The sequence below is a fragment of the Pristiophorus japonicus genome, chromosome 17 (assembly GCF_044704955.1).
Source record: "Pristiophorus japonicus isolate sPriJap1 chromosome 17, sPriJap1.hap1, whole genome shotgun sequence".
In the NCBI taxonomy this organism is placed as follows: domain Eukaryota; kingdom Metazoa; phylum Chordata; class Chondrichthyes; family Pristiophoridae; genus Pristiophorus; species Pristiophorus japonicus.
Genome location: NC_091993.1, coordinates 102,808,231 through 103,096,588, shown reverse-complemented (window position 1 = coordinate 103,096,588; position 288,358 = coordinate 102,808,231). Strand labels below are relative to the sequence as shown.

Sequence of the window (288,358 nt, the reverse complement as noted above, 5' to 3'; positions counted from 1 at the left end):
GTCCTGTTTTCTATTTGTAGCCTTATTTGTACTTCATTTCTATCTATTTACCAATACTGAACATCAACCAGGTTACTCATTTCTAAATCCTGTGGGATAATATACTTCTTAGAACATCTTTCTCACACAGTTTTGTATGACGGCACCCTCACCACATTTAAAAAGTACTTGAATTTACACTTGGAGTGTCATAACCTACAAGGCTACAGACCAAGAGCCAGAAAGTGGGATTAGGCTGGTTAGCTCTTTTTCATACAGACCTTTGTCAAGGTTGTTGATTATGTCCAGTGAAAGCCCTGGCGTGAACTCAGTTTGAAATTTCTTCTGTTTCTGTTACTTGAACTTGCATACATCTTGATAAAACTAACTTCCCACTGTTCCTTCAAAAAATGATTTTACCACCACTCCTCCAATATAACGATGAATACCCATTACTCCTGCATGAAAATTCCTATCCAGACTATTACTGCTGTTTATTTATGCAGTTGAACTCTGCTGGACACTTCATAATTACCGATTTAATTATTGTACTAATTTGGGAAATTAATAGCTGGGTGTGCAGTCTTTACTCTGAAATAGCATGGTGCAAAAGATGATCTCTGCCTCCAGCCCATTCCTTCCATGAGTGGGGAAGGTGCAAGCCAGTCACAGGAGGAAGGACTGGGAGTGTAGCAACAATGATATTTTAACCAACCCGCTGAGTCGGAAACTGTACACAGAATAAATTATAACTTTTATTTGGAGCTGGCAGCCATAAAGATGTTGAATTTGAAAGAGAATTTGACATTTTAGTGCAAAAGGGCAAGGAATACACTTCAGGACAATTCTGCTACTCTTAATTACCATCTGTATAATGTCCAGCTAATGTAATGTCTCCTTTGAGGCTTTACAGTTTCTATCATCCATACAACCATAGATGTTTACAGCACACAAGAAGGCCATTAAGCTTATCATGTCTGCTGGTTTCTCAAGTTTCTCATAACCCATCCTGGCGAATCTACATGATACGGTCTCTGTGGCTCTAATATCCTTTCTACATTAACTGGCCTAGCCAAAGTTTTGTGCAAATTTAGCATTACTTTTAATTTATAATACCCCAAATATTATTCTTGTTTCTGTGGATGTATCTATTTTGACTCACACATTCAAGGAATTGTGTTCTTGAACCCTAGAGTAATGACCACCCTCAGACAATTGCATTCTACATAAACATTCCTCATAATAGGTCTCACATTAAATGACATGTAACTACCAGGGGGAATAAAATGGTAAAGTTTTAATTCAGTGCAAGTTGGGAGTTGAGGTTATTTTTTTTTAAGTCACCCATTGAATAACTCGAGAGGGAGTTGAAATAAAAGGCCCTCAAATTCCTCTGGGATTCTGCTAATCTACCACCATAACGCCAGTGGTGGTGGGGGGCTGAGACTGACAGATCCCCAGGAAAACTGAGGAGATCTGCTTGAGCCAGGACTCTGGTGTTTTCTGGGAATTTCCCTGTTCCATTGTAAGTGGCAGAACCTCCATTCACTCTGCATAAGACAAACGAGAGGAGCCAGGTGCAGAGATTCCTTGCATTGGCAGTTCCCACTCCATAGGCACATTGAGGATCCACATTGGTGAAGACTGACACTCCGATTGAGGTGAGGAAGACTGGTCTCTATGAGCCTCAGGCCTCACTAGTGGGGCCAAAGCCAGGGAAGCAGCATGGACCCCCTGAAGAACCCTGAAGATAGTTCATGGTTAAAAAAAACAGGACTAAGCCCCTTGCTCACAGGGCACAAGGGAAATGTGGCCAAGGGGGTTTTGCAAGCCTTCCCCGGTGGTGGGTGGTGGCTGGAATTTCTGGTTGCAGCGGGTATGTAGGCCCCAGCAATATACCTGTAGTGGCACTTGCACCCACCTGCCACATGCTAATGAGGTGCCCGCCCACTGACACCTCAAACTCTGGTTCCACTAACACCACTCAATGCATTGATCCATTTGGCCTCAAGGGAGTAAAACACCAACTTAAAAAAATTGGCTGTCTCCTTATTTTTGAAAATCTCTGACTAGTCACAACTTTATTATCTTTAATCCTTTCTTATCTGGCCACATATCAAACACTGCTGTGATAGAACTGGGATTTACTGTCTGGCGTCATTTTTCCAGTGTGGAAGTAATGTATTGCTTTTCCCTCAAAGCTAGCTATATTATGGGAGCTCTGCCTTCATTTTACACACATTCTTTTCTTCACTTGTCTCCAGTTCCTTGTTTCCCATGTTAACTATTTTGTGTGAGGCAGTCTTCATTTACCTGGAGTATGATATAGGCTTCATTGGGTAAGGGAGGAGGAGAGGGTGAATCAGCCAGGGTTACTGCTATCCAGTGATGCCGTCTGAAAAATGTGTGTGAAATTTGGATGTGGATAGGATTGGGTTTAGCTGTGATGCTTGGCAGGCCCATAAATGTATGTGTTGAGAATGAAAGTTTTTTTTGCAGCAAGTTGGGAGGGAGGGGGGAGGTTATATCTGTTCATTTGAAAAATGCTAATAAGTGTAGGGTGCAAAATTCTATTGTGTTTGTGATGCTGGATTGCGCCGACCACTGACCTCAACAGACTTTCTGGGAACAGTAGGAGGTTCCCTGACTCGTATCCCGATAGTAGGTGCCTGTGTTATTGGAATGCCTGCCATTGTCTTGATACTGGAAAGTGTGGCAGAGGTAGCCTGGCCTGGAGGAGGGGGATGTTGGGCCACCCCCAAGAAGAAAAAAATAACTGCTCCCATGGTTCCCTTTGTAAACAAACAAAAAATAATCTTTAGGGTTCCTTGCTCAGATTGAGGCCTGGATCCTGCAGGTGGGCCCTGGTTTGTAAGGTATGCTTGGTAAAATCAGGCATGCCTTCATCAACTATACCTGGGTCCCATTGAAGGCCGAGGGAACTGGAAATCCCAATGTAGCGAGTCCCCGCCCTTGGCCCCAACTATTTTCGTAGAAACAAGTCAAATGCCCCCTTTTCGCCCTTGGCCCCATTCCCTTCGATGCCGATGACCATGCTTGGGAATGGAGGAAGGCTCTGGCTCCAACAAACCATCATGGAATCCCCAATCAAAAGCAAAATACTGCAGATCCTGGAAATATGAAATTAAAACAGAAAATGCTGGAAATATTCAGGAGGTAAGGCAGCCTCTGTGAAGAGAGAAACAAAGTTAACATTTCCAGGTCACGATCTTTGACCTTTCATCAGAACTGGCAATAGCTAGAGATGTACCATGTTTAAAGCAAGTACAGAGTCGGGGAAAAGGGGGTGAGGGGATGAAAGAACAAAAGGGAAGGTCTGTGATAGTGCGGAAGGCAGGAGTGATTATGTGATGGATGTGTTTAGTCACAATGCCAAAAGCTCTGATTGGTCCCCTTGGAGCACAAGACACATCCAGCAGTTTCTGTGGAATGTGTAATTAAATCCTCCCTCCCAAAGAAGAGGCGCGAGCCCAGGGGCAGCATGGGCCAGCCCACACTGCGATATGTGTGCACACTAGGTCCCTGCAGCAGAGCTGGTCTCCAGTCATCTTGCTTAATCCTTGCCACTGGACCAAGACCTAGCTCTGTCAAGCCCGTGTGGTGGCTGGTGTGCAACGGCCACCACACGTTTAAAAAATCCACACACAGGCATCTTCCGCCCTTCAATGTGCAGTTCGTGACCTGGCATATCAGGTCCTTTTTGGTGTGGAAGCAAGTCATCCTCAATACGAGGGACCGCCTAAGAGAAGACCTAAGTAACCAGTTACTTTACAAAGTAATTCGAGCCATTCTGACTGCCTACTCCAGACAGAACAGTGCTCACTTGGAACAGGACTCATCTTCGCAGGTTAAGACCTTCTCCCACTTGGAATACAAGTTCCTGCCCCCACCACCCAAGTTCTTCACCGTGTTTCTGACATTCTCCCCAAGTGCCTGACCTTCCCTCCCATCCGGCCCAAGATCCTGACTTTACTCTACTCCCGCCCCCTCACCTCCCCAATTTCCTGACCTCTTCCTGCCGAAGTTCCTCCCCTCCCCCCCACCCCCCACCCAATTCATAACTCTCTCCCCTCCCCCCACCCTATAGATGGGGTACTGTGTGTGGGACATGGATTGTTAACTGGTTTATTAGATATGAAGTGAATAGTGACAGTGTCATGACTTCCGGACTTCACCCAGTCCAATAATGTCACTTGCCACACACACACCAAGCTTTCTGAGATATCAACCAGGTCTAAGGGAAGGAGAGGGAGAACATGGTGCAGGTGTAAAGGGGGTGGAGGTGGAAGAACATGATCCTCTTACCATCTGGATCACATTCATGCTCTCAACCACCCCCTCCCCTTTAGACCTGGATCATGTTCTTCCCTCATCCCCACTGCTCATTACCCTCCCTGCATTCTTAACCTCCTCACTCTCCCTCCTCCAATTCCCTCTCTGCCTCTGATTCCCTCCCCCTCCCTCTCTTTCCCCTTTCTCCCTCCTTCTCCAATTCCCTCTCTCTCCCTCCCTATCTCTCTCTGTCTCTCCGTCTCTTTCTTCCCCCCTCTCTCCCCCCACCCTCTGATACTCTCTCTCCCCCTCCCTCCCTCCCTCCCTTTCCAATACCCTCTCTCCCCCTCTCTCTCTCCCCTCCATCTCTCTCTCCCCCCTCCCATTCTTCCCTTCTCTCTCCCCCTCCTCTTTCTCTCTCTGATTCCCTCTCTCCCCTTTTGATCCTCTCTTCTCCCCCCCTGTGGGAGATCCAGAACTCCCATAGAGCTTAAGGAAAGCGTGGCTCACGCTGCATTGCAGCTGCAACTGTGGGGTACTGCGCATGCACGGCCATGGCAACAGTGCGCCTGTGCAGAAGGGGCGGGGCCAATCACACGCATGTGCAGATAATGATTTTGTTAAATGACAGAAGGGGTGATGGTGCAAGGTAAAAGGGGATGGTAACGGGACAATAAAGAAACAAAAGATGGGTCGAGAGCAGCTTTAAATATCATTATTAAAACCTGCTGTAGAAAAAATGGAAGCATTGATTATGATCCAAAATTGTTGAACTCGATGTCGAGTTCGGAAGACTGTAACGTGCCTAATCGATAGATGAGGTCTGTTCCTCGTGCTTCCAACGAGCTTCATTGGAACAGTGTAGGAGGCCGAGGACAGAGAGGTGGGAGTGGGATGGATAATTAAAATGACAAGTGACTGGAAGCTCAGGGTCACAATTGCAGACTGAACTAAATAGAATCTGCACTGCAAGGCTGTGACCAGGTGTATCTGGGTCCCGGCCTAGTTTCTTGCCATTCTGCCAAACTCACACTTATGTTGTGGCAGGTGTATGCCAGAATGACTGCAAATCTTCAGGGATTTTTGTCTTTGACTCCAAATTGAAGTGGCAAGAGTTTGGCAAGGATTGTGAAAGACTGCAGGAGAACTTAGATACACTAGCAGGATAGTTAGATAGGTAGCAGATGCAATTAGTTGCAGAAAAATCTGAAGTACCTAAAATACATTTTAGAAGTTAGAATAGGGAGTGGAAATACAGCAAAAATGGTAAATTTTAGTGGAATAGAAGGACCTTAGTGTGCAGATAAACAGGTTATTAAAGTTGGCAACACAAGTCGATAAGGTAATAAAAAAGTCAAATAGAATGTTTGGTTTTATACCTAGAGGCAAAAAAAACAAAAGCTAAGGGATAATGTTGAACTTGTACAAGATCTTAAGTAAGTTGCAATTGGAGTACTGTGAACAGTTTTGGATAGCCACTTTAGACAGCTATAAGAGCAACCAAAAAAGTGCAGCATAGAATCACTAGGAGATAAGGAATTATAGTTATCAACAGAGCCTTGAGAACATTAAAGGGTGATCTGATCGAAGTCTTCAAGATTATGAAGGGTTATGATTGGGTGAAAGATTGTTTCCACTGGTCAGTGAGAAGGCACAAATATAAGATAATCACAGAATGAATTAAAAGGGTGATTAGAAAAAATATCTTTACACAAATGTTGGTTAGAATGTGGAATTCTCTGTTACAAGAACATAAGAATTAGGAGCAGGAGTTAGCCATTTGGTCCCTCGAGCCTGCTCCGCCATTCAATAAGATCATGGCTGATCTTCTACCTCAGCTTCACTTTCCTGCACTATCCCCATAATCCCTTGATTCCCTTAATATCCAAAAATCTATCAATCACTGTCTTGAATATACTCAACAGGCTGAGCTTCCACAGCCCTCGGGTAGAGAATTCCAAAAATGTATCACACCTCAGTCCTAAATGGCCGACCCCTTATTCTGAGAATGTGACCTGGTTCTAGACTCCCCAGCCAGGGGAATCATCCACCCTGCATCTACCCTGTCAAGCCCTGTAAGAATTTTGTATGTTTCAATGAGATCACCTCTCATTCTTCTAAAGTCTCGAGAATATAGGCCTAGTCTACTCAATCTCTCCTCGTTGGACAATCACCCCATCCCAGGAATCAGTCTGGTGAACCTTCGTTGCACTCCCTCGATGGCAAGTATATCCTTCCTTAGGTAAGGAGACCAAAACTGTGCACTATACTCCAGGTGTAGTCTCACCAGGGCTCTATATAATTGCAGGTCCTGTGGGAAGGAGGACGGTGGACAGTAGGAGTATGTTTGTATTTGTATATGTGTACTAGGCTAATGCAGTGGTGCCTGGTCTCCAGCCGTCTTGGATCCCCTTGCCACTGGTCCAAGACCATGCTCTGTCAAGCTTGTGTTGTAGCTGGTGTGCAACGGCCACCTCACATTAAAAGAGTTCACGCATAGGCATCTTCCACCGCTTAAAATGAAGTCCGGGACCTGGAACGTCAGGACCCTCATGGACAATCCCAACAGCAACAGACCGGAACGTCGTACTGCCATCGTTGCCTGGGAACTCAGACACGTTGATGTAGACATCGCCGCCCTAAGCTAGACCCAGTGGGAAGGGGAAGGCAACCTGAGGGAACAAGGTGGTCCTTACACCTTCTTCTGGAGAGGTAAACTAGAAGAAGAATGCTGCCTCCATGGGGTAGGCTTCGCCATAAAAAATGAGCTAGTTGGCCGTCTCAGAGACTCCCCTTGTGGGATAAATGAACGCTTCATGACTCTTCAGCTCACCCTAGCCCAGAACCAGTGCGCTATGGCCATCAATGCACACGCCCCAACACTGGAAGCTACAGGCGAGATGAAAGAGGAATTCTACGCCAGCCTTGAAGAATCCCTGTCCCGAGTACCAACGGGCAACAAGCTGATCTTTCTTGGCGACTTTAATACCAGAGTTGGCAAGGACACTGACCTCTGGGGAAATGTGATCGGCCGAAGGGGGTAGGGAAAACCATCTCCTACGATAACCTCCTGCTGACGAAATGCTTAGAACAAGGCCTTGACATAACTAACACCTTGTTCCGTCAGAGAGACAAGTACAAGCCTTCATGGCAACACCCTCGATCCAAGCACTGGCATCTGCTAGACTACGTCATCGTCCAAGAAAGGGACCGCAAAGGCGTGCACATCACCCGTGCCATGACAGGAGCTGACGACTGCTGTATGGACCACCAAATAATTGGCTTGGTGATGTACATCAATGTTGCCCAAAAACAGCGGCGGCAACAGAAACAATGCCACAGAAAAATCAACGCTGGAGCACTCAAAGATCCCACTAAGAAAGTACTATTCAGCCAACGCCTCATGACCAACCTGGTGACTCGACGTGATCCAGAGACGCAGGGTGCTCACGGCACCTGGTCTGTCCACAAGGCCTCCATAATTACGACCTGTGAGGGGATGCTCGGTCACTCAACTAGGAAACACCAAGATTGGTTCGATGAGAATGACCAGGAGATCCAGGAATTAATAAGCTGCAAGCGTAAGGCATTCCTGAATTGCAAACAGCAAGACAACTCGAGTGCAAGAAAGCAGCTCTACAGACATCTGAAGGCCGAGGTCCAACAAAAAACTCGTGACCTAAAAAACAGATAGTGGGTGGAGAAAGCGCAGAAGATCCAGCAGCTAGCCGACAACCACGACGTGCATGGTAAAGATCACCTACTGCCCAAGCACCCGAGGTCCTACCCCACTGCGGTCGAAGAACGGAGAAGTTCGCATCAAGGACAGAGAGGCAGTCAATACTCGCTGGAAGGAGCACTTTGAAGATCTCCTTAACCGAGACTCTGTCTTTGACATGAGTGTATTCGACTTCATCCCGCAGCATGCTATGCATCACCATCTCAGTACAGCCCTAAACTTGCATGAGGTTACAAAGGCCATTCAACAACTGAAGAACAACAAGGCCTCAGGAGCAAATGGGATACCCGCTGAAGCACTAAAACATGGTGGAGAAGTAATATTGGTGCGAATACATGAGGTAATTTCCCTTATTTGGAAGGGGGAGAGCATGCCAGGGATCTCAGAGACGCCGTAATCATGACCATCTTCAAGAAAGGGGATAAGTCCAATTGCGGTAACCATAGAGGAGTTTCGCTGCTGTCTACCACAGGGAAAGCTATCACAAGAATCCTCCTCAACCGTCTTCTCCCTGTGGCTGAAGAACTCCTCCCAGAGTCGCAATATGGATTCGCCCACTAAGGAGCACAATGGATGTTATGCCTGTAATGTACTTATGAATGACTCCACGAGGCAATGTGTTATACTCAAACAGTAGTGACCTTGGTCCTTTATTTGTAACTCCAGAGAGAGGCACAAGCATGGTGAGCAGCCTTTTATACTGGACCCTGCACACCTATGCAGGTGACCCTCAGGTCTCCCACCGCGGTGCCCTCTGGTGGACAGCCCCTGCTACAGGGACAGGAAACCCCAGTCTCCACCAGTTGCACCCTCTAGTGGTGCCAGCACAGTATATACACAGTGTAAACCTTATTGCTGGTACATCAGGTAACAAGTCTCCATCTTATGCAACTATACAGTGACTACATAGCGAGTATATCTATAGTCTGCATATATAACAATGGACATGATCGTCACTGCGTGACAAATTCAAGAGAAATGCAGGGAACAACACCAACCTCTGTACATGGTTTCTTTGACTTGACAAAGGCCTTTGACATGGTCAACCATGAGGGATTATGGAGCGTACTCTTCAAATTCGGCTATCCTCAAAAGTTTGTCACCATCTTCCATTTGTGTCATGATGACATGCAAGCTGTGATCCTGACCAACGGATCCACCACTGACTCAATTCATGTATGGACCGAGGTCAAGCAAGGCTGTGTCATTGCACCAACGCTCTTCTTGATCTTCCTTGCTGCAATGCTACATCTCACCATCAGTTAGCTTCCCGCTGGAGTGGAGATAATCTATAGAACAAACGGGAAACTGTTCAACCTTTGTCGTCTTCAGACCAGATCCAAAGTCGTCCCATCCTCTTTCATCGAATTACAGTACGCAGATGGCACTTGTGTCTGCGCTCACTCGGAGGACGAAGTCCAAACCATCGTCAACATGTCATCCTCGACTCTGAAGGACTGCCTATGATGATGATGATAAGAGCATGGGCCTTACACTAAACATCCGTAAAACAAAGCTGCTCTATCAACCTGTCCCCGCCACACAGCACTGCCCCCTAATTATCAAAATCAATGATGAGTCCTTGGACAACATGGACCATTTTCCAAACCTCGAGAGCCTACTGTCAACAAAGGCAGACATCGATGACGAGGTCCAACACCACCTTCAGTGTGCCAGCACAGCCTTTGGTCTCAATGCAAGGAGCATTTGTAATAAGGTGGATGAATTAACTGCGCAGATAGCTGTTAATGAATATGATGTAATTGGGATTACTGAGACATGGCTCCAGGGTGACCAAGGCTGGGAACTCAACATCCAGGGTATTCAATATTCAGGAAGGATAGACAGAAAGGAAAAGGAGGTGGGGTAGCGTTGCTGGTTAAAAAGGAGATTAACGCAACAGTAAGGAACGACATTAGCTTGGATGATGTGGAATCTGTATGGGTAGAGCTGCGGAACACTAAAGGACAGAAAACGCTAGTGGGAGTTGTGTACAGACCACCAAACAGTAGTAGTGAGGTTGGGGATGGTATCAAACAGGAAATTAGGGATGTGTGCAATAAAGGTACAGCAGTTATCATGGGTGACTTTAATCTACATATAGATTGGGCTAACCAAACTGGCAGCAATACGGTGGAGGAGGATTTCCTAGAGTGTATAAGGGATGGTATTCTGGACCAATATGTCAAGGAACCTCTCTATGATGCTGCGCGTCGCAATGTGCGACATGTTGTATTCCCGGTCAGCTTCCGGCTATGCGTAGTGGTGTCATGAGCAAGGTGGTGAGGCCGTATCCTTTGTCTCCCAGCAGCCAGCTCTGCCCTTCTGCCTGCTGCTGAAACATGGGAGATATAATGCTCTCATATAGGAAGAACACATAATGGTTGCTCACAGGGTATCTTGCATCGACTGACATGATGCAATGCATGTCATCATACACAAGCTGTAGAAGCCTTTTCTGTTCCTGTACATCTCGGAATCCTCCAAACGTGCTAGCAGGCAATGTGGGTACAATCAATGCAGCCCTGTACCTTTGGGAAGCCAGCAATCCTGGAGAAGCCCACAGCCCTGTCATGCATTGCCTGGGTGGTCATGGGAACTTTATGTAGTGATTCCTCTGGGCATATAGTGCAGCTGTCATCTGCCAAATGCAGACATGTGTTGCATGTTGAGAAACGGCGCACACATCCCTGGTTGTAGCTTGAAATGATCCGGAGGCATAGAATAAAAGTGCATCTGTAACCTTCATTTCAACTGACAAAGCAGTCCACCTGATGCTTCTAGGTTGCAGGTCTGCTTTCACCAACTCACAGATCTCAGTTAAAACTTCTTTGCGGAAACGCAGCCTTCTGACACTCAGGTGCAGGTATGAACGCTTGTTTCGATATACCCGAGGTAGGTAATGCTTCCTGCCCAGCACCTTATGGGCTCTGAGCTTCCTCATGCAATGATGTCAAATCATTTGTCTCCTCCATAGCACCATGATGCAGAAGGCTCGCACAAGGTATGGCATTGTCAGTATTGCCCCCATGGTTAAACGTTACCTTTGCAAGAAGCTCAAAATGGCAGGAAGGCAGGCAGGATAGGTTCTTTGTTGTCTCTCCCCAAAGTCTGTATGGACCACACCCAAGTCTCAGCAGACTTGTGACTTCTCCCCTCACCCCTCCCCACCCCCCTGGGCTCATTGCAGTCTTGTGACTTCTCCTTCCCCGGGCTCATTTTCTGCCTAGTGCAATCTTCCAATCGCCGCCCACCCTGGGTTTGTTTTGCAGCCGAGCCCCGAGCCCCTGTGTCCGTGCGTGGGGCTGATTCTGCCGGCTGACACTGCGACGCTCCAGCCCTGTTTGAAGACGTTCGGTGGTGGCGTGTGAGTAAAAAAACATTGAAAACTTCAGAATTCCATCAAACTTCCACGTACTCCATTGAAAGGTAAACATTTTTTTTTTAATTCTGGATATTTAAAGTGTTCTTGACTCCCTCCAAAGACTTCGATCTAAAACAATGGCTTCTTTCAGCGCCGATTTCTCAATGTGCGCTGCTTTCTGTTAACTCACCAGAAAGTTTTTCGGGGGTCGCCAGATATGTCGACCTAACAGAAATTTTTTTTGGACAAACTGTGAAAAATCATCAAAATTGGAGCAGACATGAGGGAACGTCAAAAAAACCTAATGCAAAAAAATTGTAACTAACTCAGTTACGCCAGTGCAGATTCCTGGGAGAAACTTTGATTTAAATACCTACGCCAAAAAAAACAGCGCAAATGACCAGGGAAAGATGATCTCAAGGCCTTTGTTATTGACTGAGCTATCGTATACAGCGGCAAACATGATAGCCAATTTGCACACAATCACATCCCACAAACAGCAAAGGTCGATGACCTTTCATCAGATGAGTTCTGACGAAGGGTCATCGACCTGAAACGTTAACTCTGTTTCTCTCTCCGTAGATGCTGCCTGACCTGCTGAGTATTTCCAGGATTTCTTGTTTTTATTTCAGATTTCCAGGGTCCGCAATATTTTGCTTTTGTATAAAAATTGTTAGGTGTGTTCATCTTCAAAGCTAAGGGGTGGTTTTCCAATTTTGTGCTCCCAAAGGGGACCTAGACTGTTAGGAGTACATATCGGGAAACTGTGTGCACATTGCAGATAACCATTGATTTAAACGTAATCAGGTATTGAATTTCACACACATTATGATGTGTGGTAATAGTATAAAAACAATTATTGCTTGAAGCATGGACTGTCATACCATAATATAATATTGTTAATCCATTTAAATTAAATGGGTTTGTGCCTCTGCTAAAATAACAAGGGAATTTCCGAAGAGTTCACTAAATATTTGTTCACCATTATAAGGCCAAGGCATTTTATTAAGCTTGTTTGTTCACTTAGAGAATGAAAGGGAGCATAGAAAAATATTTAGGAACTGAGGTGAAATATAAAATACATATAAAATAACATGAAGATACAGTTAAAAGTAATAGCTATTCACCTGCTGTAGATACCATTATTGGGTTAGTCAGAAATATCTACCAACAGGTAGGAAAGCTTAAAATTTGCTGGCAAGCAAAATATTCCCTTCGCACACAATAAACTTTGCTGCGTTTGCAAGGTTTCCTTGCATTCTACCCATATCACCACTGGAGGGCAGTATTCATCTATATAATATGGCATTTTCAGATATTTCGATTTAAAACTTACCAATATTGTAATTACTTGAAATTAATCCAGCACCGAGATATTTGGCAGTTGGCACTAGAAGTGGAGGCAGAATAAAAATATCCCATTTTCTTTTACAGATTTTATTTTTTCTTGTTTGATTATCTTCGATCCTTTACCAGACACTATTCTGCTTTTATAAATGCACAATTTATCTTTCCCAATAGCCTAGAAGATAAAGGCATCACCTGGCATAGCACAATGCTGTCCAGACCAAAGGACCCAGATTCAATTCTCAGTCTGTGCCTAGTCTGATCTCTGAGGGCATCAGTTAGGCACTAAATTGACCAAACACCTCACGGTTGGGGGGTTGGTGGTCATAGTTGCTAGTCAGTGACTCCTGCTAGAAAAATGTATGTGCGGGTGTTTTCTGAGACAGGACTGGGCTCAGCTGTGATACCTTTCTTAGTTGAATAGACTTCTGACACTCGGGTGTAGATTACCAATCAGGCCTCTGACTGGGCCCTTGTTTCACCTTTATCTCCAAGAACATAGTGGGCCTGCAGTTGAGAGGTAGCTGGATGGCAGTGCTCAAAAGCTTCCAATAATTTTAATGTATATTTCAGCCTTTGGAAACGCTAATGAATAATAAAAAGTATCTGGCAAAACATAGTGGACAGTATAAGAAATACAGAGGCAGGAAGTCAGCGGGGCAAAATTGACCTTTTATATAGCCCCATTAGTGCCTCCGGGAGAGGGCGGCACTACTGCATCCTGAGAAATTGCCTCATTTCTTCTTTCACCATTGACACATCACTTCTGTCATCTCTACCTCACCTGCCATCTATTCCATCACCATGCCCTTGAAACTCTCTCACCGTGCTCATCAGAGTCCCACCACGATCATCCCCAACACCAGCAGCACCAACAACATCACCAACCTTCTCCGCAATCAACCGATGCTGCACAGGATACAGGACATCAAAACCCAACCACATTGCCGGCCGGGGGGGGGGGGGGCCAGGGATGGCCTCACCATAGCCAGATTTACTTCACTTAAAGGTGTACACCCTGGCTGCCACATGGTGCGCCAGGTTGGCACTATCCTTCACCAACACCATAAAGTATCCCTACAATGCCCAAGCCATTCCTTTCACACTCATCACCATTGTGGGGGGGGGGGGGGGGTACCATTATGTCTCACTATTTACTGCAACTCACTAAGCCACTTGCAAAGATGTTCACAGATCTGCCCAAGAACACAAAGTGTGGAAAACAAAGGTTTCAATGTTTGATATTGCATTAACAGAAACTTTACATGAACAGTGCATAAAAAATCCAAGTGCCTACCCTTGTGTGTTTTTAGTCGGAATGATTGCACTAGGATGAGGGTGAGTGTGAGGGGTAGCTAGTGAGATGGGAAAGTGATAATGTAGATAGAGAGAGGGACGGGTGGAGATGCAAAGTAAGTTGGTGTGAGTAAGGATGTGCAGGAGTAGAGTAGGGAAGGCAGAGTGATCGGGTGTGATGAGAGGCACAGCTGGATGAAAGTGGGTGTGGCTTTGTTCTCACATTTCATGATCTACTGAGATCATTGAAAGGTTTGTGGCACTGCACCCAGGCCCTCCTGACCACATCCCTGCTTGTGCCCTCCTCTGCAATGTGCAACCAGGCTGTATTGATCTCCTGGGGAGGTCTCTTCCGCACATGGGAAGGCAAGAGGACCTCGTTATGTGCTGTGACTCCCTCCATATGCATATGGAGGGAATCATGGGAGAGCCTGGGTGCAGTGCTTGTCAGTGTTTGCAGCACCTCAATGCTGTAGAACACTGACAGCACAAATGCCAAAAGAAAGTTGGCCACGGTCCATTTAAGGAAACTGGCTGATGGTGCGTCATCAAATGACATCATCAGACCCTCTTCCTCTAATTGACCAGGAAACGCACTGAGCGGGCTTATCAAGCCCAATCAGGGGAAGTTGATTTCAGAGGCTAGGATGGAGCCAGCAACGGGTGTGGGACCCACAATTGACGTCGACTGCTATGGACTTGCCGAGTTTCATAAAATCCAGCGCAATGTTTCAGATCAATGAACCTTTTGTCAGAACTGGAAGATGTTAGAGATTAAAGTACAAACCCAAGGGAAAAGAGGTAGTGGATGGGGGTGAGAACAATGGGGAAGGGCCGAGATAGTATTCTACTTGTGATATAAATGCAAATTGTTGTTGTTATTGTTGGATGACTAATCTGGATAGTCAATCCTGATTCAGAAGATTGGCATTAGCAGTCCAGACCAAGCTGCAGTCATGCCTTTCTTGAGCTGGACTTTGGTTGGTGCAAAAAAGCTGTGTGGTTAACTTGGCCTCTTGATTGTCCCTCCCTTCTGATAGGTAATAAGTACCTTGCTTTGGTGCTTTCCACCCTCCCCAACTCCCCCAAAAATGGATGATTTAAGAGAGTGCTGGAAATCTCAGCGGGCCAGGCAGCATCTGTGGAGAGAAAAACAGAGTCAATGTTTCAGATTGTCGGCCCGAAACGTTAACTCTGTTTTTCTCTCCACAGACCCTGCCCTGACTGTAAGGGGAAAATGGAAAGGCTTCTCCTCCCACGAGCGGGCCCCCGATATAGAAGGTCGACGCTCGCCCCAACCCGCATAACAGCCCCCGGAGTTAGCAGACAGAGATGAATGGCATGGTATAACGATCTTTTATTACGAACGTCCGGGAACACCTCTTATCACAGCCGCCTGTGAGTGGAGACGGTCCCCAAACAGCACAATCAGACAACTTTTATACATTTCAAAAACCCCTCCGTTCCCTGGTAAGACCTCCCTAGATCTCTAATTGGACTATCTTATCAGTGCTACTTCTCTAATTGGACTACCTTATTAGTGCTACTTTGGATTGACAGGCCAAGACCCTCGTGACCACCTTAGGCTGTGACTAGAATGACTTCATTCGGTCGGAATTTGTTGATTCTCCTTGGTGCCCGTGAGTCCGCCTCGAGCCTCTTCGCAAGGTCTTATCAATGTCTGTTTAGGTTCTCGCATCGTATCCTGTCGGAATATTATTGAATTGATAACTTCTGGAGCCTTGGTACAAGGCCGAAGAGAGGCCTTTTACCTCCTTATAGGTCGATGCAGGAACCAGCACTTTAACTCTTGTCCCGCTGGTACCCCTAATTTCTCTTACACTGACCCACTGAGATTTCCAGCATTTTCTGTTTTTATTTCAGATTCCAGCATCCGCAGTATTTTGTTTTGATGTAAGAGACTCATTTTCTGGGGAACAGAAGTCATGAACGTATATTATGTCACACTATGGTGTACACCAACTGATGGCATCACAGACTGCTCCTTGAAATCGAATTTATTTTTACAACACAGCCTTCTCAGATGTGCTCCTCCCCCAATATCCCGGTGGATAACTATAAGGCTTGTTCTAGTATCATAGAAACATAGAAACTTAGAAAATAGGTGCAGGAGTAGGCCATTCGGCCCTTCTAGCCTGCACCGCCATTCAATGAGTTCATGGCTGAACATTCAACTTCAGTACCCCATTCCTGCTTTCTCGCCATACCCCTTGATCCCCCTAGTAGTAAGGACCTCATCTAACTCCTTTTTGAATATATTTAGTGAATTGGCCTCAACAACTTTCTGTGGTAGAGAATTCCACAGGTTCACCACTCTCTGGGTGAAGAAGTTCCTCCGCATCTCGGTCCTAAATGGCTTACCCCTTATCCTTAGACTGTGACCTCTGGTTCTGGACTTCCCCAACATTGGGAACATTCTTCCTGCATCTAACCTGTCTAACCCCGTCAGAATTTTAAATGTTTCTATGAGGTCCCCTCTCATTCTTCTGAAATCCAGTGAATACAAGCCCAGTTGATCCAGTCTTTCTTGATAGGTCAGTCCCGCCATCCCGGGAATCAGTCTGGTGAACCTTCGCTGCACTCCCTCAATAGCAAGAATGTCCTTCCTCAGGTTAGGAGACCAAAACTGTACACAATACTCCAGGTGTGGCCTCACCAATGCCCTGTACAACTGTAGCAACACCTCCCTGCCCCTGTACTCAAATCCCCTTGCTATGAAGGCCAACATGCCATTTGCTTTCTTAACCGCCTGCTGCACCTGCATGCCAACCTTCAATGACTGATGTACCATGACACCCAGGTCTCTTTGCACCTCCCCTTTTCCTAATCTGTCACCATTCAGATAATAGTCTGTCTCTCTGTTTTTACCACCAAAGTGGATAACCTCACATTTATCCACATTATACTTCATCTGCCATGCATTTGCCCACTCACCTAACCTATCCAAGTCGCTCTGCAGCCTCACAGCATCCTCCTCGCAGCTCACACTGCCACCCAACTTAGTGTCATCCGCAAATTTGGAGATACTACATTTAATCCCCTCATCTAAATCATTAATGTACAGTGTAAACAGCTGGGGCCCCAGCACAGAACCTTGCGGTACCCCACTAGTCACTGCCTGCCATTCTGAAAAGTACCCATTTACTCCTACTCTTTGCTTCCTGTCTGACAACCAGTTCTCAATCCATGTCAGTACACTACCCCCAATCCCATGTGCTCTAACTTTGCACATCAATCTCTTGTGTGGGACCTTGTCGAACGCCTTCTGAAAGTCCAAATATACCACATCAACTGGTTCTCCCTTATCCACTCTACTGGAAACATCCTCAAAAAATTCCAGAAGATTTGTCAAGCATGATTTCCCTTTCACAAATCCATGCTGACTTGGACCTATCATGTCACCTCTTTCCAAATGCGCTGCTATGACATCCTTAATAATTGATTCCATCATTTTACCCACTACCGATGTCAGGCTGACCGGTCTATAATTCCCTGTTTTCTCTCTCCCTCCTTTTTTAAAAAGTGGGGTTACATTGGCTACCCTCCACTCCATAGGAACTGATCCAGAGTCAATGGAATGTTGGAAAATGACTGTCAACGCATCCACTATTTCCAAGGCCACCTCCTTAAGTACTCTGGGATGCAGTCCATCAGGCCCTGGGGATTTATCGGCCTTCAATCCCATCAATTTCCCCAACACAATTTCCCTGCTAATAAGGATTTCCCTCAGTTCCTCCTCCTTACTAGACCCCCGACCCCTTTTATAACCGGAAGGTTGTTCGTGTCCTCCTTCGTGAATACCGAACCAAAGTACTTGTTCAATTGGTCCGCCATTTCTTTGTTCCCCGTTATGACTTCCCCTGATTCTGACTGCAGGGGACCTACGTTAGTCTTTACTAACCTTTTTCTCTTTACATATCTATAGAAACTTTTGCAATCCGTCTTAATGTTCCCTGCAAGCTTCTTCTCATACTCCATTTTCCCTGCCCTAATCTAACCCTTTGTCCTCCTCTGCTGAGTTCTAAATTTCTCCCAGTCCCCAGGTTCGCTGCTATTTCTGGCCAATTTGTATGCCATTTCCTTGGCTTTAATACTATCCCTGATTTCCCTTGATAGCCACGGTTGAGCCACCTTCCCTTTTTTATTTTTATGACACAGACCAAAAGTTCCAAAGTTCCTGTCAAGTTTTTGCTGAGTTCATTGATCTGAGCCAAGGCAGCAGTTTGGGAGCTTGGATCTGGCCTTCCGCAACCCTAGAGATAGGAGAGGAAACCAGTCAGCAATCCCATTGCTGATCATTATTTAGTGATTCCTGCTGCACTGTGTAGGTGCTAGATAAAAATAGTCTCAAATGCGATGCCCTTCACAGTCCAATAACCTGCCAACACTCACTGTCTAGTCTCTCAATGAAGAAAGGCCACTTGGGAAGACTACCTTTTCTGAGTAAAACCATGCATAACAAGATTCTGCATCTTCGGAAAAGAGAGGAGAAAATGGGAATAAAATTTCACTGAAGAATATTATGCCTGGAGCAAAATAAATTTCAGCAGATTAGCTGTCTTGTACACTTGAAGTAAAAGGTGATACGTGGGGAGATACATCAAGGCAAGAGGTGTTTAGAAAGAGTGCAGAAGCTTGGTGGCTGTAGGCTCTACTACTGATGGGGTCGTAGAGGGGGACAATATGCAGTATGCCAGTCTGAAGAACAGAGGTTGTGAGCTGGAACTTAGGACTAGAGGAGATTGCAGAGGTAGGATGGGGTAAAGTCATGAAGGGATCTGTAAGTGAGGACAAAAAATTTCAAGTTGTGGAACTAGAGGACGGTTGATAGAATAGTGTGACTTAATAAAGGATAATGTGCAGACAAAGGCTTTTTGAACAAGTTAGAATTTATATACAGTAGAGCTTGGGAGACCGGTGAGGAGATGTTGAGTCAGGAGGTGATGAAAGCCTGGATGAGGGTTTCAGTGTCAATGGGAATAAGGTATGGTTGGAGGTGGGTGATGTTACAGAGATCGGTTGCTGGCCCATCTTGTGGGGACCTCCGTGATCGGGAGGGTGTGGGGCGCCATTGTAGCAGGGACTCCTGCTCCATCCTCCAAGTTACACACCATCCTGACTTGGAACTATATTGCCGTTCCTTCATCGTCATTGAGTCGAAATCCTGGAACTCCCTCTTTAACAGCACTGTGGGAGTACCTTCACCACACAGACTACAGCGGTTCAAGGCGGCGGCTCACCATCACCTTCTCAAGTGTAATTAGGGATGGCAATAAATGCTGGCCATCCCAGCGACGCTCACATCCCATGAACAAATAAAAAAACCTGGAGTGACAAGGAAATTAAGTTGGTCAGTCAGCAGGATATAGGTTGTAAACTCACAGCTGCTGAATGTGACATTATTTAAGACAATATTACAAATAATTGTTAATCAATGTAGAACATGACATATAAAGGAAAGTACAATTGGATTGATAGTGAAAGATGAAGAATTCACTATATATCGCAACAAGATCTGTACAAAGACTGATTGGTTATTTACATCCTCCCCAGGTATGCACTTATTGCTGTGTTGTCTGCTCGAATCATTTGATGTCAAATGCAACATTAGAAAATAAAAATTTATTCAATCTGTTGTACGTTTGCAACTTGTGAAGCAGGTTTTCAGTTGCATTTCGGAGAAAAACTGGTTGCAACTAAACCAATTTTGAGTTGACTTCAATAATCCTCCAAGTAAATCGCCTTATTGATTTTCATATTAGTTACAACGGAAAATCAAAAATGCAGTGGAGACTATTTTGCAAGTTTTGGCTGTAGTCTAAAAGGTAAAATTTAAACAGGTTATTTGGAATGTCAGATACTGTGAGGCAAACAAAGGAAAAATCAATAATAAAGTATCATGCAAGACAGATTTATAGAATGAAATAATCAGTTATGTGATTATATGATTTTATATTTTTATTATCCCTGCCTTTGATATATTAAAAACAATACATTGCAAAACTCTCTCTGGCAATGCACATCTATCCTGGCAGCTTAGTATTGCAAGTTTCTGTACTCATTAGTACAAAACCAGCTTTAGTGGGCTTGTGTAAATCTCCTGCCCTAAGAAAATCAATGAATACAACTTAGATACTGCAATCAATATTGTGCTGATAATTGGATTCAGTTAAGAAAAATGCATTGTACCTCAATTTTCACGTCGAATGCACCAATTCTTTTCATGTTTGAGTCAAGAGCATGAAAGGTATTTCTAATCAGTTGTGTCTGATAAATGGGCACAAAATAGGAAGGGGAATTGCTCAGCCCATTTAGCAGCCCACTTAACTTTCTGGTCCAAGTTTCAAGTGGTGCTGAAATACTTGCCAATTTCCCATTGGCAGCATTTAAATGTGATTCTAACCTTCACACATTTTTGTTTGCAGCACTGCGTCATAAAGCCACCTCTATAAAAGGCACATCCAAGGTTGCTTCGGGGCATTTAGAAGGCTTGTAACCAGATTTAATGGGTTATTTTGAAACTATTTTTCAATCTTTTTTGCAGTTTTTGTTGTGGTCGCCTGACACCACTTCGTTACTCAGGAAACTTTGACCTTTGTTTAATTTAAAATGTTCACACAATTGCCACACTGGGCTCTCCACGCTCCCCCACCCCCTTCCCACCACACCCACACTACCTCTTTTCCCCTGGGTTTGTACTTTAATTTCTAACATCTTCCAGTTCATCAGTCTGAAATGTTGGGCTAGATTTTATGAAACTCAGTGGACCCATGGCAGGTGATGTCGGTTGTGGGTCTCAACTCCACTGCTGGCTCTGCTGCACTGAATGGTAAGACACAATGGTACCTCCCGCAATGGTGATGAGTGTTAAAGGGATGCTTTATGGTGTTGGTGTGGAATGGTGCCAACCTGGCACACCATGTGGCAGCCAGGGTGTACAGCGTCAAGTGAATCTGGCCATGATGAAGCATCCCGGGCAACAATGTGCTCGGGTTTTGATGCCCTGTATCCCGGGCAGCATCGGTTGATTGCAGAGGTTGGTGGTGTTGTTGTTGGTGCTGCTGGCGTGCCTAGTGCTGCTGGGGATGATCGTGGTGGGATTCTGAGGATCAAGGTGAGAGAAGTTCAAGAGCACCCATGCTGATGGAATAAACGGCAGGTGACGTAGAGATGACAGAAGTAGTCTGTCAATGGTGAGAGAGGCAATGAGCTCAGACTGGATGCCAACTTGTATAAACACTTGCAGCATCCTGAATCTGGACTTGAAATGCAGTTTAGAGAAGCTAGTGGTTAAGGGAATATTTCTCAATCAGCTGGGAGCTTGGACTTGACATTTGAAGCTGTCAACTCATCAGCTGATTCAATGGCCAGTGACCTCCCGCTTCAGCTTCACAGACGAGGTCTAATCACAGCAGGAAACCAGTGGACCACCTAACAAATCCAAAAAGTTGGGAAAAAAACATTGATAAATGGATGTAAACAAGCCACTAATGATTTTGATTGCCTCCCCTGCCGCTGTCTGTCGATTCTGCTCAGCACTGACAGAGCTGACATTTGGTAACAGCACGTGGCGGTGGGTTCACAACGGGGTCCTAACCCGCTGGGGAACATAAACACTTTCCCAACCGACCCGCCACCGATCACGCCCACTGAGCCCCTGCAAAATCCAGCCCATTGTCTCTGTTTCTCTCTCCACAGATGCTGCCTGACACCCTGAGTGTTTCACAAACATAAGAGCATGTTATGGTTTTTGGTTCAGAGTTCCAGCATCCCCGCAGTGTTTTGCTTTTGTTGAATTTATACAGCGTAGTAAAATATCCCAAGTCGCTTTGCAGGAGTGTAACCAGAGAAAATATTCCACAGTGCTGCTTTTCAGTTTCTTTACAATTAGTGACAGCCCTTTAACAGCAGCAATCTTTGACGTTGACAAGTGAAACTAACCGAATAGGACAATTCTGCCAATATCCATTTACATACAATCACTGAGAACAAATGCTGATTCGCAGTATCGGAGAGTGTTGAATAAGAATTTTAATTTAACAGAGATGCAGCTATGGCACTTCCTTTCTTTAGCACAGTCCCATAGCAGACAAACTTACAAATGGCATTTACCTCTGATTTCCAATCCACCTCACACTTATGGCATCAAAGTCCCATCTCTCGAAGACTATAAGGGGCATGAAGTGAGTTTGAACATTATCAATCGACTTGCTTAAGGCTGCAACACAAGACTACCCATTGGCAGTACGGTTGGAGAGGCACTGGGGGTACTTTTCAACTTCATCGCTCGGATGGTAAACGGACGGAGCGGATTGCCCACTCCTTTCAATGATATTGAAAATTAAGTGGGTTCTATAATGGGTGGGCAATCTGTTCCACCAGTTTACCACCCGAGCGGTGAAGATGAAAATTGCCCCCATTCAGAGGCCAAGACTACCCGCTGTGGGAAATAAAAGTGTCTCACCTATTTGTAATGGAGTGCTTTTAGAACATAAGAACATAAGAAATAGGAGCAGGAGTAGGCCATTTGGCCCCTTGAGCCTGCTCCGCCATTTAATACAATCATGGCTGATCTGATCATGCACTCAGCTCCACTTCCCTGCCCGCTCCCCATAACCCCCCTTTCCCTTATTGGTTAATAAACTGTCTGTCTCTGTCTTAAATTTATTCAATGACGTAGCTTCCACAGCTCTCTAAGGCAGCAAATTTCACAGATCTACAACCCTCTGAGAGAAGAAATTCCTCCTCATCTCAGTTTTAAATGGGCGGCTCCTTATTCTAAGATTATGCCCCCTAGTTCTAGTCTCCCCATCAGTGGAAACATCCTCTCTGCATCCACCTTGTCAAGCCCCCTCATAATCTTATACTAGATCACCTCTCATTCTTCTGAATTCCAATCACCAGAGGCCCAACCGACTCACCCTTTCCTCATAAGTCAATCCCCTCATCTCCGGAATCAACCTAGTGAACCTTCTCTGAACTGCCTCTAAAGCAAGTATATAATTTCTTAAATATGGAAACCAAAACTGCACGCAGTAATCTAGGTGTGGCCTCACCAATACCCTGTATGACTGCAGCAAGACTTCCCTGCTTTTATACTCCATCCTCTTTGCAATAAAGGCCAAGATTCCATTGGCCTTCTTGATCACTTGCTGTACCTGCATGCTAACATTTTGTGTTTCATGCACCAGGATCCCCAGGTCCCGCTGTCCTGCTGCACTTTGCAATCTTTCTCCATTCAAATAATAACTTGCTCTTCGATTTTTATTCTGCCAAAGTGCATGACCTCACACTTTCCAAAATTATACTCCATCTGCCAAATTTTTGCTCACTCACTTAGCCTGTGTGTTTCCTTTTGCAGGTTTTTTGTGTCCTCCTCATACATTGCTTTTCCTCCCATCTTTGTATCATTTGCAAAATTGGCTACATTACACTCAGTCCCTTCACCCAAGTCGTTAATATAGATTGTAATTAGTTGGGGTCCCAGCACTGATCCCTGCGGCACCCCACTAGTTACTGATTGCCAACCTGAGAATTAACCATTTATCTCGACTCTCTGTTTTCTGTTGGTTAGCCAATCCTCTATCCATGCTAATATATTACCCCCAACCTCATGAACTTTTATTTTGTGCAGTAACCTTTTATGTGGCACCTTGTCAAATGCCTTCTGCAGTAGCAGGATATTTGGGAAAGCAAAATTCGGTCAGGCAGAGTCAGCATGGATTTATGAAGGGGAAGTCATGTTTGACAAATTTGCTGGAGTTCTTCGAGGATGTAACGAACAGGGTGGATAAAGGGGAACCAGGGGATGTGGTGTATTTGGACTTCCAGAAAGCATTTGACAAGGTGCCACATAAAAAGTTACTGCACAAGATAAAAGTTCACAGGGTTGGGGGTAATATATTAGCATGGATAGAGGATTGGCTAATTAACAGAAAACAGAGAGTCGGGATAAATGGTTCATTCTCTGGTTGGCAACCAGTAACTAGTGGGGTGCCGCAGGGATCAGGGCTGGGACCCCAACTATTTACAATCTATATTAACGACTTGGAAGAAGGGACTGAGTGTAATGTAGCCAAGTTTACTGACGATACAAAGATGGGAGGAAAAACAATGTGTGAGGAGGACATAAAAAATCTGCAAAAGGACATTGACAGGCTAACTGAGTGGGCAAAAATTTGGCAGATGGAGTATAATGTTGGAAAGTGCGAGGTCATGCATTTTGGCAGAAAAAAAATAAAAGAGCAAGTTATTATTTAAATGGAGAAAGATTGCAAAGTGCTGCAGTACAGTGGGACCTGGGGGTACTTGTGCATGAAATGAAAAAGGATAGTATGCAGGTACAGCAAGTGATCAGGAAGGCCAATGGTATCTTGGCCTTTATTGCAAAGGGGATGGAGTATAAAAGCAGGGAAGGCTTGCTACAGCTATATGAGGGATTGGTGAGGCCACACCTGCAATACTGCGTGCAGTTTTGGTTTCCATATTTACGAAAGGATATATTAGCTTTCAGAGAAGGTTCACTCGATTGATTCCGGAGATGAGGGGGTTGACTTATGAGGAAAGGTTGAGTAGGTTGGGCCTCTACTCATTGGAATTCAGAAGAATGAGAGGTGATCTTATTGAAACGTATAAGATTATGAGGGGGCTTGACAAGGTGGATGCAGAGAGGATGTTTCCACTGATGGGGGAGGCTAGAACTCGAGGACATGATCTTAGAATAAGGAGCTGCCCATTTAAAACAGAGATGAGGAGAAATTTCTTCTCTCAGAGGGTTGTAAATCTGTAGAATTTGTTGCCTCAGAGAGCTGTTGAAGCTGGGACATTGAATAATTTTAAGACAGAAATAGACAGTTTCTTAAACGATAAGGGGATAAGAGGTTATTGGGAGTGGGCGGGTAAGTGGAGCTGAGTCCATGATCAGATCAACCATGATCTTATTGAATGGCGTAGCAGGCCCGAGGGGCCGTATGGCCTACTCCTATTCCTATTTCTTATTTTCTTATGTTCTTATGTTCTGGAAATCAATATACACCATATCCACTGGTTCCCCTTTATCCACCCTGTACGTTACATCCTTAAAGAATTCCAGAAAATTTGTCAAACATGACTTCCTCTTCATAAATCCATACTAACTCTGCCTGACTGAATTATGGTTTTCCAAATATCCTGCTACTGCTTCTTTAATAATGAACTCCAACATTTTCCCAACCACAGATGTTAGGCTAACTGGTCTATAGTTTTCTGCTTTTCGTCTGCCTCCTTTTTTAAATAGGGGCGTTACATTTGCAGTTTTTCAGTCTTCTGGGACCTCCCCAGAATCCAGGGAATTTTGATAGATTACAACCAATGCATCCACTATCCTGCCGCTACTTCTCTTAAGACCCTAGATGCAAGCCATTAGGTCCAGGGGATTTATCTGCCTTTAGTCCCATTATCTTACTGAGTACCACCTCCTTAGTGATTGTGATTGTGTTAAGTTCCTCCACCCCATAGCCCCTTGACTATCCACTGTTGGGATATTTTTAGTGTCCTCTTCCGTAAAGACTGATACAAAATATTTGTTCAGAGTTTCTGCCATCTCCATGTTCCCCATTACTAATTCCCCGGTCTCGTCCTCTAATGGACCAACATTTACTTTACTCTTTTCCTTTTTGTATACCTGTAGAAACTCTTGCTATCTGTTTTTATATTTCATGCTAGTTTATTTTCATAGTCTATGTTCCCTTTCTTCATAATTCTTTTAGTCATCCTTTGCTGGCTTTTAAAAGCTTCCCAATCTTCTGTCCTCCCATTAGTTTTGGCCACTTTGTATGCTCTTTAATTGGATACCATCCTTTGTTTCTTTAGTTAGCCACGGATGACTATCTTTTCTTTTACACCCTTTCCTCCTTACTGGAATATATTTTTCTTGAGAATTATGAAATATCTCCTTAAATATATGCCATGTTCATCAACTGTCCTACACTTTAATCTATTTTCCCAGTCCACTTTAGCCAACTCTCTCCTCATACCTTTGTAATCTCCTTTATTTAAGCTTAGTACGCTGGTTTGAGATCCAACTTTCTTGCCCTCCATCTGAATTTGAAATTCAATCATGCTATGATCACTCATTCCGAGGGGATCCTTTACTAGGAGATTGTTTATTAATCCTGTCTCATTGCAAAGGACCAGATTTAAGATAGCCTGCCCCCTGGTTAGTTCCGTTACATACTGTTCAAGGAACCTGTCCCTTATGCATTCTATGAACTCTTCCTCAAGGCTATCCTGACCAATTTGACTTGTCCAATCAATATGGAGGTTAAAATCACCCATGATTACCGCTGTTGCTTTTTTACAAGCCCCCACTATTTCCTGATTTATACTCTGACCAACAGAGTTGCTACTTTTAGGAGGCCTATAGACTATGCCCACCAGTGAATTTTTCCCCTTATTATTCCTTATCTCCACCCAAACTGTTTCAACATCCTGATCATTTGAGCCAATGTCGTTTCTCACTATTGCAGTGATTCCATCCTTTATCAACAGAGCTACCCAACCTCCTTTTCCTTTCTGTCTGTCCTTCTGAATTGTCAAATACCCCTGAATGTTTAATTCCCAGTCTTGGTCACCCTGCAACCACGTCTCTGTATGGCTACCAAATCATACCCATTTATAACTATTTGTGCCGACAGCTCATCTAATTTGTTACGAATGCTACGTGCATTCAGATAAAGAACTTTTACAGGTATTTTCTTACCATTTTCTCCTGCTATGGCCCCAGTTTCTGATACACTCTTATGTTTATAGATTCTGTCCCTTCCTGTCACGCTCTGGTTTTCGTTTCCTCCAATGCTACCCTGCTCTATTGCCTTGTTCTTTGAGCTTTTAGGTTTCTGCGGTTAAAACAGTCCGGAAGCTTTACTCTGCATCTAAGCTATCCTGAATAGATACAGAAAGTAGAGCAATATTTACTCAAAGCCAATCTAATAAAGTAACATGAAATCTGCAATAAAAATTGCTGCACCCCATATTAAATGGAGGGGCCAAGTGGCCTACTCAGACTCGAGGGGTCTGGTGGCCGACTCCTGCTCCTATTTCTTATGTTCTTATGTAAATGTTTCATAAAATCTAGAGGATAGAGCTTGAATTTCTGTTATTAGTGCTGCTTGCTTTTCTTTCACGTAGAAGGTTATCATTCGAATAGTTATTGACATTCCTGTTTCTAAATCATTTCTAGCCTATTATGACCTTTCAGTCAAATATCTAATAATTCCAGTGCTAAAATGTGCAAACCTTTGGTGCAAAACAAAAGAAATTTATGCCTGACAGGAGGAGCTGTGGGCGGACAGCTGAAATGCAGTGCGTTCAAAGAAAATAATATAAAAGAGAATATTGTCTGAGGAAATAAAGTTTACATGCTTTAAGATGCTCAGGGCCTTAGAGAGCCCCTGACCTACTTATTGCTTTTTCACTTGTGCTCTTTAAAACCAACCGCTGATTCTGTTCTGGGTACATTTGTATTGCCTTTTTACTTTAGAGGCACTCATATGTTTTGCTATTAACCTTTCCACTAACATAAGAGGAGTCATTCAGGTTTATCTTCCAATCTTGCACCTTTGTGCGATCAGTAAAATGTTGCACTTGAATTGAAACAGATACAGATTGAATCTATGATGGTGGCTAGATAAATTGAAACCAATTCAGTCATGGAATTCTAATGAGATAAAATGAGAATAAAACAAAAATACAAATGCTGAAACACTGAAATAAAACTAGAAACTGGCAGAGGTACAAACAGCAGGCCAAGCAGTATCTAAACGGGAAATAAAACTTCACGGCCGAGAAATTCGTCCGCATGGCACCCGTTTATTTGGATGCTAAACAGTCTTCTAAGCCTCCAATTTAGTGGGCAGGAATCGCTGCCTATTACGAGCCAGCCGTAACCCGCCATATTGGTACAGCAAAAAAATAAATCCGTGTCTAGGGCCCATGTCTGAAGCAGGCTTTAGGCCCTTGTCGTATCCAAATAGGAGGCCTAACGCCTCCCGACCCCACATTGAAACCCATCATCATAGGCAGTCCCTCGAAATCGAGGAAGACTTGCTTCCACTCTAAAAGTTAGTTCTCAGGTGACTGTACAGTCAAATACAGGAATTACAGTCTCTGTCACAGATGGGACAGAGAGTCGTTGAAGGAAAGGGTGGGTGGGGAGTCTGGTTTGCTGCACGCTCCTTCCGCTGCCTGCGCTAGTTTTCTGCATGCTTTCGGCGACGAGACTCGAGGAGCTTAGCGCCCTTTCGGATGCACTTCCTCTACTTAGGGCGGTCTTTGGCCAGGGATTCCCAGGTCTCGGTGGGGATGAAGCACTTTATCAAGGAGGCTTTGAGGGTGTCCTTGAAATGTTTCCTCTGCCCACCTGGGGATCGCTTGCCGTGTATAGGAGTTCCAAGTAGAGCGCTTGCTTTGGGAGTCTTGTGTCAGCTTCCGGACAATGTGGCCGGTTCAACGGAGCTGGTCGAGTATGGTCAGTGCTTTGATGCTGGGGATGTTGGCCTGGTTGAGAACACTGATGTTGGTGCATCTATCCTCCCAGGGATTTGCACGATCTTGTGCAGACATCGTTGGTGGTATTTCTCCAGCGATTTGAGGTGTCTACTGTATATGGTCCACATCTCTGAGCCATACAGGAGGGCGGGTATCACTACAGCCCTGTAGACCATAAGCTTGGTGCCAGATTTGAGGGCCTGATCTTCTAACACTCTCTTCCTCAGGCGACCGACGGCTGTGCTGGTGCACTGGAGGCAGTGTTGGACCTCGTCATCGATGTCTGCCCTTGCTGATAGTAGGCTCCTGAGGTATGGAAAGTGGTCCACGTTGTCCAAGGCCGCGCCGTGGATTTGGACTTTGAAACCACATGGGCTGCTGCTGTCCTCCGCTCCCCTGATCCTTGCCTCTACCCTCCTGATCCTGACCTCCACCCTCCCCAATCGCTGCCAACCGCTACCCACACTTCCCGATCCCAATCACAGTAACTGGTCCCGTGACCCTCCTCATTGTTCGCGTAGCGCTGGACTGAGTGCCGCACCGCCCTGGCATTGCCCCAAAGGAAGCGGCGCTCCATTTCCTATGAGGTGCAGTAGGCCCAATTCCACGTCGGGGTCGGTACTTTTGAGCTGGACAATAAAAGTCCTGACCCCGGAATGTTACGGCCCCCCCCATCGGCGCGGGGAAATTTTGCCCCCAGAATTTTTAAATTACTTATTTATTCAATTGTTAGAATTCATCTACAATAACAGAATAAATGTACTGGATAGTAAATAACCATGTAACAATTGTGTAATTTTCTCATCCTGTGTTTGTTTATCCTATTGTGTATATCCGCAATATTTGTCGTACCCAGCAGATTGTACCCTGTCGACAGTGGAAAATCTTTACGAGAAGTCTAGATCAGGTTAGATCTCCTGTTCTAAAGGGAAGTAATCCATACCTTACCACTAGGGCTGCTACTTATTGCAGCAAGTGATTTGTTCTCACGCAGATATTGAAAACGGATTAGAATATATTATATTTCTGAGTAAACAGTTTGCGATGTTGCTCTTCATCCAAGGTCAGAATTGCAATATTCAGTACAGCTTTCAATTCTATAATGCCCGGCTGTCCTTTTTCCTTCAGCTAACTGAGTTTGATAACAATCAGGAAAGCAAGTGAAAGCTCAGTTATCGAAAAGATTGACAGAAGCACAACCTATACAGAATTACAGTTGCAGGTCCAGGATTAGACTTTCCGTCAGATAACTGCCCCAATGCATTATGGACTCTCAAACCATATTGACCAGAGGACTAATTTTGCGAATTCACATTCCCAGTGCACAGCTTTGTCTACCAGGAGTACATATCAGGGTGTCAATGGCACGTGGCTAAATTCTTGATATGTGCAGCTGATTGGAGAACCTCCACGTTAGGAATACAAATTTGTCAAACTACCCCTCAGAAGTACTTCAGTTCCTCAGTCTGTGCTCTAATTGATCAGTCGAGCTTCTATAATCGACCTCTGTCCATGTGTGGGCTCTGGCTGAGGCAGTATAAGGCATGGTGATGATGCCTTCATTGGTCGAATAGGCAGCCAACACAACATATTGGCAAACGACTGTAAACACATAGAAAAGTTTAAACAGACACTGATTTACGAATCAATTTTAAAAATTGTTTCAAAATCAGGTCACCGCCGATGGGCAGTATTAAGTTTGTTTTGTCCTTTATGATGGTACTGTACTCATTGATTACAATGTCGTGGCTATTAATCGATGTTGTTTATTGAAGGAATCTTAAATTTGTAGCCTAGTACCTCAACACTACCAATTACTATTAGAACTCTAACACCAATATTTCAGCTTAATAATGTCCAAGCACGTTAATATTTGTACATTGCTATTCTTTATCTTTGTTTCATCTCAGATCTATACACATTTAGTTATTTCAAATGGGTTTCTTCTTCTCCATTTCACTATTGACATTTCTTTTCTTTTCTTGGACCTGTCAAGTGAAAGGAGAATATTAATGACTAGAGTCATTCTGGCAATAGGAGAAGGAACAGCTTGTTACTTAAAGAGAATTTCTCTTTTTCTAATTGCTCTCAGTCAATGTACACAATATTCTAAAATAATCAGGTGTCAAATGGGGTGTGTGACTGACATAGTGTGTTACAAAACACACTAATCTCAACATCGACTAGATGGGGATGAGCTCACAATGTTTTAGTCCCTGTGGTATCTGCCCACTGGACAAACCTGCCCTAAATTCAGTGCTGGTTGATACCAACCTGTCAACCTTACTCTGAGAGGTCATAGGGGTTGAAATATGTTGACAGTATGATGAAATGGGGTAAGGAAGTAAAGAGAATAACATATATGTTTAACAATAACATAGCAGGTAATTGCTCTGTATGAGACCAATGGCAGTTTACAGCTTTGGAATGATGCTCAGCAAGTTATTACCTGTATTGCAATCTGCTCTAAAGACGCAAACTATCTCAACAAAGCAGTGATAGATTTGTACCAAATCTAGTCGATACTGGTGATTCACTAGAATGCTTGTATTCCTAAATAAATAAGTGCCCGAAATTGATCGACCTACCGCCCACTACTGCCCATGTACTGCCCAAAAATGCGATTTTGGTCAAAAAACACCGACATACAACCGTGAATATTGTCTACAGTTTTGATCTCCTAATCTGAGGAAAGACATTCTTGCTATTGAGGGAGTGCAGCAAAGGTTCACCAGACTGATTCCCAGGATGACAGGACTGACATAGGAAGAAAGACTGGATCGACTAGGCTAATATTCTATGGAATTTAAAAGAAAGAGAGGGGATCTCATAGAAACATATAAAATTCTGATGGGATTGGACAGGTTAAATGCAGGAAGAATATTCCCGATTTTGGGGAAGTCCAGAACCAGGGGTCACAGTCTAAGGATAAGGGGTAAGCCATTGAGGAGAAACTTTTTCACTCAGAGAGTTGTGAGCATGTGGAATTCTCTACCACAGAAAGTTGTTGAGGCCAGTTCGTTAGATATATTCAAAAGGAAGTTAGATGTGGCCCTTACGGGTAAAGGGATCAAGGGGTATGGAGAGAAAGCAGGAATGGGGTACTGAAGTGCATGATCAGCCATGATCATATTGAATGGTGGTGCAGGTTCGAAGGGCCGAATAGCCTACTCCTGCACCTATTTTCTATGTTTCTATGTTGCTATACCACTGACATACCGCTCGGCGGAATATTCATCATTGACATACCGCCGAGCAGTATGCACACCGTCCGCCATGCAGGACCGCCCTCATACCGTCCCAAAAGTCCGATTTTCATCACATACCGCCGACATACCACCGGAGCTGCATACCGTCCTGGAAAAGCTGGTTTTACGCAATGTTAAGTGGGCGGGAATGGGCGGTGTGCACGGAACCGGCATTTTGGAAATCGGGAACTGTCAGTTAAAGCCGCACCTTCGTATTTCTGAGGTGAATAATGACTTTACAGAGCGATTTAGAGTGGAAAAGGTATTTTTATTGGTACTGAGTAACTTATTAAGATAGAAGGCATTGTAGTTATATTTTTCATTGAAAAATATTGTGGAGATTTAAAAAGAATGGGGCCTGTACTATCTCAGCCTGTATTACTGACTACCTGTCTAATGGAGGATCCAGATGTGAGAAGGTTTTTAATGAACGCTTTGCTTGAATGTGGAGAGCTGCGTTTTGGGACCCTGATGACTGTTATCCCAAAAGTTTGACACTGTACAGGAGTGTTTAAATTCAATTCAAATGTTTATGTAAAAATAGCAAAAATATACAACAATTTTAAAACTTTGTAACACTTATAACTATAAAACAACTGTAACAACTTTAACAACTTTAATAACAACTTTAACAAAACTTTTACAACTTTAATAAACTTTTCCAAATCAAACTTCAATTATTCAATGAATAAGTACAACAAAAGACTCTTTTATGTCCTCGACCACGACCCCACCCATGACCGTGTGCTACACCACTCTTGGGACTATTCCCCCCTTTCTTACTCCCGCCCTTCCCTTTCCCATTGCCCTTGAACCCAGACCTTCCCGTGGTGGTACCAAGCCAGTGTGCAGCAGTGCACCCTGAGTGCTGTTGCTGTTGTTGAGGGTCAGACATTGCAGGTGCAATATACGCGGCCTCAGGAGAAGCTCGTGATGTGGAAGGCACGGCTTCAGGTCTGGAAGATGATGTCAGCTCCACACCCTCATGTGCTATCGACCTGACTACGATGGATTCGGCGGTCCGCTCCATCGTCGTGATCATACGTGACGCATCCTCCGACTGCCGCTCTGATAGAGCTACGATGTTTGCGGCTATCATAGTCATGGCCTTGAGCAGTACTTGACCAATGGCGACGCTGGCCTGTGACAGACGCACCATGTCCTGGTACACATCTACAGCAACCGACCTTTTCTGCACCAACCTTCGTCGCTGCGGCAAAGGTGCTGCAACACTGGGGGAATTGGTCCCGCAGAATCAGAGGAGTCATGGGGGAATCCCCTGAATACAGACTCCGTGGTGGAGGATGTTCCAGCTGGCCCACATGGAGCTGGTGCATCCTTTTCCATCTCCACCCCTACCTCTGTCATGTATCCTACATGGCTACTGTTGGTACTATCACAAGGTGTGCCACCAGAGGGCACAGCAGTGGGAGACTTGTAGGTTACCTGTACAGGTGTGCCTGGCCTAGTATAAAAGGCAGGCCACCAGGTGTGATCCTCACTCTGGAGTTATCAATAAAGGACTAAGTACAACACATTGCCTCGTGGAGTCATTATCAGAGCATCCAAGGACATAACAATTGGCGATGAGATTACGGACTTTCACGCGAAAATGGCTACCCTTGGTACATTGCAGCAGTTTGCCGATGGTGATGATTGGGACGCCTTTGTAGAGAGGCTCGACCATTTCTTCACAGCAAATGACCTGGCAGGAGACAACCCGGCCACACTGGCTGGCAAGCACAGAGCTATCCTACTAACCAGTTGTGGGCCCACTGTCTATGGCCTCGTCAGGTACTTGCTGGCACCAGCGAAGACAATGACCAAGACGTACGAGGAGCTCGTAACACTGATCCATGAACAACTCAAGCCCAAGGAGAGCATCCTCATAGCCAGACACCAGTTCTACACCCACCGACGGTCCGAAGGCCAGGAAATCGCGAAATACGCTGCAGACCTCAGGAGGCTGGCGGCACCGTGTGATTTCGGTGACCACCTCACCCGAAGCACTGTGGTTCATTTTTGTCATTGGAATCGGCCATGAGGGCCTTCTTCATAAGCTACTGTCGGCGGATACCACAGTCACACTGCAGAAAGCCACCTCTGCGAGCCAGGCATTCATGACCTCGACTTGCGGCTCCAGGCAGATGACTCATCCTCAGGACTCAAACCCAGCAAGAACTGTGCACAGAGTGGCTTCTTTTAGAGTCTGGATTGTAGAACCCGAACCTTCTCAGGGAAGAGAGAACAGGCCCCAAGTCCCTTAACTCAGAGTCTGCCGAGGGAGGCTAACTGAGTAGTCCCATGTTGGCATTGTGGAGGGAATCACATGGCTCACCAGTGGCGTTTTAAAGACTATGTATGCAAAGGCTGCAGCACAAAGGGCCACCTCCAGCCAATGTGTAAGAGAAATATGACTCACTGTGTCGATGAAGAGTCTGCAGATGGCCATGAATCCAGCGTGGATTATGAAATGATAGGCAGAGAGACAGCTCAGTCCCACGACGAGGTATATAGCATGTTTACCTGCACCACCGAATATTCTCCATTGAGATTGGAAGTCGAGATAAATGGCGTTCCAGTCTTCTTGGAAATGGACACGGGGGCGAGCCAGTCAGTAATGAATCAAGAAGCCTTTGAGAGGCTATGGGACAATCAAGCTAAACGACCCAAGTTGGTCCCTGTTCAGGCAAAGCTGCACACCGACACCAATGAACTTATCCCAGTCGTTGGCAGTGCGGATGTAAAGGTACTCCATAATGGTGCACAAGTTACCTCTGTGGGTTGTTGCAGGTGATGGACCAACGCTATTCGGAAGAAGGTGGATGGAGAAGATCCATTGGAAGTGGGAAGACTTCGCCCCTCCAGCGATTGACGTCCTCTGCGCTCAGAGGCAAAACAAGCGCTCACCTGAGGTTGGATCATGCACCAGAGAGCAGACTAGCACAGCATTCGAGGCACAGACTGCGTGGAGATGATCCAGCTGGGACAACCCGAGCGCACCTTCCAGGCTCCAGTGGCAGGACTCCGGAGGAAGAAAATCGGATCCAAAGGCGACTCCCCAGCTTCGGTTGCAGAACCCGGGGAGAAGAGGATCACCACAGTCGACATCGTGGATGGAGGAAAGATGGCGCCCGAACCACGAGGTGATGCACTGAAGAAAAAGATGGTGGCGGCCAGACCACGAGGTGCAGGGCTGATGGAGCAACACATGGCACCAAACGGAGACGAGGATTGGGGTAAAGAAAGCAAGGCTCTCTTAAAGTAGGCCTGCAACCCACCACACTTAAAGGGACAGTTCCACACACTCAAGCAATGTAATAGCAACTGTGAGTTAGAGGTCAAATGTGTAACTGATGATCAGAGTTGTGTACATGCAATAAACAAGGAAAAGTCACGCGACTGCGATCATGTAAAATGTGTAATTGATGATCAGAGTCGTGTACATGCAATAAGCAAGGAAAAGTTGCGCAATCATGATCGGAGCTACAGGTTATTCACAATAAGTAATGAAACGTTGTGCGATGTAGGATTTCAACTGCAAACACCCACCGGGAGCACACAGGTCCAGCGAGCTACCCAACACTGTAGCCTGCGTCCCTCGGACCAGAGTTATGCATCATGGAGTGTGGCCACAAGCAGCCAATATACATGAGCTGCAGAGCAAGCGATCTCAGGAGGGCAACGACACCGGTATCGATACCCTGCCCCTGATCGGCTCCGCCTCTCAGGTACCCAATGGCACCATCCGCCATGAGCCTGAAAGAGCAAACTGTGCTAAGGCACAGCCCCCAGATACCATCGCCACCAAGGCCATACCTGGAAATGAAGGATCACCTGCAACAGCTCTCCAAAAGGGGATCGGGTCCAGCCAGGATCCCAAACCAATCAACGCCCAGGCTAGTGAGTCAGTAGCACCCTGTGCACTGCTTGATGACAGCTCCGCAGGGAGCAGCAACGACCCAGGGCACAAAGAAAGGACAGGGAGGTCACAGGCAACTGTGAACCTGCCCGACGCTAGGAGCAGGTTATTGCTTATAGAAACATAGAAAATAGGTGCAGGAGTAGGCCATTCGGCCCTTCGAGTCTGCATCGCCATTCAATGAGTTCATGGCTGAACATGCAACTTCAGTATCCCATTCCTGCTTTCTCGCCATACCCCTTGATCCCCCTAGTAGTAAGAACTACATCTGACTCCTTTTTGAATATATTTAGTGAATTGGCCTCAACAACTTTCTGTGGTAGAGAATTCCACAGGTTCACCACTCTCTGGGTGAAGAAGTTTCTCCTCATCTCGATCCTAAATGGCTTACCCCTTATCCTTAGACTGTGACCCCTGGTTCTGGACTTCCCCAACATTGGGAACATTCTTCCTGCATCTAACCTGTCTAAACCCATCAGGATTTTAAACGTTTCTATGAGATCCCCTCTCATTCTTCTGAACTCCAGTGAATACAAGCCCAGTTGATCCAGTCTTTCTTGATATGTCAGTCCCGCCATCCCGGGAATCAGTCTGGTGAACCTTTGCTGCACTCTCTCAATAGCAAGAATGTCCTTCCTCAAGTTAGGAGACCAAAACTGTACACGATACTCCAGGTGTGGTCTCACCAAGGCCCTATACAACTGTAGTAACACCTCCCTGCCCCTGTACTCAAATCCCCTCGCTATGAAGGCCAACATGCCATTTGCTTTCTTAACCGCCTGTACCTGCATGCCAACCTTCAATGACTGATGTACCATGACACCCAGGTCTTGTTGAACCTCCCCTTTTCCTAATCTGTCACCATTCAGATAATAGTCTGTCTCTCTGTTTTGACCACCAAAGTTGATAATCTCACATTTATCCACATTATACTTCATCTGCCATGCATTTGCCCACCCACCTAACCTATCCAAGTCATTCTGCAGCCTCATAGCATCCTCCTCGCAGCTCACATTGCCACCCAACTTAGTGTCATCCGCAAATTTGAAAATACTACATTTAAACCCCTCATCTAAATCATTAATGTACAATGTAAACAGCTGGGGCCCCAGCACAGAACCTTGCGGTACCCCACTAGTCACTGCCTGCCATTCTGAAAAGTGCCCATTTACTCCTACTCTTTGCTTCCTGTCTGACAACCAGTTCTCAATCCACATCAGCACACTACCCCCAATCCCATGTGCTTTAACTTTGCACATTAATCTCTTGTGTGGGACCTTGTCAAAAGCCTTCTGAAAGTCCAAATATACCACATCAACTGGTTCTCCCTTGTCCACTCTACTGGAAACATCCTCAAAAAATTCCAGAAGATTTGTCAAGCATGATTTCCCTTTCACAAATCCATGCTGACTTGGACCCATCATGTCATCTCTTTCCAAATGCGCTGCTATGACATCCTTAATAATTGATTCCATCATTTTACCCACTACCGATGTCAGGCTGACTGGTTTATAATTTCCTGTTTTCTCTCTCCCTCCTTTTTTAAAAAGTGGGGTTACATTGGCTACCCTCCACTCCATCGGAACTGATCCAGAGTCGATGGAATGTTGGAAAATGACTGTCAATGCATCCGCTATTTCCAAGGCCACCTCCTTAAGTACTCTGGGATGCAGTCCATCAGGCCCTGGGGATTTATCGGACTTCAATTCCATCAATTTCCCCAATACAATTTCCCGACTAATAAGGATTTCCCTCAGTTCCTCCTCCTTACGAGACCCTTTGACCCCTTTTATATCCGGAAGGTTGTTTGTGTCCTTCTTAGTGAATACTGAACCAAAGTACTTGTTCAATTGGTCTGCCATTTCTTTGTTCCCCATTATGACTTCCCCTGATTCTGACTGCAGGGGACCTACGTTTGTCTTTACTAACTTTTATCTCTTTACATATCTATAGAAGCTTTTGCAGTCCGTCTTAATGTTCCCTGCAAGCTTCCTCTCGTATTCTATTTTCCCTGCCCTAATCAAACCCTTTGTCCTCCTCTGCTGAGTTCTAAATTTCTCCAGTCCCTGGGTTCGCTGCTATTTCTGGCCAATTTGTATGCCACTTCCTTGGCTTTAATACTATCCCTGATTTCCCTTGATAGCCACGGTTGAGCCACCTTCCCTTTTTAATTTTTACACCAGACAGGGATGTACATTTGTTGTAGTTCATCCATGCGGTCTCTAAATGTCTGCCATTGCCCATCCACAGTCAACCCCTTAAGTATCATTCGCCAATCTATCCTAGCCAATTCACGCCTCATACCTTCAAAGTTACCCTTCTTTAAGTTCTGGACCATGGTCTCTGAATTAACTGTTTCATTCTCCATCCTAATGTAGAATTCCACCATATTATGGTCATGCTTCCCCAAGGGGCCTCACACAACAAGATTGATAATTAATCCCCTCTCATTACACAACACCCAGTCTAAGATGGGTCAAACCCCCTAGTTGGTTCCTCGACATATTGGTCTAGAAAACCATCCCTTATGCACTCCAGGAAATCCTCCTCCACTGTATTGCTTCCAGTTTGGTTAGCCCAATCTATATGCATATTAAAGTCACCCATGATAACTGCTGCACCTTTATTGCACGCACCCCTAATTTCCTGTTTGATGCCCTCCCCAACATCACTACTACTGTTTGGAGGTCTGTACACAACTCCCACTAACGTTTTTTGTCCTTTGGTGTTCTGCAGCTCTACCCATATAGATTCCACATCTCTATGGGTAGAGCTGCAGAACACCACATGAACCATATAATCTGAATGTACAATAGTTTCAAATATATATATATGTTAGCTCTTGAAAATACAGCAAAGAGTTTGAGAAAACCCCAGGAATTGATTTTCTTTAGAAAGTCAACTAAACTAAGTAAAACTGCTGATGCACACTGAACAATTAAATTGAACTCCCTTAACTGCATATATTACCATTTGATTCCAGCTTGTCAAATAATGCCTTCCTTAAAACTGCATTATTTATCAGGCTAGAAAAGATATATTCACTGACTGCCTAAACAATTTTTTAGCACCTTGTTTTAATCCTCATCTTAATAATTGTGATAATGGTGTACTATTATGATCTGAGTTCAGATATGGCTTGCCAAGTCATAGGGTTGAGGGTCTTTACATCACTTAATACAGTTTGTTCTTGTGTTAGTATCATTTTCAGAATGAGGTTATGTTTACAGTTTTATAAATAACAACACCAACCAATTCGTCAAATTTCCCCATATCCTTTATGAGCCACTATCTTACTTTGTCAAGAAACCAACGCAGTTCCTTCATTTCGTATTAACTCTTCTCTAGTCTATACTGGGCTAGCTTCACTCTGTTAGGACAGTGGCGTCCCTACATTCGGCACCCCCAGGCTAGGAAGGGAAACAAATCAGTCATGGTCCCTGTTCTTTAGCTTTTTACATCATCGATTACAGCATTTTGTAATACTGTTAGCTGAGAAAAGTTGACGATTACTGGCAACATCCTCGTAAATCTCCTCTGTACCCTCTCTAGTGCAATCACATCTTTCCTGTAATGTGGCGATCAGAACTGCACGCAATACTCTAGCTGTGGCCTAATTAGCATTTATAAAGTTCAAGCATAACCTCCTCATATAGAAAAAAACATAATTTTTCAGGTCTTTCTTCATATTTGTATTTTCTCATACTGTGAAAAATCTCAGTGAATCTATATTACACCCTCTCTAATGCCTTAGTACCCTTTCTATACAGTGGAACCCAATACTGCAAACAGTACTCTAACTGAGGCCTTAAGGTTTAGTGTAAGCTCATCATTACCTCTTGGCTTTTATATTCTATACCTGATTTTCCATTAGTTCTTTTTTTACAGCCTTAATAACCTGAGGTGCTGACTTTGATGTGATGTGAGCCTCTACTTCCAAATCCCTTTGCTCTTCCACAACACTAAGCCTACTTTAATACTCAAAGTATAATTACTGCTGTAATTTTGTTTAACCAAAATCCATCACCTCATTCTGAATTCCATGTGCCATTTTATAGCCTATTTTCCCATCTTATAACTAGCCCTTTGCAACTTCCTTAGGTCTTCTAATTAACTGTACCTCCTAATTTGGTATCGCCCACTCCTTCTGGACCCATAGCCAAATCATTGATAGACAGTGAACAGAAATGGCATCAGAACTGAAGCCTGTGGGATACCATTACCCACTTCCAATCACTTTGAAAAGCTACCCTTAATTCTTATTCTCTATTTTTTCCCTTCTAACCAATTTTTATCCTGGTTTGCTATCCTCCTCCTAAATCTATACTCCTTAATCTTCTCTAATAACCTCCCATGTGGCACATTGTCAAAGGATGGCTTAAAGAGGTGGCATCCAGCATTGTTTACGTGTGTGTTTAGATTGATTTTTTTTTACATCTAAAGTATCTTGCCTGATTAAGTATGACAAATCTCACTGCCTTGTAGCTGTATGATGTTAACAGAATGCCAGTGGCAGCAGTCATTTTTAGATTATCACTAGAGGTAGCCCCAGTACTGGTGGCAATGCTGCAATTGAAAGGAGGTGCCTCCAGTGACATGGAGAGACCCTGCTCCAGGAATGGTTTCTCCCTGTGCCAATGGTGACAAGGGGTTGTCAGCGGCAAACAAACACAGCCTCCGTGACTCACCAGTTTGTTCTAGCTGAAGGCAGGCTCCTGCTCAGCTTTTATATTGCTGCCCTATAGGAACTTTCCTCTGACCTTAGTGTTGTGCTATTTTAGTCCCAATCACAGGAGGCCGCTATCCTTGAACCGGCTCCTGTCATTTACTCTCCTAAATCTGGCCCCTTTATCCTGGTGGCGGGCTCTTCGACCCACAGTCCAACAGAACAGACCAGACTGGTATTTTTCCTCTTTCTAGCTTGAGGTCCTGAGGCCAATTGTAGTGGCTCAGTGTTGATTTACTGTGACCAGCTAGCAGCATAGACTAGAAACTGAAGCTGGCAACTTTCCGACTTGCATGGCTTGGTACCAATGCAGGCAGCACATTTACTGACTAGGCCATCGGGGAGTTGTAGATCCCTATTTCAAATAAGTGTCAGTGAAAGGTGATATGATTTCACCATTACCCCAAAGCAGAGTATCAGGTTATTGTCACAGTAGCAGCAGTCCTGGCTACTGCTAGTGAGAATATCATCCTTATATCTGGAATCATCTATGTCTGGTTTCTATGTAAATATTCAATCAAACAATACATCAAAGTGATATTTCCATTAAAAACATCTTTCAAAGGTTGTTATCCAACATAAGCATGGAAGGAGAAATTATGTTCGCACCTGTTTGACACCATTCTATAATTTTCTCAATACATTTGAACATCTGTTTGGTACAAATTACATTGAATTATTCATGTTGGCAAGCTGTCCATACTAAAATAAAGAGGCAGTATTTTCCATAAAATGAAATGGACAACAGAACCATCATTTTCAAAGCGTAGTTGGCACCCAGAGATGCTTTTGGATTTTCTAATATACTAATCATTACTCAGCGATTGCTTTGTTTGGAAGGACTGAGTAATGATTAGAAAGGTTCATTCGAGTTCCCAAATGGCGCAGGTCAGAAGACACAGCACAAATTCAGCAATTTTGCTCAAAGGGCCTGTCAGAAAATGCTGGAGATATAAAGCCGGCCCACACGAGTATCTAAAAAAAGTACATTTTGGTCACAGAACTTATATCAGCTCTGACAAAAGATCTGACCCCTCTTTTCTCTTTTCCAATTCTGATCAAACTTGTGCACTTTTTTAGTACTTTTTTACTCTTTAGAGTTACAGCATTTAACTCTCTTATGGATGATGGAAAAATGCATACTAGTCTATGCCCCGATTTATTCTGAGAAGGGTCTCATGTTTGACCAGCTTTTGATGGTCAAATGTGGGTGAGAGATATTACCCAATCCTGTAGCTCTTGTTGCACAGATTGATATTCAGAATTCAGAAGAAAATTCTTTACCCAAACAGTGGTGAGAATGTGGAACTCGTTACGACAGGGAGTGGTTGAAGCGAATAGTATAGATGCATTGAAAGGGAGGCTAGACAAGCATATGAGGGAGAAGGGAATAGAGGCGTATGCAGATAGATTTAGATGAGGAAAGACGGGAGGAGGCTCGAGTGGAGCATAAATGCCAGCATGGACTCGTTGGGGAGAATGTCCTGTTTCTGTGTTGTATATCCTATGTAATCCTATGATAGCACCCTCAGTGATAGATAACTCATAATAAACCAGACAAAACTGCCAATAGTCTGCTTTCAACTTGTGCAAGTGATTTGTGCAGAAATGCTATATGGTTACTTGTAGTACAAGGTCTTTTTATGTAGCCAGAGTGATGGTTTGGGTATAGAATGTCGAGCTCCAAAGTTAATTAAAACCCCAGTTCTCTCCAAAAAGTGAAACGTAACAGTTTATCTGCTCATAGAAACATAGAAACATAGAACAAAGGTGCAGGAGTAGGCCATTCGGCCCTTCGAGCCTACACCACCATTCAATAAGATCATGGCTGATCATTCACCTCAGTACCCCTTTCCTGCTTTCTCTCCATACCCCTTGATCCCTTTAGCCGTAGGGGCCATATCTAACTCCCTCTTGAATATATCGAACGAACTTTCTGTGGTAGAGAATTCCACAGGTTAACAACTCTCTAAGTGAAGAAGTTTCTCCTCATAGAAACATAGAAAATAGGTGCAGGAGTAGGCCATTCGGCCCTTCTAGCCTGCACCGCCATTCAATGAGTTCATGGCTGAACATGCAATTTCAGTACCCCATTCCTGCTTTCTCGCCATACCCCTTGATCCCCCTAGTAGTAAGGACTTCATCTAACTCCTTTTTGAATATATTTAGTGAATTGGCCTCAACAACTTTCTGTGGTAGAGAATTCCACAGGTTCATCACTCTCTGGGTGAAGAAGTTTCTCCTCATCTCGGTCCTAAATGGCTTACCCCTTATCCTTAGACTGTGACCCCTGGTTCTGGACTTTCCCAACATTGGGAACATTCTTCCTGCATCTAACCTGTCTAAACCCATCAGAATTTTAAACGTTTCTATGAGGTCCCCTCTCATTCTTCTGAACTCCAGTGAATACAAGCCCAGTTGATCCAGTCTTTCTTGATAGGTCAGTCCCGCCATCCCGGGAATCAGTCTGGTGAACCTTCGCTGCACTCCCTCAATAGCAAGAATGTCCTTCCTCAGGTTAGGAGACCAAAACTGTACACAATACTCCAGGTGTGGCCTCACCAAGGCCCTATACAACTGTAGTAACACCTCTCTGCCCCTGTACTCAAATCCCCTCGCTATGAAGGCCAACATGCCATTTGCTTTCTTAACCGCCTGCTGTACCTGCATGCCAACCTTCAATGACTGATGTACCATGACACCCAGGTCTCGTTGCATCTCCCCTTTTCCTAATCTGTCACCATTCAGATAATAGTCTGTCTCTCTGTTTTTACCACCAAAGTGGATAACCTCACATTTATCCACATTATACTTCATCTGCCATGCATTTGCCCACTCACCTAACCTATCCAAGTCGCTCTGCAGCCTCATAGCATCCTCCTCGCAGCTCACACTGCCACCTAACTTAGTGTCATCTGCAAATTTGGAGATACTACATTTAATCCCCTCATCTAAATCATTAATGTACAGTGTAAACAGCTGGGGCCCCAGCACAGAACCTTGCGGTACCCCACTAGTCACTGCCTGCCATTCTGAAAAGTGCCCATTTACTCCTACTCTTTGCTTCCTGTCTGACAACCAGTTCTCAATCCATGTCAGCACACTACCCCCAATCCCATGTGCTTTAACTTTGCACATTAATCTTTTGTGTGGGACCTTGTCGAAAGCCTTCTGAAAGTCCAAGTATACCACATCAACTGGTTCTCCCTTGTCCACTCTACTGGAAACATCCTCAAAAAATTCCAGAAGATTTGTCAAGCATGATTTCCCTTTCACAAATCCATGCTGACTTGGACCTATCATGTCACCTCTTTCCAAATGCGCTGCTATGACATCCTTAATAATTGATTCCATCATTTTACCCACTACCGATGTCAGGCTGACCGGTCTATAATTCCCTGTTTTCTCTCTCCCTCCTTTTTTAAAAAGTGGGGTTACATTGGCTACCCTCCACTCGATAGGAACTGATCCAGAGTCAATGGAATGTTGGAAAATGACTGTCAATGCATCCGCTATTTCCAAGGCCACCTCCTTAAGTACTCTGGGATGCAGTCCATCAGGCCCTGGGGATTTATCGGCCTTCAATCCATCAATTTCCCCAACACAATTTCCCGACTAATAAGGATTTCCCTCAGTTCTTCCTCCTTACTAGACCTTCTGACCCCTTTTATATCCGGAAGGTTGTTTGTATCCTCCTTAATGAATACCGAACCAAAGTACTTGTTCAATAGGTCCGCCATTTCTTTGTTCCCCGTTATGACTTCCCCTGATTCTGACTGCAGGGGAACTATGTTTGTCTTTACTAACCTTTTTCTCTTTACATATCTATAGAAGCTTTTGCAATCCGTCTTAATGTTCCCAGCAAGCTTCTTCTCGTACTCCATTTTCCTTGCCCTAATCAAACCTTTTGTCCTCCTCTGCTGAGTTCTAAATTTCTCCCAGTCCCCGGGTTCGCTGCTATTTCTGGCCAATTTGTATGCCACTTCCTTGGCTTTAATACTATCCCTGATTTCCCTTGATAGCCACGGTTGAGCCACCTTCCCTTTTTTATTTTTACGCCAGACAGGAATGTACAATTGTTGTAGTTCATCCATGCGGTCTCTAAATGTCTGCCATTGCCCATCCACAGTCAACCCCTTAAGTGTCATTTGCCAATTTATCCTAGCCAATTCACGCCTCATACCTTCAAAGTTACCCTTCTTTAAGTTCTGGACCATGGTCTCTGAATTAACTGTTTCATTCTCCATCCTAATGCAGAATTCCACCATATTATGGTCACGCTTCCCCAAGGGGCCTCGCACAACGAGATTGCTAATTAATCCTCTCTCATTACACAACACCCAGTCTAAGATGGCCTCCCCCCGAGTTGGTTCCTCGACATATTGGTCTAGAAAACCATCCCTTATGCACTCCAGCAAATCCTCCTCCACCGTATTGCTTCCAGTTTGGTTAGTCCAATCTATGTGCATATTAAAGTCACCCATTATAACTGCTGCACCTTTATTGCATGCACCCATAATTTCCTGTTTGATGCCCTCCCCAACATTACTACTACTGTTTGGAGGTCTGTACACAACTCCCACTAACGTTTTTTGCCCTTTGGTGTTCTGCAGCTCTACCCATCTAGATTCCACATCATCCAAGCTAATGTCCTTCCTAACTATTGCATTAATCTCCTCTTTAACCAGCAATGCTACCCCACCTCCTTTTCCTTTTATTCTATCCTTCCTGAATGTTGAGTTCCCAGCCCTGATCATCCTGGAGCCACGTCTCTGTAATCCCAATCACATCTTATTTGTTAACATCTATTTGCACAGTTAATTCATCCACCTTATTATGGATACTCCTTGCATTAAGACACAAAGCCTTCAGGTTTGTTTTTTTAACACCCTTTGTCCTTATAGAATTTTGCTGTACAGTGGCCCTTTTTGTTCTTTGCCTTGGGTTTCTCTGCCCTCCACTTTTCCTCATCTCCTTTCTGTCTTTTGCTTTTGTCTCCTTTTTGTTTCCCTCTGTCTCCCTGCATTGGTTCCCATCCCCCTGCCATATTAGTTTAACTCCTCCCCAACAGCACAAGCAAACACTCCCCCTAGGACATTGGTTCCGGTGCTGCCCAGGTGCAGACCGTCCGGTTTGTACTGGTCCCACCTCCCCCAGAATCGGTTCCAATGCCCCAGGAATTTGAATCTCTCCCTGCTGCACCACTGTTCAAGCCATGTATTCATCTGCGCTATCCTGCGATTCCTACTCTGACTAGCACGTGGCACTGGTAGCAATCCCGAGATTACTACTTTTGAGATCCTACTTTTTAATCTTGGTCCTAAATGGTTTACCCCTTATCCTTAGACTTGATCCCTGGTTCTGGACTTTCCGAGTATCGGGAACATTCTTCCTGCCACTAACCGGTCCAGTCCCGTCAGAATTTTATATGTTTCTATGAGATCCCCTCTCATTCTTCTAAACTCCAGTGAATACAAGCCCAGTCGATCCAGGCTCTCCTCATATGTCAGTCCTGCATCCCGGGAATCAGTCTGGTGAACCTTCACTAGCAAGAATGTCCTTCCTCAGATTAGGAGACCAAAACTGAACACAATATTCCAGGTGAGGCCTCATCAAGGTCCTGTACAACTGCAATAAGACCTCCCTGCTCCTATACTCAAATCCCCAGCTATGAAGGCCAACATGCCATTTGCCTTCTTCACTGTCTGCTGTATCTGCATGCCAACTTTCAATGACTGATGTACCATGACACCCAGGTCTCATTGCACCTCCCCTTTTCCTAATCTGTCACCATTCAGATAATATTCTGCCTTCCTGTTTTTGCCACCAAAGTGGATAACCTCACATTTATCCACATTATATTGCATCTGCCATGCATTTGCCCACTTATCTAACCTGTCCAAGTCACCCTGCAGCCTCTTAGCATCCTCCTCACAGCTCACACCGCCATCCAGCTTTTTGTCATCTGCAAACTGGGAAATATTACACTCAATTCCTTCATCTAAACCATTGATGTATATTGTAAATAGCTGGAGTCCCAGCACTGAAACCTGCGGCACCCCACTAGTCACTGCCTGCCATTCTGAAAAGGACCCGTTTATCCCGACTCTCTGCTTCCTGTTTGCCAACCAGTTCTCTAGCCACGTCAATACATTACCGCCAATACCATGTGCTTTAATTTTGCACACTAAGCTCTGTTGTGGGACCTTGTCAAAAGCCTTTTGAAAGTCCAAATACACCACATCCACTGGTTCTCCCTTGTCCACTCTACTAGTTACATACTCAAAAAATTCTAGAAGATTTGTCAAGCATGATTTCCCTTTCATAAATCCTTGTTGACTTGGACCGATCCTGTCACTGCTTTCCAAATGCGCTGCTATTTCATCTTTAATAATTGATTCCAACATTTTCTCCATTATCGATGTCAGACTAACCAGTCTATAATTACCTGTTTTCTCTCACACTCCTTTTTTAAACAGTGGTGTTACATTAGCTACCCTCCAGCCCATAGGAACTGATCCAGAGTCGATAACTGTTGGAAAATGATCACCAATGCATCCACTATTTCTATGGCCACTTACTTAAGTACTCTGGGATGCAGACTATCAGGCCCTGGAGATTTATCAGCCTTCAATCCCATCAATTGCCCTAACACTATTTCCTGACTAATAAGGATTTCTTTCAGTTCCTCCTTCTCACTAGACCCTCGGTCCCCTCGTATTTCAGGAAGGTTATTTGTGTCTTCCTTCGTGAAGACAGAACCAAAAATATTTGTTCAATTGGTCTGCCATTTTTTTGTTCCCCATTATAAATTCACCTGATTCTGACTGCAAGGGACCAACGTTTGTCTTCACTAATCTTTTTCTCTTCACATATCTATAGAAGCTTTTGCAGTCAGTTTTTATGTTCCCAGCAAACTTTCTCTCATACTCTATTTTCCCCCTCCTAATTAAACTCTTTGTCTTCCTCTGCTGAATTCTAAATTTCTCCCAGTCCTCAGGTTTGCTGCTTTTTCTGGCCAATTTATATGCCTCTACCTTGGATTTAACACTATTCCTAGTTTCCCTTATTAACCATGGCTGAGCCATCTTCCCCATTTTATTTTTACTCCACACAGGGATGTACAATTGTTGAAGTTCATCCATGTGATCTTTAAATATCTGCCATTGCCTATCCACCGTCAACTCTTTAAGTATCATTCACCAGTCTATTCTAGCCAATTCACGTCTCATACCATCGAAGTTACCTTTCCTTAAGTTCAGGACCCTAGTCTCTGAATTAACTGTGTCACTCTCCATCTTAATAAAGAATTCTAGCATATTATGGTCACTCTTCTCCAAGGGGCCTCGTAGAACAAGATTGCTAATTAGTCCTTTCTCATTACACATCACCCAGTCTAGGATGGCCAGCCCTCCAGTTGGTTCCTCGACATATTGGTCTAGAAAGCTGTCATGTATGTAACCATCATGCAACGGTAATCTTCATGTAACTGTAACCTTCAAGCAACTCCTGTACATTGTACTTATACCCTAGAAATGCACACCCTGATCACAGGGGGTGAACTTGTGGGAGACACTCCTCACCTGGGTTTCCAGGTATAAAAGGGGAGGTCCCACCCAGGGTCACCACTCCTTGGTCTTGGGAATAATGGTTAAGGTCACGTAATGACTGTGTCTGCAGTACATGCCTCGTGTAAGTTTGTAGTAAGGTGCAGGGATACCACATTTGGCGACGAGAAACGGGAATCACCGAACCACGAGGATGGCCACCGGTAGCACAGGGGAATGTTACTGTGTGGGTGAGGACTGGGACGACTTCGTTGAAAGACTCCAGCAGAGCTTTGTCACGAAGGACTGGCTGGGAGCGACAGCGGCTGACAAGTGGAGGGCGCATCTATTGACCAGCTGCAGACCACAGATGTATGCGCTGATGAAAGACCTGCTCGCACCCCAAAAGCCAGTGGACAAGTCCTTTGAAAAGCTCAGCCAGCTTATCAGTGAGCATCTCAAGCCGGCGAGTAGCGTACACATGGCCCGGTACCGGTGTCGGGAGGGACAATACATCTCGGACTTCGTTGCGGACCTGCGGTGCTTGGCCAATCTCTAAGTTCACAGACACCTGCAGGGGGGAGACGTTAAGGGACTTTTTCATTGAGGGCATTAATCATGCCGGGATTTTCAGGAAACTCATAGAGGCCAAGGACTTGACTTTAGAAGGGGTGGCATTGATAGCTCAGACCTTCATGGCAGGGGAAGAGGAGACCAAGCTAATTTACGTGCGCAACTCTGGTCCCAACGTGGCGATGGACCGGGGGTTAACATTGTGAACGGATCTAGGGACCACGCAGGCAGGCAAGAGCATTTCGAAACTGCCCAGGCAGCAACAGACTCTAGGGTGGGCCCGCAACAGGGACAATGGAAAGGGGATCGGCAATTCACGCCACCATGAGGAACAATGCGTCCTGCGATGGGACCATTAACACCCACCATCAGAGTGCTCAGAAACAACCAAATGGGCAATCAGAGAGGAATGCCTGGTAACAGTCCCTTTGTTAACAACAATTTCAGCTCATGCTGGAGGTGTGGGGGTAGACATACTGCGAAAAGCTGCCAGTTCCAGCAATATACCTGCAGGATTTGTAACGTCAGTGGACACTTGGCCAGGATATGCAAAAAGGCTGTCGCAAGGCTAATCTGCAAGACAGAGGAACCAGACGAGGGGTCTGCAATGCAGGATGATGCCTGGGGAAAAGCCATGGATGCTGAAGTTCAGCGGGTTCACGTGGCTGACGTCCACAGCTCATACACTAAAACGCCACCCATGATGATGAAAGTCTTATTGAATGGCATCCCGGTGCGCATGGAGCTGGATACAGGAGCTAACCAGTCACTTATGAGCGTCCAACAATTTGAGAGACTATGGCCACACAGAGCTAGCAGGCCCAAACTGGGATGCATTGACATGCAGCTACGGACATACACCAAAGAGATCATCCCAGTGCTAGGCAGTGCAAACTTGGTGGTAACATATAATGGATCACAGAACCGGCTGCCACTCTGGATCGTCCCGGGAAATGGCCCCGCGCTCTTGGGGAGGAGTTGGCTAGCTGAGATGAATTGGAAATGGGGGGATGTGCACGCCATTTCATCTGTGGAGTGAAGTTCATGCTCACAGGTCCTACAAAAATTCGGGTCACTGTTTCAACCCGGTGTCGGAACGTTCAAGGGCACTAAAGTAGTGATACGCATCACTGCGGACGCCAGACCAGTGCACCGCAAAGCCAGAGCGGTGTCGTATGTGATGCGTCAGAAAATTGAAAGTGAATTGGACAGGCTGCTCAGAGAGGGCATAATTTCGGCCGTTGAATTCAGCGACTGGGCAAGTCCCATAGTTCTTGTCCTTAAAGCAGATGGCTCGGTCAGGATTTGTGGCGTCTATAAAGCCACCATCAACCGAGTGTCACTGCAAGACCAATACCCGCTCCCGAGAGTGGAGGACCTTTTTGCCACGCCCGCAGGTGGCAAGCTGTTCACGAAGCTGGACCTCACTTCGGCCTACATGACTCAGGAACTGGCTGAAGAATCCAAGCTTCTGACCACCATCACGACGCACAAGGAACTATTTATCTACAACAGGTGTCCATTTGACATTCGTTCGGCAGCAGCTTTCTTTAAGCGGAACATGGAAAGCTTGCTGAAATCCATTCCTGGAACAATCGTATTCCAAGACGACATCCTTATAACGAGTCGAGACACCGAGGAACACCTCCACAACCTGGAGGAGGTGCTACGCCGACTGGACCGGGTAGACTTGTGGCTGAAAAAGGCCAAGTGTGTGTTTTTGGTCCCAGAGGTCGAGTTTTTGGGCAGGAGGGTTGCCGCAGATGGGATCCGGCCCACTGAATCAAAAACGGAGGCGATCTGCGGGGCGCCCAGGCCTGGCAACACATCAGAGTTGCGATCATTCCTGGGACTTTTGAACTATTTCGGGAACTTTCTGCTGAACTTAAGAACATTGTTGGAGCCGTTACACATGCTCCTGCATAAAGGTTGTGAATGGCTTTGGGGGGGGACTGTCAAGAACGGGCTTTCAATAAGGCGAGGAACCTGCTGTGTTCTAACAAACTGTTGACTTTGTATGACCCCTGTAAAAAAACTGGTTTTAACGTGCGATGCATCGTCCTACGGGATTGGGTGTGTGTTGCAGCAGGGTAATGACGACGGCCGACTCCAAACGGTGGCTTATGTCTCCAGGTCACTCTCCCAGGCAGAGCGTGGATATGGCATGGTCGAAAAGGAAGCACTCGCTTGTGTTTACGATGTGAAAAAGATGCACCAGTACCTTTTCGGTAGACGGTTCGAGCTAGAGATGGACCACAAGCCGTTAACATCCCTGTTGTCCGACAGCAAGGCTGTCAATGCCAATGCGTCAGCTCGCATACAGCAATGGGCTCTCACGCTGGCTGCGTATGACTACACCATACAGCACCGGCCAGGCACCGAAAATTGCGCTGACGCGCTCAACAGGCTCCGACTGGTCACCAACGAGGGGGCAGCGGAGCAAAGCGCTGAGATGGATATAGCCGTTGAAGCTTTTGACACTGCAGGCTCCACCATCACAGCCCGCCAGATCAAACTCTGGACCAACAGAGACCCCCTCCTATCCATGATAAAGAAATGTCTCCTGACTGGGGATTGGGCGCTCACACACAGGATGTGGCCCAAGGAGGTCAGACCGTTTCAGAGACGGATGGATGAGCTCTCCATCCAAGCCGACTGCCTGCTATGGGGCAGCCAGGTAGTCATGCTCCAGAAAGGCAGGGAAGTGTTCATCAGGGAACTCCACAGCGAGCACCCTGGCATCGTGTTAATGAAGGCCATTGCCCGGTCACATGTATGGTGGCCGGGGATTGACTCAGACCTGGAACACTGGGTTCACAGGTGCACGACGTGTGCCCAGCTGGGCAATGCCCCCAGGGAGGCCCCACTCAACCCGTGGCCCTGGCCCACCAGACCATGGTCACATATTCACGTAGACTTTGCGGGCCTGTTCATGGGGAAAATGTTCCTGATCGTTGTCGATGCATACTCAAAACGAATCGAGTGCATCATATTAAACTCGTGCACGACATCCATCACCGTAGAGAGTCTGCGTATGGTTTTCGCGACCCACGGCTTGCCAGACATCCTGGTCAGCGACAATGGCCCGTGTTTCACCAGCCATGAATTCCAGGAGTTTATGTCAGGCAATGGTTTCAAATACATCCGGACAGCGCCGTTCAAGCCGGCTTCCAATGGCCAGGCGGAACGTGCGGTCCAAGTCATAAAACAGGGCATGCTACGCATCCAAGGACCCTCCCTTCAGTACCGCCTATCACGCCTCCTACTGGCCTACAGGTCCCGCCTGCACTCGCTCACGGGAGTCCCACCAGAGGAACTCCTCATGAAATGCACACTTAAAACGTGGCTGTCCCTCATGCACTCAGCCCTGGCAGATGTTGTTGAGGGCAAGCGCCAGTCCCAAACCGAGTTCCATGATCGAAATTCAAGGGGGAGGTATATAGAAATGGATGACTCGGTATTTGTTCTTAACCATGCTTTGGGACCCAAGTGGCTTGAGGGCACAGTAATTGGCAAAGAAGGGAATAGGGTCATAGTGGTCAGAGTAAACAATGGGCAGATATGTCGCAAACACTTGGACCAAGTAAAGAAAAGGTTCAGCTTAGACATGGAGGAACCTGAAGAAGAGCATGAGATGACACCCACACCACTGCCAGCAACAAGGACAATCCACAGCATGCACAGTCCCTGCGGCCAGCCCGGACAGGCCGGAATCACCTCAGGTGACAGAGACGCATGCCGAGGCTCAGCCACCAGAGCCACAACTGCAGCGCTCCACGAGGGAGCGTCGACCACCTGAAAGACTTAACCTTTGACACAAAAAGACGTAAGGGGGGAGGTGATGTCATGTATGTAACCATCATGCAACAGTATTCTTCATGTAACTGTAACCTTCATGCAACTCCTGTACACTGTACTTATACCCTAGTAATGCACACCCTGACCACAGGGGATGAACTTGTGGGAGACACTCCTCACCTGGGTTTCCAGGCTTAAAAGGGGAGGTCCCACCCAGGGTCACCACTCCTTGGTCCTGGGAATAAAGGTTAAGGTCACATAGTGACTGTGTCTGCAGTACATGCCTCGTGTGAGTTTGTAGTACGGTGCAGGGACACCACAAAAACCATGCCTAATACACTTCGGGAAATCCTCTTCCACCGTTTTGCTATCAGTTTTGTTAGCCCAATCTATATGTAGATTAAAGTCGCTTACATTCGAGATGTTTGGAATTCCTGCGATAACTTGTTGAATGCAATATAAAAATAGCTCTGTTGCTGAAGGTTTACCTTTTGCATTGCTGCAGACCAAACATCTGGTGTAAATATTGTAATAGTTGCTGATATCCAGCATTGAGGTCTAGCTTTGAGAAAATTGATGATTTGTTTACTTCTGCTATAGTTCCAATCAGATTGAAGTATTATGTTCACAATTGATTGCTTTGTTTGCTGCCTCTGTATTGACACACAAAAAAAATTATTGTTAGAATTATTGGGCTTGAGGGATCACTAGAAATGACACTTGGGGTGTCGTCTTCAATTATACCTCTAACTCTTTTAACTTTACCTCAACTTTCTTCTGTAGAGGAAATGGTATTGTGCGACAATGGCGAACCACAAAAATAACTGACCTGTCACTATGCAGTTTGACCTGCCCTACAGCTTGCTCAAACTGTTGAATACTTGAGAGAATCCTCCATTGTTGGTATATTGATGCTACACACTGTCAAAAGGAGACTAATGAGTTGAAGTGCTTGAATGGGGCTTTTTTTTGACAGTGTCAACTGTGGCTCAGTTGCTAGCACTCTCACCATGGAGTCAGAAGGTTGTTGGTTCATAATCCCACTTCAGAGACATGAGCATAAAATCTAGGCTGATACTCCAGTGTTGCACTTTCAGATAAGATGTAAAATTCTGCCTATTCTCCCAGGTGGATGTAAAAGATCCCATGGCACTGTTTCAAAGAAGAGCAGTGGAGTAATCACCGGTGTCCTGGCCAATATTAATCCCTCAATCAACATCACTAAAACAGATTATCTGGTCATTATCACATTGCTGTTTGTGGGAGTTTGCTGTGCGCAAATTGGTTGATGCGTTTCCCACATTACAACATGACTACACTTCAAAAAGTATTTAATTGGCTGCAAAGCACTTTGGGACGTCCGGTGGTCATGAAAAATGCTATATGAATGCAAGTCTTTTTTATTTCCTTCATAATAAGCACATCAGCTAAGATGGGTTTCTTGTCAGACTTAATATGAGCAAACAATTTATGAAGCAGTTGAATAGATTTTTTTTACCAAATGCAAATAACCTGATCTGTGTACGGTGGAGCTTCACTTGAGAATCAGAACCAGCAACATTGGACTAGTAATTGGATTCAACTTCCCATGGACACCCTGGGACCAAAATTCAGGGTCCCGGGAGGGAACATTACCACAGGTTTTCGGCGGCCAATCAGGGAGTTTTTCAGCGGCGAGCACTTCTGCCGAAATTGGCCGACTGAAGCCGCGGTAAGAGGTTTGCGGATGTGGACGTCATCAGGGTGCGCACCGCTGCTATGCGACAACGCCACCCATATTGAGGTATAAAAAGAGAGCATTTTTTTGAACAGTGTCCCCGCCAGCTTTTTGAGTCGGTACACTTTGCCGTGATACTTGATACCGCTGTCGGAGGACAACGGAGGATTCCTGTGATCGGGGGTATTTTTCCTGCAAACTTTTGCTCTTGGTCTTTTGTCTTTGTATAACCTGTTGAGTACTGTTTATAATTTGTTGGAGAGTTTACAGGACTTCGAGCTCTGACTCATTAGTGGAGGCCTACAGGCCTCAATCTGTGCTCCAGAGGCCTTCTTGTCGGGGTGCAGCCTTCAAGCACAATGGGATCAGAGTTGGCAGGGTGCAGGGTGGCACGCAGGAGAAGGTGGCACTGTCAGCACCATACAGAGAGGCAGCGGGCAAGGGAGGCAGCAGCCATGCCTGCCTAACATCCAGAAGGGCCTGCAGATGTACGCAGACCTGCACATAGAGAGGTTGTCCAGGAGGGAGATGGCATCAGGAGGAGGATCAGGTACGCTGACTCCCCCACCAAATACAGGGCCAGGAGCCTTGCCAGTAACAGCCTGCAGAGACGCGCGACCATGAGGAGTGCCAGGGAGATGGCCATCATCCAGCTGCCATGGGAGGTGGCCAACACAGAGCTGGGGGAAGGAGTTCCTACCCTCAACGGATCTACAGGCCTCAGTTCTCCAACCTCGAGCTCAGTGATGAGCAATACCTGCGAAGGCTGAGATTCGGAAAGGAAGTACTGAGGGAGCTCTGCGATGTGTTGCGCCAAGATCTGGAGCCTCACGACAAGGCTCACGACCACCCTGATCGTTGAGGCCAAGGTCAACATAGCTCTGAACTTCTATGCTACGGGTCTGCGACTTCAGACATTGCCAACATTTCTCAGTTCTCTGCACATTGCTCCATCCAGTAGGTTACCGATGCACTGTACAGGAGAAGAATGGACTACATCTCATTCCCGATGATGAGGGACAAGCAGGTGGAGCGGCAGGCTGGATTTGCCCGCATTGCAGGGTTCCCGAGGGTGCAGGGTGCGATCGACTGCACACACGTTTGGCTGAGGGCGCCACAACACCATCCCGAGATCTTTGTCAACCGCAAGGGGTTCCACTCCCTCCATGTGCAGCTCGTGTGTGACCACCAGCGTCGGATCCTGGCAATTGATTCGAGGTACCAAGCAGCAGCCATGATTCGTTCATTCTGCGCCAGACCAGTGTGTCCGCTCTCTTCACCGGCCCAAATCAGGATTGTGGTTGGCTGCTTGGCGACAAGGGATATCTCCTGTCCGCCTGGCTGCTCACTCGACTGCGGAACCCCAGGACAGCGTCAGAGCATGTGTACAACGACGCTCATTCTGGCACCAGGTACATCATCAAGCACTGCATTAGGATCCTCAAGCAGAGGTTACGTTGCCCGGACCAGTCTGGTTGCGCCTTGCAGTACTCTCCTCAATGGGTCTCCATATTCATGGTGGTCTGCTGCATGCTGCACAAGCTGGCCCTCATGAGGGGACAGCCGCTGGAGTTCGAGTCTGATGATGAGGAGGCGCAGGAGGAGGAGGAGGATCCCCGTTGCCCCCCCCAGGCCAGGAGGCGTCGTCGCCATCGCAACCCTGCAAGGGAGGCGCAGCTATGTCTAATAGCTGCTCGATTCACATAATCCCATTCACACATGACCCTTCTGCTTCCACTTTCCATGGCCATCCCAATGAGTGCCTGCACACAGAATTGCCCACTCTCAAATGAAACACGTGGCCAGATATATGTGCCAAAAATAAAGATTTATCAAATGTTGCAAGTCTGTGCAAAAACACAACAGAAACAAAAAGGCTACCATAAACTAACACAGATAATCATTTTTTACCCCTGTGCATCTCCTTATAACACCTGGTATGCGTGCCTATCCTAACATTATGCCTAAGTGTCTCCGCTGTGGCTGCATCATGGGTCTGGGAAGGCTGCTATAGTTGTTGTGCTTGTTGTCCTTGTCGGATGCCCTTGAACACCTTTGGGCCTGGAAGGGCCGGGTGCAGACTGGGCAGCACCCTCCTGGGAGGGATCTGCCTGGTTTGGCTCGGGTGAGGAGGCACTGGTGGAGTGGCAGGCCTGGAGCCAGGAATGTTGTGATCCTGGGAGAGCTCATCATCAGGATCCTGGTCCGAGGAGCCTGAGTCACTCACCAGGGGCAGCACATTACCACCACCACCAAGCTGAGGGAGGTCAGGTCGGTGTTATGGCGTGACACCAGAAGGACCCCCATGGCCCGCGGTGGACCCAGCCGCAAACACAACACTGAGGTGTCGGGTAGCGTTGAGCTGAGACTGTATGAGAACAGCCAGAGTCTCAAAGCCAGCAGACATGGCAGCAGTTTGACGCTCCATGGCAGCAGTAAGACGCTCCGTGGCTTGTTGCCCAGAGTGCATAAGAGCATTCTGAGCTTCCAGGGCCATGGCCATCCTCCAATCCAGCACCAATATGCTCGTTCCCTCGTGCCTGTGCTGAAATGGCAGCTTCCACATCACCTGCAGATTGCAGCATCACAGCTGGATCCGCACAGTCATTCAGGGAGTCCACCATCATCTGCACACCGGCAATGATGGGTTCTATGGTGTGCGCAGAGCTGTCGATAATGCGGGAGGTGGACTTCTCCAGGCTCCTCACCACTTCCGACAGCCTCTCTGGCACCCTTGTCAGTGCCCCCAACATCTGGGAATGCATGGCCTCCACCCTTCTTTCGTATACTGCTTCTTCGATGGCATCATTGGAGTCCTCGTCGGTAGAACTCTGGTGCGGACTCGTCCCGCCCCGGAGAGATGGCACATGCCTAGCCCCGTCACCATGGTGCAGCCTGCTAGGCCCCGGTGCAACACCCAGTGCAGCCCCCTGTACCACCTCATCTTAATCACACCGCGCACTCCCAGTACCTGAGTTGGCGCATGTGGGTGGAAGCAGTGATGCGTTGGTGCCATCAGTGTTCTCCTCTTCCTCCTCAGTGTCATCCCCAAACGGGTGTGATGCAGACCTCCAGCTGGTGTGCGACGTCTCTCATCACTGGTGACTGTGCTGGGTGTGCTGCCACTCGGTCTGTCATCTACAAGCATAAATGGGAGAAGGACTGCCGTGAGGGGCAGGTGGGGAATGAAAGCATGGAGGATGCAACTAGCAGACTTCCATGAAGGAAAGGAACAGTAGGCGCTGGAGCATTCAATGAGAGAGTGCATTAAAAGAGGGCCTTCACTTACCCACATCGGCGTCAGCACTACCCTGGCCCATAGGGAACGCACCATGTCTGCTGACCAGCGCCTCAGCCCTCTCCTCCAGTGGTGTGAGGACCTGCTTGTCTGCCTCCTTTGCTCAGCTCTATTGTGAGCCAGTTTGACCTGCAAAAGAAAGAATGGTTGGTGAGTACCACTGTGATGACACATCGGAAATGAGTGCACCAGTGTTTGTCCCCGACATGCAGCTGTAAGTGTGAGATGAAAGGGAGCCTCCATTGCAAGAATATATGTATAGAGGTGTGAACAATGAAATGCTGCTTGAGTGACTAAACAGTGAATATGGGAAATAAGAGAATGTTGAAGGAGAGGCTCGCAGATGCAAGGTCAGCAGTCGGTGGAAGAGGTACTCACTTTCACAAGACGGATTATGTCGTGGAATCGTTTCCTGCTCTGTATGGGAGTCCTCTGATGAATGGAAGTGCCCGAGACCTCCTCTGCTAGTTCCCTCCATGCATTAGTCATGACTTGGCGACTTGGTCTCCCACATCGGAACACAGCTGTCTCCTCCTGCCCTCTATACCTTGCCTAAGGGTCTCCAGCTCTGCATCTGTGAAGCGACTTGCCCTTCTTGCTCCTCTAACACAGCCATCCTCAAAGTAAACTCCTTCCCTCCTCGGGGCCTAGCTGCAAACCCTGACCTTTATGAAGGCCAGGGAGCAGCTGGATCATTAGATACACATTACCAGCGTGCTGAATTTCTCCGTGGGGATCCTGCTTCAATTAACGCACCCACACCGCTGCAAAATCCACTTTGGGGGTGCTTGCTAGCGGAGGAACCCATTTTTAGCCCCAAAGAGTCGGGAAGTGCTCCAGCTTTCGTGTGCTACTGAATTCCGGCCCCCCTAAATCAACAATGACTAGGATTGGTATGTCTTACACAAGAACATAAGAAATAGGAGCAGGAATAGGCCATTCGGCCCCTATTCCACCATTAATAAGATCATGGCTGATCTTCTACCTCAACACTTTCCTGCACTATCCTCATATCCCTTGATTCCCTAAATATCCAATAATCTATCGACCTCTGCCATTCAATATACTCAATGTCTGAGCCTCCACAGCCCTCTGGAATAGAGATTCGCTATCCGCTGAGTGAAGAAATTTCTCTTCATCTCAGTCCTAAATGGCTGACCTCTTATTCTGAGACTGTGACCCCTGGTTCTAGACTCCCCAGCCAGGGGAAACATCTTCCCTGCATCTACCCTGCCAAGCCCAGTAACAATTTTGTATGTTCCAATGAGATCACTTCTCATTCTTCTGAACTCGAAAGGGGCAGGCTGCTGTGCACTGTGCAGGCCCAAGGAAGTGCCAGGCTGCATGATGGCGGCCCGGTCGAGGCGACAGCCACCATTGGCGGCTTGGGGCGCACACGGCCTTCCCTTTAAAGGGCGCCCTGGCGGATGTCAAGGTCCCGCGAAGCTGGCGCTGACATCAGCCCGTGCCCGTGGGGTAATTTCCCTCACGTGGCGCAAAGGAGTTGGCGCGCACGGTGATCGCCTGTTGTGCGCCGGCCCAGGACGCAAATTGCAGGGCGTGTTGCTACCGGAAAATTGCCCCCAAAATCTCAGGGGCAATTTCGCCTAAGGCACCAGCGCCGCCCACCCATGCCGCTAACGGGCGCAAAAAAGGGGAAATCTCGGTCACCAAAACTGTACACAATACTCCAAGTCCAGTTTCACCAAGATCCTATATAATTGCAGTACAATGTCTTTACTCTTGTACTCAAATCCTTTTGTAATAAAGGTCAACATACCATTTACTTTGCTAATTGCTTGCTGTACCTGCATGTTAACTTTCAGCGATTTGTGTACAAGGACACCCTCTGAACACCAACATTTCCCAGTCTCTCACCATTTAAAAAATACTCTGCTTCTCTATTTTTCCTACCAAAGCGGATGACTTCACATTTCTCCACATTATATTCAAATAATGGCCGGAATCTTCCCTCCACCTACAAGCACTTGACATTTTTAATAAAAAGGGCCATTTAATTTCCCAGCCCACAAATAAGTGTCTTTCCCTTCTCCCCAATCAGCCACCCCCTCCATGGCCGTGCTTGGCAGCAGGTCAGGATCCTGCTCTGACAACGTCTCTATGTGAGTTTCTGACCTGTCAGGACTGCGTGTGGATCACAAACCCGACAGCAAGCGGCGGGCCATTTAATTAAGGTCATTGCGAGGTAGTTGAATGCTACTTAAGAGGCTTAAAAGCAGGCACTTACAATTTTCCCACCTTTTTGTCGGGTTTGCTGTTCCTCAGGGAACACGCCAGGTAAGTCAGGACTCTCTATTGCTTTGGCAAGTTGACAGCTGCAGAAGTGGCATAAAAACTCTCATTTCACATCTCAGAAGCTGAAGCCTTCAGGATTTGGAAGGAAGTTTTCAGCTGTATTTAGGTTGTAACTGTTTGGAGTGAACTCTCTATTCACTGTCACCTCCTTAGAGCAATCTATCTCACGATTGGCAGATTGCTTCAGTTATTTCAACCTCACCTGCCATCTAGTCCAGCAGCATTGGTGCCCTGGAAAAAAATTCAACTTGGTCCTCATAATCACACCATGATCAGCCCCAACACCAACATCACCAGGCACACCAGCATCACCAACAACAACATCGGCCTTCTCCACAATCAACTGATGCGGCACAGGACACAAGGCATCAGCACCTGACCACATTGCTGCCCGGGAGGCCAGGGATGGCCCACCATGGCTACATTTACTTCACTTGGCTGCCATGTGATGTGCCAGGTTGGCACCACCACACACCAGCACCATAAAGCATCCCTGCAATGCCCAAGCCATTCCTTTCACACTCATCACCACTGTGCAGGGTCCCCTTATATCTGACCGTTCACTACAACTCACTAACCACTTCCAAAGAGTGCACACAAATCTGTCCAAGAATACAAAGTGTTCAAGATAAAGGTTTCTATGTTTGACAACACATTAACTAAAACTATATGAACATTAGCTAAAACCCAAGTGCCTACCCTTGTGTGTTGTTAGTTGGCATGATTGGACAAGGATGAGGGTGAGTGTGAGGGGTGGCTACTGAGATGGGGAAGCGATAATGTAGATAGAGAGAGAGGGATGGGTGGAGGTGCAAGGTAAGTTGGTGTGATTAAGAATGTGCAGAGTAGGGTAGGAAAGGCAGAATCATGTGGATGTGATGAGTGGCACAGGAGGAAGAGGTTGAGTGTGGCTTAGCAGTAACGTTTTGTGATCGACTGAGGTCATTGAAAGGTTTGCATCACTGCAGCCAGCTCCCCCTGAAGACATCGCTGCTCATGTCCTCCTGTGCAATGTGCATCCAGGCTGCATTGGTGTCCTGGGGAGGTCTCTTCTGCCCATTGGAAGAGAAGAGGACCTCCCTATGTGCTGTGACTCCCTCCATAAGCATCTGGAGGGAGTCATGGGAGAGCCTGGGTGCAACCGTGCACCTTTGTGCAGTGCTTGTCAGTGTTTGCAGCACCTCAATGCTGCAGAACACTGACAGAGGAACTGTCAAAATCAATGTGGACACGGTCCCTTTAAGGAAACCGGCTGATGACGTGTCATCAGACCAGCTTCATTTTAATTGCCGGGAACCCCGCAGGGCAGGCTTAACAAGCCCCATCAAAGGAAGATTACTGCAGAGTGCAGACTGCAGCTGGGAGCGTGTTCCCCACACACCACTGATACCGCCCGCAACCAACTCGCACCCGTTGGCGAAATCACAGCCATAATATGGAGAAATGTGATGTTCTGAAAGTTCTGATGTAACAAATAATTGTGTTATCATCTGCAGAGATGCACAACGCAGGTTCTGTTTCAGGAACTAGCTGCACATTGTGCCTTTTTGACTGCCTATATTTTTGTGGATATTTACCTGGACCACTAATTTTCATCAGATGTTTAAGCGGAGGTCTATGGATGAATGAGTAACAGCACCGGGAGAAGTGAGTTTATTTCCCTCATGCATGATGTTCTTTGCCCTTTACGCGTCAATCACCAACATAGGGATAATTTCTACTACCAGCTGATTTACCCTTTCTCCAGGGATTGGCAGTGCAACATTTTAGATGAACTGCCTTGTATAATCTGTACTTTGATCTCACCACTTAGTGAAATTATATTTTGTTGCTTGCCAATGTAAGCATGTGCAAAAAGGATCTACAGATTAATTCTTATATTATTCAGCCGATTGAATTCTGACGGATTCTTATCTTGTATTTTGCTCGAGTGAAATGTTCAGCGAGAGCTTACCCAGCCCCATTATGGTCTGTACTATTCCCAGTATTAGACAATTTGTTGAATATATCTTGCAAATATTCTCTTTCATGGTGCAAAAGCAAAACTCGTTTTTGCATAATATTGGGGATAGTAAAACCTGTTATGGCATATTCAAACATTTTCAACATTTCTGTCACCTTCAAGGGACTGATGTGTATGTTGCTGTGCAGATTGAATGGGAGCAAATAAGGCAAATGTTTGTACTTTTGGGATCACCAGCCACCAGCCACACGTGTGTGCAGCCCAAGTATAAAAGGCCAGCCATTTTTTATATTAGTCACTTTGGGCCTTAATAAAGCAGAGCCAAAGTTATACCTCTTGGAGTTAAACAGTACTCAGTCTAACAGTTATTACATACACAACATTTGGCAATGAGGCAACAAGAACCTTTGCATGCAAAAATGAGCACAACTGGATTGTTGGAGCGATTTGTGGAAGGAGAAGATTGGGCAGACTTTGTGAGCCATTTGAGCCAGTTTTTCATGGCCAACAAAATGGAGGAGGTCGGCGACACAGATTGGCACCGGGCGGTGTTCCTCACGGTTTGCGGTCCAAAAATGTAAGATCTGATAAATAATCTACTCCTGCCTGTGAGTCCAACAGAGAAGACATACGAAGAATTGTGTACACTGGTACAGGACCACCTTAAGCCAGGCGAAGGCATCATCATCTCGAAATACAGATTTTACACGCACGTTCGCTCAAAGGGCCAGAATGCGGCGGAATTCGATGCCGACCTGAGAAGTCTAGCGGGACCATGTAAGTTTGGGGCTGTGTTGGCAGACATACTGCAGGACTTCTTTGTAATTGGCATCAACCACGAGGTGATCCTGTGTAAACTACTGACGGTGGAGAAGTTGGACATGAACAGGGCCATCACGATCACTCAGTCATGCATGATGACGGGTAGAAGTCTAAAGCTGCTACCAGTAAAAAATCGAAACTCAGCAAGTACTGCAAATATGATTGATTCAGTGTTTGGCAGAGCGGCACATGGCAGGCCTACGCGACTGTGTATGTGAAATCTGTGGCTGCCCAAAGTCCGCCAGCGGGAATGTATCTGATTTCTCCATGTTGGCATTGTGGGGGAAATCACGGGCACCAGCAGTGTCACTTTAAGCAATATAGTTGCAAAGGCTATCTGAGAGTGGGGCATTTCCAGCTCAAGTGTCCACAGATGAGCAAGCGTGCTACGACACACCACGTAGAGGATGATGCTCAGACTAGCGCGGATCTGGATATGCAATCCGAGATACCAGAGGAGGAAATGTATGGACTGTACTCATTCCTAACTAAGAGCAAATCAATAATGCTCAACGTGAAATTTAATGGGGTGCCGGTATCGATGGAACTGGACACGGGGGCGAGTCAATCGATAATGAGCTAGTGGGCATTCGACAAGCTGTGGGATACTAAGACTGTGAGGCCCAGGCTGAGTCCAGTCAATGCCAAGTTGCGCACGTACACCAAAGAACTCATAACGGTGATTGGCAGCGCCACAATTAAAATATCGTATGACGGTGCGGTTCACGAGTTACCGCTAAGGATTGTCCCAGGCAATTGCCCAACTCTGTTCGTCAGGAACTGGCTTGAAAAAAATCAGATGCGATTGGAACGACATCAAGGCATTGCCGTCGGAGAAAGATACATGTGCCCAAGTACAGAGCAAGTTCCCCTTGCTGTTCGAACCAGGCATCGGCAACTTCACGGGAGCCAAGGTGCAGATCCACGTGGACTCGGATGCAAGACCCATCCATTATAAAGCTCGGGCATTTCAGTGTATGATGAGGGAGAAGGTCGAAATCGAACTGACAGACTCCAGTGTGAAGGGATCATATCACTGGTTGAATTTAATGAATGGGCCAGCCCCATTGCTTCTGTGCTCAAAAGTGATGGTACAGTCAGAATCTCTGGAGACTACAAGGCTACGATCAACAGGATTTCGAAACAGGATCAGTAACCTTTACCGAAGGCTGATGACTTGTTTGCAATGCTAGCCGGAGGGAAGTTGTTCACAAAACTTGGCCTACTCCTGCACCTATTTTCTATGTTTCTCTGTTTCTATGTGACGGAGCAGTGTTCATTCCAGGGTCTACTCAACTACTTCGGTAACTTCCTACCTAAATTGAGCACGTTATTCGAACCACTGCACATGCTGCTAAGAAAAGGCGACAACTGGGTGTGGGGTGCGCCTCAAGACAGAGTTTGTGAGAAAGCCACTAATCTGCTTTGCTCTAACAACCTGCTGGTACATTATGACCCATGTAAATGTTTAGTATTGGCCTGTGATGCTTTGTCATATGGAATTGGTTGCGTACTCCAACAAGCTAATGAGATATGTAAACTTCAGTTGCGTATGCTTCAATAAGTTTGTCTAAAGCGGAAAGAGCTTACAGCATGGTAGAGAAAGAAGCACGAGCCTGTGTATATGGGGTTAAAAAGATGCATCAGTACCTGTTTAGTCTTCGGTTTGAACTGGAGATAGATCACAAGCCGCTCATTTCACTGTTCTCTGAAAACAAAGATATCAATACCAATGCTTCATCCCGCATCCAGAGGTGGGCGTTAACATTATCCGCTTATGATTATGTCATTCGCCATAGACCTGGCACCGAGAATTGTGCCGGTGCTTTGAGCCGTCTGCCGTTGCCTACACCGGAGGTGGAAACACCACAACCGGCGGACCTATTGTTAGTTTATGGATGCCTTTGAGAGCGAAGGAACCCCTGTCACGGCTCAACAAGTTAAGACCTGGACCAGCCAGGACCCGATTTTATTGGTGGTGAAGAGTTGCATCCTCAAAGGTGATTGGTCTGCCATACCCAAGCAAATGTGCGAGCAGACCAAATCTTACATTCGTCGCAAAGACAAACTGTCTATTCAGTCAGATTGTAAACTGTGGGGCAATCGTGTTGTTATGCCCAAGAAAGAGAGAGATTTGTACTTGAGCCACATAGCACACATCTTGGCATTGTAATGATGAAAGCCATCGCCAGGTCTCATGTATGGTGGCTGGGAATTGATTCTGAGCTGGAATCATGTGTGCATCAGTGCAACACTTGCATGCAGCTCAGCAAAGCACCAACGGAATCGCCGCTGAGTCTGTGGTCGTGGGCGTCCACATAGACTTTGCAGGTCCCTTCCTGGGGAAGATGTTTTTGGTTGTGGTGGCTGTATATTTGAAGTGGATAGAGTGTATAATCATGTCGTCCAGCACATCCACAGCTACCATTGAGAATCTCAGTGTCATGTTCGTGACACATGGTCTGCCTGACATCGTTGTTAGTGACAATGGATCGTGCTTCACCAGTCAGGAGTTTCAAGAGTTCATGAAACTCAATGATATCAAACATGTAAGGTCAGCACCGTTCAAACCTGCATCCAATGGGCAAGCAGAGTGTGCTGTCCAAATCATAAAGCAGAGTATGAAGCGAGTAACCCAAGGGTCACTGCAGACTCGCCTGTCATGTATACTGCTTAGTTACAGGACAAGACCACACACGCTTACCGTGGTCTCACCTTCTGAACTAATGATGAAGAGAGGTCTTAAGAGCAAGCTATCTCTTGTACACCCTTACTTGAATAATCATGTTGAATATAGAAGACAAAGTCAGCAAGGTATCATGATTGCGCAGCTGTGTCACGCGATATTTCTGTAAATGATCCTGTATATGTTTTGAGTTATGGTTAAGGTCCCAAGTGGATCGCTGGTATTGTATGGCCAAGGAAGGCAACAGAGTATTTATTGTCAAGCTCAAAAATGGGCAAACATGCAGGAAACCCCACTTTAAAAAAAAGAGAAAACGGGGAATTATAGACCGGTTAGCCTGACATCGGTAGAGGGGAAAATGTTGAAATCAATGATTAAAATGTAATAGCAGCGCATTTGGAAAGCAGTGACAGGATCGGTCCAAGTCAGCATGGATTTATGAAAGGGAAATCACGCTTGACAAATGTTCTAGAATTTTTTGAGGATGTTACTAATAGAGTGGACAAGGGAGAACCAGTGGATGTGGTGTATTTGGACATTCAAAAGACTTTTGACAAGGTCCCACACAAGAGATAAGTGTGCAAAATTAAAGCACATGGTATTGGTGATAATGTATTGACGTGGATAGAGAACTGGTTGGCAGCCACAAAGTAAAGAGTAGGAATAAACGGGTCCTTTTCAGAATGACAGGCAGTGACTAGTGGGGTACCGCTGGGTTCAGTGCTGGGACTCCAGCTATTTAGACGAAGGAATTGAATGTAATATCTCCAAGTTTGCAGATGACAAAAAGCTGGGTGGCAGTGTGAACTGTAAGGAGGATGCTAAGAGGCTGCAGGGTGACTTGGACAGGTTAGATAAGTGGGCAAATGCAGTATAATGTAGATAAATGTGAGGTTATCCACTTTGGTGGCAAAAACAGGAAGACAGAATATTATCTGAATGGTGACAGATTAGGAAAAGGGGAAGTGCAACGAGACTTGGGTGTCATGGTACACCAGTCATTGAAAATTGGCATGTAGGCATAGCAGGCGATGAAGAAGGCAAATGGCATGTTGGCCTTCATAGCGAGAGGATTTGAGTATAGGAGCAGGGAAGTCTTACTACAGTTATACAGGGCTTTGGCGAGGCAACACCTTGAATATTGTGTTCAGTTTTGGTCTCCTAATCTGAGGAAAGACATTCTTGCAATTGAGGGAGTGCAGCGAAGGTTCACCAGACTGATTCCTGGGATGGCAGGACTGACATATGAAGAAAGATTGGATCGACTAGACTTATATTTACTGAAATTTAGAAGAATGAGAGGGGATCTCATAGAAACATACAAAATTCTGATGGGATTGGACACGTTAGATGCAGGAAGAATGTTCCTGATTTTGGGGAAGTCCAGAACCAGGGGTGATAGTCTAAGGATAAGGGGTAAGCCATTTAGGACGGAGATGAGGAGAAACGTCTTCACACAGAGAGTTGTGAACCTGTGGAATTCTCTACCACAGAAAGTTGTTGAGGCCATTTCATTAGATATATTCAAAAGGGAGTTAGATATGGCCCTTACGGCTAAAGGGATCAAGGGGTATGGAGAGAAAGCAGGAATGGTGTACTGAAGTTGCATGATCAGCCATGATCATATTGAATGGTGGTGCAGGCTCAAAGGGCCTTATGGTCTACTCCTGCACCTATTTTCTATGTTTCTATGAAACATATGGATCAGAAAAAGCTGCGGCACACACACAAACCGGAACAGTTGGAGTCAGTGGTCATCAGTGAATTAGGACTTTCAATCACTGATAATATTCTGTCTTCCTGTTTTTGCCACCAAAGTGGATAACCTCACATTTATCTACATTATACTGCATTTGCCCACTTATCTAACCTGTCCAAGTCACCCTGCAGCCTCTTAGCATCCTCCTTACAGTTCACACTGCCACCCAGCTTTTTGTCATCTGCAAACTTGGAGATATTACATTCAATTCCTTCGTCTAAATAGCTGGAGTCCCAGCACTGAACCCAGCGGTACCCCACTAGTCACTGCCTGTCATTCTGAAAAGGACCCGTTTATTCCTACTCTTTACTTTGTGGCTGCCAACCAGTTCTCTATCCACGTCAATACATTATCACCAATACCATGTGCTTTAATTTTGCACACTTATCTCTTGTGTGGGACCTTGTCAAAAGTCTTTTGAATGTCCAAATACACCACATCCACGTTCAATAAAAATGGACCTTCAATCCCTGACATGGCCATTGCCACTCCCACCACGTCAACCACCCAGCCACCAGTCACAACAGATTCTGAACACTCACCCACTGGAATTGAACTGAGATGGTCAACCTGTGAGCGTAAAACACCAGACCATCTCAAGTTGTAAAAGATTGTGTTAATATCTCAGAGGGGGGTATTGTCATGTATGTAATTTTGGGATCACTAGCCACTAGATGGCGTCACTGTTGGAGGCTATTGGACTGCACGCATGTGTGTGCAGCCCAAGTATAAAAGGCCAGCCATTTTGTATATTAGTCACTTTGGGCCTTAATAAAGCAGAGCCAAGGTTATACCTCTTGGAGTTAAGCAGTACTCAGTATAACAATTATTGCATACAAAACAAAGCTGATGCCATATTACTAGCAGAACTATATAGTTACTATTGTGTTCCTAACACAGATGAGGCTGCACACAGGGAGGTTAAAGTAACAAGTGACCTCAGCCTTTAATAAGACACTCCAGAGTGAGGAACAGGCCTCAGGGGCTGACTTATATACAGTGCTCCCAAGGGATGCTGGGATCCCTTGGGACTTCAGGGGATGAGCTGCCTGGTGGCGGAACATGGGAGTGCATGCTTTACAGATACACAACATCACTCCCCCCCCCCCCCCCCCACCCCCCAAAGTCAAAGTGAAAACTGTTTACAAGGTGAGGCAGTCGGGAGCCTTTCTTTCCCTGGTGGACCGCCTCGGTACAAATGTCTGTTCTGGTGTGTTGGCTGTGCCCTCGCTGGGCTGGTGTGTTGTTGGCCCTGCAGAGCTGCTAGGTGAGCCTGGCCTTGCTGGGCTGTTGGGCATGATGGGTTCGATTTCCTGGTCTGGCGTGGTGTTGTTGATCCTTTGGGTGTGTGTTGTGGGCTCGAGAAAGGTGGTGTCTGCTGTGGGTTGTTCAGGGCAGTCTGTGAACTGCAGCCTCATTTGGTATAGGTGCTTTCTGCAAATTTGTCCATTGTCTAGTTTGACTACAAGCACCCTACTCCCTTCTTTAGCTATCACCATGCCCGCGATCCACTTGGGACCATGTCCGTAGTTTAGCACATACACAGGATCATTCAGATCAATTTCCCGTGACACAGTGGTGCGACCATCGTTTACATTTTGTTGCTGCCGCCTGCTCTCTACTTGATCATGCAGGTTGGGGTGAACCAGCGAAAGTCTGGTTTTAAGTGTTCTTTTCATGTGTAGCTCAGCCGGGGGCACCCCTGTGAGCGAGTGGGCTCTCGTGCGGTAGTTGAGCAGTACTTAGGACAGGCGGGTTTGGAGTGAGCCATCTGTGACTCATTTAAGGCTCAGTTTGATGGTTTGTACTGCCCGCTCTGCCTGCCCATTGGTGACTGGTTTAAACGGGGCCAAGGTGACATGTTTGATCCCATTGCAGGTCATGAATTCTTTAAATTCGGCACTGGTGAAACATGGCCCGTTGTCACTGACCAGTATGTCAGGCAGGTCGTGGGTGGCAAATATGGCCCTCAGGCTTTCAATGTTGGCGGTGACGGTGCTTCCCGACATTATTTCACATTCAATCCATTTTGAAAAAACATCCACCATCACCAGGAACATTTTACCGAGAAACGGGCCCGCATAGTCGACATGGATCCTCGACCATGGTCTGGAGGGCCAGGACCACAAACTTAGTGGTGCCTCTGTGGGCACGTTGCTCAACTGAGCACACACACTGCACAGGACTCGAAGTCAGAGTCGATACCGAGCCACCACACGTGGGATCTGGCTATCGCTTTCATCATTACTATACCCGGGTGTGTGCTGTGGAGATCCGAGATGAACGTCTCCCTGCCCTTTTTTGGTAGCACTATGCGGTTACCCCACAACAGGCAGTCTGCCTGAATGGACAACTCGTCCTTTTGCCGCTGGAATGGCTTGATTGGCTCTTGCATTTCAACAGGGATGCTGGCCCAGCTCCCATGCAGTACACAGTTTTTTACTAGGGACAGCAGAGGATCTTGGCTGGTCCAAGTCCTAATCTGGCGGGCCATGACAGGTGATTTATCATTTTCAAACACTTCCATGACCATCAACAAGTCTGCGGGCTGCGCCATTTCCACCCCCGTGGTGGGCAATGGTAGCTGACTGAGAGCATCGCACAATTCTCTGTGCCTGGCTTGTGGCGGATGGTATAATTATAAGCTGATAGCGCGAGTGCCCACCTTTGTATGCGGGCTGAGGCATTAGTATTTATCCCCTTGTTTTCAGCGAACAGGGATGTGAGGGGCTTGTGATCGGTTTCCAGCTCAAATTTGAGGCAAAACAGGTGCTGATGCATTTTCTTTACCCCGAACACACACGCTAATGCCTCTTGTTCAACCATGCTGTAGGCCCTCTCGGCCTTAGACAAGCTCCTGGAAGCATAGGCGACAGTTTTACAACTTCCCCGCAACATTAGCTTGTTGTAATACACACCCGACTCCGTACGACGACGCGTCACATGCTAGCACAAGTCTTTTACATGGGTTATACAATACAAGCAGCTTGTTGGAGCATAAAATGTTTTTGGCTTTCTCAAAAGCAATTACTTGTTTTTTTCCCCATACCCAGTTCTCACCTTTGCGCAATAACACATGTAGGGGCTCTAAAAGGGTGCTTAACCCCGGTAGAAAGTTACCAAAATAGTTCAGGAGTCCCAGGAATGACTGCAGCTCCGTGAAGTTCTGTGGCCTGGGCATGTGGCCTGATAACCTCTGTCTTGGCGTCTTTGGGCCAAATGCCATCCGCCGCGATCTTTCTCCCCAAAAACTCCACTTCTGTTGCCATGAAGACGCATTTCGACCTCTTCAGCCGCAGCTCTATGCGATCCAGTCGCTGGAGGACCTCCTCCAGGTTTTGTAGGTGCTCGGCGGTGTCCCGACCCATAGCCAATATGTTGTCCTGAAAGACCACCGTGTGTGGTACCGACTTGAGTAGGCTCTCCATGTTTCTCTGGAAGATCGCTGTAGCCACCAAATTCCAAACGGGCATCTATTGTAGATGAACAGCCCCTTGTGCGTGTTCATGCAGGTGAGGCCCTTTGAAGACTCCTCCAGCTCTTGCGTCATGTAGGCCGAAGTCAGGTCGAGCTTGGTGAACGTCTTGCCTCCTGTCAACGCCACAAATAGGTCATCTGGCTTAGGTAGCGGGTATTGGTCCTGTAGCGAGAAAACGATTAAAAGTTACTTTATAATCGCCGCAAATCCTGACCGTGCCATCACTTTTGAGTACTGGAACAACCGGGCTGGCCCACTCACTGAATTCCTCTGGGGAGATGATGCCCTCGCATTGCAGCCTGTCCAGCTCAATTTCCACTCTCTCCCTCATCATGTGAGGTACCGCTCGCGCTTGTGGTGAATGGGTCGTGCCTCTGGGACCAAGTGGATCCGCATCTTCGCCCTGGAAAAGTTTCCAATGCCTGGCTCCAAAATGGAAGGAAATTTGTTCAGAACCTGGGTACATGAGGCCTCATCGACATGTGATAGCGCTCGGATGTCATCCCAGTTCCAGCAGATTTTGCCCAGCCAGCTCCTTCCAAGCAGTGTGGGGCCATCACCCAGGACAATCCAGAGTGGCAGTTCATGCACCGTGCCCTCATAGGTGACCTTGACCATGGCGCTGCCCAGGACAGTGGTAAGCTCTTTGCTGTACATTCTCAGTTTCGTGTGGATGGGGCTCAGGGCTGGTCTGAATGCCTTGTTGCACCACAGTCTCTCAAACATCTTTTTACTCATGATGGATTGGCTAGCGCCAGTGTCCAGTTCCATGGCTACGGGTAAGCTATTCAATTTTACGTTTAGCATTACAGGTGGACATTTCGTCGAAAATGTGTGCACGCCATGTACTTCAGCATCTGCCTCCTCTCTCTGAGGCTCGAAATTGCTTTGATCCACCATGGACCGATCTTCCTCTGCCACGTGGTGGTTAGCAGGTTTTGCAAAGCTTGCAGCTCGTTTGCAAGTTCGTTGGAGGTGCTTCATTGTTGCACAGCTCTTGTAAACATACCCTTTGAAGTGGCATGAACAGGCTGAATGGAAGCCTCCACAATGCCAACAAGGCGTGAATTGCCTTGCATTCATCCTTTGTTGGGGACTCTGAGTCATCTGGGTCACCTGAGGCCTGCTGGCAGTTGCAGACTCGTGGGTTCTGCCCTGTACATTTCTGCTCACATACACAGTTCCAGCTAATTTATGAACATTGCTAGCACTTGTGTGCTGAGAGATTTGTTTGGTATTATCACTGGTGGACATAAACGCCTGTGCTATCGCAATGGCCTTACTGAGGGTGGATGTCTCTTCAGTCAAAAGTTTTCGTAGGATTGTCTCGTGGCCAATGCCCAGTACAAAAAAGTCTCTGAGCATTTGCTCCAGGTAGCCATCAAACTCACATTGTCCTGCAAGTCTCCTTAGCTCTGCGACGTAGCTCGCCACTTCCTGACCTTCAGATCGCTGGCATGTGTAGAACTGATACCTTGCCATCAGCACGCTCTCCCTTGGGTAAAGATGCTCCTGAATCAGTGTACACAGCTCCTCATACGACTTATCTGTGGGTTTCACCGGAGCCAAAAGATTCTTCATGAGGATGTCCGCAGACTGTGAGGAGGACCGTTCTCCTTTTTGCAGCGCTTCCTTCTCCGTTCAGCTCGTTGGCGACAAAGTACTGGTCTAGCCGTTCGACATAGGCTTCCCAGTCCTCACCCTCCAAGAACTTCTCCGGGATGCCCACAGTTTGCTGCAGCTTTGTGTTGGATTCATATTCTCGTCACCAGTTATTGTGTTCCGAACACAGATGGGGCTGCACACAGGGAAGTTAAAGTAACAAGTGACCTCAGTGTTTAATAAGACACTCCAGAGTGAGGAACAGGCCTTAGGGGCCGGCTTATATACAGTGCTCCCAAGGGATGGTGGGATCCCTTGGGACTTCAGGGGATGAGCTCCCTGGTGGCAGAACATGGGAGTGCATCCTTTACAGATACACAACTGTTACTCAGATCGATATAGATACATAGGATACACCAGATCTATGGTTATTGATGCATTCCAGATGTACACGGGCCAAAAGCTAAGCAGACAATGAATAATCTACAGGACTTAATTTGTTATATTTGCACCTCCTGAGCTCATCTTTACTTCCTCCCAAATTATCTGTGAACCTTTAAATAATATTCTAGAACCATCTTTGTGGCCAGTATGTCATGTTTGTCTTCATAAACACCGTTTATTTGCAGGAATAATCTTTAGGGATAATAATCCAACTTTACCTTTCCAACCAGGAGCCTCGCCCATTGGAGCCACATATCAGAAATTCAGTTATGTGCAGCACAAGATTTCTCAACCCGTTTCACTCTCTGAATATTCAGCACCAGATTATTCAGGTCAATGCTATCTTCTCGGGCAGCTGTCACGATGCCTTCATTTTAAGGCAGTCCATGGTCCTACCAATATTTGAACCAGAAAGGCAAACCTCAAGAAAGTTCCTGGGCATTTAAAACTATCGTCTGGAGACACATGATGCCTCTGTATTATCCTGATATACCAGATGAACATAGGTGTGATGAGGTGCATGCATCCACCAGAGTAATCATTGACTACACTACTGCCACATCGAAACAGTATCTGTGGTGCTTGGATAGATCTGAGAGCCATTTCATTATAGCCTGGATAAACTTTCAAAGGTAATGGTAATGCTTTGCAGGCTGTACAACTTGGCCTTGCTAAGAGGCATCATCATGGGGGACCCAGAAAGAGATGACACCATGTAGCAGCAAAGGGACCAGCATGAACAGCAGGAGGAGTCTAAAGAGGCCGCACATAAGACCATCCAGCTGTGAAAGTCATTTGACAAGACCTCTGATAGGAAACCATGCCCCAACATTAAACATCGCTCACTGCATTAACATCGAGGAGGAGGCTCGAGAGGTCGAGGAGGAGGCTCTGGAGGTGAGAGGAGAGGCCTATAAAGGCCCAGCAGTCAGTCGGGGAGTGAGGTGCGTCGAGGAGGAGGCTCAGGAGGTCAGAGGAGAGGCCTATAAAGGCCCAGCAGTCAGTCGGGGAGTGAGGTGCGTCGAGGAGGAGGCTCAGGAGGTCAGAGGAGAGGCCTATAAAGGCCTGCCGGTGCAACTGCAGCAGGGTGAGAAGGCAAAAAAGTAGAAAGAAATCAAAAGGTGACGTCACAGCCAAGGGGGTAAGTGATTGGCTGGTGATTGGTAAGTAGTTTTTCTTTTTCTTTTCTATATCAGTAAGTAACATTTAGCATTGTTGTTGCCAATTTAAGTTTATCTAAGGGTTAACTCATGGCAGGACATCTCGGACACGTGTTACGTTCCTCCTGTACGATGTGGGAAGTCAGGGACGCTTCCGGTGTCCCTGACGACTACGTGTGTGGGAAGTGTATCCACCTGCAGCTCCTGATGGACCACATTGTGCCACTGGAGCTGCGGGTGAATTCACTCTGGAGCATCCACGATGCTGAGAATGACGTGAATAGTACGTTTAGTGAGTTGGTCATAATGCAGGTAAAGGGTATAGAGTCAGATAGGGAATGGATGACCAACAGGAAGAGCAGTGCAAGGAAGGTAGTGCAGAAGTCCCCTGTGGTCATCCCCCTGCAAAACAGATACACCGCTTTGGGTACTGTTGAGGGGGATGACTCATCAGGGGAGGGCAGCAGCAGCCAAGTCCATGGCACCGTGGGTGGCTCTGCTGCACAGGAGGGCAGGAAAAAAGAGTGGGAGAGCAATAGTGATCGGGGATTCAATTGTAAGGGGACTAGATAGATGTTTCTGCAGCCGCTACCGAGATTACAGGATGGTATGTTGCCTCCCTGGTGCAAGGGTCAAGGATGTCTCAGAGCGGGTGCAGAGCATTCTGAAAAGGGAGGGTGAACAGCCAGTTGTCGTGGTGCATATAGGTACCAACAATATAAGTAAAAAACGGGATGAGGTCCTACAAGATGATTTTAGGGAGCTAGGAGCTAAATTAAAAAGTAGGACCTCAAAAGTAGTAATTTCAGGATTGCTACCAGTGCCACGTGCTAGTCAGAGTAGAAATCGCAGGATAGCTCAGATGAATACGTGGCTTGAGGAGTGGTGCACAAGGGAGGGATAGAAATTCCTGGGATATTAGAACCGGTTCTGGGGGACCAGTACAAACGGATGGTCTGCACCTGGGCAGGACCGGAACCAATGTCCTAGGGGGAGTGTTTGCTAGTGCTGTTGGGGAGAAGTTAAACTAATATGGCAGAGGGATGGGAACCTATGCAGGGAGACGGGGGAAGTAGAATGGGAGCAGAAGCAAAAGGTAGAAAGAAGATAAGTAAAAGTGGAGGGCAGAGAAACTTAAGGCATAAATCAAAAAGGGGCAAAGTGTGTTCGAAAGACAAGCTTGAAGACTCTGTGCCTTAATTAGAGGAGTATTTGGAATAAGGTGGATGAATTAACTGCGCAGATAGCAGTTAACAGGTATGATGTAATTGGCATCACGGAGACATGGCTGGGAACTCAACATCCAGGAGTATTCAACATTTCGGAAGGATAGACAGAAAGGAAAAGGAGGCGGGGTGGCATTGCTGGTTAAAGAGGAAATTAATGCAATAGTAAGAAAGGATTTTAGCTTGGATGATGTGGAATCGGTATGGGTGGAGCTACAGAATACCAAGGGGCAGAAAACGCTAGTAGGAGTTATGTACAGACCACCAAACAGTAGCAGTAAGGTTGGGGACAGCATCAAACAAGAAATTAGGGATGCATGCAATAAAGGTACAACAGTTATCGTGGGTGACTTTAATCTACATATTGATTGGGCTAACCAAACTGGTAGCAATGTGGTGGAGGAGGATTTCCTGGAGTGTATTAGGGATGGTTTTCTAGACCAATATGTCGAGGAACCAACTAGAGAGCTGGCCATCCTAGACTGGGTGATGTGTAATGAGAAAGGACGAATTAGCAATCTTGTTGTGCGAGATCCCTTGGGGAAGAGTGACCATAACGTGGTAGAATTTTTTATTTGGATGGAGAGTGACACAGTTAATTCAGAAACTAGGGTCTTGATCTTAAGGAAAGGTAACTTCAATGGTTTGAGGCGTGAATTGGCTAGAATCGACTGGCAAATGATACTTAAAGGGTTGACGGTGGATAGGCAATGGCAAACATTTAAAGATCACATGGATGAACTTCAGTAATTGTACATCCCTGTGTGGAGTAAAAATAAAATGGGGAAGGTGGCTCAACCATGGCTAACAAGGGAAATTAAGGATCGTGTCAAATCCAAGGAAGAGGCATATAAATTGGCCAGAAAAAGCAACAAACCTGAGGACTGGGAGAAATTTAGAATTCAGCAGAGGAGGACAAAGGGCTTAATTAAGAGGGGGGGAAATAGAGTACGAGAAGAAGCTTGCCGGGAACATAAAAACTGACTGCAAAAGCTTCTATAGATATGTGAAGAGAAAAAGATTAGTGAAGACAAATGTAGGTCCCTTGCAGACAGGTTCAGGTGAATTTATAATGGGGAACAAAGAAATGGCAGACCAATTGAACCATCGGTTCTGTCTTCACGAAGGAAGACACAAATAACCTTGCGAAGGTACTAGGGGACAGTGGGTCTAGTGAGAAGGAGGAACTGAAGGATATCCTTATTAGGCGGGAAATTGTGTTAGGAAAATTGATGGGATTGAAGGCCGATAGTCTGCATCCCAGAGTACTTAAGGAAGTGGCCCTAGAAATAGTGGATGCATTCGTGATCATTTTCCAACAGTCTATCGAGTCTGGATCAGTTCCTATGGACTGGAGGGCAGTTAATGTAACACCACTTTTTAAAAAGGGAGGGAGAGAGAAAGCGGGTAATTATAGCCTGACATCAGTAGTGGTGAAAATGTTGGAATCAATTATTAAGGATGAAATAGTAGTGCATTTGGAAAGCAGTGACAGGATCGGTCCAAGTCAGCATGGATTTTTGAAAGGGAAATCATACTTGACAAATCTTCTGGAATTTTTTGAGGATGTAACTAGTAGAGTGGACAAAGGAGAACCAGTGGATGTGGAGTATTTGAACTTTCAAAAGGCTTTTGACAAGGTCCCACACAAGAGATTGGTGTGCAAAATCAAAGCAACAATTCTCTGAGTGAAGAGGTTTCTCCTCATCTCAGTCCTAAATGGCCTACCCCTTTTCCTAAGACTGTGTCCCCTGGTTCTGGATTTCCCCAACATCGGGAACATTCTTCCCACATCTAACCTCTCCTGTCCCATCAGAATCTTATATGTTTCTATGAGATCCCCTCTCATCTTTCTAAACTCCAATGTATAAAGGCCCAGTTGATCCAGTCTCTACCTACAGAGAAGGTATTGGGGGTAATATACTGACGTGGATAGAGAACTGGTTGGCAGACAGGAAGCAGAGAGTCAGGATAAATAGGTCCTTTTCAGAATGGCAGGCAGTGACTAGTGGAGTGCCGCAGGGCTCAGTGCTGGAACCCCAGCTCTTTACAATATACATCAATGATTTGGATGAAGGAATTGAGTGTAATAGCTCCAAGTTTGCAGATGACACTAAACTGGGTGGCGGTGTGAGCTGTGAGGGGGATGCTAGGAGGCTGCAGGGTGACTTGGACAGGTTAGGTGAGTGGGCAAATGCATGGCAGATGCAGTATAACGTGGATAAGTGTGAGGATAAGTGGGGGCAAAAACACGAAGGCAGAATATTATCTGAATGGCGACAGATTAGGAAAGGGGGAGGTGCAACGAGACCTGGGTGTCATGGTTCATCAGTCATTGAAAGTTGGCATACAGGTACAGCAGGCGGTGAAGAAGGCAACTGGTATGTTGGCCTTCATCGCTAGGGGTTTTGAGTATCGGAGCAGGGAGGTCTTACTGCAGTTAGTAAGGCCTCACCTGGAATATTGTGTTCAGTTTTGGTCTCCTAATCTGAGGAAGGACATTCTTGATATTGAGGGAGTGCAGCGAAAGTTCACCAAACTGATTCCCGGGATAGCAGGACTGACATATGAGGAGAGACTGGATCAACTGGGCCTTTATACATTGGAGTTTAGAAGGATGAGAGGGGATCTCATAGAAACATATAAGATTCTGATGGGACGGGAGGTGTTAGATGCGGGAAGAATGTTCCCGATGTTGGGGAAGTCCAGAACCAGGGGACACAGTCTTAGGAAAAGGGGTAGGCCATTTGGGACTGAGATGAGGAGAAACTTCTTCACTCAGAGAATTGTTAAACTGTGGAATTCCCTGCCGCAGAGCGTTGTTGATGCCAGTTCATTGGATATATTCAAGAGGGAGTTAGATATGGCCCTCACGGCTAAGGGGATCAAGGGGTATGGAGAGAAAGCAGGAAAGGGGTACTGAGGGAATGATCAGCCATGATCTTATTGAATGGTGGTGCAGGCTCGAAGGGCCAAATGGCCTACTCCTGCACCTATTTTCGATGTTTTTATGTTTCTATCCCTGTTTATATTTTCCGCATGCACACCCTTTGATCAGATGTTATCTACAGAGTCTTAACTCTCCCACTGAACTCCTAAAATATAAAAGTAAAAGAAAAGATAAGAGAAATTAGGCAAATGGGTGAAAGTGTGAAAAAGACAGAAGACTCATTAACTTACTAAAGTGATGTTACTTTGAATCCATTTTGTAGTCTGCCATTCTTAAATTCTGCAGAAAAGAATCAGCTTTTCAATCTAGACTGAACTGATTAAATACAGTTCTTAGGCATGACTACACAGATTATAGCAAGTAAGAAAGAAAAATAATAACAAATACTGGAAACGTGAAATAGAAACAGAAACTGCAACAAATACATAGCAATTCAGTCAGCATGTAGAAAGATAAAAAAACGAGTTAATGATTTTGGTGTGTACCTTTTTCAGGTGAAGTTCTGATGAAGGGTATACACCGAAATGTTAACATATCCTTTCTCTTTATAGATACAGACTGACCTGATACATATTTCCAGCATTGTCTGCTTTTATTTTAAAGCAGCTAACAGTTACTTAATGCTAAATATGTCCAATAAAAAAGTTATAATGCCCAATTACAGAGCTCACTAGAAGCCCTGAGCAATTAGATCCTATTGTACCTGTCTTCCTGACTGCAGAAGGCTCCACTGATTTCCCTTTAACAAGGATTTAACAGTCTTTACCAAACTTTTTCTTGAAGTGGGATCTTGTTTTTATAAACAAGCAAGATTATAGGTTAAAATCACCAATCACACACTCCCAGGAGAGAGCTACGCTCAAACAGAATATAGGTCGGAGAATCAGCACTATGGTTTTATAGCTTGGTTTCTGACCTTTGAGCACAGCAACCTGCTGGGAACTCAGAATTGGTGAATTTACTCCGGAGTAGAGGGACAATGGTAGAAAAATCCATTAAGCTGAACACACTTAAGAAAATACATAAAGAAATATTCTCTTAGTCATCACGAATGCTGTGCATATGCTTTTGTTTAATTGTATAGATTAAGTTTCATTATTTTGTAATCACTTTTTGTAAAGACAGCATAAAAATACACTTTATATTCTTGTGAAAAACCACTTCAATTATAACAGCCCCCTATCCTACTGGCTTAGGTATTAATATCTAGTACCAGTCTATTAAAGTATCTCAGCTCAGATTAAATCTCTCAGCATAGTCACGCTCATCCCCAACTGGTTAAATTGATGTAAAAACAGAAAATAATAAAAATCTCAACAGTTCAGGCAGCATCTGTGGAGAGAAAAACACAATTAAAGTTTCAGGTCGATGACCCTTCATCAGAACTGGCAAATGTTCAAAAAGAACAATTTCTCAAGGAGCACTGAAAGGGAGAGCGGAAGAAAGAACAAAAAGGAAGGTCGGTGATAGGGTGGAAGACAGGAGAGATTAGAGAGACAAAAAAGAATGATGGGCTGAATTGAAATGGTAATGGCAGAAGTTATAAAAAGGTGAGTCTTGATAGAGTGTGAATGCCAGAATAATGACCAGCTGCCATTAGAGACAAAGAGTAAAAAACATAAGATCGGGTGGTGGGGGGGTGGGGGAGCCAAAATTGGCAGAGGTTATCTGAAATTATTGAACTCGATGTTGAGTCCAGAAGGCTGTAAAGTGCCCACATGAAAGATGAGGTGCTGTTCCTCGAGCTTATATTGAGCTTTGTTGGAACAGTGTAGGAGACCGAGGACGGAGATGTTGGAATGAGAGTGGAGCGGGGAATTAAAATGACAAAGTGGAATCCTCGGCCAAGGAAAAAGGAAGACATGTCAGAAGCACTAGTGTGAAAGGTGGCATCTTCAGAGCAGATGCAACGGAGGCAGAGAAACTGGGAGAATGGAATGGCGTCCTTACAGGATGCGAGGTGGGAGGAAGTGTAGTCCAGGTAGCTGTGAGAGTCAGTGGGCTTAAAGTGGATACTGGTCAATAGCCTAGCCCCAGAAATGGAGACAGGGAAGTCGAGGAAGGGAAAAGAAGAGTTGGAGATGGCCCATGTGAAGGTGAGGGAAGGGTGGAAATTAGATCCTCAACCGAGGATTCCCCTCCGCCAGGCTAACATTCTATTTCCCGCACCTCTACTCTCACCCCTTCCCCTCCCTCTCAGAACCATGACAGAATTCCCCTTGTCCTCACATTTCACCTCACTAGCCTCCACATTCAACGGATCATCCCCCGCCATTTCCGCCACCTCGAGCTTGATCCCACCACCGACCACATCTTTCCCTCCCCTCCCCTCTCAGCATTCCGAAGGGACCGCTCCCTCCGCGACGCCCTGGTCCATTCCACAGTCACCCCCAGCACCCCCTCTCCTTCCCACGGCACCTTCTCGTGCAAGCGCAGGAGATGCAACACCTGCCCTTTTACCTCCTCCCTTCCCATGATCCAGGGCCCCAAATGCTTCTTCCAGGTGAAACAGCGATTTACTTGTACTACTTTCAATTTAGTATACTGTATTCACTGCTCATGATGTGGTCTCCTCTAAATTGGGGAGACCAAATGCAGATTGGGTGACTGTTTTACGGAGCACCTCTGTTCAGTCCGTAAGCGTGACCCCGAGCTTCCGGTCGCCTTTCACTTTAATTCCCCAGTCCACTCACAATCTGACATCTCTGTCCTCGAATGCCTACACCAATGAAGCTCAACGCAAGATCAAGGAACAGCACCTCATCCTTTGATTAGGCACTTTACAGCCTTCTGGACTTAACATCGAGTTCAACAATTTCAGATAACCTCTGCCCATTTTTGGCTCCCTTGCACCACCCCCCCCCCCCCCCCACCCCCCGCCGATCTTATGTTTGTTTTCTCTTTGTCTCTAATGGCAGCTGGTCATTATTCCGCCATTCACACCTTATCTGGACTCACCTTTTTATAACTCCTGCCATTACCATTTCAATTCGGCCCATCATCCCTTTTGTCTCTCTAATCTCTCCTGCCTTCCACCCTATCACCAACCTTCCCTTTTGTTCTTTCTTCCCCTTCCCCTTTCAGTGCTTCTTAAGAATCTGTTCTTTTCAAACATTCGCCAGTTCTGACAAAGGATCATCGATCTGAATCGTTAACTCCGTTTCTCTCTCCACAGAAGCTGCCTGACCTGCTGAGATTTCCAGCATTTTCTGTTTTTATTTGAGGTTCCAGCATTTGCACTATTTTGCTTTTGTATTAGACAAATTAATGTCTGTCTAAAGAATTTGAATATTGAAGCCTGCTTAAATGCAAATTGTATTTGCTAACCAAAGTATATGTTAAAGTGGCAGAGCGCTTAACTAATTAGCCATTAACTCGAACGTTCTTTATGTTTTGTGAGTCTTTCTGCTTAATTATGCATGCTCTGCTCACTTGTTCTTGAAATATTTAGAATTATAATTTTTGAACAGGAGGTAGAGAAAGATCATCTCTTAATAATGAACTGAGAATTGTCCAATATGAACAGAATGACCGATTTGCATTACGTTGGCGAATTGTGAATAACAAAAGCTCTAGCATTAAATTGGCCCTTTTAAAAAAAAAAGAAACTCTATTAAGTAAACAGCAACAGTGACAACATGAAACAAAAATAAAGAGCTGCATTAGTCACGTGGAACAGATCATCTGCCTTGAACAGACAGAGCCTATTGTCAAGAAAATAAAGAAAAGAGAAAAAACACATTAAACATCTCAGCTGTTAAGTTAATAGAGCTTCAGTGATTAGAGTATAGAGTAAAGAGACCGTTTTGTGGATCTTTGAATTCAACACAGTCTACATTTAAAACAGGATGGTAATGTAGCAGCTTCAATACCCACTGTATAGACAATAGCCCAGAAGCACCTTTCAGGCTGATCAACATCTCATATGGGTATATCTACATTGATCACCTCCGATTGCTTTGTATTATAAGATATGAGGTGCTTTGTCTGCATGGGATAATGCATTAATGATGTAAAAATGTATATATTTAGGTGAGTGACTGGCCCAATAGAACTCACACCATCAACATCCTGGGAGTCACCATTGACCCGAAACTTAACTGGACCAGCTATATAAATACTATGGCAACAAGAGCAGGTGAGAGGCTGGGTATTCTGCGGCGAGTGTCTCCTGACTCCCCAAAGCCTTTCCACCATCGACAAGGCACAAGTCAGGAGTGTGATGGAATACTCTCCACTTGCCTGGATGAGTGCAGCTCCAACAATACTCAAGAAGCTCGACACCATCCAGGACAAAGCAACCTGTTTGATTGGCACCCATCCACCACCTTAAACATTCACTACCTCCACCACCCTATTCCGCGGCTGCAGTGTTTACCATGTAAAGATGCACTGCAGCAACTTGCCAAGGCTTCTTCGGCAGCACCTCCCAAACCAACAAACTCTACCACCTAGAAGGACAAGGGCAGCAGGTGCATAGGAACTCTGTCACCTGCAAGTTCCCCTCCAAGTCACACACCATTCTGATTTGGAAATATATCGCTGTTCCTACATTGTCGCTGGGTCAAAATTCTGGAACTCCCTCCCTAACAGCACTATAGGAGTTCCTTCACCACAAGGACTACAGTGGTTCACAAAGACAGCTCACCACCACCTTCTCAAGGGCAATTAGGGATGGGCAATAAATGCTGGCCTTACCAGCGATGCCCCCATCCCTTGAACGAATAAAAATAAAATAGAAGCTGTCGATATTTGTGCACTTAGATGGGATGTGTTTTAAACCAGAAAATAATGGCAAAACATTGGGATTCTGAAAATGATGTATTTTAACAGGTCTGTGCATTCAGCTGTTTGGCATTTGAGTGTTCTTCACTGTGCCCACATATTACAGTGAATGATCAATACTCCTCTATCTATTACTTTATTATTTTAAACTTGGGCGCACCTACTGTTTTTAAAGTGTTCTGGCAATTAATGCAGCGGCCTACCTGTCGAAATTCAGCTCTTCATGGTTATTTTTCCAGCGGGACGGAAATGGCCCATCATGGGGGTGGAAGTGGAGTCGGAGCAGAGTGGCTGTCACTAGGGGGGGGGGCGGAAGTGAGGACGGGAAGGGGTGTCAGCCGCTGTCAGTCATCAGCGCCGTGCTGATGCCGTCGTTGTGCTGGCGTGCCACAAGGTCTCTCCCCTTCAGTTAAAGGGGAGAGCCGCTGCGAACTCTGCGTTCATTTTTGTTAAGTCCACTGGGCCACCAGGGTATCAGCCGGGCCAGCAGTCTGGCATCCAAGAGGGGGTGCCGAACCCGCGGCCATAATTGTCGGCCCAGCCTGGCAGCCGGCCGACAAAAAAAAAACATGTCGTCGATGGCAGCGCCACCTCCCCTTTAAGAGCGGCCGAGCCTCCATTTCACAGAGAGTGCACTGACAGCGGGGGCACCACTCCAGTGAGGCAATTTCAGGTCAGGGGCAATTTCGCGGGGTCAATTTTGCGAGCGGGTACCCGCCAGACGGTAAGGGGTCGGTGCGTGCACGCTGCGGTGGGAAATCAGGCGGAACGGTGCCAGACACCGCTCCGCTCCTGAGGAAGGGTAATGAAGGGTAATTTACAAAATGGCGGCCCCTCCACAGACAGTCAGTGTCCATTCCGTGCTGCCCCGGTGGCCGCTGCTTTCAGACGGTCAGAGGCCTTATTGGAAGGGGCAATTTTGGCCCCATGAATTCTGTAATAATTATACCTCCACATGGTTTTAGCAACAGTGCACAGCAACAGTAATCACAACCTAAAAATATTAAGCAAATCTATTACTTAGCTAAGTATACTGGACTTTATTTTGTAATTTTCCTCTCACCTCTTCTGAAGGCACTCATTCGTTCTGGGGTAACTGACCATGTGTGACAGGCCCAAATAACTATTCCTCACAGGCCAGCTGAGTGTTAGTTAGCCAATTGCTTGCTTTTGGGGGAGGATTTTGGGCTTTCTACATTCTACTTTCTCAATTATGTTGTTGTATTGAAGCTGAAGCAATCTGGCAAGATTAGATTTTGTGTTAAAACATGTCTGTCTAGCCAATCAATCAAACTTGAGAGGCACAGCGCGCTTACAATGAATAATACGATTGCAAATCTAAATGGCATAAAAGTCTTCTCCAAGCCGGACTGTTCAAAATGGAGCTGCATTGAGAGTTTAGGTGCATGACTACATTCACAACCCATGTTGGACTCCAGAGATAAAAATACCTACATTTTGGCATTTAATCTGCTTCTATGAGATAATATAGACATCTGTCAGTTGTCTTGCCTTTGATTTTCTATTATAACATCTTTTTGTTTGCAACCTCTCCCAATCCCCAAATGAAATGGGAACCCAGTTTTGTAGGGATACCGTGGGGCAAGATCCGATTTCCTACGACTCTTTAGTCCAGCATGTTATCTGTCAATTTACTGCAGCAACAGGCTCCATAACACAGATTGGATTTGTGCTGTACTGTTTGAGAGAATCAGTTACATAGAAACATAGAAAATAGGTGCAGGAGTAGGCCATTCGGCCCTTCGAGCCTGCACCGCCATTCAATGAGTTCATGGCTGAACATGCAACTTCAGTACCCCATTCCTGCTTTCTCGCCATACCCCTTGATCCCCCTAGTAGTAAGGACTTCATCTAACTCCTTTTTGAATATATTTAGTGAATTGGCCTCAACAACTTTCTGTGGTAGAGAATTCCACAGGTTCACCATTCTCTGGGTGAAGAAGTTTCTCCTCATCTCGGTCCTAAATGGCTTACCCCTTATCCTTAGACTGTGACCCCTGGTTCTGGACTTCCCCATCATTGGGAACATTCTTCCTGCAGCTAACCTGTCTAAACCCGTCAGAATTTTAAACGTTTCTATGAGATCCCCTCTCATTCTTCTGAACTCCAGTGAATACAAGCCCAGTTGATCCAGTCTTTCTTGATATGTCAGTCCTGCCATCCCGGGAATCAGTCTGGTGAACCTTCACTGCACTCCCTCAATAGCAAGGATGTCCTTCCTCAAGTTAGGAGACCAAAACTGTACACAATACTCCAGGTGTGGCCTCACCAAGGCCCTGTACAACTGTAGTAACACCTCTCTGCCCCTGTACTCAAATCCCCTCGCTATGAAGGCCAACTGAAGGAATTTGCTTTCTTAACCGCCTGCTGTACCTGGTATGTACTGTCCACATAAAGTCGGACAAGCCATTCCAGCCAATTACCATCCCATCATTCTACTCTCAATCATCAGCAAAGTGATGGAAGGTGTCGTTAACAGTGCTATCAAGCGGCACTTACTCACCAGAACCTGCTCACCGATGCCCAGTTTTGGTTCAGCCAGGACCGCTCGGCTCCAGACCTCATTGTAGCCTTGGTCCAAACATGGACAAAAGAGCTGAATTACAGAGGTGCGGTGAGAATGACTGCCCTGAACATCAAGGCAGCATTTGACCGAGTGTAGCATCAAGGAGTCCGAGTAAAACTGAAGTCAATGGGAATCAGGGGGAAAACTTTGCACTGGCTGGAGTCATACCCAACACAAAGGAAGATGGTCGTGGTGGTTGGAGGTCAATCATTACAGCCCCAGGTCTTCGCTATGTGAGTACTATTATTGAACCTGAAATCAGTCTCCCCACAGCCGCGTACGAAGTGTGCACACGCCCGTGGGGTCCCCGCAAGTTCCGGGTTTAGGTATGCGAAGCGCGTGCGCCTAAACCCGGCACTTGCGATCTGTCAAAAATTCTGTTGACAGATCGCCCGCATGCAAAACTAAAGGGCCTCCCCAGGCGGAGAGTTGGGCTATTAAATAATTTAAACATTTAAAATCCTTTTAAATAAGGAAAGTTTATTTTTAGAAACTTTAAATTATATAATTTTATTTTTCAAAAAATTTAATTTTTGTTTTAAATAATTAATTAAATTACACCTTTATTAATTTCAAACATGTGATTTTTTTTTTTTAGTTATTTTCAGTGTTTCTGTGATTTTGGGGGTATTCCCATTCATAGCTATGGTGGTTCCGTACATATGGAACTCACATACGTATGAATGGGGATCCCTCTATTCTGATAGGTTGGGCCAGCCCACGTGATCCCAGTGATGCGTACGAAACCCATATAATCCTGGGACACGTATACATTTACGAAGGCCTTCGCGTAGAGGCCCAGGACCAGAAGTCCCCGAACCTCCGGGACCACCGGGTAGATTTGCAGAAAATGTTCAGGTTGGAGGCAGCCGCCCGCGGGAAGCCTTCGAGCACAATTTCTGGGCCAATAGCTTATAATACAAATTGAGGGAAATGTACCTTAAACTGCCATTTTGATAAATCTGATAGTACCTGTTCGCACATCTCATTTGTCACTGACCTGCCTCCTGCTTAAATAGAACTGTTCTTTGCTGGTGAATGTGTTTTTGGCGTGTTCTTTTGTAATATCAAAGTTCGATAGACATTATTCAGCTTCAGATTGGCCTAAAACCTAGATTCTTATTATCTTCTTACATTCCAGCATTTGTGGCACATCCATGACAGATCCATTAAGGAAAATCAGTCAGTTTAGTGGAAGAGAAATTCCTAACCAGATAGTGTGGTTTGTCTGATAGGCATGTTTGTCAATGAAGAATCAGTATAGAAGAAGCTGCACTGTAAAAGTATACTTGTTTATTTTTTTTAATTTAAATTAGTCCATATTAAAGATTGCTACCAGATTCCAGAAGACATGTTTACCTCTTGTAATGTACTGAAATTATTTCGTAGGTTATTTAAAAAAGCAATGCGCAAATATCATTTTAAAAGTATACATTTGCAAGAAACCAGGGGGGCGAAATTGCCCCTTTTTATAGCCCCGTTAGCGCCTCCGGGGGTGCTAACAGGGCACAAGGCAGTTTATGCCTGGGGGAGAGGGGCGCTATCGCCTCCCAGGAAATTGCCCCGAGGTTTGGGAGGCACTGTGCTGGCAGTGCCGCGCCCCACCATTAGCGCCACAGGCCGCCGCGGAAGCAGCGATGACATCATCGTCGTACGCGGCGACCCCACACTGCCCCACGCCGACCCTTTAATGCCCCGCGGCGAAATTACACCACAGGCCACGAGGCTGGCGCGGGCGGATGTCAATGCCAGCTTTGCGGGTCACGAAGCTGGTGGACATCTGCTCCCGGGGGCTCTGTTTAAAGGAGAGGCCTGCAGCGCCCCGTGCCGCCATCTTTGTTGGTCGGCCGACTCTGGGGTCGGCTCGATCATGGCGGCCATAGCGTGGAGCGGGCCGCCATCTCAGGTGCCGGGCTGCTGGTCTGGTCTCACGAATCCCTGGTGGCCCAGTGGCGGCCACCAAAGGGCCACGCCGAATGTGCAGCAGCCCCCTCCTTTAATGGAAGGGGAGGGAAGTTGTAGCGCATTAGCGCTACGTTGAATATCCGCATAGCAATGGAATCAGTGCCGTGCTAACGCCCCGGCACTATTCCCAAAGAAAGTGGAGCGCCAGAGACAGTGCTCCACTTCCTTTGAGGGATGCAAGGCCCAATTTCACGTAAGGGGAGGGAAATCCAGGCCGGGTGATAAAAGTCCTGGCCCCGGAAGGTCACCGCCTCCCGTCGGAGTGAGGGGCAATTTCACCCCCCAGGTGTCATCAACATTGTCTTATATGTAAATTTTAGAACCTTGCCAAGGATGACAAATCCTGTGTCCACTGTTATATTAAAGGCTTCACAGAACCAGATTAGCAATAATTTGATTTAAAAAAGTAACACATCTATAGGATTGTATTCCACTTTTAAAAGTTAAATTCATAGGACGAAACATTCCTTTCATTTTCGACGGTACAGCTGTTTTCTCGGCAGTACAGCTGTTTTTTCGCCCGGCAAAAGTTTCCCCTTTTATTTTTCAATGTTATCGTCCAAATCTGAAAACGCCCGCCGGGACCAAACCGCCGATGTGCATCGCCGAGAAAATTGCCAGGGCGTAAGTTTTGTCTCAAAGGAAGCCCTTCCAGATCGCCGAGGGAACTGCCCTGTGAAAGCTGCTTAACAGGGCAGTAGGTGAGTACTCGGCAAAGAAAGCTAAGTTAAAGGTTCTTTCTTTCTTTTTTTTAAATTTTAAAATGCCGATTATGTGTAAAAGTTTCTTGGGAGTTTTTAGAAACTTTTTTTTTGGTGAAATTTTATTTTTAGTTTCCCCCCCCCTCCCTCGGCCCAACCGCAGACTCGGCCTAAATTTTTTAAAAATCGCCCGTTTTACTTAGTTTCCCCTTAACCGCCAAGAAAATCGCCGAGAATAATGGTGCAAGACCCATTTTCTCGCTGGGTGATTAGTTTGAATTAGTTTTAACTTTAAAGTGGAAATTTTCGCCAGCGTTAATTACCAAATGTTCGCGGTTTTTCTGGACGGGCAATCGAGCGTTGAGGGACTCTCGGGAAAGTCTAGCCCATAGACATGAAAAATGGCCATAGACATGAAAAACTACAAAATATTTTACAGTTGTTAAAAAAACTATTTGCTTTTGGATTCTTTTCCTTTTTGTTGCCTTATTCTTCCGTCTTTCAAGGCCATACAAATATTGCCAGTGGGAATGTCCCAACTTTGGCTGTTAAGCCTATTCGAGCAGTAAATATGCTAAATATTTATTGAGAGCAAGTTATTGCTTATTTGGGAATTTAGGGCTAGAAATTCAGTTTTCAGCGAAAACGGTATTTTTTTGCCAAAATTACCGTTTTCGTTTTGCGACCGTCAGTAGGCTGGATATTCAGCTTTTAATTTGTGCAGCGGTAATAATCGGTGTTGCACGAGGGTTCGCAGTGCAAACCGCAAATTTCAGCAACTTTAATCCGGGGCCGATAGCGCTGCGAGAGCGGCCTTGGGAGGGGAGGGGGGGGGGGGGGGGAAGAAACAACCAAAAAAAAAATTGGAAAAAACAAAAAAACAAACTTCACAAAACCCTGACCGACTAAATCGCTGAAAAAGAATGAAAAAATAAAGGGCCCGAAACTGATGCACTCGCTGCCCACTGCCGCCGACATTCCTCCTCGGGTTGGCCCCCAGTGACAGTTTCGATCTGGTCTGGAACAGGCGGGAGGGGAGAGCCGCTGGGAACCGCCCGCTAACGTCAGTGGATGGCCGAATGGCGTAAGTGGACTGCCGCCCGCCGAGGTGCCAGATTGGTGTGGGCGGGAGTCGGCGGCAGAACAGGGGATGGATCGCTGCGAGGGGGCTGGTCTGTTCCCGACGGTAGGCATGAAGCGCTGAAAAAAAAGGTAAGTAAACATTTTAAAATTTTTTTCTTTACAGGGATTTACCTGTATGGGGTCCCCTGAAGATGTTCCAATGTGTTTGATGTTTTTTCTTTCCAGGTCTTCGACCCTCCATGGGCCCAACTCCATCCTCGGCGGCACTTGGGCAGCAAGCGCCTTTGCTGCCGAGATTGGGAGCTTCTGCCCGCCGCCCTTTGAAGGACCTTTTTGATGAAAACCCCGCCCAAAGTACCATCAGGTACCTCGGTGGCCATCGGCGGTCCTTTGGGCGGCACTTGGGTGGGCAGCGGCATTCACCAAATTGGGGCCCAAAACCTTTTTTTTGCAGGTCTTCATACTTACCGCTGCTGGCAGGACTGCAACGCAGGTTTTTCCCTGTCGGTATTCTGGACGCAGAATACGGGTGCGGAGAGAGCCACATTTCGGGTGAAAATGCTATTTCGAGTGTTGCATGGCGGCACTCCTTTCCTCGCTGGAAAGTGCCGCTTCAAAAAGGTGCCCAAAGTTCCCGCCAATCGATTTTTCGCCACGGAGGGTGAAATACCGGCAGAAAACCAGTCGCAAAGTCAGCAAATTTCTCGCCCATATAGTCTAATTCCCAATCTTATTTCCCTGAAAGTTCCCCCTCAACTATGTGGCTTACTTCCCCTGAACATGAAGTGGACAGATTGTCCAGTGCCCTATTTATATGTTCACTAGGAAGCACACTTTAATGTCCAAGAAGAAACATTCTTTCTCATTTCCTCTTCATCTGACCATATCAGTTGTGGCTCAGTGGGTAACACTCTTGCTACGAAGTCAGAAGATTGTGGGTTCAAATCTCACCCCAGGGACTTGAGTGCCTAAATCTAGGCTGACACTCAGTGCAGTACTGCACTGTCAAAGGTGTTGTCTTTTGGATGAGATGTTAAACTGAAGCCCTGTCTGCTCTCTCAGGTGGATGTAAAAGATCCCACGGCACTATTTCAAAAAAGAGCAGGGGAGTTATCCCTGGTGTCTTGGCCAATGTTTAACTGTCAATCAACAAATCTGGTCATTATCACAGTGCTGTCTGTGGGAGCTTGCTGTGTGCAAGTTGGCTGCTGCGTTTCCCACATTACCCCAGTGACTACACTCCAAAAGTACTTCATTGACTGAAAAGTGCTTTGAGATGTCCGGTGGTCATGAAAAGCTCTATATAAATGTAAGTCTTCCTTTTCTGTGGTCTACACTCAATGCTTCCCTGTGCAGCTTGGCTGTAATTAGGAACTGACAGAGCAATGGCTCAAACCGCTATATTTCAATTCAAGAGCAGCTTGGGCCTTTGTGCTTCCTTTATGTGGCATTGTGCAACGCCATTTAAACATCTCATTTTGAAATTCTCACTTTCTTTTTATAACAGATTTGACTAGTTAGTGCACATTATCAGCTGTTGACCAATTAGGTAATATGTAACATACCTGCACTTACTGCAGAAAAAAGAAAACCACTTACTAAAGTTGAAATAATTACATAAAATCTATATTTCTATATGTTATTGCACACATTTGGGGATAATGGATTAAATCATTTGACATTGTATTTATCATGTGCAAAAATGCATAACATACATATATCATCAGTATTAATTCAATACCAATTAGAAAATAACTCATACATTTCATAACATCTATTATTTTTAAAGCTGGAAACTTATGTACACATATTTTATGCACAATGCAAAAATAAAATGTGCAATTCTGTCCTATAATATTTAGCTAACACTATTATATCTATTCCTACTTGTGAATTGTGGATTACACTGCTTTATGGCACTGGCTATATATAGTATAAGATATTTTCATTGCATGCACATATGAACATCTATTATGTAATACCATACACTACAGGATCATAAGATATTTTGGGGGATTCCTCTGTGGGTCATTCTGACAGCAACTACTTATTCAGTTTTACAAGATTGTTGCCTGGACTGGAGAATTTTCGCTATGAGGAAAGAATGGACATCTGTTTTCTTTGGAACAGAGGAGGCTGAGGGGAGACCTGATTCAGGCATATAAAATTATGAGGGGCCTGGATAGAGTGGATAGAAAGGACCTGTTTGCCTTGGCAGAGGGGTCATCAACCAGGGGACATAGATTTAATGTAATTGGGGGGAGGTTTAGAGGAGATATGAGGGGAAATTTCTTCACCCAGAGGGTCGTGGAGGTCTGGAATTCACTGCCTGAAAGGGTGGTAGAGGCAGAAACCCTCATGACATTTAAAAAATACTTGGATGTGCGCTTAAAGTGCCGTAACTTACAGGGCTATGGACCAAGAGCTGGAAAGTGGGATTAGGCTGGATAGCTCTTGGTCGGCCGGCACGGACACGATGGGTCAGATTGGCCTCCTTCCATACTGTAAATTTCTATGATTCTATGGGCTAGTCTTTCGGCATTATTTCCGCCCGATTACCACCAATATTACCGCCCGTTTTTAGGTTTTTATCCCAATACCGCACATTTTTCGTTTCCAGAGGAAACTTGCACCCACTTAATGCCCATATACCGCCGGCGGTAATTTCAGCAGCCTATTACTGCAGGTGGTAACCTGAACTGCCCGCCCATCATTTGCAGTCAATTTTCCATGCACTTTGATGTGCACCACCCAAATACCGCCCGGCGCTAATTTCGGCATTTCACCGAAATACCGCCCAAATTACTGCCGGCATTTTCTGCCTCCATGAAAAAGGTGTACTTAACTGACCCTAATCCAGTGGTATGGACGCCATTTTGTATGCAGATGTATTTGAAGAAAAGGCTGCTTTTACTTGTAGGTAGCATTTATATCATTTTTAAGGGTGTTTCAAATTAATACTTATAATTTGAGGGTATAGTAGAGTATCTGCTTTAATTTTATGATGGTTGAAGGAAAATCGAATAAGTTTTGACAGTTTAGAGGACTTTTAAAGAAATGGGTCCCGCAATTTCTCAGCTAGTACTGCTAATTAATTACATGCTGCAGAATATAGCTGGAAGAAGGTTTATTGAAGAGCATTATGTGCCCAATCAAAAAGGTGGCAGACTGCTGAGGAGGAGGAGACCTTACATCCAACGCATTTACAGGGATAAGCAATCATGCCTGGACTTATCCAATAAAGCGTGCATTAGAAGGCTGCGCTTCCGAAAGGAGATTATCAATGAGATATGCCAGCTAATTAAGGGAGACCTGCAGTCTACCAGCACCATCAGGACCGCACTGCCCATTGAAGTTGAGGTGGCTGCGGCACTTTCATTCTATGCATCGGGCTCCTTTCAGGCATCAGCTGGCGACATTTGCTACATCTCTCAGCACATCACACATCGCTGCATTCGGCAAGTGATAGAAGCACTTTACACACAAAGGTTTGACTTTATAAACTTCCCAATGACCAGGGAGACACAGAGTGAGAGGGCTTTGGTTTTCTCGAGAATAACAAATTTCCCTAAGGTCCAGGGTGCAATAGACTGTATGCACATTGCCCTGCGAGTACCTATAGAGGATGCAGAGGTGTTTCAGAACCGAAAGGGATTCCACTCCTGAATGTGCAGCTCCTTGTCGACCACAAGCAAGCACTAAACGCCAATTTTCCAGGGACCATTCATGATGTTCATACCTTGCGTGAGAGCACTGTCAGCCACAAGGTCAATGCTGGATGCTTGGTGACAAAGGATAGGGCCTTGCCACCTGGCTCTTGACCCCCCTCCGTAAGCCCCAGACAGGTGACGAGCATCGCTACAATAACAGCCACATAGCCACATGCAATATCGTCGAAAAGACAATTGGAGTGCAGATGTCTGGACCACTCTGGTGGCAACCTACAATACCACCCGGCGCAGGTCACGGAGTTCATTGTGGTGTGTTGCATGTTACACAACTTGGCAATCAGAAGGGGATAGAAAATGCCGCAGGGGACTTAAGGACCATCTCAAGATATAATGGGCGAGGCAGAGGGAGAAGCGGAAGAGGAATGGGAGGAAGAGGAGATCGATGAGGATGAGGAGGAGTCTGGCGATGAGCCCATGATACCCTGTGGTAGTTATGTAGCAGCAACATTGTTACGTCAGCAGCTCATAAATGAATGCTTTGCTTGAATGGTTAAGAGTTCAGTTTAAACCTTAAAATGTCCATTGTTTGTAACCCTTGTATTGATTGCTGACTCCTCATTTAGTAAAAAAGTGAGTGAGACACGGCACAAGAATTGTTAAGTTCAATAAAATGTTATAAATTTTGAAGAAGCTTTTTTGGAAAGTAAATTAATAAATAATAAATAATTCTTTTAAAAATAAATTTTGATTAAATTTTAAATTTTTTTTTACAACATTGAAAAAAGTAAACATTACATTTTAAGTATTAAACCCACAATACCCCAAACGGTAAACAATTTTTCATAACAAAAAACCCACAACGCCTGCTGCACCCCACCCATCAGTCCCCCAAAAACAGTAAACAAAACAGCAAACATTAGTTCACTAGAAAACACCCACAACGCCCCCCCATAAACAGTAAACAAAATAGTGATCAATTTTTTTTTGTATTTTCCGAATAAACAACCCCTCCGCTGTCTCCCAACCTGCCAACAAATCTACCTGCGACCACCACCTTTTCCCCCTCTCCACCTCACCCCCAAATGTTTTGGGGATTCACCCCTACCCCTGCCCCTGTCCGAGTTGCGATCAGTGTGTTGTGCAGCAGGGCTACCCGAGCGCTGCTGCTGCAGGGGAGTGACAGTGGCAGTGCCATGTGTAGGGAATCGGGAGAAGGTGTAGGGCCTGACGACCCATCTTCGGAGTCAGAAATATCGCCATGCTCCTGACTCCCATGTGCTGTTGCCAATGGTGGCGCGACACCTTGGGGTTCAGTGTCGTCCGCCGATTCCAGCAGCTGTGCAAGGCATCCACGGAATCAGCGATTCGCCGCATCACCGCAATTGGCACCGCCCTGTCCTCCGATTGGCGCGCTGATTGCGCTGCGATGTTTCCGGCGAGTGCACCAATTGCCTGAAGGAGCTCTTGACCAATGTCGACACTTGCCCTAGAAAGCGCAACCATGTCCAGTTCGGCATCTGCCTGTCTTGCAGCACACCTCCCCTGCCAAATCAGCCTCCACAATAAGATAATTGACCAGGTACAGTACCCACCCCCAATGCCTTTCAACACTATCCCATTAATGCACCGTTAGCATGCAAGTGATGCATGATGAACACATCTTATTATATTGTTTTCCTGTAATTAATAATATCGTTGTTAGTAATAATATGTAACTACAAGTTTAGCGAGATTAACAAATTCACAGTATGGCAGTTTTACATTTTAAGTAGTGAATCAGTGCATGCTCAAAGTTATTAAAATTATTAAAGTTATTACTTACTCTCGCGGCCAAAACAATGTCATTCCAGTGCTTGTGGCACTGGACTGGCTCCCGATGGACCTGGGCAACCGAGGATACCGCTCGGCAATCTCTGCCCATATTCTTTGGTAGATGGGGGGGTGGGTGGGGGGCTGAGCTTGCCATGACCACCCCGAGTCAATTGGTCCCAACGTACCTCCACTTCGTGGACCAAGGTAGCTTGGGTGTCCACCGTGAACCTCTTCGCCCTTTTCCTCCTCCTACCTTTGTCTCGGCCTCGACCTCAACCTTTAATTGTTTTTCTATTTTTTGATGGTTGGTTGTTTATATTTATATTTATATTTTTTTGGAGCTAAGTAAATCTTCAAAATATGTAAGTTCTCACTCTCTCTCTTTCTATTCTAAATAGGCTGCTCCACGATTTCTCCTCTCCCTCTCTCTCTTTACCCCTCCCTTCCTCAACTGCGCATGCATGGGCTGACCCCTGACCCCCCCGAAACACCAGAAAGAAAAAAAAAACTCGCATGCGCAAAAGAAAAAGAAAACGCGCGTGCACAGTATGACCGTTGCAGCTGAAACCGGCCTTACACGAGAGATGATACAGCCCGCTGCCACACACTACGTTACCGCTGGCAAGAAAAAAGGCAAAACTAGTGACTTTTGATCTCGGCGGTAATCAGGTGATAACTCGATAACTTCATATCGCCCGATTACCACCGAGACATGGGCGGTAGCGGCAGCAATTGGAAAGTCCAGCCCTTTGATTCTATGATTCTATTTGTTATGACAACAATTTCTATATCTGCACCTGGAAATGTGAACGGCCTGAAATTATGGCTTAGGATATGTGCATAGAAATTCTTAACATTTGCATTTGAATTTCCTTTCTCCGTTATGTTGGTTTTTAAATTTTTTATATATTTTTAAATAATGGGCTAAGAAGTCTGCTAAAGTGGTGGAGAGAAAAGTTTAAGATAAAAGTGTGAAGTTTTGTATCCTACAGCATAATTTCAGTGCTAAGATCAATAAAAAACTATGATAAAAGGGTGGAGTTTGTGCAAACCTGGAAATCATGGGTGTGTTGCCCATAATTATCCATCAATTATTGATGGAGATTCCAGGGCAGCACACCTGAGTTTTTCCAATTTGTGTGGTCAATTTGTGGGAGTGTGAATTCAGATTATACATTCTAATGCAGAATATAACTCATTCATTATATACTAATGCCTACCAAAAAATAACATTCCAAACAATGTTAAAACCAGTTACTCTGCCATTCTGAGCATATTTTCTACGTGCTTTCACTTTTCATTCAGCTCACTAGTACCATTGTTATTTTCTCTTCTACATCCCTTAGTGATTGTTCTAGTTCAGATTGCCAACAGTTAAATCATACTAGCAAGTCCTTCCCCTGGGGAAGCTGACAGAAAATCATTTTCATCCTGTATTGTTCAACCAGTCGTAGACACAAAACAGATCCTGAAGTCCTGCGTGTGATTTCATCGGCCAAATGTCAAATCTTAAAATTGTTTGGAAGTATCATGGGGGGATTATACATAAACTTTACTTTACACCTCTTTGGTACAAATACAAGTTAAAAAAATTGGCCTTTCACTCTGCCTTTGTTTTTCCAATGAGAGAATGCATTTAGTTATGTCTTATTTCTTACCCTAAAACATTAGCCTATCTTTGAAATTCCATAGTACTGATTATTTATCCTGGTCATTGAAGCCATTACTAATATTTTGGGGTGAGCAATGGGATAGCTCATTCTTTTTTATGTAGAACAATGGCTTTCACATCAATCACCTTCTGAATCCTGCTGATTTTGAATTAAAGTTGCATCGGTCACTTTGGATTTAAACTACAAATGGCATTATTTTTAAAGGCTTTAATAGTTGACAAAATTGATTAAGATTTTCAAGTACTGGACTGCCTTTTGATCAGTTCTTGACTTTCTAAAAAAAATAAAATTGTATTATGATTGATCAGGGAAATAAGCATTGTGCCAAGCCTTGTATTATAATTGAATCACAAATTTTGTGCACTTGTTGACAACACAATCTTTCATTCCAGTGACCGGTAATAACACTTTAATAGATATGCTTTTGGATTTTTTGCTGCTTTGAGAAAAATAACCTGAAAGGTAGATTTTCCTGAATAAGAAAGTTATTTTTTGTCAAACCCCTGCCGCTCTCATTCCACTCCAAATTACCCTTCCACCCACAGATTCCTTTCTTTCTTACCATTTATTCCCTACTGGTGTCATATAATTAAAATGAAATTAATTGATTAAAATACTAACATATCCACAGATTTATTTTTAAATACGAACTTATCATAGAATCAGAATCATACATCACAGAAGGAGGCACTTCGGTCCATCGTGTCTGTGCCTGTGCCAGCTCCTGCTCTTTCTCCAGAATCCTGCAAATCAGCTAGCTGGTACGGCTGATGTAGCAGTGACAGAAGGATTAGGAAATGGTGGGTAATGTTAAGTGCAGAGAGTTGCCATTGTAGTTTGAATGAAGCAGCCCCACTGAAATCAGCAATGGCATATTTGAATGTTCAGCCCTATTACAGCTCTGGATCCAAGCTTAAGAGCAGTAATTAGTTGAGAGGTGAGCTCAGTTTGTATTGGAAAAAGCAATTACATTTTCCATGAAATAAATGGGATTTCAAAGCTGATTCAGTTCAATTCATTTTAGCCATGAGCTGTTATCATGAATAGTATAAAGACTTTGAGAAAGGTAAGCACTGTTGTGTGAGTCTACATTCTCTACAGTTGGTATTAGTTTGATAAAGATCAGAGACACCCCTGATTGCAATGTAGCCCAGCAGCTCTGAGAGATGATAGAACTGAATATGTGTGATTAGCAAGAAATATTTTACTATAAGCAGCATATTCCAGTTAACTTTGCTGGAGTACAATGGTTTTATACGACCTTAATACTTACATGCTGGTAAGAAAACAGTCTATAATTATAAATTCTTTGTTTAGTGCCAAGCTCTCTAAGCTCAACAGCCATGAGATACACTTCTTCTCACTTGACCCCATTACCACTAAACTGCTGACCAGCCAACTTCTCTTGCTGGCCCCCATGCTAACTGATATTGTAGACGGTTTTTACTCCTCAGATATTCCCCCCATTCCCCTTTCAAAACTGCTGTCATTAACCACCGCCACCAAAACCCACCATTAACCATTCTGTTCTAGCAAATTTCCGCCCCAACTTCAATTTCTCTTTCTTCTCCAAAGTCCTCAAACATGTTGTTGCCTCACAAATCTGTGCCCATCTTTCCTGCAACTGTTTGAATCTTTCCAATCTGGCTTCTGCTCTTGCCATAACATTGAAACGGCCCTAACCATAGTCGCAAATGACATCCTCTAACTGTGACCATGGTGCATTATAATTTTTCATCCTCTCTGCAGCCTTTCACATGATCAACCAAATCACCTCCTCCAACTCCTCTCCTCCGTTGACCAGCTGATTGGGATAGTCCTCACTTGGTTCCACTCTTACTTATCCGATTGTAGCCAGAGCATCTCCAGCAATGGCTCCTTTTCCCACCCCTGCACGGTTACCTCTGGAATACCTCAAGGATTTATCCTGGGTCCCCTCTTCTTCATCTGTAGGCTAACCTTTGCCAACACCATGGCAGACTTGGGGTCAGCTTCCACCACTTCTCTTAATCCCTCTGTTTTTCAGACTGCTTCTCCGACATCTAGTCTTTGACAAGGCACATTTCTTACAGCTAAACACTGGTAAGATTGAAGATATCATCTTTGGCCCCCTCTACAAACTTTGTAGTGTTACCACCAATTCCATTCCCCTCCATGGGCCGCTCAGGGTGAAACAGACCATTCGCAACGTTAGTGTCCTATTGACCCCGACTTGAGCTTCTGATCTTACATCCTCTGCATCGCAAAGCCCACCTAGCCCAGCCAATCTGCTGCCGATTCTCATTTATTTCAATGCTCTGCTGGCTGACCTCCCATCCTCCACTTTCTGTAAACTCCTGCTCACCTAAATATTTGCTGCCTGTATCATATCTTGCACCAAATCCTGCTCACCCAGCACCCCTGACCTTGCGACTACTTTGATTCAACACTAATTAAATACTTCAAATATAAAATTCTTGTAGTCTTATTTGAATCCTTTCATGGTATCATCCTCCTTATCTCTATAACCTCTTACTGCCCTACAGTCCCCTCTGTTCCTCTGACTCCGGTCTTCTGTGCATCTTCCTCTTCCTTCGCCAAACCATTTGCTGGTCGTGCCTTCAGTCATATCTCATTCCTCCTTTGAGAACCCTTTTAAAACCCGAGTATTTGACCGAACTTTTGGTTACACCCCCACCAGTACCAGCCTTTCACATTCTTTGGCTCAGATTATGATTTTGATGACAACTCTGTGAAGAAAGTTTTCCAACATTAAAGATGCTATAAAAATGCAAATTGTTGTTACACAAAATTAGCTCCAGATTTGTCTGACTTTGTATATAATTCTCCTTTTGTTTGATGAAATTTCCACATTTAGAATGAGGGACAGATTCTTGAACTAAAAGGTGGAAACAAACATGGCTCCTACAGTCCCACATAGTGAATTTATGCAATAACTTGTATTTATATAGCGCCTTTAATGTAGTGAAACATCCCAAGATGCTTCACACGAGTGTTCTAAGAAAATATTTGACACCGAGCCACATAACAAGAAATTAGGGCAAATGACCAAAAGCTTGATCAAAGAGATATGTTTTAAGGAGCGTCTTAAAGGAGGAAAGAGAGGTAGAGAGGCGGAGAGGTTTAGGGAGGGAGTTCCAGAGCTTGGAACCTAGGCAGCTGAAGGCACGGCCACCATTGGTTGAGCAATTATAATCAGAGATGTTCAAGATGGCAGAATTTGAGGAGCGCAGATATCTCGGGGGGTTGTGGGACTGGAGGAGATTACAGAGATAGGGAGGGGTGAGGCCATGGAGGGATTTGAAAACAAGGATGAGAATTTTGAAATGGAGGCGTTGCTTAACCGGGAACCAATGTAGGTCAGCGAGCACAGGGGTGATGGATGAGTGGGATTTGGTGCGAGTTAGGACACAGGCGGCCGAGTTTTAGATGACCTCAAGTTTACATAGGGTAGAATGTGGGAGGCCAGCCAGGAGTGTATTGGAATAGTCAAATCTGGAGGTAACAAAGGCAATAATGAGGGTTTCAGCAGCAGATGAGCTGAGATATGGGCGGAGACGGGCGATGTTACGGAGGTAGAAATAGCTGGTCTTAGTTATGCTGCGGATGTGTGGCTGGAAGTTAACTTCAGGGTCAAATATGACACCAAGGTTGCGAACAGTGTGGTTCAGCCTCAGACAGATGCAAGGGAGATGGATGGATTCAGTGGCTATGGAACGCAGTTTTGTGACGGGGAACGAAAAAAATGGCTTCGGTTTTCCCAATATTTAATTGGAGAATATTTCTGCCCATTCAGCACAGCTTATCGAGATTGTCCTGGAAAGCAAGATTTAAGAATAAAAGAGAACATTTTCTTTAAAAACTAATTTTATCATGCAAGAATTGTGCTTGCACAAGTAACTACTTTCCCTGCTATTTCAGTTAATACAGAAGCAATATAGCAGGCAAGTTGCATTAAAGTCACTGCACAGTACTGAGCAGCAGTATCCATGATTGTGAACATGTGACTCATCAATGTAATCTCCGCTGCCCAGTGACCATTCAGCCAATGCATTTACCTTCATCTGAAACCAAAAGCTGAGGTGGCTTTTGGACAATTTGCAGTTTGTGAATTTGACAGGGCTAGATTTTCGGTTCTGCTCATTTCGGGGCAGTAATAGCGGCGGAACAGTAAAGTTCGCACCCGGGAACGGTTTGTGCCTCAGCCAGCAAAATTCATCAGCGGGGTCCTGAGTGTGGGGCAGAGCACTAAGCGAGGCATTGCACACCTCGCTTAGGGCGCTAGGCCGGCTGAGCAAGTGAAAATCCCAAGCTAAACAGCGCTCTAAGAGAGGTTTGGGGAGGGTGGGGGAAACCTGAAAAAATCCCACCAAAAACATTCCCAATAAATCACTCATGCCACCACAACATAAATCGCAAAAAAATCAATGACACTACTGTTTGACAGTACTTACCTCACTGCAGCCGCTACAGCTCGGACCGCCCGCTTTCACAGGTGGTCCCAGCAGGGGGCGCTCTACAGAGCACTAAGGGTCGGGCGGCAGCAAAAAATCAAACCGATGTCGCAACCAGGCGCGTTGCACAGCGGCTCGCTTCTTCCGGGCGGTAATGCTCCGTGCCCCGTCAAAACCGGCACCAAATGTCCCAGTGCTTACCACTGCCATTGCTGTCCCTCTGGGACGCTAACAGGGGTGGCAGAAGACCAAAAATCCAGCCCTATGGATTCATACTTAAATTTGCATAAATCTGGGGTTTTTTTGCACATTGAATGAGGCATGAGCTTTCCTGCTCATCTCTTAATCATCTCTCAGTGATGCACCGCCATGGCTATAATATGTTTTTATCTGTGCAGATGCAGTCAGCAATGCTGCATCACCAGACACCCTGTGGCTGAACATATCAGATCTACAGAACACTTCATTCATATTTCCTCTATTATTAAACAGTTTCAGATTGGCAACTGTTTAGATGACAGTGATCTGAACTGGCCCTGTGGTGAAATAAACTGCAGAGGTCAACTTATTAATTCTGAGCACAGAATTCAGCAAGTTGAGAATGATAATTAGAAGTCAGACACATTGAGCTATGAGCACTGATTGGCCATGTAAACAGGGTACCAAATGCACCCATATTTAAGACGCGTAATTATTATCAGTGTTCAGGGCAGAAATTCTGGAAGGGAAGGGGCAGGGGATCATTTTATATGTAACACATTCTGATAGATGCTGTTCTAACTGGTAAACAATGTCTCACAGATGACCAGGTTATGCTTACAATGTACTTTAAATGGAGTTCTCTTGGACCCCACTGTCAGGCACAACGTGACCAGCTCCAGTCTCAGACTCAGGCAGATGCCGACTCAATGCGAGACTGGTGTCAGCCAGAAATACTGACATGTCTGCTGCAAGACCAGCTGGAGCGACACCACACAATCTTTTGGCAGAAGCTTGTCCTTTTGGAATACAGAGAGCCTCTTTCAGCAGGGCAAACGCTTGCCAGCAAGATTAGCTGGCACTGGAATGCCTGGTTATACAGTAGATCGAGCAACATTTCAATCTGAGTGTGTGTTTGGGGTTGGTCAGGTCGGATCCTGACTGAGAGCTATAATTACTGTAAAGGGAAAAATATTGGATGCAGGTCATAGGTTTTTTTACCCCACACTCCTGCCATTTTTTTTGATTGAAGAATGTGGGGGAAGGGAAGCAGATGAATTTTTTTGTGGGTGGCCTCATACATAGATTTATATGTTAACCTCCATCTGACCCAAGATATGTACCATGTTGTCCATATTTGGATGGAATGTATTGGCCATCTAAGTAATTTTGTGATTTACAAGAGTTCAGTGACTGTAACAGCTCCGTTTTCCTTGGTACTCACGATCCTTCTTCATGCTGCATTTGGATCTTTTCCATCAGGGCTGTAATGGTCAGTTACTGACACAGGAAATTAGATTTTTAAAATTAAAAAAGATCCACGCGTATGTATAACTACATTAATCATCCCAAGTACTGTGCAATAAGGCTGTATAGCAACTGATATCTATATATTATTGAAAGACTTCCATTTGCACAGACTTCTATCGTTGGTGGTACCTGTACTTTTGTGTCACCATTTTTCAATTGTAACTGCTATATAAAGATTTACACTGGAAAATTCCAATGTAAACATTTACCCATTACACTCTAGTTGCAGGCCTCCAACGAATTACACCCCATAGTGTCAATTATGGCTCAGTGGGTCGCACACGCGCCTCTGCGTCAGAAGGTTGTGGGTTCAAGTCCCACTCCAGGAACTTGAGCCCATAAATATAGACTGATACTCCAGTGCCTGTGCTGCGGGAGTACTGCACTGTCGAGGCCCCGTCTGCCCTCTCGGGTGGACGTAAAAGATTCCATGACACTATTTCGAAGACGAGCAGGGGAGTTTTGGCCAATACTTATCCCTCAATCAACATAACAAAAACAGACTACCTGGTCATTATCACATTGCTGTTTGTGGGAGTTGGCTGTGCGCAGGTTGCCTGCTACGTTTCCTACAATACAACAGTGACTACACCCCAAAAAGTACTTAATTGGCTGTAAAGTGCTTTGAGGTGTCCGGTGGTCGTGAAAGGTGCTATATAAATGCAAGCCTTTATTTATGCCTCTTAGCTGCCCCGATCTTTGTCCTCCTATGCCTATGTTCCCATTTCTTCACCCACTCCCAAGGCTTTGACCGAGATATCAAAATATATATATCCTTATGTCTATATATATATATATATATCCATATAGTTACATATATATATATCCATATAGCTACATATATATCTATATCCATACACGTCAATATCCTTCTCTCTCTCTTTCTCTTACATATTCATCCCACATATATATATTTATCTATATATATCTTAGTCCATTAAGGGTCATTATAGGCAGTCCCTCGAAATTGAGGAAGACTTGCTTCCACTCTTAAAGTGAGTTCTCAGGTGATTGTACAGTTCAATACGGGAATTACAGTCTCTGTCACAGGTGGGACAGACAGTCATTGAAGAAAAGGGTGGGTGAGGGCCGCACACTCCTTCCGCTGCCTGCGCTTGTTTTCTGCATGCTCTCGGCGACGAGACTCGAGGTGCTCAGCACCCTCCCAGATGCTCTTCCTCAACTTAGGGCGTTCTTTGGCCAAGGACTTCCAGGTGTTGGTGGGGATGTTGCACTTTATGAAGGAGGCTTTGAGGGTGTCCTTGAAACGTTTCCTCTGCCCACCTGGGGTAGAGGATACCACCATTAAGGGAACAAAATCACAGAATATCTTTTGCTCCCACTGTTTATTTTCACCCATGCTGTTCCATTCAAGCTTCATATCTCCCTCTTACTCCCCACTTCATTATTTTTTGGTCATCAAGAAGGTAAAAACACAGCACAGGATACAAGAACACATCAGATATCACCGATAACCCAAAAAAATGACAAACTACAGATGAAATCAAATCATCACAAATAATTTATTGGCAAGGATTATATTGAGGTTAAGCAACGATACAACCCACCAGAAAAACAAACATAATTTGAGAGAAAAATAATTCAACAGTTCACTGTGACCAACACATCACTCTCGATATAAATCAGATGTGCAAACACAGTCACAGAAAAATTGAATTAAAGAAAAACACGCTCATGCTCAACAAGCTCCCCGCTGGAGTGGAACTAAACTATAGAACCAGTGGGAACCTGTTCAACCTTCGTTGCCTCCAGGTTAAATCCAGGACTGTCGCATTCTTTGTCATTGAACTACAGTACGCGGACGACTCTTGAGTCTGCGCACATTCAGAGGCTGAACTCCAAGCCATCGTCAACATCTTCACTGAGGTGTACGAAAGCATGGGCCTTACACAAAACATTCGTAAGACTAAGATCCTCCACCAACCTGACCCCGCCACACAGCACTGCCCCCAGTCATCAAAATCCACGGCGCGGCCCTGGACAATGTAGACCACTTTCCATACCTCGGGAGCCTACTTTCAGCAAGGGCAGACATCGACAACGAGGTCCAACACCACCTTCATGTGCCCGCACAGTCTTTGGTCGCCTGAGGAAGAGAGTGTTCAAAGACCAGGCCCTCAAATCTGGCAGCAAGCTTATGGTTTACAAGGCTGTAGTGATACCTGCTCTCCTGTATGGCTCAGAGAAGTGAACCATATACAGTAAACACCACAAATCGCTGGAGAAATATCACCAACGATGTCTTCACAAGATCCTGCAAATACCCTAGGAGGATAGATGCATCAACTTCAGTGTTCTCGGTCAGGCCAACAACCCCAGCATCGAAACATTGACCACACTCGACCAGCTCTGTTGGGCGGGCCACATTGTCTGCATGCCTGACACCAGACTCCCAAAGCAAGCGCTCTACTCAGAACTCCTACACGGCAAGTGATCACCAGGTGAACAGAGGAAACATTTCAAGGACACCCTCAAAGCCTCCTTGATAAAGTGCAACATTCTCACCGACACCTGGGAATCCCTGGGCAAAGACCGCCCTAAGTGGAGGAAGAGCAACCGAGAGGGTGCTGAGCACCTTGAGTCTCGTCACCGAGAGCATGCAGAAAACAAGCGCAGACAGCAGAAGGAGCATGCGGCAAACCAGACTCCCTACCCACCCTTTCCTTCAATTACTGTCTGTCCCACTTGTAATTCCCGTATTGGACTGTACAGTCACCTGAGAACTCACTTTTAGAGTGGAAGCAAGTCTTCCTCAATTTTGAGGGACTGCCTATGATATGATGACTCTCAACATAAATCAGATGTGCATACTGTCATGTATTTAACCACAATGCAACACCACTGTATTACTGTATACACTCAACCTTGATGCACACCTTGACCACAAGGGGTGAACTTGTGGGAGACACTCCTTACCTGATCACACAGGTATAAAAAGGGAGGTTCCACACAGGATCATCATCTTTGGAGTCCTGTAAATAAAGAGGGCAGGTCACCGAGTGATCTTGTCCCTGGAATGTGCCTCGTGTAGTTTCATGCTGCAGAGTTAGGACTTTACATTGGCGACGAGAAACGGGAATTCACGGCCCACGGGAATGGCCACCGGCAGCACAGAGGAACGGTACTGTGTTGGGGAAGACTGGGACGATTTTGTCGAGAGGCTTTAGCAAAGGTTTGTTACGAAAGAATGGCTGGGGGATGCAGCGGCCGACAAGCGAAGGGCTCATCTTTTGACCAGCTGCTGACCAAAGACTTACGCGCTCATGAAGGACTTACTAGCACCCGAAAAGCCGGCGGACAAAACCTTTGAAGAACTTACCAAAGTGATCGGGGAGCACCTCAAACCAGCGAGCAGCATACATATGACCCGACACAGATTCTAGACCCACCGACGTGAAGGACAGAGCATACTGGACTTCGTAGCGGACTGACGCCGTTTGGCCAGCCTCTAAGTTCACAGACGTCTGCAGCAGGGAGATGCTAAGGGACTGCTTTATAGGGGCACCAGTCATGCGGGAATTTTCCGCAAATTAATTGAGACCAAGGATTTGATCTTGGAAGCGGCAGCGTTGATGGCTCAAACTTTCATGGCGGGGGAGGAAGAGCCGAAAATAATATACGCGAGCAATTCTGCCTCTAACGCGGCGATGGATCAGGGAGTGAACATCATCAATGCGACTCAGAGCCCCGCAGGCAGGCAGGGGCAGTCTGACATTCCCCAGGCAGCAATAGACCCTAGAGCAGGACTTCAACAGAGACAATGGCAGGCTGAACGGACATTCGCGCCATCACAGTGGACAATGCGGCCCGGGATGGGCCATTGACACCCACTAATAGGGTATTTAAGAGCAGTCAAAGGGACAGTCAGCGCGGAATGCCTGGTCATAGTTCCTTTGTTCCCAACAATGGAAACTTTAACTCATGCTGGAGGTGTGGGGAAAAACACTAAGCTAGATCTTGCAGATTTCAACAGTTCGTCTGCAGGAACTGCAATCTCAGTGGCCATTTAGCTGGAATGTGCAGGAAGTCTGCAACCAGATTAATATATGAGGTTGATGGACCAGAAGAGGGTTCTGTGAGGCAGGATGACTTTTGGGGCAAATGATGGACGCCGAGGTTCAGCGGGTCCATGTGGCGAATATTCACAGTTCATACACCAGAACGCCATCAATGATGATGAGAGTTTTATTAAACGGCATCCCAGTATGCATGGAGCTGGACACTGGGGCCAGCCAGTCACTCATGGGAGTTCAGCAATTTGAGAAGCTATGGCCACTTAAAGCCAGTAGACCCAAATTAGCACATATCGAGACTCAATTATGGACGTTCACTAAAGAAATCATTCCGGTGCTAGGCAGTGCAATGTTGGCTGTCATACACAATGGGGTAGTGAATCGGCTGCCGCTCTGGATTGTCCCGGGCAATGCTCCCGCACTGTAGGGGAGGAGCTGGTTAGCCAAGATGAACTGGAAATGGGGGGATGTTCACGCAATGTCATCTGTGGAGCGAAGTTCATGCTCACAAGTCCTACAACAATTCGATTCACTATTCCAACCTGGCGTTGGGACTTTCAAAGGCACTAAGGTAGTGATACACATCACCCCGGACACCAGGCCAGTGCACCACAAAGCCAGAGCGGTGCCGCATGTGATGTGGGAAAAGATCGAGAGCGAATTGGACTGGCTGTTGAGAGAGGGCATCATCTCGCCTGTTGAATTCAGCGACTGGGCGAGCCCCATTGTTCCCGTCCTAAAAGCAGATGGCTCTGTCAGGATCTGTGGCAACTACAAGGCCACCATCAATCGGGTGTCCCTACAAGATCAATACCCGCTCCCGAGAGCGGAGGACCTCTTCGCCACGCTGGCAGGTGGCAAGCTGTTCACCAAGTTGGACCTCACTTCAGCCTATATGACCCAGGAACTGGCCGATGAATCTAAACTACTGACCACCATCACCACGCACAAGGGACTGTTCGTTTATAACAGGTGCCCGTTTGGCATTCGATCAGCGGGCGCAATTTTTCAACGAAACATGGAAAGCCTGCTTAAATCTATTCCTGGAATGATCATATTCCAGGACGGCATCCTCATCACGGGTCGAGACACCGAGGAACACCTCCACAACCTGGAGGAGGTGCTACGCTGACTGGACCGGGTAGGCCTGCGACTCAAGAAGTCTAAATGTGTGTTCTTCACTCCTGAGGTTGAGTTTCTGGGCAGGAGGGTTGCTGCAGATGGGATTCGGCCCACCAAATCCAAAACAGAGGCTATTCGACGAGCACCCAGGCCCTGCAACACATCGGAGTTGCGTTCATTCCTGGGACTGTTGAACTATTTCGGAAACTTTCTGCCGAACTTGAGCATGTTGTTGGAGCCGCTACACGTGCTTCAGCGTAAGGGTTGCAATTGGTTTTGGGGAGACTGTCAGGAACGGGTTTTGATCGGGTGCGAAACCTATTTTGTTCAAACAAGTTGTTGACCCTGTGTGACCCCTGTAAAAAGTTGGTTCTGACACGTGATGCATCGTCCTATGGGGTTGGGTGCGTGTTGCAGCAGGGCAATGCTGAGGGTCAACTACAACCTGTAGCTTATGCTCTCTTAAGCAGAACGGGGATATGGGATGGTCGAGAAGGAAGCGCTTGCATGTGTCCATGGTGTAAAAAAAATGCATCAGTACCTCTTTGGTAGGAAGTTTGGATTAGAGACGGACCACAAGCCATTAACATCCCTGTTGTCAGACAGCAAGGCTATCAATGGCAACACATCAGCTCGCATACAGCGATGGGCTCTCACGCTGGCTGCTATGACTACTCCATCCGGCACTGGCTCGGCACTGAAAATTCAGCAGGCTTCCACTGACCACCACTGGAGCAGTGGAGCAAAGCGCCGAGATGGTCATTGCTGTCGATGCCTTTGACAGTGCAGGCTCCCCCATCACAGCCCGCCAGATCAAAATCTAGACAAACAAAGATCCCCTCCTATCCCTGATTAAGAAATGTGTCCTGACTGGGGATTGGGCGCCCGCACACGGAGCATGCCCTGAGGAGGTCAGACCGTTTCACAGACGGATGGATGAGCTCTCCATCCAAGCCGACTGCCTACTATGGGGAAGCCGGGTAGTTATGCCCCAGAAGGGCAGGGAGGCATTCATCAGGGAACTCCACAGCGATGACCCAGGCATTGTGCTGATGAAGGCCATTGCCCGGTCACACGTTTGGTGGCTTGGAATTGATTCAGACCTGGAACACTGTGTTCGCAGGTGCACGACGTGTGCCCAGCTGGGCGATGCCCCCAGGGAGGCCCCGCTCAGCCCGTGACCATGGCCTGGTGGGCCATGGTCACGCATTCATGTTGACTACGCGGGCCTATTCATGGGTAAGATGTTCCTTACTGTTGTAGATGCGTACTCGAAAAGGATCGAGTGCATCATTCTGAATTCAAGCACGTCATCCACGTGAGCCTACGTGAGATCTTTGTAACCCATGGCTTGCCGGGCATCCTGGTTAGTGATAACGGCCCATGTTTCACAAGCTACGAATTCCGAGAGTTTATGTCGGGCAATGGCATCAACCACGTCAGGACTGCGCCGTTCAAGCTGGCCTCCAATGGCCAGGCGGAACGTGCAGTCCAAATCATTAAGCAAGGGATGCTCAGGATTCAAGGACCCTCCCTACAATGCCACCTGTTGTGCCTCCTGCTGGCCTATAGATCCCGACCGCACTCGCTCACAGGGGTGCCGCCCACAGAGCTACTAATGAAACGGACACTCAAAACTCGGTTGTCCCTCATCCACCCAGTCCTGACCGACATATTTGAGGGCAAGCGCAAGTCACAAAACGAGTACCATGATTGTAATTCGAGGGGGAGGTGTATAGAAATAAATGATCCTGTATTCGTCCTCAATCACGCCATGGGGCCCAAATGGCTTGAGGACACTCTAATTGACAAAGTGGGGAATAGGGTCATTGTGGTAAAACTCAACAATGGTCAGATATGCCGTAAGCATCCGGACCAAGTAAAAAAAAGGTTCAGCACCGACACGGAGGAACCTGAAGAAGATCATGAAATGGATTTCACAACACCGCCAGTGAACGAGCAACAAGAGCAATCAGAAGAATGCACAGTCCCTGCGGTCAGCCTGGACAGGTCGGAATCACCACAGGTGACAGACACTCACGTCAGTGTCCAACAACCAGAGCCCACCTGCGGCGCTCCACGAGGGAGCGCAGACCACCTGAAAGACTAAACCTATGATCCCAATACGACTTTGGGGGGCGAAGGTGATGTCATGTATGTAATAACAATGTAACACCACTGTATTACTGTATACACTCAACCTAGATGCACACCTTGACCACAAGGGGTAAACTTATGGGAGACACTCCTTACCTGATCACACAGGCATAAAAAGGGAGGTCCCACTCAGGGTCATCGTCTTTGGAGTCCTGTAAATAAAGAGAGCAGGTCACAAAGTGCCCTTGTCCCCAGAATGTGACTCGTGTAGTTTCATGCTGTAGAGTAAGGACTTTACACATACATAGTCACAAAAAAATTGAATTAAAGAAAAACACTCAAAAGATATCAGACGCAGTTATTCAGCAACCATAGAATATAAGATTTAACACAAAAATATCATCCCCACAAGAATCACAAGCACAAAATAAATCCAGACAAATACATTGAGCCCCACCATCATGAGATATAAAACCTCGCAATTGAAAACAGTATATCTGCTTCAGGGAGAAAGCCAGACAAGATCAAATAAAGTCATGTAGAAATCATAAGGAGATCTTTCCCTGGGTCTGTGCCAGGTACACTAGTTTGCCTGGGCTCAGAAATACCACGTAGGTCGGAGCATAAAGGAACCTATCTGATTTTTCCTCCATTCGCTTAAATGGAAGGAAAGTCATGTGCCTGTCGAGGAAAATCTTTCCAATAATCACAGAATAAGACGTACAAAATCCCGATGACTCAGCATGACCAACCTCACAAGAGAGCTATTGGTAGGAAATCATTATCTCAATAATATTACTCAGTCGTCCTATGGGCTGTAACTTGGTAATGAATCCTATAAAATGCTACAAATTATTTTAGGCAACCCATTTTTATCACTCTCAAGAGGCTAATTTTGCCACTTCTTCCAAAGGTAGCTGTGCCACAAGTGGCAAATATAAACAACTGTTGCCTCTGGAGGTGGGCAAGCTGAGTGTGCAACCCATATTCGCAGGCCAGCAATATCGCTTTCACATTACTGGCCTTTATCACCCTTTGGCAGGCAGAAATGAAAGACCCGGTCAAGACACTCAAACAATTGTGCATATGTACTTTGTTTCTACGTTATTATTAGTGTTGTGGAATGAACCCTGCATTGTAAGATGGGCAGGCCACCATGCACCAGCATAGGACTGCTCCCTGAAATTTAGATTTTTGGAGTTTTGTAAAGAAGTCATCCCGACTTACAACCATAGAAATTTACAGCAAAGGAGGAGGATATTCAGCACATCCTGCAGAATGGCAGGCCTCAGAAATACTGCGTAGGGGGTACCGCAAGGTTCTGGGCCCCCAGCTATTTACAATATACATTAATGATTTGGATGAAGGAATTGAATGTAATATCTCCAAGTTTGCAGATGACAATAAGCTGGGTGGCAGTGTGAGCTGTGAGGAGGATGCTAAGAGGCTGCAGGGTGACTTGGACAGGTTAGGTGAGTGGGCAAATGCAAGGCACATGCAGTATAATGTGGATAAATGTGAGATTATCCACTTTGGGGGCAAAAACACGAAGGCAGAATATTATCTGAATGATGACAGATTAGGAAAAGGGGAGGTGCATTGAGACCTGGTGTCATGGTACATCAGTCATTGAAAATTGGCATGTAGGCACAGCAGGTGGTGAAGAAGGCAAATGGCATGTTGGCCTTCATAGCGAAAGGATTTGAGTATAGGAGCAGGGAGGTCTTACTGCAGTTGTACAGGGCCTTGGTGAGGCCACATCTTGAATATTGTGTAAGTTTTGGTCTCCTAATCTGAGGAAGGACATTCTTGCTATTGAGGGAGTGCAGCGAAGGTTCACCAAACTGATTCCTGGGATGGCAGGACTGACATATGAAGAAAGACTGACTTGACGAGGCTTTTATTCACTGGAATTTAGAAGAATGAGAAGGGATCTCATGGAAACATATAAAATTCTGACGGGATTGGACAGGTTAGATGCAGGAAGAATGTTCCCGATGTTGGGGAAGTCCAGAACCAGGGGTCACAGTCTAAGGATAAGGGGTAAGCCATTTAGGACAGAGATGAGGAGAAACTTCTTCACTCAGAATTGTGAACTTGTGGAATTGTTGAGGCCAGTTCATTAGATATAGGGAGTTAAATATGGCCCTTACGGCTAAAGGGATCAAGGGGTATGGAGAGAAAGCAGGAATGGGGTACTGAAGTTGCATGATCAGCCATGATCATATTGAATAGTGGTGCAGGCTCAAAGGGCTAAATGGCCTACTCCTGCACCTATTTTCTATGTTTCTATATTTCTATGCCTACAGCTGTTTACTGGAGAAGGCCAAAACGAAGGCCACTGGCTCGCTCTTTCTGCAAAACCTTGTATCTTCACCTATTCTAAGTATTCAAAAGTACACAGTTTCACAACTGGTACTATCGAAGGCAGCTCTGCTGAGGTTGAGCCAGAGTGCAAAACAAAGTCATCATGTGAATTGACCAGTTGGGCCCAATGGCCTGTTTCTTTGCTGTAAATTGCATGTGATTGTGAATGGATGCTGAGTAGTATATGTAGTATAGCTCCAAAATGCCACGGATTTGCATCAGTGCATCTATAGCTGTATCCTCTAATTCTCTGCAGAGCTGAATCTGCCAGAATTCCATGTGTCGCTCATTTGCATACCCTCTGGGGAGGTTTCCTACCTTTACTGTGGGAGGTGGCAATGTCGGGACACAAAGCCAGTGCAAGATTAGTCGCTGCACAACTACACAGTTGTTGTGGCATGCTTGTGAAGCAGACCACAAAAATGAAGAGCAAGATGCTCATAATGATGACGAGGAGGAGGAGAGATGGAATTTCTACTTAATTGACTATGAGGATGCCAAAGTTGGCGGAGGATAATGAAGAGGGAGAGGAAGGCACAGTCAAGCCCACCCATGAGTTCTTGGACCAAATTCCTTCCCTGTGTTTCTCTGTCAAAACCCCCTGATCTCACCTCTCTTTCACTCTTATACCCTATTTCTGATAATTTCACTTGGGAGTGAAGTGGTGTTGGGGGCGGTGGGGGAGGTGTGGTGGGGAAATTAGATCATTTTAATAAGGATGTAGCACTGGGCAATCATAGATCAAGAGGAAGCCAGAGGACTGGAGAATGGGTGAGGATGTGCCACTTGCCCAGCAGAGGCTGAGGAGAAGGTTCACTTTGGGCTTGGGTGTTCTTCATGGGTCTGAATAGAAGTGTGCTCTAGGAAAATCATACATAATTGTAGACCAGGAAGTCGGTCTCTGAGAATGTGGAGCAAATGACAACTGTGACTCTAGAGTCTATAGTCACAGCCAGACAACCACTTTACCAATTGAAACCATAAGAAGTAGCCAGGGATCAGTCAGTGCATCTTTCTTCATGGAAGCACAGACTGTTTTGGGTAGCAGTTGGAGACAGAATTAGACAGTTCCTTGCAAGACAGCATCTAGACCCCGGTGGCCAGGATGAAGGTTTTTTCTCTCTCTGTGCTTTCAGAATCTGAAAGCTGGCATTAGATTAACCAGCCTATTGATAAATGGGGGGCAGATTCAGAGCCCAGTGGAATCTTGACAGTAGGAACAGACCTGCCTAAGGCTGCCGTCTCTCAGGATAGCAGCACATGCCAAGCCTCTAGCCTTTCTTCTCAGGAGAGCACCATGCCAGTTATCATCATCATCATAGGCAGTCCCTCGAAATCGGGGAAGACATGCTTCCACTCTAAAAGTGAGTCCTCAGGTGGCTGTACAGTCCAATGCGGGAATTACAGTCTCTGTCACAGATGGGGCAGACACTGGTTGAACTAAAGGGTGGGTGGGGAGTCTGGTTTGCAGCATGCTCCTTCCGCTGTCTTTGCTTGATTTCTACATGCTCTCGACGACGAGACTCGAGGTGCTCAGCGCCCTCCCAGATGCTCTTTCTCCATTTTGGGTGGTCTTGGGCCAGGGATTCCCAGGTGCCGGTGGGGATGTTGCACTTTATCAAGGAGGCTATGAGGGTGTCCTTGAAACGTTTCTTCTGCCCACCTGCCAGTAGCTTGTTGGAAGTGACACCAGGCTGCCTGTGCACAAGCTCCAGGCAAGTAGCCAGGAGCAATCTGGCTTGAGAAGAGGGCCATGCTCAGACCCAAGAACCTTTTGTAGCACAGGAACAGCCAACCACTTCTCCTGATACTGGCCCTCAGATGGCATCAAGGAGAAGCACTAGATTTGGAGAAAGAAAAGCACGTGTTGCCACTTGGTGCCATGGAGCATAGGTGGGCTTCTTTTTGCTTTGGAGTTTTATGTATCTAGATCCCCTGTGGTGGCCTGAAATGATCTTGCATCATAAAAGTCAAGCATATTTGTCATCAACCAAAGCTGTAGATCCTCACACAGTAGGTGGCAGAGCTCCCCATTGCCTCTTTGGTACTATGCGCTGTTCTAATGCACATCTCCTCAATGAGGTCTTCATAGCACCTTTATTGCCCAAATGTTCTTTGAGGCAGTGGGGGGCGGGGGGCAGTGATGAGATAATAAGTGGTGTGGCATAGCCTCCTTAAATACTGTCTCACTTTCCTTTCCTTCATCGTCTCCTGCTATTTCCTCCATGATAATTGCATATAGAAAGAAAAGGAAGATTTACATTTATATAGCGCCTTTCACAACCACCGGATGTCTCAAAGTGCTTTACAGCCAATGAAGAACTTTTGGAGTGTAGTCATGGTAATGTGGGAAACGCGGCAGTCAATTTGCGCACAGCAAGCTCCCACAAACAGCAATGTGATAATGACCAAATAATCAGGTTTGTTTACATTGACTGAGGGATAAATATTGGCCAGGACACCGGGGATAACTCCCCTGCTCTTCTTCGAAATATAAAGGTATGCCCATAGATAATGCCATACTTGGTCCTGAGTAGCCCTATCTGTGGGTGGGGGTGGGTTCAAAATCTCCCAGTGATCTCACAGACCTACAGGCAGTCAAAAGCAAGTCCCGGGCAATCTAGGCTGAAGAATTTGCTGCATGCAGGAATGAGACTTCCTGGGCCAGAGAGATTGATTGGCATTGCATTAACAATGATCATGTTATTAAAATGGGAGTTAGGCTGTTAATTATAAGCTCCAACTTTCTGCGGTGAGGCAGCGGGAGATCGAGCAGTGTTGGTGAGGCAGCATGTGGACATCTATAAAAAGGCCCAGCATGGTGAGTTCGGCGAGAGCCAGCGGGAGATCGAGCAGCGTCAGTGAGGCAGCGTGGGGAGGTCTATAAAACAGCCCAGCGTGGTGAGTTCGGCGAGAGGCGTGCTTGTGCAGCTGCAGCAGGGAGAGAAGGCAAAAAAGTAGAAGGAAATCGAAAGGTGACGTCACAGCCAAGGGGGTAAGTGATTGGCTGGTGATTGGTAAGTAGTTTTTCTTCTTTTCTTTATCAGTAAGTAACATTTAGCATTGTTGTTGCCAATTTAAGTTATCTAAGGGTTAATCATGGCAGGACAGCTCGGACACGTGTCATGCTCATCCTGTACTATGTGGGAAGTCAGGGACGCTTCCGGTGTCCCTGACAACTATGTGTGCGGGAAGTGTATACGCCTCCAGCTCCTGACGGACCGCATTGCGGCACTGGAGCTGCGGGTAGATTCACTCTGGAGCATCCACAATGCTGAGAATGACGTGAATAGCAATTTTAGCGAGTTGGTCTCACCGCAGGTAAAGGGTACACAACCAGATAGTAAATGGGTAACCAGCAGGAAGAGCAGTGCAAGGAAGGTAGTGCAGGGGTCTCCTGCTGTCATCCCCCTGCAAAACAGATACACCGCTTTGGGTACTGTTGAGGGGGATGACTCATCAGGGGGAAGCAGCAGCAGCCAAGTTCATGGCACTGCGAGTCGCTCTGCTGCACAGGAGGGCAGGAAAAAGAGTGGGAAAGCGATAGTGATAGGGGATTCGATTGTAAGGGGAATAGATAGGTGGTTCTGCGGTCACAACCGAGACTCCAGAATGGTATGTTGCCTCCCTGGTGCAAGGGTCAAGGATGTCTCGGAACAGGTGCAGGACATTCTGAAAAGGGAGGGTGAACAGCCAGTTGTCGTGGTGCATACAGGTACCAACGATATAGGTAAAAAACGGGATGAGGTCCTACGAGACGAATTTAGGGAGCTAGGAGCTAAATTAAAAAGTAGGACCTCAAAGGTAGTAATCTCAGGATTGCTACCAGCGCCACGTGCTAGTCAGAGTAGGAATCGCAGGATAGCTCAGATGAATACGTGGCTTGAGGAGTAGTGCAAGAGGGGGGGATTCAAATTCCTGGGACATTGGAACCGGTTCTGGGGGAGAAGGGACAAGTACAAACCGAACGGTCTGCACCTGGGAAGGACCGGAACCAATGTCCTAGGGGGAGTGTTTGCTAGTGCTTAAACTAGGAGTTAAACTAATATGGCAGGGGGAACCTATGCAGGGAGACAGAGGGAAATAAAATGGAGGCAGAAGCAAAAGATAGAAAGGAGAATAGTAAAAGTGGAGGGCAAAGAAACCCAAGGCAAAAAACAAAAAGGGCCACATTACAGAAAAATTCTAAAGGGGCAAAGTGTGTTAAATAGACAAGGCTGAAGGCTCTGTGCCTCAATGTGAGGAGTATTCGGAATAAGGTGGACGAATTAACTGCGCAGACAGCAGTTAACGGATATGATGTAATTGGCATCACAGAGACATGGCTCCAGGGTGACCAAGGCTGGGAACTCAACATCCAGGGGTATTCAACATTTAGGAAGGATAGGCAGAGAGGAAAAGAAGGCGGGGTGGCGTTGCTGGTTAAAGAGGAAATTAATGCAATAGTAAGGAGGGACATTAGCCTGGATGATGTGGAATCGGTATGGGTGGAGCTACGGAATTCCAAAGGGATTTAAGGAAAGGTAACTTCGACGGTATGAGACGTGAATTGGCTAGAATAGACTGACAAACGATACTAAAAGGGTTGACGGTGGATAAGCAATGGCAAACATTTAAAGATCACATGGATGAACTTCAGCAGATGTACATCCCTGTCTGGAGTAAAAATAAAACGTGGAAGGTGGCTCAACCATGGCTAACAAAGGAAATTAAGGATAGTGTTAAAGCCAAGGAAGAGGCATATAAATTGGCCAGAAAAAGCAACAAACCTGAGGACTGAGAGAAATTTAGAATTCAACAGAGGAGGACTAAGGGTTTAATTAAGAGGGAGAAAATACAGTACGAGAGGAAGCTTGCAGGGAACATAAAAACTGACTGCAAAAGCTTCTAAAGGGGAGGTGCAATGAGACCTGGGTGTCATGGTACATCAGTCATTGAAGGTTGGCATGCAGGTACAACAAGCGGTTAAGAAAGCAAATGGCGAGGGGATTTGAGTACAGGGGCAGGGAGGTGTTACTACAGTTGTACAGGGCCTTGGTGAGGCCACACCTGGAGTATTGTGTACAGTTTTGGTCTCCTAACTTGAGGAAGGACATTCTTGTTATTGAGGCAGTGCAGCGAAGGTTCACCAGACTGATTCCCAGGATGGCGGGACTGACATATCAAAAAAGACTGGATCAACTGGAGTTCAGAAGAATGAGAGGGGATCTCATAAAAACGTTTAAAATTCTGACGGGTTTAGACAGGTTAGATGCAGGAAGAATGTTCCCAATGTTGGGGAAATCCAGAAGCAGGGGTCACAATCTAAGGATAAGGGGTAAGCCATTTAGGACCAAGATAAGGAGAAACTTCTTCACCCAGAGAGTGGTGAACCTGTGGAGTTCTCTACCACAGAAAGTTGTTGAGGCCAATTCACTAAATATATTCAAAAAGGAGTTAGATGTAGTCCTTACTACTTGAGGGATCAAGGGGTATGGCGAGAAAGCAGGAATGGGGTACTGAAGTTGCATGTTCAGCCATGAGCTCATTGAATAGCGGTACAGGCTCGAAGGGCTGAATGGCCAACTCCTGCACCTATTTTCTATGTTTCTATGTTTCTATAAATATGTGAAGAGAAAAAGATTAGTGAAGACAAATGTAGGTGTCTTGCAGTTGGATTCAGGTGAATTTATCATGGGGAACAAAGAAATGGCAGACCAATTGAACAAATACTTCGGTTCTGACTTCACGAAGGAAGACACAAATAACCTTCCGAATCTATGAGGGGACAGTGGGTGTAGTGAGAAGGAGGAACTGAAGGATATCATTATTAGGTGGGAAATTGTGTTAGGGAAATTGATGGGATTGAAGGCCGATAAATCCCTGGGGCCTGATAGTCTGTATCCCATAGTACTTAAGGAAGTGGCCCTAGAAATAGTGGATGCATTGGTGATCATTTTCCAACAGTCTATCGACTCTGGATCAGTTCCTATGGACTGGAGGGTAGCTAATTTAACACCACTTTTTAAAAAAGGATGGAGAGAGAAAACGGGTAATTATAGACCAGTTGGCCTTACATCAGTACTGGGGAAAATGTTGGAATCAATCATTAAGGATGAAATAGCAACGCATTTGGAAAGCAGTGACAGGATCAGACCAAGTCAGCATGGATTTATGAAAGGGAAGTCATGCTTGACAAATCTTCTGGAATTTTTTGAGGATGTAACTAGCAGAGTGGACAAGGGAGAACCAGTGGATGTGGTGTATTTGGAATTTCAAAAGGCTTTTGACAAGGCCCCGCACAAGAGATTGGTGTACAAAATCAAAGCGTGTGGTATTGGGGGTAATGTACTGACGTGGATAGAGAACTGATTGGCAGACAGGAAGCAGAGAGTCGGGATAAATGGATCCTTTTCAGAATGGCAGGCAGTGACTAGTGGAGTGCCGCGGGGCTCAATGCTGGGACCCCAGCTATTTACAATACACATTAACAATTAAATGAAGGAATTGAGTGTAATATCTCCAAGTTTGCGGATGACACTAAACTGGGTGGCGGTGTGAGCTGTGAGGAGGATGCTAAGAGGCTGCAGGGTGACTTGGACAGGTTAGGTGAGTGGGCAAATGCATGGCAGATGCAGTAAAATGTGGATAAATGTGAGATTATCCACTTTGGGGGCAAAAACACGAAGGCAGAATATTATCTGAATGGCGGCAGATTAGGAAAAGGGGAGGTGCAACGAGACCTGGGTGTCATGATTCATCAGTCACTGAAAGTGGGCATGAAGGTACCATTACAAATGGTATGTTGGCCTTCATAGCTAGGGAATTTGAGAATAGGAGCAGGCAGGTCTTCCTGCAATTGTACAGGGCCTTAGTGAGGCCTCACCTGGAATATTGTGTTCAGTTTTGGTCTCCTAATCTGAGGAAAGACGTTCTTGCTATTGAGGGAGTGCAGCGAAGGTTCACCAGACTGATTCCAGGGATGGCTGGACTGTCATATGAGGAGAGACTTGATCAACTGGACCTTTATTCACTGGAGTTTAGAAGGATGAGAGGGGATCTCATAGAAATGTATAAGATTCTGACGGGGCTGGACAGCTTAGATGTGGGAAGAAAGTTCCCGATGTTGGGGAAGTCCAGAACCAGGGGACATAGTCTTAGGATAAGGGGTAGGCCACTTAGGACGGAGATGAGGAGAAACTTCTTCATTCAGAGAGTTGTTAACCTATGGAATTCCCTGCCGTAGAGAGTTGTTGATGCCAGTTCATTGGATATATTCAAGAGGGAGTTAGATATGGCCCTTACGGCTAAGGGGATCAAGGGTATGGAGAGAAAGCAGGAAAGGGGTACTGAGGGAATGATCAGCCATGATCTTATTGATTGGCGGTGCAGGCTCCAAGGGCCGAATGGCCTACTCCTGCACCTATTTTCTATGTTTCTATGTTTCTATGTTTCTAATGGGTAATTAATGTGCAAATGCAGCAATGGAGAGCCTAAGGGCAAGATGCCGTTTTGTGCAAAGCAAATGGCAGTGCGGCATGAACCAATCAGCAAGTTTTGGATATTTGCAACTCGTGGCGTATCTCACCCTTCCCTGAACTTGCTGGCTGATGTGCACATTAATAATGGCGCCGTGAACTCACCAGTATTTTTGCAGGAAGATTTGGCCCCTGATAATGTATTGGATGGCTGGGAACTTGGTGCATGGATCGTGGAAAAGGCGAAAAAAATGTGGAAATTCGGTGGATCGTTTTTTGGGGTCGTGAAAGTCAGAAACTGGTCATAACAGTCCCGTCATGAGTACTTATCCTGATTTTGCACCAAAGATACAATGAAAATGGTGTGTAATTTTGGTCCGATACTTTTTCAGTCTATGATTAAGGAGTCTGCTGTGCACGATGTATGCGGTTCTAATCGAATCACGAATAGAAATAAATTGATACCATGCTGCGAACAACAAATTGCACAGGGAAGACAGAAGAAAAAATTGATGAAAATCTGCAGAAAAGTGCCTCTATGTGCATTAATATTTTTCCTGTATGATTACCAATAAAATTCTTTTGAATAGGTGCCAATTGCTAACTGTGAGAATGCTGTTTGGTAATTTAATTTCCTTTATAGTCCAACAGGCAATTTAAATATCTACTCAACCAGATTATTTATCTGTGCGAAAATTAGGGCACTGCACTATCAAATGAGTCAATGTTTAGAGCGCAACATTATTTTCAAATATTAAACAGTGTGGTCACGGCCGAGTGCAGCAAGGCATATTGGCCAACGGGAACTGAAGCGCGATAAACGCTATATTTATGACAATGAAGAACTAATGTCACACAGTATGCACTGCAAAACTTAAATACAAAGTTTCACCAAAGCTTAACATGAAGGAATTTCACAAGATTGAAGAAAAACTGAGGCCCTCCAGCTCAAAATCGCTGATTGATATTCACACGGCTGTATTGGCCATGTTACATCGCAGTCACATAACCGTATCTATTCGTCTCTCTCTTTAGGTGTAACTGTTCAATCATCATCATCATCATAATAGGCAGTCACTCGGAATCGAGGAAGACTTGCTTCCACTCCTGAGTTCTTTGGTGGCTGAACAGTCCAATACGAGAGCCACAGACTCTGTCACAGGTGGGACAGATCGTCGTTGAGGGAAGGGGTGGGTGGGGCTAGTTTGCCGCACGCTCCTTCTGCTGTCTGCGTACGGCAAACCAGTCTGCACTGCTGGCTGGGAGCCTGCTTTAAGGGCCTTTCGGAAAATTGGGTGAGCACTGCCCATTAATGTTAATGGTCACAAAAGCATGGGCAGTATGTACCCAAATTCCTCATAGTTACTGCCAGCAACTTAAGCTCCCTGTCAACAGCACAGGCTCTTAAAATGATCCCTTTGGCACCTTCCCTGCTCGAAAGACCCCTCTGTCCTTGAAAATTACCGCCCCATCTCCAAACTCCCTTTCCTCTCCGAAGTCCTTGAACGTCATGTTGCCTCCCAAATCCACACCCAACTTTCCCGCAATTCCATGTTTGAATCCCTCCAATCCGCTTTCCGCGCCTGCCACAGAATTTTCCAGTCTCAGCACTGATGACCTGTAGCAGGCCCTGAAGTTACGCCTTAATTCTAAACTACTTCCAACAGAGACTAGCCCTCATTATAATGTCATTATTCCAGCACGTTATCGAGTCACATTCTATTTTGTTTGCCACTTGATGTGTATGTAAAGATAAACCCCGGCTTCTATTTGCCACTGATAACCGTATTTTTAAACCCTTCTCACAGTCTCCATCCTCACCTCCGACAATAAGTTTGAGGTGCTCGTGCACTTCTTTGTCTCTAAGTTTGAGACCATCCGTTCGGCTGTCTCTGCCTCTTCCCTTCCTTCCCCTAGCCCACCAGGCCAAACTTCCTTTAAGGATCTCCCCGGCCCTAGCCCTGACTTCACATTTTTCTCCAGTTTCTCTCCGATCTTCCCTCATGACCTCTCCATGCTCATCTTGTCCATGAGACCCACTTCCTGCTCCCTTGACCCTATTCCCACCAAACTGCTGACCACCCAACTTCCTTTTCTGGCTCTGATGTTAGCTGACATTATTAACAGTTCTCTCTTCTCAGGTTCTGTCCCCCTCGCCCTCAAATCTGCTACCATCACCCCTCTCCTCAAAAAAAACAACTCTTGACCCTTCTGTCCTTGAAAATTACCGCCCCATCTCCAAACTCCCTTTCCTCTCCAAAGTCCTTGAACGTCATGTTGCCTCCCAAATCCACGCCCATCTTTCCCGCAATTCCATGTTTGAATCCTTCCAATCCGCTTTCCGCGCCTGCCACAGTACTGAAATGGCTCTCATCAAAGTCACAAATGACATCCTTTGTGACTGTGACAAAGGCAAACTATTCCTCCTTGTCCTTCTTGACTTGTTTGTAGCCTTTGACACGGTTGACCACTCCATTCTCCTCCAACGCCTCTCCACCGTCATCCAGTTGGGTGGGACTGCACTTGCTTGGTTCCATTCTTATCGATCTAATCGTAGCCAGAGAATCACCTGCAATAGCTTCTCTTCCCACCTCCGCCTCGTTACCTCTGGTGTCCCCCAAGGATCTATCCTTGGCCTCAACCTATTTCTCATCTACACGTTGCCCCTTATCGACATCATCTGAAAACACAGCATCAGTTTCCACATGTATGCTGACTGCACCCAGCTCTAACTCACTATCACTTCTTTTGACCCCTCCACGGTCTCTAAATTTCCAAACTGCTTGTCCGACATCCAGTTCTGGATGAGCAGAAATTTTCTCCAATTGAACATTGGGAAGACCGAAACCATTGTTTTTGGTCCTCGCCATAAACTCCATTCCCTAGGCACTGATTCCATCCCTCTCCCCAACCTCTGTCTGAGGCTGAACCACACTTCACAAACCTGGTGTCATATTTGACCCTGAAGCGACCACATATCCATAGCATAACTAAGACCGCCTATTTCCATTTCTCTAACATCGCCAGTCTCTACCCTTGCCTCAACTCATCCGCTGCTGAAGCCGTCTTCCATTCCAAGTCTTCCTCTAGACTTTACTATTCCAATGCACTGCTGGCTGGCCTCCCATATTCTATCCTACGTAAACTTGAGATCATCCAAAACTCAGCTGCCCGTGTCCTAACTCGTACCAAGTCCCACTCACCCATCACCTCTGTGCTCGCTGACTACATTGGCTCCTGGTTATGCAACACCTCCATTTCAAAATTCTCATCCTTGTTTTCAAATCCCTCCATGGCCTCACCCCTCCCTATCTCTGTAATCTCCTCCAGCCCCACAACCCCCGCCGAGATGTCTGCGCTCCTCTAACTCTGCCATCTTGAGCATTCCTGATTATAATTGCTGAACCATTGGTGGCCGTGCCTTCCGCTGCCGAGGCCTTATCTCTGGAATTCCCTGCCTAAACCACCTCCGCCTCTCTACCTCTCTTTCCTCCCTCAAGACGCTCCATAGAAACTACCTCTTTGACCAAGCTTTTGGTCACCTGCCCTAATTTCTTCTTCCGTGTTAAATTTTTATCTCAAAGTACTCCTGTGAAGCGCCTTGGGACATTTCACTACATTAAAGGTGCTATTTAAATACAAGTTGTTGTTATTGTTATTATTGTTGTTACCAACAACTTTCCAGACAGTATCAATCTCAACACCTGAACAACATGCCCTCAGTATCTCATCATAAACAGCCACCATGTCACTTCTCTTGTTCTAGCTTAAGTCCTTCTGATTTGTCATTGTTTTTGTCTAGATATGTTGACTGACTGATGCAAGACATCCTTCCAAAATAAACTGTTATTTAATATTGCCTCACATATAACAAACACAAATAAGATACAATTATGTAGCTGCATGATGCAACTTTGTGGGAAAATATGTCAATTTAACTTGAATCTGTATAACGTGCTGTTGACGTGGACTGAATGGCAATGTGTATATAAGCTTTTGTATCATTGGAAATAGTAATCATTTTTTACAGTGTCTGCAAACAAAATGAGTCTGTTACCCAGGTTAATTTCCCTTGTGTATCTCCCCGACAATGTTTAATGACCAATTCTTTTGTCTCAAATGATCTGTGCAAACATTTCAGAAATAGAATATGATAGTTCTCATGGTAACCTTAGGGTGAGTATTCATACAAAGTTATTAGGGACTGGTTAGTGATGTAAAGAAATGAAATTACTGTCTGAGTAATATCTGCAGGGAGGCAGAGAATTATATAAAGTTGTGCCCTTACAAGTTTTTTCATTTTTCAGTGTTATATCATGCTATACTTTTTGGGTGTTAACAAATATAATATAGACCGTTTAATCAATGCATGTAACATGATTAGCCATGGATTGTACTTTGTGAATTCAGGATTACCATTGATTGTGTCCCTTCTGCTCTATTCAAACCTAGAGAAAGGATCATATTGAACACAAAGAACTGAGACATACTGTAACATGCCTGCTAATCTCCATTACAGTCTTCCAAATTTGAACATGCAACTCAGGATCACACATGTTGACACCATTACAGTTCAGTTGTCAACAGAAGTCAAATGTTATTTATACAAAGGTTTGGACCTAATTACAAGCGAGATGTTGCCATATTTATATGCAGAGGACAGCATGTCTGGAGCTAGAAGTTAAATAGAAATAAAATATGAAAAGCAATTTGAAAGGTTCATGCTGCGGCAGACATAGCATGTGGTGAATTACAAATTTGTCAGGGCATCTGACGTGGTGAGATGGGGACAGGGCTTTTAGTGCAGGTTGAGCCTGTGTTCACAGGAATATGTGAAATCAGGGCTACAGTGTTACAACCCTCTAGCTGAGCGGTGCTCTCATGAGCATGCCTCTCCACTGAGAATTACACAGCTTTGTTCTTGAGTTGAACATGTATTCGTTATAGTTTATAAAAATGTTTCCAATTCTTCTACGGTGACATGAGAAGTGCATTGAATCCGTTGATTCGTTTTGAGGAGGCATATTAAAACTTGCTGATGAAGAATTCTGGTGTTTTAGAAAGGTGAACTAATCATTTCTCCCACGCCCCTGAAAGTTAATTTGTTCAAAAAGTATGTGTCAAGGCAAAGTACAAAGTAATATAGAGCTCCCCCTAGTGGACCACTGCTCCACCTAGGGAACTACTGTGGTAGTGCAATTGCTGATGTAAATACAATAAAAGGTCGGAATATATCACATACATATCATTTCACTTTGCGCAGCTTCCTGTCCTTGCTCCATTATCTACTATCCAGATGTCTCCCTGTGCTATGACCTTGTCCTACTTGTGTGAATTTAGCCCGGGTCGAAATCACTTCACATGCCTAGAGAGGGAATTATAATCAAGGTGATGTGTAAATGGTTGAGACATTTTTAATGTTTTAAATATTTATGATAAATTTGGCTGCGGTTGAGGTTTTCTTACAAAGAGGCAACTTTCCCTTGCTAGCTTCGCAGTGTTATTGGCTGCCAGCTCGCTTACCCCATCTCCACTCCTTCCATCTACAGTACGTATTCACTGACTGATTTTTAAACGTCTATTCTGTCACGCACACCTCATCTCCAGTCACTTGCTCACCCACGCAGAAGCAGCCTTGGCCTGTTTCCTCATGGGGATTAACTCTGTCACTGCTTTGTTAACGACACCAATTTCATTTTTTTTCTTCCTGTGCAATATTTTTTCTGAATCAATGATGCCTACCACAAGAAGCAGCTTTTGAAAAACCTACGATTTAGATCCATTTGAGCTGTATTGAAATGGAGCGCTTACGGAATCTCATTAAAATTGTCAGCTTGCTTCTGTTGACAATCCAGCGTTCCACTCACTCACCAAAAACCGATAATGTTCAATATGCATCAGCTGTTATTGTTCAGTGCTGACCACACCTGTGATTTTACATGTTGAGCATATTATTTGAAGCACTCAGTTAAGCACTCAGTGGGAAAAGCACGAGGTGTGCTGGAGTCAGGAGTTAGCAACCTGGCATGAGGAAGCATGGAGAATAGCAAGGCACTAATAGAAACATAGAAACATAGAAAATAGGTGCAGGAGTAGGTCATTCGGCCTTTCGAGCCTGCACCACCATTCAATAAGATCATGGCTGATCATTCCCTCAGTACCCCTTTCCTGCTTTCTCTCCATACCCTTGGATCCCTTTAGCCGTAAGGGCCATATCTAACTCCCTCTTGAATATATCCAATGAACTGGCATCAACAACTCTCTACGGCAGGGAATTCCACAGGTTAACAACTCTCTGAGTGAAGAAGTTTCTCCTCATCTCCGTCCTAAATGGCCTACCCCTTATCCTAAGACTGTGTCCCCTGGTTCTGGACTTCCCCAACATCGGGAACAGTCTACCCGCATCTAACCTGTCCCGTCCCATCAGAATCTTATATGTTTCAATGAGATCCCCTCTCATCCTTCTAAACCCCAGTGTATAAAGGCTCAGTTGATCCAGTCTCTCCTCATATGTGGTCCTGCCATCCCAGGAATCAGTCTGGTGAACCTTCGCTGCACTCCCTCAATAGCAAGAATGTCCTTCCTCAGATTAGGAGACCAAAACTGAACACAATACTCCAGGTGAGGCCTCACCAAGGCCCTGTACAACTGCAGTAAGACCTCCCTGCTCCTATACTCAAATCCCCTAGCTATGAAGGCCAACATACCATTTGCCTTCTTCACCGCCTGCTGTACCTGTATGCCAACTTTCAATGACTGATGAACCATGACACCCAGGTCTCGTTGCACCACCTCTTTTCCTAATCTGCCATCATTAAGATAATATTCTGTCTTTGCGTTTTTGCTTCCAAAGTGGATAACCTCACATTTATCCACAATCTACTGCATCTGCCATGCATTTGTCCACTCACCTAACCTGTCCAAGTCACCCTGCAGCCTCCTAGCATCCCCCTCACAGCTCACACCGCCACCCAGTTTAGTGTCATCTGCAAACTTGGAGATATTACACTCAATTCCTTCATCCAAATCATTGATGTATATTGTAAAGAGCTCGGGTCCCAGCACTGAGCCCTACGGCACTCCACTAGTCACTGCCTGCCATTCTGAAAAGGACCCGTTTATCCCGACTCCCGATAGGTCATAAAAGCACAAAATGCTGGAAACACTCAGCATCTGTGGAGAGATTTCATCGACCCGAAATGAACTGTTTCTCTCTCCACGGCTCCTGCCTGCCCTGCTGTTTCCAGCATTTTCTGTTTTTATTTCCGATTTCCAATATTCGGAGTATTTTACTTTTGTAGGCTAGCCGAGAGTACAGTTCCTAAGCTTGCTGGCAGCAATGTTGAGCACTCTCACTTCTTACTATTGGAGCTGGGTTGGAGGCTTGAACAGGGTCTCATGAAATTCTGCGGTTGTGCTGCATTGACGCCAGTCCTTCATGGGAGAGGATCGCTGAGCTCCTGGGTCCCTGATTTTTTTTTTAAAGAGGTGAGGGAACCTACTTTTTCTTTGTACTTGCTTGGTTACCATGCCTTACCTCCTGTTCATGTTCCAAGTTCTGCAGAGTTATTTTAAAAGTCAGTACCTGCTCTAGGCTGATAGCTGGGCCATGATGTCATCATAACTCTCTACTTTTCAACTTTGTGAACTATTGCAGGAATATTCCAGTGCAAACACTGTAATTCGTACAAGATTGAACATAAAAACATAAGAAATAGGAACAGGGGTAGGCAATTCGGCCCCTCGAGCTTGCTCTGCCATCCAATGAGATCATGGCTGATCTTCTACCTCAAGTCCACTTTCCTGCACTATCCCCATATCCCTTGATTCCCTTAATATCCAAAAATCTATCGATATCTGTCTTGAATATACTCAATGACTGAGCTTCCACAGACATCTGAGGTAGAGAATTCCAAAGATTCACCACCCTCTGAGTGAAGAAATGTCTTCCCATCTCAGTCCAAAATGGCTGACCCCTTATTCTGAGACTGTGACCCTTGGTTCTAGACTCCCCAGCCAGGGGAATCATCCTGCATGCATCTACCCTGTCTAGCCCTGTAAGAATTGTGTATGTTTCAATTAGATCACCTCTCATTCTTCTAAACTCTAGAGAATACTGGCCTAGTCTACTCAATCTCTCCTCATAGAATAATCTACCATCCCAGGAATCAGTCTGGTGATTGTACACAATACTCCAGGTGTGGTCTCACTAGGGCCCCATATAATTGCAGTAAGATGTCTTTACTCTTATATCCAAATCCTCTTGTAGTAAAGGCGAACATACCATTTGCTTTCTTAATTGCTTGCTGTACCTGCATGTCAACTTTCAGTGATTCGTGTACAAGGACACCCAGGTCCCTCTGAACATCAACATTTCCCAATCTCTCACTATTTAAAAAATACTCTGCTTTTCTATTTTTCCTACCAAAGTGGATAACTTTACATTTCTCCACATTATATTCCATTTGCTATGTTCTTGCCCACGCACTTAGCCTGTCTATATCTCCTTGAAGCCTCTTTGCATCTTCCTCATAACTTACATCCCCACCTAGCTTCTTTGTATTATCAACAAACTTGGATATTTAACATTTGGTCCCCTCATCCAAATCATTGCTATAGTACGTTCATTGATATGAATGTGCAACAATAGATGTGCAATGAGAGAGCTAATCATAATAAGCCACTTGAGCCACTTATGAAGCCATTAAATGATGAACATAATGAAGAGAAATCAGCTAAACTTTGAAATGCTGCTGTGCTGGGTACATGCCTCTCATGTGATTTATTCTGCAGTGGCAAGGCCATTATGCCTAAAAGATTCAATTGAGCTCCATTATTGACAGGTTTAGTGGCAATAAAATATTGCAAGCTGTGTTTAATTTTTTTTGCAGAATGTTCCTTGCTGTGTATTTGATAAAATTCATCATCAACAACAACAACTTGCATTTATATAGCACTTTTAAAAACCTGATTAGAGGGATTCAAATGTAGTGTTCCAGGAAAGATGGGCACAGATTTGAGAGGCGACACCATGTTCAAGGACTTTGGAGAGGAAAGGGAGGTTGAAGACGAGGCAGTAGTTTGAAAGGACAGAGTGGTCAAGGGTTGTTTTTTGAGGAGAGAGGTAATGACGGCAGATTTGAAGGAGAGGGGTACAGTACCTCAGGTGAGCGAACCGTTAACAATATTTGCTAACATGGGAACCAGGATGGGAAGTTGGGTGGTCAGCTGTTTAGTGGGAATAGTGTTGAGAGAGCAGGAGATGGGTCTAATCGACAAGATGATCTCTGAGTGGACATGAGGAGAGAAACTAGAGAAATGTGCAAATTCAGGATTAAGGTAGGGGTAACCTTGGAGGAAATTAGGCCCAATGGGCTAGGGGAAGTGAGGGAAGCAGCAGAGTCAGCTGAACATATGGTCTTGATCTTTGTAACAAAAAAGTACATAAGTTCCTCGCACTTATTGTTGGAGGTGAGGGAGGAGGAGGCAGGGGGTGGTGGTTTCAGAAGATGGGTTGTGGTGGCGAAGAGAAGCTGGGTATTGTCTTTGCCTTCCTGGATGATCTTAGAATAGTGAGCAGTTTTAGGGATGGAGAACCGGACCCGATAATGTTTTATGCAATCCAGCCAGATCTGGTGCTGGATGGTTAAATCAGTTGTGCGCCAATGACATTCAAATCTACATCCCTTTGATTTAAGGGAGCAGAGATGAGGGGTATAGCAGGGGGAATGACTAGGGTGAGAGAATGCAATGGTTTTTAATGGAGACAAGGGCATCAAAGATGGTGGAGAGTGTGATTTAAAGAATCAGTAGCTGCAGAAATGGTCATGAATTGTAGGCCACAGCTTCGATAGTTGGGAATTTGAAAGTGTTGTGGTAAAAGACTTGAGGGAATGATTTTTCCAGGAGTAGACACAGAAAGAAGTGGGGTTGGAAGGAGGAAGGGGAATATGGGTATCAAGTGATATAAGGAAATGATCAGAAGTTGCATTATCAGTGATATTTATGTTGAGGATTCCGAGGCCATGTGAGATGACAAGTTTGAGGGGGTGGCCGTGTATATGGGTAAGAGAGTTCATATGGAGGGCGAGATTTAGGGAGGAAAGGAGGGAAGTGAAATCAGAGGAGGGACAGCAAAATGAGTTGAGGTGAAAGTTGAGATCACCCAGGATGTGAAGTCACATGGTGCTGAGACATAGGGAGGAAAGCAGAGAAGATATCCCAGTTAGGAACTTTGTGCGATACGTGGGTGGGCGATTCAGAACAAGGATTTTAAAAGAGAGACGTGAAAGTTGGAACAAGGTGAGATGCTCAAAGGAGAAGTTGCCAGAGGAGTAGGGAGTCAATAGAGAGTGTGATTTAGAGATAAGGGCTGCACAAGCACTGAGGCAGGTTGAGGGGGGCAAATGATGGAAATTATCGCCAGGTGGGGAAGCTTCATTAAGGGCAAAGATGTCATCACCCCTCAACCAGAGTCCGCAGGGTCAGAGCTGGGAGGAACGGGAAGGAGGTTGGCAAGATTAGCTCCTGGTAGACGTGCAGGGTGGGAAGGGCGCGGGGAGAATAGGATGGGGCAATTGGGGGCGCTGCTCATTAGGAAGCATCGACAAGTGCCTCGATGGGCCTTTCGGAGGATGCCGAGACAGGCACAGAGTGAAACTGTAGGATTATTTAAGAGGGAGTTAAGCCTGGGATGGCAGCAGGAGAGTAGGAATGATGGTGGGGGAGAAATTGCGTAGCGCCCCGTTTGGGATGGTAACTTTTACGGTAGTGCAAATGTATCGCCGGGCTCTACTCGAGGGATTTCTGATTTAGCGCTCCAGGAAGGAAGTGGAGTGCAACCACTTCCCTTGGAGCACGAAAGCTGGTAAGAAGGGCAATAGCGATGCAGCGCTGCTGGGAACAGAGGCTCATTCCCTACCTTAAGGGGAAGGGCCATCGCTGCGGGTTCTGCATTGAAACGAGGTCCCTCATTGCCAATGGCAGCCATGATCCATGACGATCAGCCCCAAGCACAGTAGCAGAGTGCAGTGCTGATCAATCGCGGCCGAAGAAACTGCTGAAAAATTGAAGTAAGGGATCCAGAAACATTTTGCATGGACGCAACCATTACCACCTTTAAATACCACTCCCCAAGCACCCGGCCTCCCTACAAACACCTCCTGCAGCAGTCGGTGTTGTCACCCGGCAATGCTGCAGCTGGTGGAACTGAAGTTCGGGTCCAGGGCGCTATCCAGGGCGATGTGCAGCGTGATGACATCATGATCTCCGGGCACAGGAGATCTGACACGAGGGGTTACCGCCGCCACAAACCTGGACAGGAATTTCACGGGCGTCAGTACTCTTGGCGCGTACAGTTACAAAACTGGTAGCGCCCTGTTATCCCCTCATCTCCCCCCCCACCCCCTGCAAAGACGGTAAAGGGAGATGCAAAGGAGGCAAATTTCTATGCCGATGAGTACTGAAGAATTGGAGTTTCTGAGGGTAGATTACCCAAGGGTGGAGAAAAAAAAGGAGGCATGATGTCGGGAGGAGTAAAGAGAAATAAAAAGGAAAAAGGGAGAGAAACGGGGAAATAGAAATGATGGACTCGGGTCCGGAGCGGCAGCCAAAATGCACACGTGAATGGACACTGGGAAACTAAGCTATATAGACGTGGTTACATACTAGTTTGAGCTAGCTATGCTTTGAAAAGCACAGAGAGTAGAGAGGAGACAACACGTGACAAAAGCTAGTAAAAAAAAAAATCAGATATCATTTGATATCAGAATCTGGTTTAAATGACTACAATATTACACTGATATTACAAGCTTGCTGGGACTGACCTCTTGCCTTTTTGCCAAGTGCTTATTTCCTTGAGGTTGTACCATTAACTGTTCTTAATCTCTACATGGTTACTTCAAATGTACCACAACCATTATCTTTAAACACCAATCAATTTGTGTGTCGATATCTGTTCAAATAAACACTGTACAGTAGAGATTTTCACCCAAATAAATGGTTTATTGATTAACTCAGGTTATGAAGCACAAAGAATCTCTACGTTATTGAGCACTGGAAGATTCTATTTACAATCTAGGAAAAGTGGAAAGGAACAGAATGGATTCCTGGGTTCTCAGATTACCCTCCGATCTCAGCTTTATGACCGTTTCTGAAGCTTTTGCAGTCTGATTAAGGGTTTTGATAGAGTAGACACAGAGAAACTACTTCCTTTGGTGGAGGGATACAGAACAAAGGCATATAATCTTAAAATTATAGCCAGGCCATTTAGGAGTGCAATCAGGAAGCACTTTTTCATACCAAGGGTAGTGGAAATCTGGAACTCTCGTCCCAAAAAGCCGTGGCTGCTGAGTCAATTGAAATTTTCAACAGAGATCAATAGATTCTTGTTAGGAAAGGGTATCAAGTGATATGAAGCAAAGGCTGGTAAAGATACAGATCAGCTGTGATCCAGTGGAATAGTGGAACAGGCTCGAGGGATTGAATAGCCTTCGCTTGTTCCTATCTTCCTGTGAGATTGAGTGATACTGCCTTTGAATTTCTGTCTTTCATTCTGCTGACTCCGATCGGGCTTCAGTTTTAATGAGTGGCAGAATCATTTTATTGACAAAAAGCTGAGGCTTTCTGTCTCCGAGTCCTCTCTTACCACATTAATAATAAACACCAGAGGTTGGATTTATCCACAGCTGGTCTGAAAGATGACTTTTGTTTGGCACTATAAGCGAGTGAAATTATGCCATTTAATTTGGAACACAGCCTAAACCAGGCATTTCTCAGGGTAGATTTCAGGCCTGCCCAGATTCAAATAAATCAGATGACATACCAGTAAGAACTGCGAGTTAACTCATGATCGACTTCCACTTCCCCAAAGTCAGCAAACTACACCTTTATATATCTCTCAGTTTACCCTTGTAGCTCCACTGTTTACATTTTTTTTTAATGTTGTAATTATCTGTGCATGTACATGCGTATAAATTAATGTTATTTTCTTGCGGAACTATTGTGCAACATAAAAGGGGACAACACCACTCAATCTACCCGAGTGGATTCATTTTCTACAGCTAGACTGTGGCACTGGAGTTTCAGCATAAATTTGCTCAATCCACCAAATGTTCTCATTGATTCATGAGTAAAATTGGTGGCAGATGCTAAGATCCCTGCCTCTTTTTCTTTTGGTAAGTAATGCTTGCTTTGTTCTGTGGCCTCTGATTGATGAGTAGATCAGAATGTTCTGTAGATGAGCTTTTCTTTAGCCTTTAATCTTCAGATTTGATAGCTCAGCCTTTTGCTCATTTCAAATCAAAATGTTCTTTTTATCCCATTTTAAACTGTCTTTCATTTTTGATGATTGTCTGTAAGACAATCTCCTCTCAATTATTTGGAGAATACCTAAACCTTTTTGTCTTTGAGTTTTTTGATTTTTCTCTTTCAGCAATTCTTTACTCCAGTGATGTGATAAATCCTACTGTGGTAATGCAACCGCTGATGTATATAATAAAAGGATCATGTGCGGCAAGTTCCCGTAGAGCCATCTTTTGTGTAGTGTAGTGGTGAGGGATCGTGGCGGAGCTGCAGCGGGTGTATGTGGTGGAGGAGTGGCAAGAAATCGTGGCGGAGGTACGGCGAATGAGGGTACGGGGCGCAGAAGGGCCGAGGGCCCAGGGGCAGCACAGCCCAGCCCACACTGCGATATGTGCGCGCACTAGGTCCGTGCAGCAGCGCAAGTCTCCAGTCATCCTGGTTAACCCTTGCCACTGGATAAAGGCCTAGCTTTGTCAAGCCCATGTGCTGGCTGATGTGCAATGGTCACCACACGTTAAAAAAATCCACGCCCAGGCATCTTCCACCCCCTCAATTGGAGTTCAGGACTGGAACATTGGGTCCTTCACTGAAACATTTGTGAACTCATGTGGACGCAAGTCATCCTCATTCGAGGGACTGCCTATGATGATGATGATGAGTGTTCACATAATTCAGCAATTTACTGTGTATCTTTACTGTCATAACTACTGCTATTTGAGAGGAGAAGGGTAATATAAGTGGCACTGGGTGTGTCACCACTAGGACTTCAGTTGAATCCAGCAGTTTTAATATATTGAAACAGATGTCCTATGCTTGATCACCGCGATATATTCGTTACGACATCACTAAGCACACTACACACAAGATGGCTCCATAGGAACTTGCCATGTGACCCTGTCACATGATCTTTTTATTGTATATATCAGCAGTTGCATTACCACAGTAATCCACTAGGTGGAGCAGTAGTCCACTAGGGGGAGCTCTCCCTCCATAATGAAAAAGTAATCATAACAAAATAATCATCATACATAACTTGCATGGTTATACACAACAAAAGATATGGACTTGTTTTTCCATATTTACAAATCAAACTTAACCACTGGTTTTCTGATTCAAAGAGGATACCTTCGCTCTCGAACCGAACTTTCCAAACTTGGTGTTGAACTTAGACTCATTCTAGGCTGAGTCTAAGAAGAGCTTTTCTCCAAGGGCAACCCTTGATTTACATTTTGACTCTCTACAACTTCAGACTGTTTGTCTGCCTGACTCAGACTCAGATTTAAATTCTGACTCTCCCTTGGACTTGTTTCTAGTACATTTGATGCAGGATTTGCGACTGGTGCTCTACTTGTAACAACACTATCTGACTCATCAGAAATAATAGAATCATTCCAACTTTCAAATTCCTTCCACATCTGTAGGTAAAATATGATCAATGTGAACAAACCTAAACTGACATGATCAAACATCTTCATCAAATATGTGTGAGGGCCACATATCTTCACTACTCTTGCTGGTAACCACTTTAACCATTTATAGTGATGGTTCTTCACTCTCACCTTCTAATTCAATTTCACAATTCTCTCTTTTACTCTACTTCTATAATGACTCTCTTTCTGTCTTAATTGTTTCTCTTCAACTGACTGTGCCAATTCCGGCTTTAACAACAACTGGTTGTTGTTTGAGAAACGACTCTGCTGGTATTCTACCAGTTGTTGTATGAGGAATATTACGATAAGTAATCAGAAAATTAGCCAATTTGTGGTCCAATGACAACTGCCGTTTCATTGGATTTGGATCCAATCTTTGCTTGATGAAGGCATGTTTTACAATTTGTACAGTGCGCTCTGCTGCACTATTTAAAACAGGGTGGTATGGTGGAACCTTGGTATGATTCACACCGTTACTGCTCAAAAAATTGCAGCCCATTATCAGTCACAATTTCTTCTGGGCGGCCACATGAAGAAAACAATCTTCACATCTAGTGTTTTACATGTTATTCTCCACATCGGAAACACCTCTACTCACTTCAAATGTGTATCATTCACAATGAACAGTTGCTGTCCTTCTAGCTCAGCAAAATCTACATGTAATGTTTGCCACACCCTGGGAGGCCATTTCCATGGCTGTAATGGTACTGATGGTGGTTTCTTGCTTACCGATTGACGTGTAGTACACTGACTAACGATGTACTTTATGGGGCCAAAATTGATGGACTTACTGCTGGCTGCCGCTGAGTTTTCTCAGTGGTCTCCCCATTTTCTTGGCGCACTCCCCTCCATGCGAGATTGGTGAGGCCCTCACGCCAGCGGTTTGGAAGGACCGCTGGGGAGCATCCGCTGGCGTGTGCCGACGTGCAACGCTGAAAAAAGTCCTCCCGACCGCTCCCGCCCGAGATTCATCCGAGCTGTCCTCCACCCTTGCAGGAGAAAAGACCGCCACATGGAAAGCATGTATTACCTGGGCGGTAGGTCTGAAGATCTGCAAGAAAGGGTAAGTGAGATTTTGTTTTTACTTCTTTTGTAGTGATTTTGTGTTAAAGGGTCCTCTGAAGGTTTTGTGATTTTCTGTTTTTTATTTTTTGAACATTTTATTTTGTGTGTTCACCCCCCCCCCTCCCTAGGCCCGACTCCAACCTTGGCGTAACGTTCTCCAGGATTTCATTTGCCATCCAGGATCCCCCCCCTACCACCCTCTACTGCTCAGAATCTGTGTTTTTGCCGCCGGGCACTTTTTTCCTCTTTTTTTAACCAAAGTTCCACCTTAAGTACTACCAGGATCTTAGTGGTCTTTGCGATATTAAATGGGCGGAACTTGCCTTTGATCAATTTCAACCCCTATATCTTTATCTAGACCTGGTCACCATAAGTAACTGTGTGCAAAACTCTTGGTCAAGCACATTCCCAGGTGCTGGCCATGAAGATCTATTAATTTGAACCTGAACTTATTTGGGATAACTACTCTTGCACCCCACATGATACAATCTTTATCCACTGATAATTCATTCGTATGAACGAAACATGGATGACTATCTTTCTCTGATACCTGATTTGGCCAGCCATTTGCTATTTAATCATACATCTTTTACCTAACTGGGTCAAGTTTGGTTGCTCTACCAATCTCTTCAGCTTTGACTGGCAGTTCATCAATGTATGAAAAATAGAACACTTCTTCCCTATTGGGTGTAACTTGTGCTGGGGATGGCAACCGAGACATAGCATTACCATCTGACTTAGGTACAACAATAATGGGTGCAGCCCAATTACTTAGATCTACCTTTGTGATAATGTTCTCAGTTTCTAGTCTTTTGATTTCTTGCTCAACTTTCTCCTTGAGTGCGTATGGTATGGGACATGGCTTGCAGTAAACTGGTCTAGCGTCCTTCTGCACTCTGACACTTGTCTTGAAGCCTTGGATTGGACTGCCTGCTTCGCGGAACACCCTTGGATATTGCTTGATGACAACATCTTTTGATGCAAATCTCGTTTCAACATGAAAATTCTCATTCCAATCCAGCTTCAGTGATCCCAACCAATTTCTACCTATTAAGGCAGGCTTACTACAAGACGCAAGCTCTGAAACTGATCCTTGTATTTCACTGGCCTACCACAGGTTTTTGCTCTCCTGAATAGCAGCTCTATCTTTGACTTTTCTACTGGAAAATCACTCAACTTGTCGAGATATAGTGATTGCGGTATTATGCTCACGGATGCACCAGTGTCGATATCCACGGGTATCTTTGTTCCTGCAACGTCTACTTGGATGATGATACTTTTCAAATCGCTGTTAGATACCCTTGTGCTCCTGATGATGTGCATCAACAGAACCTCCTCATCCTGTTGCTTTTCTTCAATGCTATGTAGTCTCTGGCAATTTCTACTATCATTAAACATTGGTTTATTCTTCAGTCAGTACGTCTTTGCAAGATGCCCTGTTTTCTTGCAGAAGAAACACTCTGCCTTCACATATGGACAGCTTTGAGCAATGTGTTATCCTAGCATGACTTCAATGAGCTGTTACCTTGCCCAGTTGCTGAGGCCTTGGGGCCCAGCTGCCTTTTACTTCTGAAAATGCTGGAAATCTCAGCGGATCAGGCAATATCCGATCCACTGAGATTTCCAGCATTTTCTGTTTTTATTTCAGATTCCAGCATCCGCATTATTTTGCTTTTTCCTTTTACTTCTAACCTGCAGGCAATTCACATCGGATGTCTGACAACTGAAAATGGCACAAAATTCTCAGGAGTATTGGTCGGCCATATCCATCGATATAGCTGTCTGACAAGCTAAATCAAAAATCAAGTTAGGGTTTGTCAACAATTTCCTTCTGAGTGTTTCATTTTTCATCCCACAAATAAAATAGTCACACAATGCTCGGTCCTGAAAATTCCTGAAATGACAGTGAATGGATAGCTTTTTTGATCTTGTATTCCAAAACGATAACTTTCAGCAATTTCCAGGGGCTCAGGACTGTAGTGCTGTTCTCTCTGTCAGTGGCGTGCTCTTTGGCTTGATGGGAACAAGTACATTTTTCAAGGTTTCATACACTTCAGAGCCTACTTCAGTCATGAAAATAGCCAGTTTTCTTTCTAACACCACCCGGTTATGGTTTTCATCATCGATGATGATGTCATCACCATGCGCGGCGACCCCCTTTTGCCTTGTGGCGGCCCCTTTCTGCTCTGCAGCGGAAATTGGCCAGTGTCCATGAGGCGGTCACAGACAATGCACGCATCAGCCTCATGGGTCACAAACCAGGCCGCACACCCATTGCAGGGTGAAACTTAAAGAGGAGGTGCACTGCTCTGTGCACCGCCATTTTTTTTCTTCCAACTTACTAGCTGGACCACTGTTTAACATTGTCACAAGGTCTGGGCCGTGATCGTGCAGCCTGACACTCTGTTTCGGTGCTGGGCTGCAGCCACGGCACCCCCCTAGCCCTGGTGGCCCAGTGGAGGCCATCAAAGGGCCTGCAGAGCTTGCAGCATCCCTTTAACGGAAGAGATGGGACGTTGAAACACGACAGCGCTACACAGAGAGGCCGTGTAGCATTCTGCGATGCCCCCGGGTATCGTCCCCGATCCCGCCCCGAAAGGAAGTGGCGTGCGCGACACTGCGCTCCACTTCCTTTGAGAGGCGGTAAACCGAATTTTGCTTCCGAGGCGGGACTTCTGCGGGGGGCACAGAATAGCCGGTGCCAGAGAGGTTACTGCCCCCAACCAGAGTGATAGCCAATTTCAAACTCGGAATGTTTAAAATATATTCTTATTTAAAACGTTTACAAGTACTTTACATACTCTGTGTTAACAAAATAATATACATTATTTAAACTACAACAGTATGAGTAACATTATTTATGTTTCAGCTTCAGAGCAAATAAGTTAACATCTAATAACCTGACAAGGCTGAACCTGAAATACCCTATAGCTGCTAATGGGCTGAAGGTTAATGCACTTCAATGAGCCTGTAACCCGAGTGCTCTATACTTGTCAGTTATCCAGCACTCAAGCCCAAAACAGGTCTGAAAATATGTTTCATCTTTAATAACTTCTGAAACCACATTATTGAAATGAATAAAGGATACTTTCTAAATCACAGAAGCGGTCAGTGTTTGAAAACAGGTTATTTTAATGAAGCTGATTAATCACAGCTCCTTGGATGAGTGCTGATCTGATTTTGTTGTGTGAAGTTTTCATAGTATTCACAATACACAAAACTAAATCAGCCAGACTTTTATGAAAATATAAGATGCAAAGAAAATTCAATTATCTGTTAAATCATTGCTTAGCTACCTTATGGGTTTCCAAAATCTGCATATTTGTGTTACATAACTTTAACAGAAATTAATTCTACATTTGCCATGATGTAGCAGTGCTAATTAAATTATAATGTGGCTGTATTAGAGTACTGAAAATTGATTAAATGAGTTTAATCTGTTAAAGGTCACCTCTTTCAACCTCACACATCTTGGGTGTTTCATTAATCTTTATCTGTCATTAGCTGCGATGTAGCTACAAAGTTTGCACAATGGGGTCATTGTACTAATGCAGGTTTTACTTTCCTCATAAATGTAATTGGTGCTTCCTGATTAATCTAACAATGCCTAAAGTTACAAAGTAGAATTTTTAAATATGTGTGGAATGGCATTATATTTACTCATATTATATATAAATTAAAATACAGGCTGGGGAAGATATAACTATAACAGAGGAAAATGCAACCTAGATTTCCAAACAAGCGATTCACAGAACTGGATGATGTGTGCTCTTGCTGATAAAGGGATATATTTGAGCTTCCAAGACTAAGGGACGTATTCTGTTAAAATGATAATGATTGTGTGAAAATGTTCTTCTCCTCATCCTTGGTCTCTTGCGATTGGGGGGCTACATAAGAACATAAGAACATTCGGCCCATTGAACCTGCTCCGCCATTCAATAAGATCTTGGCTGATCTGATCATGGACTCAGCTCCACTCCCCTGCCCACTCCCCATAACCCTTTACTCCCTTATTGCTCAAAAATCTGTATATCTCCTCCTTAAATATATTCAATGGCCCAGCCTCCACAGCTCTCTGGGGAAGAGAATTCCATAGATTTACAACATTCTGAGAGAAGAAATTCCTCCTCAGCTCAGTTTTAAATGGGCGGCCCCTTATTTTATGTCCCCTAGTTTTAGTTTCCCCTATGAGTGGAATTATCCTCTCTGCAGCCACCTTGTCGAGCCCCCTCATTATCTTATATGTTTCAATAAGATCACACCTCATTCTTCTGACCACCAATGTGTATAGGCCCAACCTACTCAACCTATCCTCATAAGTTAATCCCCTCATCTCTGGAATCAACCTAGTGAACCTTCTCTGAACAGCCTCCAATGCAAGTATATCCTTTCTTAAATACGGAGACCAAAACTACACGCAATACTCCAGGTGTGACCGCACCAATACCCTGTACAGTTGTAGCAGGACTTATCTGCTTTTATACTCTATCCCCCTTGCAATAAAGGGCAACATTCCATTTGCCTTCCTGATTACTTGCTGTACCTACATACTAACTTTTTGTGTTTCATGCACAAGGACCCCCAGGTCCCTCTGTACTGCAACACTTTGCAACTTTTCTCCATTTAAATTATAATTTGCTTTTCTATTATTTCTGTCAAAGAGGATAACCTCACATTTTCCAACATTATACTCCATCTGCCAAATTTTTGCCCACTCACTTAGTCTGTTTATATCCCTTTGCAGATTTATTTGTGTCCTCCTCACAATTTGCTTTCCCACCCATCTTTGTATAATCAGCAAACTTGGTTAAATTACATTCGGTCCCTTCATCAAAGTCATTAATATAGATTGTAAATAGTTGAGGACCCAGACCCAGCACCGATCCCTGTGGCACCCACTAGTTACTGTTTACTGGAAAATGACCCATTTATCCCGACTCTCTGTTTTCTGTTAGTTAGCCAATCCTCTATCCATGCTAATATATTAACCCCAACCCCGTGAGCTTTTATTTTGTGCAGTAACCTCTTATGTGGCACCTTATGGAATGCCTTCTGGAAATCAAAATACACCACATCCACTGGTTCCCCCTTATCCATCCTGCTCGTTACATCCTCAAAGAATTCCAGCAAGTTTGTCAAACATGATTTCCCTTTCATAAAACCATGATGACTCTGCTTGATTGAATCATGCTTTTCCAAATGTCCCGCTACTGCTTCCTTAATAATGGACTCAGCATTTTCCCAACGACAGATGTTAGGCTAACTGGTCTATAGTTTCCTGCTTTTTGTCTGCCTCCTTTTTTAAATAGGGGCATTACATTTGCGGTTTTCCAATCCGCTGGGACCGCTCCAGAATCCAGGAAATTTTGGTAGATTACAACCAATGCAGCCACTATCTCTGCAGCCATTTCTCTTAAGACCCTAGGATGTAAGCCATCAGGTCCAAGGGACTTGTCCACCTTTAGTCCCATTATTTTACCTAGTACTACTTCACTAGTGAAAGTGATTGTATTAAGTTCCTCCCTCCCTATAGCCCCTTGATTATTCACCATTGGGATGTTATTAGTGTCTTCTACCTTGAAGACCGATACAAAATATTTGTTGAACGCCATTTCACTGTTCTCCATTATTAATTCACCAGTCTTGGCCACATTGTATGCCTTTGTTTTCAATTTGACACCCTCCTTATTTCCTTAGTTAGCCACGGATGGTTATCCCTTCTCTTACAGTCTTTCCTTCTCGTTGGAATATATTTTTGTTGCGAGTTATGAAATATCTCCTTAAATGTCTGCCACTGCTCATCAACCGTCCCATACTTTAGTTTATTTTCCCAGTTCACTTTAGCCAACTCTGCCCTCAAACCTTTGTAGTCTCCTTTATTTAAGCTTAGGACCTTGGTTTGAGAACCAACTTTTTCACCCTCCAACTGAATTTGAAATTCAACCATATTATGGTCACTCTTTCCTTTTACTAAAAGATCATTTATTAATCCTGCCTCATTACACAGTACTAGATCTAAGATAGCCTGCTCCCTGGTTGGTTCCGCAACGTACCGTTCAAGGAAACTAGCCCGGATACACTCTATGAACTCCTCCTCAAGACTACCCTGGCCAATTTGTTTTGTCCAATCAACATAAAGGTTAAAATCACCCATGATTATTGCCATTTCTTTATTATAAGCCTCCATTATTTCTTGGTTTATACTCCGTCCAACTGCGTAGCTACTGTTAGGGTGCGTATAGACTACATCCACCAGCGACATTTTCCCTTTATTATTCCTTATCTCCACCCAAACTGATTCAACATCTTGATCCTCTGAGCCAATACCGTTTCTCACTAATGCACTGATCCCATTCTTTATTAACAGTGCTACCCCACCTCCTTTTCCTTTCTGTCTGTCCTTGCGAATTGTAAAATACCACTGAATATTTAATTCCCAGTCCTGGTCATCTTGCAACCACATCTCTGTAATGGCTATCAAATCATACCAATTTGTATCTATTTGTGCCGTCAACTCATCTATGTTGTTACCAATGCTACGTGCATTTAGACAAAGAGCTTTTAAACTTGTTTTTTCACCCTTTTTTCCTCCTGTTTCCTCTGTCCTTCAAACTCACTTTCTATATTTTTGCTTTCTAATTCCAGCTTTACTCCCCTCCCTACTGAATCTAGTCTGAGGTTCCCATCACCCTGCCAAGCTAGTTTGAACCCTCCCCAACAGTACTGGCAAACCCCCCCCCCCCCAACCCCCACCCAGTGAGGATATGGTCCCAGTTCTGTTGAGGTGCAACCCATCCAGCTTGTACAGGTCCCACCTCCCCCAGAAGCGGTCCCAATGCACCAGGAATCTAAAGCCCTCTTTCCTGCACTATCTCTCCAGCCACGCATTCATCTGCTCTATCCTCCTATTTCTGTACTCACTAGCTCGTGGCACCAGGAGTAATCCGGAGATTACTACCTTTGAGGTACTGCTTTTTAATCTCTCTCGTAGCTCCCTAAACTCTGCCTGCAGGACCTCATCCCTCTTTCGTCCTCTGTCATTGGTCCCGATATGGACCACGACCTCTGGCTGTTCACTCTCTCCCCCCAGAATGCCCTGCAGCCGCCCTGGCACCAGGGAGGCAACATACGATCCTGGAGTCACATCTGCGGCTGCAGAAACGCCTGTTTGTTCCCCTGACTATTGAATCCCCTATCACTATAGCTCTTCCATTCTTCTTCCTCCCATCGCCCCGCCGCTCCCCCCCCACCCCCTCCGCGCCCCGTTCAGCTGAGCCAACTGTGGTGCTGTGGATTTGGCTTTGGCTGCACGCCCCAGAGGCACCATTGCCCCACCAAAACTCAGAACAGAGCACCGGTTGGGGAGCGAGATGGACTCAGGGGACTCCTGCACTACCTGCCTAGTCCTCTTCAGTCTGGCTGTCACCCACTCCCTCTCTACCTGCACACTGTTAAGCTGAGGGGTGACCACCTCTAGAAACGTGCTATTCACGTAGCTCTCAGTCTCGCGGATGTACCGTATTGACTCTAGCCACCGCTCAAGCTCCAAAACACGGAGCTCAAGTTGTTGAAGCTGGAGCCACCTCCTGCACACATGGTCGGCCCGGCTGCGCGAAGCATCCAGGACTTCCCACATGCCACAGGATGTGCAATCCACGGGTCTGAGCTGCACTGCCATCCCTCTAGTTAGACTCGGAACTATCAAGTAGAACTAAACTCTAAACCTTAGCAAAACACACCCACCCACTACTCAGCAAACAGCTGATTTAATTAATTAGTTTTCTTTAGATAATAAATATCACTTATCTATTTAATTGCAGCTCCTAACTTACACCAATGCCCAAGGTTTTTAAAAAAGAAAGAAAAATACTCATCAATCAAGCAGCCAATCACTTACCTGCTTGGTTGTGATGTCACACTTTGATTTTGAATCTGCCTTTATCTGCTGAGATACTAAGGGCAACTTGGTGGATTCATCAGGAAGCACCAATTACATTCCAGTGTACTTGCTGGAATACACTTGCAGTCTAGCCATGCTATTGACTTAGAATAAGGACCTGCATGCACATGAAGGCCAAATAGACCCATCATCCTATTTTCAGACTGTTGCAGTTCAAACACTTGGCTGCTCGTGATTGATGAGCCCTCTACCTCTGAGGTACCAGCTCAAGTATAAGCTTTTGCCATAGCTGCTGGGATTTGTCACAGTAATGACCACCAGCAGTGCCTGGCTGCACTCTTGAATTATTGAATACCTTCATCCACAACAAGTAAAATAATGGCAAGATTGCTAAAGGTCCCGTACCGATTGGACTGTATTCACATCATCAAAACTCTCCTGCATCTCCTTCATTGTCTTTTTCATTTTCAACACAATATTGGCACTCTGTTTCACACACAACAGTTGTTGAGCCTTGGTTGTGGTGTAACCTGATGACTGGAAGAGATGCTGGTGAGTGAGCGTGTCTGCCATGAGAAGATAGTGTCACAGCATAGTCACTAAAGGGCGCTTCCCTCTTGAGAGGATCGGCGGTAGTATCTCCCGATCTTCTGTTCTGCTCAGCTGGTTCAGTGGCCTCAGTCAGTTTTATTTCAATTACTAGAGCTGCCAATAGGTGCCAAATTGAAGTGATTGATTTCACATATATATCCATTCTTAGCGGTAGTTCTATTATAGAATGTTAACAGCACAGACGAAGGCCATTCGGCCCGTTGCACCAGTGTTGGCTCTCAGCTCGTCCCATTCCCCCACCCTTTCCCCATAGCACTGCAAAAATGTTCCAACTCCCTTTTGAAAGCCATGATTGAATTTGCCTCCACCACCCATTCAGGCAGTGCATCCCATAGAAAATAGGTGCAGCAGTAGACCGGTCAGCCTGACATCGGTAGTGGGTAAAATGATGGAATCAATTATTAAGGATGTCATAGCAGTGCATTTGGAAAGAGGTGACATGATAGGTCCAAGTCAGCATGGATTTGTGAAAGGGAAATCATGCTTGACAAATCTTCTGGAATTTTTTGAGGATGTTTCCAGTAGAGTGGATAAGGGAGAACCAGTTGATGTGGTATATTTGGACTTTCAGAAGGCGTTCGACAAGGTCCCACACAAGAGATTGATGTGCAAAGTTAGAGCACATGGGATTGGGGGTAGTGTACTGACATGGATTGAGAACTGGTTGTCAGACAGGAAGCAAAGAGTAGGAGTAAATGGGTACTTTTCAGAATGGCAGTCAGTGACTAGTGGGGTACCGCAAGGTTCTGTGCTGGGGCCCCAGCTGTTTACACTGTACATTAATGATTTAGATGAGGGGATTAAATGTAGTATCTCCAAATTTGCGGATGACACTAAGTTGGGTGGCAGTGTGAGCTGCGAGGAGGATGCTGTGAGGCTGCAGAGCGACTTGGATAGGTTAGGTGAGTGGGCAAATGCATGGCAGATGAAGTATAATGTGGATAAATGTGAGGTTATCCACTTTGGTGGTAAAAACAGAGAGACAGACTATTATCTGAATGGTGACAGATTAGGAAAAGGGGAGGTGCAAAGAGACCTGGGTGTCATGGTACATCAGTCATTGAAGGTTGGCATGCAGGTGCAGCAGGCGGTTAAGAAAGCAAATGGCATGTTGGCCTTCATAGCAAGGGGATTTGAGTACAGGGGCAGGGAGGTGTTGCTACAGTTGTACAGGGCATTGGTGAGGCCACACCTGGAGTATTGTGTACAGTTTTGGTCTCCTAACCTGAGGAAGGACATTCTTGCTATTGAGGGAGTGCAGCGAAGGTTCACCAGACTGATTCCCGGGATGGCGGGACTGACCTATCAAGAAAGACTGGATCAACTGGGCTTGTATTCACTGGAGTTCAGAAGAATGAGAGGGGACCTCATAGAAACATATAAAATTCTGACGGGGTTAGACAGGTTAGATGCAGGAAGAATGTTCCCAATGTTGGGGAAGTCCAGAACCAGGGGTCACAGTCTAAGGATAAGGGGTAAGCCATTTAGGACCGAGATGCGGAGGAACTTCTTCACCCAGAGAGTGGTGAACCTGTGGAATTCTCTACCACAGAAAGTTGTTGAGGCCAATTCACTAAATATATTCAAAAAGGAGTTAGATGAGGTCCTTACTGCTAGGGGGATCAAGGGGTATGGCGAGAAAGCAGGAATGGGGTACTGAAGTTGAATGTTCAGCCATGAACTCATTGAATGGCGGTGCAGGCTAGAAGGGCCGAATGGCCTACTCCTGCACCTATTTTCTATGTTTCTATGTTTCTATTCAGCCCTTCGAGCCTGCACCACCATTCAATATGATCATGGCTGATCATGCACTTCAGTACCCCATTCCTGCTTTCTCTCCATACCGCTTGATCCCTTTAGCTGTGAGGGCCACATCTAACTCCCTTTTGCATATATCTAACGAACTGGCCTCAACAACTTTCTGTGGGAAAGAATGTTATGTCTCGAATAAAGCATGTAACTGAGTACTGTAGACGTAAGTAAATGTGACCTTAGTCTTTTTATTCTAACTCCAGAGTGTTGGTACAGCAAGGGAGACCTACTTATATACAGTGCTCCCAAGGGATGCTGGGATCCCTTGTGACTCCAACAGATACGCCCTCTGGTGGCGGTAGAATGCTGGTTACATAGTGTTGCATATATAACAGAGAATTCCACATGCTCACAACTCTCTGAGTGAAGAAGTTTCTCCTCATCTCGGTTCTAAATGGCTTACCCTTTATCCTTAGACTGTGACCCCTGGTTCTGGACTTCCCCAACATCGGGAACATTCTTCCTGCATCCAGTAGGAAAGGGGTACTGAGGTTGAATGATCAGCCATGATCTTATTGAATGGCGGTGCAGGCTCGAAGGGCCAAATGGCCTGTTCCTACACCTAATTTCTATGTTTCTATATTTCTATCTAACTTGTCCAATCCCGTCAGAATTTTATATGTTTCTATAAGATTCCCTCTCATTCTTCTAAATTCCAGTGAATATAAGCCTAGTCGATCCAGTCTTTCTTCTTATGTCAGTCCTGTCATCCCGGGAATCAGTCTGGTGAACCTTCGCTGTACTCCCTCAATAGCAAGAATGTCCTTCCTCAGATTAGGAGACCAAAACTTACACAATATTCAAGGTGTGGCCTCACCAAGGCCCTGTACAACTGTACTCAAATCCTCTGGCTATGAAGGCCAACATGCCATTTGCCTTCTTCACCGCCTGCTGTACCTGTATGCCAACTTTCAATGACAGATCCTAACCACGCGCTGTATGGAAAAGTTTTTTCTTATGTAGCCTTTGGTTCTTTTGCCAATCACCTTAAATCTGTGTTCTCTGGTTCTTGACCCTTCTGCCAAAGGGAACAATTTCTCTCGAACTACTCTGTCCAGACCCCTCATGATTTTGAACACCTCGATCAAATCTCCTCTCAACCTTCTCCTGTTTATCCAAGTAACTGAAGTCTCTCATCCATGCAATTATTCTCGTAAATCTTTTCTGCACCCTCTCTAAGGCCACCCAAAGGTCCTCCCAAAAGATTTACCTTATTATGTGATAACGCAGAGTTGGAAGTTGAACACCTGAATATTGTCACACTTTTCTACCCAATAACATTTGCTTCCTACTGGCAATAAAAGCATAGGCAATAGACTGGTGTCAATTGAAAAATCATTGCAACCTTACTGAAGTTCTTCCATTGTACAGATGGGGAAAACTAATTGGAGGTTTCGAAGGATAGAGCAGCTGGTACATGCTTAACTATAATCTGAGAAGACTAACTGAAAGTAGGAAATAGTTATTAGTGACAGAAAATGACTTTCATGACAATGACAATTTCAGAAAATGACAATTCAATTAACTAGCCTGGTTTATAATACCAATTCAGTGTCCAATAAAATATAGATTGCTTATTTGACTTAAAAAGTAACTGTTTTAATAAGTTGTATTTATAAACTGTGACATTTTACTTATGACATATTCATGTGTGAAGGTTTGGCTATCTTATTATTTCTTTTTATGAAATCAGAGCAAGCGTGGGTGTAACTGAGCCTTCAATATTCCCAACGAAACCTGTATAAAGTGCATTCATTCTGAAAAAGCAGTTTGGCTTTGCCAGAAGCAAAGAAAACATCTTGTCCCTAATTATAAATAAGGGTGAATTTGGCCTTTTAAAATCCAAGTGCAGTGGTACAGCATGTTATACCTACGGTCAGAATGTAGGAGATTTCCATCACCGTCAGCGTTGTTATTAAAAATCAGTCCACCAGCATCTTTATTATTGCTCAGTTATCACAGCAGGCAAGACAAAAACTGTGCGATTTCTGCTTACAAATAGGAAAATGAAAGACACCTGGGGCTTGGTATTCTATTCAACTCAAAACCTGCGCTATTTTTAGTAATCTGGTTAATAAGTGATCAAGTAAATGATCTTACAACTTAATTAAAACAGCACACAAAGAAATGTCAACCTCCTGAGCTTTAACTGTTCTTTGAGGAAGTAGAACTGTAAACCCTTATATTATTGTTACTGTTATGTATTGTCCATGTACATTAAATGTATAGTTACAATGGTGCGCCACAAGGGGCACTATGGTGGGAGACCCGAAAGTACCTGCGAGACAGAGTATAAAAGGCTGACCACCACACCTGAAGGGCACTCTGGAGTTACACAATAAAGGCCCAAGGTCACAGCAGTTACTACAACACCAGACTGTGTGGAGCCAGTGATTTGAGTGCTACATCCATTACAAATTGGCGACAAGGACACGGACGAGCTCTTCACGCAACCATGGCTACTTTGGGCACGCTAAAGGATTTCACAGAGGGCAATGACTGGGATGCCTTTACGGAAAGGCTTTAGTACTATTTTATAGCAAACGACCTGACAGGGGACACGAACGCACTGATAGAGAAGCGTAAGGTGATATTGCTGTCCAGTTGTGGCGAGGAGGTTTACGTCTCGTCAGGGATTTGCTGGCACCCGCGAGCGCCAAGGACAAGTCATATGAGGAGCTGATTGAACTCATTCGTAACCAACTGAAACCGAAGGAGAGCATCCTCACGGCCAGGTACAAATTCTACCACCACTGCAGACCTGAGGGCCAGGATGTCACCAAATATGCTGCGGACATCAGGAGACTTGCAGGGCCGTGCGATTTTGGCACACACCTTGACGAGGCGTCGTGAGACGTTTTTGTTGTGGGGATTGGCTATGAGGGTCTCCTTCACAAGCTGCTATCTACTGAACCTACAGTCAGCCTGCAGCAAGCCATCAACATCAGCCGGGCATTTATGACCTCGACTTGCAGGACTAGGCAGATGATCCACACGGTCTCGAACCCGGCAGGTACTATTCACAGGATAGCGCCCGTCACGGACAAAACTGCAGAACGTGGCTCTGCCCAGGGCAGAGAGCACGGACCTCAGGGTCCTGGAATTCAGAGTCCGCCGAGGGGGGCTAATCGAGTAGCACCATGCTGGCGCTGCGGAGGAAGCCATGGGGCTCACCGGTGCAGGTTTGCGGAGTATACGTGCAATACCTGCCACACGAAAGGCCACCTTCAGCGTATGTGCAAAAGAAAAACGACTCACCGTGTGGCTGAGGAGATGGTAGATGATCTGCTGTCCAGCGAGGAGCATTGCGGTTTGGCTCGACTGGCATCCCAGCCCCAGGTAGAAGAAGATGATGCATTTGGACTGTATACATGTACCGACGATTCGGCCCCAGTGATTATGGAAGTCAAGATTAACGGAGTCCCAGTGAGTATGGAAGTGGACACGGGGTCGGGTCAGTCGCTGATGAGTCAGGAAACTTTTGAGAAACTGTGGATCAACCCAGCTGCACGACCCAAGCTGGTCCCGGTCACGGCGAAGCTGCGCACCTACACCAGGGAACTGATACCTGTTCTTGGCAGAGTGGATGTGCAGGTATCTCACGGTGGCGAGACGCACGGTTTACCTTTGTGGATCATTGCAGGCGATGAGCCGACGCTAGGTCCGTGGGAGATGGGAAGACTTCATTCCTCCACAGACCGCTGTACCCCGTGTTCACAGGCAGAGGAGGCCTCCACCTTCGGATCGGATGGCAGCGAAGGAAGCGTGTGTGGGGTTGGGCAGAGCAGCGGTGGCCGTCGACTCTCCCCTGAAAAGTCTGAGAGTGAGAAAGAGGCGCTGGAACCAGCAGCAGCGCTGACCGAGCTGGAGAAGAGAGAGGGAGAGCAGGCAGCAGTTTGGTGGATTTCTGGTAGTGGCGGATATCCCTCAGAGCCACGGTGCCGGGTCTGTAGCGATGAGGTTTCTTCACTCCGCCCGTAGCCGGAGCGCTCTTCTGGGCCGTTTTGGTCGCCAGCTGTTTGCGGGGAGAGAGAGAGGGAGAGCAGGCTGCAGCACAGCGAGTTCAAGATGGCGGCGAGCCTCGTGGCAGCAGAGTTCTACAGAGAAAGGCAGGCAGCCACCAGCAGAGCACCTAAAATGGCGGCGCCCAAAATGGCGTCTTAAAAGGGAAATGTACCCGGGGGTCTTAAAGGGGCCTTATACCATTGGCGGTCCCCACAAAGAGACTTTTGTAAGGGCAAGATGAGTCAAAATGATTACTGTGATTTGTATGATGACGTGATTTATGACAAGAGTTAATATTTTGATGCTAAAATGATTAAAATGATTGAGATGATTGGTGAAAAGAGTTAATATCACAATGCACAGTTAAAAGGGTTAATGGATCTGTGACTAACATCACTAATGGATTAATGCGATTTCTGATTTTATGTGATTTATGCAATTGTTCAGCGGCTGCAGACAAGCCGCAAAAGGCAACTATTTTCTGAGAACAGAGGCAACGCACCAGTTGCCATACCCTGTATCAGCGCAGCCCATTACCTCGGGCAAAAAGGGGCAGTATGCCGCCACCATACCTCACCCAGTGGAGCTGGGATTTAATAACTGTTCAGTGTACCTGCAACCTTTTCATATAACTCTTCAATGCATACAAATGTACTGTCCATGTGTACCTGCTTTCTACTGGAGATTATGTTTGTGTACTTGTATCACCCATGTAAGGACTGCAAATACCACATGCTTGCACCGGATCGCAAGCATAATCTCTACATGGGGGAGAAGAGAGAAGTGGATGGTAATGGACTCACACTCACAAATCAACCAGGACGAACCAGGCCGAGGTTACCGCCAATTTGCTTTTGGAACTGGGGCGGGGGGAGTGAGATGTTCTGTATTGTCCATGTACATTAAATGTATAGTTACAATGGTGCGCCACAAGGGGCACTGTGATGGGAGACCCAAAAGTACCTGCGAGACACAGTATAAAAGGCAGACCACCACACCTGACCGGCACTCTGGAGTTACACAATAAAGGACCAAGGTCACAGCAGTTACTACAACATCAATCTGTGTGGAGTCAGTGATTTGAGTGCTACATACATTATAGTTACAGTGCTAACAGCAGCAATTAGTAGAGATAGTGCACAAGTGAATGATATAAATACTGGCATTTTGCCCGCAACCGTCACACGATACGGACTGGCACTCCAGGTTTCTTCCTCGCATGGACATGCAAGCCTGCACATGCCCAGTGGTGCTTGGAGTTTCAGAAAGATCCAGTGGCTTGCTTCATCTTGATATAAATACATTCAACTCACTGATAAGTTACCCGTGGTTTATTCACCTTGTGTCTGCTATACTGGGGCCAGTACAGTGTGAATACATTGCCAGACCTCGATATATGGATGGAAAAAGGTAAGTACAACATGGGTACCTGATTCCACAGCAACCATCACATTTCATTTGAATGATTCACTTAAGGATGAAATTGTATTTTTGGGGTATTCATTAAATTAAACAGGCCTGTTGAAGGAAAGGACACTTCCGTTTTTTTTGGAGCAACTTGATTTTTCGGAGTATCTTAAAAATCCTGATTTTGCACATTGAATTTGCGCCAGTGTAAGTGAGTTAGTTAGGATGTTTTAGTTTCGTTTTTTTTTTCAAAAGGGGGCGTTACCAGCCATTTAGGCCACTTTGGACAACTAATAGTTGCTCCAAACTAACTTAGGCCAGTGTATGTGGCCATTTGTGGCCGCACAGAAAACTCTTGCCGAGAGTTAAGAAATCAGCACAGGTAGTTACATCTGAGACCATTCGGCCAGAGATAGGGGTGGGTAGGGAAGCGGAGAGGACCTTGCAAAGCACTAAACAAAGCACAACAACATTCAAGAAGCATAACAACATTCAAGAAGAAATAAAAAATAAAACTGAGTCCTACCTTCCTGTCAAAACTCGGCCCGGGAAGTCAGCGGGCCGGCCGTTGCGGGAGGCCGGGGAAAGGTGCGGGACGACGGGGAGAGCACAGATTGCCGACATTCAAGCAGAAAATGACTTCTAAGATAAACTGCCAACCTGTCAAAGGAGACATGGAACGTCTACTTCCACTGGGTATTTCACTAACTCTCTCTCTGACTGTCTCTCTCTCTCTCTCTCTCTGACTGTCTCTCTCTCTCTCTGACTGACTCTCTCTCTCTCTGATTCCCTCTCAAACTCTCTGACTGACTCTCTAACTCTCTCTCTAACTCTCTCTCTCCCTAACTCTCTCTCTCTGACTAACTAACTCTCTGACTGACTGACTCTCTCTCTGACTATTCCAGCAAATGTAGTTCGAGCCCGGCGCGCGTCGTGAGGCCACTCGACCTGGGATAGAGGCGGTAGCACGCACACAGAGGCTGGGGGCAGGAACTACTGCATATGCGCGAAACCTCCAGTGCGCATGCGGAGAGCTGCCAGCTTTGTTTTTCTCGCAGGGCCCTAGCCCCGCCCCCTAATCGACAGACCACACCGCACCAAGCCATGGGAGAGGCCACAGAGTGGCCAGAATCCAGAGACATCTTTTCGGCGCCGTTTTCAGCCCGCAAAGTCAGTGCATCTCTTGTGAGTGCACCGAAAAAAACGGGTGGGCCAATTTTGAGCCCATAGAATTGAAAAGTAGGGAAGTTATGCTAAACCTGTATCGAACCTTGGTTAGGCCACACTAAGGGCTAGATTTCAACAAAAAAGGTACCAAAATTACCATTTCCGCTGCGCTACCATTTTCAGGCTTAACTTCCAGCCTTTACTTCTGGGTGCTTTGGTAAAATTGGTGTTGCACATGGAGTTGCGGCACAAACCGCGAATTTCAGCAACTTTAGGCCGAGGCCAATAGCGCTTCGAGAAAGGCCTTGGGAGGGGGTAAAAACAAAAAAAATAGCAAAAAAACAAAAAAAAACATTCACAAAACATTCAAAAAACACATACCTAATAAATCGCTGCAAAATAATAAAAAAATTAAAACATTTACTTACCTTTTTGCAGGTCTTCATACTTACCGCTGCTCGAAGGGCTGTACTGACAGGGTTTACCCTGTCGGTAATAGAAACATAGAAACATAGAAACATAGAAACATAGAAAATAGGTGCAGGAGTAGGCAATTCGGCCCTTCTAGCCTGCACCGCCATTCAATGAGTTCATGGCTGAACATGCAACTTCAGTACCCCATTCCTGCTTTCTCACCATACCCCTTGATTCCCCTAGTAGTAGGGACTTCATCTAACTCCTTTTTGAATATATTTAGTGAATTGGCCTCAACAACTTTCTGTGGTAGAGAATTCCACAGGTTCACCACTCTCTGGGTGAAGAAATTCCTCCTCATCTCGGTCCTAAATGGCTTCCCCCTTATCCTTAGACTGTGTCCCCTGGTTCTGGACTTCCCCAACATTGGGAACATTCTTCCTGCATCTAACCTGTCTAACCCCGTCAGAATTTTAAACGTTTCTATGAGGTCCCCTCTCATTCTTCTGAACTCCAGTGAATACAAGCCCAGTTGATCCAGTCTTTCTTGATAGGTCAGTCCCGCCATCCCGGGAATCAGTCTGGTGAACCTTCGCTGCACTCCCTCAATAGCAAGAATGTCCTTCCTCAGGTTAGGAGACCAAAACTGTACACAATACTCCAGGTGTGGCCTCACCAAGGCCCTGTACAATTGTAGCAACACCTCCCTGCCCTTGTACTCAAATCCCCTCGCTATGAAGGCCAACATGCCATTTGCTTTCTTAACCGCCTGCTGTACCTGCATGCCAACCTTCAATGACTGATGTACCATGACACCCAGGTCTCTTTGCACCTCCCCTTTTCCTAATCTGTCACCATTCAGATAATAGTCTGTCTCTCTGTTTTTACCACCAAAGTGGATAACCTCACATTTATCCACATTATACTTCATCTGCCATGCATTTGCCCACTCACCTAACCTATCCAAGTCGCTCTGCAGCCTCATAGAATCCACCTTGCAGCTCACACTGCCACCCAACTTAGTGTCATCCGCAAATTTGGAGATACTACATTTAATCCCCTCGTCTAAATCATTAATGTACAGTGTAAACAGCTGGGGCCCCAGCACAGAACCTTGCGGTACCCCACTAGTCACTACCTGCCATTCTGAAAAGTCCCCATTTACTCCTACTCTTTGCTTCCTGTCGGACAACCAGTTCTCAATCCATGTCAGCACACTACCCCCAATCCCATGTGCTTTAACTTTGCACATTAATCTCTTGTGTGGGACCTTGTCAAAAGCCTTCTGAAAGTCCAAATATACCACATCAACTGGTTCTCCCTTGTCCACTCTACTGGAAACATCCTCAAAAAATTCCAGAAGATTTGTCAAGCATGATTTCCCTTTCACAAATCCATGCTGACTTGGACCTATCATATTACCTCTTTCCAAATGCACTGCTATGACATCCTTAATAATTGATTCCATCATTTTACCCACTACCGATGTCAGGCTGACCGGTCTATAATTCCCTGTTTTCTCTCTCCCTCCTTTTTTAAAAAGTGGGGTTACATTGGCTACCCTCCACTCCATAGGAACTGATCCAGAGTCAATGGAATGTTGGAAAATGACTGTCAATGCATCCACATTGTGGGTGTGGTGTACGGGTCCCGATGGAGTCGAAAGTACGACGGCAACACAATCCATGGCATTGCACGTCATTTCACATCTGCGCTCCTCTCCCCAGCGGTACGTGAAAGCGCCACTGCAAAGTGGTGGACGAGGTTCCTGCCGACTGGGTTTTCACCGTGGAGGTCAAATCACGGCGAAAACCGATCGCAAAGTTAGCCAAAATCTAGCTGTTAGAGTCCTCTGTACAGTTCTGGTCGCCATATTATAAGAAGGATATAAAGGCACTGGAGAGGGTGCCGAGAAGATTTTCAAGGATGATACCAGAAATGCAAGGGTACACACATCAGGAAAGGATGAACAGTCTGGGTCTCTTTTCTCTGATGGTCAGCAAGATATCCAATAGGGAATTCAGAAGAAATTTCTTTACCCAAAGATTGATGAGAATTTGGAACTCACTACCACAGGGAGTGGTTGAAGAGAACAGTACAGATGCATTTAAGGGGAGGCCAGACAAGCATATGAGGGAGAAGGGAATAGAGGGTTATGCAGATAGATTTCGATGAGGAAAGACAGGAGGAGGCTCGAGTGGAGCATAAATGCCGGCATGGACTGGTTGGGCCGAACGGCCTGTTTCTGAGTCATATATCCTATGTTATTCATTCTTGGGATGCGGACGTTGCTAGAAATAGCCAGCATTTATTGCCTATCCCTAGTTGCTTTTTGGGAAGATGTTGGTGAGTTTTCTTCTTGAACCACTGACGTCTGTGTTGTAAGGGTACTCCCACAATGCTGTTAAGTAAGGAGTTGCAGCATTTTGGCCTAGCGGCAATGAAGGAACGGCGATATATGTCCAAGTCAGGATGGGGGGTGTATCGGTATTAACATTTAGATTCATTTAAAAAAAATGAACACATCAGTTCAAAAGGGAACGTTAGGAATAAGAAATGGGGAAACTATGCTGCCAGGAAAATTTCAAAGGAAAGAAAAAAGCTTTGACGAAGAGGAGAGTGGGAATGGAAGTAAGGGATTGAAGTAAGTGTTGACAAATGTAATTAATGAAATGATGATGAAAGTATGAGTGGAAAAAATATAACAAAAAATTGTGAAGAGCAGGAAAGAGAGTGAGAGGCAGACGTGGGACATAATTAAGGGATTAGGACAAGGAGGCCTAGAATTCTAAGTTTGAGCAAGGAAGAAAAAGCAAAGCTGTGCCTGCAGATTTTAAAAGGGATGATTACAAAAAAGCAGTTAAGAGAATTTGAATTACATTAGTATATTTACACGACAACTGTAAAACCATTTAATTGTTATAACTAACTTTTCAGTATAAAACAATGTAATTGTAAGGTGCATTTTAAAATAATAGGTCGTGTTATATGTAAACAGTGCAAGTGAATTGTAAATGTGTTCTGTTTGAGGGTAAAATTATACTTACAATATAATGTGATGTGGGTTAATTGGTAGTAACTGAAAATAATGTATTACAGTGGAAAATACTGAAATATCTGGGGGAAAATCTAATTTGAACTGGTGCTAAACCTTTCAAGTTGACTAATTAATTCATATCTTTTAAGTAACGGAAAACTTCACTGCTACCCTAACTCAGATGTTGTGTTGCTTTTAGGAAACTGATCTGAAATTGGCACGGTAATTTTAGGTTAGTAGAAATGCTTTTTTTTAAGCCTTTCTTTCATGACTATGGCCGATAGTGTTTAACGTGGAGAAGTGTGATGCCATCCACTTTGGATCTGAAAAAGACAAATTGTAATATTTTCTTAATTGTGAGAGGGTGTGAACGGTGCAGGAGCAATGTCTATGCACACAAATCAATAAAACCTACTGCATAGATACAAAAAGCAATCTAAAGGCTGATGGAATGCTGGTATTTATCTCAAGCAGGTTGGAATACTGAAGCAAGAAAGTGATGCTCCAGTTGTACAAAGCCCATCGGAATACTGCGTTCAGTTTTGGGTGCTGCACCTCAGGAAGGATATATTGGCTTTAGAAAGGGTACAGTGCAGATTTACCAGAATTATACCAGGGCTGAGGATTAACTATTGAGGACAGGTTGCATAAACTGGGAGGATGAAATTCGGCACAGTCCCGTTTAGGGGCAGTAACAGCTGCGAGACGGGAAGTTCCTGCGCAAGGCACGGATGTCCTGACCCTCGAGCTATATTGGGCTCACCGCCATCGACAGGAAATGCAGCGCAAAATCTCACCTTGAAGTTTCTGTCGGGGGCGGGACCGGGGCGCAAATGGACGTGAAGCTCCAGCACTATGCGGTGGAACGTGTAGCGCTGGTGAGTAGACATGGCCCTCCCTTTCCATTAAAGGGAATTGGCCCTGTTTCCTGCCCATCGCTGGATCACCAGGGAGCAACAGCCCGGCACCCAAGCGGAGTGCCAGGTTGCAAGATCGCGGCAGGGACCCCGCGACCTACAGTCAAGAAGGCTGCGACCAGCAAGTCGGTCACTTTTTTTTTTACTGTCGCCCCGCGAGTGGCCTACAGCCCGGTACGCACCCTGCGAAGCTGTCATGGGTATTGCCTGCGGCAGCATCACAGGGAGCCCTGCGAGAGCTCTAATATGAGGCACAAACGACCCAAATGTTTCGCCCTTGATTTGTATACACTGGAGTTCAAAACGTTTTGAAGTGATCTAAGTGAGGTGTTTAAAATGATGAAAGGATTGGTTTGGATAGATACAGAGAATCTATTTCTTCTGGTGGGGGAATCCAGAACAAGGGGGTCATAATCTTAAAATTGGAGCTGTCAGAAGACATATCTCTCCCATTCTCAATATATAGCCCTGAACATGGAAGTGACACATCGTCTGACAGCTCGAATACTATGTCAGAACACAATGGTGGGAGGAAGCGATCCAATTATGTGAATTCACTGATAAACTCATAAATAGATCCTGACTTCTGATTTTTGCTTGACATCTCATTATGGATCTATTAAGATGTAATGGCTTTCCACCGGGGGGGAAAAATAACTTTGAGGATAACTTTCTGTGGCTCTGGGAGTAAATGGGAAAGCAGAAAAACTGGAGCTGGAGAATGGGGTTTACCTGCCAAGGAATTCAGGAGCAATAGAGTGTTCTGAAGTTAGCTATACAAATATTAAAGTGAACGAGCAGAGGTTTGCTGCACTGAACAGGAACTGTAGAGCAGTGACTACCCCATTATTTAACAAGATTACTGCTTGATTAATGGCACAGTGACATTTAAGTCACTGGTAATTATTGTACTTTAAAATCACATTACTGATAAAATGTCTTCTTGTCAAGGGAAAGAAATCTAAATGGAAGGACCACATGTGTTAGCACCAAACCCCCAGCAGCTGCCGTTAACCCCCGAGGTAAATTAGTGAGCCAACAAAACAACATAAATATCTTCTTTTAACTAACAAAAGAACTTTCTAGTAGGGTTTAGTACTCAGCTGTGGCTCAGTGGGTAGCACACTCGCCTCTGAGTCAGAAGGTTGTGGGTTCAAGTCCAGAGATTTAAGCACATGAATCTAGGCTGACACTCCAGTACAGTGCGGAGGGATTGCTGCAGTGTTGGAGGTGCTGTCTTTTGGATGAAACCTTAAACCGAGGTCCCGTCTGCTCTCTCGGGTGGACCTAAAAGATCCCATGGCTCTATTTTGAAGAACGTTGTCCTGGCCAATATTTATCCCTCAATCAACATAATAAAAACAGATTATCACATTGCTGTTTGTGGGAGCTTGCTGTGCACAAATTGGCTGCCACATTTCCTACATTACAACAGTGACTACACCTCCAAAAGTACTTCATTGGTTGTAAAGTGCTTTAAGACATCCAGTGATCGTGAAAGACACTATATGAATCCAAGTCTTTCTTTCTTTTAATATTTAGTGTTTGGTCAACTATCAAAACTGAACTAATTCCTTTTTGCATTTTATGCTTTAAAAATGGCTTAGCAATAAAACTTTATCATGGATCGCTAGGTTCTTTGGTATTAACACTTTACTTTTCTCATGCTAGGTCACAGGTCACATTGAAATCTTCAAGGGCTGATACAAAGAAAACTGACAATCATTTAGCCTTCAGTAATTTCTATTGACCTCACTGGAGAGTAAAATCGGATGAAGTGTACAACAGGCGTCCCACCCAAACCCATCCCCTTCCCACTGGACGGGTTAGGTTACAATTAACCCCATGTTTAAAAAATATATAATACGCAACATATAATAATTGTACTGATAATTTTCTTTCATCTATAGTTTGCGTATATATGTAATCCAGCCATTAGTAACTTTGCTAACTATGCAAATGAAAATAATTGGTTGAAATAGACTATTGTGAAGCCTAATGGCTCCATGCAATATTTTTGAACGAGCTGCACGTACTGTTAATTTGAACGTTTAGTGAAGTCTCATTACAGCACTTTCACTTCGAGACTAACTGATTTCTTGTTAGTCAGCCTGGTGTCTGACACACATGGAACCTCATCACCATACTTAAGAGCTTCTAAAATAAACTACTGAACGATTCACATAAGTAGAGTTTCTGTTTACCCCAATATAGAGTCCACACTCTCTCTCGCTGTCAGGACTCTCACCACTTACCCCACCCCACTACCAGAACACTTAAGCACGTGTGGACAAGAGTCAAGGCTCGGGGCCACTCGTGTCAGATAATAATAATACATTTCTATTTATATAGCGCCTTTAACATAGTAAAATGTCCCAAGGCGCTTCACAACAGTGTTATAGACAATTAGATCAATTTGACACTGAGCCACAGAAGAAATTAAGGCAGATGATCAAAAGCTTGTTTAAAGAGGTAGGTTTTAATGAGTGTCTTAAAGAAGGAAAGAGAGGTAGAGAGACGTAGAGGTTTAGGGAGGGAGTTCCACAGCTTAGGGCCCAGGCAGCTGAAGACACATCCACTGATGGTTGAGCAGTTATTATGAGAGATGTTCAAGAGGCCAGAAGTTGAGGAGCGCAGATATCTTGTGGGATTGTGAGGCTGAAAAAGATTACAGAGATAGGGAGGGGCAAGTCCATGGAGTGGTTTGTAAACAAGGATGAGAATTTTGAAATCGTGGCATTGTTTAACTGGGAACCAAAGTAGCTCAGAAAGCACAGGGGTGATGGGTGATCTTGACTTGGTGCGGGTTAGTACATGGGCTTCTGACTTTTGGATGACCTCAAGTTTACCAAGTGTGGAATGTGGCAGGCCGGCCAGGAGTGAGTTGGAGTAGTCAAGTCTACAGGTAACAAAGGCATGAATGAGGGTTTCAGCAGCAGAAGAGCTGAGATGGAGGCGGGCAATGTTACGGAGGTCGAAAAAGGCGGTTTTAGTTATGCCGCGGATATGCGGCTTGAAACTCATTTCAGGGTCAACTATGACACCTAGGTTGCGGACAGTCTTGTTCACCCTCAGATTGATGCTAGGGAGAGGGATGGAGTCAATGGTTAGGGAACGCAGTTTATGGCGGGGACCAAAGATAATGCCTTCGGTCTTCCCAATATTTAATTGGAGAAAATTTCTGCTCATCCAGTACTGGATGTTGCTGAAGCAATTTGACAATTTAGATACCAAGCAGGGGTCAACAGAAGTGGTGGAGAGGCAGAGCTGGGTGTCGTCAGTGTACATGTGGAAATTGACTCCATGTTTTCGGATGATATCGTCAAGTGGCAGCATGTAGATGAGAAATAAGAGGGGACCAAGGACAAATCTTTGGGGGACACCAGAGGTAATGAAGCTGAAGTGGGAAGAGAAGCCATTGGTGGAGATTTTCTGCTATACGATTAGATAGATAAGAATAGAACTAGGTGAGTGCAGTCCCACCTAGTTGGACATTGGTGGAGAGGCATTTGAGGAGGATGGAGTGGTCAACTATGTCAAAGGCTGCAGACAAGTCCAAAGGACGAGGAGGGATAGTTTACCTTTGACACAGTCAAAGTCATTTGTGACTTTGATCAGAGCAGTTTCGGTACTGTGGCAGGATTGAAAGCCAGATTGAAGGAATTCAAACATTGAATTCATGGAAAGATGATCATGGATTTGGGAGGCAACAACACGTTCAAGTACTTTGGACAGGAAAGGGAGGTTGGAGATCGGGTGATAGCTAGCAAGCAAAGTGAGGTCAAGGGTTGTTTTTTTGAGGAGAGGGGTGATGACAGCAGATTTGAAGGAGAGGGGAACAGTACCTGAGGACAGAGAACCGTTAACAATGTCGGCCAACATGGGAGCCAGAAAAGGAAGGCGGGTGGTCAGCTGTTTAGTGGAAATAGGGTCAAGAGAGCAGGAAGTCGGTCTCATGGATAAGATGATTTTGGAGAGATTAAGATGGGAGATCAAAGAGAAACTAGAAAAAAAGATGTGAGTTTAGGACTAGGGCAGGTGGGAGCCTCAGATGAGGTTTGGCCCTGTGGGCTAGGTGAAGGAAGGGAACTCACAGAGGCAGTTGATCGGATGGTCTCAATCTTTGATACAAAGGAGGTCATGAGCTCCTCACACTTCTTGTTGGAGGTGAGTGTGGTGGAGACAGGGATACTGCTGGAGTTCAATTCACTAAAATGTCAGAGTTTACCATAGAGCACTGGTAAACTTCCTGTTGCTTGTCCAACCAGGGTTATGCTATCCATTAGAGGATTGATTTGCTAGGGTGGGTTTGGGTGGGACGTCTGTTTTATACTTCGTCCGATTTTACTCTCCAGTGAAGTCAATAGAAATTGCTAAAGGGCTAAATGATTGTTAGTGTTCTTATTATCAGCCCGTGTAGCTTTCGATCTGGAGCAGAGTTGGAAGAATCCCAATCTCCAGGTAGTGACAGCTTCACTCTTCCAGATCTCGTCAATAAGCCAGCCTGACTGATCAATCATCAACAATGGTTAATCACCCTGGAACTACTGAAGGCTTGGCTGGCTCTGATATCGAATTACAGAGTCTGCCACAGAAAATAAACTCCCATCGGCAGGTGTGACATCTTGCAGCCAACGTGACCCCAAAGAGACCCTGCATCTCTTCTTCCCCTGTCCAAGAAGGATAGTCACTATTTGTTCATCAGACAACTGATGAGGGTAAGTTTGATGGATATAAGAGATTGAGCCCTTTCTAAGCAGCACGGTGAGAAACACAACTCACCATAAATTCTACAAGTGCATTGCCATCATCCTCTAGACCACAGCATCCACCATACCCCATTTCCTGTGAAGGTGGGGAGCTCCAGCAGATATTGCTTGCCTCTTTGCACCCAATCAAAGGAAGTACTGAACTCAATGTACGAGCACATACTCACGTATCCCATTTCCAGTCAATGTCTTCCAGAAGAAGTCAACTAAAACCTGAGAATTTCCTTATCAACCATTTGCTGGTCATCTGCCTTTAACATAAAAGAAAGAAAGACTTGCATTTATATAGCGCCTTTCACAGCTACCGGACATCTCAAATTGCATTAGAGCCAATAATGTACTTTTGGCGTGTAGTCACTGTTGTAATGTGGGAAATGCAGCAGCCAATTTGCGTACAGCAAGCTCCCACAAACACCAATGTGATGATGACCAGATAATCTGTTTTGGTTATATTGATTGAGGGATAAATATTGGCCAGGACACCGGGGATAACTCTCCTGATCTTCTTCGAAATAGTGCCATGGGACCTTTTACGTCCACCTGAGAAAGCAGACGGGTCTTCGGGTTAACGTCTCATCTGAAAGACGGCACCTCCGACAGTGCAGCACTGCCTCAGCACTGCACTGGAGTGTCAGCCTAGATTTTTGTGCTCAAGTTCCTGGAGTGGGACAAACTTCTGACTCAGAGGCGAGTGTGCTACCTACTTTAAAAAAAAATAATTTTTATTGAACATTAAGAACATTTACAACATCGTGATCATTCCATTGTATCATATAAATCCATTTTGCCCCTCTGCACAGCCGTTCCTCCAACACATATTAACATCAAAACCTGAAGTTTAATTTGTCTCCTGTAACATATAATAATCTATTTTACATTACAAATTGATCATAAAATACTATCTTTAAATTCTTTTCTGAATAAAACATCTACAGAGTCTTATAATGATCTTTTAGTTTATATTTAAAATACTCTTTTAGGTTTATTCTCCTCCCCTTAAAAAACAGAGCATTCCTTCTTTGCATAATCACAAATCTAGCCAAACTGAACATTACATTAATTGCCGCTCCGCTAGACTCGGGCAGACTCTCCTGCAATCCCCATCTTAAAATTGAGTCCCATGGGAATCCCATTCTTGCTCTTCGATCCTGACCCAACAAGAAAACCTCACACAACTGTCAAACAAAGTTCTTAAAATCCTTTAACTGTGAACATAATACCAGTAAATGGGACAGAGTCTCATCCCACATCCCACACACTGGGCAAGTTGCCACCTCTACTCGCCCAATCTTACATAAGACTATCATGGTAAAAATCCGGTTATGAGCCAATTTGAAATCCAGTTCAATCCACTCTGGACATTTAAATTCACCCACACTCCCTTCCAAATCCTGTTGAAGTCCAGCTGTGGGTATATATTCTGCAAAACTCCTGACCAGCAGGTGTCTTAAATCTCCATTCTCTAAATACCCCATAGAAATCTCGAGTGTTACTTGTCAACTTGGACCAATTCCTCCCCTTTCTCCAGCAGAAAGCTTGGAAAAGCGGGACGCATTATACCTCCTTTGGAGATTTGTGTATTTATTTCTTCCATCCAATCCTGTGGCATTGCCCTCACAATCTTCTCATACATGATCTTAATTGCTTTTTCCTCTACCTCCTGATCCTCCTCCCAAACCATATCACTCACTACCGTTTCCGGCAACCAACCTGAAATTACCTCATATGATAGATCTTTCACATATAAAGTACCAGCTTTTATAAAAGCTTTATTAAATAATGCCTCTCGTTCAATATTGATACACTTGTTCAAAAATAAGGGCTGTTCTAAAGATTCCTCAGCATAAACTGCACACTTAAAAAAAAATTGGGCCCAAGTGTTTACAAACCCTTTATGAAACCTAGGGAAAGGTTTAATTGATTTCAAAAACATACTGTTGTATTCCATATAAAATATTCCCTGTCCTCCTATCCCACTTAATTAAAAAAAAATGCTGGAAACAACTCTTCCAAATACTTGTATTTGACTTCTGAAGAAATTTTTTCACCCATTTAATTCTAAAGGAATTTTTCTTCAAATCAATATCTGGGAAATTGAGTCCTCCCTGATTTCCCTGTCCAATGATGGTATTGTAAACAACCAAGGCTGGTTTCTCTTCCAATAAAAACTTTACACAAGCCTCTCGGATAGACTTTTCTGCCCACTCAGGAATATAATCCACCATCAATAAGTACCATCATTTCGAAAGCAGGAGAGCTGATACCACGGTCGCTCTTCCTTGCACTTTCAACCACCTTCTTTCTCATCTTCTCAAAATTTAAACATTTTTCATAACCTTCGGTTCCCAATTTAGCCGATCCACTTCATCCCTATCCTTTTTGCACCCCATATGCACCCCCAGATCTTCTAAAACCTCCACCACCTTAAAAGGGCTTTCCTCCAACCACTTCCCCCTACTCCTTCCCACAACCAGGCATTGGGACTTCCTATAATTTACTCTGGCTCCTGAAGCTCTACAATTCTCCTCCACTACTCCCATAGCTTTCCTCACTGACTCCCCATCTCTCCACGTTAAGGTTGTGTCATCTGCATATTGGTGTATCACCGACATCTGCCCGGAACTGGGAACCGCAATCCCAACTATGCCTTGTTCCTTTCGCATCATATAACCTAATGGTTCTGCTACCAATGTGTACAACAATGGGGACAGGGGACAATGCTGCGAACGGACTGAGGGGGGGGGGGGAGAAGAAATTGCAGCTTTAAAGGCACGGATTTGTTGTGTCTGCAAGACACCTTTTGGGATGAGGATATCCTCAGCTGCCTAAAATGTTGGGAAGGAGCATGGGAGGAGGGAAGAGCCAGAGATTAAATGATAATGGGGGATTATCAGGCACTCTTTTATTAGGGTTGCATCTCCTTATCCTGGCAGTGAACCACCACTGTGTTTTCTTTTCCAAACCTCCTGAGTTCCCAGCCCAAATCTTTTATTCTCACTTTTATTCTCCCTTCTTAAGGCATTCTTTCCCCTGAATAAATTCACACTGGGAGCATTGTCCTCTGAGGGGCCCGGCACTCCAGGCCCCTCAGCAGCCAGCTGGCTGATGATTATGGGCCAAAAAAGGCCCTAAAATTTGAAAAAAAAAAACAACCCAAAAACTCACCACCAACTTTTGACAAACTCACTCCAACTCTTGCAGTAATCAGCAGCACCTGCTCACTCCGAGCCCCTCCCACCTAGCGAGTGCTACCCACTGAGCCACAGCTGACATGGTGGAAGGACCTTAGCAGGCAAGCCTGTGATGTTCTAGCCACATTGATGTTATAGATGTGCATGTTCAATACCTAGTGCCTCGGCTTACCCATCATCAGATCCTCATCCAAAGGTCTTCGGCAAAGAGATTTTCCCATCTTGTGGATGATTCTCCTGCAGAGTTACTGAACAGTTGATCACTGTAGATCTTTCTTGTGACTGTTTTTGCCAAAAATCTATCTCACATCCAATCCTGGATGTGCCTTGCACATAGACCAAAAGAAGTCCTTCCATTACATGCCTAAGAGCTCTGGATTATGAAGAAGAATTGTTTGGATGCACACCTTAAAGACTGCAAGCTTACCTTGTCTCGGAGCATGCTGTTCATAATGAAGGGCGAACGAACTGATTGACTGCCAACCAGTTTGGAATTAATTCTAACTAACAACCTTTCTTTGGTCAATAACTAAGCCATTGAAGTGATCATATATTTTGTGGGCAAAACAACAACTGTAACTAATACACTGCGCCCAATACCAATCTGCCACCTGCTAATGCTTTCTGCACCCACAGCTCCTTGCTTGCATTTGAATCTCTGAGGAACTTTTCTTGGGCTGCACAAAATGTACTGGAAAAGTCAATTAACAATGAATATTTTTTCATTGTCTCATCCATTTTCTATATACTGGAAATCTAAAAAAAACATAATTTCTGACATATTGGTTAAATTAGCAACATGCATACACACACTTACCCACTTGAGTTGTATGAGCCGGTTTCTTTCTTTTTTCCCCCTTCTTGTCTCTAATGGCCGTTGGTCATTATCCCGCCATTCACACCCTATCTTGCCTAATGTTTTCTAACTCCTAGCATTACCATTTGAATTTTGGCCATCATCCCTTTTGTCTCTCTAACCTCTCCTGTCTTCCAACCTATCACAGACATTCCCTTTTGTTCTTTCTTCCCCTCTCCCTTTCAGTGCTTGTTAAGAATCTGTTCTTTCCGAACACTCTCCAGTTCTGATGAAGGGTCATCGACCCGAAATGTTAACTCTGCTTCCTCTCCACAGGTGCTGCCTGACCCGCTGAGATTTCCAGCATTTTCTGTTTTTATTCCAGATTCCAGCATCCGCAGTATTTTGCTTTATGAGACTAGCAGAGAGAAATTATTTGGAACACTCTTACAGCTATATTGTACTTCACCATCTGCAGCCTCATGATTAGCATTCTTCGCTGCATTGATGCTTCACTCTACTGCTAACATTTTATTGCATAGCACAGTTGGTGCCTAGGATCATCCGCTAATTATATATGACATTCAAATCCTATAAAAATGCATGTAAATGACACACATAACACTATAAATTGGCGAATTTGTCAGCCTGCTGTCAAGCTACAACACTTTACTGTGTGAGGAATCTGAGATCGAAAGAGAAAAGGAAGAATTTAATGACAGGGCGTTCGGCATACTCTTTGAAGAGCTCTTTATTAGAGAATGCAAAGCTACCCTGTTTTAAAATATCAATCCAGTACAACTAAGAGAGAAACAATCGGTAACACATTGAGGCATGAGGGGAGGGGCACCACTGTCAAAACATCTCTACAGACCTTTTTAGAAGAGAACATTCAACAACAACTGGTATTTATATAGTTTCCTTAATGCAGAAAAGCCTCCAGCGCCCCTCCCTCCCAAGCTACTTCACAGAGGAATGAGGAAAACACACCGAGCCAAAGGAGCGATTAGGAGGAATGTCCAAAAAGTTGGATGGTTTTAACAGCAACAACAACAACTTGTATTTATATAGCGCCTTTAACATAGTGAAATGTCCCAAGGAGCTTCACAGGAGTATTATGAGATAAACATTTGACACCGAGCCGCATAAGTGGAAATTAGCGCAGGTGATCAAAAGCTTGGTCAAAGAGGTACGTTTTAAGGAGCAGCTTGAAAGAGAAAATAGAGGTAGAGAGTCGGAGAGGTTAAGAATGATCAGGGAAGGATAAAGAGAAAAAGCAAAGAGGGGAAAAAGTGGAAAAAGTATTGAATGGCTCGGGTCCAGAGAAGGAGGCTTTTGAAGGAGCAGAGAGAGGGGAGAGGCTGAGGGGTTATGAAAAGGAATACCAGTTGATGGGGGCATGAGCACCAATGATGGAGTGAAGGGAGAGGTAGGGTGCACAAGCAGCTGGAGTAACAGATAGCTTGGGAGGGGTGTGGAACTGGAGGAGGTTACGGAGATGCGGGGGTTGGAGGCGGAAGGTTAAGCCATGTATGGATTTAAACACAAGGATACCACTTTCAAGCAGCTGGCCACCTGGGTTCGAGAGGTTTAAATATCTAAATAAAAAGTTGGAAAGTTTGGCAAATGTAAACATTTGTGGTTGTTTATCTTTAATGCGCAAGAAAGTCAGTAGCAACATTTGCCCCCAAAAGGGTGAAAAGTTTACTATTGGTCATGCTTCAAAAGGACTGTAGTTGTCATTGTTCTTTTTAGCTAGAAGTAAAGTGTTAAATCAGATAAAATTCCAGACGCAATGGGTGACTTTTCAACTCAGTTGCCTGGGCAGTAACCTGGCAGAGTGGATCACCTGTCCTTTTTGGAACCTACCCAATTTTTTTTCCATTGATTTTAATGGAACAAAAATCAGGCAGGTTCTACAGCGGTGGCCGATCTTCCACGTCATCATAATTCAGGCAAGCTGTGGGCACCAATGAGGCACCTCAATATAGATTGACTAATTGGGGCCTAACTAATTTTGATCAATGCCAAGGCCCCTGGATAAGTCCAGGAGTATGGGAGGCAATCAGGAGGACCGTGATGACGGGTTCCACAGTGGTTTAGTGCAGCTCAGAACAATACTCCTGCTCCTTTTGACTCCAGAAAATACATTTAAGGAAAATTTGGGGCCTTTTTTCAAATGCCCTGCAGCATTCCCTTTAAGGAGCACAGGTTAGGCAGCTCAAGACCCAGAAATAATCGTTGGAGCTCGCCAATATTGAAATGAGGCTTGTGCTTATTCTAGGAACGACCATGACCGATTTAACAGTTGCCCAAATGCCGATGCAGATTAGATGCAAGCCTCAGATAGAGCACATCTTAGTACAGCTTCTAAGTTTTTGTCCAGCAGTTGCGAGCGGTGTTTTGACTTCATCAGATTGATTACTGAGAATATTGACTTGCACAACAAGAAGCGCCAGACCCGCCCTTGTTCTCCAGAGTCTGGTTGGACGCTGCTAGCCCTGTACCATGATGTGCCCTGTTGGAGCTGCTCCTTATTGATCGGGCGGTTATTCCGATTGATTGAGCTGGCCATCACATCACCAGCCCTCTCCATACAATGCAGCTGGTGTTTCCATGCTGCTGAAGTCCAGCGTTTTTACCTGGGTTACAAATCACTTTAGCAGATAACCAGTAAGAAGTAAGCAAGGAAGTAAAGCCCACACAACAATCAATAAATACTTTCATACTCTGCTTTTTGTCTTACCAACAATATACAAAAAGATTGAAGTACTCATACATACGCCGTGCCAATATTGGAATCACATGTTCAACGCTGGTGTCTATTACTAACATTTTTGTGTTATTAATCAAAAATATAATTCGCTATGTGTGGCTAAGTATTGGACAACATTAGCTGAGAGCAATCGTTCACCAGGGGGTATCACAGTGGAAGGCTAATGAAAAGTGAAAACGCTTATTTGATAAGGATTGCCATTGCAAAGCAGACACAGAATAGGATTCACATGCAATGCAATAGTGACTTAGAAAATGAGATCAAACTGACAAAGTGGGGCTGTCACCTTCACTAGGATCGAGATGGTACAATTCACTTTATATTTTACTCCAGATCTTCTGTAATTTGCATGAGCCATAGAGTATTCACTTACTGAATCAACTAAAAATGGAATCGCAGATCAGCTTTTAAATCATGCTCAGCCGGAATTTCCCTGTGGCTTCTCCCGCTCTGCTGCCATAACATCGGAGGGGGTTTGGCAGAAATCCTGTTGGGATTCCGCTAAAGTGATGGCAGCAGAGCAGGAGAGGCTGTGAGGAAATTACTGGTGGCTTACTCCCAATTTTCTCTCTGTGTCTGCCAGTTCACTACCTTTTAGTCTCTTTGAATTGAATAATGGCACATCAAGTTAAGATTTTTAATGCCCTGTGCCATTGCACAGATAAGCGCAATGGGGATGAATGTCCTTCGGCTTCTCCCACCCTGTCACCATAACTTCAGGGAAGTTCAGCTGAAACCCCATTTGCGCACGTAACCAGGATTTACGCTGAATTTCCGTCGAAGCAACAGCTGCAAAGTGGAAAAAGCCTCGTGGAAATTCACCCCCAATTGATCCAGTGGTCTAAATAGCAATGCTACAGATTGTATACTAGGGGCTGTAAAGTATACAATAGTATTTCAATTACTTCACCAAATCCTTGCATCCCAGTGGCTCTAAATGTATGCAATAGTTATTTTAAACCTAATTTGCATAGGTAAGAACAGCAACATAAACGATGGTGCACAAAAATAGCGCCATTGAACAGTGCAATGAAACACTCATATCAGCATAAAAAGAAAAATAAAGTATTGCTTTACTCCTTTATGCTCTCCCACCTGAATGGTTCACTACTTTGGCGAGCCAGCTTGTAAATGGGAGTAACAGCTCTCAGTATAATGATGAAAAAGGACAGACAGCATGGAGAAAGAATCAGCTGAAAAGAACTGGATGATAAAATTGAACTGAGCAAACATCTTCTACATAAATAATATTGATAGAAAATGATTTTAAATGTTTAAGAAAGCAGACAAATTCTGTACGGGCTAAAATATTTTGTGTTGTCTTTGGAATAACATTTATAGTCATGTCAAATCGACCTAATGGATTGGCTTATATTTGAGCAGCTCCGTGATTATCCTATTATGATCATGGTGTTTCTTTGTTTTCTGCAATTGCCTTTTATTAACAATTTGAACCCTTTGATGATTTCAATTCTATTTTCATTGCAGTTTGACATCCTTCTGCTCAGTTTGAGTTGTTTTTGAAAACATGCATCAATCATTTCTTTGTGTCAGCCCTGACACAGTATAGACCTACACAGTTCACACAGCTCTGAATTACAAGAAAAATCAATGAATTCCATTGATTCAGCAAGATGTACTGATTTGCTATCATTTATCTTCAACCAGCCAATGTTTTACTGACATTTGCAGGTGGTGTTATGCTGTCAGTGCCCCCTCTTCTTGGTTTTCCTGTATATTTAAAATCAGACATGCGTTTTTAAGACGGTAATTATGGGCTCAATTTTGGTTAAGCCCCTTTTCGGGGGCACTTACCGGAGTTGCGGCGCTTATGTAGGTTCCAGATGCGGCGAAAATTTTTTGGGGAACTTTGGCCGCTGTTTGTCCTCTTCACTGCAGTCGTGCAGCGTGGCCAGACGTTCTGCGCTGGAAAATGTGCTGGGACATCTGCTCATGCGCAGTGGTGATTAGTGATGTCCGTTCATGCGCAGTAGCGCTGCGAGTCTGCAACAACAGTCCCAATTGATGTAGGTCTCTCTTGTCAGGTTGAGAGAGTGGCGATGTTCTTCCACCCTGTGTTGCTGGGTTCACTTAGGTAAAATTCTACCTCCTTTGTTGGGCTAGGAGCGGGCAGGAGAACTGATAGAAATCACTGGCAGACAGGAGCACTATCAGTTCTCCTGCCCGCCCCTCGTCCTAGCTGAGTGGCCTCCCAGTGCGATCGATCTCTTAGAAATCACTGCAGGAGCACAAGGAGATCAATCACACCGGTAGGCCACTTGGCCAGGACTAGGGGCGGGCAGGAGAACTGATAGTGCTCCTGCCTGCCGGTGATTTCTATCAGTTCTCCTGCCCGCCCCTAATCCTGGCCGAGTGGCCTCCTGGTGCGTTGTTCCGCCCCTAGCCCAGGCCAAGTGGCCTCCCGCATCAGCCCACCGCCTTCCCAGGCCAAGTTTGAAGATGAAGGTAGAACTTCAATTTTTGTTTGCAAGGTTTGGTGGTTTGTAAGGCTTGGTTGGTTTAAGTGCAGGTCCTCTCCGCTTCCCTCTCCTATCCCAATCCGAATGGCCTCCGATGTACCTACCTGCGCCAATTTCTTTAACTCTCCACAAGTGTTTTCTGAAGTGGCCAGATACGCTGGCCTAAGTAGAAATGGAGTAACTATTAGTTGGCCAAAGTTGCCTAACTGGGCAGAACTGGCATAGGTGGCTGGTAATGCCCCCTTTTGAGAAAAAAAAATCTAAACTAAAAAAAACGTAACTGAATGAGTTACGCTGGCGCTGGTGCAAATTGATTGGGGAAATTGGGGATTTTTATGTTAAAAAAAGGTTACTCCAAAAAAAACGGAGCAACTCCTGGCCAAAATTGAGCCCGATGTTAGTATGCAGATTATGAATACAGAAATGTAAAACCGTTCTGATATTTAATTGCAAATATATAGGGGGAGAAATTGGGGTAGATTGTGCCTCCTGTTAGTGCCCCGGGGGAGCTTAGCGGCAGTAGTAACCAGTAGCCCCCTGCTCCACCAGTGATGATACGCAGCGACCCGTTTTCACCCCGGAACCAGTGACAGCTTCAGAGGGCGTGTACATGGCGGCCAGCCACTCATGGAGTGCTAGTTAAAGGGGATGAGGTGTGCATGCAAATAAAAATTCGGCCGACTCACCCATTGCCTTCTTGAACGCGGGATCCGTGCCGCGAACTTGCAGCCCGGCACTCCGCTTAATGAAGGGGAGGGCTTCTTCTACATGACAGCGCTATGCGGCTCAGTGCATAGCACAATGCATGGCTCCCTCTGTTTACGTCGCCTTAGCACCCCAGAGAAGACGTGGAGCACGGTTTTTTGCATTCCACTTATTCTCGGGGGAGCTAAACCCAATTTCCCAAGCGGGGTGGGACTTTCACGTCTAGAGCAAGAACTCCTGTCTTGTGGATGTTACTGCCCCCAAACGGGGCGCTATGCAATTTCCCGGCCAGAGATTATTTTAGGAAGGTAATTATCAATGTCAGGAGTGGGTTTTATTTTGTAGCATTGTCCCAAAGAGAATAATGTGTAAACAGTTCTCTGAGTCTTTGACAATGGCCTGCATTTTGCGGTCAGCGGCAAAGGAATGGAGCTTGCCGTTCACGACACTTACAGCTGCCCACTGACTTTGCCCCTGTTTTTGAGTGGCACCTTGCTGTCATCTGGCGTCTGATCCAGTGTGGCGCCCTCAACAGGAGATCTGTGGCAGTATGAGCAGTAAAAAGCAACTGTGTGGCTTTTCAACCAATCAGATTGAAGAATCCTCACTGCGACACTCTAAACCAGGAAGTATAATTTAGAATGTAAAATTACGTACAGAAAGCGAAATTATGGCCCCAAGTTTCGTCCCGTGGCGAAAACGGCGCACCTCCGAGCTGGGCGCCTGTTTTTCGCGCCGAAAACTGCGCCTAAAAAAAAGTCCGATATTCCCGAGCTCCTTGGAGCTCCATGTCTGCTTGGCGCGGCGTGCTCTTCGCAGCAGGGGGCGGAGCCTAACACTCACGCCGATTTTCTAAGTAGCGTTGGAGCGTACGCGCATGCGCAGTCTAACACAAATATTGGCACTCGGCCATTTTGAAAAGGACTGCAGAAAAAGTAAAGATTTGTTTCTTGGACCCCTGCAAAGGCTTGTAATTTAATTTTTTTTGATATTTCTGTGTGTGAGGGAGTGCTTTTAGCAGCACTGCTGAATAAATCACCTGCTGAAATCAGTGAGTGCTGCTTTTCACTGCTAAACTTGCAGAACCGGTGCTGCATTGGTGCATGCAAATTAAGGACTGTGTGTTTGGAGAAATAAGAGTGCCAATTCAACTTTGCAATGGATCAACGTCCACCAAGAACAAAGAATTTCTTGCATGAGGAAGTGGAGATATTAGTCAACGTAATTGAGCAGAGATGGCAGGAGCTAGATACCAGCAACAGAGGTCGCATAAAAGTGCCACCAAAAGAAATGAAGAAACGCTGGAACCAAGTTGCAGAAGATTACTGCGCAGTGGTGCATACCAGGAGATCTGGAAGCCAGTGTAAAAAGAAATGGCACGACCTTGGTCAAGTAGTTAGTGTAAGTAATATTTCCCATTTTTAATTTAATCGTAATTGTAACCTGGCTATCTGTATGTCCCACCTTGCAGACTGACACACTCTGTAAAAAGTTATATTTTACTCTTTGCAGAAGAAATTGGCCCACAACAAAAGGGAAGCAACTCGGACAGGAGGAGGCACGCCCAATCTGCATCCACTGACACCCATTGAACAAAGGGTAGCTGCTATGATGAGTCGTACATGGAGAAAAGCAATCGGTACAGCACAAGCTGGGCCCGCACGCGAGGAAGAGGGTAAGTCTTGAAAATGCATCATGGCCCTTTAAATCAACCTGCTGCCTAACCTGCTATGTGTGAGAGTACTCATGCCACCCATCCGGCCCCCTCCCTTGCTGTTAAACATTTGACTGTTCTGATGTGTTTTGCAGAACATGATGATGATGATGATGATGATGATGACGATGCTGCTGCTGCCAACCCTGAGGATCCTGAGGGTACAGAACAAGAACCAGTACAACCAGCTGTGGACGATCCAGACTGGATGATGGCAGCGATGACTGAAATGTCTGCAGGGGAGAGCTTCCAATTTAATGTTTATGAGCCCCCATCAAGGGGCATCAGAGTTTCAACCCCTAGCATAGGTCTTGGTTCCACTTTCCATGGTTTCGCTTCCGATGTTGCGGGTCCCAGTGGTGCTGCTGGTATAATGCAGCATTCTACAGTCAGTGCACTACCGTCCGAGCCTGCGCCTCCCTCTCGCATAGGTTCTGGTTCCACCTACTATGGTTTTGATTCCGACGCTTCGGGTCCCAGTGTTGCTGCTGATATCATGGAGCAGTTTACACCCATTCGTCCAACATCCCAGCCCACGGCTCGCACTCGAGTGTTGTCGTCTGGAACACCGAGCGTCCTACCGTTCCAGTCCGAGCCTCTCCCTCTAGTTCTGCCATCTGCAACACAGAGCATCCCACCATTCCAGCCCGAGCCTCTCCCTCCAGTTCAGCCGTCTGGAACACAGAGCGTCCCACAGTCCCAGCCCGCGCCTCCCTGTGTAGTGGTGCCGCTTGCAACACCGAGCATCCCACCGTCCGTGCCCGCGCCTCCCAGTGCAGTGGTGCCACAAGGCACACCCAGGCAGAGGAGAAGGAGATTGGAGACACGCTCTCCTGAGATGCAGCGTGCAACAGATGTAACTCAGGTTGTGGCATTGGGTATGGAGACCAATGAGCTTACCCGATCACTCATCGGTGGCGTCAGTGCAGTCGGTGAAGAGTTGACGGTCCTGACGGAGAAATAGCAGTAATGACACGGGAACTTAGGGAGGGAATGTCCGAGGGAGTGTAATCGACGGCACAGGCCGTCAGGGAGGGCATGCAAGTGTCGGCACAGGCCATCAGGGAGGTAGCTGCTGCAATAAGGGCACACAGCCCAGCCAATCAAATGACACCCCCATGAGGAAGTGAACATTCACTGAGATATGGATGAGACATGGTTGCAGCCTTTCTTTGCTGCTTTTGTTCTTGTTCTTGATGTAGCTGTAGTAGCGTTTTTCAAATTGAAATTGTTTTGTAAGCTTTGTAACTTTACAACTTATAAGGGATCTTATGGTTTTTAAGTGATCTTATAGTGTAAATGCTCTCATATTTTTTTGTATCTTATTTAATTTTGCACCTAAAAAGTGATCCTGAAGTTTAAGTCTTCTTCAGAGTGTAAGATTTTTCACAATGAAACTCTTTTGTAAGTTTTGTAATTTTACAACATATAAGTGATCTCAAGGTTTTCAAGTGATCTTATAGCGTAAATGCTCTCACATTCTGTAAATTATTTAATTTTGCATCTAAAAAGTGATCTTGAAGTGTAAGTGATCTTAGAGTGTAAAATTTTTCACATAGAAAGTGTTTTGTAACTTTTGTAACTTTACAAGTTTATAAGTGATCTTAAAGTTTTTAAGTGATCTTCAAGAGTCATATTAAAAAGTATAGTTTGATACAACAAATATTTTATTAGAGTGACGTTAACTTTTCAATAAAATATTTTTTCATTAAAACTGTTTCATGTTCCATTAACACAACACAACGTAGGAACAACTGCAAAGAATAAACATGTCCATATGCAAAAGTGGTCGCAGAGCCCTCAGGCATCAGTAGTTGAAGCGTTCACGGATGAGCTGCTGGCGCAAGGCTCGAGCAATCGTTAAAGGGGCACGATGGACAGCCCTCCTCCGACCTTGTGCTTCGGCATCAGGCACTTGCATGCTTTCCTGATCGTCGTTATCATCCACATCCTGCTCTTCCGTAATACTATCATCATGCACTGGACCCTCACGTCGGTCTTCTGGTTCCACTACCAGCTCCTGCTGCCTCATGATGGCTAAGTTATGAAGCATGCAGCACACAACAGTGAAGTGACCGACAATCTGAGGAGAGTATAGCAACTGTCCTCCGGAATGGTCCAGGCATCGGAATCGCTGTTTCAATATGCCAATGGTCCTCTCAATGATGCTGCGCGTCGCAATGTGCGCCATGTTATATTTACGGTCAGCTTCTGTCTGTGTCACGCGTAGGGGCATCATGAGCCAGGTGGTCAGGCCGTACCCTTTGTCTCCCAGTAGCCAGCTCTGCCCTTCTGGCTGCTGCTCAAACATATCAGATAGAACGCTGTCGCATAGGATGAACGCATCGTGGGTGCTGCCAGGGTATCTCGCATCGACTGACATGATGCGCTGCTTGTCGTCACACATGAGCTGCACATTGATGGAGTGGAAACCTTTCCTATTTCGGTACTGCTCAGATTCCTCCACAGGTGCTCGCAAGGCTATGTAGGTACAATCAATGCAGCCCTGTACCTTTGGGAAGCCGGCAATCCTGAAGAAGCCCACAGCCCTCTCATGGATCGCTTGTGCGGTCATTGGGAAAGTGATGAAGTCATTCCTTGGCGCATAAAGTGCAGCCGTGACCTGGTAAACGCAGGCATGTATTGCACGTTGAGAGATGGCACACACATCTCCAGTTGTAGCCTGAAACAATCCCGAGGCATAGAAAGAAAGTGCAGCTGTTATCGTCACTTCAACAGACAAGGCAGTTGTCCTTCTGCTTCTGGGCTGCAAATCTGCTCTCACCATATCACAGATCTCAGTGACAACTTCTCTGCGAAAACGCAGCCTTTTCACACAATCAGCCTCGCTCATGTCCAGGTACGAGCGCCTGGTTCGATATTGTCGACGTGGGTAAGGTCTCCTGCCCATCAACCTACGGGCTACGATGTTCCTGGTGCGGTGAGCTCTAATCAATTCTCTCCTATGCAGTAAATTGATGGCAAACCATTGCATAATACGTGGTGTTGACAATACAGCACCCATTCTGCAAATTTAAATATAAAACTGTCGATGTGGCTGCCTCTCCCTGTCCAAATGGCCTCAGTCCCCCTCACAGCTCGAAGGCTGCTGCTGTATCTTCGGCTGCCGTCGAGCCACTGACGCCGCCCCTAAAGCGTGGCCGAATGGCCTCAAGCACCATAAAGAGCTGCGTGTGTCAGGTGTTGATTCTTCGGCTGCCGGCCAGCCACTGACGCCGCTGATATGTCTTGGCCGAATGGCCTCGGGTCCGTCCGGTGTTGCTTCTTCGCGGCCAGCCACGAAGAGAATGAAGGCCTGCCTCAAGCACTGCAGCTCAGCTCGAAGCTTGCTGCCGCTGCCGTCGAGACACTGACACCACACCCTTGTCTGTCTCCAACATGAAAGGCCTGCCTGAAGCACAGCAGCTCGAAGGCTGATGCTATTTCACACAGGTAGGAACATGGTTTATTTAATCTTTTCTTTGCTTATAAATTTTTATTCAGGTTGGATTTATTTGTATAATATTTGTATCAGTATAAATAAGGATTGATTGTAGAATTTAATGACTTCCCTTCCCCCCCTCCTCCCCACTTCATTCCCTAAGCCTAATTTGTAACCTACGCCTGATTTTCTAAAATGTAGACAAGGTTTTTTCGAGCGTACAAAAATCTTCACTTACTCCATTCTAAGTTAGTTTGGAGTAAGTTTTCACTGACGAATCTTTGAACACAGGTGTAAGTGGCCGGACACACCCCCTTTTGAAAACAAAATTCTGTTCCAAAGTGAAACTGTTCTAACTGACTAGAACTGGAGCAAACTAAATGGCGAGAATTCCGTTTTCTAAGATACTCCGTTCTACACCAGTTGCTCCCAAAAATCAGGAGCAAGTCATGTGGAAACTTGGGGCCAAAGAGAGAGACAGAAAGAAAAAGTAAAACAATAATTTTTAATTTTTTTAAGACGTCCAACAATAATTAACTTCTGAAGGAATGAGACTCTACACTTGTAAAATTAAATTTTACAATGCCAGAGCATTGTTTGTCAGTAATTAAGACAGCATTCAAAATTCACTTATACCTGATTGCACCAGCCCTAACTTTTACTGCGGTAGGCAACTAGTGGGTAAGACTAACAACTTCACGCCCTACATGGATTTCAATGGCAAGTTTATCGGTGAGGTACCGGTGTAGCATAGCTTGTGGAGGGGCAGGACAAATTGAATCGCAACTTCTGGATTTGTGTGTTTTACTGTGCATGTGTGGACTTCGGAACTTGCTGTTTGATTTACTCCATAATAACGGTGATCGCTATTGGCCTCACAGTTACTATTACTACAAAGTCCAAGTTAATTACTTTATTTTGCTATGTTGCACATCACGATAAGGTTGTAACAAGTTTCATGGATTATAAATAACACTTAACATCTAGAAATATCAGTTGAGAATATGTAGTAATTGGTGGATATATTGGGCTCAATTTTTCCGGGTGATTTGAGCTATTCTTTTGGCGTGCGGCGTTTTTTTTTGGTGCATTTATTTTTTTCAAAGTTTCCCCCTGCGATCTGCGCTGGCATAATTAACTTAGTTACGATTTTTCTAGGCCAGTTTTTTTTTTTAATGTCATAGGGATTGTTTCCTCATGTCTGCACCGGTTTTTATAATTTTTCGCAATTTTGTCAAAATTTTTCCTTCTAGGTTGGCATATCTGGCCACTCCCGAGAAACCTTCTGGGCACTTAAGAAAACCAGTGCACATTGACAAATTGGCGCTGAAAATACCATTGTTTTTAATCAAAGATTTTGGAGGGAGTCAAGAACAATGTAAGCATCAATAATAAAATTCAACTTTTCTTACCTGTCAACGTAGCAAATGGAAGTTTGTTGGATTTCAGAAGTTTTCTTTTTTTTTTATTCACTCACACACCACCACTGAACGTCTTGAAGCAGGGCTGGTGGGTTGTAGCTTTGGCTGGCAGAATCGGCCCTGCTCCCGGACACAGGGGTTCAGGGCTCGGTTGTAAAACAAGCCTGGGGGGCGGGGGGAGAGCCTGGGGAGTGAGGTGCCGATCGGAAGGCTTCTGAAGACTGCAATGATTAGGGGGGGGACAGGGGATGGGGGACAGGGTGGAGGGGAGAGGAGTGGGTGGGGTGGGGAGAGAAGAGAAGGAGAGAAGTCACAAGACTGCAATTAATTAAGGAGGGGGGGTGGGGTTGTGGAGAGAGGAGGAGTGACAAGACCTTGGGTGTGGTCCATCCATACAGACCTTGGGGAGAGAGAACTGCGAACCTGTCCTGCCTGCCTGCTTCCCTGCCGTTTTGAGCTTCTTTCAAAGATAAAATTCAAGTATGGAGGCAATACGCACAATGCCATACCTTGTGTGAGCCTTCAGCATGACGGTGATACATAGGAGACAACTGATTCAACCGCTATCTTATCACTCACCCCACTGATGGCGTCCAGGAGTGATCGGGTAAGGTCAATGTTCTCCGCACTCAATTACATCATCTGAACCACATCTGTTAGATCCTGCACCTCAAGAGAACGCAGTTGAGCCCTCCTTCCCCTCCTCCCCACGGGTGTGGCCCGCACCCCACCACTGGGACCCGCAGCCTCGGAAGGTGGGGCCCTGGGTGTACCTCGCTGCACCCCACCACTGGGACCTGCAACCTTGGACATTCAGAAGCCATGGAATGTCCCACCAACACTCAAACCACGAGTCACGGAAGGGGTTGTCACCGCATTGAGCGGCACTTCCATGGGCGGCACCTCCTCCAAAGTCAGTAAAACTGTGGGGGCTTCATCCATCTCCATCCCCCTCCCCCTCACCTCCATGTTCTTGGTCTGGAGGGTTGGATTCGAAGATGTTCTCCTCTTCAGGCTCTTCCTCGTCTGAATTTTTTTCTACATCGTCAGGGTCAGCCTCAAGTTCTGCAAAATATAACCAAACACAGACAAATGGTTAGTAGCAGAGGAAGGGGCAGGGTGGGTGGCATGAGTAGACTCATGCAGCGCAAGCCAGTCAGAAGGCTGATTTGAAGGACCACGATGAATGATAGTACATTGCATCAACCGAAGCATAGCTAATGGAGACATCCCGATGAACCAAAGCATGGCTAGCCCGCGCAGTACTTAACATTTAGCAAAGCCAGACTGTGGAATTTGCAGGACTTACCCTCTCCCTTGTGTGTGGGCCCAGCTTGTGCAGTGGTGGTTGCTTTTCTCCAGGCAGGACCCATCAAAGCAGTGACCCTCTCTTCCAAGGGTGTCAGTGACTGCAGATTTGCTAGGCCTCCTCCTCTTCGAGTTCTTTCCCTTTTATTATGTGCCACCCTCCTCTGCAAAGATGAAAACATAACATTTTAGCGAGGGTGTCTTTCTGCTGGGTGGGACATACAGCTGATCACATTTACGATTGCAATTCGAGTGAATAAATGAAAATAATTCTTACACTAACTACTTGACCAAGGTCTTGCCACTTCTTTTTACACTGGCCTCCAGATCTTGCGGTGGTCACCATTGCACAGTAATCTTCTGCAACTTGGTTCCAGCGTTTCTTCATTTCTTTGGGTGGAACTTTTATGTGACCTCTGCTGGTGTCCAGCTCCTGCCATCTGCCCTCAATCACAGTAACTAGTTCCTCCACTTCATTCTGTAAGAAAATCTTTGTCCTTGCACCGCATTGCATCTTGTATTGCAGCTCTGATCTTTCCAATGCTCTCACACAGCATTCCTTCTCACACAACTGGCTGTTTAAAAATGGCTGATTGTCAACTCGGAGCTGTACTGCGCATGTGCGTCCTTTGATATAACGTCTGAAACGTAATTTTTTTTCTGCGCATGCGCAGAAGGTGCAGCATCGCTTTTCTGCGCAGACAGCAGGCTCCACCCCCGAGGTGACTGGACACGCTGCGCACGCCAAATTCGAATTATAGATCAGGGAAACTTTGGCAAATTATTTCCGGTGCATTTCTGGCCTAGAAAAATGGGCTAACTCTGGCAATACGCCAGAAAATGGGCTCGTGCAACATTGAGCCCATTGAATGGAAGCCCAGTCTAGTAGCTATCTACATCAATGCTAGTTGCTAATTGACAACAGTGTATTCAGGGATTGTGGTGGTAGGAGGAAAAGACGGGAGTAGAGCTAAAGTGGCAGTTCATTTAATGATACATCACCTCCCAGTAGCTGAGCTCTACAAGTTGAGGCACCCATTACATTTTTGGAGGTTTTTTTTATCTTAAAACTCCTTTTATTCTAGATATTTTTTGGCTTCCATGTTTCAGACTACTCTTGTAGCTAAGCCTTAGCTCCCTATGTCCATAGAGTGTATTTTCACTTATTCAGATATCGAGGTATATTCATTGCATTCCTAAGGACTGAAATAAGAAAGCTTTTCAGTTTATTTCAGCTGCTGGTTTTATCATGTAATCCTCCTTGTCTTTGGCAGATGGCAGAGTAACACTAAACTAGGCTTTGACCTTAGGCATTCATTGCCAAACAAATTTATTAAACAGTAAAATAACAAGTGAATAGTCGGAACAAAACATATTTTTACAGTAATTGCTGAAGTTGGCAAGTGCTATACTAAATTATGAAAGAAGTAACATTCCTACTCACATGATTCTTTTTCTTTTCCCCATAGTGGGGGCCGAGGACAATGGCTTTGGTCTTACCAATGTTTAGACAGAGGAAATTGATGCTCATTCTAGACTGGATGTCGGATAAGCAGTTGACAACATACAGGCAGTGGAGGGGTTGAGAGAGCTGGTTGAAAGATAGAGCTGGGTGTTGTCAGTGTACATGTGGAACCTGACCCATGTCTGTGGATGATGTTGCCAAGGGGCAGCATGTAGATGAAGAAGAAGAGAGGGCCAAGGATAGATCCTTGAAGGAAGTTCGGTGGTACCGGTGCGGTGGTGGGGATGGCGGGGTGGAGGGTGGAGGGTGCGAGGGTGGGTTGTGGGGGGGTGGGGGGAGGGTACAGAATGCATTATTGGCTATGATCAGATAGGCAAGAGTGGAACCAAGCAAGGTTAGTTTCAGCCAGCTGGACAACGGAGGAGAGGATGGTGTGGTTAACCTTGTCAAAGGCTGGTGGAGGAGGATGAGGAGAGATATTGCACCACAATCACAGTCACAACAGAATAAACTGGGATGGGTTGAGTAAAGGTTTTCCTGGGACACGTATCAAAGGTGGGGGTGGGGGAATGATTGAGCAAATTGTCAGCTGCAGAAGTATCATCGTGAATGGAAGGCCAGGCATTGCAGAGTTTGAAAGTGCAGTTGTAAATGACTTGGGGAAAGTTTTTCCCAACGATAGATGCAGAAGGAAGTGGGGTTGGAAGGGGGTAGGAGGATATGGGTAGTAAAGGATACAAGAAGGTAGTCAAGATGGCCTTGTTAATGATCGAGACCATGGGAGTAGAGGGGCAGCGGGAGGTGGCAAGGTTGAGAGAATGCCTTTGATTTTGCCTAGGAATTTATATAGAGGGAGAGGTTCAGAGATCATAGGAGGGCAGTGAATTCAAAGAAGAGTGGGCAAGGGGGCTGAGATAGAGATTAAAATTACCACTGTTGAGAAATCACTCAGTGCAGAACCTATGGAACACTACTACCCACTTCCAAACAGAAAAACTGCCCTTAACTCCTAATTTCTCTGTTCTCCCTTCCAACTAATTTTTAATCCAGATTGTTCTCCAATTTCTTTAGTAATTTCACTTGTAAAAGGCTTTCTTAAAATCCATGTACATGACATTCATTGTGGTTTCGTAATTTACCATGTCCATTTCTTTCTCAAAGAATTCTATCAGGTCTGCCAAGCATGATTGTCCCATTTGAAATCTGTGCTATTCCTATTTTTTCTTTATCTAGATACGTGGTAATTTCATCCTGAAACAAAGACTCTGAAATCTTTAATAGCATAGACATTTAATTAACTGGCTTGTAATGATCTGTATTAGCTCTGTTTCCCTTTGTGAAAATGGGTACTACATTGCCCACTCTCCAACCCTCCGACACTTATCCACACTCAATGGATCACTGAAATAGAATTGGTTTTAATCTCCTGGAGATTTCCACTATTGTGTGGCTCAGAGGTAGCACTCTTGCCTCTGAGTCAGAAGGCTTTGGGTTCAAGTCCCACTCCAGAGACTTGAGCACAAAAATCCGGCTGACAATCCAGTGCAGTGCTGAGGGAATGCTGCACTGTTGGAGGTGCCATCTTTCGACCTACCCTCTCAGGTGGACGCAAAAGGTCCCTTGGCTGTATTTCAAAGAAGAGCAGGGGTGTTCTCCCTAATGTCTTGGCCAACATTTATCCCTCAACCAACATCACTAACAAAGATATTATCTGGTCATTATCTCATTGCTGTTTGTGGGACCTTGCTGTGCCCAGATTGGCTGCGGTGTTTCCAACATTACAACAGTGACTACAATCCAAAAGTACTTTATTGGCTGTAAAGCGCTTTGGGATATTCCGAGTTATGGCACAAAGGTCCCATGAAATTATGGCGTCAGTAACTGCAAACATTACTTACCCCACTCCTTAATTTCCTGAGACCTTGGTGCCAGTCTGTCGTTTCCCTCACTGAAACAGTTGCACAGCTAATTATCATAGTTCTGCCCCTATTGAAATCAGTGGCATGATCGAGGTTGGAAAGGCGACTGAGATCGCCACTTCGACTGTGGCAGAATGCCGCTGGTGAGCTGACTACACAGGAATCATAACAGGAACGTATTTAAAAGAGACAACATCTCTTCTAGGCATTATAATAATCCGAATTCTAAATTTTCTTGATCAAAATAAAGCCTAGATTTTTGAAGGTTTAATTTAATGCAAATGAGAATGTTATGTGTACTGATTTCTTCCACTGCTCAATACTATAATTGAAAAAAGTAGGATAATCCTTGAAACACTGCAAAATTGCCCTTGGGCCTGACTGTTTTCTGTATTGGTTCCGAGAAATCGCTAGCTGATATCAATCATGGATGAAGTACAGTACTCTCGTTAAAATCCAGAGCTCCTAGCCATAGCCATAGGATACAGCGAGAGAGTGACAGAACCATTATCTCCCTAATAATCTTTGCTCTTATGTCAATATTTATTCCTGTTTTTATCTTTCAGTGAGTTGCTGCCAGACATAACTAAAAAAATTAAAATAAAATTAGATTGTAATTTCCAAAGAAATCAACAAGCAAAATCCTTAACTAGCCATCGGCCATCACTATGCTCGCTGCGGCGTATTCTAATTATTTTTCTATTAAATTCTGTCATCATTTGTCATCGGAGGATCAAGGAGCACAATGGCCGCCAATATTGGAATTGCAGTGATTCCAGGCCATCATTTCTAGGGCCTCTGCAATCTCCTCCCTTGTCTCACTCTGGATCCTAGGATGTATCACATTGGGCCCTGACACCTTTAATCCATCACAATATCGGTTATCTCGCTCTCAACCACTTCAGGATTCACCTACTCTCCAACATCCTTCTGTTTAGTAAAGACGGCTGCAAAGTACTTAGTAAATATACCTGCCATTTTTTCACCATCATCTAAATATTCACAATCCGATCCTCCCAGGGGTCTCACCTCACTTTTAACATTTCTCTCTTTACTGGTATGCTTACAAAATATTGTACTGTCTTATTTGGTTTTTGCTTTGCATTTCGTTCCTTATTCTTTCCTTAGCTTTTCTTATCCTGTTCTTAACCTCATATTTTACTTTAGTTTTACTCTTATAGTCCTCATTTGCCCTCTTCCTCAAGTTCAATTGGTTTCTAAGTTCTTTATTTATCCATGTCATCGCACAACTATGAGCATTTTCCTTCTTTTTATGAAATTTTTCTGTACCGTTGCAATCTTTTTTATGAAATGCTTTCCACTGTAACTCTACAGTCTTATGCACCAATTTCTCCTTGACCTGGTTGTAAACAGAGATCAGTCTTCCAGGTGCCTTGTATCGAATGGATCAAAAATTGTGACCTAAATGTTACAATAAAATGTTACATCTAATTAACCAACTGTCAGCGTACAGGGGCAAGACTTCATCATCATAGGCGGTCAATTGAAACGAGGATGACTTGCTTCCACGCCAAAAATGGATGAGTTCACAAATGTTTCAATGAAGGATCCGAACTACATCCTCAAAGGTGGAAGGTGCCTGTGCGTGGATTTTTTTAACGTGTGGTGGCCGTTGCACCCCATCACACGGGCTTGTCAGAGCTAGGTCTTGGTCCAGTGGCAAGGATTACCGAAGACGACTGGAGACCAGCTCTGTTGCACGGACCTTGTGCACATACATACCGCAGTGTGGGCTGGCCCGTGCTGCCCCTGGGCCCCTGGCCCCGAACTCACGCCTCCCCTGGGCCCCGATCATATCCCTCCACAGTCTCTCGCCGCTCCTTTGCCCCGATCTCGCCGCGGCGAGGTCCACATTACAGGGAAGACGTAACTGCACCAGAGAGGGCACAGAGGAGATCCATGAGGACCGGAGAACATCCGCCATGGGGAAAGACTGGACAGGCCGAGCTCGCCCTCCCCAGAACAGAGGAGGCCGAGGAGAGACCCCCCTGATGTGCACAAAGTCATGAGGGGCCTAGATAGAGTGGATAGGAAGGACCTGTTTCCCCCAGCAGAGGGGCCAATAACGAGGAGACACAGATCCAAAGCAATTCGCAGGAGGCCTCGAGGAGGCTTGAGGGGAAACTTCCCCACCCAGAGGATGGTGGGAGCCCAGAACTCCCTGCCGAAAGGGTGCCAGAGGCAGAACCCTCACCACATTCAAAAAGTACCTGGACGTGCACTTTGTCGACCAGCATGGACATGATTGAACAAAATAGCCTCCTTCCGTGTTGTAAATTTCTATTATTCTATGATCACTGAATTCGACTGGCGAGATGATGCCTTCCCTCAGCAGGCGGTCCAATTCGCCTTCTATCTTTTCCCGCATCACGTACGGCACCGCTCTGGCCTTGTGGTGTACTGGCCTGGCGTCCGGGTTTATATGAATCATTACTTTGGCCCCCATGAAAGTGCCGATGCCGGGTTGAAATAATGAGTCAAATTTATCCAGGATCTGTGAGCATGATACTCGCTCCACAGAGGAAATTGCATTGACACCGCCCCATTTCCAGTTCATGACAGCAAGCCAACTCCTCCCCAGTAGTGCGGGACCGTCCCCTGGCAACCTGTTCTCCGAATCTTTGTGGGTCATGACTACCGTGGCGCTGCCTAGCACCGGAATGATCTGCTTTGTGTAAGTTCGTAGCTGTGCGTCAATCGGCGATAATTTTGGTCTCCTGGCCTTGGACGCCCACAACTTTTCAAACTGTTTGATACCCATCAGGGACTGGCTGGCCCCCATGTCTAGCTCCATTGATACTGGGATGCCATTGAGGAGCACTTTCATCATTATTGGTGGCGTCCTGGTGTATGAACTGTATACGTGCTCCACATGAACTCGCTGAACTTCAGCTTCCAGCGATTTCCCCCAGCGTTCACTTCTGCAATTTCTGCAGGTATTTTGCTCATCTCTGCAAACTCCGGATGATTGTGTGCCTCCACGCCTCCAACATGAGCTGTTGTTTGAAACAAAAGGTCCCTTGCCAGTCGATCGTCCCTGACTGCCCCTGTGACTGACCTTGAATGCACCATTAACATGTTGATGGCCCCATTACTGGCCGTATTGTCCCTTGCAATGGCGTGAATCACCGTTCAGCTTGCCATTGTCTCTGTCGAACTCCCCCTCTGGGTTCGACTACATGTTGGGGCATGCCCGATTGCCCTTGTCTGCCTGGAGAACTGTGTGCTGCTTTAACAATGTTGAATCTCTGTCCCAACCATTCCTTAACACAGTACCTCTCGTCTGTTCTGCTAGTGGCCATGCTCGCGTGGTTTAAATCCCAGTTTCTCGTCGCCATTGATACGTCCTTACTATACCGTATAAATGCACACGAGGCCCATGCTTGAGAGAAGGTCAGTCTGTGACCTGTCCTTTATTCCTTAGCACTCAAGTGATGAAGGTGGGTGGAGCTTCCCTTTTATACTTGAAGGTCCAGGTTAGGAGTGTCTCCCACCTAGTGGTCATTGTTCTCACAGTTTACAACTTAGGTCAGATTATACATGGGTTACAATGCTGGTTGAATACATGATAGAAGGTATTGATCCCTGGCATGATCAGTTCTGTCCCTGATAGTTTACTGAATGATGAACACTGGACTCCCTGCAGGTTTAGTGGTCCCATTCAAGCCAGACTGTGCAACAGGCCTCCAAGATTTCTGGATCATTACAGTCCTACAAGAATGAACACAATATGGGTTTCATAGAATCATAGAGGAGTGCAGCACACAAGGAGGCCATTCGGCCCATCGAATCTGTCCTGGCTCTTTTGAAGATCGATCTAGTTAGTCCCACTTCGCCGCTCTTTCCCCATACCCCTGAAAATTTTTCTCCTTCAAGTATTGATTCAATTCCCTTTCAAAGGCTACTGTTGAATCTGTATCCACCCACTATCAGGCAGTGCATTCCAAATCCTAACCACTCGTTGCACAAAAATGATTTTCCTCCTTTCGCCTCAGGTTCTTTTGCCAATCACCTTAAATCTGTGCCCTCTCGTTATCGATCCTTCAGCCATTGGAAACAGTTTCTCTTTATTTACTCTATCTAAACCCTTCACGATTTTGATCACCTCTATCAAATCTCTTCTTAGCCTTCTCTGCTCCAACGAAAACAACCCCAGCTTCTCTAGTCTATCCATGCAATTGTATTCCCTCATCCCAGAACTGGGCACAATACTCCAGCTGGGACCGATCTAATCTTTTATATATGTTTAGCATAACTTCCTGGCTTTTGTACTCCATGTCTCTATTTATAATGCCCAAAGTACCCCACATATGGGAGGCAGCTTCCCATGCACTGCCAATTTCATTTGTGAAGATTTGGAGCATTCTTCAGGTATTCCTTGAATTATGGATCAATTCTGCAATTTACATAGAATTCCTGCCTGTATTGAGCTTACACATAGTGAGTGTGCAGGCTCTGAACATCACAAGTTCTTGAGGACCATTTTACTGTGCTCCCTGCTCACTGGATAGGCCTCAGCTCCTGATGCAAAGTAAAGCTCTGGATGCTGAAGTTCGCATTAGCAGAACAAAAGTTAACTGTAAATGATCCCATGACTCATGACCAAACCACTCTTACACAACGACTCCATCTACAGATTTATTCAAAGGCACAACTATTAATGCTTAAATAGATAAGAACTGGGCATGTATTTAGCCACATTAGACAATATGACTATATTCACATGGTGCAATTTATGCTTTCAGTTTCTTTTATCAGACTCCCACTGCACTTCAATCAGTTTGCTGTAGAATTAATCCAGCTGATGAATTCTGAGCTCTAAAAATATCCATCTTACAAAAATAGTCGCAGTATTAATTCTGTCGGCATGCCAGTGAAAATACAAAAAAAAGTTTTTATATCTCGCTGCATCTGTAATATAAATAGTTATCTTTAGCCACTATGACCTTTTGTTACAGCTTTCCTCAGCAACATCATCCTCGTTGGTTCAGGCACTGGAACTGATGGAGTGCAACAAAGAAGAACATCGAGTCAGATTTGTTTATTTGAAGATCTGACATTTTGTGCCCCTTTAACTGGGAGTGTGAAGGATTAAATATGGATCCAATTTAATCCATATTTAATTTTGGATTATGTGGAGAAATTATTTGCTTTAAGTACAGAATGAACCATAGAGGAAATATATTGTACATGTTCTACGAAGCAGTGATTAAACACAAAGTGACAGGGAGTTGAAAAATGATTTCGTTATGATCACAATAAATCAACATAAATTACCCACAACAACAGCTTGTATTTACATTGGGCATTTAAAGTAAAAAAGAACACCCCAAGGTGCTTCACAGTGGAAATAGGGGAACAAATATTGAACCATGGAGGGAAAAATCATCATCATCATAAGCGGTCCCTCGTATCGAGGATGACTGGCTTTCACATAAAGGGATGAGTTCACAAATCTTTCAATGAAGGACCTAATATTCCAGGTCCCGAACTACATGTTGAAGGGTGGAAGATGCCTGTGTGTGGATTTTTTTTTAACGTGTGGTGGCTGTTGCACACCAGCCACCATATGGTCTTGACAGAGCTAGCTCTTGGTCCAGTGGCAAGGATTACCCAAGACGACTGGAGACCAGTTCTGTTGCACGAACCTAGTGTGCACACATATCGCAGTATGGGCTGGCCCGTGCCACCCCTGGGCCTTCGCCTCTTCTGGGCCCCGATCACATCGCTCTGCAATCTCTCGCTGCTCCTGCTGTACCTGCCCACGCTCCAATCAGTGACCTGGACCTTGGTGACGTCCAATCCAGTCGCCCTCCTCACATTATTTTCTAAGTGCATATTATCTAAGCATCTTCTTTTCTAAGTGTCCTGTTACCACATCCTTCTAGGGTTAGGCATTGCAAGAGTTAAATGACCCTAAGCTTTTGGCTAGAACTGCTGTTCTGCAAAAATTCACGGCTTTTGGACTCTCCAGATGAGGTATGATCACAAGTATTCTTGTTACTGCAAAAACAAATTGTTCTTGCTGGAAGAGAGGGGAAAGAACAGAATGAGATTAAAAGCTGTCTACAGGAACATCTCTCATCTCCTGAGATGTCTGTAGCAATGTGCTGAGAACTCGTGATAGTTGTTGAAATATAATTAATTATAATCCCCTTTTACTATTATTCCATATTAAGCTTTGCTGGATTGTTGTTTAATATGAAGATTGCTAGTCTATAGTTTTATCATTTTAGTTTTATTTCTCTTCTGCTAGAATTAGGAGAAAGGAAATGTTAGAACTCATCGTCTTCAAGGTTCATGGGTTGCGCCATCAACTGTAAAAACAGAAAAAGCTTATGCTGAGGCTAAGCAGATAAGGGAGGCCTATGGTCTGTGTCTGCACACAGAACTTGCCGTGTCCAAAATTGGATGGAGAAATAGGGGGTGTGGGTTGACTGAAAGCTTAGTTGAAATGGTGAGCTTCGAGTCGGTTTCTAAAAATGGAGAGGCAGAAGATTAATCTGATTAAATTTTCAGAATGACATAAGGTCCCGGATTTTGTGGTCAGCCGAGAAGGAATGGCGCTCACTGCTGACCTTGAAAAAAGCTGCCCATAAAGTTTTAGCAGGCTCTAGAGCACAGACTCCCTCTATTCCAATGTCACTTTGAATTTGGTGCCTTCTATAGGGGATCTGTGGAATCCAGCAACAGGGCAGGCTGATCAGCCAATCAGATGGAAGAATTCTCACAGGCAGCAAAGCAGGAAGTAAAAAGCAGGGAATATAAATCATATTTGAATCATTGTACATAAAACAAAATAAAGATTGGGACATACACATGGGATTAAGGGAAAAATGAAATGTACATATCAGAACACAAACTTAAAAAAAACATGTCCTTCTGAGGGAGTGAGAATCCACAATTGTAAAATTTAGTTTTTCAGGGCCAAAGAAGTTGTATAGCAGTAATTATGACTTATACACCATTAAAAACTCAGTTACTCTTGATTGAACAAGGCTTAATTTTTTAATTGGTTCTTACTACGAGGCCAGTGCCTAAGAAGTTGAAGTTCATGACACATTTCTATTTTGATTCCACCTGCAAAGACTGCAACACGTACCCTGTGGAGGAGCAGCTTCTGGATTTCTGCGATTAACTGCACACGTGTGGATGCCAGAAGTTGCTACAGGTATCAGTTTTACACAGTAATAATAGCGAGCATTGACAGCCTCACTATTATTACTATTGCAAAGTCTGGGTTAGATGAAAGAACTCAACCTCTATTAATTAAGTCTATCTTGCATATATCTGCAGCAGATTGCGTCAAAACTAATTGCTAATTGCAACATTGCCAGGCACTAATTATTAAGGAAAATTCTTTAACTTACACATTGAAACTAATATAAAGTATAGCTGCCATTTAATTACGTTAGGTTATTAGTTTGAACAGACTGCCTGTTCTTGTTAGGGGTATCCTTCTCCTTGCTGAGAAGATGCTTGTGGTAGCATTCAGCTTCACCTAATCTCACTAATTTATCGATCTGCAGTAAACAGTAGACCAGCTGTGGTACAGGAGCTCTATATATACTCATCCCATATCTGTACAGATATTTCCCAGGTTGAGAGATCTCATAGAAACAAGTAACCCTTGGATTATATGCTATGCAAATTAATTAACATTTATTCAGAACATTGTTGGAAAACTATCGGAGGTCACAAACAACTGATCTGATTAAAAACACAATAATTATTTCAGCAAACAATCAGTACTTTCTGTTTGAAAAAGAAATTTAATTTTAAACACGAGAATGCTGAAATTATACATTGGGATACTACTGTCTGAAACTTATTTTAAACAGCGTAAAGATTCTGCTAAAATAGTGGAGAGAGGAATTTCCGTTTCCCGTCGGGTGGGTCAAGTTAAAATGATTCCCATGTGTTTCTAACACATAAACCTAGAAATTCGGCCGCACAGCACCCGCTTATCAGGCTCAAACGGCCTCCTAAGCCTCCAATATGGTGGGCAGGAATTTCAGGCAGGAAGTACAGGCTCATTATGAGCCGAAAGTGCGCAGATCGCCATATTGGTCATGGCCAAACAATCGGTATGCAATTGGTGTTTGTTATTGCATGATGCACAACGAATAGACTTTGGTTGAGAAATTTGTTAGCCCCCGAAAATGGGTGCGGGAATCGCATGATCAACCTGCGCCCGGTCAGCGGACACAAACTTTGTGCTGCCTGCACATTTCCATAATTGCGGCATTCAGCCAAGCGTTGAGCACGTTGCTGCGTGGCTGAATGCTAAGCAGGGGGTCCAAGTCTGTGTGAGGCTAGTGTTGTGTATCTGTAAAGCATGCACTCCCATGTTCCGCCACCAGGGAGCGCATCCCCTGAAGTCCCAAGGGATCCCAGCATCCCTTGGGAGCACTGTATATAAGCCGGCCCCTAAGGCCTGTTCCTCACTCTGGAGTGTTTTAATAAAGACTGAGGTCACCGTTACTTTAACCTCCCCATGTGCAGTCTCATCTGTGTTAGGAACACAATAGCTAGCATCATTTAAAGCTAGCCTGCACTATATACAGGCTGTCAGCATCTTTTAAATGGGAGGCCACAACAGGGGAGAGAATGTGCGCCAAGGTTCTCCGATGTAGCACTGGAGGTCTTTTGCAGGAGGTCAACTCGAGGAGAGAGGTGCTTTTTCCACAGGAGGCCAGGAGGCCCGACAGGCAACAGTGTAAAGTCCAAGATAGCCACTGTGGTGATTGCCAGCAGTTTAGCTCCAAGGACATGAATACAGTGCAGGAAGAAGTTTAATGACTTCACACGAGTGAATTCATCTTCATATGCCATATCCCACTATCTCCACCACACACTGCTCACTGCACCACACCCCCATCACCTAACAGCAATCTCTACCAAACACGACTCATACCTCACATTCGTAGCTTCACCTCACCCTTACACACTTACTGTTACGTATGTTTATCACTATAATAAATCACACATGGCCCATGCTGAAGCTGATCAACTTGTGACCTTTAGGTTTAATGTAAACTCCAAAAGTGAGCACTGCAGGGGGAGCCTGCTTTATATAGGGAGGCAGCACGAGGTGCAGTAATGTGTGCCTCCCAGGCTTTCCCCATCTGTTGGCTATTACATGTAATTACATGGTACAATGCATGGTACAGAGCATGGCTGCAAATACATCACAACACTTCCCCCCCCCCCAAGTCTTAGATACGGTTTACAGGTCAAGCCTGACCGGGGGTCTGCGTCCTCTGGTTGAGCGTCTGAGTTGGATGCTTGGTGTGGGTGGTCTGCCCGGAGTGTCGCTGCCCTGCGGTGCTGCGGCTCTGGTCGGACTGTCCGGTGCAACGGGTTCTGTCTCTTGGTGAACCGCTGGTTCTGTTGCTTGTGGTTGGAAGTCGATGTCACTGTAGTCATCCAGCGGCTCTGGATCATCGGTGAACCTCAGTTTGGTTTGATTGATGTGCTTCTTGCAGGTTTGGCCACTAGTGAGTCTTACCACGAAAACCCAACTCCCCTCTTTAGCTACGACAGTCCCTGCGAGCCACTTGGGGCCCGTGCCAAAGTTCAGCACGAAAACAGGATCATCGACATTGATACAACGCGTTACAGAATTGCGGTCATGATATGTACATTGCTTAACACACAGGTTTTCGACAATCTCACTTAAAACTGGGTGCATGAGAGACAATTTTGTTTTGAGAGTCCTCTTCTTGAGGAGTTCGGCAGGCAGAACCCCTGTGAGTGAGTGGGGCCTCGTCCGATATGCAAGTAGCTCGCGAGATAGATGGGTCTGCATAGGACCTTCCGTCACTCACTGCATGCCCTGCTTTATGATCTGTACTGCCCGTTCAGCTTGGCCATTGGAGGCTAGTTTGAACGGGGCCGACTTGACATGCTTTATGCCATTACAGCACATATATTCGCGAAATTTGGAACTCGTAATGCATGGTCCATTGTCATTAACAAGGACCGGCAGGCTATGGGTAACGACCATTGTCCGAAGGCTGTCTATTGTGGAGGTGGATGTGCTGGACGACATTATAACACATTCGATCCATTTAGAATAAGCATCAATTACAACTAGGAACATTTTTCCTAGAAAGGGACCCGCGTAATCTACGTGGATGCAGGACCAGGGTTTGGAGGGCCAGGACCACAGGCTCAGGGGGGCTGCGTTGCTGGGTGCACGTGTTGCACTGGCATATGCACAACTCTAAGTCTGCGTTGATGCTGGGCCACCACATGTGCGATCTTGCAATGGCTTTCATCATTATGATGCCGGGTTGTGTGCTATGGAGATCCTTGACAAATAAATCTCTGCCCTTCTTGGGCAGGACTACGCGATTTCCTCACAAAATGCAGTTGGCCTGGATGGATAACTCGTCCTTGCGCCTGTGAAACGGCTTAAAATCGCCATGCATCTCTCCATACGTGGTTGCCTAGTTTCCACTTAATATACAGTTTTTCACCTGGGACAGCAGTGGGTCTTGGCTGGTCCAGATTCTTATCTGGCGCACCGTGACAGGTGACCCTTCGCCCGCAAAGGCTTCCATGGCCATGACTAGTTCCGCGGGCTGCTCCGCTTCACCCTCGGTGGTGGCAAGCGGGAGCCAGTAGAGTGTATCTGCGCAGTTATCGGTGCCTGGTCTGTGGCGGTTCATGTCGTCGTAAGCGGATAATGTTAATGCCACCTCTGAATGCGAGTTGAGGCGTTGGTATTAATGCCTTTGCTCTCAGAGAATAACGACGTGAGCGGCTTGTTGTCGGTTTCTAGTTCAAACCGCTGGCCAAATAGGTACTGGTGCATCTTTTTTACCGCCTACACACAAGCTAGGGCCTCCTTTTCGACCATGCTGTACCCACTTTTCAGCCTTGGAAAGGCTGCAGGATACATTCATAATAATCTACCAAAAACAGCAGGCGGTTAAGAAAGCAAATGGCATGTTGGCCTTCATAGCGAGGGGATTTGAGTACAGGGGCAGGGAGGTGTTGCTACAGTTGTACAGGGCCTTGGTGAGGCCACACCTGGAGTATTGTGTACAGTTTTGGTCTCCTAACTTGAGGAAGGACATACTTGCTGTTGAGGGAGTGCAGCGAAGATTCACTAGACTGATTCCCGGGATGGTGGGACTGACCTATCAAGAAAGACTGAATCAACTGGGCTTGTATTCACTGGAGTTCAGAAGAGTGAGAGGGGACCTCATAGAAACGTTTAAAATTCTGACGGGTTTGGACAGGTTGGATGCAGGAAGAATGTTCCCAATGTTGGGGAAGTCCAGAACCAGGGGTCACAGTCTAAGGATAAGGGGTAAGCCATTTAGGACCGAGATAAGGAGAAACTTCTTCACCCAGAGAGTGGTGAACCTGTGGAATTCTCTACCACGGGAAGTAGTTGAGGCCAATTCACTAAATATATTCAAAAGGGAGTTAGATGAAGTCCTTACTACTCGGGGGATCAAGGGGTATGGCGTGAAAGCAGGAAGTGGGTACTGAAGTTTCATGTTCAGCCATGAACTCGTTGAATGGCGGTGCAGGCTAGAAGGGCTGAATGGCCTGCTCCTGCACCTATTTTCTATGTTTCTATGTTTCTATAAAATTCTCTGGACTCTGGAAAGCAGCTAATGTAATGCCTCTGTTTAAAAAAGGGGGCAGACAAAAGGCAGGTAACTATAGGCCGGTTAGTTTAACATCTGTAGTGGGGAAAATGCTTGAAACTATCATTAAGGAAGAAATAGCGGGATATCTAGATAGGAATAGTACAATCAAGCAGACGCAACATGGATTCATGAAGGGGAAATCATGTGTAACTAATTTACTGGAATTCTTTGAGGGTATAACGAGCATGGTGGATAGAGGTGTACCGATGAATGTGGTGTATTTAGATTTCCAAAAGGCATTCGATAAGGTGCCACACAAAAGGTTACTGCAGAAGATAAAGGTACGCGGAGTCAGAGGAAATGTATTAGCATGGATAGAGAATTGGCTGGTGAACAGAAAGCAGAGAGTCGGGAAAAATGGGTCCTTTTCGGGTTGGAAGTCGGTGGTTAGTGGTGTGCCACAGGGATCAGTGCTGGGACCACAACTATTTACAATATACATAGATGACCTGGAAGAGGGGACAGAGTGTAGTGTAACAAAATTTGCAGATGACACAAAGATTAGTGGGAAAGCGGGTTGTGTAGAGGACAGAGAGAGGCTGCAAAGAGATTAAGCGCATGGGCTAAGGTTTGGCAGATGGAATACAATGTTGGAAAATGTAATACAATGTTGGAAAATGTGAGGTCATCCACCTTGGAAAAAAAAACAGTAAAAGGGAATATTATTTGAATGGGGAGAAATTACAACATGCTGTGGTGCAGAGGGACCTGGGGGTCCTTGTGCATGAATCCCAAAAAGTTAGTTTGCAGGTGCAGCAGCTAATCAGGAAGGCGAATGGAATGGTGGCCTTCATTGCGAGAGGGATGGAGTACAAAAACAGGGAGGTCCTGCTGCAACTGTACAGGGTATTAGTGAGGCCGCACCTGGAGTACTACGTGCAGTTTTGGTCACCTTACTTAAGGAAGGATATGCTAGCTTTGGAAGGGGTACAGAGACGATTCACTAGGCTGATTCCGGAGATGAGGGGGTTACCTTATGATGATAGATTGAGTAGACTGGGTCTTTACTCGTTGGAGTTCAGAAGGATGAGGGGTGATCTTATAGAAACATTTAAAATAATGAAGGGGATAGACAGGATAGAGGCAGAGAGGTTGTTTCCACTAGTCGGGGAGACTAGAACTAGGGGCACAGCCTCAAAATACGGGGGAGCCAATTTAAAACCAAGTTGAGAAGGAATTTCTTTTCCCAGAGGGTTGTGAATCTGTGGAATACTCTGCCCAAGGAAGCAGTTGAGGCTAGCTCATTGAAATATTCAAATCACAGATAGATAGATTTTTAAGCAATAAGGGAATTAAGGGTTATGGGGAGCGGGCGGGTAAGTGGAGCTGAGTCCACGGCCAGATCAGCCGTGAGCTTGTTGGGTGGCGGAGCAGGCTCGAGGGTCTAGATGGCCTACTCCTGTTCCTAATTCTTATGTTCTTATGTTCTTATTAATGTTGGGGAAGTCCAGAACCAGGGGTCACAGTCTAAGGATAAGGGGTAAGCCATTTAGGACCGAGATGAGGAGAAACTTCTTCACCCAGAGAGTGGTGAACCTGTGGAATTCTCTACCACACAAAGTTGTTGAGGCCAATTCACTAAATATTCAAAAAGGAGTTAGATGTAGTCCTTACTACTAAGGGGATCAAGGGGTATGGCGAGAAAGCAGGAATGGGGTACTGAAGTTGCATGTTCAGCCATGAACTCATTGAATGGTGGTGCAGGCTCGAAGGGCCGAATGGCCTACTCCTGCACCTATTTTCTATGTTTCTATGTTTCTATACGCTACAGGTTGGAGCTTACCCGATATATTTGCTTGCTGAAGCACACTCCCGATCCCATAGGATGACGTATCGCACGCTAAAACAAGATGCCTACAGGGATCATACAGCGGCAGTAGTTATTTTGAGCACAATAAGTTTCTGGCCTTCTCGAAGGCAGTTTCTTGATTTTTACCCCAAACCCAGTCATCACCCTTACGGAGCAGTACATGTAATGGTTCAAGCAAAGTGCTCAGCCCAGGCAGAAAGTTACCAAAGTAGTTCCATAGTCCTAGGAAGAGCGCAGCTCCATTGTGTTGCGTGGTCTCGGGGCCTTCTGGATCGCTTCCGTCTTAGAGTCTGAGGGTCTGATGCCCTCTGCTGCGATTCTCCTTCCCAGGAATTCCACCTCTGGTGCCAAGAAGACGCATTTGGTTCGTTTCAATCTTAGACCTAATCAATTTAGTCGGCGTAGCACTTCTTCCAGGTTACGGAGGTGTTCATCGATGTTGTGTCCGATGATCAAGATGTCGTCTTGGAAGATGACCGTTCCTGGGACAGATTTCAGCAGACTCTCCATGTTTCGTTGGAAGATCGCAACCACTGAACGGATCCCGAAGGGGCACCGGTTGTATATGAACAGCCCCCTGTGTGTGTTTATGCATGTCAGTTTCTTGGACGATTCTGCCAGCTCCTGGGTCATGTACGCTGAGGTGAGGTCCAATTTCGAAAACAGCTTTCCTTCCGACAGGGTCGTGAACAAATCCTCCGCCTTGGGTAGCAGGTACTGGTCCTGTAACGATACTCGGTTTATGGTTACTTTATAATCTCCACAGATTCTAATTGTCCCATCACCTTTAAGAACGGGGACAATGGGTCTGGCCCAGTCATTAAATTCCACTGGCGATCTGATGCCTTCGCGCTGAAGCCGATCTCGGTCGACTTCTACTTTCTCTCGCATCAGGTAAGGGACCGCTCTAGCCTTGTGGTGAATGGGTCTTGCCTCTGGGCTGAGGTGAATTGTCACTTTGGCCCCTGTGAAGCTGCTGATGCCAGGCTGGAACAGTGATGGAAACTTGTCTAAGACCTTTGCACACATGGCTTTCTCCACCGACGATAATGCTTTTACATCGCTCCATTTCCAGTTAAAATTCCGTAGCCAGCTTCTGCCAAGCAGCGTGGGCCTGTTACCGGGAACAATCCATAGTGGCAATTTATGCACAGAACCATCATACAGCACCTGAACCATTGCACTTCTGAGGACCGGGATAATCTCTTTAGTGTAGATGCGCAGCTTCGCGTCGATCGGGCTCAGCTTGTTTGCCCATAACTTCTCGAAGGCCTTCTGGCTCATGATCGATTGGCTCGCACCCGTGTCCAGTTCCATCGGTACCAGTATGCCGTTCAGTTTAACGTTCATCATGATCGGGGGACTCTTGTTGGTAAAGGTGTGCACTTCATACACGTGCATCCCATTGTACCTCTTCCTCCTCGGTCATCTCTGCGCGATCCTCAGGATCTACGCTTGATCTCCCATCCTCCGCTACGTATCGAGTTGCAGCACGTTTACACATTTGTCGGAGGTGCCCTATCATTGAGCAATTCTTGCAGACATATTGTTTGAACCTGCACTGTTTGCGCGATGAGCCTCTCCACAGCGTCAACAGCTTGCATTCACAGGTTCTGATCTCTTCGCGTTAGTCCATTGTTGTGGTGAGTGAGTCATCTCAGGTTGAGCAGAGATCGCATTAGCCCAGCTGGGGGCACTTTTCCTGTCTGCCGATGAATTTAGCTTATTCATGGGGTGCGGCCCCGGCTGATTCTAAAGTTCTGAGTCGAGTAGCTTTGTCTCTTCCTCTCTGGCCACGTATGCATGAGCAATTAGGGTGGCTTTGGCTAGGTCCAAGTCTTCCTCCGCTAGCAATTTGCGGAAAATCCCTTCGTGCCCAATTCCCAAAACAAAGAAGTCTCAACATTTCTTCAAGAACTGTCCCGATTTTGCATGGCCCAGCTAGACGCCTTAGCTCAGCGATGAACGCTGCCACGTCTTGGCCTACTCCGCGCCGGTGGGTGTAGAAACGGTACCTCACCATGAGCGCACTGTGTTTCGGCTTTAGATGATTTCGAACTAGCTCGCACAGTTCTTCGTAACTTTTCTCAGCGGGTTTCGTCGGGGCCAGTAGGTCCTTGATCAATGCGTATGTCTGTGATCCGCAGACCGTGAGGAGGATGGCCCTGCATTTGCTGGCATTCGCGGCTCCCTCTCAGTCTTTCGCGACAAAGCATTGATCCAGCTGTTTAATGAAGTCATCCCAGTCTTCCCCGACGCAATATCGCTCGATGTAGTCAAAGGCATAGCTGCATGTTAGTATCCTATTCTCGTCGCCAGTTGATACGTATGCTTATCACTATAATAAATCACACGTGGCCCAGGCTAAAGCTGATCACCTTGTGACCTTTAGGTTTAATGTAAACTCCAAAAGTGAGCACTGCAGGGGGAGCCTGCTTTATATAGGGAGGAGGCACGAGGTGCAGTAATGTGTGTCTCCTGGGCTTTCCCCATCTGTTGGCTATTACATGTAATTACATGGTACAATGCATGGTACAGAGCAAATATGTCACACTTACCACTGTTGCAAGCCTCACATCCACATCTCACAGCTTGGATACACTGTCAGCTAATCAACCACGACAGGCATATCACTCAAACACATTGCTCCAGACTCACTGACACACTTCCGGCACTAGCAGGACCTAAATGGCAGGGGACAGGCATGCCTGAATAACCTGACCCCCATGTAGGAGACAGTGCTGGCCATTATTGGGAGGAGTATAGCTGAGCCCCTGTGTCCAGAGGCAGAGCTGAAAGAATACAAGATGCTGGTATCTTCATACGTAATCATCCTTCTCACATCTCACTTCCTCCTCATCCTACAATCTCTTCTGATTTATAAGCTGCACATGGTGTAAAGATGCACCTCTTGTTTTCCCCCTCCCCGCACCACAACCCTACCCTTGTGCATTTCTCATTTCAGAGACCCAAGAAATCCAGCCTGCCCAGCCAGTGGTGTAAGAGGAAGAGGAGAGTGATGAAGAAAGAGAAAAACCATAACTCGATCTGACGCTCACAGCCAGCAGCCCAGACACTAGCACCGTGCGGAGTTTAGAGAGCAGTATGGAGGTGAGATCTGAATGTGGTGAGTCACCAGGTACCAGTGACCTGCAGCCAGGACAGGGGGAAAGGGTAGCGCAGGTGCCAGTTCCATGGAAACTAAGTTCGCAAATGAGTTCTGCTGCAGAGGACTTAGGTAAGGACTTTGATTGGGAGGCCTACAGATGAAGGCTGATGGGTAAGCACAATGAAATGCAGGTGTGTCAGAAAGCATGAGTGCAATGTCATGGATCATGGAGGAGTTCGGCACCAACCTTGCCCATTGGAGACTTGGAGACCATGATTTCCAGTATGGAAGGGGTGGGCAGATTCATTAGCACACTTGTGGACCCAACCATCATGCAGAGTCTGATGGCTGATGTCTCAGCTTCCACTGTAGCACAAGCAGAAGCCACCCAACATCCGAGTGCTGCAGTGGAAGCTCTGACTTCTGTCATGCAAGCTCAGTTTGCTGCCCTGCAGGCTCAGAGTGCTGCCATTGTGGCTGCATTTACTAGTGTGGCAAGGGGCTTGCAGGGTTTCACAGCAGTCCAGCAATCTATCCTCTAACAGATGGCTAGGAATGCTGAGGTGCCACCCTAGGATAATGGCAGTGGCTCCATGGAGCAAGGACCTCAAAGTTAGTAATCTCCGGATTACTCCTGGTGCCACGAGCTAGCGAGTGCAGAAACAGAAGGATAGAGCAGATGAATGCGTGGCTGGAGAGATGGTGCAGGCAGGAGGGCTTTAGTTTCCTGAGGTATTGGGACCGTTTCTGGGGGAGGTGGGACCTGTACAAGCCGGACGGGTTGCACCTCAACAGATCCGGGACCAATATCCTCACAGGGGGGGTTGCTAGTGCTGTTGGGGAGGGTTTAAACTAGCTTGGCAGGGGGATGGGAACCTGAAATTAGATTCAATAGGGAGGGGAGTAAAGCTGAAATTAGAAAGCAAAAATAAAGAAAGTGAGTTTGAAGGAAAGAGGAAACAAGCAGGAAAAAGGGTAAAAACACAAATTTAAAGGTTCTTTGTCTAAATGCACATAGCATTCGTAACAAAATAGATGAGTTGACAGCACAAGTAGATACAAATGGGTATGATCTGACAGCCAGTACAGAGACATCGTTGCAAGGTGACCAGGACTGGGAATTAAATATTCAGGGATACGTGACAATCCGGAAGGACAGACAGAAAGGAAAATGAGGTGGGGTAGCTCTGTTGGTAAAGGATGGAATCACTGCAATAGTGGGAAACAATATTGGCTCAAATGATCAGGATGTTGAAACAGTTTGGGTGGAGATAAGGAATAATAAGGGGAAAAAGTTACTGGTGGGCATAGTCTATAGGCCCCCTAACAGTAGCAACTCTGTTGGTTGAAGTACAAACCAAGAAATAGTGGGGGCTTGTAAAAAGGGAACAGCAATAATCATGGGTGATTTTAACTTCCACATTGATTGGAGAAATCAAATTGGTCAGGGTAGCCTTGAGGAAAAGTTCATAGAGTGCATAAGGGACGGATTCCTTGAGCAGTATGTAACAGAACCAACCAGGGGGCAGGCTATTTTAAATCTGGTCCTGTGCAATGAGACAGGATTAATAAACAATCACCTAGTAAAGGATCCCCTCGGAAGGAGTGATCATAGCATGGTTGAATTTCAAATTCAGATGGAGGGTGAGAAAGTTGGATCTCAAACCAGCGTACTAAGCTTAAATAAAGGAGACTACAAAGGTATGAGGGCAGAGTTGGCTAAAGTGGACTGGGAAAATAGATTACAGTGTAGGACAGTTGATGAACAGTGACGTACATTTAAGGAGATATTTCACAACTCTCAAGAAAAATATATTCCAGTGAGGAGGAAAGGGTGTAAAAGAAAAGATAGCCTTCCATGGCTAACTAAAGAAATAAAGGATGGTATCTAATTAAAAACAAGGGCATACAAAGTGGCCAAAACTAATGGGAAGACAGAAGATTGGGAAGCTTTTAAAAGCCAGCAAAGGATGACTAAAAAAATGATTAAGAAAGGGAAGATAGACTATGAAAGTAAACTAGCACAAAATATAAAAACAGATAGCAAGTGTTTATATAGATATGTAAAAAGGAAAAGAGTGGCTAAAGTAAATGTTGGTTCCTTAGAGGACGAAACCGAGGAATTAGTATGGGGGAACATGGAGATGACAGAAACTCTGAATAAATATTTTGTACCAGTCTTTATGGTAGAGGACACTAACAATATCCCAACAGTGGCTAGTCAAGGGGCTATAGAGGGGGAGAAACTTAACACAATCACAATCACTAAGGAGGTGGTACTCAGTAAGATAATGGGACTAAATCCCCTGGAACTGATGGCTTACATCCTAGGGTCTTAAGAGAAGTAGCGGCATGGATAGTGGATGCATTGGTTGTAATTTACTAAAATTCCCTGGATTCTTGGGAGGTCCCAGCAGATTGGAAAACTGCAAATGTAACACCCCTATTTAAAAAAGGAGGCAGAAAAAAGCAGGAAACTACAGACCAGTTAGCCTAGCATCTGTGGTTGGGAAAATGTTGGAGTCCATTGTTAAAGAAGCAGTAGCAGGACATTTGGAAAAACATATTTCAGTCAGGCAGAGTCAGCATGGATTTATAAAGGGGAAGTCATGTTTGACAAATTTGCTGGAATTCTTTGAGGATGTAATGAACAGGGTGGATAAAGGGGAACCAGTGGATGTGGTCTATTTGGACTTCCAGAAGGCATTTGACAAGGTGCCACATAAAAGGTTACTGTACAAGATAAAAGGTCACGGGGTTGGGGGTAATATATTAGCATGGATAAAGGATTGGCTAACTAACAGAAAACAGAGAGTCTGGATAAATGGCTCAGTCTCAAGTTGGCAACCAGTAACTAGTGGGGTGCCGCAGGGATCAGTGCTGGGACCCCAACTATTTACAATCTATATTAACGACTTGGAAGAAGGGACTGAGTGTAACATAGCCAAGTTTGCTGATGATACAAAAATGGGAGGAAAAGCAATGTGTGAGGAGGACAAAAAAATCTGCAGAAGGAGATAGACGGCTAAGTGAGTGGACAAACATTTTGCAGATGGAGGATAATGATGGAAAGTGTGAGGTTATGCACCTTGGCAGAAAAATATTTAAAGAGCAAGTTATGATTTAAATAGAGAAGAATTGCAAAGTGCAGCAGTACAGTGGGACCTGGGAGTACTTGTGCATGAAACACAAAAGGTTAGTATACATTTTCAGCAAGTGACCAGGAAGGCCAATGGAATCTTGGCCTTTATTGCAAAGGGGATGGAGTATAAAAACAAGGAAGTCTTGCTACAGTTATACAGGGTATTGGTGAGACCACACCTGGAATACTGCATATAGTTTTGGTTTCCATATTTAAGAAAAGATACACTTGCTTTGGAGGCAGTTCAGAGAAGGTTCACTAGGTTGATTCCGGAGATGAGGGGGTTGACTTATGAGTAAAGGTTGAGTAGGTTGGGCCTCTACTCATTGGAATTCTTATTGAAATGTATAAGATTATGAGGTAGATGCAGAGAGGACGTTTCTAGTGATAGGGGAGACCAGAACTAGAGGGCATAACCTTAGAATAAGGGGCCGCCCATTTAAAACTGAGATGAAGAGGAATTTCTTCTCTCAAAGGGTTGTAAATCTGTGGAATTCGCTGCCTCAGAGAGCTGCGGAAGCTGGGTCATTGAATAAATTTAAGACAGAGATAGACAGTTTCTTAATCAATAAGGGAATAAGGGGTTATGGGGAGCGGGCAGGGAAGTGGACCTGAGTCCATGATCGGATCAGCTATGATGGTATTAAATGACGGAGCAGGCTCGAGGGGTGGTATGGCCTACTCCTGCTCCTATTTCGTATGTTCCTATATTAAGAACCTGCTGTCCTCCCACCATTGCCACTCCTCAATGCTCTTGCTGTTGCCTGTCAACCAGACAGACCGCTGCCACCCATGCCAAGGTGATGTAGTCCGTAGCCGGGCCTTCTAGGCCCAGAGCTGCTTGAGGTCATCCACCAAGGTCATCTGTGGCGTCCCCTATTGAAAGTCAGCCATTCTGCAGCCACTGGGTAGCACATCATTGGAGCACTAGGGCAGGCAAAGTCACAGTGAAGACAAGCACTAAGGGAACGCATACGTGTGATTAGTTAACATAGAAACATAGAAATTTACACCGCAGAAGAAGGCCATTTCGGCTCATTGTGTCCGTGCCGGCCGACAAAGAGCCGCACGGCCCTTGATCAGCAGCCCTAAAGGTTACATATAAACCTATGAACAATGACGGAAAGGCAAAGAGCACCGAGCCCAACAAGTCCACCTCACACAACTGCGACACCCCTTATACTGAAACATTCTACGCTCCACCCCAACCGGAGCCATGTGATCTCCTGGGAGAGGCAAAAACCAGATTAAAACCCAGGTCAATTTAGGGAGAAAAAATCTGGGAAAATTCCTCTCCGACCCATCCAGGTGATCGAAACTAGTCCAGGAGATCACGCTGGCCGTATTCTATTCTCTGCAGTACCTACCATTATATCAGCGCCGTCCAACAAAAGGTCATCCAGTCTAATCCCAATTACCTGCTGTAGGCCCCTTGCAGATTACTGCACTTTAGGTGCCCATCCAACCATCTCTTAAAAGTGGTGTGGGTTTCTGCATCCACCACTCTTCCAGGCAACGAGTTCCAGATCCCCACAACCCTCTGTATACTGATGGACTGATGTGTAAAGTTGGATTAGAATATTTCTTTTGTGGTGGCTTTTATTTAAGCATTGACGCCAAGAGGACGCTGTGATGATCAGTAACAGAGGGAAGGTAAGGCCTTCCCCTAATTTTCCCCAATGCTCCCCCTAATTTTGTTTTGTTTGCATGCCCCCTTTGAGAGGCTGTGTGGCCCATTCACAGTTTCGCACAGGCATAAAATTTACCATTGGAAAAGCTGGTCCTGGGCTGCGCGGGCCTGGGACCATCGCTCTGTCATGTTGCAAGCCATGGGGGATGACAACTAGAGCATGACTGGCAGCAAGTGGTCTGACCAGACCATGTGACGTCAGAACCAAAGCCTTCTCCACTTGCAGCACTGCTGTCCTATCACCTCACCCACTTTAAACCACTCTAGAAAGCACCAAACACTTCCACAAATTTACACAGAGGCAGTAGAAATTAATCAGCAACTAACTGTACAGTGGTTGCTGATCCCATTAAATATCGTTGGTATGTGGGCAACGTTCCCACTGAGCTACGCGGCCGCACTGTCGCCCTGCGCAGGCCAGTCACTGACTTTTCAATACGAGATTTCACACATGCACAAAATGTTGAATGAGCCCGCAGCCCGATAAAGGGACCAGTTGTTCATAATCGGCGACACATTTAACCACAGCGTATCTAATTTTCTGGACTTGTTGCTTGCGCAGGTTGCACAATGCTAATGAGGCAGAAAATTACCTGCCGAAATTCAATGTAATTTAAAATTATAAAAAGCAACACTATCCTTTAGGTCAGTAAAACATAATTAGTTGCACGAAAGGAAAATTGCAGAACAATCCTAAATATAGCCTAATGCTGACTGAGAGACAACTTATTTAAATCATTATTTAGATTGATGCCAGTGAAATGATGAAAGGGGCGCTGTCGGCAAGAATCTCTTATGTGGAAATCAAACCTCCCTGAAGTTGGTCATGGGGTTTTCCTGGAGGAGCAGTGAGAGAGAAACCAGGAAAGCAGGACGTTCATTCTTATTTCAATTTTAGCTTTTTTTTTTACATTTCCAGAACATGGTGCCCGTTTATACTTGCACAGAAATGTTACATTTGTTGTGAAGCAATGAGGAACATAGGGACAGGAGTATGCCATTCGAGTCTGTTCCACCATTCAATACAATCATGGCTGATCTGTATACTAACTCCATTTAACCACCTTAGGTCCATAATTGGTAATACTCTTAGGGCTAAAAATTCAGTATAGCCTGGTTTGAGGCGGCGACACCGCCCGGTCATTAACTTTAACGCCGGACAATGTTTACATCCTCCAATCGGGATATCCACTTTTAGCGCCCCAAGAGGGGAGTGGAGTGCGAACTGAAGCATTCTACACTCCTCTTAGGGCACTAATGAGGCGGGAGCACGGGAGCGCAGGACCTACTGAAGTTGAGGCACTAGAATACCAACACTCTCGCACCGACAGAGGAGGTGAGGTGGAACAGGCAAAAACTGCAAGGAAATGGAAGAAACGTTAGCAAACCTTCTAGAGGTCAAAGCTAAGTACAGTAACGGCAAATAAAGTGCAATCTGAACACTTACCTTGTCAGTCCTTCAGATATCGCCCCGGGATCCTCTTTGTAGCACCTGGTTTCCCTGTCGAGAGTAGCACCATGTGAAAGCTGTCAAGTTGGTGAACGCGGCGCTAAGAGGGCGATGAACCCCTGTGACGTTACCAAGTGGGTGGTGCTAGAGTGCGCAGTGCTAAATGACAATGACATTGCTAAACCAGCAATGAAGTTCATGTCAGGCTGTCATAGCACGCCGGCGCTCGGGGGGGTAGGTGCTTAGCAGCCGTTAACGCCTCTCTCGGGCGCCAATCGGTGGTGCTAGGCCAACAAATTTCTAGCCCTTAGTTAGTTAAAATTTATCAATCTCAGATTTAAAATGATTAATTGAGCTAGCATCTACTGCCTTTTGTGGGAGAGAGTTCCACACTGCTACCATCCGCTACATAAAGAAGTGTTTCTCAACTTCTCTCCTGAATGGCCTGTCTCTGACTTTAAAGTTCTGTCCCCTTGTCCTGGACTTCCCGACCATCAGAAAAAGTTTCTCTCCATCTACCCTATCAATTCCTTTCAAAATCCTAAAAACCTCAAACAAATCACCCCTTAACCTTCTATACGCCAAGGAATACAAGCCTAGTTTATGTAATCTCTCCTTTTAATTAAACCCTTGGAGCCCTGGTAATATCGTGGTGAATCAGTGCTGTACTCCTTCTGAGACCAATATATCCTTTATAAGGTGTGGTGCCAGAACTATACACAGTACTCCAGATGTGGTCTATCCAAGGCTTTGTATAGCTGTAGCAAAACTTGTTCCCCTTTATATTCTAGTCTTCTTGAAATAAAGGCTAACATTTCATTAGCCTTTTTGATTATTTTTGTACTGGACGACAATGTTCCCTATATGCACTTCTCTGCCAGTCCCACACAGCCCGGGATCCGCTTTTTCTATGTAAAGTTTTGCGTATGCGCAAAACTTTGAAAGGGCCACACTGCCCCTTAAAGTGGCTGAACACACAAATAAAAATAAGAGGGAACATTGCCTGACTACTACATTTTAGTAATCTGTGTACAAGGGCCCCTAAATCTTTTTGGATCTCGACTGCTCCTAGCTTTTCACCATTTAAAAAAATACTCAGATCTATCCTTTCTTAGTCCAAAATGGATAACCTCACACTTACCTGCATTGAAATCCGTCGGCCACAGTTTTGCCCTCTCACATAATCTATTAATGTCACTTTGTAATTTTATGCACCTGTCCACACTACTTACTATGCCACCTATCTTTGTGTTATCAGGAAAATTGGATATATGGCTCTCTATTGTGTTAGCTAAGTCATTAATACATACAGTGAATAGTTGAGGCCCCAGCACAGATCTTTTTAGGACATTACTAGTCATTTCCTTCCAATTCAAGTACATATCCATTATCCTCACTCTCTGTCTTCTAACCAATCTCCTTACCAGGTCAATAATTCACCTTCAGTTCCATGGGCTTTAATGTTAGCTAACAGTCTCTTATGTGGAACCTGACTGAATGCCTACTGGATGTCTATATAAACTACATCCAGGGACATTCCCCTATCATTACTTTTCGTACTTTCTCAAAAAATTCCATTAAGTTCATTAGACATGACCTGCCCTTTATAAGTTCATATTGGCTCGCTCTAATCAGCTCAAATTTCTTGAAGTGCTCAGTCACTTTGTCCTTAATTGTAGATTCCACTAACTACCCTACAATAGATGTTAGACTAACAGGTTTATAATCTTCTGACTTCTCACTCTCACCTTTCTGAAATAATTGATTTTTTTTTGCAATTTCTCAATCTAAGGGGAAATTCCTGAATCAAGTGAGCTTTGGAAGATTATAGCTAAAGCATCTGCAATTTCCTCATCTGTGTCCTTTAAATCCCTGGGGAGGATACCATCAGGTCCTGGGGATTTACCAATGTTTATTACCATTATTTTTCCCATTACTGTTTTCTTGCTTACTTTAACATTAGTGAGTTCCAGTCCTTGATTCATTATTAGCATCCCTCGAAAGTGATGTATAATATTCCCTTCCTTTACTGTGAAGACTGACACAAAGTAATAATTCAACAAGTCCGCCATTTCCTTATTGTCATTTGCAATATTATCTGCACCTGTTTCTAAAGGGTCCATACAACCATTAACTACCTTTTTTTTTCTAATAGAATTATAAAAATGTTTTGTGTTAATCTTGATACCACTTGCACATTTCTTTTCATATTTCCTTTTGCAGCTCTTACTATCATTTGTCTTACTTTGTTCTTTATATCTCTCCCAGTCCTCTGGATCTACATTGTTCTTCACATTTTTCTATGCTCTTTCCTTTAGTTTTATGTTATGTGTCACCTATTTTGTTGACCTTGGCTGTTTTATTTGGTAAGTGTAATGTCTGTAGCGCCACACTGTGGATGCCTGTGTTACTGCAGCTAGTGCTGTTAATAAAGAGCAGGTCACCTGCTCAGCAGGTCAGGGGTCACCGGAACTTGCAGCCAGTTTACAGGCTGTATGATGTGTGTGCTCTCTAAGATATGACATTGGCGACAGGAATGGGATGTAATCAGATAATACAAAGCTGAAATTTTTGTTGGTGAAGGATTCAGCCAGCTTTGAGAGACTTTGAGAGCTTCTCTGTTCTTGGAAACAGCTACAAATCTGAGATAAATTACGAGCACACTTGGTGAAACTGCCATAGTCAAAATGGCTGTCCCTATAGGAGTTATAGGGCATGTGGGGGAATTTCAATGCGACCATGAAAGTTTCAGAGCATATGTGGATCGGATAGAAATGTTTTTCACTGCAAATAATATCATCGAAATTCCTAGTAATGAAGACAATAACCGGGTGGTGTTGGAACGAAAAAGAGCAATATTCTTAACTAAGGCTGGGCCCAAGTTGTATGAAACACTGATAAATTTGCTTGTCCCTGACAAGCCAAAGGATACAATGCTGAAACAGGTTCTAATAATACAGCCCCGTTCCGTTAGAAATTGCTGAAAGTTATCGTTTCGGAACACGAAATCAGAAGGCCGTAAGAAAATATTAGAGAGTACATTGTAGCATTAAAAAAGCTATCTATTCATTGTAATTTCAGAGACTTTCAGAACCGAGCATTGCGAGACCGCTTTGTTTGTGGGCTGAAAAATTATGCGATCAGAAGGAAGTTATTGACAACGCTACACTTGACTTTTGAGTTAGCTTGTCAGACATCTAGGTCGATGAGCATGGCCGACCAATATTCCCAAGAATTTCATACTAATTCCAGAATATTTGTCAAGCATGATTTCCCTTTCATAAATCCATGCTGACTTGGACCGATCCTGTCACTGTTTTCCAAATGCGCTGCTATTTCATCTTTAATAATTGATTCCAACATTTTCTCCACCACTGATGTCAGGCTAACCGATCTATAATTATCCGCTTTCTCTCTGCCTCCTTTTTTAAAAAGTGGTGTTACATTAGCTAACCTCCAGTCCATAGAGACTGATCAGAGTCGATAGACTTGGAAAATGATCACCAATGCATCCACTATTTCTGTGGCCACTTCCTTAATACTCTGGAATGCAGACTATCAGGCCTCGCGATTCAATCCCATCAATTTCCCCATCACAATTTCCCGCCCATCAAGGATATCTTTCAGTTCCTCCTTCTCACTCGACCCTCGCTCCCCTAGTACTTCTGAAAGGTTATTTGTGTCTTTCATCATGAAGACAGAACCAAAGTATTTTTTCAACTGTTCTGCCATTTCTTTGTTCCCCATTATAAATTCACCTGAATCTGGCTGCAAGGGACCTATGTTCGTCTTCACTAATCATTTTCTCTTCACATATCCATAGAAGCTTTTGCAGTCAGTTTTTATGTTCCCGGCAAGCTTCCTCTCATACTCAATTTCCCCCCTCCTAATTAAACCCTTTGTCCTCCTCTGCTGAATTCTAAATTTCTCCCAGTCCTCAGGTTTGCCGCAGTATAATGTGGATAACTGTGAGGTTATCCACTTTGGGGGCAAAAACACAAAGGCAGAATATTATGAATGGTGGCAGATTAGGAAAAGAGGAGGTGCAATGAGATCTGATGTCATGGTACATCAGTCATTGAAAGTTGGAATGCAGGTACAGCAGGTGGTGAAGAAGGCAAATTTTATATGTTTCTATGAGAGCCCCTGCATAGCTAGGGGATTTGAGTTTCGGAGCAGGGAGGTCTTACTGCAGTTGTACATGGCCTTGGTGAGGCCTCACCTCGAATATTGTGTTCAGTTTTGGTCTCCTAATCTGAGGAAGGACATTCTTGCTATTGAGGGAGTGCAGCAAAGGTTCACCAGACTGATTCCCGGGATGGCAGGACTGACATATGAGGAGAGACTGGATCGACTGGGCGTGTATTTTCTGGAGTTTAGAAGGATGAGAGGGGATCTCATAGAAACATATAAAATTCTGACGGGACTGGACAGGTTAGATGCAGGAAGAATGTTCCCGATGTTGGGGAAGTCCAGAACCGAGTCTAAGGATAAGAGGTAAGCCATTTAGGACTGAGATGAGGAGAAACTTCTTCACTCAGAGAGTTGTTAACCTGTGGAATTCCCTACCGCAGAGAGTTGTTGATGCCAGTTCATTGGATATATTCAAGAGAGAGTTAGATATGGCCTTTACGGCTAAAGGGATCAAGGGGTATGGAGAGAAAGCAGGAAAGGGGTACTGAGGTGAATAATCAGCTATGATCTTATTGAATGGTGGTGCAGGCTCGAAGGGCCGAATGGCCTACTTCTGCACCTATTTTCTATGTTTCTATGTATCATGTAGGGTGCAAGAGTGGTTATACCAAATAAATTCAAGTCCAAATTATTAGGAGACCTCCATGACCAGCACCTGAGAATGTGCTTGACCAAGAGTTTTGCACGCAATTACTTATGGTGACCAGGTCTTGAAAAAGATATAGAGTACATCGTCAGTCAGTGTACGACATGTCAGTTGGTAAGCAAGCAACCACCATCAGTACAATTACAGCCATGAAAATGGCCTCCCAGAGTGTGGCAAAGGCTAAATATTGATTTTGCTGAGCTAGAAAAGCAACAATTGTTCAATGCAATTGATAGCCATTTGAAGTGGGTCGAGGTGTTTCCAGTGTGGAAAATAACAAGAAGTAAAACATTAGACATTTTGTGAAGATTATTTTCTTCATTTGGCTTCCCAGAAGAAATTGTTTCGGATAATGTACCACAATTTCGTTCAGAAGAATTTGCACAGTTCATGAGCAAAAATAGTGTGAAACATACCAAGGTCCCACCGTACACCCTGCTTCGAATGGTGCAGCTGAACGCACTGTACAAATTGTAAAACGTGCCCTCATCAAACAAATGTTGAATCCAAATCCAAAGAAACGACATTTGTCATTGGACCACTGATTGGCTAATTTTCTAATTATGTATCGTAATACTCCTCACACAACTACTGGTAGAACACCAGCAGAGTTGTTTCTCAAATGACAGCCACAAAAAAGATTCTTGTTGTTAAAACCAAACTTGGCAAAGTCTGTAGAAGAGAGACAATTAAGACAGAAAGATAATCATAATAGAAGTAGAGTAAAAGAGAGAAGTGTGAAATTAAATCAGAAGATGAGAGTGAAGAACCATCACCATAAATGGTTAAAGTGGTTACTAGAAAGACTGGTGAAGATATGTGGTCCTCATACATATTTGGTCAAGATGTTTGATCATGGACAAGTTAGGTTTGTTCACATTGATCATATTTCACCCAGAGACATGGAAGGAGTTGAAGGTGGGAGTGATTCAATCATTTCTGACTCATCAGATAGTTTTGATACACCAGTAGCATATCCTACATCCAATGTACTGGAAACAAATCCAAGAGAAAGTCAGAATTTAAGTCTGAGTCCGAATCAGGCAAACAAATAGTCTGAAGTTAGAGAGAGTTCAAATGTAAATCAAGGGCATCCCTTGGAGGAAAACTTCCCTCAGGATCAGCCTCGAATGAGTTTAAATTCGACACCATGTTTGGAAGGCCCTGTTTGAGAGCGAAGGTATCCTCTTCGAAACAGAAAGCAACTGTTAAGCTTGATTTGTAAATATGGCAAAATAAGTCCATATCCTTTGTTATGTATAACCATGCAAGTTATGTATGATGATTGTTTGTTATAATAACTTTTCATTAAGGAGGGAGAAGTGTAATGTCTGTAGCTCTACATTGTGGACGCCTGTGTTACTGCTGCTAGTGCTATTAATAAAGAGCAGATCACCTGACCAGCAGGTCAGGGGTCACCAGAACCTGCAGCCATTTTACAGGCTGTCTGATGTGTGTGCTCTCTAAGATATGACAGTAAGTAGAGCTCTTATCCTTAAGGGTATAAGAACATAAGAAATAGGAGCAGGAGTAGACCATTTGGCCCCTCGAGCCTGCTCCGCCATTCAATAAGATCATGGCTGATCTGATCTTGGTCTCAACTCCACTTCCCTGCCCACTCCTCATACTTGGTCCTGTATTGGGCTAAATTATTTTTTGAACACCTTCCACTGTTTATCTGTAGTTATATCTGATAACAGTTTTGAACAGTTTGCTGTTGTCAGTCTCTGATTCATCCTGTTGAAGTAAGCCTGATCAAAATCTAGAATCTTAGTAACTGTCAAGTTTCTCCTTTTCAAAGCTAACTTTGAATTAAATCAAGTTATCATTATGGTTAGATAAATGTTCCCTCACTGTTAGATTATTAACTAAGTCTGACTTGTTAATAAATCTAGCATGGCCTGCCCTCTTGTTAGCTCTAGATCGGCGATATGATAAACCCTTATCAGAAAAGGCACACTTGCAGAAGTAACATGAAAGAAATGTTACTAAGAACACATGAACATTAGAATTAGAAGCAGGAGTAGGCCATATAGCCCTTCGAGCCTACTCCGCCATTCAATAAGATCATGGCTGACCTTTGACCTCAACTCTACTTTGCTACCCGATCTCCATATCCCTCAATTCCTCTAGATTCCAAAAATCTATCTATCTCAGCCTTGAATATATTCAATGACTGAGCATCCACAGCTCTTTCATAGAATTATAGAAATTTACAGCACAGAAGTGTGATATATTCTTTACGACATCACAACACACAAACTTCACAAGATAGCTTCAACACAAGAACTTGTCAGGTGACCTGTCACCTGATGCCTTTATTGTGAAAACACCAATGGCTGCATTACCACAGTAGTCCACTAGGTGGAGCAGTAGTCTACTAGGTGGAACTATATTACACTTCTCCCTCTTTAATGAAGATGCAATTATAACAAATAATCATCATACATAACTTGCATGGCTATACATAACAAAAGATATGGGGCTAGAATCTCCACTTTTTTGCATGCTTAACGCCCACTTAATGCCCATTTTACTGCTGAAATGACGTATAACGCCCATATATCGCCCATTTTGGCACAAAATGGAAACTGACGAGCATTTTTAAGAAACTTATCGGCGAGCGTTACTTTCCCCATGTGTTTAACGCTGGGAAAAAATCTTACCGCCCGCCCACTTTTTTGGGGCGGAATCATCAGAATGGGCAAAATCAATGCCCATAATATTGCCCAGCGTTACTTTCCACATGGAATTAATGCCGAGATTCAATAATATCGCCCGCCCATTTTTTTTTGTCGTAAAGAGGACATTTGGCGAAACTAACGCCCAGGTGATCGCCCACCGTCACTTTCACCAACTCGCACACATATTGCCCACAATATTGCTCTCCCAAAAAAACGCCCATAAAAAGTGGAACTATTCTAAACTAACGCCAGCGGTGTGGCTACCATTTTTAAAATCGCAGGTCGCTTCATTCAAAAGGCTGCTTCAACTTCAGGGGAGTTTGCATTAACTCTGGAGTTCTTCTCAGGTGAAGTGAACATCTCAACAGACATATTTTCAGACTCTGGACCTATTGGGGGTTTACTCTAGGTGTATTTTAGTGAGGAAATCATTGCTTCTGACCAATCGCCATTATATTTTCAATACAATGGGGTCAGCCATTTCTCAGTCTGCATCGATTAATACGCAGATGCTGCAGCGTGCAGATGGCTCAATGTGTGATGCACCATCATTATGTCCCCAGTTTGAGACATGTAAGAATGAGGAGGAGGGCCAGACCATACACACCCCACACATACAAGGAAAAGAGGACTTACCTCAATGTTTCTGACCACACCTGCCTTCGGTGCCTGTGATTCCACAAGGTGGTGATCAATGAAATATGTGAGCTCATCAGGCCACATATGCAGCCTGCCATCAGGACATCAGTGTTGGTCAAGATCAAGGTCACTGTGGCACTGTCTTTCTACGTGTCCGGTTCCTTTCGGGCCTCCACGGTTGAGATTTGCCCTCTGTGTCACCATACAACCCATCGCTGCATTCGACAAGTCACGGAGGCCCTGTACATGATAAGGATGGACTTTATCAGCTTCCCCATGAACACGGAGGCTCAGACTGACAGAGCTGGAGCATTCTACCGCATTACTAAGTTCCCCAGCGTGCAGGGAGCTATACAGTGCACTCACATCACCATGCGGCCACCTTCTCAGGACCTGGAGCGTTTTCGTAACACAAAAGGATTTCACTCCCTGAAGGTCCAACAAGTTGTCGACCACAACCAGGTCATACTGGCAGTGAATGCCAAATGTCCGGGCACCTTCGATGAGCCTCACATCCTGTGTGAGAGCGCTGTCTCTTACATCTTTAAGAGCCAACCACAAGGACAATGCTGGATGCTTGGTGATAACCGATATGGCCGAGCCACCTGGCTGATGACCTCCCTGGGTGACACCCACACTGAGGCCGAGAAGCAATACAACCGTATCCACAGAGACACACGCAATGTGGTCCAGAAAACAATAACTGTGCTTAAGCAATGCTTCAGATGTCTTGACCACTCAGGAGGGGAGCTACAATACAACCCTGAGCAAGTAGGTAAATTCATGGTCGTGTGCTCGATGCTGCACAACCTGGCTATCAGGAGGGGCTAAGAATTGTCAGCAGGCACTGATGCTCCACCTCAGGAGAGAGAGGAAGAGGACAGGGGCCTGGATGCTGATCTAGGGCCAGATAATTAGGCTGGCTATGCAACCGTGCCCACGACCCCCTTCAGACTGCAGCAAAGGGCACGTGGTGGCTACATAGCTGCAAGACTCTTATTTGAGGAGCTGATATCTGAACGATTTGCCTGAAAGAACATTGATGTGAGTGACAATGCTGACACACTGCTGTGTGTATGCAGCTCAGACATCAATGGTGCCCATCACCTTGGTGCCAGTTAAAGTTTACGTTGATTGAAGTTAAGTTGTATTTAACCTTTTCATGTTAAGGAATCACCAGTATGTAACGGTCCAGCTATCTGAGACAATGCGTAACAAGGTTATGTTCAATTAAAAAAAATTTATACCAACATTGGTCTGAAATCATAAGTATCACAGGCAATAACACCCAACCCCCGCCCACACCCCACTTTTTCCACCATTGACATCAATCAAATGTTCACATATCCAACAACACAGAATACAAAGGCAAAGCAGGAGGGTGGTCCCCAGCCCCCATACATTACAACAAATTGCATACACCCAGATGGAGATATAACACAGCCATCACCTGCGGACATGCACCTCACTTTCCTTCCCCCCTCCCCTTCTTCTGCCCACCTCTACCCTGTGATATATTCACAGCTCTATCTTGAATTTCTCCAGTTGAAAATCACGCAATTTGTCGCGGTATAGTGACTCCGGTGCTACACTCACGGATGCACCCGTGTCAATTTCCATTGGTATCTTGAATCCCGCAACATCTATGTGGATTTTGATGCTTTCCGAATCGCTGTCCGTTAACCTCGTGCTCCTGATGACGTGTAATTCTAACATCTCCTCGTCCTGTTGTTGTTCTTCCATGCTATGTAGTCTCTGGGGATTTCTACTCAGAGCTTTGAACACTGGACTCATAGCTTTAAAAACTGGTTTACCCTTCAGTCGGCATGCCTTCGCAAGATGCCCAGTCTTTCTGCAGAAGAAACACTCTGCCTTCACATATGGACAAATTTGAACAATGTGTTGTTCCAGGCACTTAGAGCACGACTTCGACGCTCTGTTAGAATTTCCAGTTTCTGAGACTTTGGGCCCCCACCGTCTTTTACCTTGAACCTGCAGGTGATTTACCTCGGTTGACTGACGACCGAAATCATTATTTAATTCTCAGGAATATTGTTCGGCCATGCCCATCGACCTTGCTGTCTGACAAGCAATCTCAAAAGTCAAGTCATCCGTCGTCAATAACTTCCTTCTGATCACATAATTTTTCACCCCACAAACAAAACGATCCCGTAATGCTCGGTTTTGAAAGTTTCCAAAATTACAGTGCATCGATCGCTTTTTTAATGCTACGATTTAATCACTGATACTTTCATCCGACTTTTGATTCCAAATCCCGAAACGATAGCTTTCAGCAATTTCTAACGGTTTGGGGTTATAGTGCTGCTCCAGCTTCGTTAAAATCTCTTTAAGTGTTGTGCCCTTTGGCTTGTCAGGCACAAACAGATTTACAAGAGTGTCATACAATGCCGGACCTGCCTCCATTAAGAAGATCGCTCTCTTACATTCCAACACAGCCTGGTTCTGGACTGCATTGTCTGGAACTTCGATTATGTTATTTGCAATGAAATACATTTCTAGCCAATCCACATACGCTTTAAAATGTTTCTGGTCGTGTCTATATTCCCCCAAATATCCCAATACACCTGCCATTTTAATCTCTAGCTGTTCACACCGTGTGCTGTATTTTACCTCGGATTTTGTAGCATTTTTCCAAAGACAGAAACTTCCAAAGTCTCTCTGTCGGCTGGCTGAATCCTTCACCAACAATATTTAAGCTTTAAATCATCCGAAAAATATCCCATCTCACCGCCAAATGTGATATATTCACAGAGCACAGCACACACAGCACCTAACATGACAGGCAGCTCTCTCGGAAGCCTCCGGAAATCTGCTTGGTTCTGTTTAATTATTAACTGTGCAATTGCAGTACACAATACGTCCACATCCACAGTGTGGAGCTACAAACATTACAAGCTTACAGTCATTACATACCCCTTCCCCTCCTTGCTCCACAGCGCCTGGCTGAGGAGCTCCTCAGGCGGTGGCTCTTTTGGGGGGCTGAAGGCAGATGCGGTGGTTGCACATTTACAGGAGCGGGAGGTGCCGAGGGGGCAACATTCTCTGATGCAGAAGCAGGATCTTGGTCTTTGCTCTCATCTGTCGTTCGCAGTGGTGGTGCGAAACCTAGGGGTGGAGTGTCGTGCTCTGGGACCACTGAGAGGCCTGTGCCAGCAGTGTTCCTGGCTAGCGCATCCAAGGCCTCAGCCATCCGCGGAATGTACTCAGTCATGGTGGCCAGCTGTCGGGATATGCTTCGATGAGCTGGTCACCAATGTCTACAGTCCTCCTGGACAACTGTACCATCTCACCGCTCTCATGTGGCACTCGTGAACAGACCTGCCACTAGGCCTACTCGGGGTCGGCGCGACCTGAGGACAAACGGGGGTGCCCTGTGGCGAGGTGCATGGGGCCGGTACCTCCAGAGTGGAGGCGGGAATGACCGGAGGATCACTAGATGGCCTTGGGGGGTGGAATGGCTTCTGGAGCGTGGCGATGCAGGTTCCTCGAAGTCCGTGCTCTCATCCGTGGAGAACAGACCCAGCGGATTGACGGGTGAGAATCGGAGCTCCTCAGCACCAGATGTAGGATTATCTGGGGAGTCGGGCCCCACGCCCCCACCTTCTGGCCTCTGTGGTCTTGCCTTGGGACACGCTGCTGGCTGAACTGCAAAACACAAATGCGCTTATTAGAGGAGAAGGGGTTGCTAGGGTCACAAGGTGAGTCCAGCGCTACACACAGCATATGCACGACAAAAGCACCACCGCTCTCAAAATCATTACAGACACCAAATTTCATGACCATCAACACATTTGCACTACAATGATTTTCATTAGGCCAGCATTATTTCTATGCCAATTTTAGAAATCATCTATCATATATGATTGTTCGGATATGAGTGGGTGTGGCATCTATTGACTATACATTATGCAATGGTGTAAGCTTTATTCACGTGGCATCACTTCAGTGTCTGCAGATGCGTCTGTGGCTGTCCGGGTGTGCTTCCCCACGAGTGTGAGCACCTGCTCCTCCATCTCAGTAATGTCGCTGGGGACTGGTGGCCCCCCACCCGTTCGCCTCTGCATGGACCTTATCGTCGATAACTTCTTCTGTAAAAGGTGACAGGACGACATTGCGTAATATCATTGCTAGGTCATCTCACAGAGACTGATACAACACATAACCCGACAGATGTAATCATGATTATTATGAAAATGATCTTCTTTACGTAAAGACGTGCACCGTGACCGCAGGCTTTGAGTAAAACATTCCCGGTAAAAGTGAAAGACCTCACATCTGCTGATAGTCACTCATGACTGTTACAAATCAAATTATTGAAATACATAAATACCTGTAAATCAATGTAATACTTACTCTTACGGATCCCACAAAGTCATTCCATCGTTTGCGGCATTGGTTGCCCTCACGCACCTCGTTGATCGGCGACAAGGCCACCTCTGCTATCTCGGTCCATATCTTCTGGTAGGTCTTTGGGGTGGGCTTCCCACGCCCTCCCTGTGTCACATCACCCCAGCGTAACCCGACCTCCTGCAGGAGGGAGGCATTTGCCTTGTCCGAGAACCTCCTTGCTCTTTTGAGCACTCCAATGTGCTCCATTCCCACCTCACTGCTCTCTCCAGCGTCAGTCTCCACAGCGTGCTGTGATGCCTCCTCCTCTCCCTCCATTATAGGCCAAATTCGGGCAAATATGTGGCTGGTAACAGCTTATTTTTCTTTCCCTACTTGCTGTGAAGCTCTAAATTCTCCCTCCTTCCTCCTAAAGTAGCCACACCACACCCAGACATGTCTTCAGTCCCTCTGAGCTCCCCCTCTCTCTGTCTCTTCTTCTGCGCATGTCATGATGACCCTTGACCTCCTAAATCACGGGAATCGAGCATTGCCATGCCATTGCTAAGGACGGCAACACTTTAAGGTCAGCGAGATTTAATGCTACCGCCCATTTCATATCGTTCGCGGTAACGCCCATTTTCAAAAATGGAGACCACGTGCTTTGAGAATGAGCAAGAAGCCGGCGATCTGAAAACCCATTTTTACTGCCCACGCCGCAAATAATGCCCATTTTTGGGTGATATGCACAAAAGTGGAAAATCTAGCCCCATGGCCTTATTTTGCCATATTTACAAATCAAACTTAATCACTGGTTTTCTGTTTCGAAGAGGATACCTTCACTCTTGAACAGAACTTTCCAAACATGATGTCAAACTTGGACTCATTCTCGATGGGTCCTGAGGAAAGTTTCCCTCCAAGGGTTGCCCTTGATTTACATTTGAACTGTACAACTTCAGACTGTTTGTCTGCCTGACTCAGACTCAGACTTAAATTCTGACTTTCTCTTGGACTTGTTTCTAGTACATTTGATATTGGATATGCTACTGGTACTCTACTTGTAACAAGACTATCTGATGAGTCTAAAATAATCGAATCATTCCAACTTTCAACTCCTTCCACATCTGTAGGTAAAATATGATCATTGTGAACAAATCTAACCTCTCTATGTTCAAACATCTTAACCAAATATGTGCGAGGACCATATATCTTCACCACTCTTCCTGGTTACCACTTTAACATTTATGGTGATGGTTCTTCATTCTCACCTTCTGATGTAATTTCACACATCTCTCTCTTACTCTACCTCTAGCATGATTCTCTTTAGATAAGTCATAGTGAACTAACATGGTGCTCTCTATCAATTGGCTTTTACACTCCTTGAATGCAGTGTAGCATTCTTCTGACAGCTTCCAATGGACCTATTTTTTTCAACAACTCATTTAGTGGATGTAACACTGTAGTCAAAGTTGGTAGGAACTTCCCATAATAGTTTAAAAGTCCCAAAAATGATTGAAAGTCAGTGACATTTTGGGAGTGGATGCATTTCTAATTGCATCCAGCTTTCCCTTGGTTGGATGTAAACCATATTTGTCTACTCTGTGCCCTAAGTACAGTCACTCATACTCTGTGCTTCTCTAGCCGTTTGAGGACTTCATTCAATATGTTATTATGGATTTGCCTGTTTGTTGCTGATATTAGTATGTCATCTAAATAACATACTACCCTTCAATGCCTTGCAAAATCTGGTTCATCACCCCTTGGAATATGGCGGGGGCAGAAGACACTCAAAATAGTAGCCTATTAAATTGCTAAAGGCCTAAATGAGTATTTATAGTCAAGCATGACTTGGACTCCTCATCTAGCTCCAGTTGTAAGTAGGCATTTGTAAGATGTAACTTTGAGAAGCTTTGACCACCTGTCAGCTTTGTCAACAAATCTTCTACATTTGGCAATGTATTGGGGAGATTACCCTCTAGAACTTGGTTTAAGGTTACTTTATAATCACCACACAACCTTACCTTACCATCTGACATAGGTGCAACAATAATGAGTGTAGCCCAATTACATAGATCTAGCTTAGAGATAGTGTTCTCAGTCTCTAGTCTTTTGAGTTATTGCTCAATTTTCTCCTTGAGTGCATATGGTACGGGACGTGGCTTGCAATAAACTGGTCTAGCGTCCTTCTATACCTTGACACTCGCCTTGAAGCCTTGGATCGGACTGCCTGTTTCACAGAACACCTTTGGATACTTCTTGATGATATCATCCTTTGATGCCAATCTCATTTCAGCATGAAAAATCTCACTCCAATCCAGCTTCAGTGATCCCTACCAATTTCTACCTAGTAAGGTAGGCTTGTCTCCTGCCACTACTGAGAAAGGCAAGCTCTGAAAATGATCCTTGTATTTCACCAGTGTGGTGCTATGACCTACCACAGGAATTTACTCTCCTGAGTAGCCTCGCAGCTCTATCTTGGATTTCGCCAATGGGAAATCACACAATTTGTCGAGATATAACGATTCCGGTACTACGCTCACGATGCATCAGTGTCGATTTCCATGGGTATCTTGGCTCCTGCAGCATCTACTTGGATGACGATACTTTTCGAATCGCTGTTAGATACCCTCATGCTCCTGATGATGTGTATCACTTCTTCTTGTTGCTTTTCTTCCATGCTATGAACTCTCTGGGACTTTCTACTTATAGCCTTGAAAGTTGGTTTACTCTGTAGTCGGCATGCCTTCACATATGAACAACTTTGAGCAATGTGTTGTCCCAGACACCGATAGCACGACTTCAATGCTCTGTTACCTTGGCCAGTTGCTGAGGCCTTGGGGCCCAACTGCTTTTACTTTTAACCTGCAGGTGATTCATCTCGGTTGTCTGACAACTGGAAATAGTATGAAATTCTAGAAAATATTGGTCGGCCATGTCCATTGACATAGCTGTTGGACAAGCTAAATCAAAAGTCAAGTTAGGAGTTGTCAACAACTTTCTTCTGATCGCTTCATTTTTTATCCCACAAACAAAGCGGTCACGCAATGCTCAGTCCTGAAAGCTTCAGAAACGAGTGAACAGGTAGCTTATTTAATGCTACAATGTACTCATTGATACTTTCATCAATTAACTGATCTTGTGTTCCAAAATGATAACTTTCAGCATTTTCCAGGGGCTCAGGACTGTACTGCTGTTCTAACTTCCTTAGAATCTCTGTCAGTGACGTGTCCTTTGGCTTGCTGGAACAAGCAAATTTTTCAGGGTTTCATACACCTCGGGGCCTACTTCAGTCATGAAAATAGCCCATTTCCTTTCCAACACCACCCGGTTATGGGTTTTCATCATCGGGGACTTTGATGATACTATTCATGGTGAAAAAAATTTCTAGCTGTTCCACATATGCTCTGCAAGTTTTACGGTCGTGATGAAACTCTCCCAAGTGCCCTATTATTCCCATAGGCATGGCCATCTGGACTCTGGCAATTCAGTCAAGTGTGTTTGTAATTTACCTTGGATTTTTAGCTGTTCTGCAAACGAAGAACCTCACTTGTCTCTCTGTTTGGCTGGAATCATCCAGCAACAACATTTTCAGCTAGGGTATCCGGGAATCCTATCCTTCATCACCAATGTGATATATTTTTTACAACATCACAACACACAGACTTCACAAGATGGCTTCAACACAGGAACTTGTCATGTGACCTGTCATCTGATGCCTTTATTGTGAAAAAAGCAATGACTGCATTACCACAGTAGTACACTAGGTGGAGCAGTAGTCCACTAGATGGAACTATATTACTAGAAGGATGTCATTTGGTCCATTGTGTCTGTGTTGGCTGATAAAGAGCTTTCCAACTTAATCCCACTTTCCAGCTCTTGGTCCGTAGCCTTGTAGGTTGCGATACTTCAAGTGCACATCCAAGTACCTTTTAAATGTGGTGAGGGTTTCTGCCTCTACCACCCTTTCAGGCCAATGAGTTCCAGACCCACACCACCCTCTGGGTGAAACAATTTCCCCTCAATTCCTCTCTAAACCTCCTACCAATTACTTTAAATCTATGCCCCCTGCTTGTTGACCCCTCTGCGAAGGGAAATAGGTCCTCCCTATCCACTCTACCTAGGCCATTCATAATTATATACACCTCAATCTGGTTTCCCCTCAGCCTCCTCTGATTCAAATAAAACAATCCAGCCTATCCAATCTTTCCTCATAGCTAAAATTCTTCAGTCCAGGCAACATCCTTATAAATCTCCTCTGTGCCCTCTCTAGTGCAATCATATCTTTCCTATAATGTGTTGACCAGAACTGCACGCAATACTCTAAGTGTGGCCTAACTAATGTTTTATGCAGTTCAAGCATGACCTCCTTGCTCATATAATCTATGCCTCAGCTAATCAAGTAAGCTGTATGCCTTCTTAACTACCTTATCTACTTGTCCTGCGACCTTTAGGGATTTGTGGACATGCACTCCAAGGCCCCTCGATTGCTCTACACTTCTCTGTGTCCTACCATTTATTGTGTATTCCCTTACTTTGTTAGCCCTCCCAAAATGCATTACCTCACACTTGTCTGGATTAAATTCCATTTGCCACTGTTCTGCCTATCTGACCAGATATCTTCCTGCAGTCTACAGCTTATTTCTTCATTATCAACCACAAGGACAATTTTTGTATCATCTGCAAATTTCTTAATCATATCCCCAACATTCAAGTGTAAATCATTGATATATACCACAAAAAGCAAAGGACCTAGTACTGAGCCCTGTGGAACCCCACTGGAAACAGCCTTCCAGTCACAAAAACACCCATTGTCCATTATCCTGTGCTTTCTGCCTTTGAGCCAATTTTGGATCCCACTTACTACTTTGCCTTGGATCCCATGGGTTTTACTTTTGTGACCAGTCTGCCATATGGGACCTTATCAAAAGCCTTGCTAAAATCCATATACACTACATAAAATGTGCTGCCCACATCAACCCTCCTTGTTACCTCCTCAAAAAATTCAATCAAATTAGTCAGACACGACCTTCCCTTAACAAATCCATGCTGACTGTTGTTGATTAATCTGTGTCTTTCTAAATGAAGATTTATCCTGTCCCGCAGAATTTTTTCCAATAATTTTCCCACCACTGAGGTTGGGCTGACTGGCCTGTAATTGCTCAGTCTATCTCTTTCTCCTTTTTTAAACAATGTTGGTGGTCCTCCAGTACCACACCTGTAGCCAGAGAGGACTGGAAAATGATGGTCAGAGCCTCTGCTATTTCCTCTCTTGCTTCTCTTGGGATACAGTTCATCCAGGCCTTTGGGGCAGATAATTCCAAAGATTCACAATTCTCTGAGTGAAGAAATTTCTCCTCAACTAGGTCTTAAAAGGCCGACCCCTTATCCTGAGGTTATGACCCCTAGTCAGGGGAATCAATCTCTCAGCATCTATTCTGTCAATCCCCCTCAGAATCTTATATGTTTCTATGAGATCACCTCTCATTCTTCTAAACTCCAGAGAGTATAGGACCATTCTACTCAATTTCTCCTCATATGATGGGGAAATAACACAATTAATAAGCTTTGCGAAAGATTAACAAGAAGAAGATTAAAACACAAATGTCTGGTCCAGTCAGAGCCCCATTGTTGAAGCTGTGATAAATTGATCTCAAATGTACACTCTATGGGTCCAAGTTTCGGGTGGAGTTGCTCCTAGTTTTTTGGAGCAACTAGTTTGGTTTGGAGTATGTTAGAAATTGCAATTCTCAGATATTATTTTGCTCCAGTTCTAGTGAGTTAGTTTAGGTTGGCTTTAGGTAAGATATTTTCTTTTCAAAAGGGGGTGTGTCCAGCCACTCAGGCCTGTTTTGCAAGTTTCGGCAGTGAAAACTTACTACAAACTAACTTAGAATGGAGTAAGTGTCCACTTTTGTAAGCTCTGAAAAACCTTACCTAGAGTTAAGTTTAGTGCAGGCACAGCCAGAGACGGCAGGTGGGAAGCATTAAACACAAAGGACATATCAACATCACAAAGGACACATCAACATCACAACGGGGGGGGGGGGGGGAAGGGAAGTTAGAAGATTTTCCATAAACACCTTCACAACAACATTAAAGAGGCAAAGTACTGTCATGTATCTTACATTATTATATATAACTGTATCCTAACATGCTATACATGACTGTAATAAGATATGACTTGTAACCACCAGCATACCTTACCACCAGGGGTGCAACTTGCAAGAGACAGGTATATAAGGGCAGGTCTCAGGCAAGGGCAGCATTCCAGAGCTGTGAAATAAAGGTGCAGGTCCAGAGTGACCTTGACTTCACTACATGCCTCGTGTGAATCTGTACTGAGGGGACACGACTTTACAGTGGCGACGGGTTACGGGAATACAGAATCCACAGAATGGCGAACAACGGATCAGATGAAAAGTACAATGCGGGAGACAATTGGGAGGACTTTATAGAAAGGCTCCAGCAAAGCTTTGTAACCAAAGACTGGTTAGGCGATGATAAGGCAGACAAGAGAAGAGCCCATCTCTTGACAAGCTGTGGCTTGAAAACATACGCTTTAATGAAGGATCTGTTGGCACCCGAAGTCGTTTGAAGAATTGAGCACACTGGTAAGAGACCACCTGAAGCCAGTGAGCAGCCTACACATGGCCAGACACAGGTTCTACAACTACAGACGCTGTGCGGGCCAGAGCATACCCGACTTCGTGGCGGAACTTCGGAGGTTGGCTAGTTTATGTGAGTTCTCCGATGAACTGAGGAAAGAAATGCTGAGAGACTTTTTCATTGAAGGAATAGGCCACACAGGCATATTCCGAAAGCTCATAGAGACCAAGAACCTGACCTTAGAGGCAGCAGCACTGGTTGCACAGACATTCTTGGTAGGGGAAGAAGAAATGAGGTTGATTTACAATGCAGGTACGACAACTAACAAAATATTGGAACAAGAAGTTCACAGCACTAAACAAGCTGCTACCCCCACACACAGACAAAACCGGGAGAACAGGCTCTCGACAGCAGGCAGTGGTGCCAGAAGCCATCAAGGGCCACAGGAACGGCCGTTCACACCTCATCAACCCACAATGCGAGCAATCAACTACAAACTGAGAGAAGCTCAAGAGAGATCAGCCAGACGCAGCTCATTCTTTGGGAACTCTTTGAACAATGGAACAGGTCTGTGCTGGAGGAGTGGGGTTGGGCACTCGTCAAGGGGATGTCGATTTCAGCAGGCTGTTTGTAGAAATTGTGAATATACAGGGCATTTGGCCCGCATGTGCAAAAAAACGGCAGCTCGGCTGGTATACGAATCGGATGGGTCGGAAAGCGGACCAGAAGATGGTGGGGACAGTACCCGGGACACCGGTGTACAGCAGGTCAACACGATGAAAGGCTGCTGCTCCTACAACAGGACGCCTCCTATAATGATGAGGGTCCTACTCAACGGGATATCTGTCAATATGGAGCTGGATACGGGAGCGAGTCAATCTCTCATGGGCACTCAACAATTTGAACAACTGTGGCCGCATAAAAGAGACAGACCAAAACTCACAAGGGTCGACACCAAACTAAGGACCTATACCAAAGAAATCGTACCAGTCCTCGGCAGCGCCATGCTCTCTGTCACACACAAAGGGACAGTGAACCGACTTCTTCTGTGGATTGTCCCCGGAGACCCCCCAGCACTGCTGGGGAGAAGCTGGCTGGCAAAACTAAACTGGAAATGGGATGATGTCCATGCCATGTCATTAGAGGAACGGACCTCCTGCTCAACAGTTATAAAGCGATTTGAACATCTCTTTCAGCCGGGTGTGGGCACTTTCAAAGGGGCCAAAGTCAAAATCTACATCACACAGGATGCTAGACCGGTCCATCATAAGGCCAGAGCTGTACCCTATGTGACGAGGGAAAAGATTGAACACGAACTAGACAGGCTTCTGCGGGAAGGCATTATATTACCTGTGGAATTTAGCGATTGGGCAAGTCCCATCGTCCCAGTCATGAAGCCTGATGGATCCGTATGAATCTGTGGGGACTACAAATCTACCATAAACAGAGTCTCCCTACAGGACCAGTACCCACTGCCCAGAGCGGAGGACTTATTTGCCACATTGGCTGGAGGTAAGCTTTTCTCAAAATTAGACCTCACATCTGCGTATACGATGCAAGAATTGACGGAGGAATCCAAGCTACTCACCACCATCAACACACATCGAGGCCTTTTCATGCACAATCGATGCCCATTCGGCATCAGGTCGGCAGCTGCCATATTCCAGCGCAACATAGAGAGTCTGCTCAAGTCCATCCCGGGGATGGTTGTATTTCGAGACGACATACTTATCACGGGCAGGGACACCGACTCCCATCTCCGTAATTTGGAGGCAGTACTAAAGCGGTTGGATTGGGTAGGCCTACGAGTCAAGAAATCCAAGTGCCTGTTTCTCACACCCGAGGTTGAATTTTTGGGCAGAAGGATTGCCGCTGATGGAATCCGCCCAACAGAGTCCAAAACAGAAGCAATTCGCCTGGCACCCAGTCCCCGGAATGTCTCAGAACTGCGCGCCTTTCTCGGGCTACTCAATTGCTTTGGGAACTTTATGCAGAACTTAAGCACGCTGCTGGAGCCTCTCCACATGCTACTCAGAAAGGGGTGCGATTGGTTTTGGGGGGACGCCCAGGAATGTGCCTTCAATAAGGCACGCAACCTTCTGTGTTTCAACAGTGTTTTGACTTTCTTTGACCCAGGTCCAGTTTAGTTTTGCCAGTTCTCACATGCGATGCGTCAGCGTATGGGGTCGGGTGCGTTTTGCAACATGTCAATAGTGCGGGCAAGTTACAACCCATAGCTTATGCCTCCAGGTCACTTTCGCAGACGGAGCGTGGGTACGGAATGGTAGAGAAGGAGGCGCTCGCGTGCGTGTACGGTGTCAAAAAGATACACCAATACCTTTTCGGGGCCAAGTTCGCGTTAGAAACCGACCACAAGCCCCTCACCTCCCTCCTATTCGAGAGCAAGGCAATAAACGCCAACGCCTCGGCGCGAATTCAACAGTGGGCACACATGCTGGCGTCCTACGACTATACCATAAGGCACAGACCAGGCACAGACAACTGTACCGACGCGCTCAGCAGACTACCCCTGGCGACCACGGAAGGGTCTGACGAACAGGACTGTGAGATAGTCATGGCAATCAATGCTTTTGAGTCCACAGGTTCACCCATGACAGCTCGCCAAATCAGAGCTTGGACGGCCAGCGACCCCACGTTATCCTTAGTAAGAAAATGTGTCCTAACCGGTGACTGGGCAGAGGCTCGCGATGCCTGCCCCGAGGAATTAAAACCCTTTCACAGGCGCATGCATGAGCTATCACTACAAGCAGACTGCCTGATGTGGGGCAGCCGAGTAGTCATGCCTCTGCGAGGCAGAGAGGCATTTGTCCAAGTGCTCCACCGCAAACACCCGGGGATCATTCTCATGAAGGCCATAGCCAGATCCCACGTCTGGTGGTCTGGTATTGACGCGGACCTGGAGCTCTGCGTCCGAAGGTGCACCATTTGTGCCCAACTCAGCAATGCCCCCAGGGAGGCTCCACTGAGCCCCTGGCCCTGCCTACCAAACCATGGTCGCGGGTGCACGTAGACTATGCGGGCCCATTCATGGGCAAAATGTTCCTCGTAGTTGTAGATGCATTTTCAAAGTGGATCGAATGCACCATATTAAACTCGAGCACAACCTCCACCACTGTGGAGAGCCTTGCAATCATGTTTGCAACGCACGGAATCCCTGACATATTGGTCAGTGACAATGGTCCGTGCTTCACCAGCGCAGAATTCCAAGACTTTATAATTGACCACGGCATAAATCACGACAAGACGGCACCGTTCAAGCCGGCCTCCAACGGCCAGGCGGAGAGAGCAGTGCAAATCATTAAACAAGGCATGCTTAAAATCCAAGGTCACAAGCTGCAGGGTCGCCTGTCACGACTGCTGCTGGCATACAGATCTCGCCCGCACTCATTGACTGGGATCCCCCCCGCACAACTGTTGATGAAAAGGACTTTAAAAACAAGGCTCTCATTAATCCTCCCAGACATGTACGAAATCGTTGAGGCAAAGCGCCGTAAGCTGACTGAGTACCATGACAGAAATTCGAGGGGGAGATGGAATGAGATAGGGGACAAAGTGTTTGTACTAAACTATGGCAGGGGTCCCAAATGGCTTGCAGGGACAGTAATGGGCAAGGAAGGAAACAGGCTACTGGTATTACAAATGGACAATGGCAAAACCTGCCGGAGGCATGTAGACCAAGTCAAAAGCAGATGTACCAACAACACTGCAGAACCAGAGGCAGACTACAATGTGGAACTTGCACCACACCTGGTGGACAGACAGAGGGAACAACCTGAGGAAAGGGCAATCCCAACAGACAGCCCAGGCGAGTCAACAACAATCACAACAATCAAAACAGACAGCCCAGACGAGATACCAGCAAACACACCCAAAGAAAAACAGACACCAAGGCAAACAACTGAACCACAACTCAGATGCTCCACGCGAGAGCGTAGACCACCTGAGAGACTGAACCTATAAAGACAATAAGACCTTGGGGGAGGGTGATGTCATGTATCTTACATTATTATATATAACTGTATCCTAACATGCTATACATGACTGTAATAAGATATGACCTGTAACCACCAGCATACCTTACCACCAGAGGTGCACTTGCAAGAGACAGGTATATAAGGGCAGGTCTCAGGCAAGTGCAGCATTCCAGAGCTGTGAAATAAAGGTGCACGTCCAGAGTGACCTTGACTTCACTACATGCCTCGTGTGAATCTGTACTGAGGGGACAGGACTTTACAAGTACATTTAAAGCACTAAGCACTAACGAAGCACAAAAAGTAATAAGCAATTAATTAATAAAAAATAGAAGGAACCCTGCACCTCAAGCACCAAGACCAAAGTAATAAGCAATCAATCAATAAAAAATAGAAGTCCTACCTTTATGTGAAGGGAAGGTGTCTCTGTCAGTGTTTCTCTCTGTAGTGTCTCTCTCTCTGTGTATCTGATAGTGAGGGGGGGGGGTATGGCGTGTGTGTGTGGGGGCTGTGTGTGTGGGGGTATGGGAGGGTGTGTGTGTGTGTGGGGGTGTGGGGGGGGGGTGTGTGTGAAGGGGGGCTGGGGGGGTGAGGCTGGAAGGAGGCACCTCTGCACTCTCCTCCAGCCCTTCGATCATTTCGAGTGCCCCCCAACCCATGCTCCTGTATCCCTTGCCACGCTCCCCCCTCCATCCCTTGCCACGCTCCCCCTCCCTCCCTCTCCAGTACCCACGCTCCCCCCCCTCCCTCCTCCCTCACCGGTATCCATGCTCCCCCCCACTCCCCCTCCCTCCCCGGTACCCACGCTCCCCCCTCCCCCCGGTACCCACGCTTCCCCTCCCCCTCCCCCCCGGTACCCACGCTTTCCCTCCCCCCCCCCCCCCACCGGTACCCATGCTCCCCCGCCCCCGGTACCCATGCTCCCCCGAGCCATTGCGTTGGCATGCATGCTCCAACGTGCCTGCGCAACGCTGCCGGCACTGACAAGAAGGCATGATCCCTAGCCCCACCTCCCTACAGGCTGCGATCAGCTTGTTCCGCCCCAGGGAGACTACGCTGTGCCACGCCATGCTCCAGGAGGACCGGAGAATTGCTGAAGAAGATTCCACTGCACCTTCGAGCCCAGGCAGGTCACATAAGTCTCGGAGGTGCGCTGTTTTCGTCAGAACCAGAAACTTGGGCCCTGAGAAACAACAAGAATGAATACTGAGATCTGCAGGATTCTATACAGCAACTGGGATGTATATCTGTCTTCCAATCTAGTCTGAGAGCAGTATGGCAGCAGGTGATGATTCCACCATTCACACCCCATCTAGACTCATCTTTTGTTTCCTAACTTGTTCCATTACCATCTCATTTTTGCCCATCATCCCTTTTGTCTCTTCAATCACTCTTGCCTTCCATCCTATCACAGTCCTTCCCTTTTGTTCTTTCCTCCCCTCCCCCTTTCAGTGCCCCTGCATTTCCTTAAGAATCTGTTACATCTCAAACTTTTCCAGTTCTGAAGAATGGTCACAGATCCAAAACATTAACTCTGTTTCTCTCCACAGACGCTGCCTGACCTGCTGAGATTTCCAGCATTTTCTGTTTTTATATGTGTGCTTCACTGTACCTGATTTCCTGTATTCGCTGCATTAAGTTGATCCAATCGCTCCAGGCAGAGGAGCAGGAACATCTGTCCCATTTGCATCTGTGGAACAATGCTTTGCAATGTGCTTTTGAGCCCTGTTAGTCTGGGTTATGATGAATTGGCATCACTGCATACTAATAGGCTAGGGTTTATAATTCTGATTTTTAGTGTTTTCGCCGCAACTCTTGCACCATGATATCTCGCAATGCTGATGTCCCTTTTCTCATCTTTTTATATTTGCTATTGTATACATGCACATGGTTCAAGAGGTTAATTAGTTCCTTCAAGTAAAATAAAGTTGCACTCACTGAATTCTCGTAATTATTATTCATGCCCAGCACAGCACAGTACTGTGGGAACATTTCTGCTTGGTCTGACCCAATGAGTTCACACAGCATGAATTATTGGCGTCTAATGATGAAAAGCCTGTTTGTGGATTCCAACTTAAACTTTACATAGAATTATTGATTGATATAAACTACGAATATTAAATCTCCATGTCCATAATACAGTTTCTGTAATTATGTCACACATCATATGCCGACAGTGGACAATCATAAGTTTACCTTTTTCTGAATGGACAAGTGCATCAGTGAGAATCACGTCACACTTATTCATAGACTTGTTCATGTGGAAAATGAATGTAATCACAATCTAATCTGCACCTTTCACAACCTGAACTGCTTAATTCCTTTTGTTTTCCTTTGGTTGGCCTCTTGGAAAGGGGAGGGAATGAAATTGCTCTCAGCAGTATTTGTAACAAAAGCATTAGCTTGCTAATAGCATGCTTTAAAATCTTTGTTAGCCCGTTTACCTTAAGTGATATAATGAATGCATAGAGTAGCACACCGAGGAACCGAATATGTGGCACAGAGAAAAAGTACTTCAAAAAATAAAGCAAACAGGGAAAATGGTTTGTCTCTTTGCAGTCCCACACAGCCCACCACACATATACATTGGATATTAGCAGGTTGATATGGATCCATTAATTGGTTGAGTGCAACATTGATCACCCGTGATGGATTACACCAATTGTGAGCAATGCCTTTCAAACGCAGAGGGAATATTCTTTGTATAATCCATTATTTTGTGTTTTACATGGCAGAAATAGTGTTACTTTTGCATGCTCACTGGCATTTGTTTTATTTTTGAAGGGCTTGCACGTCTGACTGAAAGTTTGTGATTACTAAATAAATCTGAATTGGTCAAGTTACAAAATGTCAATTGGTGCTCTCAACCGGGTACCCCCAGCCATATAAAATGTAGTCTCCGAAAAATGTGTCCATGCCCGAATGCAGCAAGACCTGGACAATATTTAGGCTTGGGCTGATAAGTGGCAAGTAACATTTGCGCCACACAAGTGCCAGGCAATGACGATCTACAACAAGCGAGAGTAATCACCTTCACTTGACATTCAATGGCAATACCATCACCATTGGCCCGAAACTTCAATGGACCAGCCACATAAATACTGTGTTAACAATAGCGGGTCAGAGGCTGGGTATCCTGCGGCAAATGTCTCGCCTCCTGACTCCCCAAAGCTTTTCTACCATCTACAAGGCACAAATCAGATGGAATAATATCCACTTGCCTGGATGAGTGCAGCTCCAACAACACTCAAGAAGCTCGACATCATCCGGGACAAATCAGCCCACTTGATTGGCACCCCATCCACCACTTTAAACATTCACTCCATCAACCACCAGATCACCGTGGCTGCAGTGTGCACCATCTACAAGATGCACTGCAGCAACTCACCAAGGTTTCTTTGGTAGCTTCTTCCAAACCCGCAACCTCTACCATCTAGAAGGACAATGGCAGCACGTGTATGGGAACACCTTCACCTGCAAGTTCTCTTCCAAGTTACACAATGTCCTGGCTTGGAAATATATCACCATTCCTTCATCGGCACTGGGTCAAATTCCCTCCCTAACAGCACTGTGGGAGTACCTTCACTACACGGACTGCAGCGGTTCAAGAAAATGGCTCACCACCACCTTCTCAAGGGCAGTTAGGGATGGGCAATAAATGCTAGTCTTGCCAGCGATGTCCATATCTCAGAACGAATACAAAAAAATTAAGACGCTTCTGTAACTGGTGCCTCTACTTTATGGAATCCTGTGTGACATACAATGTAAATAGTTCCAAATATTTTCCAGTAACAGAAACTGATGTTCCTTTTCTTCAGAATATATATAGCTGTGACTGATTACTTTTCTCATACAGATTACACATTAGAAGAATGCTATATTCTACACACTGTTTAGCATCGCGTGCATCCCTTGTGTAGACTGAAGAGTAACTAACTCTAGTTACAAATAAATACATTCAAACAAGAAGCAAAGCAAAAATTAAACTTACAATGCATGCAGAACTTGATGTCTCCTAAATTGTCAGCTTTGTAGAATGCCAAACAACTAACTAAAATGACCATAAAATTAGCTCGATTTCAACTCATGGCCAGTTTGACAGGTGAGCAGGGCACGACAAGGGGCATAAATATAAGATAGCCACTAACAGACAAAATAAAAACTTCAGGAGTCATTTCTTTGCACAGAGAGTGGGAGAATGTGGAAATCGCTGCCACATAGAGTGGTTGAAAGAGATAGCATTGACACATTTAAAGGCAGGCTTGATGCTTACATGAGGGAAAAGGGAATAGAGAGATATAGGGTCAGGATGGGAAGAGGTAATTAGAGTGGAAGGAGACTCATGTGAAGTATAAACACCAGCTGGGCTGAATGGCCTGCTTCAGTGCTGTCGATTCTATGTAATTCTATATAATTCACAATTTGGTGAGTTAAATAGTTTTCAGAATGCAGACAGAAGTCTTGCCCAGTGGCAAAAATCTCTAGCTCTTTTTGCGTTCTAAGCAACGACTATGGTCAATCTTCTGAGACATCTGATCTTAAATCTGAACACAGGTAAAAACTTACTGGTCCATCTCGCGTGTCTGATGATCTACGCATCACGATATAGACATGATGGTTGCTTGCCATTTTAATTTTCCGCCCCACTCTCACTCTGACTTCTTTGTCTTAAGCCTCCTATACTGTCCGAATGAAGCTTAACGGAAGCGTGAGGAACAGCACCTCATCTTTCAATTAGGCTCTTTACAGTCTTCTGGACTCAACATTGAGTTCAACAATTTCAGATCATAACCACTGCTCCCATGTTTTTGTACAGCAGGTGTTGGTAATAGTTCTGTTGTTGCCATTTGCACCTCCTCTAGCCCCATCTTTTGTTTCTTTATTTGTCCTGTTACCACCTCCTTTTGCCTTGCCCCATCATCCCTTTTGTCATTTAGGGGCCGTAATTCACCGTCTCTGAAGGGACGGCTGTGGTTTGTGCAGCCAGCCACCGTGGTTGGGTGTTTTTCCCTCCTTGAGCCATATTCAGCTCGGGGGAAGGAGTGGGGGGGGGGGGGGCGGGGGGTGGGGGGGGTATTTGAGCGGTGCGCACTTCCCGCAGAATCGGCGGGGTGAAGTCACATTAAAGGAATTAGTGGCGTGGTGAGGTCATCAGCGGGTGGGCCACTGGAAAATAGCCATGCCTGCAATATTCAGCAGCAAAAAATGAGGACTTCTTCAGGCAGTGCCCCCGCGAGGTTTTCCAGTCGGTGCATGAATGCGACACTGCTGGAGTTTTGCTGCAATCGGGTCAGTTTGGTAGGGAAATAGTTTTATTATATATTAGTGTTTTTATTTCAGATTCCAGCATCCGCAGTATTTTGCTTTTGAAATAGTTTTATTAATTGTTTTGGCTCCATTAAACCTGCTGAGTGCTGCTCAGAGGTTTTCACAGACCTTTGTACAACTTTCAGGTCTGACTCTTTAGTGGAGTCCTGTGGGCTGCAGAGACTTGCATGGCAGGCTTCACCCTGAGGATGGGAGGAGTGTTAGGAGGGCGACACCTGGTACACCTGGTCAGAAGCAGGGCAGCACGCAGGAGAAGGTGTCGCCGTCAGCACCGTGCAGACAGGCAGCGGGCACGGGAGACAGCAGCCATGATTCATTCATTCTGCGCCAGATCAGTGTACCCACCGTCTTCACCGGCCCGAATCAGGATTGTGGTTGGCTGCTTGGGGACAAGGGATATCCCCTGTCCACTTGGCTGCTCACTCCACTGCGGAACCCCAGGACAGCGCCAGAGCATGCATTGTGCTACCAGATGCATCATCGAGCAGTGCATAGGTATCCTTAAGCAGGTGCTCCCATGCCTGGACCACTCTGGTGGCACCTTGCAGTACTCTCCTTAACAGGTCTCCATTATCGTCGTGGTCTGCTGCATGCTGCACAACCTGGCCACCATGAGGGGACAGCTGCTGGAGGTCGAGCCAGCAGTACCACCTGAGGATGAGGAGGAGGAGGAGGAGGATCCCCGTCGCTCTAGAGCTATGAAGCGTCGACCCATCGCAACCCCGGAAGGGATGTGCAGCTGCCATCTCATAGATGCTCACTTCAGATAATCCCATCCACACATGACCCTTCAAGTCCCACATTCAATGGCCATCGCAATGAGTGCCTTAATGCAGAATGGCCCATTCCCAAATGAAACACCTGGCCAGATAAATGTGCCAAAGATAAAGATTTATCAAATTATCCCAAATCATTGCAAAAACAGAACATAAAGAACAATATAATAATACTGTAATCATTTTTTACCCTTGTGCATCTCATTATAACACCTCTCACATGTGACTACCCTAACACTACGCCTAACTGTCATCTCTGTGGTTGCATCATGGGTCCGGGAAGGCTGCTGTGGTTGTTATCTGGGACCTACACCCTGGAACACCACTGGGCCTGGAAGGGTCGGGTGCAGACTGGCCAGCACCCTCCTGGGAGGGTGCGTTCTCACATATATGGAGGTGCCTGACACCTCCCCTGCAATCTCCCTCCATGCATTATGTACTGCCTGTCTGCCAGGTCTCCCCATGTCAGGAAACAGTATTCTTCTTCTGTCCTCCACACCTTCCTTCAGTGTCTCCAGCTCCATATCAGTGAACCTGTTGGCTCTCCTTGCACCTCTTACACCAGCCATCCTTCCAAACTCCTTCCAAACTCCTTCCCTCTCGAGGCCTTGCTGCAAACCACAGCCTTTTTAGCAGCTGGTTCCTTAGAAACCCTTACCTGCACGCTGAATTTCTCAGTGGTGATAACGCTCAAATTAAGACAGCCACACCACTGAAAAATCCACATTGGAAGGGTTCATTAGCGCTGGAACTCATTTTTTCACTTTTGGAGCTGAATATGGGTGGCCCAGGCATGAAATTTTTTTGGCGCTAATGGCCCCACAGATGCTGCCTGACCTGCTGAGTATTTCTAGCTTTATGTTTTTGTTAGACACTCCCTACAAATCTGAAGCACTGTAACCTCCTGTGCGAGATGAGGAAACATATTAAAACCCAGGCCAATTAGGAGAAAAACATTTTGAAAATTCTATTCAGAACCATTGAGGTGATCAAAGAAAGACCAGGAGATCACACTGACCCTGATTTATATTGCAGGGTACCTAAGTCTTGTACTTGGTGATCTCTACCCCAGACAGAAATAGGTCCATCTCTCTCTTGAAGGAATACATCAAATCAACGTTCACCAATGAGCCGGCAACTTGTTCCATAGGTCCATATTCTCTTGTCATGGTTTCCTCCAGTTGTACTGAATATAGAAATTATTCAAAAACATCATACCTGTGTGAGAATCTGTGAATGAAATATATGGAAAGCAGATGGAACTCAGCAGGAACTTTAACAGATTTCTAAAATAATCAGCAATAAACAAAAATGAGCAACATTCAGAGATTACTCTAAACTAATTAGAATATTGAGATAGAAACATAGAAACATAGAAAATAGGTGCAGGAGCAGGCCATTCAGCCCTTCTAGCCTGCACCGCCATTCAATGAGTTCATGGCTGAACATGAAACTTCAGTACCCCCTTCCTGCTTTCTCGCCATAACCCTTGATCCCCCGAGTAGTAAGGACTTCATCTAACTCCCTTTTGAATATATTTAGTGAATTGGCCTCAACTACTTTCTGTGGTAGAGAATTCCACAGGTTCACCACTCTCTGGGTGAAGAAGTTTCTCCTCATCTCGGTCCTAAATGGCTTACCCCTTATCCTCAGACTGTGACCCCTGGTTCTGGACTTCCCCAACATTGGGAACATTCTTCCTGCATCTAACCTGTCTAAACCCGTCAGAATTTTAAACGTTTCTATGAGGTCCCCTCTCATTCTTCTGAACTCCAGTGAATACAAGCCCAGTTGATCCAGTCTTTCTTGATAGGTCAGACCCGCCATCCTGGGAATCAGTCTGGTGAATCTTCGCTGCACTCCCTCAATAGCAAGAATGTCCTTCCTCAAGTTAGGAGACCAAAACTGTACACAATACTCCAGGTGTGGCCTCACCAAGGCCCTGTACAACTGCAGCAACACCTCCCTGCCCCTGTATTCAAATCCCCTCGCTATGAAGGCCAACATGCCATTTGCTTTCTTAACCGCCTGCTGTACCTGCATGCTAACCTTCAATGATTGATGTACCATGACACCCAGGTCTCGTTGCACCTTTCCTTTTCCTAATCTGTCACCATTCAGATAATAGTCTGTCTCGCTGTTTTTACCACCAAAGTGGATAACCTCACATTTATCCACATTATACTTCATCTGCCATGCATTTGCCCACTCACCTAACCTATCCAAGTCACTCTGCAGCCTAATAGCATCCTCCTCGCAGCTCACACTGCCACCCAACTTAGTGTCATCCGCAAATTTGGAGATACTGCATTTAATCCCCTCGTCTAAATCATTAATATACAATGTAAACAGCTGGGGCCCCAGCACAGAACCTTGCGGCACCCCACTAGTCACTGCCTGCCATTCTGAAAAGTACCCGTTTACTCCTACTCTTTGCTTCCTGTCTGACAACCAGTTCTCAATCCACGTCAGCACACTACCCCCAATCCCATGTGCTTTAACTTTGCACATTAATCTCTTGTGTGGGACCTTGTTGAAAGCCTTCTGAAAGTCCAAATATACCACATCAACTGGTTCTCCTTTGTCCACTTTACTGGAAACATCCTCAAAAAATTCCAGAAGATTTGTCAAGCATGATTTCCCTTTCACAAATCCATGCTGACTTGGACCTATCATGTCACCATTTTCCAGATGCACTGCTATGACATCCTTAATAATTGATTCCATCATTTTACCCACTACTGAGGTCAGGCTGACCGGTCTATAATTCCCTGTTTTCTCCCTCCCTCCTTTTTTAAAAAGTGGGGTTACATTGGCTACCCTCCACTCCATAGGAACTGATCCAGAGTCAATGGAATGTTGGAAAATGACTGTCAATGCATCCGCTATTTCCAAGGCCACCTCCTTAAGTACTCTGGGATGCAGTCCATCAGGCCCTGGGGATTTATCGGCCTTCAATCCCATCAATTTTCCCAACACAATTTCCCGACGAATAAAGATTTCCCTCAGTTCCCCCTCCTTACTAGACCCTCTGACCCCTTTTATATCCGGAAGGTTGTTTGTATCCTCCTTAGTGAATACCGAACCAAAGTACTTGTTCAATTGGTCTGCCATTTCTTTGTTCCCCGTTATGACTTCCCCTGATTCTGACTGCAGGGGACCTACGTTTGTCTTTACTAACCTTTTTCTCTTTACATACCTATAGAAACTTTTGCAATCCGCCTTAATGTTCCCTGCAAGCTTCTTCTCGTACTCCATTTTCCCTGCCCTAATCAAACCCTTTGTCCTCCTCTGCTGAGTTCTAAATTTCTCCCAGTCCCCAGGTTCGCTGCTATTTCTGGCCAATTTGTATGCCACTTCCTTGGCTTTAATACTATCCCTGATTTCCCTAGATAGCCACGGTTGAGCCACCTTCCCTTTTTTCTTTTTACGCCAGACAGGAATGTACAATTGTTGTAATTCATCCATGCGGTCTCCAAATGTCTGCCATTGCCCATCCACAGTCAACCCCCTAAGCATCATTCGCCAATCTATCCTAGCCAATTCACACCTCATACCTTCAAAGTTACCCTTCTTTAAGTTCTGGACCATGGTCTCTGAAGTTACTGTTTCATTCTCCATCCTAATGCAGAATTCCACCATATTATGGTCACTCTTCCCCAAGGGGCCTCGCACAATGAGATTGCTAATTAATCCTCTCTCATTACACAACACCCAGTCTAAGATGGCCTCCCCCCTAGTTGGTTCCTCAACATACTGGTCTAGAAAACCATCCCTTATGCACTCCAGGAAATCCTCCTCCACTGTATTGCTTCCAGTTTGGCTAGCCCAATCTATGTGCATATTAAAGTCACCCATTATAACTGCTACACCTTTATTGCATGCACCCCTAATTTCCTGTTTGATGCCCTCCCCAACATCCCTATTACTGTTTGGAGGTCTGTACACAACTCCTACTAACGTTTTTTGCCCTTTGGTGTTCTGCAGCTCTACCCATATAGATTCCACATCATCCAAGCTAATGTCTTTCCTAACTATTGCATTAATCTCCTCTTTAACCAGCAATGCTACCCCACCTCCTTTTCCCTTTACTCTATCCTTCCTGAATGTCGAATACCCCTGAATGTTGAGTTCCCAGCACTGATCATCCTGGAGCCACGTCTCCGTAATCCCAATCACATCATATTTATTAACATCTATTTGCACAGTTAATTCATCCACCTTATTGCGGATACTCCTTGCATTAAGACACAAAGCCTTCAGGCTTGTTTTTTTAACACCCTTTGTCCTTTTAGAATTTTGCTGTACAGTGGCCCTTTTTGTTCTTTGCCTTGGGTTTCTCCGCCCTCCACTTTTCCTCATCTCCTTTCTGTCTTTTGCTTTTGCCTCCTTTTTGTTTCCCTCTGTCTCCCTGCATTGGTTCCCATCCCCCTGCCATATTAGTTTAAATCCTCCCCAACAGCACTAGCAAACACTCCCCCTAGGACATTGGTTCCGGTCCTGCCCAGGTGCAGACCGTCCGGTTTGTACTGGTCCCACCTCCCCCAGAACCGGTCCCAATGCCCCAGGAATTTGAATCCCTCCCTGCTGCACCACTGCTCAAGCCACATATTCATCTGCGCTATCCTGTGATTCCTACTCTGACTATCACGTGGCACTGGTAGCAATCCCGAGATTACTACTTTTGAGGTCCTACTTTTTAATTTAGCTCCTAGCTCCTTAAATTCGTTTCGTAGGACCTCATCCCTTTTTTTACCTATGTCGTTGGTACCAATGTGCACCACGACAACTGGCTGTTCTCCCTCCCATTTCAGAATGTCCTGCACCCGCTCCGAGACATCCTTGACCCTTGCACCAGGGAGGCAACATACCATCCTGGAGTCTCGGTCGCGGCCGCAGAAACGCCTATCTATTCCCCTCACCATTGAATCCCCTATCACTATTGCTCTCCCACTCTTTTTCCTGCCCTCCTGTGCAACAGAGCCAGCCACGGTGCCATGAACTTGGCTGCTGCTGCCCTCCCCTGATGAGTCATCCCCCTCAACAGTACTCAAAGCAGTGTATCGGTTTTGCAGGGGGATGACCACAGGGGACCCCTGCACTACCTTTCTTGCACTACTCTTCCTGCTGGTCTTCCATTCCCTATCTGGCTGTGGACCCTTTCCCTGCGGTAAGACCAACTCGCTACACGTGATACTCACGTCATTCTCAGCATCGTGGATGCTCCAGAGTGAATCCACCCTCAGCTCCAACTCCGCAACGCGGACAGTCAGGAGCTGGAGGTGGATACACTTCCTGCACACATAGTCGTCAGGGACACCGGAAGTGTCCCTGAGTTCCCACATGGTACAGGAGGAGCATAACACCCGACCGAGATATTGAGAAGTTTAAATTAATTAAAATTATTAAAATGCCAAAGATAACTATCAAAGTAAGATACATGGAATGGATGTCCATCAGGAGTATACGATGCCAATTAACTATTTATTATAAAAAAGATAGAGAGTAGCAAGTGGCTCAGTGGGCAGCACCCGCGCCTTTGAGTCAGAAGATTGTGGGTTCATAGTCCCATTCCAGAGACTCGAACACAAAAATCTAGGTTGACACTGCGCAGTACTGAGGGAGTGCTGCACTGTTAGAGGTACCATCTTTTGGATGAGACGTTAATCCGTGGCCCCATCTACTCTCTCAGGTGAATGTAAAAGATCCCGTGGCACTATTTTGAAGAAGAGCAGGAGAGTTATCCCCGGTGTTCTGGCCAATATTTATCCATCAATTAACATCACTAAAACAGATTATCTGGTCATTATCACATTGCTGTTTGTGGGAGTTTGCTGTGCGCAATTTGGCTGCCACGTTTCTTACATTACAACAGTGACTACACTTCTAAAAGTACTTCATTGGTGTAAAGCGCTTTGGGATGTCCGGTGGTCATGAAAAGGCACTATATAAACGTAAGCCTTTCTTCTTTCTAACTGGTTAGCAATGGGATTGATCAAGGTTAATAAAATAATGAAGGGATGAGATTGTGTTTATGTGGACCAATTATTTTAACTGGATAGGTTAAGGAGGACCAGGGGTCACGCTTTCAAGTTCTGTAATTGCACAATTAGGTTGAATGTGAGGCAGTTCTTCTTTTCCCAGAGATTAGTGGACCTCTGGAACAGGTTGCCAGCTCCTGCATTGAACGCTGCTCCTTCCAGCGGGCCTTGTCTGCCTCAGTGTCATTGATGAGTGTTTCCCCGCTCTTGGCCAGCAGTGGGGTGGGGCCTTGGGTGTTTGGCCCATATGCGCCAGTGCAGCCTTCAGTCGCCTAAGGAAAAGAGTGTTTGAAGACCAGGCCCTCAAATCTGCCACCAAGCTCATGGTCTGTAGTAATACCTGCCCTCCTGTATAGAAACATAGCAACATAGAAAATAGGTGCAGGAGCAGGCCATTCAGCCCTTCTAGCCTGCACCGCCATTCAATGAGTTCATGGCTGAACATGAAACTTCAGTACCCACTTCCTGCTTTCTCGCCATACCCCTTGATCCGCCGAGTAGTAAGGACTTCATCTAACTCCCTTTTGAATATATTTAGTGAATTGGCCTCAACTACTTTCTGTGGTAGGGAATTCCACAGGTTCACCACTCTCTGGGTGAAGAAGTTTCTCCTCATCTCGGTCCTAAATGGCTTACCCCTTATCCTTAGACTGTGACCCCTGGTTCTGGACTTCCCCAACATTGGGAACATTCTTCCTGCATCCAACCTGTCCAAACCCGTCAGAATTTTAAACGTTTCTATGAGGTCCCCTCTCACTCTTCTGAACTCCAGTGAATACAAGCCCAGTTGATCCAGTCTTTCTTGATAGGTCAGTCCCACCATCCCGGGAATCAGTCTGGTGAATCTTCGCTGCACTCCCTCAATAGCAAGAATGTCCTTCCTCAAGTTAGGAGACCAAAACTGTACACAATACTCCAGGTGTGGCCTCACCAAGGCACTGTACAACTGTAGCAACACCTCCCTGCCCCTGTACTCAAATCCCCTCGCTATGAAGGCCAACATGCCATTTGCTTTCTTAACCGCCTGCTGTACCTGCATGCCAACCTTCAATGACTGATGTACCATGACACCCAGGTCTCGTTGCTCCTTCCCTTTTCCTAATCTGTCACCATTCAGATAATAGTCTGTCTCTCTGTTTTTACCACCAAAGTGGATAACCTCACATTTATCCACATTATACTTCATCTGCCATGCATTTGCCCACTCACCTAACCTATCCAAGTCACTCTGCAGCCTTATAGCATCCTCCTCGCAGCTCACACTGCCACCCAACTTAGTGTCATCCGCAAATTTGGAGATACTGCATTTAATCCCCTCGTCTAAATCATTAATGTACAATGTAAACAGCTGGGGCCCCAGCACAGAACCTTGCGGTACCCCACTAGTCACTGCCTGCCATTCTGAAAAGTACCCATTTACTCCTACTCTTTGCTTCCTGTCTGACAACCAGTTCTCAATCCACGTCAGCACACTACCCCCAATCCCATGTGCTTTAACTTTGCACATTAATCTCCTGTGTGGGACCTTGTCGAAATCCTTCTGAAAGTCCAAATATACCACATCAACTGGTTCTCCTTTGTCCACTTTACTGGAAACATCCTCAAAAAATTCCAGAAGGTTTGTCAAGCATGATTTCCCTTTCGCAAATCCATGCTGACTTAGACCTATCATGTCATCATTTTCCAAATGTGATGCTAGGACATCCTTAATAATTGATTCCATCATTTTACCCACTACTGAGGTCAGGCTGACCGGTCTATAATTCCCTGCTTTCTCTCTCCCTCCTTTTTTAAAAAGTGGGGTTACATTGGCTACCCTCCACTCCATAGGAACTGATCCAGAGTCAATGGAATGTTGGAAAATGACTGTCAATGCATCCGCTATTTCCAAGGCCACCTCCTTAAGTACTCTGGGATGCAGTCCATCAGGCCCTGGGGATTTATCGGCCTTCAATCCCATCAATTTCCCCAACACAATTTCCCAACTAATAAAGATTTCCCTCAGTTCCTCCTCCTTACTAGACCCTCTGACCCCTTTTATATCCGAAAGGTTGTTTGTGTCCTCCTTAGTGAATACTGAACCAAAGTACTTGTTCAATTGGTCTGCCATTTCTTTGTTCCCCGTTATGACTTCCCCTGATTCTGACTGCAGGGGACCTACGTTTGTCTTTACTAACCTTTTTCTCTTTACATACCTATAGAAACTTTTGCAATCCGCCTTAATGTTCCCTACAAGCTTCTTCTCGTACTCCATTTTCCCTGCCCTAATCAAACCCTTTGTCCTCCTCTGCTGAGTTCTAAATTTCTCCCAGTCCCCAGGTTCGCTGCTATTTCTGGCCAATTTGTATGCCACTTCTTTGGCTTTAATACTATCCCTGATTTCCCTTGATAGCCACGGTTGAGCCACCTTCCCTTTTTTCTTTTTACGCCAGACAGGAATGTACAATTGTTGTAATTCATCCATGCGGTCTCTAAATGTCTGCCATTGCCCATCCACAGTCAACCCCTTAAGTATCATTCGCCAATCTATCTTAGCCAATTCACGCCTCATACCTTCAAAGTTACCCTTCTTTAAGTTCTGGACCATGGTCTCTGAATTAGCTGTTTCATTCTCCATCCTAATGCAGAATTCCACCATATTATGGTCACTCTTCCCCAAGGGGCCTCGCACAATGAGATTGCTAATTAATCCTCTCTCATTACACAACACCCAGTCTAAAATGGCCTCCCCCCTAGTTGGTTCCTCGACATATTGGTCTAGAAAACCATCCCTTATGCACTCCAGGAAATCCTCCTCCACCGTATTGCTTCCAGTTTGGCTAGCCCAATCTATGTGCATATTAAAGTCACCCATTATAACTGCTGCACCTTTATTGCATGCACACCTAATTTCCTGTTTGATGCCCTCCCCAACATCACTACTACTGTTTGGAGGTCTGTACACAACTCCCACTAACGTTTTTTGCCCTTTGGTGTTCTGCAGCTCTACCCATATAGATTCCACATCATCCAAGCTAATGTCTTTCCTAACTATTGCATTAATCTCCTCTTTAACCGGCAATGCTACCCCACCTCCTTTTCCTTTTATTCTATCCTTCCTGAATGTTGAATACCCCTGGATGTTGAGTTCCCAGCCCTGATCATCCTGGAGCCACGTCTCCGTAATCCCAATCACAGAGACATGGCTCGGAGACATGGACCATGTACAGTAGACACTTCAAGTTGCTGGAGAAATATCACCAACGATGTCTCCGCAAGATCCGACAAATCCCCTGGGAGGACAGGCGCACCAACATCAGCGTCTTCATTCAGGCTAACATCTCCAGCACTGAAGCACTGACCACACTCGATCAGCTCCGCTGGGCAGGCCACATAGTTCGCATGCCAGACACGAGACTCCCAAAGCAAGTGCTCTACTCAGAGCTCCTTCACGGCAAATGAGCGAAAGGTGGGCAGCGGAAACGCTACAAGGACACCCTCAAATCCTCCCTGATAAAGTGCGACATCCCCACTGACACCTGGGAGTCCTTGGCCCAAGACCGCCCTAAGTGGAAGAAGTGCATCTGAGCACCTCGAGTCTCAAAGCCGAGAGCATGCAGAAATCAAGCACAGGCAGCGGAAAGAGCGTGCGGCAAACCGGTCCCACCCACCCCTTCCCTGAACAACTATCTGTCTCACCTGTGACAGAGGCTGTGGCTCTCGTATTGGGACTGTTCAGCCACCAAAGAACTCATTTCAGAAGTGGAAGCAAATCTTCCTCGATTCCGACGGACTGCCTATGATGATGATGATCACTGAATGGCTCTATTTCTTCAAGAGAGAGCTGGATCTGTTTCTGGCTGGGGCAACGATCACCTTGTACAAGAGTTAGGTACCTGTAACATAAATCAAGGGATCTCCTGGATTAGTTTTGATCACCTAAATAAGCCGGAGAAGAATTTTTCCAATTTTTAAATTTCGTATTGACCTCTCCTCGGAGATTACGTGGCTCCGAGTGGGTGTGGAGTGCCTATATGATGATGCATATATCATGACAACAATATGCGATATGCTAGGTAAACCCACAACCTTCTGACTCCGAGGTGAGAGTGCTACCAATGAACAATGAATGACACCTCCTGCCACAGCTGACATTACAGCTGAGAGCTGACTTCAAAATATACACCATGGTTCATAAATAAAAATAGCGGATGCATTGACAGTCATTTTCCAACATTCCATTGACTCTGGATCAGTTCCTATGGAGTGGAGGGTAGCCAATGTAACCCCACTTTTTAAAAAAGGAGGGAGAGAGAAAACAGGGAATTATAGACCGGTCAGCCTGACCTCAGTAGTGGGTAAAATGATGGAATCAATTATTAAGGATGTCATAGCAGTGCATCTGGAAAATGGTGACATGATAGGTCGAAGTCAGCATGGATTTGTGAAAGGGAAATCATGCTTGACAAATCTTCTGGAATTTTTTGAGGATGTTTCCAGTAAAGTGGACAAAGGAGAACCAGTTGATGTGGTATATTTGGACTTTCAGAAGGCTTTCGACAAGGTCCCACACAAGAGATTAATGTGCAAAGTTAAAGCACATGGGATTGGGGGTAGTGTGCTGACGTGGATTGAGAACTGGTTGTCAGACAGGAAGCAAAGAGTAGGAGTAAACGGGTACTTTTCAGAATGGCAGGCAGTGACTAGTGGAGTGCCGCAAGGTTCTGTGCTGGGGCCCCAGCTGTTTACATTGTACATTAATGATTTAGACGAGGGGATTAAATGCAGTATCTCCAAATTTGCGGATGATACTAAGTTGGGTGGCAGTGTGAGCTGCGAGGAGGATGCTATTAGGCTGCAGAGTGACTTGGATAGGTTAGGTGAGTGGGCAAATGCATGGCAGATGAAGTATAATGTGGATAAATGTGAGGTTATCCACTTTGGTGGTAAAAACAGAGAGACAGACTATTATCTGAATGGTGACAGATTAGGAAAAGGGAAGGTGCAACGAGACCTGGGTGTCATGGTACATCAGTCATTGAAGGTTGGCATGCAGGTACAGCAGGCGGTTAAGAAAGCAAATGGCATGTTGGCCTTCACAGCGAGGGGATTTGAATACAGGGGCAGGGAGGTGTTGCTACAGTTGTACAGGGCCTTGGTGAGGCCACACCTGGAGTATTGTGTACAGTTTTGGTCTCCTAACTTGAGGAAGGACATTCTTGCTATTGAGGGAGTGCAGCGAAGGTTCACCAGACTGATTCCCGGGATGGCGGGACTGACCTATCAAGAAAGATTGGATCAATTGGGCTTGTATTCACTGGAGTTCAGAAGAATGAGAGGGGACCTCATAGAAACGTTTAAAATTCTGACGGGTTTAGACAGGTTAGATGCAGAAAGAATGTTCCCAATGTTGGGGAGGTCCAGAACCAGGGGTCACAGTCTGAGGATAAGGGGTAAGCCATTTAGGACCGAGATGAGGAGAAACTTCTTCACCCAGAGAGTGGTGAACCTGTGGAATTCTCTACCACAGAAAGTAGTTGAGGCCAATTCACTAAATATATTCAAAAGGGAGTTAGATGAAGTCCTTACTACTCGGGGGATCAAGGGTTATGGCGAGAAAGCAGGAAGGGGGTACTGAAGTTTCATGTTCAGCCATGAACTCATTGAATGGCGGTGCAGGCTAGAAGGGCTGAATGGCCTGCTCCTGCACCTATTTTCTATGTTTCTATTAGCACATGTCTTGTACTGCACATGGTTCTGTGCACTAAATAATGTGTGAAGTATCAGTTTGTTTATGAATGTGATAATTGTACTAACTTATGTATGAAACACATTTTAGTTTCTGAGCTAATATGCTGCAGACTATGAGGCTCAATTTTCCCCAATACCGTTTTTTGGCATATTTCAAGAGTTACGCCCGTTTTTTTTTGGCCCTGACTACTCCAAAAAAATAGCTTGCAAGTTTCCCCTTTCTAATTTTTAAAATTGGCGCCACACAGCCTGTCCTTTAGGTGGAGCCGAGAATCTGCGCCGAAAAAAGGATGCCCCCACCTTCTGCACATGCACAAAAAAAAAATGACGTTTTTGACTTGATTTCTATTGGCGCGCATGGCCAGCGCAGTACCCAGTCTGCATTCAGCCACTTTTAAAGAGCAAGTTTAAAAGTGCGTGAGAACTCTATGAGAACTTTAATTCTCAGTGGAAAAATCGGAGCTGCAACATGCAACGTGGCTCAAGGACCAAGAATTTCTCACAAGATGAAATGGAGGCACTAGTTACTGTAATTGAGGCCAGATGGCATGAGCTGGACACCAGCAGAGGTCACATAAAAGTTTCACCAAAAGAAATGAAGAAACGCTGGAACCAACTTGCAGAAGATTACTGTGCAATGGTGACGCCCCCGAGGTCAGGACGCCAGTGCAAAAAGAAGTGGCAGGACCTTGGTCAAGTAGTTAGTGTAAGTAATATTTTCATTTATTCACTAAATTATAATTGTAAATATGACCACCTATATGTCCCACCCAGCAGAAAGACACTCGCGCTAAAAAATTATGTTTCCATCTTTGCAGAGGAAGGTGACACAAAAAAGAGAGAGAACTCAAACAGGAGGAGACCCAGCAAATCTGCACCCACTGACTCCCCTGGAAGAGAGGGTCACTGCTTTGATGGGTCTTGCCTGGAGAAACTGTACAAGCTGGGCCCACACTCGAGGGAGAGGGTAAGTCCTGAAAATTCCACATTCTGGCTTTGCAAAAAGTCAACTACTACGCGGGCTAGCCATGCATCGGTTCATGGGGATGTCTCCATCAGCTACGCTTCAGTTGATGCAATGTGCTATCATACATCGTGGTCCTTCAAATGAGCCTGCTGCCTGCACTGTGTGAGCCTACTCATGCCACCCACCCTGCCCCCTCCTCTGCTGCCGATGCAGAAGAAGATTCAGATGCCGACAAGCCTGAAGAGGAGAACATCTTCCAATCCCACCTCCAGACCAAGAGCATGGGGGTGAGGGGGTGGGGTGAGGAGGGGGAAGGGCAGGGGGAGGATGAAGCACCCACTGTTGCACTCACTCTGGAGGAGATGCAAGTGCCACCCATTGAGGTGCCAACCCCTTTCCTGGTTGGGACATTCCATGATTTCGCACAGTCGGAAGCTACGAGTTCCAATGGGGTGCAGCAAGGCACCCCCAGGGCCCCACTGTCCGGTGATAGTGGTATTTTACGAATTTCCAGCCCATTGTCTCTAAACTAATACTCAGACTACATCAATGTGCTCCATACACAATCCACTATACTTCATATGCAAGTGATGGCAGCTCATTCTCAAACCAATATCTGTACATTTGCAAAGGCGATACAGTGGCCTGTAGAGATCTAGACATTATGCTACAGGAAAAAGATAGTTCTTTGGTCTCATTCAAGGTTCCTGAACATGTGTAATAGCATAGATGTGTAACCTGAATAACCCAACATGGACAATATCTCAGTGACACTCCTCCTGTCCAAATGCACTCAGTTATTTTTCCATTGATACCATTGAAAAACATTGCAGGAGCTCCCTTTCCCCGAACTCCCTCAATTTTTAAATTGACTAAATAAAGTGAATCCAGGGTCTAACCTAATATTGATCCACTCAGTTACAGAGCGATGCTGGACTTGTTTGAGGAGAAGTGGTCATTATGCAATGGGTTGTTATTGAAATGCCAGCAAAGTATGGACACTGTACAGAATCTCATGCAGCCGAGTATAATACAAACTGTTCCCATTATCTGGCTATTGATCCTCATTTTAGTATGGCACAAAGTATTTTGATTCAATTCAATTGCAAGTTTAGTGAAGGTTAATTGTTTGATTGGATAGTTTTGTTTTTATTCGATTATTAATGAAATGTGAAAGTTTACTTTAATATCATTTTTTAAAAATGTATTTGTTCATGCGATGTGGGCGTCGCTTGCAAGGCCAGTATTTATTGCCCATCCCTAATTGCCCTCGAGAAGGAGGTGGTGAGCCACCATTTCAGAGGGCAGTTAAGAGTCAACCACATTGCTGTGGGTCTGGAGTCACATGTAGGCCAGACCTGGTGAAGTCAGCAGATTTCCTTCCCAAAAGGACATTAGTGAAGCAGATTTTTTTATGACAATCCGGTGGTTTCATGGCCACCATCACTGATACTAGCTTTTTATTCCAGATTAATTTAATTGACTAAATTTAAATTTATCAGCTGCCATGGTGGAATTTGAACTCATGTCTCCAGATCATTAGTCCAGGAATATAACCACTGTACAACCGTACCCATGATATCATGATATGTTTAGGTCTATAGACCAGAGCTTACATCAACTTATTGCATTTTAAAGAGGCGAGTATGGTGTTTAGTCCATTGAAGATTTTCTCAAAGTTTTTTCTTAACCAATGATAAGAATGGTTCACGTACCTTCAAACTGCCAAAATAAAAGCTTCATGTCTGCAAGCGAGTGCGGCATCTTCCTTCTGTGGCTGGGGCATCTAGGTTCATGAACTACGCATTCGGATGTGGTGTTCTTCATGTTTCTAATCCAACTCAGATAATGGAGTAAAGAATAAATGGAATTTAATTCACCCATTGACATGCTACTTTCAGCTCATATTGCTCCTTGCCAGTCTGCTACTGCCCCTCTAATACCTGGAGGCCCAAGTCTAGGCCCTCAAATCTACTACCAAGCTCATGGTCTACAGGGCTGTAGTAATACCTTCCCTCTTGTATGGCTCAGAGACTTGGACCATGTACAGTAGGCACCTCAAGTCGCTGGAGAAATACCACCAATGACGTCTCCGCAAGATCCTACAAATCCCCTGGGAGGACAGACACACCAACATTAGCGTCCTCGACCAGGCCAACATCCCCATTGAAGCACTGACCACACTTGATCAGCTACGTTGGGCGGGCCACATTGTCCGCATGCCAGACACGAGACTCCCAAAGCAAGCGCTCTACTTGGAACTCCTTCATGGCAAATGAGCCAAAGGTGGGCACAGGAAGTGTTACAAGGACACCCTCAAATCCTCCCTGATAAAAGTGCAACATCCCCACCGACACCTGGGAGACCCTGGCCAAAGACCGCCCTAAGTGGGGGAAGTACATCCGGGAGGGCGCTAGGCACCTCGAGATCATTGCCGAGAGCATGCAGAAATCAAGCGCAGGCAGCGGAAGGAGCGTGCCGCAAATCTGTCCCACCCACCCCTTACCCTCAACGACTATCTGTCCCACCTGTGACAGGGACTGTGGCTCTCGTATTGGACTGTTGAGCCACCTAAGGACTCATTTTAAGAGTGGAAGCAAGTCTTCCTCAATTCTGAGGGACTGCCTATGATGATAATACCTGGAGGAGGTAATTCATCCACAAACTGATGGCATATTTTCTTGAAGGTATATGAATGCTGCCTACACAAGTTTACGGCCTATATGGCTTCTTTCTTACTCCGATGACATAGTTGACAATATTTAAAGTAGATGGCCTACACGTGTGTGCCGCCTATAGTCATAAAAATATGATACATCAGTGTGAAATTTGATGCAGTAGTTAGCTTGTAAGAATTGAAAAATAGTTCCATGGGAGAATGGCGCACAGCTCAAGAGAAGACAACCGATGTGTAATCAGGGTATATGACTCGAGATGGTATACAGGGGAGGTAATGACCTCAAAATAATATTACAAACAAGCAGGAAAATAGCAGCACTATCATTTTAATCGTCACTGAGTGAGAATCATATCTTGAAAAAATTGAACAGACAGATGTGAACTTGATATTCCTGGTGTGCATAACTACTTGCTCTTGTTGGGCAAGGAAGAGCTACACAGCAGATAATGAAAGTAGCGTTATTAACTTCAAGCTTACAGGAAATACATGGGACAGAGATGAAACAATTGTAAGAAACACAGAGAGAGAAAAAGTGAGTTTTTCCTGATGACAGAATTGCCGCCTAACGCAAGTTCTTATTAAACACACATAGACTGTATAATCACTGGTGCAGATCAAATGTCACAGCATCTCTTGCGTAAGTTATCTCTGCGTTAATTAGAAATTACACAATGCATGATAGATTAGCAGAAAATTAAGATGGCTAAATGGTTATTTTATTTTGACAAAGCAAAAAGGTTGCAACCAGATTGTCCGCCCTTTGACTATCAGCGAGCAGTAAATGTAGCTCCATGCATGTAATAGATTGCTAGAAACAGAAAGCTGCGAACATTGTGATTCTGCACCTTGTCACTTTGTATTAAGCAATTTTTTTACTTTATAGGCTTAAAAATTCAGCTCTGTACTGCCCGATTTTTCAGCATGTGGGTGCTGTTTTGTGTCCAAAATTGCGTCCGACGAGCGCATGCACACTTCTGGTGCGGACTGCGCTGGATGCCATTTTGGGGAGGTCGTTTGGGTTGCCGCAGTGAATGTGTGCAGATCGTGGTGTCAATCAGCATGTACTGCTGATTTGGCGCCATACGACCATTTTTAACCTCAACACTGGAGCTAACACCCTCTCTTAACCTCCCACAGTTGAACATGCGCTCAGCAGCAGGAAGGACCCCCCAGCAGCGATATTTAAAGGGATCATCACCTGCTTTCAGGTTAGTTGTTGATTGATTTCTACTGGCTGTTAGTGAGTTCGTAGAGGTGTTTCTTGGTTTGGTGTCTTATTTCAAGTTGCTAAAGTCCCCAGTGAGTGATATGGCAGGTTACTTCTAGGCTTCTGCTCAGATCAATTACTCGCAGACATGGGTGCTGTAGTTTGTAACCCCCTTGGCCTGCAGCATGATAGGGAGCGTGAGCAGAGGCGGCACAGAGGAGGACAAGCTGCTTGAAGAGGGAGCAGGAGGAAGTGGAGAAGATGTCTAAGCAAGTGGGCATATCCACCCAAGGTCTTCACGGATCAATTCTCCTACCTCAACCTCAGTGAGGAGCAGTGCCTGTGACGTCTCTGCTTCTGTGCTCACTGAAATCGCTCAGATAGACCTGCAGCCTCAGAGCAGGACGAGGTCGGCATTGCCAGTGACTGTGAAGGTGAGCGTGGCCATGAATTTTTATGCATCAGGCTCTTTCCAGGCTGGAGCAGATGACATTTGCAACATTTCATCGTTTGCCGTTCACCATTGCAAAAGGGAGGTCACTGAGGCTCTGTATGCAAAGAGAGGTGAACACATTTATTCTCTCTTGCCCAGAGAGAAGCAGGTGGAGTGAGCACATGGCTTCACCAGGATAGCAGACTTCCCCATGGTGCAGGGTGCCATAGACTGTACACACATTGCTTTGCGGGTGTCGCATGTGAACTCGGAGATATACCGCAACCGGAAGGGATTCCACTCCTTCCATGAACAGCCGGTGTGCAATCATACTCAGCGCATCATGCAAGTCAACGCTTGGTATCCTGGCAGCAGCCACGATGCCTTTGTTCTATGGCGGTCGCTGCACCAACTGCATTTGAGTCAACACGACAAACCTGAGGATGGCTACTGGGTGACAAGGGCTAATCGCTGACCATTTGACTCATGACTCCGGTACACAACCCATGCACACATGGTCAGCAAGCATATAAATAAAGCTACGCTGCCACATGTAATGTGATTGAGCAGACTATTGGCATGTTGAAACAACGCTTCGTGGCCACGATCGCACTGGAGGAGCCCTACAGTACTCGCCAGAGCGCTTATCAAGCTTCATCATGGTCTGCTGCATGCTCCACAAGCTCGCAATAATGAGGGCATAGCAGGTATATGGTGACCAGCTGAGGAGGAGGAGGAAGAGAATGAAGAGGCAGAGGAGGAGGAAGGGAGGAGGCAACCAGCACAGCCCTTTCCCGCCCGAGCTGTCCGTGATTGACTCATCCAACTGCGGTACGAGTGAATGCAAACACAATTCCCCATTTACCAACAGTCCCACACCTTACCTGTCCACTCTTACTGACCCTCACAGCGTCCTCTTGGTTACAATGTTGCAATAGAAGCTACCACAAAACAAGCATTCTGAACCAGATTTATAAATCAAAATGTTCCAATATTTTATATGAAAGTCAACTAATCACCCTTGTGCATTCCCTTAGTGCCTGTCTTCCATGTGTCTTTGCCTGTCTTAGTGTTCTTAGGCAGTACTGCTCCAGTGGTTGCAGCATGGCTGGTGGAAGGCTGCTGACTTTCAGTGAGGGACATGACAGATGGCCTTGCAGGACGACCTTGAGCAGCACTGGGCCGATTAGGCCCAGCTTTGGACTGCACCACCTCGGCATGGGCGGCAGCAGTCTGGGCTGGCTGGCTGACAGGCAAGGGCACTGGTGGAGTGGCAGTGGTGAGAGGCCGAATGCTGTCATCCTGAGAGAGGACAGCAGGTTCATGCTCCGCGGAGCCAATGCCACTCCCCCCCAAGGCAGCGCCTCAGCATTCCTAGTAATCTGTTGGAGGACAGATTTCTGGAGTGCTGTGACATCCTGCAAGTCCCTTTCAACAATGGTAACTGCAGCCATGATGATAGCAGTCTGAGCTTCCACTGCAGCATTCAGACACTGGGTGGCTTATGCTTGTGTTGCAATGGAAGCTGAGACTTCAGCAATCAGATGCTGCATCATGGTTGGGTCCATTAGTGTGCGAATGGAGTTCCCGCCACTTCCATGCTGGAAAGGATGGGCTTCAAGCTCTGCACAAAGCTCTGCGCAAAGTTGGTGCTAGACTCCTCCATGCTCCTTGACATTGGTCACAGACTTTCTGGCAGGCCTGCCAATGCACCAAGCATTTCATTGTGCATGCCTATCAGCCTTCTTCTGTAGCCTGTGCCATCGAAGTGCTCATCTGAGTCCTCTGCAGCAGAAACATAGAAATTTACAGCGCAGAAGGAGGCCATTTCGGCCCACCGCATCCATGCCGGCCGACAAAGAGCCACACAGCCCTTAGTCAGCAGTCCTAAAGGTTACATATAAACCTATGAACAATGAAGGAAAGGCAACGAGCACCCAGCCCAATGAGTCCACCTCACACAACTGCGATACCTCTTATATTGAAACATTCTACACTCCACCTCAACCGGAGCCATGTGATCTCCTGGGAGAGGCAAAAACCAGATAAAAACCCAGGCCAATTTAGGGGAAAAAAAATCTGGGAAAATTCCTCTCCTATCCATCCAGGTGATCAAAGCTAGTCCACGAGATCACCCTGGCCGTATTCGATTCCCTGCAGTACTTCCCATTATATCTGCGCCGGCTAACAAAAGGTTATCCAGTCTAATCCCAATTACCAATGCTAGATCTGTAACCCTGCAGATTAGTGCCCATCCAACCATCTCTTACAAGTGGTGAGGGTTTCTGCATCCACCACTCTTCCAGGCAGTGAGTTCCAGATCCCCACAATGGTCTGCGTAAAGAAGCCCCCCCCTCAAATCCCCTTAAACCTTCCACCAACCACCTTAAAACTATGCCCCTTCGTAATAGACTCCTCCACCAATGAAAATAGGCCCTTACTATCCGCTATGTCCAGGCCCCTCAATATTTTGTAGGGGTCTCCTCTCAACCTCCTCTGTTCCAATGAGAACAAACCCAGCCTATCCAATCTGTCCTCATAACTAAGATTCTCCATTCCAGGCAGCATCCCAGTAAATGGTTGGGGTGGAATGTTGAATGTTTCAGTATAAGGAGTGTCGCAGTTGTATGAGGCGGACTGGTTGGACTGGGTGCTCTTTGCCTTTCCATCATTGTTCATAGGTTTATATGTAACCTTTAGGGCTGCTGATCAAGGGCTGTGCGGCCCTTTGTCGGCCGGTGCAGACACGATGGGCCGAAATGGCCTCCTTCTGCACTGTAAATTTCTATGTTTCTATGTTTCTAAACCTCCTCTGCACCCTCTCTAGTGCAATCACGTCCTTCCTATAATACGATGACCAGAACTGCATGCAGCACTCCAGCTGTGGCCCAACCAAAGTATTATACAATTTAAGCATAGCCTCCATGCTCTTATATTCTATGCCTCGGCCAATAAAGGCAAGCATTCCGTATGCCTTCTTAACCACCTTATCCACCTGGCCTGCAACTTTCAGGGATCTGTGGACAAGCACTCCAAAGTCCCTTTGCTCATCTACACTATTAAGTGGCCTACCGCTTAATATGTATAACCTTTCCTTATTAGCCCTCCCCAAGTGCATCACCTCAAACTTTTCTGAATTAAATTCCATTTGTCACTGCTCTGCCCACCTGACCAGTAGATTGATATCCTCTTGCAGCCCATGACTTTCCTCTTCATTATCAAGCACTGTAGGGGTTTTTCCTTCTACGGTTGCTGGTAACCGGGCGCAACCTTCAGACAATGGTGATTTGAGTTGCTATCACCCTTTTTCTTTTTCCTGCTTATACCCAATTACAGCTTAGTGATATGTTTGATACCACCAATATGTCTGCGGCCGCTTATATCCAATTGCAACCTTGACGTTTTTTGAGGCGTCCTGTACCCCTATCTGGTTCGGACCTCAGAATTTAGGTGGATAGTGAGCTTCCCACAATAAAACACTCAGAGATGCAAAAGACAAGAAATGTTCCTGGAAAATTCAGGTAAGTCCTACTTTATTAAAACCCAGGTGAGCGTTTAAACAAGGTTACATTGCTAAAACAACACACAGGCTAATACACACATGTATATTTGGTATGAGCCCCCAAAGTGTGGACCAAGTGAAATACAAGGTCGACGCATTGGCTTGTTGAACCACCTTGAACTAAGAAAAGGTCTATGGGAGAAACGGACACATCGAAAGTTTTACACAAGTTTAAAATCCTTACACCCACTCTATCACCCACCCCCTCCTTTACACCTAACTAGCCTAAGCTGACAGTTGGGAAAAGACTCCAGGGTGATACTCACAGTTTCCCTTGTGACAGGTATAGTGGGTCCCACCTTAAATCGGGCTTCTCCAGTCATCCTCGAAGGTTTTATCTGCTGCGAGGCTGAGTCCCTCTCTCTTCCTTCGAGGTGTCGTCATGTCTCTGTCTCTGTCTGAGTGTGTCTCCTTCCGAGTGTGTGTTCTTCTTGTGTGCGTCTCCTTCTTCGCCTGTGTGTCCTTCTTGCTCTTGCCTTTATATCCGATTCGGTTCCGGCCCCTTTTGCGCCCAAACTGAATCAATGTCTCATTGTTTGAATCGAGGTGGGGATGAGGTGTTAAATGTAAAGCATTGTTTCTTGTGCACCTCAGTGCCTAATCGTCTGGCTGGCTATTGTGTCAGGGTCAGGATGTACTGAGGTGTGAGGCTTTCCTATTGTCTTTATGTACATGGAAACGTTTAAAATTCTGACGGGTTTAGATAGGTTAGATGCAGGAAGAATGTTCCCAATGTTGGGGAAGTCCAGAACCAGGGGTCACAGTCTAAGGATAAGCGGTAAGCCATTTAGGACCAAGATGAGGAGAAACTTCTTCACCCAGAGAGTGGTGAACCTGTGGAATTCTCTACCACAGAAAGTTGTTGAGGCCAATTCACTAAATATATTCAAAAAGGAGTTAGATATAGTCCTTACTACTAGGGGGATCAAGGGGTATGGCGAGAAAGCAGGAATGGGGTACTGAGGTTGCATGTTCAGCCATGAACTCATTGAATGGCGGTGCAGGCTCGAAGGGCCGAATGGCCTAGATCCTGCACCTATTTTCTATGTTTCTATGTTTCTATGGGTAATGGGCTGATAATAGGCCCATCTCCTTGATTAGATCCAGGTAAGCTGTTCTTTACAAAATGGGCCGGGTATTCCCCATTGGTCGATGATTTCCCTGCTTCTGGCCTGGCTTGATTCACTGATTGGCCGGCCCAGGATGCACTTTTCCGGGATTGGCTGGTTTCTCAGCCTGCCTGTGGCTCCCGAATTCAGATAGTGTCTGGCCACAGACATATTTCCCAGCCTGCCTTTCTTCCTGCGGCTTGCCTTGGCCAAAGTTCGATTAAAAGGGTGTATGGAATGGTCCCATGCTCTGTTTCCTTCTTACCGGGTGCTTTTTTTTTGTGTAGCACTGGATTTTCAACGCTTACAGCACACAGCTAATTTTAGTGTCATCTGCAAACTTCTTAATCGTACTCCTAATATTCAAATCTAAATTGTTGATATATACCACAAAAAGCAAGGGACCCAGTATTGAGCCCTGCGGAACCCCACTAGAAACATCCTTCCAGTCACAAAAACATCCATTACCCTTTGCTTCCTAGCTCCAAGCCAATTTTGGATCCAACTTGTCACTTTGCCCTGGATCCCATGGGCTTTAACCTTCGTGATCAGTCTACCATGTGGGACCTTATCAAAAGCTTTGCTAAAGTCCATATACACTACATCGTATGCACTACCCTCATTGACCCTCTTGGTTACCTCCTCAAAAAATTCAATTCAGGTTAGTCAAACACGATCTTCCCTTAACCTCATCATCATCATAGGCAGTCCCTTGGAATCGTGAAGACTTGCTTCCACTCTTAATATGAGTTCTTAGGTGACTGAACAGTCCAATACGAGAACCACAGTCCCTGTCACAGGTGGGACAGGTGGGACAGGTTTGCCGCATGCTCTTTCCGCTGCCTGCGCTTGATTTCTGCAAGCTCTTGGCAATGAGACATAAGAACATAAGAAATAGGAACAGGAGTAGGCCATACGACCCCTCGAGCCTGCTCCGCCATTCAATAAGATCATGGCTGATCTGATCATGGACTCAGCTCCACTTCCCCACCTGCTACCCATAACCACTTACAAGACTCGAGATGCTCAGCGCCCTCCCAGATGCACTTCCTCCACTTAGGGCAGTCTTTGGCTTGGGACTCCCAGGTGTCAGTGGGGATGTTGCACTTTATCAGGGAGACTTTGAGGGTGTCCTTAACAAATCCGTGCTGACTGTCCCGAATTAATCCTTGCCTTTCCAAATGTAGAGTTATCCTATCTTTCAGGATTTTTTTCAATAATTTTCCCATCTGAGGTTAGGCTGACAGGCCTGTAATTACTTGGCCTATCGCTGTCTTCCTTCTTAACCAAGGGTTGTACATTAGCAGTCCTCCAATCCTCTGGCACCATGCCCAAATCCAAAGAGGACTGCAAAATGATGGTCAAGGCCTCTGCTAATTCCTCTTTTACTTCGCTCAACAGCCTGGGATGCATTTCATCCGGGCCTGGGGACTTATCTACTTTCAAACCCCTGAATACTTCCTCTCTCACTATATTTATTTCATCCAGAATATCATACTCCTCCTCTATAGCAGTATCTGCATTACCCCTTTCATTTGTGAAAACAGATGCAAAGTATTCATTAAGAACCTTAGCAACATCTTCCGCCTCCACACAAAGATTACCCTCATGGTCTCTAATAGGTCTTACCCTTTTTTTAGTTAACCTCTTACTCTTAATATATTTATAGAACATCTTAGAGTTTTCCTTAATTTTCCTAGCCAAGATTTTTTTGTGCTCTCTCTTAGCATTCCTAATTACTTTTTAAATTTAGCCTCTTAACTTTCTATGGGCTAGAACCTCCACTTTTGTGCTTATCGCCCCAAAATGGGCGATATTTCCGGTGTGGGTGTTAAAAAAGAGTTTTTAGATCGCCAGCATCTTGCCCATTCTCAAAACACCTAGTTTTCATTTCTGAAAATGGGCATTACCACGAGTGATAGCAAATGGGCAGTAGCGTTAAATTTTTTTGACCTTCTGCCGTAAAGTGTGGCCGTCCTTAGTAACGGCATGGCAACGCTCAATTCCTGTGATTCAGGAGGTCAAGGGTCATCATGACACGCGCAGAAGGGGAGACAGAGAGAGGGGGAGCTCAGAGGCACTGAAAGCGTGTGTGGCTGTGATGTGTGCTTGTCTGGCGGTTGTGGGAGGAGCGACGGAGATTCACCAGTAGCAAAAAGCCTACTAAACACCAAGAACATAGTTGGCACCGAGTTTTTGTCCAACAAATAAGATATAACATGGAAGGAATGGAGGAGGCCCTGGAGCTGGTAGCCAGGTACACTGGTGGTAGAGGGCTCCCAGTGGTCCCAGAGTGCGGCACTGCACCCCAAGGTGTCGCACCCCCATTGCCAACCACACATGAGAGCCAGGAGCAACATCTTGCTTCTGGCTAGGAGCACATCCCCATCTTGGGACCGTCTGGTCCTCCTCATCTGTCTGTCACGTCTTACATTGGAATGCAGTGGAGCGTTCCTTCAGCGATGTTGAGTCTGCTGCATGTAATTGGTCAGCAAGAGAGGGTGAGAAAGGAGAGGCCCCATTGCAGTAGCTCCCTGTTTTCCATCGATTGGTCACAAACAAGGAATGCCCCGACGAAGACACCTCTTCAATTCCAATCGATCACAGTATGGTCAAGATGTTTTTACAGATGTTCACATCAACTCCAACGACCTGCAGAGTACATCCGAACTCCGCCGAGGTTGAAGCACAGCAGCCTTTTAAAGGACGCAACATGTGATCTAGAACATGGCGTCCATAACGCTGTGATTCGTTCTGGTTAGTTCCACTTTTCCTGGGCGCTTTTTTTTGGGCGAGCGATATTGTGGTCGATATGTGTGCGAGGTAGTGAAATTGACGCAGGGTGATCTCATGGCCTTTAGTTTCGGTAAATATGCTCTTTACGACAAAAAAAAGTGGAAGGCGCTAATATTGAATCTCAGCGTTAAATCCGTGTGGAAAGTAATGCTGGGCAATATTATGGGCGTTGAATTCACCCATTCTACTGATGCTGCCCCAAAAAAGTGGGCGGCAGTAATATTTTTTCCTGGTTTTAAGCACATGGGGAAAGTAACACTCACTGCTAAGTTTCCGAAAAATGCCCGCCAGTTTCCATTTTGTGCCAAAATGGGCAATATATGGGCGTTATACGTCACTTCAATGGTAAAATGGGCGCTAAGCATGCAAAAAAAGTGAAGGTTCTAGCCCTATATTCCTCTAAACATTCTATGGTATTTAGCCGTTGGTATATGACATAAGCGTCCCTTTTTTTCTTTATCTGCCCCTGTAAGTCCCGAGGCATCCAGAGGACTCTAGAATTATTATTCCCACCCTTATTCTTTAAGGGCACATGCTTGACCTGAGCCTTCCAGATCTCCTCCTTGAATGTCTCCCACTGTTCCGACACTGATTTACCTTCAAGTAGCTGTTTCCAGTCCACTGTGACCAAATCACCCTTAACTTAGCAAAATTAGCTTTTCCCCAATTCGGGACTTTTATTCCAAACCTATCCTTGTCCTTATCCATAACCAACTTGAATCTGATATAATTATGGTCACTGGCATCCAAGTGCTCTCCCACTAATACCCCTTCAACCTGCTCAACTTCATTCACCAAAACTATATCCAAAACTAAATCCAAATCCGCCTGCTCTCGTGTTGGGCTTGCGACATATTGACTAAAAAAGTTCTCTTGAATGCACTCGTGTGCGACATCACCATCCGGGGATTTGCCACATGTGCTACCCTTTCCCCCTGCCCTGGCTGCAGCCCACTCGAGTCCGGTGGCTCACCACATGCAGATCCCGCCTCTATGCTACCCTCTAAATTACGCACGGTGTCTGTATCTGGAGTCTGCGAGTGTGAAATCGAGTGACGGTGTTTCTTCTTCATCAGTGTCTTCTTCCTCTTCCACCACTGCCCAGGTTGGAGTGCTTGGGTGTTTGAAAGAAGAAAGACACAAGGGTATGGTTGTGGTGAGGGGGTGGGGGGGGGAGTAAGAAGAGCATGCTTACACCGTGTGCAGCTTGTAAATCAGAAGAGATTGCGGGATGAGGGGGAAGTGGGATGTGAGAAGGAGGATTAGGTATGGGCATACCGTCATCTTCAATGGTTTCAGCCTTGCCGCTGGCCACAGCCTCAGTCACAGCTACTCCGATAATACCAAGCAACATCTCCTCCATCGGACTGAGGATATCCAGGTGCTTCTGTCCCCCACCGGCCAGCTCCTGGTGCCTGTGTTTGTGCACCAGCTTCTCCTGCAAGAGAGAGCGAAGTGTGTCACTGAGTGTGGGGCAATGTGTTTGGTTGGTGTGGCTGCCATGGTTGAATGTCTGCCAGTGTGTGCAAACTGTGAATTGTGGGTATGAGGCCAGCAGCGGTGGTAAGTGTGTGAGGGTGAGGTGGAGCATATTAATGTGAGGTATGAGTTGTGATTGATAAAGATTGTTGGTAGGTGAGTGATGGGGGTGTGGTGCATTGAGCAGTGTGTGAAGCTCATGGTGCAGTTGGTGGGATATGCATTTGAAGATGCATTCACTGACCTTGACCACTTGAGTGAGGTCGTGGATTTTCTTTTAGCACTGGGACAACAATGCTGGCATGGACTGCCACAGCTATCTGCTCCCATTGTCTCCTGGCCCTCTGGGAATATAGGATATCACTCCTCCTGCCCAGCTCCTGCACTAAGGCCATCAGTGCTGCATTGGAGAACCTTGGATCGCATTCTCACCCATGATGTGCCAGTGTTGTTTCTTTAGCAATCTTGTTGTGCGATGCCCCTTGGGGAAGAGTGACCATAATATGGTAGAATTCGTTATTAAGATGGAGAGTGACACAGTTAATTCAGAGACTAGGGTCCTGAACTTAAGGAAAGGTAACTTCGATGGTATGAGACGTGAATTGGCTAGAATAGACTGGCAAATGATACTTAAAAGGTTGATGGTGGATAGGCAATGGCAAACATTTAAAGATCACATGGATGAACTTCAACAATTGTACATCCCTGTCTGGAGTAAAAATAAAATGATGAAGGTGGCTGAACCGTGACTAACAAGGGAAATTAAGGATATTGTTAAATCCAAGAGAGACGTATAAATTGGCCAGAAAAAGCAGCAAACCTGAGGTCTGGGAGAAATTTAGAATTCAGCAGAGGAAGATAAAGGGTTTAATTAGGAGGGGAAAAATAGAGTATGAGAGGAAGCTTGCCGGGAACATAAAAACTGACTGAAAAAGCTTATATAGAAAAGTGAAGAGAAAAAGATTAGCAAAGACAAACATAGGTCCCTTGCAGTCAGATTCAGGTGAATTTGTAATGGGGAACAAAGAAATGGCAGACTAGTTGAACAAATACTTTGGTTCTGCCTTCACGAAGGAAGACACAAATAACCTTCCGAAAATACTAGGGGATCGAGGGTCTAGTGAGAAGGAGGAACTGAAGGATATCCTTATTAGGCAGGAAATTGTGTTAGGGAAATTGATGGGATTGAAGGCCAATAAATTCCCAAGGCCTGATAGTCTGCATCCCAGAGTACTTAAGGAAGTGACCCTACAAATAGTGGATGCATTGGTGATCATTTTCCAACAGTCTATCGACTCTGGGTCAGTTCCTATGGACTGGAAGGTAGCTAATGTAACACCACTTTTTAAAAATGGAGGGAAAGAGAAAACGGGGAATTATAGATCGGTTAGCCTGACATCAGTCGTGTGGAAAATGTTGGAATCAATTATTAAAGATAAAAAAGCAGAGCATTTGGAAAGCAGTGACAGGATCAGTCCAAGTCGGCATGGATTTATGAAAGAGAAATCATGCTGACAAATCTTCTGGAATTTTTTGAGGATATAACTGGTAGAATGGACAAGTGAGAACCAGTAGATGTGGTGTATTTGGACTTTCAAAAGGGTTTTGACAAGGTCCCACACAAGAGATTGGTGTGCAAAATCAAAGCACATGGTATTGGGGGTAATGTACTGATGTGGATAGAGAACTGGTTGGCAGACAGAAAGCAAAGAGTCGGGATAAATGGGTCCTTTTCAGAGTGGCAGGCAGTGACCAGTGGGGTGCCACAGGGCTCAGTGCTGGGATACCAGCTATTTACAATAGACATTAATAATTTAGATGAAGGAATTGAGTGTAATATCTCCAAGTTTGCAGATGACACTAAGCTGGATGGTGGTGTGAGCTATGAGGAGGACGCTAAGAGGCTGCAGGGTGACTTGGACAGGTTAGGTGCGTGGGCAAATGCATGGCAGATGCAATATAATGTGGATAAATGTGAGGTTATCCACTTTGATGGCAAAAACATGAAGGCAGAATATTATCTGAATGGTGGCAGATTAGGAAAAGGGGAGGTGTCATGGTACATCAGTCATTGAAAGTTGGCATGCAGGTACAGCAGGCGGTGAAGAAGGTAAATGGTATGTTGACCTTCATAGCTAGGGGATTTGAGTATAGGAGCAGGGAGGTCTTACTGCAGTTGTATAGGGCCTTGGTGAGTCCTCACCTAGAATATTGTGTTCAGTTTTGGTCTCCCAATCTGAGGAAGGAAGTTCTTGCTATTGAGGGAGTGCAACGAAGGTTCAGCAGACTGATTCCTGGGATGGCAAGACTGACATATTAGGAGAGACTGGATCGACTGGGCTTGTATTCACTGGAGTTTAAAAGGATGAGAGTGGATCTCATGGAAACATATAAAATTTTGATGAGACTGGACAGGTTAGATGCAGGAAGAATGTTCCCGATGTTGGGGAAGTCCAGAACCAGGGGACACAGTCTAAGGATAAGGGGTAAGCCATTTAGGACTGAGATGAGGAGAAACCTCTTCACTCAGAGAGTTGTTAACCTGTGGAATTCCCTACCGCAGAGAATTGTTGATGCCAGTTGATTGGATATATTCAAGAGGGAGTTAGATATGGCCCTTACAGCTAAAGGGATCAAGGGGTATGGAGAGAAAGCAGGAAAGGGATACTGAGGTGAATGATCAGCCATGATCTTATTGAATGGTGGTGCAGGTTTGAAGGGTCGAATGGCCTACTCCTGCACCTATTTTCTATATTTCTATGTTTACCAGGTCAAGTGCACTTTTGGAATGACTTACGGCACCTCCCCCTTATGTTAGAAATATGGCACGTTTCAGCTAATTTCAGGGCACTTTAATAATCAGGATCAACTGTAAACCAACCTGCTGGATATATTGGGACTGATTTTCTTCAGCCCACTGCCCACTGCCACCATCTGTCACTCACTCCTGCCGACATTCCTCGTGAAGATCCGCCCAGTGCCACTTTCAGGACGGCCTGGAGCGGGCGGGAGCTGAGAGCCACCGGGCACTGCCCGCTGACGTCAGCAGACGGCCGAGTGGCGCAACTGACCGCCTGCCCGCCGAGCTCCCAGATTCCTGCGGACGTGAGTCGGTGGGACTCAGCGGCAGAACGGGAGTGGAACAGGTCTGTCCCCGACAGTAAGTCGGAAGAACCTGACAAAAAAGTTAAGTCAACATTTAAAAAAAACATTTCAACAGCGACTTACCTGCATGGGGTCCCCTGAAGGTCTTCAGATAGCTTTTGTATTTTTTTATTGGTGATTTTCTTTTTCAGGTCTTCGACCCTCCGTGGGCCCATCTCCATCCTCGGCGGCACTTGGGTGGCAAGCTCCGAGAATGAGACCTCCTGCCTGCTGCCACCCAGATTGGCGGTGTACATCGTCCATTTGCCGCCCGCAGACCTTCAAGGGACCTCGGCCATGAATATCCCACCCAAAGTACTGTCCAGTACCTCGACGGCCATCGGCGGACCTTGGGCGAGCGGAGTCCTTGATGAAAATCGGCCTCATTGTGTTTAATCAGAGTTTAATACATAAGAACATAAGAAATAGGAGCAGGAGTAGGCCATACGGCCCCTCAAGCTTGCTCTGCCATTCAATAAGATCATGGCTGATCTGATCATGGACTCAGATCCACTTCCCTGCCCACTCCCCATAACCCCTTATCGGTTAAGAAACTGTCTATTTCTGCCTTAAATTTATTCAATGTCCCAGCTTCCACAGCTCTCTGAGGCAGCGAATTCCACAGATTTACAACCCTCTGAGAGAAGAAATTTCTCCTCATCTCTGTTTTAAATGGGCGGCCCCTTATTCTAAGATCATGCCCTCTAGTTCTAGTCTCCCCCATCAGTGGAAACATCCTCTCTGCATCCACCTTGTCAAACTCCCTCATAATCTCATACGTTTCAATAAGATCACCTCTCATTCTTCTGAATTCCAATGAGTAGAGGCTCAACCTACTCAACTTTTCCTCATAAGTCAAACCCCTCATCCCCGGAATCAACCTGGTGAACCTTCTCTGAACTGCCTCCAAAGCAAGTATATCCTTTCGTAAATATGAAAACCAAAACTGCACGCAGTATTTTAGGTGTGGCCTCACCAATAACTTATATAGCTGTAGTAAGACTTCCCTGCTTTTATACTCCATCCCCTTTGCAATAAAGACCAAGATACCATTGGCCTTCCTGATCACTTGCTGTACTATCCTTTTGTGTTTCATGCACAAGTACCCCAGGTCCCGCTGTACTGCGGTGTGAATGTTTAAAAATGTATAGAGACATTGAAGTTGAGAACATGGGAATTGTATAGGGACAGTATAAGCTAACAAAGAATTCATGGAGGAATAGCCATGACATCTCAGACTCGAGACTGCGAAATGTTACAACATTTAAATAGGGACTTATGTTTGCAGTTTGCAGTTTTCCAACCTGCTGGGACCTCCCCAGAATCCAGGGAATTTTGGTAAATTACAACTAATGCATCCACAATCCCTGCCGCTACTTTTCTTAAGACCCTAGGATACAAGCCATCGGGTCCAGGGGATTTATCTGCCTTTAGTCCCATTATCTTACTGAGTACTACCTCCTCAGTGATTGTGATTGTGTTAAGTTCCTCCCTGCCTATAGTCCCTAGACTATCCACTGTCGGAATACTGTAAAGACTGATACAAAATATTTGTTCAGAGTTTCTGCCATCTCCATGTTCCCCATTACTAATTCCCTGGTCTCTTCCTCTAAGGGACCAACATTTGCTTTAGCCACCCTTTTCCTTTTTATATACCTATAGAAACTCTTGCTATCTGTTTAAGATGGAGCATAACACATTTGTTCTATAGCAAAAACATACAACCATAACAGATAGTTAATACCCTCTCATCTCCTTTGATCCCATGAAGCCAAACCAGAAAACTGTCACCTTAACCAGTCTTTACGACATAGCAAACTGCCTGTGTTTACGTTAATTCCTACAACTTCCATTCATTATCTTCGCCAGCAGTTTTGGAACTTCAAACCTTACCCTTCGTATTTCTTTGATTCGAATAGACATTCCATCTTCAATTCAAAACAACGATTTAAACACAGCATTCTTATCAGTTTTATAATTCGTAACATAGAAACACAGGGGTCAAGTTTCAGGCTGCGCCGAGAATGGTGCAACCCCGACATGGACGCCCGTTTTTCGCGCCTAAAAGCACACCAAAAATCTACCTCGTAATTCTCGGGCTCCTTGCTGGGCGCGGGCGCGGCACACAGACAGCAGCGGGGGGCGGAGCCACAGTGTCGCGCTGATTCTGCAAGTGGAGGGGGGGGCGGGGCTAAGTCAAATGAGGGAACATCGTGCCGGCAGCCCTGCGCGTGCGCGTTGGAGCGCGCGCGCACGCGCAGTAGCCCAGAAACATTGCCACTTTTTTTTAAAGGAACTTAAAGAAAAGCGCCGATTTGTCTCGTGGACCTCTGGAAAGGCTTGGGATTGAATTTTGTTGATTTTTTGGTGTCTGAAGGAGTGCTTTTAGCAGCAATGTTGAATAAATCACCTGCTGAAATCAGTGAGTGCTGCTTTTCACTGCTAAACTTCCAGAACAGGTACTGTTTGGTGCAGGCAAATTAAGGACTGTGTGTTTTCAAAAATAAGAGTGTCAATTCAATACAACAATGGACAACGTCCACCAAGAACAAAGAATTTCTTGCATGAGGAAGTGGAGATATTAGTCAACGTCATTGAGCAGAGATGGCAGGAGCTAGATACCAGCAACAGAGGTCGCATAAAAGTGCCACCTAAAGAAATGAAGAAACGTTGCAGAAGATTACTGCGCAGAGGTGCATACCATGAGATCTGGAAGCCAGTGTAAAAAAAAAATGGCACGACCTTGGTCAAGTAGTTAGTGTAAGTAATATTTTCATTTTTTAATGTAATCGTAATTGTAACCTGGCTATCTGTATGTCCCACCCTGCAGCAAGACGCACTCTGTAAAAAGTTATATTTTACTCTTTGCAGAAGAAATTGGCCACAACAAAAGGGAAGCAACTCGGACAGGAGGAGGCACGCCCAATCTGCATCCACTGACACCCTTGGAACAGAGGGTAGCTGCTATGATGAGTCGTACATGGAGAAAAGCAATCAGTAGAGCACAAACTGGGCCCGCACGGGAGGAAGAGGGTAAGTCCTGTAAATGCATCATGGCCCTTCAAATCAACCTGCTGCCTGGCCTGCTATGTGTGAGAGTACTCATGCCATCCATCCTGCCCCCTCCCTTGCTGTTAAACATTTGACTGTTCTGATGTATTTTGCAGAACATGATGATGATGATGATGGTGATGCTGCCAACCCTTAAGATCCTGAAGATACAGAACAACCAGATGCGGACAATCCAGACTGGATGATGGCGGCGATGACTGAAATGTCTACAGGGGAGAGCTTTCAAATTAATGCTTATGAGCCCCCATTAAGGGGCATCAGAGTTTCAACCCCTTGCATAGGTTCTGGTTCCACCTTCCATGGTTTTGATTCCGATGTTGCGGGTCCCAGTGGTGCTGTTGGTGTAATGCAACAGTTTACAGATAGTGCACCACCGTCCGAGCCTATGCCTCCCACTCGCATAGGTTCTGGTTCCACCTTCCATGGTTTTGATTCCGACGTTGCGGGTCCCAGTGGTGCTGCTGATGTAATGGAGCAGTTTACACCCATTCACCCACCATCCCAGCCCACGGTTCGCACTCAAGCGCTGTCGTCTGGAACACCGAGCGCCCCACCGTTCCAGCCCGTGCCTCTCTCTCTGTAGTACTGCTGTCTGGAACACAGAGCATCCCAACATCCCAGCCCGTGCCTCTCTCTCTAGCACTGCCGTCTGCAACACCGAGTGTTCCACCGTCCCAGCCCGCTCCTCCCTGAGTAGTGGTGCCATTTGGAACACCGAGCGTCCCACCGTCCCTGCCCGCGCCTCCCAGTGCAGTGGTGCCGTGAGGCAGACCGAGGCAGAGGAGAAGGAGATTGGAGACACGCTCTCCTGAGATGCAGCATGCAACAGATGCGGCTCAGGTTGTGGCATTGGGTATGGAGACCAATGAGCTTACCCGATCACTCATCGGTAGCGTCAGTGCAGCAGGTGAAGAGGTGACGGTCCTGACGGGAGAAATAGCAGTAATGACACGGGAACTTAGGGAGGGAATGTCCGAGGGAGTGCAATCGATGGCACAGGCAGTCAGGGAGGGCATGCAAGTGTCGGCACAAGCCCTCATGGAGGTAGCTGCTGCAATAAGGGCACACAGCCCCGCCAATCAAATGATACCCCCATGAGGAAGTGAACATTCACTGAGATATGGATGAGACATGGTTGCAGCCTTTCTTTGCTGCTTTTGTTCTTGTTCTTGATGTAGCTGTAGTAGCGTTTTTCAAATTGAAATTGTTTTGTAAGTTTTGTAACTTTACAACTTATAAGGGATCTTAGGGTTTTTAAGTGATCTTATAGTGTAAATGCTCTCACATTTTGCACCTAAAAAGTGATCCTGAAGTCTAAGTGATCTTACGAGTGCAAGATTTTTCACATTGAAATTGTTTTGTAAGTTTTGTAACTTTACAAGTTTATAAGTGATCTTAAAGTTTTTAAGTGCTCTTCAAAAGTCATATTAAAAAGTAAAGTTTGATACAACAACTGTTTTATTACAGTGACGTTAACTTTTCAATAAAATACTTTTTCATTAAAACTGTATCATCTCCCATTAATATAACACAACGTAGGAACAACTCCAAAGAATAAACATGTCCATGTGCAACAGTGGTCGCAGAGCCCTCAGGCATCAGTAATTAAAGCGTTCACGGATGAGCTGCTGGCGCAAGGCTCGAGCAATCGTTAAAGGAGCACGATGGACGGCCCTCCTCCGACCTCGTGCTCTGGCATCAGGCACTTGCATGCTTTCCTGATCCTTGTCATCATCCTCATCCTGCTCTTCCAAAATACTATCATCAGGCACTGGACCCTCATGTGGGTCTTCTGGTTCCACTGTCAGCTCCTGCTGCCTCATGATGGCTAAGTTATGGAACATGCAGCACACAAAAGTGAAGTGACCGACAATCTGGGGAAAGTATTGCAAGTGGCCTCCGGAATGGTCCAGGCATCAGAAACGCTGTTTCAATATGCCAATGGTCCTCTCAATGATGCTGCGCGTCGCAATGTGCGCCATGTTGTATTGACGGTCAGCTTCTGTCCGTGTCACGCGTAGGGGCGTCATGGGCCAGGTGGTCAGGCCGTACCCTTTGTCTCCCAGTAGCCATCTCTGTCCTTCTGGCTGCTGCTCAAACATGTCAGATATAACGCTGTCGCATAGGATGAACGCATCATGGGTGCTGCCAGGGTATCTCGCATCGACTGACATGATGCGCTGCTTGTCGTCACACACGAGCTGCACATTGATAGAGTGGAAACTTTTCCTATTCCTGTACTGCTCGGAATCCTCCACAGGTGCTCGCAAGGCTATGTGGGTACAATCTGTCATGTATTCAACCAGCATCGTAACCCATGTATAATCTGACCTAAGTTGTACACTGTGAGAACAATGACCACTAGGTGGTGAACTTGTGGGAGACATTCCGAACCTGGACCTTCAGGTATAAAAGGGGAAGCTCCACCCACTTCCATCACTTGAGTGCGAAGGAATAAAGGACAGGTCACAGACTGACCTTCTCTCAAGCATGGGCCTCGTGTGCATTTATACTGTATAGTAAGGACCTATCACAATCAATACCTTTGGGAAGCCAGCAATTGTGAAGAAGCCCACAGCCCTCTCATGGATCGCTTGTGTGGTCATTGGGAAATTGATGAAGTAATTCCTCCGCACATACAGTGCAGCCGTAACCTGGTAAACACAGGCATGTATTGCACGTCGAGAGATGGCGCACACATCTCCAGTTGTAGCTTGAAACGATCCTGAGGTATAGAAGGCAAGTGCACCTGTTACCTTCACTTCAACAGACAAGGCAGTTGGCGTTCTGCTTCTGGGCTGCAAATCTGCTCTCAGCATATCACAGATCTCAACGACAACTTCTCTACGGAAACGCAGCCTTTTGACACAATCAGCCTTGCTCATGTCCAGGTACGAGCACCTGGCTCGATATTGCCGACGTGGGTAAGGTCTCCTGCCCATCAGCCTATGGGCTATGATGTTCCTGGTGCGATGAGCTCTAATCAATTCTCTCCTATGCAGTGAATAATTGCTGGCGAACCATTGCATAATCCGTGGTGTTGACAATGCAGCACCCATTCTGCAATTACAAATTTAAGTTTCAAAGTGGATATCTGGCTGCCTCTCCCTGTCCCTGGCCGAATGGCCTCAGCCTCCCTCGCAGCTTGAAGGCTGCTTGCTGTGTCTTTTGCCACCATCAGCCACTGCCGCCGCCCCTATCCCATGGCCGAATGGCCTCAGTTACCCTCGCAGCTCGAAGGCTGCTTGCTGTGTCTTTGGCCACCGTCAGCCACTGCCGACGCCCCTATTCCGTGGCCGAATGGCCTCAGTTACCCTCGCAGCTCGAAGGCTGCTTGCTGTGTCTTCGGCCACCGTCGAGCCACTGACGCCGCCCCTGTCTCCTACATGGAAGGAAGGCCTGCCTGAAGCACCGCTTCACACAGGTAGGAATATTCAATATTTTGTATTTGCTTTGGTTATAATTTTTTATTCAGGATGGCTCTTTATTTGTATAAGTAAGACTATTGAATGCTTGTAGAATTTAATTACTTCCCTTCCCCCCCGCCGCCGCCCCCCTCCCCTCGTTCCCTACGCCTGATTTGTAACCTACGCCTGATTTCTAAAGTGTAGGCAAGGTTTTTCTGAGCGTACAAAAATCTACACTTACTCCATTCTAAGTTAGTTGGAGTAAGTTTTCACTGTCTCAACTTTCAAAACAGGCGTAAGTGGCCGGACGCGCCCCCTTTTGAAAAAAAAAATCTGTTCCAAAATGAAACTTTTCTAACTGACTAGAACTGGAGCAAACTAAATGCTGAGAATTGCAATTTCTAAGATACTCCATTCAAAACCAGTTGCTCAACTCAGGCCGAAACTTGACCCCATAGAAAAATAGAAAATAGGTGCAGGAGTAAGCCATTCAGCCTTTCGAGCCTGCACCACCATTCAATACGATCATGGCTGATCATTCCCTCAGTACCCCTTTCCTGCTTTCTTTCCATACCCCTTGATTCCCTTAGCCATAAGGGCCATATCAAACTCCCTCTTGAATATATCCATTGAACTGGCATCAACATCTTTCTGCGGCAGGCAATTCCACAGGTTAACAACTCTCTGAGTGAAGAAGTTTCTCCTCATCTCAGTCCTAAATGGCCTACCCCTTATCCTAAGACTGTGTCCCCTGGTTCTGGGCTTCCCCAACATCGGGAACATTCTTCCCGCATCTAATTTGTCCAGTCCCGTCAGAATCTTATATGTTTCTATGAGATCCCCTCTCATCCTTCTAAACTCCAATGTATAAAGGCCCAGTTGATCCAGTCTCTCCGCATATGTCAGCCCAGGCATCCCGGGAATCAGTCTGGTGAACCTTCGTTGCACTCCCTCAATAGCAAGAACGTCCTTCCTCAGATTAGGAGACCAAAACTGAACACAATATTCGAGGTGAGGCCTCACCAAGGCCCTGTACAATTGCAGTAAGACCTCCCTGCTCCTATTCTCAAATCCTCTAGCTATGAAGGCCAACATACCATTTGCCTTCTTCACCGCCTGCTGTACCTGCATGCCAACTTTCAATGACTGATGAACCATGACACCCAGGTCTTGTTGCACCTCTTTTCCTAATCTTCCGCCATTTAGATAATATTCTGCCTTCGTGTTTTTGCCCCCAAAGTGGATAACCTCACATTTATCCACATTATACTGCATCTGCCATGCATTTGCCCACTCACTTAACCTGTCCAAGTCACCCTGCAGCCTCTAAGCGTCCTCCTCACAGCTCACACTGCCACCCAGTTTCGTGTCATTTGCAAACTTGGAGATATTACACTTAATTCCTTCATCTAAATCATTAATGTATATTGTAAAGAGCTGGGGTCCCAGCACTGAGCCCTGCAGCACTCCACTAGTCACTGCCTGCCATTCTGAAAAGGACCCATTTATCCCAACTCTCTGCTTCCTGTCTGCCAACCAGTTCTCTATCCACGTCAGTACATTATCCCCAATACCATGTGCTTTGATTTTGCACACCAATCTCTTGTGTGGGACCTTGTCAAAAGCCTTTTGAAAGTTCAAATACACCACATCCACTGGTTCTCCCTTGTCCACTCTATTAGTTACATCCTCAAAAAATTCCAGTAGATTTGTCAAGCATGATTTCCCTTTCATAAATCCATGCTGACTTGGACCGATCCTGTCACTGCTTTCCAAATGCGCTGTTATTTCATCCTTAATAATTGATTCCAACATTTTCCCCACTACTGATGTCAGGCTAACCGGTCTATAATTATCCGTTTTCTCTCTCCCTCCCTTTTTAAAAAGTGGTGTTACATTAGCTACCTTCCAGTCCATAGGAACTAATCCAGAGCCGATAGACTGTTGGAAATTTATCACCAATGCATCCACTTTTTCTAGGGCCACTTCCTTAAGTACTCTGGGATGCAGTCCATCAAGCCCCAGGGATTTATCGGCCTTCAATCCCATCAATTTCCCTAACACAATTTCCCGCCTAATAAGGGTTTCCTTCAGTTCCTCCTTCTCACTAGTCCCTCGGACCCCTAGTACTTCCGGAACGTTATTTGTGTCTTCCTTTGTGAAGACAGAACCAAAGTACTTGTTCAATTGGTCTGCCATTTCTTTGTTCCCCATTATAAATTCACCTGAATCTGACTGCAAGGGACCCACTTTTGTCTTCACTAATCTTTTTCTCTTCACATATTTATAGAAGTTTTTGCAGTCAGTTTTTATGTTCTCAGCAAGCTTCTTCTCGTACTCTGTTTACCCCCTTAATTAAACCCTTTGTCCTCCTCTGCTGAATTCTAAATTTCTCCCAGTCCTCAGGTTTGCTGCTTTTTCTGGCCAATTTATATGCCTCTTCCTTGGATTTAACATTATCCTTAATTTCCCATGTTAGCCAAGGTTGAGCCACCTTCACATGTTATTTTTACTTCAGACAGGAATGTACAATTGTTGAAGTTCATCCATGTGATCTTTAAATGTTTGCCATTGCCTATCCACCATCAACCCTTTAAGTATCATTTGCCAGTCTATTCTAGCCAATTCACACCTCGTACCATCGAAGTTATCTTTCCTTAAGTTCAGACCCTAGTTTCTGAATTAACTGTGTCACTCTCCATCTTAATAAAGAATTCTACCATATTATGGTCACTCTTCCCCAAGGGGCCTCGCACAACAAGATTGTTAATTAGTCCTTTCTCATTACACATCACCCAGTCTTTGGTGGCCAGCGCTCTAGTTGGTTCCTCGACATATTGGTCTAGAAAACCATCCCTAATATACTCCAGGGAATCCTTCTCCATTGCATTGCTACCAGTTTGGTTAGCCCAATCAATATGTAGATTAAAGTCACCCATGATAACTGCTATACCTTTATTTCACGCATCCCTTATTTCTTGTTTGATGCTGTCCCCAACCTCACTATTACTGTTTGATGGTCTGTACACAACTCCCACTAGCGTTTTCTGCCCTTTGGTATTCCGTAGCTCCACCCATACCGATTCCACATCATCCAAGCTAATGTCCTTCCTTACTGTTGCATTAATTTTCTCTTTAACCAGCAATGCCACCTGCCTCCTTTTCTTTTCTGTCTATCCTTCCTAAATGTTGAATACCCCTGGATGTTGAGTTCCCAGCCTTGGTCACCCTGGAGCCATGTCTCTGTGATGCCAATTACATCATAACCGTTAACTGCTATCTGCACAGTTAATTCATCCACCTTATTCCGGATACTCCTGGCATTGAGGCACAGAGCCTTCAAGGCTCGTCTTTCTAACACACTTTGCCCCTTTAGAATTTTGCTGTAATGTGGCCGTTTTTGCTTTTTGCCTTAGGTTTCTCTGCCCTCCACTTTTACTTTTCTTCTTTCTATCTTTTGCTTCTGCCCCATTCTACTTCCCTCTGTCTCCCTGCATAGGTCCCCATCCCCCTGCCATATTAGTTTAACTCCTCCCCAACAGCACCAGCAAACACTAGGATATTGGTTCAGGTCCTGCCCAGGTGCAGACCATCCGGTTTGTACTGGTCCCACCTCCCCCAGATCCGGTTTCAATGTCCCAGGAATTTGAATCCCTCCATTATGCACCACTCCTCAAGCCACATATTCTGAGCTATCCTGCGATTCCTACTCTGACTAGCACGTGGCACTGGTAGCAATCCTGAGATTACTACTTTTGAGGTCCTACTTTTAAAATTTAGCTCCTAGCTCCCTAAATTCATCTTGTAGGACCTCATCCTGTTTTTTTACTTATATCGTTGGTACCTATATGCACCACGACAACTGACTGTTCACCCTCCCTTTTCAAAATGTCCTGCACCCGCTCCGAGACATCCTTGACCCCTGCACCAGGGAGGCAACAGACCATCCTGGAGTCTCGGTTGCGGCCGCTGAAATGTTTATCTATTCCCCTTACAATAGAATCCTCTACCACTATAGCTCTCCCATTCTTTTTCCTGCCCTCCTGTGCAGCAGAGCCACCCATGGTGCCATGTACTTGGCTGCTGCTGCTCTCCCCTGATAAGTCATCCCCCCTACAGTACCCAAAGCGGTGTATCTGTTTTGCAGGGGGATGACCGCTCTTCCTGTTGGTCACCCCTTCCCTATCTGACTGTGTACCCTTTACCTGCGGTAAGACCAACTCACTAAATGTGCTATTCATGTCATTCTCAGCATCATGGATGCTCCAGGGTGAATCTACCCGCAGCTCCAGTGCCGCAATGTGGTCTAGGCATCCCTGATCTCTAACATATTCCCTTCCTTGAGAGAGAAATATCTCTCATTTCGGATCTGCATCCATCGTTCCATCTCTAAATTTCCATAAGGTACTCTCAGAAATGAAGATTTCCCCCTTTCCTACAGTCCATTCCTTTTAAGGGATGGAGCAACCTCTGACCCCTTACTCAAATTCCATTCACTGTCCAATTTCTATTCAGCCCCACCTAAGATATCCTCTGTTTCTTGTATCTTTCCTAATCTTACCCCACTTTGAACCTCCTCTATGTTGCTTCAGATCTTCTCTTTCATTGTGTTTAATTAATTAAATATCAAATACACTATCATTACAAGTTAGAAAACTACCAGAGCATGTGAAATAATTCGAACCTAATGATGTGCTGATATATCCCACCATTATGAATGCCGTACCAATTGTGCCACAAAAACCCTCATACTGGATTTGTACTGGCTTTTCCCACGCTCTGTTACCTACAAAACATAATTATTAATTATAATTCATAATTCAGTCTTGATCCAAACAACGAAAACAGACATTGTAAAGAAAGCTGAAGATTAACATTTAATCAACAAGGCATGGACTTAAAAGATTCTCCAGATCTCTTTTTTTACTCGTATCCATCTATTGTGTATAATTCGTATTAGATTTATTCTCCCTGGCCTTCAATTTTCCCAATCTAAATTCTGTATCGTTTTTTACTTAAATTTTAATGTTAATCCTTTTGTTTTACTTAAACACACCTTCAATCCTTCTTTTTCATTAATTAGATAGTTTCTTGATGGTAGTATGTGCCAATGCTTTCAGAATTATCTCACTTCTGAGCCACATTCACCATTTCATGTTTTCTGTTGTCAAGTAACTCAGCATATCTGAGGCCCATTCTTCAGTGCAAATTCACCATGCATTTCCGCATGCTAATTGCCTCATGCGCAACAAATCATGTCTGCACTCTTACTCCGGTATCTCTATGCCATCCGATACAAGCCATCTCGGCCTTTCAGGTAATCTTATCAAAAGATTGTCTGGAGATCTTTGCTCATCTTCCACTGTATGTTTCAGGCAGTGGTCAGGTTATCAATACAATTTTCTTTAAATGTTCATAGGCAAATGTCTCCAAGAGAAAATTATCGATTTACTATTCTTAACTACACTTTCCTGACTTTCACTAGAATGTTAGAAAAATTCCCATTTGGTTGTGCAATTTTCCTGTTTCCATCTTGCATCTTAAGTAGACATCCCATTAATTATTATTCATATTCATGAACTCTGGAGTAATCTTACTATCCAATACAATATTGAAGATTAACATTTAAAAAACATTCTTTATAACCAACTATATTGTGCCCAATTCCATCTTATCATTTCCAACTTATCACAAATCCAAAAAACGTATTGTCGCACTGACAGATTTTGTCACTGTTCAATTTTATTTTCCCACAAACTTTTTCTCTTGATACACAGCATTTAGCATGACCACCTAGATTGTTCTCAACCAATTTCTTTTATTGAAAAATTATCCCTTTAAACTTCAGTTAGATTTTCCCTTCTGGAATGCTTGAAACAGTAGCTCATATCAATTCATCTTATTAATTCCAATTTCAGAAACAAGTTTTTGCCAAGCTTGGTAGTTTACATGTTGTCTTAATCATTAGACACAAAAGTGCTCGCAATTCATTTTCAAGGTAACTATCATATCTTAGATCGATTCCCCACCTCGAGCACATCTTGTCTCTCATCAGAGGAAACAGCATTTTAGATTGTGTCTAAACTTTTTAGTATCATTTCTTTTAAAAAAGTTTCCAAACCCAAGATTTTCCAGTACAACCAAAATATTTAACAAGAAAAATCACCTCAAATGTCTCAAAATAACAATTCAAATACTGCCAATCTTTTCTTAAAAATAACCAGAATTTCACTGTGGTCACAATGTAAGTCGCAATTTATAATTTCAAGAAAACTTTAAGTAACCAAATTAAGAACGCAGTGCTTTGTTAAAATTCGAATTGTTTTAAATTTCAGCATCTCTTTTAAGGTTGACAGACACTCAACAAATGTTATATTTTATCTTTCTCATTACAAAAGCTGAAGCTTCCATGTTGGTCTCATTTTCTTTTTTTTTTATTCCGTGTTTTTTTCCCTTTGCTGAGTTCTCAGATAGGTTCGTATTCAGCTTAGATCTTTGTTTCTGTTTATCTCCCAATCTCTCTCCTGCTCATTATCTCAGGTCTGCACGCTTCGCACAGAAGTGAGTTTTGTAAGCCAGTTGCTATCCGGCTTCTTTAAGTTTAGACTTTTTCGCATTCATGGGATACTATCGCATCCAAGCACTTGGAGTAACTACATTTGTCCTCTTGGATGACTCTGATAACCTCTGAGACCCTGCTCATGATTTTATCTCTACAATGAGTACCTGCCATTTTGTTTTTGGTTTCAGTGACGAATCACACCCCCTCACGAGGTTTTCTACCCAGTCGTCCCGCCATTCGCCTTATGATGACGTTATAGACCAAGTCCATCTCCAACTCATTTCCCCACAATAACCCTTTTTACAGTCCTTTCGCGGATGTCAACTTGTTAGAAATATGGCAAGTTTAAGCCAAGTTCAGGTGACTTTAATAATCAGGATCGACTGTAAACCAGTGGATATATTGTGTTTAATCAGAGTTTAAGCTGGAATATAACACATTCGTTATATAGCAAAAACATATTCATTAAATATATTCAAAAGGGAGTTAGATGAAGTCCTTACTACTTGGGGGATCAAGGGGTATGGCGAGAAAGCAGGAAGGGGGTATTGAAGTTTCATGTTCAGCCATGAACTCATTGAATGGCGGTGCAGGCTAGAAGGGCTGAATGGCCTGCTCCTGCACCTATTTTCTATGTTTCTATGTAACAGAGAGTTAACACGCATCCCGATCTGACAAAGGCGCATGTGAGCAATTCTTTGGCTTGCAGTCTCTTTGTCTGTCCAGAGCCTTCTTTGATAAAGTATGGGATCACTCTCAAAGAGTGTTTGACCAGCCCAACCTCTGGTTCTTCCCTCCACCGTCTGTGCTAAACAGATCTCTAAATGTTACTTTTATTCTCCTTTTAGGGGTGGACTTGATCCTGGAATATTGACAAGACCTTTTGACCTATAGAGGTTTCCTTAAAACCTCAATATCCAATAAGACTTCTCGTACTTTGTCTCGCTTCTTGTTTCAAGAACCTGCCTTAAAGGTGTCTTACGATTTTGACCAAATGTCACTCTGTTTACACTAACCCAGGATTTCTTCCTGTGGAAATCTCTCTCATCCCTCTCGTCTCCTTTGATCCCATGAAGCCAAACCAGAAACCTGTCGCCTTAACCAGTCTTTACAACATATCAAACTGCCGATGTTTACGTTAATTCCTACAACTACCTACTTGCCAGCAGTTTTGTTAAGGTAACTTCAAACCCTACCCTTCGCATTATACATAAAATCTTAAGGTTCAAATCTTAACTTAAAAACAGATAATCGCTTAGCAGATGGGAGATTGTATATAGTACAAATAACTATACCATCCATTTGTAAGCATTTCTCTGATTGGACTAGACATTCCATCTGCAGTTCAAAACAATGATTTAAACATAGCATTCATATCAGTTTTACACATTTGTAACAGTTTTATACATTTTTAGGCATCCCCGATTTCTAACACTTAAGTGGGGCAGGCTGGCTTTAACAAGTGCAGGCTAGCTTGATTTGTGCTAGCCTCGCATGAACGTGGGGCCCCTTGCTGAGCGTGTAGCCACTCAGCAGTGCGATCTGCGTTGGACTAGATGCTGCAATCATGTGAATTACCAGGCAGCATGATGTTTGCTTGGTGCAGATGCGGGTTGATCGCGTATTGCGATGCTCGCGCCTGTTTTCATGGGTAATTGAATTTTTAGCCCATAGAGACTTGCCTTTTGACCAAGATAATGAAGGGTGCCTTGGAATTATAAAGCATCATAAGTATTTGCCTTCAGGAGAGCAGTGGAGCAAATTGTGGAAGGAATCATGTTCTTGGCTCACATTCAGTTTCAAATAAGGATATCCTTTTGCTAATGCAACTTCTCCAGCATGGAAGAGATAGTACCTCAGAAATATATACTTTGCATTCAAGGAGAGTACTAATTCAGCCTGAGAAGTGCAGCAGTTTGACTCCAGAGCACAGCTAATCTTGTGGAGGAGGATAAAAAACAAGATCCAAGGCAAAAGTTTAGAAGCTAAAATTTTTGGTTCAATTCCAAACAAAAGGGCACTTTTTTCACTCATGTTTCTGTCCTTAAAACAATGATTGGTCCATCCCATTAGGCAGGGAACGCTTTAGTATATTGGGAAATGAATGCTTCAAACAGATTATTGGTTTCAATTCAGTTACGTTCCAGATATGCATGAATCAAGAAGGCAAAATTTGTAATCCCTACATTAGGATATTCCTTGGCTTCATTATTTTTGTGGTAGCAAGGTGCAGGCAAATAACAGCCATGCTTCAAAACATTCTCTCTGTATCCACTCTGTCAAAGTCTTTCATAATTTTAAACACCTCTATTATGTCATCACTCAGCTTTCTTTTTTCAAGCGAAAAGAGACATAGCCTGTTCATCCTTTCCCCAATATTTATACCCTCACATTTTTGGCATCATCCTTGTAAATCTTCTTTGCACCCTCTCCAGTGCTTCTATATCCTTTTTATAATATTGCGACCAGAACTGTAGGCAGTACTCCAAGTGTGGTCCAACCAGGGTTCGATACAAGTTTAGCATAACTTCCCAACTTTTCAATTCTATCCCTCTAGAAATAAACCCTAGTGTGCTTGGTTTGCCTTTTTAAAGCCTTGTTATGATGTTTTTAGTGATTTGTGTATTTGTACTCCGAGGTCCCTTTGTTCCTCTACCTCACCTAGAGTCACACGCTCCAAGTAATTAGTTTCCTCCCTAATCTTCCTACCAAAAAGTAATACTTCACATTTATCTGTGTTGAATTTAATTTGCTAATTATATGGCCATTCTGCAAGTTTATTAATGTCTTCCTGTAATTTGTTGCAGTCCTTCTCAGTATTAACTATCCCCCCTTAATTTGGTGTCATTCGCAAATTCATCTTATTCTATATTTTCGGAAATGCAGTTCTTATTTATGGAGCTGTGGGTCCACTATATGGGCCAAAATTTGCCCAGGAGTTGCTCCGTTTTTTTTGGAGCAATTTGATTTTTCTGGAGTATCTTAAAAATCCCCATTCTGCACATTTAATTTGCGTCAGTGTAAGTGAGTTAGTTAGGATTTTTTTGAGTTTAGTTTTTTTTCCCAAAAGGAGACGTTACCAGCCACCTACGCCTGTTTTGGCCATTAAAGCCAGTTTAGACAGCTAATAGTTGCTCCAAACTAACTTAGGTCAGCATATGTGGCTACTTGTGGCTGCACAGAAAACCTTTACGGAGAGTTAAGAAATCAGCGCAGGTAGCCAGAGATGGGGAGGGGGGGGGGGGCCGAAAGGGAAACACAGAGGACCTTGCAAAGTACTAAACACCTTCACAACAACTAATACATATCTGTACTGTAACTTTAATTTACACTTTCCACTATATTAAGCTTCATAAAATATGCACTTTTTCAAATCATTTATATCAGAAGACAAAGGATTTCATAAACCATTTATGAATCAAATATTTTGCTAACAGAGCTATGAATGATGGTCACTTATACAAGGTACCTGAGGGTGCCCATGCAGTTAATCTCCAATAAGGCACCCGTGGGTGCTGATGGAATGTTCCCAACAGGGTATCTATGGGCATCCATGCAGTTGTTCACTAAGAATTGGTGGGATTTTAAAAAAATTGACCTAAGTCATGATTACTACCAAAACAAAAGCCACGACCAGCTATTTGCTGGTACTGAGAGACCAAATCTAAGGAAAGTTTTCTCTGGTCATTCTCACCTCTTAACAGCCAGTTGCATTGTGCCATTGACAGAGACTTTTTCTAAATCATTTAAAGAAACTCTCCTCGTTTCCCCCCCTCCCCCGCCACCCCGATCAAAATTCTTCCCCCCTGATCCAAAGTCTCCCCGCACCAACCTGTTTCTTGTAGCCCTCAGCGTGGGAAGGCAGCAGCCACTCGGCCCGGGATGGGGCGGGACTTGTTGGGTCACATGCTGCAGGCATCATCATCGTAATCATGGTAGGAGTTGCTGCACATGCGCGAACGCTCTACTGCACATGCGGACAGCTGCCGGCACTCTTTTAGGCGCAGGGCCCTAGCTCCGCCCCCCCCAATGGACTCGCCACCCCGCGGCAAGCCCCGGGAGAGTCGGCAGAAGGGCCAGAATACAGCGCTATATTTTCGACACTGTTTTGGGAGCAGAAAGTCGGCACACCTCAGGTAAGTGCACTGAAAAACCAGAGGGCCAAATTTGGGCCTTATCTAACTGTTCTTTCATGCAAGCACTTTGTAAGAGTTAGTATTATTACTTTGCTGGATTTAATTGATTTTGTGTCCTGTAGACGAACATTGTTTCTATGATAAATTTTTGGTTATTCAGTGTAAGCTTTATTATCCAAGGCTGTGTTTCTCTCCCAAGTATTTATTTTTACTTTGCAAAAAGACATGGCTTGTGTACACACACACATTTTATAAATTTATTGTGCAGTTTGTTACGTGGTGCTTACAGAGCGAAACATTGGTACAGTGGGATAGTTGGTATGTTCTGCAAGTGCTGGAAGAAGTGCACTGTTTGCAGGTCAGGATCATTTGCTGATGGTCCCTTGGGATTTGGCTGATTGAAGGAAGAATCAGTGGTCTTCCAAATGTGGTGCTGAGCCTTGTAAGGCTTGGGCATTTACTTATAGTGGAATCGGGGAGGGTGCTTGGTAGCTTGTGACTTCAGTCTATAATTTCACTGCCCTCTGAGTTTGATATAATCTACAAACATGACCAATTTGCATTAAGTTTCTGAAACCTGGTCATTGATATAAATTAGAAACAGTAATGCTCCTAATACCGAGTGTGGTGGTACAGAATTAGTCCCAATCATCATGTTTTTCCATTTCAAGATAATAAATTCCATATTCTGTGGAAATTAGTGCTACTTTCAGCCTTCAATTGATGGTTCATATGAGTGAAAATAAAAAGTGCATTGTATGTGTGTGAAGATATGAACACACCCTTAAATGTACACCGTATTATTTCAACTTCCATAAAGACCGGTGATCCAACCAAACCCTTCAGAGATGACTTACTGTTTTAACAGCCAAGTTTTTGTAAAATGAGTATTTTAATATTTTTAAGGCAATCTTGCACATTACAAACTGCTTCACATCCAACATATCACACAATATTGTAGTACAGTGTTTGGTTTAAAAAGTTGCCATGCAGAAAGAGAGAGAAAGAAAAATAAATGAATACCACCCATGCTTTAGGATATACATAACCCCCATTATAATTGACTGCAAGTTTTGTGAACAAAGTTGCTGGGCACAAAATCTCATGACCTGAAAAAACTTGCTGTCATTTTGGCACTGGCATGCAAACTGTCAATAAATACTGACAGTACGACAGAATTGTACAATAGGTCACAGAAACAGCTTTAGTCATTTCTAACCCATTAAGATTTCACAGCCATACTGACTACCGTGGTAAAACCGAGAGAAAATGCCCGAAAGAGACACCAGCTTTATACCTGTGCAAGTGAATAAACAGCACAGGATACTCATCCAAACAATGTTAAGGATCTTTAGAAAGTCTTCAAAATATCTAAATTGGGATTTTAATATTTTTCTCAATGGGATCGTTTACTTTCCTTTTACCATAGTAACGTAAGCAGACATGTGAGTCACACACGATAGGTGCACAGGTCTGATTTCAGAACATTTATGCAATGCCTATAGTCATCATTATTTTATTTTAGGCAGGTCCATTGACAAAATGCACAGTACAGCTTTACACCAATACTGATATACAGATTTTAAAGAAAGACTTGTATTTATATAGCGCCTTTCACAACCTCAAGGTGTCCCAAAGCGCTTTACAGCCAATGAAGTACTTTTGAAGTGTAGTCACTGTTGTAATGTAGGAAAGCATTTTGGGAAGCATTAACCCTTCGAGAACTTGAAAAAATGACAACAAAACTAAACTGGAGACATTTGTTCCAAACACATTGGAGTATTCTACAAATGCTGTTTAGGAAATGCAAGCTGTTTATCTAAAGGTTACATAATATACAATGTTTATATTTAGGAAACTACAATGAAAATTTAGTCCTTGAAGGTACACATTACGCTATTTTCAATATGTGCAAATTATTACTTTAAATGTACTCTGACGGGCTAAGGAGCTGGATAATTCCACTCCAGTCCATTGTTGTTTGTTTTGGCAAAATTAACCAAAAGAATGAACTAATTAAATGCATGACTGATTTTTTTTAAGTGGCACTGTTGGAAGATATATTGAAAAACATTTGAAAAAGACAAAGTTACCCAATCTCCAGTCAATAATGCAAATTTCACTGGCTATATTTTAAAAGTACGTTAATTTCACCATCATTATTTTATTGCAGCTGTTATCAGAGAATCTTACAGCACAGAAGGAGGCTATTCAGCCCATCGTGCCTGTGCTGGAAGCAAAGCGATATTGCTTTGTTAGCTTATTCAAACTGTACTTCAATTTTGCTTTAAAATAAATATGTCCTTTTGAAAACTATGAAATCTCTGCTAAAAATATACAACACTAACATATTCCTACGTGCCCCAAATCACGATTACTATTGCAGCTATATGATTTTAAATCTGTGACCTTTGGTTATTGACCCACTCGCCAGAGGGAATAGTTTTTCTCTCTCTACTCTATTAAAACCTCTCATCTTGAAAGCCTCCATTAGGTGACCTCTTAACCTTCTCTGTTCCAAGGAGAACAGTGCTAACTTTTCCAACCTCTCCTCATAAGTCCCTCACCCCTGGTAACATCCTGGCAAACCTCCTCTGTGCCCTGTCTAATGCCTTTACAGCTTTCTTGTGTAAAATGTTGAACAGATTTGACAGGGCAGATATGGCGGAACTATTTCCTCTGGTGGGGAAATCAAGAACAAGGGGACACAAAATTGGAGCTAGGCCGTTCACGAGTGAAGTCAGTAAGCACTTTTCCACACAAAGGTTAGTAGAAATTTGGAACTCTCATCCGCCAAATGCTCGGACAATTGAGCTGTCAAGACTGAGATAGATGGATTTTATTCTCAATGGATACGAAGCAAAGATAGGAAAAAGGAGTTGAGGTGCAGATCAGCCATGCTCTAACTCAATGGTAGAGCAGGCTCAAGGGCTGAATGGAGTAATCCTGTTCCTAAGTTTCCCATGATCATTTTGTTGATCCCCAAGAGTTTACATGGGGATCAATAGACATTTCTTAAGGTATTTAAAAGATATATAATAATTGTTGTAATGTATTCATCTGTGAGCATGCTCACAGGTTTGTAGAGCTGTTGAGTTGTGATGTTCACAAGACTCAATAAAACCCCAGCCAAGGGATCCACGATGGGGCAGGTGTATGTGAGCATGGTGGATAAACTGGCAATGTGTAGTGTGATTGTTAAATCTTTGCTAATAAACCAACTAGTTCTCAATAGCAATGTGTTGCTATGAATTCTTAAGCAAAGAACCCATGAAGCAAATACATTACAATAGTCACAAAATATGTTACGGCCCAATTACATCACACCAGTCAAAAACTGGTGACTACTTTTATCGTTAATCATTGTTATTCAGCTGCATAGTAATATGAGATGTATAATATATAATGAATAAAATGTCACTGGATAGGATTAATAAACCTGCAATAGTTGTAGATCAAAGTTGTAAAGCATCTCCACATGTGATTTTACATTGCATGTAGAAACTGGGCCACTCCAAGTCAAGAAGATGGCAAGAAACACAGGAGATTTCACAAAATGAATGTAATTTTGACCTCACAATTCAATACACAAGATCGGTCAAATTGTAAACAAATTAGACAGCCGGGAGCAAATACAAGGCAGTGATTGGACTGTGAGCTTCATGTGATGTCATAAATGGTTTATAGCTGTGAACTGAACTCATAAAATTACCAGCTTCAAAATTACTCACATGTATCCATTAACACAAAAGCAAAATACTGCGGATGCTGGAAATCTGAAATAAAAATGCTGGAAATACTCAGCAGGTCAGACAACATCTGTGGAGAGAGAAACAGAGTTAATGTATCATTAACTCTGTTTCTCTCTCGACAGATGCTGTCTGACCTGCTGAGTATTTCCAGCATTTTCAGTATTTTTCCACTATTTCATTGTTGAGTACATGGGGATGATTTCATGTGCTCATTTTGCCTATAGGAAGTGTCACGGTGGATAATGATGTGTGGTGATGTGTGGTAGCAGCCACATTGAAGGATTAACATTTGATAACACAATCACAGGTCAAGTTTATAAAATGATCAGCAAGAGTTAGAAACATAGAAATCTACAGCGCAGAAGGAGGCCATTTCGGCCCATCGTGTCCACGTGACGAAATTGTGACGAAATATTATCAGCATAAAAACAAGAAGGATGCCACTCAAAATGTTAACCAATAGATCTTCTGTGTATTTCCAGGATTTTCTGTTTCTATTTAAGATTTCCAAAATTCACCATCTTTTTAAAAAATAATATGGTCAGTATTATCATATACAAAAATAACATATCAGGGAGAGAATTACAGGTTGTAACCCCCTCCAGTGTCAGAACTCTGATGGTGATTGTAATCACTGTGTATATTTCTTTAGTTGCTAATGTGAACAAAAAGGTTGATGCCAAAATAAAGAGAAACCTATTTTATACATCCTTCAACTTTTTTCATTTATACTAATAATCAGAGGAAAATACTCCCACACATCATTCGAATCCCATAAATAAAACCTGCCGTTCAGTTTGAGGCTATCCATTATTTGATAGGAAATTGTTCTCAACAGATGAGAAAAGTTTGCTAATGTAATTCTTCAGCTCCATGCATTTATTTCATTAACTGTTTAGTAATTGTTAATGAAAAAAATCTGATTGATGTGAAGGATGAATCACAATGTAAACTGAGAAAAAAGATATTGGATTATAATTAACTCCAACTTATAACATTCCCTGCTTTAATTGTTTATTCCACTAGACAGAGTGGACTTTCTGCCTTACTTACAATTGAATATTGCATTACAGAGTGTGTGAGAGGGTTTGTGTATGTGTGTGAGGGTGTGTGTATGTGTGTGAGGTTTTGTGTGTGTGAGGTTTTGTGTGTGTGAGGTTTCGTGTGTGTGTGTGTGAGGGTTTGTTGTGTGTGTGAGGGTTTGTTTTGTGTGTGAGGGTTTGTTGTGTTTGTGAGGTTTGTGTGTGTGTGTGTGTGTGTGTGTGTGTGTGTGTGTGTGAGAGTTTGTTGTGTGTGAGGGTTTGTGTGTGTGTGTGAGGGTTTGTGTGTGTGTGTGTGTGTGTGAGGGTTTGTGTGTGTGAGAGTTTGTGTGTGTGAGGATTTGTTGTGTGTATGAGGGTTTGTGTATGTGAGTTTGTGTGTGTGAGGAGTTGTTGTGTGTGTAAGGGTTTTTTGTGTGTGTCTATCTGTGTGTCTGTATTCCAACCCTCGAGTTGAAAATGAAGTTTCATTCCTTTTAGACATTTTTAGACATTTCTGGTTATTGTCAATTTAGTACTGTTTTCCTCCACTTTGAGTTCATTTTTGTTCTCAAGAAATGTAACTGGCAAAACAAACCTTTACTGGCAAGATTCTTTAAGATCAATCGAATGAAACTTTGGAGTGCTTTAGGAAAGTATTAATTTGGAATTCATATTTCAGAACCCCTCCTTTCCCCTTGTTGAATAACAATTAAATGTTCTTGTAGTGCACAAATAGCTTGCTTGCTATTTGCTTAATTTGGAAAGTCATACTAACTTTAATTGGAATATTGTGTTTGACCTAACTGATCAATTTGTTTATTACATCAATCTCAGTTTAAATGTGTGCTGTACTCATAGACTAACCAAAATGTGCCAATTTTTTGATAGATTATTTCCCCTTTCATTCATATAATTTAAACAATAAAAGGGAAGGGGAAAAGAGGCTTATACAAAACTCAGAAAAAGTCATCATAAATAAAGTGGGAACTAATGAACGAGCGGATTAAGTGGTACAAGAATCATATATTGTGCCTTGAACAATAAGAACAATTTTGAGATTGCTGCTCAAGTACTTGGAAAGACAGTGTAGTGCCCCGAGTTCACTTTGAATTGTAGGGATGCTGATTTACAAAGGTCAGAGCTAGACTTCCAACCATTGTTAAATGCTTAGCATTTAAGTCAGCATTCTGAGTAAGCGATGTCCAGAATAGGTTTCAGCCACTGCGATGTAGGTGTAAACTATAAGTTGTACCCCTCATGTAAAAGAACGTCCATTAGGGGCAGGGAGCACAGAATTCATCTTTCATCAGAATATAAAAATTCAGCAATAAGAAAAGGTTATTCACTTAGTCTAAACAGCCTATTCCAGACTATAGTCTGATTATTTTCATCCATTTTGAGATGCAACTCCATCAGAATACTGGACTAGCAAGCTAGAACAATTTTTATAAAGCATTGTAGAAAGAGAAATATTTAGTAGCTGAAGGAAAATTAGTTAAATACAGATAGATAAAAGACTAGAAACCAGGCAGGGGACAACATGGCCTTTTTACCGCCGGGATACATATAATCTAGTCCGGCTTGCTAAGCTGAAGCCTACCTTTCTCTAATAGCCGTCTAGACCCTTGCCTAAATTATATACATTTCTAGATTGTGAAATGCTCTGGAAAACTACTTTTTTTGCTAGTCTGGGCCAACATTACAGACTTAGATATGAAATGTAATCCAAGCAGGCCAATACTGGCTTTTTTCACAAATTCTCTCCATTAGAAAAAAAAACAAATATTTTCATTTATATCAAAAAAGTTTGATAATCATTCTGATCTAAACATTTTGGTGCAGATCTTCCACCCTCCCTCCACAATTTATTGGTGGAACTGGGGGGGTAGGGGCAGAAAATGAGATCGGAATCATATGATCCATAGCAATGATGAATACCAGGGACGCCTGTCTATCCCTGGCGTCATGTGTCACTATGGTGCCGGCTATACTGCGAGGCCTGCTATAACAAATCTGCGCACCAACTACTTGTCGACTCCATGTTGGAGGCTAGGGAATACAGCAAAAATATTGTAATAATTCTGAGGCTATTCGATCAGCTGGGATCAGGAGTGCAGCTGTGCAGTGGCCAAAAGACCCGCCACACCGAATATTTGTCTCAATTTTGGGAAAGTGGAAGATCTGGGCCTTTATCTGCTGTATCTTCATTACATATTATTGTATGCACATTGAAGATTAAATTGTTCTTGGGCAGTAGCGCACAACAGGTGATAGCGAAACAGCAGTGAACTTACACGCCCAGTCATTGGACGGGTGTAAAGTGGCTGCCGATTGGCTATTGTCTATTTTGCACTGCAATCCATGACCAATTTCACCTCCATTATATACTGCAATTGCTGAAAATATGATTTATATTGCAGTAGATGGCATGGCAATGAGAAGTAATGCTTCAGTGGAAGACTTAAGTAGCCAATGTTTAGAGTTTAGATTTGACCTTTAGAAATCAGCATCCTGTGTAATTCAAAGTGATCTTAGGGCTCTTGAATTTCTGACTTGGTATCCATGCAGTAATGTCAATGTTGTCCAAAGAACAGTGCACTGCTACAAGCAAAGACACAAGACAACTTAATAGGGAACCATACAAAGTAAAAACAGAACTTGTTCACTTCTAGAAAACTCCAGATCTAGAAAACATGAAAAATTGCAGATTAATGAAATTGCCAGTGTGGAAAGCATGTACAGCCAGATATCTGACATGACTTGTGGACAGGACAGTGCTGTTTGATGATTTACTTTGATGCATTTTACCAGTTTTCCCAGCAGTTCAAAGGTCATCAGCAATGCTGCAATCATTTTCATGGTATCTCAAATTGTTCTGCCTTTATGAAAAGTTAGAATTTTTAAAACAAAATTTCCATGATGGGGGTCAAATTCACTGCTACAAAATATAATTTGTGGAAACCAAACTCGTATCACACAAAG

At 45.1% G+C, this 288,358-nt stretch overlaps 2 long non-coding RNA genes across 3 annotated transcripts; one reads left to right on the top strand and one right to left on the bottom strand.

The window, feature by feature from the left end:
- Positions 1-52,969: 52,969 nt before the first annotated feature.
- Positions 52,970-151,402, bottom strand: LOC139228248 (uncharacterized). 2 transcript variants are annotated; one of them, XR_011587535.1, is made up of 3 exons: positions 151,177-151,402; positions 109,450-109,505; positions 52,970-53,032 (listed from the first exon to the last, which is right to left on the bottom strand). It is a non-coding gene; the product is annotated as an uncharacterized lncRNA (long non-coding RNA). The 2 variants fall into 2 exon arrangements; XR_011587536.1 differs by lacking the exon at positions 52,970-53,032 and adding an exon at positions 101,964-102,010.
- A 367-nt stretch (positions 151,403-151,769) lies between these two features.
- On the top strand, positions 151,770-177,430 carry LOC139228247 (uncharacterized). The gene is made up of 3 exons (XR_011587534.1): positions 151,770-151,961; positions 155,468-155,500; positions 177,312-177,430. It is a non-coding gene; the product is annotated as an uncharacterized lncRNA (long non-coding RNA).
- Positions 177,431-288,358: the final 110,928 nt, after the last annotated feature.